Source organism: Balaenoptera ricei, chromosome 2 (assembly GCF_028023285.1).
Source record: "Balaenoptera ricei isolate mBalRic1 chromosome 2, mBalRic1.hap2, whole genome shotgun sequence".
NCBI lineage: Eukaryota > Metazoa > Chordata > Mammalia > Artiodactyla > Balaenopteridae > Balaenoptera > Balaenoptera ricei.
In genome coordinates this window covers 30,981,673-31,270,030 of record NC_082640.1, presented here as the reverse complement: position 1 = coordinate 31,270,030, position 288,358 = coordinate 30,981,673, and the positions used below count along the sequence as shown (strand labels likewise).

Sequence of the window (288,358 nt, the reverse complement as noted above, 5' to 3'; positions counted from 1 at the left end):
GGGTGTAGCTCGGACCCATGGAATTCTGGGGATGGTGCCTGCCCCCTCTTGGTTGGAGCTGGGTCTCAGGTTCTCCAGCTGGAGGGCCCTCAGAGTCTCAGGTTTAGTGCCTGTGCACTGGAGCATGGGGCCATGTCTTGGGCCCTCTGATGGGCAGGACCATATACAGAGGTGGTTGTGAGCTCACACAGTCCTAAGGCAGTCTTTCTGCCAGTGGGTGGGGATGTGTCTATGCTATGTTAGTTGCTTGTCCTGAGGCATCCCAGCACTGGCTCTTATAGGCTGTTTGGTCTGGGCAGGGCTGGGCATTCAGGCTATAAGCTAGAGGGAGGGTTCCAGGATGGCATTAGCCAGCACCAGTGTCCACATGGTAGAACGAGCTCCTCAAAATGGCTGTTGCCGGAGTCTGTGTCCCCAGGGTGAGCTCCAGTTATCTCCTGCCTCTCCAGGAGGCTCTCCAAAATCAGCAAGTAGGTCTGATCCGGACTCCTATCATATTACTGCTTCTTCCCTGGGTCCCACAGCATGTGCGATTTTTGTGTGTGCCCATTAAGGGTGAAGCCTCTATTTCCCCTAACCCTCTGGAACTCCTGAAATTAAGCCCCACTAGCCTTCAAAGCCAAATGCTCTGGGGGCTGGTTTTCTCGGTGCAGGACCCCGTGCTGAGGAGCCCAATGTGGTGCTTGGACATCTCTGTCTCTTTTTTTTTTTTTTTTTCAATTTTTCAATTTTATTTTATTTACTTTTTTATACAGCACGTTCTTATTAGTCATCAATTTTATACACATCAGTGTATACATGTCAATCCCAATCGCCCAATTCATCACACCACCACCCCCACCACCCCGCCTCTTTCCCCCTTGGTGTCCATACGTTTGTTCTCTACATCTGTGTCTCAATTTCTGCCCTGCAAACCAGTTCATCTGTACCATTTTTCTAGGTTCCACATATATGCGTTAATATACAATATTTGTTTTTCTCTTTCTGACTTACTTCACTCTGTATGACAGTCTCTAGATCCATCCACGTCTCAACAAATGACCCAATTTCGTTCCTTTTTATGGCTGAGTGATATTCCATTGTATATATGTACCACATCTTCTTTATCCATTAGTCTTTCGATGGGCATTTAGATTGCTTCCATGACCTGGCTATTGTAAATAGTGCTGCACTGAACATTGGCGTGCATGTGTCTTTTTGAATTATGGCTTTCTCTGGGTGTCTGCCCAGTAGTGGGATTGCTGGATCATATGGTAGTTCTATTTTTAGTTTTTTAAGGAACCTCCATACTGTTCTCCATAGTGGCTGTATCAATTTACATTCCCACCAACCGTGCAAGAGGGTTCGCTTTTCTCCACACCCTCTCCAGCATTTGTTGTTTGTAGATTTTCTGATGATGCCCATTCTAACTGGTGTGAGGTGATACCTCATTGTAGTTTTGATTTGCATTTCTCTAATAATTAGTGATGTTGAGCAGCTTTTCATGTGATTCTTGTCCATCTGTATGTCTTCTTTGGAGAAATGTCTATTTATATTTCCTGCCCATTTATTGATTGGGTTTTTGTTTTTTTGATACTGAGGTGGTTGAGCTGTTTATATATTTTGGAGATTAATCCTTTGTCCGTTGATTCGTTTGCAAATATTTTCTCCCATTCTGAGGGTTGTCTTTTTGTCTTGTTTATGGTTTCCTTTGCTGTGCAACAGCTTTGAAGTTTCATTAGGTCCCATTTGTTTATTTTTGTTTTTATTTCCACTACTCTAGGAGGTGGATCAAAAACGATCTTCCTGTGATTTATGTCAAAGAGTGTTCTTCCTATGTTTTCCTCTAAGAGTTTTATAGTGTCTGGTCTTACATTTAGGTCTCTAATCCATTTTGAGTTTATTTTTGTGTATGCTGTTAGGGAGTGTTCTAATTTCATTCTTTTACATGTAGCTGTCCAGTTTTCCCAGCACCACTAATTGAAGAGACTGTCTTTTCTCCATTGTATATCCTTGCCTCCTTTGTCATAGATTAGTTGACCATAGGTGTGTGCGTTTATCTCTGGGCTTTCTGTCTTGTTCCATTGATCTGTGTTTCTGTTTTTGTGCCAGTACCATATCGTCTTGATTACTGTAGCTTTGTAGTATAGTCTGAAGTCAGGGAGTCTGATACATCCAGCTCCGTTTTTTTCCCTCAAGACTGCTTTGGCTATTCGGGGTCTTTTGTGTCTCCACACTAATTTTAAGATTTTTTTGTTCTAGTTCCGTAAAAAATGCCATCGGTAATTTGATAGGGATTGCGTTGAATCTGTAGATTGCTTTGGGTAGTATAGTCATTTTCACAATATTGATTCTTCCAATCCAAGAACATGGTATATCTCTCCATCTGTTGGTGTCATCTTTAATTTCTTTCATCAGTGTCTTATAGTTTTCTGCATACAGGTCTTTTGTCTCCCTAGGTAGGTTTATTCCTAGGTATTTTATTCTTTTTGCTGCAATGGTAAATGGGAGTGTTTCCTTAATTTCTCTTTCAGATTTTTCATCATTAGTGTATAGGAATGCAAGAGATTTCTGTGCATTAATTTTGTATCCTGCAACTTTACCAAATTCATTGATTAGCTCTAGTAGTTTTCTGGTGGCATTTTTAGGATTCTCTATGTATAATATCATGTCATCTGCAAACAGTGACAGCTTTACTTCTTCTTTTCCAATTTGTATTCCTTTTATTTCTTTTTCTTCTCTGATTGCCGTGGCTAGGACTTCCAAAACTATGTTGAATAATAGTGGTGAGAGTGAACATCCTTGTCTTGTTCCTGGTCTTAGAGGAAATGGTTTCAGTTTTTCACCATTGAGAATGATGTTTGCTGTGGGTTTGTCATATATGGCCTTTATTATGTTGAGGTAGGTTTCCTCTATGCCCACTTCCTGGAGAGTTTTTATCATAAACGGGTGTTAAATTTTGTCAAAAGCTTTTTCTGCATCTATTGAGATGATCATATGGTTTTTATTCTTCAATTTGTTAATATGGTGTATCACATTGATTGTTTTGCGTATATTAAAGAATCCTTGCATCCCTGGGATAAATCCCACTTGATCATGGTGTATGATCCTTTTAATGTGTTGTTGGATTCTGTTTGCTAGTATTTTGTTGAGGATTTTTACATCTATGTTCATCAGTTATTTTGGTCTGTAAGTTTCTCTTTTTGTAGTATCTTTGTCTGGTTTTGGTATCAGGGTGATGGTGGCCTCATAGAATGAGTTTGGGAGTTTTCCTTCCTCTGCAATTTTTTGGAAGAGTTTGAGAAGGATGGGTGTTAGCTCTTCTCTAAATGTTTGATAGAATTCACCTGTGAAGACAACTGGTCCTGGACTTTTTTTTTGTTGGAAGATTTTTAATCACAGTTTCAATTTCATTACTTGTGATTGGTCTTTTCATATTTTCTATTTCTTCCTGGTTCAGTCTTGGAAGGTTATACCTTTCTAAGAATTTGTCCATTTCTTCCAGGTTGTCCATTTTATTGGCCTAGAGTTGCTTGTGTAGTCTCTTAGGATGCTTTGTATTTCTGTAGTGTCTGTTGTAACTTCTCCTTTTTCATTTCTAATATTATTGATTTGAGTCCTCTCCCTCTTTTTCTTGATGAGTCTGGCTAATGGTTTATCAATTTTGTTTACCTTCTCAAAGAACCAGCTTTTAGTTTTATTGATCTTTGCTATTCTTTTCTTTGTTTCTATTTCATTTATTTCTGCTCTGATCTTTATGATTTCTTTCTTTTCGCTAACTTTGGGTTTTGTTTGTTCTTCTTTCTCTAGTTCCTTCACGTGTAAGGTTAGGTTGTTTATTTGAGATGTTTCTTGTTTCTTGAGGTAGGATTGTATTGCTATAAACTTCCCTCTTAGAACTGCTTTTGCTGCATCCCGTAGGTTTTGGATTGTCGTGTTTTCATTGTCATTTGTCTCTAGGTATTTTTTGATTTCCTCTTTGATTTCTTCAGTGATCTCTTGGTTATTTAGTAACGTATTGTTTAGCCTCCATGTGTTTGTGTTTTTTACGTTTTTCTTCCGTGTAATTCATTTCTAATCTCATAGCGTTGTGGTCAGAAAAGATGCTTGATATGATTTCAATTTTCTTAAATTTACTGAGGCTTGATTAGTGGCCCAAGATGTGATCTATCGTGGAGAATGTTCTGTGTGCACTTGAGAAGAAAGTGTAATCTGCTGTTTTTGGATGGAATGTCCTGTAAATATCAGTTAAATCTGTCTGGCTATTATGTCATTTACAGCTTCTGTTTCCTTATTTATTTTCCTTTTGGATGATCTGTCTATTGGTGATAGTGAGGTGTTAAAGTCCCCCACTATTACTGTGTTACTGTCAATTTCCTCTTTTATAGCTGTTAGCAGTTGCCTTATGTATTGAGGTGCTCCTATGTTGGGTGCATATATATTTTTAATGGTTATATCTTCTTCTTGGATTGATCCCCTGATCACTATGTAGTGTCCTTCCTTGTCTCTTGTAACATTCTTTATTTTAAAGTCTATTTTATCTGATATGAGTGTGCTACTCCAACTTTCTTTTGATTTCCATTTGCATGGAATATCTTTTTCCATCCCCTCACTTTCATTCTGAATGTGTCCCTAGGTCTGAAGTGGGTCTCTTGTAGATAGCATATATATAGGTCTTGTTTCTGTATCCATTCAGCAAGCCCGTGTCTTTTGGTTGGAGCATTTAATCCATTCACGTTTAGGGTAATTATTGATATGTATGTTCCTATGACCATTTTCCTAATTGTTTTGGGTTTGTTTTTGTAGGTCCTTTTCTTCTCTTGTGTTTCCCACTTAGAGAAGTTCCTTTAGCATTTGTTGTGGAGCTGGTTTAGTGGTGCTGAATTTTCTTAGCTTTTGCTTGTCTGTAAAGCTTTTGATTTCTCCATCCAATCTGAATGAGATCCTTGCTGGGTAGAGTAATCTTAGTTGTAGGTTCTTCCCTTTCATCACTTTAAGTATTTCATGCCACTCCCTTCTGGCTTGTAGAGCTTCTGCTGAGAAATCAGCTGTTAACCTTATGGGAGTTCCCTTGTATGTTATTTGTCATTTTTCCCTTGCTGCTTTCAATAATTTTTCTTTGTCTTTGATTTTTGCCACTTTGATTACTATGTGTCTCGGCGTGTTTCTCCTTCGGTTTATCCTGTATGAGACTCTCTGCACTTCCTGGACTTGGGTGGCTATTTCGTTTCCCATGTTACGGAAGTTTTCGACTATAATCTCTTCAAATATTTTCTCTGGTCCTTTCTCTCTCTCTTCTCCTTCTGGGACCCCTATAATGCAAATGTCGTTGTGTTTAATGTTGTCCCAGAGGTCTCTTAGGCTGTCTTCATTTCTTTTCATTCTCTTTTCTTTATTCTGTTCCACAGCAGTGAATTCCACCATTCTGTCTTCCAGGTCACTTATCCGTTCTTCTGCCTCAGTTATTCTGCTATTGATTCCTTCTAGTGTATTTTTCATTTCAGTTATTGTATTGTTCATCTCTGTTTGTTTGTTCTTTAATTCTTCTAGGTCTTTGTTAAACATTTCTTGCATCTTCTCGTTCTTTGCCTCCATTCTTTTTCCGAGGTCCTGGATCATCTTCACTATCATTATTCTGAATTCTTTTTCTGGAAGGTTGCCTATCTCCACTTCATTTAGTTGTTTTTCTGGGGTTTTATCTTGTTCCTTCATCTGGTACATAGCCCTCTGCCTTTTCATCTTGTCTATCTTTCTGTGAATGTGGTTTTTGTTCCACAGGCTGCAGGATTTTAGTTCTTCTTGCTTCTTCTGTCTGCCCTCTGGTGAATGAGGCTATCTAAGAGGCTTATGCAAGTTTCCTGATGGGAGGGACTGGTGGCGGGTAGAGCTTACTGTTGCTCTGGTGGGCAGAGCTCAGTAAAACTTTAATCCGCTTGACTGCTGATGGGTGAGGCTGGGTTCCCTCCCTGTTGGTTGTTTGGCCTGAGTCAACCCAACAGTGGAGCCTACCTGGGCTCTTTGGTGGGGCTAATGGCGGACTCTGGGATGGCTCACGCCAAGGAGTACTTCCCAGAACTTCTGCTGCCAGTGTCCTTGTCCCCATGGTGAGCCACAGCCACCCCCACCTCTGCAGGAGACCCTCCAACACTAGCAGGTAGGTCTGGTTCAGTCTTCCCTGGGGTCACTGCTCCTTTCCCTGGGTCCCAGTGCGCACACTACTTTGTGTGTGCCCTCCAAGAGTGGAGTCTCTGTTTCCCCCAGTTCTGTTGAAGTTCTGCAGTCAAATCCCACTAGGCTTCAAAGTCTGATTCTCTATGAATTCCTCCTCCCATTGCCGGACCCCCAGGTTGGGAAGCCTGACGTGGGGTCAGAACCTTCACTCCAGTGTGTGGACTTCTGTGGTATAAGTGTTCTGCAGTCTGTGAGTGAGTCACCCACCCAGCAGTTATGGGATTTGATTTTACTGTGATTGCGCCCCTCCTACCGTCTCATTGTGGCTTCTCCTTTGTCTTTGGATGTGGGGTATCTTTTTTGTTGAGTTCCAGTGTCTTCCTGTTGATGATTGTCCAGCAGCTAATTGTGATTCTGGTGTTCTCGCAAGAGGGAGTGAGAGCACGTCCTTCTACTCTGCCATCTTGGTCCCAGTCTCAGAACATTCTTGGGATAGCTGGTTTTCCTTAGTTAACAATCATCTTTTAATGTTCCCCATTACCTGTGCTAGTCCCCTCTCCTGTCCCCTCCCCCCCTGGTACTTTAGCTCATGGAGGAAGGAGCTCAGTGGGACTTGGCTGAATAATCCTCTCTCTCTTTTGAGAGAACCTCTGCAGTTGTAATTATTCTCCCATTTGGGGGTTGCCAACCTGCGGGTATGGGACTTGACTATATTGCAGCTCCATCCCTACCACACATCTTGTCAATCCTTCTTTATATCTTTAGTTGTAGAACGTCTTCTCTGGTAGGTTCCAGGTCTTTTTCGCCAATGGCCGTTCTGCAAATAGTTGTGCTTTTGGTGTGCCTTTGAAAGGATGTGCGCTCTGGGTCTTCCTACTCCACCATCTTCTCCCAGCTCTCTGATGTCTTGTAGTTTTGATTTTTTTTTTTTTTTTGCAGAAATTTAATCTTTGAACTTTTAAATTTTCTCTGTAATTACCTAACATAAGGCAGTTTATATCTATTTGTGTGGCAGCACTGTTTTGGTGTATTAGAGTGGCTTTTTTTTAATCGAAATATAATTGACATATAAAATTATATTAATTTAAGGAATACAACACAATGATTCAACATTTGTATACATTGCAAAGTGATCACCATAATTAGTCTAGTTACCACCTGTTGCCATATAAAGTTACAAAATTAACCTTTTTCATTGACAACTTTTTTCACTTACTTTCTTAGCTACTTCCAAATTGGCAATACAGTAATTTTGACTACAGTCACCATGCTGTACATTATATGTACATTATTTTATAACTGGAAACTTGTAGCTCTTGACCCCCTTCACCCATTTGATCAACCCCCTACCACCCATCCCCTCTGAAACCATCAATCTATCCTATGTATCTATGAGATTTGTTTTGTGTTTTGGGTTCCATATATTAGTGAAATCATACAGTATTTGTCTTTCTCTCTCTGACTTACTTCACTTAAAGTAATAACACCAAGATCCATCCATGTTTTTACAAACGGCAATATTTCATTCTTTTCTATGGCTGAGTAGTATTCCATTGTATGTATGTATATATGTATACTTACATGTTCACACACACACACACACATACACATATCTTCTTGTGATATATCATATCTTCTTTATCAGTTCATCTGTCGGTGGTGCTTATGTTGTTTCCCTATCTTGGCTATTGTAAATAATGCTGTAATGAACATAGCACATATATATATTTTCCAGTTAGTCTTTTTTTTTCAGATAAATACCCAAAAGTGGAATTGCAGGATTATATGGTAGTTCTATTTTTAATTTTTTGAGGAATTTCCATACTGTTTTCCATAGTGGCTACACCAATTTACATTCTCACCAACAGTGTGCTAGAATTCTCTTTTATCCACATTCTCGTCAACATTTGTTATTTCCTGTCCTTTTCATAATAGCCATTCTGACATGTGTGAGGTGATAGCTCATTGTGGGTATGATTTGCATATCCCTAATTATTAGTGATGTTGAGCATCTTCTCATGTGCCTGTTGGCCATCTGTATAGCCATCTATTTTGGGAAAAAATGTGTATTTAGATCTTCTGCCCAGCCCATTTTTTAGCAGGATTGCTTGTTTTTTTCATTATTGAGCTGTATCAGTTTTTATGTATTTTGGATATTAGTATATATTTTATATATTTTCGATATTTCAGGGAGTCATATATAAGATCGTATTTTCTGAAAATAGAGAAAGCTTTACTTCTTCCTCTCCATTTTGGATGCCTTTTTATTTCTTATTTTCATGTCAGATTACTCTGGCTCTGACTTCATTACTCTCTTTAATAAGAGTAGTGAGCGTGGATACCCTTATCTTGTTCCTGATTTTAAAAGAAAAGCTTTCAGTTTTTCACCACTGGGTACAATGTTAGTTGTTGGGTGTATATTATATGGTCTTATTTTGAGTTATGCTCCTACCGTTTCCAATTTGTTGAATGCTTTTGTCATAAAAGTGTATTGAATTTTGTCACTTTCTTTTTTTGTATCTATTGAAAGGCTCATGTATTTATTCTTCTATTAACATTGTGTATCATCCTTATTGATAGATAGATATAGATATAGTGTCATCCTTCTATGATGGCAGGGATAAATTCCACTTGATTATGGTGTATGAGCTTTTTAACTTGCTCTTGAATTTGGTTTGACTTTTTGCTGAGAATTTTTGCATTTATATTCATCAGGCATATCAGCCTATAGATTTATTTTCTTGTGGTGTTCCTCATCTGGCTTTGATGTCAGAGTAATGCTGTCCTCATAAAAAGAGCTTGGGAGTGTTCCCTCCTCAATTTCTTGGGAAGAGTTTGAGAATGATTGGTGATAATTATTTTTTAATGTTTGGTAGAATTCACCAGTGAAACCATCTGGTTTGGGGCATTTCTTTGTCAGGAAGTTTGTGTTTATTGTTTCAAGCTCCTCATTTATTATTGATCTGTTCAGACTTTCTGTTCAAGATTGAGTCTTGGTAGGCTTCATGCTTCTGGGAATTTAATTATTTATTATAACTTATCTAATTTATTGGTGTGTAATTGTTAATTATGTACTCTTATGTTCCTTTGTATTTCTTTGATGTCTCTTTCATTTATCAGATTTTTTGGACTTCTCTTTTTTTCCCTTTGTTAATCAAGCTAAAAGTTTGTAAATTGGCTTTATTTTTTTATTTACTTATTTTCTGGGGGGCTGTGTTGGGTCTTTGTTGCTGCACACAGGCTTCCCCTAGTTGCGGTGAGCGGGGGCTACTCTTCGTTGTGGTGCATGGGCTTCTCATTGTGGTGGCTCCTCTTGTGGAGCACAGGCTTTAGAGCACAGGCTCAGTAGTTATGGTGCATGGGCTTAGTTGCTCCACGGCATTTGGGATCTTCCTGGACCAGGGCTCGAACCTGTGTCCCCTACACTGGCAGGTGGATTCTTAACCACTCTGCCACCAGGGAAGCCCAAGGCTTTATTTTTTAAAACACCAACTCTTAGCTTGATGTTTTTCTTTTTTTTTCTAGTCTTACTCCATTATTTATTCTCTAATCTTTGCTCTTTCCTTTCTTCTCCTAATTTTGTGTGTAATTCTTTTTTTCTACTTCCTTGATGTATAAAAATAGGTTGTTTTTCTTTTGAAAACTTTCATTTTTTTTTAAAGATTTATTTTTATTTATTTATTTTTGGCTGTGTTGGGTTTCGTTGCTGTGCGCAGGCTTTCTCTAGTTGCGGTGAGGGGGGGCTACTCTTCATTGCAGTGCATGGGCTTCTCATTGTGGTGGCTCCTCTTGTGGAGCACAGGCTTTAGAGCACAGGCTCAGTAGTTATGGTGCATGGGCTTAGTTGCTCCACAGCATTTGGGATCTTCCTGGACCAGGGCTCGAACCTGTGTCCCCTACACTGGCAGGTGGATTCTTAACCACTCTGCCACCAGGGAAGCCCAAGGCTTTATTTTTTAAAACACCAACTCTTAGCTTGATGTTTTTCTTTTTTTTTTTCTAGTCTTACTCCATTATTTATTCTCTAATCTTTGCTCTTTCCTTTCTTCTCCTAATTTTGTGTGTAATTCTTTTTTTCTACTTCCTTGATGTATAAAAATAGGTTGTTTTTCTTTTGAAAACTTTCATTTTTTTTAAAGATTTATTTTTATTTATTTATTTTTGGCTGTGTTGGGTTTCGTTGCTGTGCGCAGGCTTTCTCTAGTTGCGGTGAGGGGGGGCTACTCTTCATTGCGGTGCATGGGCTTCTCATTGTGGTGGCTTCTCTTGTTGCGGAGCATGGGCTCTAGGCCCACGGGCTTCAGTAATTGTGGTGCGTGGGCTTCAGTAGTTGTGGCTCACAGGCTCTAGAGCACAGGCTCAGTAGTTGTGGCACATGGGCTTATTTGCTCCGTGGCATGTGGGATCTTCCCGGTCCAGGGCTTGAACCCATGTCCCCTGTGTTGGCAGGTGGATTCTTAACCACTGTGCCACCAGGGAAGCCCAAAAACTTTCATTTTTTTAAATGTAGGCACATAAGAACTACTTTTGATGTACTCTGTAAATTGTGGTATTTTGTATTTCTATTTTTCTCAAGATACTAATTTCTTTTGATTTCTACTTTGACCCATTGGTTATTCAGAGTGTGTTGTTTAATTTCCATGTATTTGTGAATTTTTCAGGCTTTTCTCCTATTGAGTTATACTTCCATATCATTGTGATTGGAAAGCTATGAGGTATGATTTTAATGTTAAATATGTTAAGGTTAGCTTTGTGTCCCAGGAGTGATATATCCTGGAGAATGTTTTATTTGCCCTTGAGAAGAATGTGTTTTATGGTGTCGTTGGATGGAATGTTCTGTATATATCTGTTAGGTTTACTTTTCTAAAGTGTTAAGCAGGTCAATGTTTTCTTATTAATTTTCTGTCTGGATGCTGTATCCACGTTTATAAGTGGGGTAATGCAGTACCCTACTATTATTTTATCGCTTTTTCTACATGTAATATTTGTTATGTTTGCTTTAAATATTTACATGCTTTAGTATTGGGTGCTTATATATTTATACTTGTAATAGTCTCTTGATAATTTGACCCCTTGATCACTGTATAGTAACATTCTTTGTCTCTTGTGACTGATTTTGATTGAAAATATGTATTATATCATATACGTATAGTTACTCCTGCTCTCTTTTGGTTGCCATTTGTATGAATTATCTTTTTACATCCTTTATATGTCCTTAAAGTTAAAGAGAGTCTCTTGTAGACAGCATATTGTAGGTTCTATTTTTAGATTAATTCAACCACTTTCTGTCATTATTTTTAGAGAATTTAGTCCCTTAATGTTTAACTTAATTGTTGATAAGAGCTTACAATTACCCTTTCATTGCTTTCTCTTTGTTATTGTTGTTGTTCCTTTGTATTTTTTTTATGTGCTATGAATTAATTCTTTATCTATTGTGCAATTACAATAGATTTTTCTTTGTAGTTCCCATGAAACTTAAATAAAATATCTTGTATGTAAAATATATTTAAGTTAATAATAACTAATCTTTAATTTCAGTAAAAACTCATTATTTTACATACATTATATCTATTCTCATTATTTTATGTAAACAATAAATTATCCCCAGAAAAACATTTTTGTGTACACAGACATATATATACACAAATATACATACATATATATACAAATACACACATATATGTGTATTGGTATATTTTTTCTCTATATATAAGATTTATTATTATATTGAAGGAAATAGTTTGATTTTCCTTTTCTTCAAATCTATATTATCTTTATAAGGAGTTCATGATAATTTTATTCATATAGGCTTTTCATGTGTTGTTAGATTTATTTTTATTTTATTTTATACTTTTAAAATGGCAGCCTCCCTTTTAATATGCCTTGTAACTGCTTGGAATGTGTCTATATGAACCATGTACTATATGCTTATGTTATAGTCTTTACGATATTTTATTGTCTTATTTTCTGAAACAATAATCCATTGATTCTTTGGGCTTACTAAATATATATCCATATTCTCTACAAATCAAGATGATTTTAATCCTTCTTTTCCAAAGGTAATTTTTTGACTAATACATCAAAGTGTTAAGTAAGTTAGGTATTCATATCTCCTAGTGATCTTTCTGACAATTAGAGGAAATTAATCTATTATTTCTCTATAGGTGAACTAGTGTTGGGGGTATGTGATATTTCTTTGAGTACATATGTATTAATATCTTCTTTATTTTTTAAGTTATTACCTGTAGAATTTTACCATGCTACTTTCTTTGCATCTATCAAGTTGATCACATGCCTATCATAAATTTATAAGCTGAATAGTTATATTTCCTAACAACCAAAACATTGGAGTCCTGGTGTAGGATTCACTTAATCTTGCTATAACATTTTTTTCCTAAGTTAGGTTTATTAAGGTATTATTCATCTTTTTCTTTAAGTTTTATTGAGATATAATTGACATACAGCACTGTATGTTTCAGGTGTACAGCATAATGATTTGACTTACATACATCATGAAATGATTATCACCTGAAATGATTATCACAATCAATTTAGTGTAAATTCGTCATCTCATATAGATAAAAAGTTAAAGAAATAGCAAAAATGATAACTCTTAGGATATACTCTCTTAACAACTTTCATATAACATAAAGCAGTGTTAATTATGTTTATCATGTTGTACATTAAATCCCTAGTACTTATTATCTTATAACTGGAAGTTTGTACCTTTTGACTACATTCATCCAGTTCCCCCTCCACCCACACCCTGCCTCTGGTAACCTAAAATCTTTTTTTCTGTGATTTTATCTGTTTGTTCTTGAACTATAATTGACCTACAATACTGGTAGTTCCAGTTGTCCAACATAGTAATTTGATATTTCTGTACATTTAAAAATTATCAACACAGTAAAGTGTGTTTATGATATGTCACCATACAAACATATTACTTAGTTAATGAGTACATTTCTCAAATTGTATACCATCTCATACCCGAGACAGGTTTATTTTGCATCTGGAAGTTAGTACCTCTTAATCTCCCTCACCTATTTTTTCCTCCTCGCACTCCCCTTTCCTCTGGCAACCACCTGTTTTTCTCTGTATTTTCATAACTGTTTCTGTTTTGTTACATGTTCATTTGTTTTGTTTTTTAGAGTAGTCAAATAATTGAAATCATACAGTATTTGTCTTTCTCAGTCTGACTTAGCATAGTATCTTCTCTGTCGATTCATGTCCTCTCAAATGGCAAGATGTCATTCTTTTCTTTGGCTGAGTAATATTCCATTGTGTGTGTGTGTGTATACATAGACACACAGACATCACTTCTTCTTTATTCATTAATTGATGGATACTTGGGTTGCTTCTATATCCTGGCTATAATAAATAATGCTGCAGTGAATATAGGGGTGCGTATATATTTTCTAATTAGTGTTTTCTTTTTCTTCAGATAAATACACAGAAGTGGAATTGCTGGAACATATGGTAGACCTGTTTTTAATTTTTTTGAGAAATAGCCATACTTTTTTCCATAGTGGATGCACCAATTTACCTTTCACAAACAGTGCACAATGGTTACCTTATCTCCACATTGTTGTCCACATTTGTTATTTGTTGTCTTTTTGATAATACAGTATTCTGAAAACTGTGACATGATGTCTGGTTGTTGTTTTGATTTGCATTTCCCTAGTGATTAGTGATGTTGAGCATCTTTTCATGTGCCTGTTGATCCCCTGTATGTCTTCTTTGGAAAATTGTCTCTTCAGATCCTCTGCTCATTTTTTAACTGGGTGCTTTGTTCTTTTACTCTTGAGCTTTATGAGTTCCTGATATATTTGAGGTATTAACCCTTTATCAGATATACAGTTTGCAAATGTATTCTCCCTTTCAGTAGATGGCATTTTCGTTTTGTTGATAACATCCTTCTCTACACAAAAGCTTTTTGGTTTAATGTAGTCCCATTTGTTTATTTTTGTTGTTGCTTCTCTTGCAATAGGAGATATATCCAAACAAATATTACTAAGACTGATGGCAAAGAGTGTACCGCCTATGGTTTCGTCTAGAAAAATTTATGGTTTCAGTTCTTACGTCTAAGTCTTTAATTCATTTTGAATTTATTTTTGTGCATGTTAAGGGAGACTAGTCCAGTTTGATTCTTTTGTAGGTAGCTTTCTAGTTTTCCCAGCACCATTTATTGAAGAGGCTGTCTTTTTCCCATCATATATTCTTGCCTCCTTTGACGTAGATAATTTGTTGGTTCATTTCTGGAATCTTGATTCTGTTACATTGATCTATTTGCCCATTTTTGTGCCAGTACCGTAGTGTTTTGATGACTGTAGCTTGGTAGTGTAATTTGATATCAGGAAACATTATGCCTCCAGCTTTGTTTTTCTTTTCAAAATTATTTTGGCTATTTGGGGTCTTTTGTGTGTTCATATGAATTTGAGAATTATTTGATCTAGTTCTGTGAAGCATGTCATAGATATTTTTATAAGGATTGTGTTGAATCTATAGATTGCTTTGGGTAGTGTGGAAATTTTAATATTAATTCTTCCAATCCATGAACACAGTATATCCTTACATCTGTTTGTGTCTTCAATTTTTATAAGTCTGTTATAGTTTTCTTTTTTTACGTTTTTGAAATATAGTTGATTTACAAGTTGTGTTAATTTCTGCTGTACAGCAATGTGACTCAGTTTTATATATATATGTGTGTATATATATATATATATATATATATATATATATATATATATATATATATATATATATATATATATATTCTTTTACATATTCTTTTCCATTATGGTTTATCACAGGATATTTAATATAGTTCCCCGTACTATACAGTAGGAACTTGTTGTTCATCCATCCTATATCTACTAGTTTGCATCTGCTAACTCCAAACTCCCAATCCTTCCCTCCCCGACCCCGACACCCCCTTGGCAACCGCAGGTCTTTTCTCTATGTCTGTGAGTCTGTTTCTGTTTCGTAGATATTTTCATTTGTATCGTATTTTAGATTCCACATATACGTGATATCCTATGGTATTTGTCTGACTTACTTCATTTAGTATGATAATTCATTTAGTATGATAATCTCTAGGTCCATCCATGTTGCTGCAAATGGCATTATTTTATACTTTTTCATGGCTGAGTAATACTCCACTGTATATATACACATCTTTATCCATTCCTCTGTCGATGGACATTTAGGTTGCTTCCATGTCTTGGCTATGGTAAATGATGCTGCTGTGAACATAGGAGTGCATGTATCTTTTCGAATTACAGATTTGTCTGGGTATATGCCCAGGAGTGGGATTGCTGGATCATATGGCACCTCTATTTTTAGTTTTTTGAGGAACCTCCATACTGTTCTCCATAGTGGCTGCACCAATTTGCATTCCCACCAGCAGTGTAGGAGGGCTCCCTTTTCTCCACACCCTTTCCAACATTTATTACTTGTAGACTTTTTAATGATGACCATTCTGACTGGTGTGTGGTGGTACCTCACTGTACTTTCGATTTGCATTTCTCTAATTAACAATGATGAGCATATTTTCACGTACTTATTGGCCATCTGTACATCTTCTTTGGAGAAATGTCTTTAGGTCTTCTGCTCATTTTTTTGGGTTGTTTGTTTTTTATTATTGAGTTATATGAGCTGTTTGTATATTTTGGAAATTAAGCCCTTGTTGGTTGCATCATTTGCAAATATTTCTCCCAGTCTGTAGGTTGTCTTTTCATTTTGTTTATGATTTCCCTTGCTGTGCAAAAGCTTGCAAGTTTGATTAGGTCCCATTTGTTTATTTTTACTTTTATTTCTTTTACATTGGGAGACAGACCTAAGAAAACATTGTTATGATATATGTCAGAGAATGTTTTGTTTATGTTCTCTTTTAGGAGGTTTATGGTGTCTTATAGTTAAATCTTTAAGCTATTTTGAATTTATTTTTGTGTATGGTGTGAGGGTGTTTTAGCTTCATTGATTTACATGCAGCTGTCCAACTTTTCCAACACTGCTTGCTGAAGAGACTTTTTCCCCATTGTATATTATTGACTCCTTTGGTGAAGATTAATTGTCCATAGGTATGCAGGTTTATTTCTGGACTGTATTCTGTTCCATTGATCCATATGTCTGTAGTTTGTAGTATTGTCTGAAGTCTGGTAGGGTTATGCCTCCTGCTTTGTTCTTTTTCCTCAGCATTACTTTGGCAATTCTGGGTCTTTTATGGATCCATATAAATTTTATGATCATTTGTTCTAGATCTATGAAAAATGCCGTGGGTAATTTGATAGGAATCACATTAAATCTGTAGATTGCTTTGGGTAATATGGCCATTTTAGCAATATTAATTCTTCCATTCCAAGAGTATGGGATATCTTTCCATTTATTTGAATCATCCTTAGTTTCCTTTGTTAATTTTTTGTAGTTCTCGGCATATAAGTCTTTCACCTTCTTAGTGAGGTTTATTCCTAAGTAGTTTATTTTTTTTGATGCGATTTTAAACGGAATTGTTTGTTTGTATTCCCTTTGTGATACTTCGTTGTTAGTGTAAAGAAATGCAACTAATTTCTGTATGTTAATCTTGTATCCTGCTACTTTGCTGAAATCGTTTATCAGTTCTAGTTGTTTCTTGTATAGAGTCTTTAGGGTTTTCTATAAGTAATATCATGTCATCTGTGTATAGTGACAATTTTACCTCTTTCCTACCAATTTGAGTAGCTTTTATTTCATTTTCTTGTCTGATTGCTGCAGCTAGGACTTCCAATACTATGTTGAAGGGAACTGGTGAGAGTGGACTTCCTTGTCTTGTTTCAGATTTTAGTGGGAAGGCTTTCAGTTTTTCAGTATTATTATACTGGTAGTGGGTTTGTCATAAATAGCTTTTATTATGTTGCAATATGTTCCCTGTATACCCACTCTTGTAAGGATTTTTGTCGTGAATGGATGTTGAATTTTATTGAATTATTTTTCTGCATCTATTGAGATGATCATGTGTTTTTTTGTCTTTTCTTTTGTTGATGTCATGTATCACATTGATTGATTTGCATATGTTGAAACATCCTTGTGACTCTGGTATGAATCCAGCTTGGTCATGGTGTATGATCTTTTTTATGTGTTGTTGGATTCAGTTTGCTAATGTTTTGCTGAGAATTTTTGCCTCTGTATTCATCAAAGATATTGGCCTGTAATTTTCTTTCTCGGTAGTGTCTTTGGTTTTGGTATCAGGGTGATGGTGGCTTCATAGAATGCCTTTGAGAGTGTTCCTTCCTCTTCAGTCTTCTGGAAGAGTTGAAGAAGGATCACTACAAGTTATTCCTTGTATGTTTGGTAGAATTCACTTGTGAAACCATCTGGCCCTGAATTTTTTTATATAGGGAGGTTTTTTTAATAACAGATTTGATTTCACTTCTAGTGGATTGGTCTGTTCAAGCTATCTATTTCTTTTTGATTCAGTTTTGGTGGACTGTATGTTTCTAGAAAGTTGTCCATTTCTTCTAGGTTGTCGAACTTGTTGACATATAATTGTTCATAGTATTTTTATGGATTTTTTTTTGTATTTCTGTGGTATCAGTTGTGATTTGTCCTCTTTCATTTCTTATTTTGTTTATTTGGATCTTCTCTCTTTCTTTCTTGGTGAGCCTGCTCAGAGGTATTTCAATTTGTTTACCATTTCAAAGAACCAGCTCTTCGTGTGTGTTTTTGGGGTTTTTTTTTTTTGTATTGTTTTTTAAATCTACATTTTATTTCCTCACTGATCTTTATTATCTCCTTCCTTCTGTTGACTTTAGGTTTTGTTTGTTCTTCTTTCTAATTGTTTTAGGTGGTGGGTTAGGTTGTTTGAGATTTTTCTTGTTTCTTAAAGAAGGCCTGTATTGCTATGAACTTTTGTCTAAGAACGGCTTTTGTTACATCCCATAGATTTTGTATAGTTGTGTTTTCATTGTCATTTGTCTCAAGGTATTTTTAAATTTCTTCTTTGATTTCATTGTTGACCCATTGGTGTTTTAGTAGCATGTTGTTTAGTTTCCATGTAATTTTTTTTCTCATTTCTTTTTCTCTGGTTGATCTCTAGTTTCATACTGTTGTGATCAGAAAAGATGCTTGAGATAACTTCTATAGTCTTAAATTTCTTGAGGCTTGTTTTGTGCCCTAGTTTGTGGTCAGTCCTTGAGAAAGTTCCATGTACACCGGAGAAGAATGGGCATTCTGCCTTTTTTGGATGTAATGTCCTGAAAATATCAATTAAGTCTAACTGTTCTATTACATCATTTAGGATCTCTGTTGCCCTATTAATTTTCTGGCTGGAAGATCTGTCTGTTAATGAGAGTCGGGTATTTAAAGTCTCCTACTACTATCTCGTTGAACGCGGCGGCAGCTCTATAGGTTGCTCTTTTCTCCTCCAGTGGACCTGGGCCTGCGCTCCAGCAACCATGTCTAAGGGACCTGCAGTTGGCATTGATCTTGGCACCACCTATTCTTGTGTGGGTGTCTTCCAGCACGGAAAGGTGGAAATAATTGCCAGTGATCAGGGGAACCAAACTACCCCAAGCTATGTCACCTTTACTGATACCGAACGATTGACTGGTGATGCTGCAAAGAACCAAGTTGCAATGAATCCCACCAACACGGTTTTTGATGCCAAACGCCTCATTGGACGAAGATTTGATGATGCTGTTTTCCAGTCTGATATGAAGCATTGGCCTTTCATGATGGTGAATGATGCAGGCAGGCTTAAGGTTCAAGTAGAATACAAGGGAGAGACAAAAGGTTTTTATCCAGAGGAGGTGTCATCCATGATTTTGACAAAGGTGAAGGAAATAGCAGAAGCCTACCTTGGGAAGACTGTTACCCATGCTGTTGTCACAGTACCCACTTACTTTAATGATTCTCAGTGTCAGGCTACCAAAGATGCTGGAACTATTGCTGGGCTCAGTGTACTTAGAATCATCAACGAGCCAACTGCTGCTGCTGTTGCCTATGGCTTAGACAAAAAGGTTGGAGCAGAAAGAAATGTGCTGATCTTTGACTTAGGTGGTGGCACTTTTGATGTGTCAGTCCTCACTATTGAGGGTGGAATCTTTGAGGTCAAATCTACAGCTGGAGATACCCACTTCTCCGCTTAGGTGGAGAAGACTTTGACAACCGGATGGTCAACCATTTTATTGCAGAATTCAAGCACAAGCACAAGAAGGACATCAGTGAGAATAAGAGGGTTGTCCGTCGCCTTCGTACTGCTTGTGAGCGTGCTAAGCGCACTCTCTCTTCCAGCACCCAGGCCAGTATTGAGATTGATTTCCTCTATGAAGGAATCGACTTCTATACCTCAATTACCCGTGCCTGATTTGAAGAACTGAATGCTGACCTGTTCCGTGGCACACTGGACCCTGTGGAGAAAGCCCTTTGGGATGCCAAGCTAGACAAGTCTCAGATCCATGATATTGTCCTGGTGGGTGGTTCAACCCGCATCCCCAAGGTTCAGAAACTTCTACAGGACTCCTTCAACGGGAAAGAACTGAATAAGAGCATCAACCCTGACGAGGCTGTTGCTTATGGTGCAGCTGTCCAGGCACCCATTCTATCTGGAGACAAATCTGAAAATGTTCAAGACTTGCTGCTGTTGGATGTCACTCCTCTTTCCCTTGGAATTGAAACTGCTGGTGGAGTCATGACTGTCCTCATCAAGCGCAACACCACCATTCCCACCAAGCAGACGCAGACCTTCACAACCTACTCGGACAACCAGCCCAGTGTACTCATTCAGGTTTATGAAGGTGAGCATGCCATGACCAAGGATAACAACCTGCTTGGCAAGTTGGAACTCACAGGCATACCTCCTGCCCGCCCCCCTGGTGTTCCTCATATTGAAGTCACTTTTGATATTGATGCCAATGGCATCCTCAATGTCTCTGCTGCAGATAAGAGTACAGGAAAAGAGAACAGGATTACCATCACTAATGACAAGGGCCGTTTGAGCAAGGAAGACAGTGAACGCATGGTTCAGGAAGCAGAGGAGTATAAAGCTGAAGATGAGAAGCAGTGGGATAAGGTGTCTTTGAAGAATTCTCTTGAATCCTATGCTTTCAACATGAAAGCTACTGTTGAGGATGAGAAACTTCAAGGCAAGATTAATGATGAGGACAAACAGAAGATTCTTGATAAGTGTAACGAAATAATCAACTGGCTTGATAAGAACCAGACTGCAGAGAAGGAAGAATTTGAACATCAGCAGAAGGAGCTGGAAAAAGTCTGCAACCCCATCATTACCAAGCTGTACAAGAGTGCAGGAGGAATGCCCAGGGGCTTCCCTGGTGGTGGAGCTCCTCCGTCTGGTGGTGCCTTCTCTGGGCCCACCATTGAAGAGGTTGATTAAGCCAACCTAGCATAGGTTTAGCATTGTTCCACACAACATTGAAGGATTTCTCCCTCTGTGTCTGTTAGTATTTGTTTTATGTATTTGGGTGCTCCTATATTGGGTGCATATACGTTGACAAGTGTAATATTCTCTTCTTGTATTGATCCTTTTATAATTTTATAGTGTCCTTCTTTATAGTCTTTGTTTTAAAGTCTATTTTGTCTGATATAAATATTGTGATCCTGACTTTCTTGTCATTTCCGTCTCCATGAAATATCTTCTTCCATGTCCTCACTTTCAATCTGTGTGTGCCCTTTGCCCTAAAGTGGGTCTCTTGTCGTCGGCATGTTTTAGGCTCTTGTATTTTAATCCAACCTGCCACTCTGTGTCTTTTGATTGGAGCATTTAGTCCATTGACAACATAAGGTAATTATTGACAGATATGTATTTATTGCCATTTTAAACCCTGTTTTCCTGTTGATCTTATATTTTATTTGTCCTTTTGTTTTTTGAAGGTTTTCTTTTGTATTATATTTATGTTTTCTTCTTTTTGGTTTTTGTGACTGTACTGTATATTTTTGATTTCTGGTTACCCTGTTTTTCACGTGCATTAACCCCTTCTTATATTTACTTGCCTTAGACTGGAGTCGTGTAGGTTCAAACATATTCTAGGGAAAACATCTACATTTCCTCCCTCTCCTTCCACACATTTTGGGATTTGGATGTCCTCTTTTACATCATGTTTATCCTTTCACTGCTCCTTGTGGTTATCAGCACTTTCACAGAAAATTTTTCTTTTGTTTTTTTTTTTTTCAATGTGTGTACTGGCTTATTTAAGTGATTTATTTTCCAATTGTAATTTTCTCTTTCATATAGATTCTTACTGCTTTTCTCTTTAGAGAAGGCCTTTCAATATTTCCTTTAGGATAGGTTTAGTATTGCTGTATTCTTTTAGTTTTTGCTTGTCTGAGAAGTTCTTTATCTCTCCTTCTATTCGAAATGGTAATCTTGCTGGGTAGAGTATCCTAGGTTGCAGATTTTTCCCTTTCAGTACTTTGATTTTGAATATATTTTTCCACTCCTTCCCTGCCTGCAACGTTTCTGTAGAGAAATCAGCTGATAGCCTTATGGGGGTTCCCTTGCAATTAACTCTTTGTCTTGCTGCCTTGAGAATCCTCTCTTTAATTTTGCCATTTTTATTATAATATGTCTTGGTGTAGGTCTGTTTGGGTTCATCTTGTTTGGGACCCTCTGTGCTTCCTGTACCTAGATATCTGTTCCCTTCTTTAGGTTAGGGAAGCTTTCAGCCATAATTTCTTCAAATACATTTTCAATCCCTTTTTCTCTATCTTCTCCTTCTGAGATCCCTATTATGCATAGATTGGCACACTTTATATTATCCCATAGGTCTCTTTTATTGCTTTCAATTTTTTTCATTAGGCATTCTGTCTGACGTCCTGATTGGGTGATTTCCATTATTCTATCTTGCAGATCACTTATTCATTCTTCTGCATTATTCATTCTGTTATTCATTGCCTTTAGCTCAGCTTTTGTCTCAGCAAATGAATTTTCTAATGTTTCTTGTCAGCTCCTTATAGTTTCTAGTTCCTTTTTACAGTGATATGCATTTCTGTCCATAGCCTTTCTTAATTCCTTCAGTATTTTCATTATCTCCTTTTTGAACTTAGTGTCTATTAGATTGAAGAGGTTGTTTTCATTCTGTGTTCTTTCAGGAGAATTCTCTTGATCTTTTAATTGAGAGTGGTTCCTCTGCTTCTTCATTTTACTTATATTTCTCTTGCTCTATGAGTTTAGGAGAAACAGTTATCTACTGTGGTCTTGGAGGGGTGTTTTTATGTGGGAACATCCCTGCATAGCTTGTGTGGATTTAATATTTTTTGGTGCGAGGGCTGTTTTTAGTGTGGATGCCTGCCATGTCTTTCCTTAGTGTATGGTGGCCATTGATAGGAAATGTGACTGCTGTTGTGGTGACCAGAGCCTGCACTGGGTATTGAGTGGGGCCCCCTCTTTGCTCTGTGGTTGTCACTGCCCTGTCAGGGGCAGGGTCTGCTCCCTAGTTGTTGGAGTAAAAGCCAGCAGATCTGTTTCTGAGCTACGTTTCTGGGCTGCAGTGTGAGGTAGATGGGATTGGAGTGCTCCCACTAGGAGATGAGCCACTGACTATTCCTCTGCCAGAGCTGTTCACTGGTGAGCATGCTCTGTTGTGTCACCTGTCATCTGTTGTGCGGGTTCACAAAGTACACTGTTGTTGGCACTGCCCTCGGTCCTGTCTCAACCTTGGAAACGCTAGCAATTGGCCCTGGTGTCCCTAAGGCATTGTTTTCACAAGGCCACCAGCACAGAGCCACTGAAATCAGGTACCAGGACCACATTAGTCACACATCCAGACCCACTGTGGGATCTATGGGGGCAGCTCAGACCCTGGCCCAGCCCAGCACCCATGTACAGGCACCCACGTTCATGCACCCACAAAGCCCACAGCTGCTTAGGCCAGACCCGTCCCAGCCACAGGAGCACCCACTGTCCACTCGGATGTCCTGCAGGCGCTGAATTTACAAATCCAACAGCGGAGGTTTAAATCTGCAGCTGGTGCAGCTGCAGGGAGAGATTTCAGCCTTGCTTCCTAAGTCATGTGGCCCCTGGGTGTCAGCTGTGATTTCAGCCCTGCCTCTGTGAGTGGCAACCCACTGGCACCTACTCCCAGAGCCTGCTGAAATGGCAGCTGGGCGCGAGATCCCGTGGAGGCCTGAGCCCCAGGTAGTGGCTGGGGCATGCTCTCCCAGAGCCTAAAGAGGTGGGGGCCCGTGCGTGGAGAAAGAGGCTGTAATGGCAGCCCCACCCCTCCCTTCATGCACCTCTTAACAATGGCACTTCACTTCCATGGAAGGTCCGGGCTTCTTCTGGGAACAGCCCCCTTTGGGGCTGTACCACACTCCAGCCCCTTCACGCTGTTTCCACAGCCAACCTCAGTCCTCTCCCTGGGTCTGTCCTCTAGACCCCGAGATCCAGCACCCAGCCCCCGCCCCTACCAGTGGATGCATGTCTCAGACTGGGGTGTGCAGGACAGTGGCAGGGACCGTCTGTGTAGGTCTGTCTCTGTTGTGCCTGCCACAAACCAGTTGTTGCATCCTCCTCTGAGCCTCTTCTGCTCCCTTTCTGTCCCAGGTGATCTCCCCACAGCTGAGAGGGTTTCCCAGGGTGTGAAAACATTTCCTCTCTTTCAGCTCCCTCCCTACCAGGGGCACAGGTCCTGTCCCAGTACCTCTTTTTTTTTTTTTTTTTCTTTCAACCTACCCTATTTCATGTAGATGTTTCTTGTCCTTTCAGGTATTTGAGGTCTTCCGCTAGTGTTCAGTAGGTGTTTTGTGAGAATTGTTCCATTTGTCGAAGTATTTTGGATGTATTTGTGGGAGGACGTGAGTGCTACTTTCTTCTACTCCACCATCTTGATTTGATTCCCTAGTCTGTTTTTTTTTTTCTGAGTACAAGTCTTTTACCTCCTTAGTTAGTCTTATTCCCAGGTATTTTATTATTTTTGATGCTAATATAAATGAGATTGTTTTCTTTCAATTTCTGAAAGTTTGTTTTTAGTATGTAGAATTGCAACAGACTTCTGTTTAGTAATTTGGTATCCTGCAACTTAAACAAATTCATTTATGAGTTCTGGAAGTATTTTGGTGGAATCTTAAAGATTTTTTTTCTTTTTTTGTATAGTATCATGCCATCTTCCACACAGTGACATTTTTAGGTCTTTTGTTCCAATTTGGGTTTCTTTTATTTTTATTTCTTGTCTACTTGCTGTGGCTAGGATTACCAGTACTATGTTGATAAAATTGGCAAGCGTAGGCATCCTTCTCTTTTCCTGATCTTGGAGGAAAATGCTTTCAGCTTTTCACTGTTGAGTATGATGTTACCTGTGGGCTTATCATATATGGCCATTATTAAGATGATGTATGTTGCCTCTGTACCCACTTTATTGAGAACTTTTATCATAAATCGACGTTGAGTTTTTTCAAAAGCTTTTCCTGCATCTATTGAGATGAGCACATTATTTTTACTCAAGTCATTAATATGGTGTATCATATAAATTGATTTTCCCTGAGATAAATCACACTTGATTATGGTATATGATCCTTTCATTGTATTCTTAAATTTTGTTGGAGTGTATTTACATCTCTGTTCATTAGTGATATTGGCCTGTAATTTATTTTTGTGATATCTTTGTCTAGTTTTGGTATCAAGGTAATGGTAGCCTCATGGAATGATTTCAGAAGCACTTCTTCCTCTGCAACTTTTAGGATTAGTTTGAGAAGGATAGGTTTAAACTCTTCTAAATGTTTGGTAGAATTCACCTATGAAGCTGTTTGCTTCTAGATTTTTGCTTTGGGGCTTTTTAAAAAAATTATTACTCATTCAATTTCATTATTAGTTATTGGTCTGTTCATATTTTCTGTTTCTTCCTGATTCAGTCTTAAGAGGTTGTATGTTTTTAGGAATTTGTGCATTTCTCCTTGGTTGTCCGTTTTATAGATGTATAAAGGTTCATAGTACTCTCTTATACTCCTTCCTATTTTTGTGGCATTATTTAGAACTTTTCCTTTTCTGATTTTCTTTTAACTGGATCCTCTCTTTTCCTTTCTTTTTTTTTTTTCCCTTGCCTCTTTTTTTTTTTTTTTTGACCTTCCTGTGCTTTTTATATTTTATTTTATTTTATTTTGTAACATCTTTATTGGACTCTAATTGCTTTGCAATGGTGTGTTAGTTTCTGCTTAATAACAAAGTGAATCAGCTATACATATACATATATCCCCATATCTCCTCCCTCTTGCATCTCCCTCCCACTCTCCCTATCCCACCCCTCTAGGTGGTCACAAAGCACCAAGCTGATCTCCTTGTGCTATGGGGCTGCTTCCCACTAGCTATCTATTTTGCATTTGGTAGTATATGTAAGTCCATGCCACTCTCTCACTTCATCCCAGCTTATCCTTCGCCCTCCCCATGTCCTCAAGTTCATTCTCTACGTCTACGTCTTTATTCCTCTCCTGCCCCTAGGTTCTTCAGAAACACTTTTTTTTTTTGATTCCATATATATGTGTTAGCATACGGTATTTATTTTTCTCTTTCTGACTTACTTCACTCTGTACGACAGTCTCTAGGTCCATCCACCTCACTACAAATAACTCAGTTTTGTTTCTTTTTATGGCTGAGTAATATTCCATTGTATATAGGTGCCACATCTTCTTTATCCATTCATCTGTCGATGGACACTTAGGTTGCTTCCATGTCCTGGCTATTGTAAATAGAGCTGCAGTGAACATTGTGGTACATGTCTCTTTTTGAATTATGGTTTTCTCAGGGTATATGCCCAGTAGTGGGATTGCTGGGTCATATGGTAGTTCTAGTTTTAGTTTTTTAAGGAACCTCCATACAGTTCTCCATAGTGGCTGTATCAATTTACATTCCCACGAACAGTACAAGAGGGTTCCCTTTTCTCCACACCCTCTCCAGCATTTATTGTTTGTAGATTTTTTGATAATGGCCATTCTGACTGGTGTGAGGTCATTGTAGTTTTGATTTGCATTTCTCTGACGATTAATGATGTTGAGCATCCTTTCATGTGTTTGTTGGCAATCTGTATATCTTCTTTGGAGAAATGTCTATTTAGATCTTCTGCCTGTCTTTGGATTGGGTGGTTTCATTTTTTGATATTGAGCTGCATGAGCTGCTTGTAAATTTTGGAGATTAATCCTTTGTCCGTTGCTTCATTTGCAAATATTTTCTCCCATTCTGAGGGTTGTCTTTTTGCCTTCTTTATGGTTTCCTTTGCTGTGCAAAAGATTTTAAGTTTCATTAGGTCCCATTTGTTTATTTTTGTTTTTATTTCCATTTCTCTAGGAGCTGGGTCAAAAAGGATCTTGCTGTAATTTATGTCATAGAGTGTTCTGCCTATGTTTTCCTCTAAGAGTTTTATAGTGTCTGGCCTTACATTTGGGCCTTTAATCCATTTGGAGTTTATTTTTCTGTATGGTGTTAGGGAGTGTTCTAATTTCATTCTTTTACATGTAGCTGTCCAGTTTGCCCAGCACCACTTATTGAAGATGCTGTCTTTTCTCCATTGTATATTCTTGCCTCCTTTATCAAAAATAAGGTGACCATATTTGCGTGGGTTTATCTCTGGGCTTTCTATCCTGTTCCATTGATCTATATTTCTGTTTTGGTGCCAATACCATACTGTCTTGGTTACTGTAGCTTTGTAGTATAGTCTGAAGTCTGGGAGCCTGATTCCTCCAGCTCCGTTTTTCTTTCTCAAGATTGCTTTTGCTATTCGGGGTCTTTTGTGTTTCCATACAAATTGTGAAATTTTTTGTTCTAGTTCTGTGAAAAATGCCATTGGTAGTTTGATAGGGATTGCATTGAGTCTGTAGATTCCTTTGGATAGTATAGTCATTTTCACAATGTTGATTCTTGCAATTCAAGAACATGGTATATCTGTCCATCTGTTTGTATCATCTTTAATTTCTTTCATCAGTGTCTTATAGTTTTCTGCATACAGGTCTTTTGCCTCCTTAGGTAGGTTTATTCCTAGGTATTTTATTCTTTTTGTTGCAGTGGTAAATGGGGGTGTTTCCTTAAGTTCTCTTTCAGATTTTCATCATTAGTGTATAGGAATGCAAGAGATTTCTGTGCATTAATTTTGTATTCTGCTACTTTATAAAATTCATTGATTAGCTCTAGTAGTTTTCTGGTAGCATCTTTAGGATTCTCTATGTATACTATCATGTCATCTGCAAACAGTGACAGCTTTACTTCTTCTTTTCCAATTTGGATTCCTTTTATTTCTTTTTCTTTTCTGATTGCTGTGGCCAAAACTTCCAAAACTATGTTGAATAATAGTGGTGAGAGCGGACAACCTTGTCTTGTTCCTCATCTTATAGGAGATGGTTTCAGTTTTTCACCATTGAGAACGATGTTGGCTGTGGGTTTGTCATATATGGCCTTTATTATGTTGAGGTAAGTTCCCTCTATGCCTACTTTCTGGAGGGTTTTTATCATAAATGGGTGTTGAATTTAGTCGAAAGCTTTTTCTGCATCTGTTGAGATGATCATATGGTTTTTCTCCTTCAATTTGTTAATATGGTTTTATCACATTGATTGATTTGCATATATTAAAGAATCCTTGCATTCCTGGGATAAACCCCACTTGATCATGGTGTATGATCCTTTTAATGTGCTGTTGGATTCCGTTTGCTAGTATTTCGTTGAGGATTTTTGCATCTTTGTTCATCAGTGATATTGGCCTGTAGTTTTCTTTCTTTGTGACATCTTTGTCTCGTTTTGGTATCAGGGTGAGGGTGGCCTCGTAGAATGAGTTTGGGAGTGTTCCTCCCTCTGCTATATTTTTGGAAGAGTTTGAGAAGGATAGGTGTTAGCTCTTCTCTAAATGTTTGATAGAATTCGCCTGTGAAGCCATCTGGTCCTGGGCTTTTGTTTGTTGGGGGATTTTTAATCACAGTCTCAATTTCAGTGCTTGTGATTGGTCTGTTTATATTCTCTATTTCTTCCTGGTTCAGTCTTAGAAGGTTGTGCTTTTCTATGAATTTGTCCATTTCTTCCAGGTTGTCCATTTTATTGGGATATAGTTACTTGTAGTAATCTCTCATGCTCCTTTGTATTTCTGCAGTGTCAGCTGTTACTTCTCCTTTTTCATTTCTAATTCTATTGATTTGAGTCTTCTCCCCTTTTTTCTTGATGAGTCTGGCTACTGGTTTATCAATTTTGTTTATCTTCGCAGAGAACGAGCTTCCAGTTTTATTGATCTTTGCTATTGTTTCCTTCATTTCTTTTTCATTTATTTCTGATCTGATCTTTATAATTTCTTTCCTTCTGCTAACTTTGGGGGTTTTTTGTTCTTCTTTCTCTAATTGCTTTAGGTGTAAGGTTAGGTTGTTCATTTGAGATGTTTCTTGTTTCTTGAGGTAGGAATGTATTGCTATAAACTTCCCTCTTAGAACTGCTTTTGCTGCATCCCATAGGTTTTGGGTCGTCGTGTTTTCATTGTCATTTGCTTCTAGGTATTTTTTGATTTCCTCTTTGATTTGTCCAGTGATCTCTTGGTTATTAAGTAGTGTATTGTTTAGCCTCCATGTGTTTGTATTTTTTACAGATTTTTTCCTGTAATTGATACCTAGTCTGATAGCATTGTGGTCAGAAAAGATACTTGATATGATTTCAATTTTCTTAAATTTACCAAGGCTTGATTTGTGATCCAAGATATGATCTATCCTGGAGAATGTTCCATGAGCAGTTGAGAAGAAAGTGTATTCTGTGGTTTTTGGATGGAATGTCCTATAAATATTAAGTCCATGTTGTTTAATGTATCATTTAAAGCTTGTGTTTCCGTATTGATTTTCATTTTGGATGATCTGTCCATTGGTGAAAGTGGGGTGTTAAGGTCCCCTACTATTATTGTGTTACTGTCGATTTCCCCTTCTATGGCTGTTAGCATTTGCCTTATGCATTGAGTTGCTCCTGTGTTGGGTGCATAAATATTTACAATTGTTATGTCTTCTTCTTGGATGGATCCCTTGATCATTATGTAGTGTCCTTCTTTGTCTCTTGTAATAGTCTTTATTTTAAAGTCTATTTTGTCTGAAATGAGAATTGCTACTCCAGCTTTGTTTTGATTTCCATTTGCATGGAATATCTTTTTCCATCCCCTCATTTTCAGTCTGTATGTGTCACTACGTCTGAAGTGGGTCTCTTGTAGACAGCATATATACAGGTCTTGTTTTTGTATCCATTCAGCCAGTCTGTGTCTTTTGGTGGGAGCATTTAATCCATTTACTTTTAAGGTAATTATCGATATGTATGTTCCTATTCCCATTTTCTTAATTGTTTTGGGTTTGTTATTGTAGGTCTTTTCCTTCTCTTGTGTTTCCTGCCTAGAGAAGTTCCTTTAGCATTTGTTGTAAAGCTGGTTTGGTGGTGGTCAGTTCTCTTAGCTTGTGCTTGTCTGTAAAGGTTCTAATTTCTCCATCAAATCTGAATGAGATCCTTGCTGGGTAGAGTCATCTTGGTTGTTGGTTTTTCCCTTTCATCACGTTAAATATGTCTTGCCACTCCCTTCTGGCTTGCAGAGTTTCTGCTGAAAGATCAGCTGTTAACCTTATGGGGATTCCCTTTTATGTTATTTGTTGCTTTTCCCTTGCTGCTTTTAATATTTTTTCTTTGAATTTAATTTTTGTTAGTTTGATTAATATGTGTCTTGTTGTGTTTCCCCTAGGGTTTATCCTGTATGGGACTCTCTGTGCTTCCTGGACTTGGGTGACTATTCCCTTTCCCATGTTAGGGAAGTTTTCGACCATAATCTCTTCAAATATTTTTCAGACCCTTGTCTTTCTCTTCTTCTTCTGGGACCCCTATAATTCGAACGTTGGTGCATTTAATGTTGTCCCAGAGGTCTCTGAGACTGTCCTCAGCTCTTTTCATTCTTTTTTCTTTATTCTGCTCCTTGGCAGTTATTTCCACCATTCTGTCTTCCAGCTCACTTGTTTGTTCATTCTGCCTCCGTTATTCTGCTATCGATTCCTTTTAGTGTATTTTTCATTTCATTTATTGTATTGTTCATCACTGTGTTTGTTCTTTAGTTCTTCTAGGTCTTTGTTAAACATTTCATGTATTTTCTGAATCCGTGCCTCCATTCTATTTCCGAGATTTTGGATCATCTTTACTATCATTACTCTGAATTCTTTTTCAGGTAGGTTGCCTATTTCCTCTTCATTTATTTGGTCTTGTAGGTTTTTACCTTGCTCCTTCATCTGTAACATATTTTTTTGTCGTTTCATTTTTTTTGATGGGTGGGGCTGTGTTCCTGTTTTACTCGTTTAACCTGAGGTGTCCAGCACTGGAGTTTGCATGCAGCTGGACAAGAGCCGTGTCTTGTTGCTGAGATGAGGACCTTCGGGAGACCTCACTTTGATTAATATTCCCTGGGGTCTGAGGTTCTCTGTTAGTCCTGTGGTTTGGACTTGGCGCTCCCACCACAGGAGCTCAAGCCCAACCCACAGGCTGGGAACCAAGATTTGTACGGAGCGGCAAAAGAAAAAAGAAGAAAAAAAAAGAGTACGATAACAAAGAATAAAAAATAAAATTAGGAAAATAAAAAATATATTAGAAAAAATAAAAATATAAGTGAAACAGTAACAAGTTAAAACAGAAGCACAAGAGCAAAAAAAAACAAAAACAAAAACTGGAAAAGGCCTTAGCTGTGGGGGTGGGGCTTAGGTGGGGGCGGGGACCTACGCTAAGGACTTGTGCCACCGAAAATGGCAGCATGGTGGGAGGGGTCGTTGGAGTGTGGAGTGTAGAAGTAAGGCCCTGGGTGGGGGTATGTGGACAGGGCTTAGGCTCAGCGCAGCCGGAGGGGCCCTCTGAGCGCAGAGGATCAGGCCCGGGACCTCAGCAGGGTCCCAGGGCCCAAGTGGGCAGGGGAAATGCCGGCCGCATTCCCTTCCGATCCTCCGATCTCCCTAGTGTACTTCCCCGTCCCCGTTGCTCCCCTCACCATGGGTGGGCCCCTCTGGGCATGGGAACCCCTCCTCTCCCCCAGCCACCCCTCTGGGGCACTGATCCCATCCTGCCTCCACTTCTCTTCCCCTCTCCACCCCCCTCCCATGTCCTACCTGGTCGCTCAGGGGTTCATCCCGTCCCCTTAGGTGTTCGTTGTCCCCCACCAGTGCCTGGTAGGTGCCCAGTTATGTGATTCAGTTATAAATATACAAATATCTATTCATTTTCAGATTCTTTTCCCATATAGGTTACTACACAATATTGAGTAGAGTTCCCTGCACTATACAGTAGATCCTTGATTATTTTATATACAGTAGTGAGTATATGTTAATCTAACCTCCTAATTCATCCCTCCCCTACCCTTTCCCCTTTGGAAACCATAAGTTTGTTTTTTGTTTTTAATTCAGGTATATTTATTGAAGATAAAAAACTAGAGATTAATAAAAGAGTAAGCGGATTTCCACATATGGCTAACACAAATGCCTAAGTTTGTTTTTGAGGTCTGTGACTCCGTTTGATTTTGGTAAATAAGTTCATTTGTATCATTTTTTAGATTCCAAGTATGTGGTATCATATGATATTTGTCATTTTCTAACTCACTTCAACTAGTATACTTATCTCTAGGTCCATTCATGTTGCTGCAAATGGCATTATTTCATTCTTTGTTATGGCTGAATAGTATTCCATTGTGTATGTGCACCACTTCTTTATCCATTCATCTGTCGATGGATACTTAGGTTTGCTATTTTAAATAGTGCTCAATGGACATTAGGGTGCATGCATCTTTTGGAATTAATGGTTTTCTCCTTATGTATGCCCAAGTGTGATTACTAGATCATATAGTAGCTCTATTTTTAGTTTTTTAAGGAACTTCCATACTCTTCTTCATAGTGGCTGTACCAGTTTACATTCACACCAACAGTGTAGGAGGGTTTCCTTTTCTCCACACCCTCTACACCATTTATTGTTTGTAGACTTTTTGATGATGGCCATTCTGAACAGCGTGAGGTGATACCTCATTAGAGTACTGATTTGCATTTTTCTAATAATTAGGGATGTTGAGCATCTCTTCACGTGACTCTTGGCCATCTATATGTCTTCTTTGGAGAGATGTCTGTTTCAGTCTTCCATTTTTTGATTGGGTTTTTTTTTTTATATTGAGCTGCATGAGCTGTTTTTATATTTTGGAGATTAATCCTTTGTCCGTTGATTCATTTGAAAATATTTTCTCCCATTCTGAAGACTGTCTTTTCATCTTGTTTATGGTTTCCTTTGCTGTGCTAAAAACTTTTCAGTTTAATTACGTCCCACTTTTTTATTTTTGTTTTTCTCATTACTTTAGGAGGTGGGTCAAAAAAGATCTTGGTACGATTTATGTCAAAGAGTGTTTTGACTATGTTTTCCTCTAAGAGTTTTATGGTGTCTGGCTTTACATTTAGGTCTTTAATCCATTTGGAGTTTATTTTTGTGTTTAGGGAGTGTTCTAATTTCATTCTTTTACATGTAGCTGTCCAGTTTTTCCAGCACCACTTACTGAAGAGGCTGTCTTTGCTTTACTGTATATCCTTGCCTCCTTTGTTATAGATTCAGTGACCATAGGTGTATGGGTTTCTCTCTGGGCTTTCTGTCCTGTTCCACTGATCTATATTTGTTTTTGTACGAGTACCATACTGTCTTGATTACTGTAGCTTTGTAGTATAGTCTGAAGTCAGTGACCCTGATACCTCCAGCTCCATCCCCCCCCTCCCCCACCCCACCAAGATTGCTTTGGCTTCTCAAGGTGTTTTGTGTTTCCATACAAATTGTAAACTTTTTTGTTCTAATTCTGTGAAAAATGCCATTGGTAATTTGATAGGGAGTACACTGAATCTGTAGATTGCTTTGGGTAGTATAGTCATTTTCACAACATTGATTGTTCCAGTCAAAGAACATGGTATATCTCTCCAGCTGTTTGTGTCATCTTTGATTTATTTCATCAGTATCTTATACTTTTCTGCATACAGGTCTTTTGCCTCCTTAGGTATGTTTATTCCTAGATATTTTATTCTTTGTGTTGCAGGGGTAAATGGGATAGTTTCCTTAATTTCTCTTTCTGATCTTTCATTGTTAGTGTATAGGAACGCAAGAGATTTCTGTTTGTTAATCTTGTATCCTGCGACTTCACTAAATTCATTGATTAGTTCTGGTAATTTTCTGGTGGCATCTGCACAAACTGCAGATTAAATCCCCACAATCGGCCCATGTTATGTTTTTCTAAAAACTATGAGGAGACAAAACCATATACAAGTTGGCCCTATGGAACATGAATAAACACATACATCCACATACACTTACAGGCACAGTGGGAAGACTCCGCCTGCCCCCCTCCTCCTGCTGTGTCTTCTGCCAGGATGCACTGGCAACAGGGGCTCACTCCAAATCCCCCACCCCCAATGCGGCAGCAGGCAACTGGGTGATGAGGATCAGTGTGCAGGATTTTAAACTAGGATCATGAAGTTAAACAATACTAAAAATAGTGGGCAAACAGACCAAACCAGCACTTTATTTTAAAAAGTTTTATTCTGCAGATTTAGAAATTTGAGATTTTTTTTTTAATAACTGCAAAAGAAATTCAGTCACACCTATTGATTGATTAACAGAATGTAGTGGTGTATTATCTAAACAGAAATTGTGTTGATGTGCCATAATAAATTGTCTATTAGTAAAAAAATACACTTTAGGGCACAGCATCATATCACAAATTACAGTAGGGATACTTTGCAAGAATTTATTCAAACTAGAGAATTCTGAGTAACTGTATCTTTTGAATGCAGCATTTAAAAATGTAACAACTCTGTGCATTCTTTTTCTTAAAAAACTGACCTTGTGTGTGTCATAGAAATGCTGCTTTATTGCTGCAGAGGTCAAAGTTCAAGGCTCAAGAGGTACAGGAGAGAATACAAAGGTAGCCTTAAGAAACTTGGTTTTGTTTATGTATAAAAAAGGTAAAGTTTATAAAAGTTAATTTACAAACCAAGAACAAAGTGGTATGCACGTCTTATGTACAAGCATCCTTAAAACATCAGAAGTTTTTAAATGCCATAGCCAAAAAAAAAAAAAGAGAGAGAGAAAACAACCACTGCCCCTTGCCAAACAAACAAAACAAAACAAAAAAACCACCCCAAATCACACCATTATTTTCTTCTGGGTGATTACACATTTCTGAAACCACCAAATCCACAATTTACTCAATCTTTTCATGATACAGTATCTAAATGTGCACAAAAGCCATAAAAACTTAGTAATACACAGAACGATCTAAGAATTAAAAACACAAGGGTAAGGCATTCCTGCTGGTTAGTATATCTATGGTGATATGGTTAACTTATAGATCCAAAGAGGCCACAGAACCAGTCTCACATGCTTTGGTGTCCTTCCCTAAGAAAAATGAGTTTTCATATACAGTAAGTAATTGTCTTCACTTGCCCTGCCCTGCCAAAAAAAAAAAAAAGCTATAAATTCCCCTTGCTGTACATTTCTGTTAAATCCACTACACTCGTTATATATTTGAGGTGCTTTTTAAAAACGTGTGATTACCTCATGCATAATAAAAATGTGTATGCCAGGCCAGGGCCATAATAAAGTCTGAAACAGTGTACTTTGGAAAGAACAGAACTCAAATGCACCCCACTTACTGGCTGGTATTTTAACGGAAATCAATATGTGAAGTTAAGCAGTGACCATATAAAAGTACAAAACTCATTACAAAGCATCACATCTTGGAGCCTGTAGCCAACACCAACCCCCAACATGCAGCAGGCAGCATGTTTCCCGAGCGCGGTTCAGGGGATGTTCACTCAGCCTCTCCAGTTCAAACAAAGCGTGTGACACTAACACACTGCAGTATCAATTCTAGGAAAAGTATAATACTTGATGGAGTGGTTCCATTTAGATTTAGTAAGTAAGTTTAACCCAGTTTCACATTATTTAATCAAGTTCCTATATTTTAAGAATTAAAAGTGGTCAATCAGGACAGAAACACAGTTTGCTCCAACAAGATAATTTGGATCTCCAGGAAGACACTTGTTTTGCCAGGTTTTAGGATCGCCTATGAGAGAAAAAAAAGTTCATGTCATTTCTGGTTGGTTAAACTGCTATCTGTAATGCTGTGCAATCATGGGACAAACGTAAACATATATATTTAGATACAGTTTTTCCTCTGTTTCTTCAGCATACTGCACTTGTACCAAAACTCTTAGTGCTATATACTTCATTGGAGACCCACTGGAATCTAATGATCCAAAAGCTGTTGCAGATTTCTCTTTTATTTTTTATGTTTTCAAGTTCGAGCCTTTTAAAAAATGAATGAAAGTTAGGGTGATCATGTGCCTGGGACAGTTCCAGTTTGCCCCTGAGTCCAAACACTTACTAAGAGTACCCTTCTTTGACTTTCAAAAGTTTGGACAATAATTATATGATCACCCCATTTGAGCTGAGTATGAGAACACATTTCTCACACTTGACAGACCAAATGAAACCCTGAACATTCTGCAGAATTCGGTTAAGGAGCCTCCTCCCCTTTACAAAAAAATATATAAATAAAATAAAATTCATTAAGACTGGGCCAGAGTTTCTTAGCCCTGATCCTGCTGTACAACAAAACCATTCATGATGCTTCCAAAAGTCACTGAACTGAGTAAGACTGAAGCAGGGCCTGGGCTTTGGAGTTTTTAACCAGCTTTTAACCAGGTGATTTGAGATTTGCAGCTACAGCTAAGGAGCCCTGGCAGTGGACTCAACTCAACGTAAAGAAGGCTGGGACAGCCGAACATCTCTTGTGTCCATGGTAAGCGACAGTCAAAGCTGCTGCCTGTAAAGCAACAGTTCTCCACCAGGAGCAGTTCTGCCCCCCAGGGGACAATGTCTGGAGGCAATTTTGCTTGTCACAACTGGCATCTAGCGGGTGGAGGCCAGGAAGGCTGCTAAACACCCCACAGGGCCAAGGCTGAGAAACCCTGCTGCAGACTGTAAGCTGTCCGTTACCTAAGTGACGTCTGAGTCATGGTGGGCTCAGCAGTTTAAAACAGAGGGGTTTAACTTCACAGATACATGTGCGCTTATGCAATACTGCAGATAAATTGTTTAGGCAGTGAGATAGAATTATGACAACTCTTGGGAAAAACTTTAGGTTCAAAATTCTTTCCAATATACTAATAAATACTTCTTGGAATTAAGTCAGTAGCTATGAAAATCTACCCTTGACTTTTTAAAACAGAACTTTATAGTAGCAAAAGCATTCCAGAATTACATTTCTCTTCTAGGTGTACATACTCAAATTTAACACAGGAAAAAAGTAAGTTGTTTCAATCTAACAAACAAAATAACTTATGTTCTGTGGCACAAAACAAATTATACGAAGCATACTGATTTTTTTCATATCTGGAAAAAAATCACTTATAAAAACAAGTAACGACAGACAGTGACTTTAAGGACCCTCAACCTATTTTGGGTTAGAGGACGATCACAGCCCTCTAAATCACACTAAAACCTGACTTTTGGAATATATGTTTCAAATGCAGTTTTATTAATGTTAATTCATTAGTTCAAACTAGGCTAATAAAATGTTTCTCAGTGGAGTCCCTGAAGAACTTTTCCCTGAAAATGGGGTACTTGTGAATGAATATATGTAATATTTTATGTTGGGTAATACTAAAATATGTTCTTTACACCGTAAAACTCTATTTCATACTGTACCAAACTAAAACTGTATAATGCTCATCTGATTTATCAAAAATTCAGAAGAACTTTAAATTCTTTTTTTCTATATAAGGTTCAATTAAAGTGTTCTATGCCATAAATATAGAAACTTCTGACTTTAGTCTAACTGACTTAGTCACCCAAGGAAGTGAGAAATGTGAAAACGCAATGGAAGCTTTGAAATTATGATCTCGACAGCAAAAAGCCATTTTAAAAGTGTATTATATAAGTTATTTTGAGTTTTACATGGAAAAACCATGGCCAAGTACGATCACAGTGTAAGGTCTTTTATCTTTCAAGTTTCTCTAGTGTGTGTGTATACACACACACACACACACACACACACACATCTACAAAGTATATATATACACTCTGTAGACTGAGAAATAGTAACCAAAAATAGAAATTATTACATAAAGGAATCAAATCATCTTAGTATGAAGATGAAAATGCATATATATATGCAGGACAATATCAAATCTCCCACCTCATCTTAAAAATTTTGACAGAACAAATAATTCTGTTGAACACCAAGAAACAGTCAACCTTTGGCCAAATCATCAATGTTTACAAGGCAGAAGCTTCTCTACCTTTCAGTTTTCATTTACAATATATGCACCACAAATAAACTCCAAAACACTGGTGATGCCTACAAGGCCACAGGAACAGAGGGAGGATCTGCGCACAGACAGCACGGGTAGCTCCGTCAGCCCAGGGGTCAATCAACGACAGTACCCAAAGCCCCCAAAGGACAGAGTGAAGACAGCATACCCGACGAGGAGTCGGATGATTTTAGAGCAAAAGACCAACCGTCAGGAGTCATGGACGCACAGTGTGGTAAGCGCAGCTCCACGGGCTTCAGGAACTTGAGGCCATGGGGCCCGCACATCACTAAGGGGCTCAGCAGGGTCTCACCTGGGGGGGTGGGGGGAGAGAGGTTAGACGGCTGGCTTCCTTCTAGACCCACAGTTCTCCTCACCCTCCTTCTAACCATATGCTTTAAAGCCAAAGAGGGTTAGTTCTCTATAGTAGCACTGACCAAGAAAAATGTAACAGGAGCCACATATGTAACTTAATATTTTCCAGTAGCCACATTAAAAAGGAACAGTTAAAGTCAATTTTAATATTTTATATAACCCAATATATCCAAAACATTACTTCAACATGTGAGCAATATACTGAATCTTTGAAACTGATGTGTATTTTACACTTCTAGCCAGTTTCAATTAAAATAGCCACAATTCAAGTGCTAAATAGCCACAACGTTGCTGGTGGCTACTTCATTCAATCACAGCATTCTTATGGTATAAGACATACTCAAACATTTTACAAATTACTTATATCTTGTGTTTTTAATGTTGTAATTTGCTACAGACTTGGTTTAAGAGATTCATGCAGGAGGGCCAACATGTTAGTATTCTGGCAAAATGTACAAAAATGAGCTAAAATAATGAATTTAAGGAAGCAAAAAGCACTGCTAAAATATTCTAAAAGAAGCTGCAATGTGGTTCATCATCATATCATCCTGACAGATCTGGAAGACTGTGAAAAATAAGAGCATTCCTAGATTCCTGAGGCAGCTCAGAAACACACACCACACCAGCCGATGGGGATGCCTCCTCCTCCGCGGCGTGTTCACTTGTGCAAGGTCTGTGGGGTGAGGAACCCGCGAGCCTTACATTCCACCAGCAGGTGGCGGCACAGAGCAAGGCCTTTGGAGTGGGTGTTACCTAACCCATCTCTAGAGCTGCAAGGCAGGAACGACTCAAAGACAAATCTGGTAAGGTCGGCTAAGACTGGCTGGCAGGTACAGGAGTGCCCACTGACCCATGCCCTACTGTCACCGTCACAGTGAAGGTAGCACAGGCTCCCCTCTCCACAGTGCTCATTCGAGAGGCCCTCCCTAGTAGAAGGAACTTGAGGGCAGCCAGGGTGTGGGAAGAAAAGAGGTCTAGGGTATCCTGTCTACTGAGCACGATAAGCTTTGAAGAGCACACAGGGCAACTCGAGTTATTGAAACTAAGCAGGCAATCACACACTCACCTTTCTCCTTATCCAAAGGCGGGAGGATGCTGTTGTCTCGGCAGACCTTGAAATAGATTTCCTGCTCGACTCCCTCAGGAATGGCTCCTTGTGGGATAATTATACTAACGCCGGTCTCTATGGAGCTCAGCACCCCGCCGTTGCTGTTAAATACGCCGCGGGCGGTGGCCACCACAGTGTGACCGTCCTCATCTTCATCCTCTTCTACAGCTGAGGGACTGAGAGTTCAGAAATGGCTAATGAGTACATTCCTAGTGACATACAGGAGCTTTCACTGCTAGTCTAGTCGGTGGTTTCATTCTATTTTTATCTCTCCATATAATCAAGCAGTTACTTACTTTAATAAGTTTTCAGTGACAGACTTTACTCACAGGGATAACTAACTAAGCATATTCTTCCTTGAGAAGTCAATGTCATTTTTAACGGTAACTAGTCAAGTTACCTTCATTACTGATTTTTGCAATCAGAACATGCAAAGCCTGATACATTGCTCACCCAATATTTTACATCCATGAAATTGGTGTTTTAAAATTGATGGCACATCATGGTTTAATTGGTAGCATGTTTTTTCCTTCTTAGTGATACGTAAGACAGTGGTGCATCTCACAACTGATGGCATCTTAGACCTGATAAAATACACTAATTAGGCTCGCTCTCTCCTGAGGATTTCTGGTGTGCATACTATGGCCTTCCCTCCCCACTCCCTAAGCACAGACGCCCAATTCCGTGAGGTAATAAAGACTCTGGTGTGGGCAATCGCTCATGGAGAGGAGACGGTCCATTCACATGGTTACACAAAGACACCCGAGGCAGAGGGGATGTGGTACCGATTCTCCTTCAAAAGTGGAGGTTCTCAGGACTTGTTGAAGTAAAGTTTTGAGCCAGGACTAAAGGTGAGCAGGAAGATGGGCCAACGAAATGAAACTAAGTGCAGGGAGCTGCTGCTTCACTCCTCCGTGGCCAGAGTGGTGGGGATGGGCTCCTCCCGGGGGCAGTGGCGCCATGGGCACCCTGGGAGGGGAGCCTGCTCCTCCACACCCCCCTGGCTGTCCTTCCGCTCGGGAGGCAGACCCGCGAGTGCTTTCTGCGTGGCCAGCACGGGTCTGGTCGGTCACTGTGCAGATGAGGGAAGGGGAGTAGGGAGCGCGGCTCCAGGCAGGCTGGCTTCATCTCATTTGCTCAGCCATCTGACCAAAACTATTAAGAAAGCTCTTTTTTAAACAACCATTTTGAGGTTATTACATCTTTACTTCTTTTCAAACTCACTGTTGAATAAACAGTGGATGAGGAATACAGATACTCTATTATTTTTGAGATATTCTCCAAACGTGCCTCCCCAGCTGGAGGTCAGAGGTCATGGGAAGCCAGGGCTGGTTAGGAGTCTGGCTCTGAGGTCAGAAGTCAGACCAGTGGTTGGGTCTAGGCTCCCTGAACACGGCTGTGTGACCCTGAGTGAAACGCAGTGCCTCTCAGCCTGGGTTCTTACACAATGAAGATAATGAGCACCAGCTTTAGTGCCTCTTGCAGAACCTTTAGTCATTCCAACATTTTGGACAACACCATTCAGCTTAAAGTTTGAGTTGAAATCATCAGTCAGGTTCCCTAAACTACACCCAACTCACGTGAGAGACATCACCAGGCCAAGAAAAAGGCAAAAATCTTACCTCACGGGCACAGCTTTAGGCCCTGTGCTGATACTGTTTACTTGATATTTAGGCTTATTATCTGTGTGGACAGAGAACGTCTCAACTCCGCTGTCAAACTCCGGAGGCTGTGTGGAACCGTGTGCTTTCACCAGAGTTTTCGGAGAAGTGGGGGCTTTGGAAGACAAGTCAGGTTTATGTGCAGTTTCACTCGTCAGGAGATTGTGACTGAATTTAGGACTTTCAAACTTGCGTTCAAATGGCCGCGCAGAACTTGTATATGGTTTTGGTGTGAATCGATTGTATGCTGGAGTGATCGTTTTCTGAGTCTGTTCGGCCCCGTTAGCTGGGGCTTTATCTGGGAAACTCTTCTGGGGATAGAAAGCAGACTGGGCAGCGTCTTCTCGGTTGGCTGGTCTGTAAGCTGCTGGCTTATTCTGAGATGGGGGTGGGTCTGGTTTGGACACTAAAGAGCTCTGAAAATCCAATGACATGGAATTACCTGAAAAACACATATAAGTATTACAAAAACTTCCTGAAAACAGAGTATAATCTGTAAAAATATTGAATTACTATGTTGTACATCAAAACTAATATTATAAGTCAACTATACTTCAATAAGAAAAACAATAAAGTACATTCGGTGGCTTGAACAAAAAAAATTACAAACCCATCTCTAACTGATTGTAATGGTTTGTGAGATGGAAAGGATGTTATAATGGGTCAAGAATAAAATCTATCCAGATGAGTAATTCATTCATGAAAGTATCAACAAGTGATATTCTGTGGGAGACCGTGGTGACCATGTTAAACTAAGTTTTTAGGAATAAATCTTGAAACAATTTTTCATCCATACAGAAAACAAAAACCAGAACGCCCTTCCTGACACAAATTCTAACAGTCATCTGATGTCCCTCTCACCTTAACCTGTCCTGGTGTCAGAGTCCATGACTGGGTCTGGGTCAGCAGTCTGAGGCCACTCTTGACCCCTGGTGGCCGTGTGTGATGCTGAGGGGCCAGGAGGTAGCAGGGACACCTGGGACAGCGTTCATGTACCTGCTGCCTGGAGTCAGGGTCATGTGGCTGGGAATCCTGGCCTCCAGAGACTGGCATCGGAGCAACCCCGCTCCAGTGTCCACAATAAATTAGAAACAGAATGACAAAACTGGCCATGTTAAAAAAAAAAAAAACCAGTACTACAAAACTCACCATAATTAAAGTTAAAAAAGAAAAGTCACAGATTGGCAGAAGCTATTTACAACATGTATAACTGATTTTTAAAAAAATTAGGATCCAAAACCTATGAAGAATACCTATACATCCATAAGAAAGAATCAACCAAGAGGAAAACAGGCAAAGACCTGAACAAGCAAAAACACAAGTGAGGACTAGACTAACCAGTAATCATACGGTAAGATACTCAACATCACTATTAATTAGGAACATGCAAAACAAAAACAAAAAACATCATTTCACATCCATTAAATTGGCAAAACTTACAAGTCTGGTAATGCCAAGCATTGGCAAAGATGTGGAATAACAGAAATTTCCATGTACAGATCTTCCTCGACTTCCCAGGGGAGGTTCAAAGTCAAAAATGTGCTTAATACACGGGACCTACCAGAACATCATAGCTCAGCCCAGTCTCCCTGAACGTGCTCAGAATACTCTCACTAGCCTACAGTTGGGCAAGATCATCTAACACAAAATATAATAATAAAGTGTTAAATATCTCATGTGATCTATTGAATACTGTCCTGTAAGTAAAAAACAGACTGGCTGTCTGGGTCCAGGACAGTTCAAAGTGTGTCAGTTATTCACCCCCGTGATGCAGCGTCTGACTGGGGGCTCTTCTCACAGCCGCTGCCCAGCTTCACGAGAGATTGTATTGCTTATTGCTAACCTGAGAAAAGATCGAAATTCGAAGTAGTTTCTAGTGAAATGTGTATCGCTTCTGCACCACGTAAAGTCAAACCGTCATAAGTCAGGGACCCTCTGTACCGCTGGTGGCAGTGCAAAATAGCACCAACTGAATTCTATGAAATAATTAAGGAAAAAATCATATCAGTGCTATACAAACTCTTCCAGAAATGAGAGAAAGAGGGAACACGTCCCATCTCTCTGTCTTTCATGAAACTAGCACAACTTTGATACCAAAACCAGACAAGGACATTATAAGGAAATTATAAACCAAAACTCCTTGTGAACGTAGTAAGATAACTTATTACAGAAACAGAATGAAGGAGACAAATCTTAGGATCATCTTAGTGCGTTTGGCCCGCTGTATCTGCAGATGCAGAGCCCATGGACACAGAGGGTCGACTGTACTACACCAGTTACACAGGGGACTTGTGTATCCGCAGATTTCAGCGTGCATGGTGGGATGGGAGTGAAGGGGGGTGGTCCTGGAACCAGTCCCCTGCGGATACTGAGGGACAATGTACATAAAAGAAAAAAACAGTTGACAAAATGCTTTCAGTAAACTAGGACTAGAAGGGAACATTCTAAACATAATAAAAGGCACCTACAAAAACCCCTACAGCTAATGTTGTAACGGTGAAACATTCAATCCTCTCTCCTCACAGTGGGGAACTAGCAAAAGATGTCTGCCACCATCACTTCAACTCAACATTTTACTAGACGTCTCAGCCAGTGCAAAAAAGGCATAAGGTTTGGAGAGTAAAAATTTAAACTTTATCTGCAGACATGATAGTGTGTAAAGAAAATCCTAACATAAAGTAATATCAAATTATACCCCTGGGATTGGACTCCTACATAAATACAGAGGAGCACTGTTTCCAGTAGCAAAACATCACCAGGAGATTGGTGAACTGTGGTGTATCCTTTGAAAGCACCAAATGAGAAGAGAGATGTTGGGAGGGTGGAGGCAACAGTCCCTTCCAGGACGTCTAATGGCTGTGGAGCTGGGAAGGTGGCATGAGGCAGTGGCACTTGCTGGAAGGCAAAGGGAAGGATTATGGGGAAGGGGAGAGGAAGATGAAGGAAGCAGGACAGGGGGGAGAGGAGCCAGGCCAGTGGCCCGGGAAGAGAGACAGTTACTGCTCAGAGGTGTGAAGGAGAAGACGTGCACACGCAGGGATGCCACCCTGAGGTGAGCGCTCTGGAGCTGATGAGATCTATCTCGATGAGCCTTCGCCACAGGACACAAATGCAAAGACGAGGTGCTCAGGGACATGTATTATGTGAAACTCTACGGCCGCCCTATATCCACGTGCGAAGACGGACATCACCATAATTTTTACAAACCACCATTCAAATATTTAGTTTTGGGTGTACTGGTAAACAAAAACTACTTCGAGAAATTAAGCTATGTTAAGGAGGCAGATTAAAATCTATTTAGCTAAAAGGCTTGTCCGATATAACTGTCGATATCATAAAAAAGAAGAGATACTTATAACAAAACCCTTATTTTTCGCCGTTCTCAGCCCAGAGGTTTCGAGCACGTACTTTTCATCTTGTAAGTGTGAGTCTATTACAGTGGTCCTGCCAACTCCTGAGCCGCCTACCTTCGCCGAGTGTCCCCTTGGTGTGTGAGTGGAGGCTGAGGGCGGTGCTGGGGCCGGGCTGGGCGGCCTGGCTGTACTGGGCAGGCAGCGGCGGAGGGGGTGGTGTGGCCTGCAGTGGGTCATAGCGCTTCTCCCCAAACGGCCTGTCCACAGCTTCAACCTCAGCAGACTTCCCCCTGTGGAAAAATGAGGAAATGCCAACACCTGCAGGTGGGTCCACATTTACAAAGCAAGTTCCCATTCTTCTAAGTATCCCTGAGGTTTTTTTTTTTTAATTGAGAATTTCACAATTTACCCTTATGAGTATGGGTACTCTACCAAAATACACAAACAAGTTCAGCCAGTCATCAGCACAAGAGATGTAAAGACAGCACAGGTATTTTAAGAATATTAGTAAAACATCCAAAAGATGGCAACCAAAAGGCAGATGAAATTCGGGGTATACTTGTAATATTCAACACTGTGGTCTACAAAAAATAGTAACGGTTGGTAGGTTTAATGAAGTCTTCCAAATATTCTGAAAAATATTTATTGGCCCAAATCCTCATTAGATTCCCTTCTGGTGTAGTGCCTAAGAAGGTATGAAGCGCCAGCTTCTGGCGCAGACTAGGCACCACAGAAGGTGACATCACGGGCCAGGGGCTGGCAAGCCCTTAGTCAAGGGCTGATAGGAAATGCTATCAGCTTCTTGGCCATACGGCCTCTGTCACGGCTATTCAAACTCTGCCCCAAAGCAGCCAAAAACAGCTTGTAAATGAAAGGGTACTGCTGTGTTCCAGTAACACTGGATATTTTTTTTACTTCAAAATTTGCCCTGGATTTACCAGATCCATTTTTTGTTTCGCCATTGCTAGAGTAGCAAATACTGCTTGATTTTTAAGGCTCATTTAAATCAAATTGTGAATGTATGCTTATTTTTTCCGATTGCCAACTGTTAACATAGAACACATAAAATTCACACGAAAGAAATCTTTAAAGCAGGACCCATAATTGCAACACTGCCCTCTGAGCTCTGCAGAGCCAAAGCTGCACCGGCTTTACGTGCACATGCAGTCACACGGACACTTGGAATGTACTTTCACAGAAGATTACTGTCGCAGAGTCTAGTCATGATCGGCTTTAAAGCTGCGCCGTTATCTCATTTTGGGTGCTTGGACTAAGCACTGAAGACGACGTTAACACCTGCAAGTGCACGTAACGCCAGTGCCACAGCGAGGGACCCTCACGTCACAGCCTCACACCAATGCCCCGTCTTACCACATGACGCTCCTTTCCAAGTAGTCAGAGCTAGTATAAGAGCCAAGAAATCTAGGTGATGGCAAAGCAAGCGCAATAGAAAAATGAAAGAAAACGATCAATCTAAGTTTGCAGCAAACAGAACTCAAATGTCATTTTAAAGCATCAACCAAAGAACACACATCCACCATTTCAGCATACTTCGGTCTATAAAAGAAACTATCACTGGCTCTCATTTAGCTCGGGACACCAGCAGCCGGTGGAGACGTGGAACGCAGCTAGGCCCCACCCACCCACCCTCCACACATGGGGCTCTGGTGGGCAGCAGTATGGCTAAGCTTCACTCCTTGGCCCGCTACCCACTCCTGGTGCTGAACAAAGAAATGAAATAAAGCAGCGGGTTCTAAAGAAGTGGGGGTGAGTGCTCTGTTGAAAGAAAGGGGGCTAGGCACAGAAATCCAGAGTGAAAACACAGAAGTGAGGCAGCACCACAGCTAGCACGGTATGGATACATGATCAACACGTGCTCCTTCCGAGCCTGCCGCTAAGCCCCGAGGTGGGCAGAGCTGCCACGCTGACTCCCTTGGTCTCTACCTCTCTCATCTAATAATGCCACATGCACACAAAACCACCTAACGCCAATCTTATGCTTAATTCTTGTAAGCTGAAAACCACCAACATTTATCTTGAGACCTGGAAGTCTCACGGTAGGCTGCGTCTTCAGAGGTAGATATTCCAGTGACAGAAATCCCATTAGATGTCCTGAAGGAGACAACTCACTCTCTGAGCTGCAGCACGTGCACAGACCCAGACGGAGCCTGCTCTTCTGGCCCTGGCTTGGAATCCTGGCAACTCCTAACTTGCTTTGGAGGTGACGTCAGGGCTGCTGTCTCCTCACCTCTCCCAGCAACAATGTGGCTCAACAGATTGTAAGGCTGGGTGACAGCTGCCTGCTTCTGGGGCACTTATCCTGTGCTATCAAAGACTTCTCCCTGCTCTAATTCCCACCATTTTTAAGGTGCGCTTTTAAGTGGAACAAAAGCACGTATTATCTGGAAGACAGTAACTTTGTTATTTCTATATCTTACTTTAGGGAATAAGGCCTGTAGGCAATCTACTGGTGACAAACAGTAAATAGTTTTGAAATGTAAGACAAAGAGGGTCCCATATTTTAAACTATTTTCCAATTATTAAAGTTGTATTAATTGGGCAAAAGAGTAAAACAGCATTCGAAAGGGAAGGCACAGAAACAACTTCCTGCTGAGTCATCTTCTAGGACACTCGAGTCTCCTTTCCAACTCTCTAACCATTAAAAACCTATATGGGAGGGCTTCCCTGGTGGTGCAGTGGTTAAGAATCCGCCTGCCAATGCAGGGGACATGGGTTCGAGCCGTGGTCCGGGAAGATCCCACATGCCACAGAGCAGCTAAGCCTGTGCGCCACAATGACTGAGCCTGTGCTCTAGAGCCCGCGAGCCACAACCACTGAAGCCCACGCACCTGGAGCCCATGCTCTGCAACAAGACCGCAATGAGAAGCCCGCGCACCGCAACAAAGAGTAGCCCCCACTCGCCGCAACTAGAGAAAGCCCACGTGCAGCAAAGAAGACCCAACGCAGCCAAAAATAAATAAATTTTTTTAAAAAACCTTAGTATATGGGAAAATGCAGCATTAATTTCATATACAAAGGAAGGAAAGGCATCCTAGTATCCATCTCAAGTTAGACTTTCTCACCCCATAACACTACCAACAGTAAACAGTAAAATCAAACCGAGTCCGCAGTGAATCTACAGAGACAGACGTGATCTCTTTCTCATGAGACCTCTGCCCAGCAAACACTGGTTCCTCCCAGCGCTGTGGACATGAGGAGGAGCGCGCCGGGGCCTGTGCTGAGCCCTTGGTCACTCCGCATGGAATGACTGAGCCACTCCACCGCCAAGTGCTCGGCAGTGTTCTAGACCATGTCTGAAAGCTATACGTCATAGATATATTATAGAGTCTTCTCTCTAGAGAACAAGATTCACACAAAACCAAAAATGCCTTGTCATCTGATTCCCTAGCAAAACTTTTAACTTACTTTTTAGACCTAAATGTATCCTGTTAAGGCTGTATTCTATTTACCAGGTATGTAAAAGGATAAATAAAATCTCTCTTTAAACTGGACTCCCTTCTGAGAGGAATGAATATGTTTAAACTGCTTCCACCTCACGGAAGGTGAGCTCCTCAGGCTCCACGCCCGGCTCGTCCTGGTCTGGACTCTCTCCAGATGCACTAGGCACCTCTCTAGGCTTGTGTCAGGGGAGGCTCACAACACTCGTGCAAGAATGTCTGCTTCAAACAGAGCCCGCACTGCAGCACTCACAGTTTGCAGCTGTGTTTCTCATAAACTGCTTTCTTCCATAGACAAAGATTTAAATGGATAACAGTGGAAAAGGTTTTAAATCTTCACTTTAAATGACGTCTTAGAAGGCAAGTGGTAATTAAAAGTAGGTTTTTAGGGACTTCCCTGGTGGTGCAGTGGTTAAGAATCCGCCTGCAAATGCAGGGGAGATGGGTCCGAGCCCTGGTCCGGGACGATCCCACATGCCACGGAGCAACTAAGCCCGTGCACCCCAACTACTGAGTCTGTGCTCTAGACCCTGCAATCCACAACTACTGAGCCCGCGCTCTGCAACAAGAGAAGCCACCGCAGTGAGAAGCCGGCGCACCACAACGAAGAGTAGCCCCCGCTCGCCGCAACTAGAGAGAGCTCGCGCGCAGCAACGATGACCCAAAGCAGCCATAAATAAATAAATTCATTTATTTTTTAAAAAGTAGGCTTTTAATATTAGAGGTTTTAAAGTATATTCTAAAAGAATTTTCACTGATCAGCAAGTGACAAATGATATGTTCAGACAGTCCGAAGCATCTAATTCAGTAAAAATCTTCATGCTTTTAAACTTAGGCACGAAAGTGATTTGTGGTTGCTTTTTAGTGTCTCATCCTGGCTACGCAGAACTACAGTCCTAGTTATTCACTCAGACACGAGTGCAGGTGTCCCCAAGGGGTTAACTAGATGGCCCTTCTCAAGAGGACTTAACAGCTTCCCTGAGCTCCGAGACCAGTAGGCATTTCCCTTCCTGCCCTGCAGACTTAGGACTTGCTCAGCCGGCCCCACAACTGTGTAAACGAATCCCTTGTAATAAATCCACATCTGTTTCCATTCTTGTGGGCCTGTTCTGCTCAAGCATGAACCCACCTGTGCCTGTGTGGGTTTATACTCCACTCTCAGAACCAAATGCACCATCAGTCAGGGTTCAACCAGCGGCAGAACCGGAACAGGATACGAACTCAAGCAGGCACATGTGGGTTTGGAGTTTGTACCCCAACAAAACCCACAAGAAAGAAAAACAACAAAAAACCCAGTAGACAAGCAAACAGAAGGGAGCAGCACAGACAGGAAAAAGACAGCAGGAACTTGGGGCTCAGTCCTAGCTCTGACCCTGTCACGGCCCCTCGCTGGAGCTTGGGTTCCTCATGTTTACAGCTGGACCAGAAATCTCTAAAGTCCCCTCAAGCTCAAACAATAATATAAGACAAGTTTTTTCTTACCTTGGAAAAAAATTTTTTAAAACTCTTTAGTATCATCCCTCAATGTCACTCCCCAACATAACCCTACTTTTATATTTAAAAAACAAACACAGAAAAGAAGGACGAGAACCAGCATTAAGTGTGCTGCACAGAAGGGAGAGACTTAAAAATCAGGGTCTTAACCATTTACCCTCTCTTACCTCAAAACGCTTTGATTTCAAAATCCTTTGATTTTCACATATTCTCTAATGCAAAAAATTTACATATCTGACACTAGAGTTTAAGAACAAAAAACACACATCCCAGAGCTAGACAGCACACACTGCTGAAATGCTAAGAGCCTACAGAAGTCATGTATTACATAGTTAACTATTTTCCTTCAAAATATACTGAACTTAGGACTTCCCTGGCAGTCCAGTGGTTAGGACTCTGAACTTCCACTGCAGGGGCAAGGGTTTGATCCCTGGTCAGGGAACTAAGATCTCACATGCCATGCAGGCAAGGCCAAAAAACAAAACAAAACAAAACACACACACAAACACACACACTGAACTTCGTGTGATTAACTCCACTTTATGTTTCATCTTATTTTTAAAAGGTAAGTCTTCAACAAAATAACTCACTTGGAAGAGTAACTAGAAAACTGCAGCTGAGGCTTGGCGGGCTCTGAGAGGTGGCTGGCAGGGACATGTGCAGAAGGCTTGCTCTCAAAACTTCTTCGATCAAAGTAGGAGAGCTGTTTTCGATAGTATTCTTCATCTTCCTCAGGATCATAATGATTTGACCTAACAATGTCTTCAGGCGGCTTCATTTGAGGTTTTTGCGGTTCGGGGATCCTGATCATGAATGATAAACGGAACAACTTTTGAGAAGTTAATTTGACAAATAAAATGGAATACACAAGTTTCACCTTGACCTTCCACTGACTGCTGTGATTACTCAGGATCTGGCTGAGCAGTGCAGCAGTCAAGGTGGACATTCCCAGTCCCGTATCCTCATGCATTATACTCAGTGGCAACACTCTCCTGGCCCGTGAGTCTTCAACACAACCTACCTACTGAGCTTGATAGTGACCTGGTTAGAAGCAGCTCATCAGAAAAGAGAAAAGTAAGCCAGACAGTGGAGGGCTTCCTCAAGTACACGCACCATCGTCAGCAACAATAAAAACCGAGAGCTGAAGAACTTTACAGCAGGATCAATAAATGATCCTCATATAAGGAAAGAGCTTGACATGTCCAAAGTTCCAGAGGACACAGGAAGCACATGGGGAAGAAAGTAAATTATCAGCAAATTAAGGCACTGTTACAGAGGCCCTAGTTAGCAAATTTCAGAAACTCTGCATCAAAAATGGATAAACTTAAATACGTTTCACACCAAGAAGGGGGGGCTAAGCTTTCAGTTATTACATGTTTACTCTGTGTAGAAGAGCTTATTTGCTAGTGATCCCAGCTAAAGGAGACATCACAGTAGTTTACATTTTCATGAAGAGCACTAGACATTAAAATCAGAGGAAAATGTACATGTTAGACAGTAGTTCCTCTTTATTACAAGCACAAATATAAGCGAATGAAACATATTAGGCCAAAGAACTGTATTCAAATGCAGCCCGTCAACTTAACAGCAGCCAAATCGGGCCACAGCTAAGAGCACAGCTGGTGGGTTCCTCTCCCAGCAACTCCTGTCAGCCTCAGCCTCATCCCTCCTGGCGCTTTCTAAAGGATTAAGTTTAGTTATCTCATAGCTATCTGAGTCTGTTTCCTCACCCCTAAAAACTAACAGTTTGCACATCCAAAAGCCCTATTAAACTAAAAACCACAGTCTAAAAGTTAGGGCTTTAAAAACTGTACTTTAGCCATTTGCTAGAGAAATACGTTTTCGAAAGATTTGTTAACTGAAAGAATAACAAAAATGTGTTACAGAAGGTGTAAGAAATAAAGCTCTTTACTTTTCCTTCTAGGACCACTGTTTTAACTGCAAAAGCTGGAGGAGTTCACCTAAGGGCAAGGGAGACCTCTGCCTTCCCCGCCTCCTCTCTAGTAAGAGGGCCACACTCCCAGTCAGCTGTAGGCCACAAGCCCACAAAGCACCCACCTGTGCAGTGTTCTGTCGTGTTCAATGAGCTGATTCTGAGCAGGGGCTTTAGGACCCAGGACGGGAGCACCTGCAGGTTTAGACGTGACCTCTGGAGGCTGCAGAAAAATAAGACACACGAGCCTCAGGGAGAGATCATGAGAAAACAGGCTTCGTTTAAGGGGGAGGGAACATTATGAAGCGTTACGCACAACAGTCACTGAATGTGCTCTGCACGCGAGGCAGGAGACACAGTCACGTATTTACCTTGAAACCAGAGTTATGGTTTTCATCCTTCTTGTTCTCCACTGATGCAGACCTTTTGTTTTCAAACATTTTCACTCTGGTGAGCACTGACTGCGGCTTCATCGCTGGGTCTTCCTCTTCCTCGGCCACAGCTGGGGGTGGAGGCAGTGGTTTGGTACTTGCCGGCGGCACTTCCGGCTTGTGTTGAGGCGGGACAAGGGCAGCACCGTGGAGAGGCTCGTAGTGGCCCGGGCCTGCTTTGGAGGTGAAGCCTTGGGGCGGGACCTGCTCGTAACTCCGTGGGTACTGGTCAAAATACTGCTTAGGCTCGGACGCCTTGGGGCCTGTGGAGGAGTAGGGCTGCGCATCTGGCCTGTACCTCCCGTGCACGTCAAACCCAGGAGCGGGCTGCTCTTCGTGCCGCAGGGTGGAGGTCCTGAGTGGCGGGTCGTAGCGCGGTCGGCTTTCATAGGACAGAGGGGTTGGCTCCTCGAAACGTGGGAAATACCCTCGTTCTGAGGACTCCTCGGGATGCTGTCTGGAGTCCAGGTCTCGCGGGTGCTGATTATCAAAGGAAGGCCGGGGCTGGTACGGCTGTTTGTCATCATAATAGGACCACTGCTCCTCATACGCAGGGATGCGGTCGTCATAGCGCAGACGATGGTCATAGTTTCGAGGAAACTGGTCCGCGTAGTTTGAGGAGTCGTATCTGTAGGCAGGCTGCTCCAGGTCCCTGCTGGCTTGTCTCTCTGCGTATGGGGGCTGCGGCTCATAGCTCAGACTGGGCTCCTTGTCTAGCCTCTGCCCTGGGTGAGCAACAGCTGGCTGCTTCAAAACATGGTTCTGTCTCATCACTTCCTCAGGATAGGGATCCTGCCTATATACCTGTATAAAAAATTCACGCGTAAGGACACAGGCTTGTTTCAAATTCTAGTCTATTTTAAGAGACAAACTATGATTTAATATGTAAAAATGGCATGTTCTACCATTTATTACCAGGACAGAAACAGATTAGTGGAGAAAGCCAGTTTAAGTGAAAGCTCAAAATTTACAATGCAAGTAGGCGCTTTTACTTTTCAGCATGTATCAATACTAAATGAAAAGTGAGTTAAAGATATTTTAACTTTTTAATTATTAAGTTTAGTAGAAAATTAATGCACTGAACTGTTGATTCCACTTGATTTGGACACTGAAAATAAAATCAAAAAGAAAATTTATGGACACCATAATTTACAGAACATAAAGAAGTTTAAAATGGGTCTGAACTATAGATTAAGAAATTCTGACCACCTAGAGGGGTGCGATAGGGAGGGTGGGAGGGAGATGCAAGAGGGAGGGGATATGGGGATATATATATATATATATATATACATACATACATACATACATACATATAGCTGATTCACTTCGTTATACAGCAGAAACTAATACAACATTGTAAAGCAATTATACTCCAGTAAAGATGTTTAAAAAAATAAAAATAAAAAAGAAAGAAAGAAATTCTGGAAGATTCTGAAAGCCAAACATTAAAAAATAATAAAAATATTAAGTACCAATCCCAATTAAAAGGCCTATTTTAAAATAATCAGTATATCACTGGAAGCCATGCAAAATAAAGAACCGAAATGATCTGTACTGATTTGAAAACACTATGGTGCATAAGCCCACAGTAAAAAGCAAAAGGAACACTTAAAGGGCAAAGCAAACATGATCATGTGCTAGACTGATGGAGAGCAACAGATTAGCGCAACACTGCAGCACAGGTACCTTTGCTGGATCTACATGCGACGACAATGATGGCTCTTGACCTCTTAGCATTATGTGAGCTGCCTCAGTGCGTGGTGCTCTTAAAGAATCAGCTTGTGGTGAGTCAGAGGTGGAAGGAGCTGGGGTGGGCTCCTCCAGTCTGACATTAGTTAAGTTTACATTAGGATTAACAGCAGAGGTTGATGATGCTGGGTTTGTTTCAGGCGAAAGGTAAGGGCCTGGAGATGAGGCTTCTGCTTTCTGTGAAGTGTTTAAAATATTTTAAATATAGTGTTTCTCTTTACTGCTAACTTCCCACTTCCATTTATAGTGGTTGATAGACATACATTTTAAGTGTGCTGAATAACAAAACTATGACCTCATGTCCTGAATTTCTTAAATTTCAGTATACTGCTGTCTAAGATAAACACACAAAGTTTAGAATTAAGTCCTTGGTATTCTCAAGTTGAAATTAAAGATTAATTCTTAATCTGGAGAAAGGACAATATATTCTTTAATTCAATCACCACATCCTAGACTTTAACAATACACCTCTAACTGCAAAACGTTGAATGCTTGCTGCTTACCTGTTGAGAGGCTGTTTTAAGTCCAGGGGAGTCTATTCTATGAACTGGCTGTGGCTGCGCTTGTGGTGAGTAAGGAGAATATGTCTGGTGGTCATGATGCATTCCAGAGGAGTCCTCTCTGACAGGCTCAGAGGACCGTGTAATGGCAGACTCCGGGGGAGTCCCCACCTCATCATTAAGAGTCTCATCTAGTTCTTGATCAGTGTAGGCCCCGCCTTCTGTATCTGTGTCTTCATAGTCAGAAGTATGTCTACTGTCCGTGCTATACATTGAGTATTCACTACCTGGGGCTGACAGGTAGGACAGACGATCATCATGCAAATCAAGGTCATCACTTGTAGCACCATCCGCCTGGGTCAAATAGAAGTAAATTAAAAATTTATTCAGTAGTTCTTTAAGAGATGGCCTTTATTTTACAAGGGAGACTGAAAAGGATACTCTTCTTTGGAGAAATCACATCTATTTCTTGAAACTTCTGGTGAGGAAAGGTCAAGAAGATAGTACAAGCACACATGCAGACACACAGAGCATCCTTTGAGATCTGAAGGGCTTGGATGAGTGGAACATCGGCTGGCCGGCCGTGACAAAGCCCCAGAAGACAGCGAAGGAGCCCTGGCCCCACTCTGATTTTGAAACCTAGTCAGTCACTAGCTTGTCAGCCCAGAGCAGGGTGAAGAGGGAGAATGCTGACAGACCAAGCTCACAGAAACAAAGACACAGTGACTGACAGAACAGCGCACGTGAGAATAACCAGGAAAATAAACGCCACAGTTCAAGCTGAACAAGAGTTTATGTATATATAAAATCTATATATTAAAAAACAACTTCTTAAAAAAGTTGGTATTTGGCCCGAGAGCTTTATAAAACACAATGGAAAAGCATCATCTAAGTGTTGGTTGCCTAATTAAACTAAAAACTTTTAAAAATTATTCTTCACAGATGGATGCAGAGAGGGAAATGCAGTTATGACTCTCTTTTACAGGCAATTAAGAGCTGTTAGCCTTCAGTCTGCACTGATTATCTTCTGAGCAGACCAGAAAGAACAGAAGTATTTGAGGGAAAGGGAAGTACAGTGCTGCAGTCAACAGGCTGTCATAGATACTAATTTGAAGCTAGTGCCCGTATTACACACAACAGTCCCAGAAGACCCTGCCTGGACCCTGCGCCCAGAGAGGCACGAGAGCTGGAGGATCCAGAACCCAGAATTCAGACGGCATGAACTGAATGAAGGATAAACAAGGCTCGAGCCGCCTGAATGGTGCTTCCCCCACAGTCCCAATCCTGGCTCTGCAACAGCCTGACCCTGAGCCCTCCCTTAATGGGAAAGACCAGCCTTCCGTGACTCTGGCTTTCAGCAGATCACCTGCCCGGTTTGGAGAGTAAGCACACCAGGGCTCTGCTCTATGTTCCGGCAGAGTCTCTCCCACTGAAATCTCAATGGCTTGAAACCTTCTTGCTATCTACTTTGATCTCTGACTTGCGGGGTCTGGAAGACTATAACCCAGAAGCCAGCCAGGGAAGTATATAAGTCCCTGGGGAAGAACAACTCAACTCACTAATCTGCTTAGCTTTTGCAGTGGTATGAAATGCAGAAGTGAGCAAGAACCAGGAGTGCTCTGAACCAGAAATGACGTAAGCTTACATGTTAAGAAAGCCTCAGGATGATTTTTCTTGGTTTAATAGGGAACATACAAGCCTGTAACAGAAATTGCAAAAAGGAACTCTTCCTAGCAATCAGATCAAAGTAGTTAGCTCAGGAGAGTCGATGTGAAATGAAGTGGTTTTAGTTTAAGAATCTATTTGGAGAAAATATACTTGAATGGAAGGGGGGCATAAATCAAACTTGATTTAAATTGTAACATTTTTTCTGATTTACAAAATGCATCAATCTATTCTAATAGTAAATGACCTATTAGACCTATTAATAAAGTTAATAAAATTAATTGAGATGACCTATTTTCCTCACACAAAAAGCTGGGAGAGCTAGACCTTCATTTTAAAATCCAAGCAAAGAAAGGAAGCACACAATAGTATCACAAAGAGATCACAGAAAATTAAGATTTGTGGATTTAAAAAACCTCTGATAGGTAGACATGTATACCTTGCGCATTTATAAACTAATATTATTTCAAAAATCACCAGTGAAAGCTATTAACATTCTACCTGACCAAGGCTGCTAGCAGAACTGTGTTGTCATAGAAGATTAGTATGGAGAGGACGGTAATCCTTCTAATCAAATGCCACAAGAGTTAAGAATTAGTAACAGTGTGTCGTGTAAAGTGGTGCAGTGAGTTTATTCTACCTGCCTCTGTCTATAAAGCGTCCCGGCTGATATGTCAGTTACTAAGTGGTCTCAGGATCTCGTGTGTACAGTCCACTGCCCAGAGTGGTACTGAGGAGAAAAGGCATGGTTCTGACACAGGACCACAGGTGGGAGCAGCAGACACTACCTCTAGATGTCAGCATTTCAACATCTCTTCTTGGCAGAGGTTGTGTTTTCTGGGTAAGGGGCACGGGGGTCCTAAGCATGCAGCATGCACTGCCACAGCACCTGGGGCCATAGCCAGGCAGAGGAAAGTAGGGGCCATGCAAGGGCAAAACACAACAAAAACCAAGCCGACAAGGAAATACAAAAAACAAAATAAGAGAACACATATTCTCAATCTTCCCTAGCAACTAAAATATATTAATATTGTATTGATCTGAAGGTAAAAGACATTTAAAACAAAAGATTCTTTTAACTCTGTACTTTGAGAAAATTATTATCTCTCCCAACAAAATAAACAGGACTTTCCCATCAAGAACTGCTAAAAGACCAGACAGACTTAACAACAGAAAGTAGTTATTTTAATCTTTATAAAATCAAAGCCAAAAGGATGTATTGCTTTGTCTAACATTTTCAGTATGTTTTAAGAATGTTAACAGGTGCTGAGTGAAAAAAAATTCCTTAGGTAAGGATTTAGGGAAATGCTTAAAGTAGCAAAGTAAGTCCTTTACTTCAGACCTCTCAGAGCCGTCACCACGCTGGTGGGTACTGTGCTGCTCCAGGGGGTCTGGTTTGCAGCACGGTGGTCCCCACCCATTCCTTGCCTTCAGAGTGCCTTTTCTTCAGGGCCAGTCCTGGATCTCACATGCTGAGCACAGCACTTTAGGGACCACTCATCTAGCCCACCCATTCCCCTTGTTTCCAGAGGAGGAAACGGAAGCCAGGTTCAAAGTCATTCCTCAGTCAGACAGGGGCAGAGTCAGAACTCAACCCTGCTCTTTTAAGTTACCCTCTGAGAATTCTCTGAGAGAATACCACTGAATGGTAATTCAGTGGGGAGAGAAACTTCAGAATCTTCTACTATCAAAACAACTTTCATAACCCCTACAAATTATAAAAACCTAAAAGCTAATGCCCCAAATTACTTTAATAAGTTGATCCAATTAGAAAACAATGGTGACTCACAGGCTTCTCTGATTAGTTATATAATTTATCAAATGGGTTAAAAACAGGAAATTTCTTACCTTTCCCTCAGAAACCCACACCAACTGGTTCTGTTGTTGCTGAATTGCTTCTTTCAATGCACCATACCAACCATCATTCATTGAATTTAAATTAATTGTAGCTGCAAATAGATAACATTGTTCTATGATTAGAACACTGCAAAAGTCAGAATTCACTCAACCATTGCTTAGAGTTCAGTCACCACTACTGAGTTATCTGACAGATGGTATTGAGGACACACCCCTGGAAATGTCTATTTCGGCACTGAACCATTTCTTTTAATCAACAGCAGCCTAAGTTAACACAACAGCAAACATAACAGGCAAAGGTTATATTAGTTTTAATATTTGAACAACACAACATTTTTGCCCACATACTGTTGCACAGACACTGTAAGCTGAAAGAAGGCCTTTAATATACTCACTTGTAAAAAGATGGTGATTATTTTTACGAAGTTTATGAGACCGTTCATATAATTTCCTGGCGCTTTTCCGAGATTCTGGACATAACCTCATCCTCATTGTTTTCACACCTTGCTTAGAATCAGGGTTAAGGAATACTACAATTGGATACCACTGGGCGTAATTCAGACGATCAACTGCATTTGGTGTTACATCCAATAAAGCATGTTTATCCTGAAGACACAAGAAAAAAATAAACAAGGACGCAAGACATGTTAACTAAGAAGCATCACCTTCAGAAAGTCACTGCTGAGACTACATTCCAATGGGAATGGACGTTTAACTGTGCTCCAAAATGTCTCAGGAGCACATATTAGAAAAAGGTGTACTCAGAAGTTAATGCAATATAATTTCTAGCCCAATTTTAAAAAAATGTTTTAACTAGCTCACTTTTAAGACACCCCAAATACTTGCAAGCAGAGAGTGAAAATAAGTGTAACAATTTAATGTTCCTGACATGACCTTGTGAGTAGCAACACATTCCTAACATATAAATATCAAAGTGCAACCTGAATTGTCCTGATGCGATATCAAGTCTGTCAACATATGTGAACACTGTATACTTTTTTGTGGTAATGAAAGCTCTTCTCAGGCATGTACTACTGTTCCATTGAAAGTGATTATTATAATGTCTCGGTAATTTACTTACGGTATACCAGTAATAACTTTAGAAAAACTACCTTCTACTTTCAGTTTAACCAAACCCATCCCACTGAGAAACACAAAATTCACAGCTTACAATGAAACGGGTCAATTTCTAATAACTTACTTGATCTATTATTTGCTTTATTGTATGAAGGCGAATAATGCCAGAGCTCCGTTGGTCAGTTCCAGCATCTCGAGGTTCACTTTCTAGTCGTGCAGTCAGGACAAAAACAAAACACGAAATTTCCACTGGTTAGGTCAGTTTCTCAACTGCTGGGCATAATGACACGCTGGGCTCCATGACGTGCAGTTGTGGGGGCTTCCCGTGCACCATGGCCTATTGAGCAGCATTTCTGGCCTCCACCCACTGGATGTCAGTAGCAGCCCCCCACCTCCCTTTTGCTCCCACGGTGACAAAGAGAACTGTGGCCAAATGTCCTCTCTGGAGCAGACCCACCCTGGCTGAGAACCCCGGGTTACATCAATGCTTCCAACACTGCTGGGATCAGAAGGCAAGTGGGAGAACTTCCCTGGTGGTCCAGTGGCTAAGACTCCGCGCTCTTGATGCAGGGGGCCAGGTTCAATCCCTGGTCAGGGAACTAGATCCCACATGCATGCTGCAACTAAGAGCCCACATGACCCAACTAAAGACCCTACATGTTGCAATGAAGATCCCGCATGCCACAACTAAGACCCAGCACAGCTAAATGAATAAGTAGGTAGGTAGGTAAGTAAGTAAATAAATAAATAAATAATTTTTTTTTTTTAAAGAGGCAAGTGGGCCACTCACCCCAGTGCAAAATTCAAGGGGGTGCCACCAAACCTCAGAAGTCCAATAATATTTGGATGCAATATGTTCACAAAAGCAAAATAAATACTTCAAAATGAACATTTTAAATAGAATCAGTAAGTGGAGGGACTTCCCTGATGGTCCAGTGGTTAAGAATCCGCCCTGCAATGCATGGGACGTGGGTTCAATCCCTGGTTGGGGAACTAAGATCCCACATGCCACGGGGCAACTAAGCCTGCGTGCTCTAGAGCCCACATGCCACAACTAGAGAGAAGCCGGCATGCCACAATGAAGAACCCGCGTGATGCAACTAAAACCTGATGCAGCCTAATTAATTAATTAATAATTTAAAAGGAAAGAATCAGTAAGCGGAACTTGAGCAAAAATTATTTAGGACTGTCACTTGGTCAAGAGAAACAGCCAAATATGGCAATTCTCTCAATTGAAAATAAGCTTTAAAAAAAGAAAAGTAGATTTACAAAATAATATTGATAAATTTGCTTCCATTAAAACCAGGAAGGTAAAATTATAAACTATGTGTCTGGCCTAAATAAAATATTTAAATTTAAAATGTCAGTTTTAATACGCATGTTTTCAAAAATTTTCCAACTATTTTCATGTTCTGGAAAAAAGAGCCATTAAAAAAAATATATAATATATATATAAAAACATGTATATAGGGATTTCCCTTTCTCTTTTGCTCCAGTGTGGCCTGGCATGGCACTGTCTGCAAACCTTTTTCACATTGTGGCATGTGAGTAGCAATGGTTCTGTCTGTATGGCACACAGATACCCTGAGGAGGCCTCCCCTCAGCAGGGCCCACCCGGCCGCAGACGGCTGCTCAATACCCGGGCAGGCCCACACTCAGCAGCAACAACTACAGCAGACTGGCTGCGGAGTCCTGGGTTAGGGACCTCTTTTCACATCAGCAGAAGGGGACTTGGGAGCAGAAAAGGCTGTAACTTGTGACTATGACACAGCCTGTGCTTTCACACTGGCAACCTGTGCCTCCCTCCTGGCGCAGAACACGCCAAGGCAGCTTGGGCTGATTTCTAACCACGCGTCTCAGAGGTCTGCTGACATGAAGGCTTTCACCAAAAAGGCAGAGCGATGTCTGAGACTCTGGTCACAGGAAAGCTCAGTAGTTAGAGCTCTAGTTGTTCAGATCAGACAAAGACAGAGACATGGAAGTTCAGAGGTCAGGCTGAGGGACAAGGGGATGATCTGGGAGAACAAGTCCATCGCGAGACAGCAGGGCCAACCTCCAATCTGGTGAACACAGGAGAACGACAGAGGGAGATCAACAGGGAGGTTCTGGGTGGAGAAAATGCTACTAGTCTCTAAACTCAAAAAACTCTCATTAGATTCAAAGAGGATACATAACTAAGCGATTTGAATCCCTTTCGTAAGAGTCTGGTTGTAGAGTAAACCCAATTAATCAACCAATTAGTCCTTAAGACAGAGCTTTCTAAGTCTTCACACTTGCTTTTGGTAAATTTAAAAGCCCTAAGTTTGGTTACGGGTGGTATCTATACGTATCAACTTCTTCAGGCAAAATGTTATCTATAAGCAATGACCAAAAAAAGATCTCTTCTGAAAAGACTAACAAACTGAGTGATGAATCAGAAATGAACATTTTCTAAATTGTTCAAATTTTACTATCATTTGTCTGCAAATCTTCTGAGTTTCAGAAAATATCCTCATTTAACTTCACCAGCAACCAAATGAAAAGCAATATATATAATATTAAATCAGCACTTGGGAGTTTATAGTGCCAGCAGGAACAACAGCTGCACAACCCTCTGGAAGCAGCCACAGTTACACAGCAGCAGCCAGGAGTGCTCATGTCTTGGGTCATTCCTTCCTATCTTTGGTAATTCTGTCTAAGAAATTCAGCATATATATGGAAAAAGCTATATTCTTGAGGATTTAAATCCTTTGCGGAACAAAAGCAAAGCATAATATGGACAGACAAAGCAAACAAAATATGGACAGATTTCTGCACCCTTTGTATTAGTAAAATATAAATTTGAAACAGACTATACAAATAACTTAAAGCAAGCCTAAGTGATCATAACTAAGTCTGTGTATTTAAACTACCATAATAGCTAAAATAATGAAACAATGAAATAATCTGCAAGCAAAATCTGTAAGGCATTTAAAGCACTACTTCCTCAATATTTATATTTAATACTAAACTACTATATATGTCTGCAATAAGCAATAGCATGAGTCATGCTTTTATTACTCTTTTGACATATCTGAGTATTTCTGTTTGCTTAATGACTGAAAACACTGGGCTGGAGCCAGAAGGAGCTGGGTTCAGAGCCGAGTGTGTGACTCATTAGCTGGGTGTCATCATGACACCCCAACTAAAGAGGCGGGGCGGTGGTCTCAGTCACAACCACCCTACAGCTCAGCTTGCCCAGCTTCAGCTGGACATTCTGACACCTGCCCGATGGGATACTGTCAGGATTAAACAAGACTGTGTGCTAAGAGATTTTCATAAATGGTGATTCTTTTTCTTATGAAAGGGAACTGGCAGAGCACAGACACAGTCACTCAGGTTTCCCTCCAAATTAAATACATGGTGTCAATTGCAAATGTTCACTTACAAAAAGTGTTATTTCTATTAAGTGAATGGATCAGACCCACCCTTTAGAGAAGTAATTAGTAAAGAAACACGCTCAATCTCATCTGAAGTCCGTATGGAGACTACTTACTTGCAATCTGATAAATATCTGGTTCTTCTCTGGCCAGCTTTTCTCTGGCAACATCAGCTATTGGTCCAAAGATGGTTACAGGCCTCAGAAATCCAGCTGGGGAGATTCAAATGAAAAATAGCACAGTTTATACTTCTTCTTTCTTAGGCAAACTGACATTAAAAGGTATTAGGTTCATCTGTAGAAAACAGACTACCTTCTCGAAGAACAACTCTCTCATATGCTGGGAACTTTGTCTGAACTGGCTGAGCTGACAAATCTTCTCTGCTCTTGCGCAGATTTCTCTTGGAGCTACGCAGACCTCGGAATCTCCAGAAGTCGGCACGGTCTCCTCCTGCCGTCTTTGGAAGTGTGTATTGTACACTGGCTAACTGCTCAGCTCTGGACAAGAAAAGACAAAAATGAAAATAAGGGTATTTTAAAAACAAAATGGAGAAAGACTTATAGTGAAACAAAATGTCAAAACACTGGATAGAACTTCACATGCAGTTTAACTCTTAATGGTTAAACTAAAATAAAGGAGTTTATACAACTAACTCAGTTTTAGATATGGTAAATACAGTGAAAACTAATTCTTTACGTTACCAAAATTTCCCAGTGGGACTGAAATCTTGTCATCATTTCCTTAATTTGTTCTGTAAGAAGTATCCAAACATTCATACCTGTTCTTATTAGGGATGATGCCTCGTTCTACCTCCTTATGATTTTTGCCAATTCGAATAGCAAGCCAGGAGCCCAGTTTTCCATTGTACAAAGTATCCACAACACGGAACACCTCTCCTTTGTTAAAACTAAGTCCATAGGGAGATTCCTTTTCATATTCAAAATGGGTTCTAATATAGAAAGAATCTCCTACATCTGATTCTACGATGCGACGATAAACTAAAAGGAATCAAAACAAAAAATTATCAGTAACTAGTGGGAAAAGATATTAATCTGAAGAGCACACATTATGTGAAGATTCTATTGATAATATCAACAATAACAAAAACAACAGTATCCAACAAACGGTGGCTCCTTACTAATTACTAAGTATTCTGTCTCCTGGACACCATCATCATCTCACGACACGGGAACTCTTAGCACTTCCATTTCACAGATGAGGAAACTACTGCAGATACAGATCAAGCACCTTGTCCAAAGCCACACATGCTTTCTATTTAAATCATCTAACTTAATATCGCTGCAGCCCCTGCAAACCTCATCTATGTCCCATTTTCTAAATGAGTGGTTCTCAAATGAGGGCAATTCTGTTCCCCCCAGGAAATAGCTGGCATACATGGAGACATTTTTGATAGTTGCAACTGTGTGTTGAAAGGAGGGTGTGTGTGCTACAGACACTTAGTGAGCAGAGGGAAGGATGCTTTTAAACAGCCTAAAACACACGGGACAGCCTTTACAACAAAGAATTATTTGGTTCAAAACATCAACAGTGACAAGCTTGAGAAACCCTGTTCTAAATGAAAATGTATCTGCTTAATCACAGAGAAAATCAGGCATTCCCTTGCATTAATGCAACATCAGCATATATTGCTTAGAAAACATCAATACAAAATTCAGAAGCTGCTCATATGCACTTTTGTGTGGAATACTATAGGATTTTTCCATGCAGATGGCACTCTACTTCAAGAGAACGCCAGAAAGGTTGGCTGGTCCTATTACTGTGCTGTGCTAACGAGCACAGTGTAAGACTGTGTGCCCCTAAATGACAAAATAAACAAAATCTGTGAGATTAACAAATTCATTTATCACTTAACTTTGATTTATTAAAAACATTAAAATTAAAATTCCTATTTAAGTCCTCAAACTTTTCCAGGTTTATTTTCTCAATATTCTGACAGTATCTCACCATCCTTCTTCTTCTGAGCCAATATGGTCACTTCTTCTCCTTTTGGAAGGTCAAGTAGAAAAAGGACAGCTTCTTCTCTTATGATATTTGTGAAGTCTACATTGTTTACCTGTTAAAATAAATTTCACAAATTACTACTGGTCATATTTTAAGATTATAAAAACATTTATCTATGCAGGAAACAAATATTTCCAGAGTTTATCTAATTCGAAAATATCACATCTTCAAAAGTGAAAATTTTCATTTTACTTTGAAGAAAAGAATATACCCTATTTAAAACAAGCAGAAACCAAGTAAATAAAATGAGTGAAGGTGTAAAGTCATTTAAAGAGTAGTCACGATGCATCCCGGCATTAGAGATCATGCACTGCAAAATCCAACCAATTCAGACCAAAAAAGACAACTTCTAATTCCAACTGTTTATTATTATTGTAAAATCTCGGGATTTAAAATTTTAAATTATAAGTTCTATGAATGTATAATAGAGCCCTACTTTTTACTAGGCTCTGAAAAAGAAATCAAAAGGAAACAAGATTAAAAAGAAATAGTGCATGCATTGTGCCACCTCTGTAAGAGCATCTGTATGATGTAAGCTCAGTGTCTGCCAAATCAATGTTTAATATTAGACGCTCCTAAGGACCAAAATGTAACTTATCAAAATGTCCCCAGTGACTATGTGCAGGATTACAGGTAGATTTTCTTCTACTCATCTTCTGGAAATTTTCCACATTAAAAAAAATTTTTTTTCTACATGTACTACCTTTATGATACGAAACAACAAAAAAACTATTAAATATTTTTTGAATGATGTATGATTACTTCAAACAGGATATGGGGTAGGTAAGAGAATAACAGGTCTGTTTAATTATCCATGTTGTATTTGACAAAATGTAGACATCATCTGGAGGAATCACAACACAAAGTCAGGTGGGAACCAGTGAGTCAGCAGACAATGCCCTGACTTTCTGACATGTAAGTCTGAAGGGGGAGGAGGAGGACGGGAGTGGCCATAGGCAGCCAGCACAGTCTGAGGGGGTTCGCAGAGTGCTCAGAGGACAGTTTCTGACCGCGGGCTGCTGCCAAAAGCGACCAAACCCAAGATAGAGATACGAAAGCAAGACAGAAGCAGGGGGCTGCTGACACATCCCAAGTTTTAGGAAGAATGATTAAAGAAGGTAGGAAAAGAACTGAAATGATTAGAGGAGTACCAGAAAAGCAGTGTTATGGAATCCAAGGAAGAAAGCACTTCCAAAAGGACTTTTTAAGAAGGTCAAAACACTAAGTTAAGAAATACAGGAAACTGAAGGCTGAAGATGACATTAGGTTGGCAATGCCTCATGAAAATTCACATTCAGTCGTGGTTAAGGTGGAAGGCAGACTACACAACTTTGTGACACAAAGACTGAAAAGCAAGCAGGGAAGGGACTCAACCAAACCTTCAACAAGTTCAACAGCCAAAGGAGAAAAAACAGACAATGGAAAGCTGATGAAGAACCAGAGGATAGGGAAAGAGAAAAACATGAACAAAGCAGCCATATTCTGGGGCAGGAGGAGAACAAATGCAGGACATGGGCAGGAGGTAGCCTGAATGCAGGAAGAGACCAGAACAGAGGTGGCAACGACAATCTGAGGTAGCAAGAGGAGTAGAGCAGATGTAGGAACTCCCACTTGAGAGATCTGATCTTCCGATTAAAATGGCATATAGTGCATCTGGCAGGAAGTTTGGATATTTTAAAAAGAGAAGAGAGAAATAAAGATGGTACTACGTTACTAGGCGGCATTGCTTATGGAAAAGAAACAAAAACAAACACAAACAAAAAACAAAAGAAAAAGACCCGATTGGAACCCTGCATCTGAACTAGGCTTTCCTGGACTCTTCCCTCTTGTGGGGTATGAAGCTTCAGAGCCAGGGCAGCTTACACACGTGCCTGATGGAAACCCCATGTCTGCACACCTGAGCCATCACCTGTGGTGAAGAAGGTCCTACAGGGCTCTGTGGGCTGCTGCAAAGACTACTCCCACTGGAGAGGAACACCTGACGCTGCCCTAGTGGCAAGTTGTGGCCCACGGCAGAGTCTAGCCAGCCTGAATGTTTAGTTGAACTTAAAAAATAACTGGTGGATATTATGGGGCTCTAAGACTTACTTTTTTTAGGTTCTATGAACATGAGTGATTAACACGAGACCACAGCACCACACTGTGTAGTAACAACACAGCAGTGAATAAGAGCAAAGGCAGGAATGGGAAGACCTGATGGATTCTCAATCTGCATGCTGAATTGGTTCTAGACACTACAACAGATTACAAGCTAACTGCGATAGTGAGTCTGCTGTGTCTGATGCCTTTTTTCTAAAGATCTAAGTACTGTGAAACCACATAAGTTGACCACTGACATACCCTGAGAATCTGATCACCCTCTTCCAAGCCTTCTTTGGCAGCAGGGCTATCTTCAAGAACGCCAGCTACAAATATTCCAACATCATTTCCACCAGCCAGCCGCAAACCCACACTATCTCCTTTCCTGAATTTTACTAATTTCATGCTGGGCCTGTTAAGACAAATATTTCATTTTAAACAGTTAAGAGAAGCTTGAAGAGTTATAGCAAACTACTACAATAAAAACCATATTTAGAATAAAACAAAGGACCATCATCTTTAAAATTTACCCTACACCTCTAATTTACTGAATAAAATTTATCATTAGAATACCAAACCAGATTTAATAGCACTTTCTTTTAATTTTTGATTAACAAAATAAGTTTTGAAATATCCAAATTCAATATGTAAGTACTGTTTTACATAATAATTATAAAATTACTTCATAACAATGCTTTCCCAACTCTGTGAGTCTTGGATATATGTGGTACATTAACAATGGCTAAAAAATCTTCCATTTTTCCCACCCCAATTCATACCATATCATCTCTACTGAATAATTAAGAAGCACTATTGTACAAAGGTAGAAACTGAGCATAAACTGACAAATTTCCCTAATGCCAGAGAGTCAAAATCAGGCTCTAAGCATTGTAATCTCTATACCCAACAGACAGTGGTTTTGAAACTTTGCAGTTGGGGGACTCCTTCAGTAGTTCACACAGATCACTTACTCTGCAGTCCCTTTGAATTTTAAACAAAAAGCTTATCATCATTCAGTCTTTTTGGATTAGCCCCATATTTAAGCTCTGCCCCCTTCTTGCTAGAGAGAATGCAAAGGAATTAATGCAGGCACATTCCTCTACTATCAGTGTAGTGTCAAAGCTCTGTGACACTCCTAAAACAAACACCAAAGAATGCCTTAGAAGAATGGCTAGACAGAAACACATCATAACTAAGCATTACCCTTTTGGGTAATTAATTACAAATTATATACATAATTACAAATTTCCCTTCTAGGTTTCTATAACCATCCCACATTCCAAGCCAAGAAGACACACAATTCTTCTACCTATTCTGACACGAAGTGTGGGGAAAAGTCCGTTTCCTCTTAATTTACTAAGTAACAATGAGCAAATAATTAGAAACTAGTAGTAACGAAAAAACACAAATCAAACGAATGAATGAGTTGAGGGAAGAGAGATGCCTAGTTCTTTAAAGCCAACTAAAGACCACCTTAGCTTTCAGAACTTACAAGGTAGTCACATTTGACCTTGTTTCTTCATGTAGAACTAACATTAGCTAGATGGAAACCTGAGAGTCTGCAGGTCAGATGAGGTCACTTACTGCCAGAGCCGGTGGTACCCTCAGTGCCCCGAATCTATTTACTGGCTTTATCATGGAAGGTGTGAGTCCCTCGGCTGTGATGGATCCTACTTTTCCACCTGCATCAAGAGCCTTCTGACAGACTCCTCTCCCAAATCAACTGTACAGACAGCTCTTTTAAACATTTCCTTAAAGTCCTTAAGGCCCCAGGTCCCTCAAGTCCTCTCCTAACACTGACCCATCTAGTGCACCTCAAAAAGTAAAAGAGCTGATTGTAGTCTGCATCCTTCAGTAAAACCTGGCTTCTTATTGATAAAACCACTGTTCAAGGACAGCTCTAGGCCCCATCTTAGGGTCATGTGCCCTACATGCCTAATATTTTATACTCTGCCCTGTGTTATGTCAACCACATGCAATAGCAAAAATCCTTCTGCCTCAGATCCAGTCACCGAATCTGAATGAATAACTAAACCTTTCCTGGCTAAGCTACAAATCCTGCCCACATTCTCAGTTCTCTTTGGTACCTGTCCTGCAGTGCTCCCTCAGGGAAATAGGTCTCTGGAATCTAGTTATTAAAGTTTTCGTAAAACTTAAAGAGTTAGGAAAGCTCTCAGGCCATTCTTTTTTTTTTTTTTGGCTGCATTGGATCTACACTACTGCCCGCGGGCTTTTCTCTAGTTGTGGTGGGCAGGCCTCTCATTGCGGTGGCTTCTCTTGTTGCGGAGCATGGGCTCTAGGCACGCGGGCTCAGTAGTTGTGGCACACGGGCTTAGTTCCTCCACGGCATGTGGGATCTTCCTGGACCAGGGCTCAAACCCGTGTCCCCTGCATTGGCAGGTGGATTCTTAACCGCTGAGCTACCAGGGAAGTCTCCAAAATGTATAATTTTAAACTTGTGATACTTTCACCTATTTCAGGAGCCATTTCTCTCTACCAAGCTAGGTCTTATGGTAATAACCCAATTTTCTTTAGCAGAGAAAACAGATGAGAGCAGAGGTCTACATCTAATCTACTTAAGGAAATTTGGTAATTTTCCATTATTCATGTTATGTCTCTTTTACCAGAGAGGCAACAAAAACTAATCTGATGATCATGATAGTTTGAAATCTGGATATAAAATCTACATCTCAATCTCAATGTATAAAATATAAAGTAATAAAAGTTGTGAATATCAAAAACTTACTTTTGAGTTGCTAACTAACCTAGAACAGGTTTCTCAACCAGAGGTGATTTTGCCTGCAGGGAACATTTGTCAGCGCCTAGAGATATTTCTAGTTGTCACAACTGGGGCGTGTATGTGTGTGCTACTAGCAGCCAGTGGCCAGCAATGCTACTAAGCATCTACAATGTAAAGGACAGTCCACCACAATAAACAGTTATCTGGCCCCGAATGTCAACAGCGCTGAGATGGAGGAACACTGATTTTTTTTAAAATGCTAGGGATTTAGAATGCCTGTGAAAATTCTGATGTTTAAATAGAAAACAATTTTCTAGTTTTGTAATTCCTAATCTAAAAACTAGGTAGATAACAGTGGTGAGAAAGAAGTAAACATCTTAAATGTTTCTTTGTTGTTCTCTAATCTCTAACTGATTCTATCATATAAATAATTTAAAAAACCAAAACAAACACTAATCATAGCATTTAGTAGTATACACTGTCTTTAAAAGCATATGTAATATGGTTCGCAACTGAATTCTCAATTTAAATAATCCTTAGTAATGGGCCGAGAAGACAACACAAGTTTAAAACCACATTACCGAAGAATCCCATCTTCATGAGTTGCATTAGGCAGGATCCCATCAGATGGACTGACAGGTAAATCCACGTCTGGCTGTCCAACCTGAGCATACACAGGCTTTGGTTCTAAAAGAAAAGAAAATTTAAATTATGCAGGAATCACTTTACAAAATGGAATAACAAAGCAAGCAACCACTGAAATAACCAAACAATAAAAAGTCTGCAAAATGCAGCAAAAATGTAAGTTCAGAGAACCTGATCGGGAACATATATACTACATATGCATATATTAGGGTACATTTTACAGTTATAAATTCTGGGATCTTTATAGCATGTATGCACGTTACATGGTCACCTATGCTTTCTATAGCACCAGCTGTTACAGTCTGAAAAATATACTTTTTAGGGAAGAATAACAGAGGAAGAAGAATATAAGAAGAGAGAATCCCTACATTTCTCTGTTAAGACTGTCAAAGTAGCCTTCTTTCTTCACTGTGATACAATTTATTTTTAAATTTCCACATTCCTGCCACTAAATAATCAGAGCAGAAACAGGTTTTGAGAGAAGGACCTGAGAGACAGTAGAAGCAGGACCTCCAGGCCTTTCAAGCAACTGGATCTCAGAACCTTGCAGATTCTTACGTGTGGTCTTATATACAGGTCAGCAAGGTATACTCATAAAGTGTTTCTGAAAACACTTTCAATAGACAAGAGAACTTTAAACAGTGTCTAAAGCCAATCTAATGTTTCCCTTAATGAGCAGTACTGGAAAACCACCTCACTCACTGTGAACAACTGTGAACCACAAATAACTTCTATCTGGAAAATTTAAAAAACATTCATGAACGCTTACTGATATATGGCAACCTCCCACTCACAAAGAAAATGCTGGAAGTACAGAAAAATTCACACATGGGTAGTAGGTAGCAGCAATAGTAGTAGTAATAATAATTGCATCTTTATATTTTCTGTAAATATAATTCTGTAAATTGTGAAACAATTTAGTCTGAATGCAAATGTTTTCTGCACTCTAGGCTAGGCTTACCTGGAAGATTGGGTGTTTGTTTCTCGTTTCTTTCAACTATAACTTCTTCCACTGTTTTAGGTGTGTGATCATCTGCATGCTTTACAGGAGTTGAGACAGCCCCGGGTTTAGAAATTCTCTCTTCCTCTCTGCTCCGGAGACTATACATCAGTAAAGTAAAAACTTATGAGCATATTGTGAAAGCAATTTGTAAAGAGTACAAGAACAGCCAAGACAATGTCAAAAAAGGATGACAAGGGACTTGCTCTAAAAGGTAACAAAATATTGTAAAAACTTAGTAATTAAAACTAGAGTGCTACTGCCACAGAAACAGATAAATAGATCCATGTAACAAAACAGAAAATGGAGAAATATATCCACAGTACCAAAGTTTATTACAGAAGTGGCAGCCCAAAACTGTTGGAAGAGAACACGCTGTTTAATAAACAGTGTTTAGAACTGTACACAAATTTAGAAAAATTAGATCTCTATGCATATCAATGACATAAGTATAAATCAATTTCAGATAAAGTCCAAAACATAAAATATATTTAAAAAAATCTTATCAAAAAATAGAGGACTCTTAAAGTAAGATTCAATGCACAAAATGAAGTGAATACATAAAAAGTTTAAAAAGGTGTGAAAATAATTTGAAAAAATATGTCTTAGGTTGAACCAAATGAATTTTTTTTAAGTTCAAACAACTGAATATTAGCAATTTGACCAAACAAATGTTAACAGGAGTTCAATTTTAAGACTATATATTGATCTAACAATACATATAATAAGAATTTGATATTTAGAACATATGCAAACACATTTTTAAATTATTTTAGAAATAAAAAGAGCCAGTATGTGAACTCACGGACAAAAATGAAAAAGACCTAGAAACAGACTTTCCATAATATGGAAAATTTCTCATCAAAAGAATAAGCTGGAAGGATGCTCACCTGTGTTAAGTGAAATAAACTACTAACTGGGGAATATGTGCAGAGCCTGATCTTTTCAAATTATTTTTAAAACACACAGAAACTCTATGATGCTAAAATGTTCGCACGAGTACGGAGGAAAGCTTAATTCAAGAAGGAGATCTGGGATGAGGTGGAGTTGGCAGATTTGGCCTACTTCACCTGTTCTAACGAGCATACAATGCTTTCATAATTGAAGATTAAAAATAAAAATATTAAAGTTACAATGAAATAGAGTTATATCTGGAGACGTGAAAATAGCCCCAAAATAAAATGTGAGGAACAAACTGCAGAATATACATGGCGTGACATCACTGAGGTATTAAAGAAAACTCTCCACAGCTACACAAACACATGTCAACGCCACATGCAGAAAGACCCAGACGGACAGAGGCGACAGAGGTTCTCGGAGGGCGGAGCAGACAAAACAGCAGCCCAGGGAAATCTGAGATTTACCTCCACTATTTCAGTTTTCATAAGAAAATATTTACACAGTACTTATGAAGTAAGACTGAAATGTTTTAAAATATTTTAAAATTATTTAAAAATGGAATTAAGTCTAATTTTAAACAAAGAATTTGATTCTATTAATGCATATTATTAGCAGTCTCTTATCAGGAAAAAATTTCTTTCCCTGTTATCCTCTTGAAAAAATAAAACATAAGCACTTTTCAGAGTTTCTATTTTCATGTTCATTTAACTACTCTGTGGGGGTGTATTCCAGTTTTAAATTATATGTATTAAATGAGCTGCATGTAAGTAAAACAGTCTTTCAGAAAATAAAGCCAAGATATCTTCTAGCTCAAACCAGAATGAACTTTCTAAATCATAAAAAGTTAAAATTTTTAGCCACTGCTTATGTAATAAAATCTTACATACAGTTAGTCTAAGTATAAATAAATACAGTTAAACTCTATCCCCAAACTGCTCTAGGCACCTCAGAATATAAAGGGAAATACAAAATAATAAATTCTCCTTGCATTCTTTGCACTGAAAAATGCAAATGATATAAGTATGAACATTTTGAAGAGAATGAGATTAAAGAACTACATAATTTTAGTAGTTCTACAGATTTTGTCACTCTGCAACAGACTTTAAAGACTATTTGCTTAAAAAAGATCAAAAAACGTTTCCAATTGATTTTCTTGTTTCTTGTAACTTAAAAATTCTAAACTTAGAATGTGACCAAGTGACATTAATGATAACTAAGGATCAATGATAATATTTTAATCTGAACGTCCTCCCCAGTGATAACCAAGATTGTCGTGCAATAGGGCTCTTACTCCGTACATCACACGGAACTCCCGCTAGTAGAGTTGGCTAATTCTCATACTCTACTGACTACCACCTTTCTTTAATATAATTATTATGACTTAACATTGCAGATGGGTGGAACGCACATCATTCTATTAAATTTTTCATACGATTAGTATCTGGAAAAAATCATTGTTCATTTTTAGTGTATTTCCATTATCTACCAAAAGATGGAAGCATTATTCAATACGTAGATTTGGAGCCGTGCTGTTAATGGAATTGTGAAGCAAGTCATTTATGTAATTTAAAATTTTCTAGAATCCATATTAAATAAATGAGGTGACATCAATTAATACATTTTATTTAACTCAGTATACCCAAAATATTATTTATCAATATAAATGATTAATGAGGTATTTTACACATTCTTTTTTGTGTACTCAGTCATCAAACTCCAGTGTGTAGTTCACACTTACATCTCTATTTAAACTGGCCACATTTCAAAGGCTCCACAGCCGCATGTGGCTAGTGGCAATGGTGTTGGGCAATGAAGATCTAGAGTAACAGTATAGAACAAAATAATCAACTTTCCCAAACATTTAAAATGTTCTACTATGAGCATGTATGACCATTAAGTCTATTATAAGACAAAGAATAGAATTTAGACACACAGAATCAGCCTACAATCAGTGGCAGTTATTGAAAGTGAAGCCATAAAAAAGGAAAATACATTTTCCCCAAACCTTCCTTACATAGTTCTACCCTAATGGCTCCCATGTAATATTTAAGCTTTATTAAAAAACAACTTTTGCTATTATGAGTCAAGCCAACTTTATACAAAAACCATCTTTGTCCTGAGTTGGACTCATGTTTATCTACCACACTCTGGCTCCTAGAAGCCTAGAAAGAAACTCCAGGCATTCTAGGGGACCTTGAGACCCTCTGAAGGGTGTTTTTGTTTTTCCCCTGGAGGGTAAGCAGATAGGTTTTGTTTTTCAGATTTTTCACTTGTACATATTAATCTAACGGTAATGATCCATTAATCTAGAGACTTTGGGCTGGTTAAAAGCTCTGCGGAGCAGTTGTTAAGACAAAGTCTCTGAAAGAGAGTTTTTACAGTCACATAAATGGGCTCACTGTAAACAGACCCTTAAGTCGTATCCAGTCAACTCTGTAAGTACAGTAGCAGATTAACACACATTCAACCAGGTCAGCAAAGAGTGACAGATTAAGTGCAAAACTTCAGGTGTAAAGTCACAGCTGTTTGGGACCATTTAGCGCAGGCAGAGGGCAGGCAGCGCGGTGAGAAGAGGTGAGGGCTGTCCTCGGCAGCCCCTGCAGGACACAGGGTCACAAGCACTCAGTGGCCAGCAGCTTTCCCCAGGCACTTCCTAGGCTGGTTTTACAGTGCGCGGTCTCTGACAAGACACCTCCTCAAGACTGGCTTTCCCAAGCCCCTTGGAGGGCAGAGTTCCTGCAAGTTCATCCGGTGACACCACAGTGAATTCTCTGCCATGCAGTGAGCCTCAGGTGTGTGGGGACAGGTGGGGAAGCTTCCTCCTTTGGCAACTCCATCTCAGCACCAGGGGAAGGGCCTGCTCCTTACATCTGATTCTTATATTTTTGAGAGGTCTCTTTATTTATTACTGGCTAATCCCTTGTCACTCCAATCTCGTTATATTTAATCTCTTTATATTAAATTCGCTCTGTTCACAAGAAACTAGGCTTTCTGTCTTTTGGACCCTGATGAAATATGCCAGACTGCCAATTCTTCAAGGAGTTTTATTTCTGATTTCTAGCTCTCAAACACCTCCCCAACTGACTGGTTACATCTTATTTAAAAATAATCTTAATACAGGAAATAAACTGAGGCTGAATGTTCACTGTAATAAAACATCCTTTATAAAGCTAATTTCCTCTTAATAATAAACGACTCATCCTACATAAGCCAATTGATAATTTCTTTTCAGAAACTCATTTATTGCATAAAGGTAGGCAAGATCTACACAGCTTAGGATGAACACAGAAACTAGGTACCCTTTAAAGGCCACTGGACTATCTCAGCCCCAATTATCAATAAAGATAGAAACTTAGAAAGTAACTTAACCAGACTCCAGTCTTCTCCACTGGCAGGGACAGTTTGGCATGGAGGGCTCCTAATACATATGAGAAAGAAAAACTAAGGCACACTCGAGTCTGACTTCTCAGAATATTGCAGCCATTGCTAATCTTCTAAATTTCATATAGAAACAGATATTTACATACTGCAGTTCCTCCTCAACAGCAATTCAAAAATTACAGCATGGCACACAGACGATTATAGGGATGAAAAAGGCAGAGAGATGTGGAGATTCTGGGCTGGTACTTGGGCAGAGAAGTGAAGAGCTGCCCAGGGAGTATGCTGAGAAAGCAGGGGGAATAATTACCTTGTATCTACTTGGCTATATTTGCAAGCAAAGTTCTCACAATTTAAATTTGTTCTTTATACATTGTAAACTATTTTCAGAAATATATATATGTGTGGTGTACGCTTTTGAAAAAATGTGAGTGTCTGTATTGCTCACTTTGACAAATGGCTTTCTGGCAATAACCTAGCTACATTATTTACATGAAGTCTATCAGTTTGTACAGCGATTCTCATCTTGCATGTTTGTTTATGACGATAATGACGACTAACCTAGTCCATCTGAATTAGAAAACAGATCTGTTGTTCAACAAGTATAATTGAAAAAATGAACAATTTTTAGTAAGGAACAACTAGGGAAAGACTAAGAAGGACCCTTCTTTTTTTTTTAATTAATTAATTTATTTATTTATTTTTGGCTGTGTTGGGTCTTCATTTCTGTGCGAGGGCTTTCTCTAGTTGCGGCGAGCGGGGGCCACTCTTCCTCGTGGTGCACGGGCCTCTCGTTGGGAGCACAGGCTCCAGACGCGCAGGCTCAGTAGTTGTGGCTCACGGGCCTAGTTGCTCCGCGGCACGTGGGATCTTCCCAGACCAGGGCTCGAACCCATGTTCCCTGCATTGGCAGGCAGATTTTCAACCACTGCGCCACCAGGGAAACCCTAAGAAGGACCCTTCTTTCACTTAAGGGACAACAGCATCGTCAGGGCTTCACTGCTGGTATGATTATTACATACTTAGATTAATATTTAGAGTAAAACAACCCTTGATTGTGCAGTATGTTTGGCTGATTTTATAACAAGAGACCAGTGTTACCATACTCTTCATTTTTTATTAACATTCTCTCAAAGGCAATAAAGAATTGTCCTACATTATTTAAACTAGAAATAAGATTTTTCATATACTTACTACTTTTACACGTGAGTGGAAGTCTGTTTTTATAATATTTTATGTTTTATACTGTACTTGTACAAGAAAATAGTTCTCAGCTGATGGAGTAAATAAAATGTACACTTTTACTTTAAAAATAGTGACTATAAAGTATAATATTTAAGCTTGCCTTGCTGTCATTAGGTCCATGATCTCCTCTTCAGGGTTAAAATCCATCAGCAATCACTGAGCACAACACTACTACACCTTGGTCTCTACTAACTAGAGAAATGTATGAGCTATGGTCCTCCCTCAGCCCGTCCCCTGAGAAAGCATGTGAAAACAAAACCTCAGTTTGGAGTTTTAATCTCGTAACTGAAAATTCCCAAGGATTGAAAATAACAGTTGGCTCTTATCTGAATAACAGAAGTTCAGGATGGGTCTTTAATATTCCACTCACTTTCAAAGGTTAGACAAAGAATCTTATTTTAAAAAGATTTAGTAACAATTCAAGTGATAAACAATTTTTTTGAAGTTTCACATTCTCGCTAACCAATTTTCCAAAACAGGAAAAAAAAAAAACCTTTTTAGAACTCCAAATCCCTGGCTACGTTGCCCTTGTGGTCCAGCCACACCCGTCACCTTGCTGTTCTTCCAACAAGCTGAATGTATCTCCATCTCTGTCTTATTCTGGAATGATCTTCCTCTGGCTGGCTCCTTCTTAGTCACTCATCTCAAGATAAGTTGACCGTAGAGAAGCCTTCTTTCTGCCCAAGCATGTCTCTAATACTGCCCCCTCTTCCTGCACTGTCACATCACCCTGATTTTCTTTACCACTAATGGAAATTACTGTTTCATATTTCAAACGTATTTATCTGTTTTATTCACTTGGATATAAGCTCTATGGTAGCAGGGATCTTGCCTAGATTGTTGAGGGCATAATTTATATTTATAATCATACACTGACAACATGTGCATTATCAAAAAATACTTCATAGAGGAAAAATGAGCAGGGTAATGTCAAAATTACTGGTGAAGAAAAAATCTTTCAACCTTCACTGAAGAACACTCACTGTGCTAACTGCTGATCACTCACCATCAACTGCGCACGGCACAGGAGCCATAGGAAAGAAGGCATCAATTGTTGATTAAATTCACTGAGATTTAATAAACTGAATCTCTCTACCTGACTATCTTTCAGAGGTGAAGGGGGGAAAAGGGATGAAGGACTCCACAGCATGTCTGAAAAAGAAAATGTAATAGTACCTGCACCAAATTAATTACCAACAATATCACATATAAATCTTGTTTTGAATCAAGCATCTTTCAAATTGGAGGTAATGAAATCTTTTTTACCTAAGACAAAGGACTAAAACCAAGGATCAGGGGAAAAAACTCTGAAATTCACCAGTCAGAAGAAGGTCACTTCTCTACATTTTGAAACAGTAAAAAGAAGTGTTCAGCTTATGTATATGGATGTCTCAACAATAATTTTTAGCCTATTGGCAAAGTTCTATGTATGTTCCAGACAGAACTACACAATATCTAACAGAAACGATATATACTAGGGCAAAAGAATATTCACAGCTCTCTAAACTCAAAGAAAACAACTATGGAAGGTGACATATAAGGTGTGTAAATAAAAAAACTAGATCTTTAATTTAAAAGCCAAGGCTTCTCTAAGGTATGTAAGCAGAAACACCATATGCCCTACATGCATGTGTATGAGGACTCACCTGGCACTCTGAGAGAACAAAGGCATGAACCTGCCTTCAACCCTGATGATATAGGTAGACTGTATAGTTAAGGGATTTTTGATCCCATTATTTAACTTGATTATTTAACTTGGCTCAATGCTCAGATTTAGGCTAGAAATTCTCATTCATAAGAACCAATTTAATAATCATGTATTTGTTACACCATAAGCAGTATCAATACTGCCACCACTAACTGCAGAATTCAGTGGAGACATTTCTCTCAAGAGAAACAAATGATGAAACAAGTATTTTAAATTTCTACAGAGTTTTAATCTCTTCTAAACACTGCTTTCAAGTACTTCAGAAGCAATCGTTTTTATGAAATAGATATGCTAAATATAAATCAGACTTTTTCCTATTTGCTAAAATACACAATTCTCTAAAAACCTTAGACAACAGCTTAGGTCCCAGATGCACCTTGTCAGTTTATGGAATGACTGAGTATAAGAAATACAAAATACAAACCTTTACAATGCAAATTTTCTACAGTTGAACCTTATCCTAACTAGTCTGAGCTTTTACTGTAACAGAATTTTTTCAACAATGCGACTGCTTATGATTAATCAGTAGCATGAGAGCCACTTTTATTAAAATAGTTTATAGAACAGAACCAAAAACGTAAACATATGTTGTTCCTCTAGGGAGAAAACGCATAAAATGGATCTGTTAAATTAACTGTAAATACTAGGGAGAGTACAATATAACCAAGCAGAGGCTTAGAACACACTCTGAAAATCCAATACTCTCTAGTCATGCAGGGACTGCAGTGAAATCAGTGAGAGTCTTCTCATTGACAGCCCCTGACAATCGCCACGAGGCAGTGCCACCTGCCGAGGACTCTCAGTATGCCCAGCTCCCTCCTAGAGGGGGAGTCTCGGCCCAGAGTGGGCAGTGAAAAAACACCGAATAAAATATACAAAACAAACTTAGCAACAGCATCAAGCTATAACAAAATCACTGTAATAATTCTCTATACATATATTATTTTTAAATTTAAAAACAAAACTATTTTAACATCCTAGACCAGGGGAGGACTGGCACACTTTTTCTGTAAATGGCTCTGTGGGCCATGCAGTCTCTGCCACAACTTCTTAATTATGACATTGCAGGATGGGTTCCAGTAAAACTTTATTTGCAAAACCAGGCAGCAGTCTGGATTTGGCCCACAGGCTGTAGTTTGCCAGCCCCTGTTCAAGACAACAGTAAGGGTACACTGCTCATCTAATTATAATGAAGAAACACGCTCATGTGTTTTTCTCAGAACTCAGACCATACAACATTTGTTCTCCAAGAAAAGAACATCACAGAGGAACATAAGTAGGTCATGACAACAATGGAATGCTTTATAGATTTCTGCTCCCTTAAGTAACCTTCCACTTTTTTCTTTCTCTACACCCATAAGGTCAAACACTTAAGTCAAAAGGACGAGAGCTTTAATCCTGGCTCTAATCTCTTGTCAACTACATAACCCTGGACTTTATCACAACCACTCAGCTTAAACTGACTTGCCTACAGAACGAGCAAATCTTCTTAGAAATGGTTTAATATGAGCAGATGTGAAAGCACATTTGGAAACTCTAACTGATGATACTATTACTACTACTACTAATCACCATACTAATGAGAGCAGCTAATATCTGCACCAGGTGTTCTAATAACTAATTTAACTTTCACAACTTTGTAATGTATGATGCCTTTTTTACAGCAAATGAGAAAACTAAAGTGCAGAGAGGTTTCAAGGTTGTGCAAGTAACCAATGGCAGGCTGGGACTCAAACCCAGGAAAACTTGCTTCAAAGCCCAAAGAAATCACTATATTCTATTGCCTCTGACAAAATAAAAGTTACTATTCTCAGCAGATAACTGCAATCTTACAAACATACGAAAATACTCAGAAATCTAGGAAGAGAACAAGGTGGGGCTAGTGTTTTACACACTAAACTGAAACTTTTCTCAGGAGTCTTTTTTGTTTCACTTTTTAAACAAGAGCATTTAAAGAACATTTGTAAAACAAAGACATCTGTACAAAATTAAATAACAAAAAGAAAATGTCCCATGCGTTTTTTAATACTAGGATTTTACTCTCTTACTATATTCTAAATTGTTTCTCAAAATGCAAGGCACCCTCTATATTAAAACTCTCACAGTTATCTGGATTTTAATATTAACTTTAGGGGGGAAATGAAAATGAAACCTTTAAGCAACTGGTACTACTTTACATCCTGCCTTTTGGCAGGCCACTTAATTTTCAGGAATTATATTCTCAGCACAAACATTTGGAAAAGAATCTGAAGACTTTTTGTCTTCTGTACTCAAAGTACTATCTTTTCCTTAGTATATGCTACATGTTCTAACCAGAAGTTCCCAAATCTGGTAATGTAGAGAAAGGAATGCTATCAGGAACTTTAAAAAAGTATTCCCTGCCTCTACCTCAGATGAACTGAGAAGCAGGCCCAGGATTCTGTATTTTTAAAAGATCTCATGTAACTGGTGTTACCCATAAAGAATACTTGAGGTTCCCAAGAGAAGTAAAACATCCCAATATAATATGAAGATAGTTACAATTTTTTTAAATCCTCTTCAACTTTTAGTTAAAGTTACAGATGTCAAGTGTTTAGGAAATCTAAATGGAAAAAAGTAAGTATCAAAAAGAACTTTCTAAGGTTTAGAATTTGATTACAATAAATACAAATGGCCAAAATTTTGATGAGCATTTCTTTCTTTTTAAAGGAAAATCATGCCCAAATTGCTTGATGCCAGCCTAGCTTCTAGGTGAGAGAACTGTGTTACAATTACAGCCACTCCCCGTGACTCATCAGGGATGTTAGCTCTATCACTGTGTACATGTTGCGGCAGCTGTCCTTTTCCAGATAAGGTCTGTGCTGTGTCAGGGAGATTTTTAGAATTAATATGTTAACCTGCAGCAGTTAAAACTAATAATCGATTATAAGTCCATTTTGCATGTGACATACTATAATATTCCCTAAAAAAATAATTATAATATTAATTACAAAGATCAGGGTTAATACAATTTATATGTCTAAAATCTGAAATTCAGAGAGAATCAGCCTCACAAATATCTAAACTCAGGGGTGCATAACAACTGTTATCAGTATGATTTCTGACAATCTGGAGGACAGCTCTCTCCCAGGGAGGGACTTCTCCCTTGCCTCCTCAGCTTCCTCAGGGAACACTCCCTGTGCTCCACTTCTGGACATTCTATCTATATCGTTTCTCTTGGCAATTTTAGTGACTTCTATGGCTTCAGCTAACACCCTCATGCAGTAAGTCCCAAATCACCACCTTGAATCTTAAACTGGTCAGCTCTGGACTTGAAATTTCAAGTGCCTACAGAAGATCTCCATATGGATGGCTATTAAACCCTAGGTCCACTGGTGGCCTACAGAACCCCGGGAATGTCCAGAATTCTTATGTAAAGTGCTACATGTATGTGCACATGTGCATTTTTCTGGAAAGAAGAGTCATAATTTTCTTCATATTCTCAAATGTATATGTGACCCCAGAGACTATAAACTCAGGTAAGTCATATACTACTAGCATAGCAGACCCTTTGGCATAAATACCAGACAGTGTACTTTAAAACAGAAAACAAAGTCAGTGTACTTTAAAGCAGAAAACAAAGTCCAGGTTAATCTCTCCACTAAAGGACTTCTACTATATATAGCTAACTTGTCCTAAAGCTGGCTAGCATCTTCTAATGCAGTGGGTCAGCGAATTGCAGCTGAGAGCCAACTTTTTTAAAATAAAGTTTTATTGGAAAACAGCCATGCCCATTCATTTACATACTGTCTACAGTTAGTTTTGTGCCACAAAGACAGAGCTGAGTAGTGACAAGACTTGGCTCACGTGCCTAAAATACTTACTCTTTGGCCTTTAATGAAACCGTTTGACCTCTGTTATTCTAGATAAGAAATACCTAAATTGATAAAGAAACACGAACCTAATTTAAGTAATCCAAAGACAACCTATCTTCTAATTTTATTTCTAAGCAAAACCAGAAACATGTACCAAGCACACACACCTGTTTTATTTTAAACAACAGAGCATGATTACCTGCCATTGCTGGGCTGCTGTGGAGACTGTCTAGAATGGTCAGAAGGCTCTGACCGCTGGTCAGGAGATCGTGATCGGCTGTGACGGGGAGGCCGGTCGTGTGATCGACCGGAATGATCTGATGCCAGTGACTGAATTTCTGAAATGTCTGTTAAACAAAAGAGTGCTGTTTATTTTCCCATGAAATGACTACAGTAAAATATAAGGTACTCCAATAATAATGGAAATAAGTTACTAAACATAATTTCATATAAAATGGTTGATTTAAGTATTAACTTAATCAGCTACTATTTGATACTGGTGAGCTGTCAACAGAAAAAAATTTTTTTGAATTCTTATGTTTTGAAGGTGTCTGGCTTATAGAAAATTATCATTTCATTCTAACATGTCAAATCTTCCCACTTTAAGAAAGAGGTCACTTAAAGGGTCTCTGCAAACAGAGCCACACTCACCATCTCTCTCGGAGGCATTAGCCGAGTGGATACTGTCAGAAAGATCAGGGACATTCAGCAGGGTAGCCCGTTCATCTCTCTGAACTACCATCTTTAACTTGCCTTTAGACCTCTCTATCAATGTCTTTGCATCTGTCAATGACATATTTTCCGTCACGGTACCATTTATCTGCAACAGAAAAGAAACTATAGGTTGAAGGTAAATGACAAAAATACAAACGTTAACTTAGTCTGACATGAACAGGAATATCTAAACTACTCCTGGGCTTGCCCTGAGAACCAAAATATTCCCTTTACACTTTTCCTAAACTATCAAAGTACTCCTCCTTACTGAAAAAATAAAATCTGTACTACACTGCTGCTCTGCCAGAAAAGCCCAAACTAGCATTCTCTACCTCCTCCCCATCACTTTCTATTACTCATGGGCAAACTAACAAAACACGTCAATAATATCTGGAGGAGTTATCAAAACCACTTAATGTGGAACAACAGACAAATCTATCTACAAAGTAACTCCTATTAGTGAAAAATATACATTTGGTGCTATTAATTCTCTAGGATGACTCTATGCCCAAAGAAAAGCGTCAGTGTTGACATGCAGTAATAGCCAGTGGCAAACTATCTAGTCCCCCAAACATTGATTTTTAATTCTTTTCGGCAAAATCGCTTCAAGCATGAACAGGATCTATGTGGTCACACTAGAACTTGTTTTCTATTGCAGTTCATCAAAATGTAAGAATATGACTATACCTTCAATACAACATCGCCTTCTTGAATATTGCCATCTCTTGCTGCCAAACTATCTTGTGAAATTTCCTTTACAAATATGTGGCTGGCCAATCGAAGACCATATTCTGAAATAATATATTTAAATGTCTTTAGTGTAAAATCCCAAGACTTTTAAATAGAGTTTAAAAGTATGAAACTAATAATCACCGCATAGAGTTTTTACAATAATAAGAAATTATTCTTGGCCTCCCTGCAAAGAAGACATTTCCTCTTATCATCAGAAAATTTTCACTGTCAGTGTGAAAGCAAAGGGAAAGTGCGTGGTTCAAACAAAAGACTGACATATCATGCTCTCACTGTACTGAAAGAGAGAAAAATCCGAAGAGATGACCATTTCTCTCTGACGGTGTCATGCTGATGCACTAGCTTCTCAAAAGGTTTAATGAATACAATTCTGAAAAGGAAAACTCTGTAATGCTTTACGATTTTGCTGATGACTTGTATTACCATGCATATACTGGTTTTGTTTTCCTCAGTTCCTACAGCAAAAGTATTTTGGATCCTGAACACCTCTCTGAGAGACATACACAGAGCATCAGTGTGCACCACTCAAACAAGGGCTTAAAATGAGCCAAGCAGATGTGGAGAGGAGTTAAATAAAGATGCCAGTCCTTCCAACAACCAACAAAGTGCCCAGGTGCATGGCAACATTAATTGCACCTGTGGGTGAGGGAGTGGTCAGAGTTAAAGAAGTTACCAGGAGAGTCCAGAAAACTGTCCAGGGGGCCTGCAAAGCTGTACAATGACTACAACTAACAGTATAATGTCAATAGGAACAGGACTGCCCCAGTTGTGTTAGGAGAAAGAGAAGGACTGAGTCTTACTGGGAAAGAAAAATAAAACAAAAAACAAGAAGGGAAACAAAACTGTTTTTAAGATGGGATAAGTTAGCAGACCTGCTACTCAAGCTTTTAAAAGTTACATCAGTTACAGTTCAACTTAAGGCAAATACACAAAGAGTGTTCACAAGCAGGAATAGAATCAGGGTAAAAAAAGAAAATGACCTTCTAGGGGATCTAGGCAGTCAACTATGTGTGCTTTAGAAATGGTGACTATACTCACAGAAAGAAAGTATTGATTAAAAGACTGTCCTTATTTAAGATTTAAAAATTATAAATGACCAAAATACAGAGATGACTCTAAAATATTCCTTGTATATTAATGTATTCATTTATTCTAAGTACTTCCTTAGTAAATATTAACTAGGTGGTAGGCACTAGTGATAAAAACCAGCAATTGAGACAGTCCCTGCACTCTGGCAGCTTCCCTAGTCAGTAGGGAAAAAGACGTTACCACAATTACCAGTGTGATGAAGAGTTCGGATGGAGCAATACATGATTCTGTGCCTAGTGGGGGTCAGAGAAGGCCTCCCTGAGAAGCAAATGCGAAAGCTGAAACTCTACCTAAGAAATGCTAACACTAAACCTGAGAAATGAGGGTGTGTGTGTGTGTGTGTGTGTGTGTGTGCGTGCACGCGCACTGGTAGAGACAGAATGGTTAAAAACAAGTGCACCAGAAGGTATGAAGGAAAGACAAGGCAGGTTTGAAGAAGTCATAAGTGTAGGGCAAGAGTCAGACAGAGAAGCATCCCAGAGGACCCTGTAACCATGTGGAGCAGTCCAGAGAATGGACCAGGGAGATCCAGCGACTAGATCACGAGGCTGAGTGAGTCACTTAATAGACAATGGTGTGGTGTTCCTCACCCCCCCCGCGCCCCCCCCCACACAAAAAAGGAAAAAGTAACTATGTGTTGATTAACTTGACTGTGGTGATCATTTCCTAGTGTATACATACCTCAAACCATCACACTGTACACCTTAAATACATACAACTTTACATATTTATATACAATGTCAATTACACCTCAATAAAGACGGAAGAAAAAAAAAGATGCTGGTAGCTTGGATGAGGGTGGTGGTGGTGGAGAAGGGAGGAGTAGGACAGTAAAGTGTGGTGTTTAGGAAGTTAGAAGGTGTTAACTGGGCATAGGAAAGCAGGGGAAAAAAGATGTCATGGGAAACTACACCATGCTGCGCCCGGCTGGCTTGAGAGACCGGGTAGACAGGAATATATTCAATGGGATACTTCATAAGAAACATTCCAGGAGGGAGATGTGCTGCATCTGAGGGATGCAGACGAACACCTAAGTGAACATGCCTACGACTCAGCTGGGGCACCAGGGTGCACACACTGGACCTAGGGAAGGAGCTGTGCCACCATGAGCAGCCCACGACACTGAGAGACATGAGATTTCCTAAAGATGTTATATGAAGTAGAAAAGAGATTCTAGAACAGAAATCCACAGAACACTGAAAGGTAGGATGAAGACAATGAGCTTGCCAAGGATACAGAAAAGAAAGAGGGAGGAACCCTTGAAACCCACAGCATTACAGGAGCCAAGAGAAACCATTATTTCAAAAAATAGGAAGTGGTTAATTATTAGAGAAACGCAAATCAAAACTACAATGAGGTGTCACCTCACACCAGTTAGAATGGGCATCATCACAAAATCTACAAGCAACAAATGCTGGAGAGGGTGTGGAGAAAAGGGAACCCTCTTGCACTGTTGGTGGGAATGTAAATTGATACAGCCACTATGGAGAACAGTATGGACGTTCCTTAAAAAACTAAAATAGAATTACAGTATGACCCAGCAATCCCACTACTGGGCATATACCCAGAGAAAACCATAATTCAAAAAGACACATGCACCCCAATGTTCACTGCAGCACTATTTACAATAGCCAGGTCATGGAAGCAACCTAAATGCCCATCGACAGACAAATGGATAAAGATGTGGTACATATATACAATGGAATATTACTCAGCCATAAAAAGAAACGAAACTGGGTCATTTGTAGAGACGTGGATGGATCTAGAGACTGTCATACAGAGTGAAGTTAAGTCAGAAAGAGAAAAACAAATACCGTATATTAACACATATATGTGGAACCTAGAAAAATGGTACAGATGAACCAGTTTGCAGGGCAGAAACAGACACAGATGTAGAGAACAAACATATGGACACCAAGGGGGGGAAAGTGGGGGGGGTGGGGGTGGGATGGGATGAATGGGGAGATTGGGATTGACATATAGACACTAATATGTATAAAATAGCTAACTAATAATAACCTGCTATATAAAAAATAAATAAAATAAAATTCAAAAAAAAATAGGGAGTGGTTAACCATGTGAAATGGTACTGAGAAGGCAAGTAAGATAAAGACTAGAAATTTCTACCGGGTTTAGTATGACCAGTTCTGGGAGCAGATACCGGAGAGAGAGGGCTGAAGAGTGGATGGTGAACAAGGAGAAACAGCTCTGAACACAGACAGTCTGACTGAGAAGTCGGTTATGGATGAGGGCAGTGGGGAGCAAAAACCAGGAGACATGTCAGGTTTCAGTAAAGCCGATCAGAGCCAGGCTTCAAATACTCTTACACCTTTTTATCAAAATGATCAGTCATCAATGCTTTCCAGCATGGGAGAGACACGCCCACAGCAGCAAGAAGCTGCAATCAGACTCATTTGTATCAAATGTGATTACCTGAGGGGAGGCAGCTAGGCTTCAGTTTCAAAATTTTCTGACAAACAAGTCCTTTGCTTTTAGAGCAATATCCTGTGGGGGCTCCTCTCCCTCCTCCTCTCCATTTAGAAAAGGCAGCCTGCCCTCCCTCCGAATCCAATGATTTCTACCCAGATGTAGGTACTACTGATCCTGACAGCTAAGTAAAACACTGAACTGCAACTTGGTGATGGTGTGACATTTCTTGTATTAGCCTATTCTAATCACAAGAAGTAATCCAAAATCCAACTACTGGACGATTTATGTGAAGTACTATCTGCTACAACAAAATGATTCAAGAAGAGGAAACAGATGACCCCTGAAGCCTGACATCACAGGATTTGATTTAAAGCAACAGGACACAAAAACGAAGATAACAGAAGACAACAAAGCAAAGATATAAAGTGATGGCAAATTTACTTCTCATTAAAATTAGTCTTAAAATTTTCATGTGAAAATGATAAACGAGTTGGTAGAAAATACCTTCATTTTTCCGGGATTTCACCAGTGTGACTTTGGTGGGTCTGGCAGGTTGACTGGAGGCCACAGATCGCCTATCAGATCGCGGAGACAGACTCCTCTCTCGACTTGCACTTCTATCCCTGGCCCAGCTCTTCTCACTCCTCCTGTTAACCAGGCCCCCACGGCCACTTCTCCGGTCGTGTACTTCCTCATCATAACTATCTTCTTCATTCTCAGATACTGGTTCAGGATCAGGACGACTTACTGGTATCTGAACTTTCTTTTTCCTTCGAATGGTCTACAAATAAGAAAGATTACAATATGAGCTGATTGATTTTCACATACGTACTTTCAGTTCTTAAGAGAGGAAAACCACATTTTTCTGGTCTCATACTAATTATGAATAAGAGATATAATACACAAATATAACAAATTACTAAGGAATACTCTTCTATATTGGTTATCTTTTGTGCTCTCCTGATAAACAGATCTGGTTAAGAAGCAAATTTGGAATAGAGGGCCTAATAAAGTTCTTAATTAATTCAGAAGATCTTCTATGTGTAATAATTACAAGCTTACAGGAAAACTAATAATTACTGGTGGTTTGAATAAAGGAGGGAGCACTGTACTCTAATACAATCAAATATACTGTAGTTGTTACCAAACCAGAGCAAACTTGCAGGCCCAACTTGATTCCTTAAAAATTTCAGAATCCATGAGTATCAAGGCCCACAACTGTCCTACTGGAACTCTAAGAGAGAAATTTATTGTACTTCCACACTAACAGTGAACTTAGTGTTGTGTTGGAGCTAATAACTCCATGATACTCTACCAATACAAACTGCTTTCAGTTTCTCTCTCTCCAAAATTTGTAATTTATGGTCTATGTATAAATTCCTTCTTCTGGCTTTCTTTCCTCAATTGACTCTGACACTGGTTCACTTTTCCCTGTCCACTTATTTCCTTTACTTTCTGTAAGATCAAGATCTATTTGCACTGCCTTCTGACTGAGTGGCCTCTTAATCCCTGGACTGCACTCTGTCTTCTCACACCAGTATACATCTGATCTCATCAGAGATCTGCAAGATCTTCTTGAGTAACACTCCTTGTCTTCTACTTCTGACACCCTGATCTACTGAAACTTCTCCATGTCCATCTTATCTCTGACTCCTCCATGCCCTCCTATTCTCCTAGTCCATCAATTCCCTCCTGGTTTCAACTGCCTTCCTCCCAAGTCTGATGAGTTGTCATGCTTCGATATTTAAATGATTTTCTCTAGCCCCGGGATACCACAGCCCTGTACCTGCTGAGTCAGGACCCAGCCCACCCCAGTAGGCTGGCACCAGCCCCTGGACCCCCAGGGCCCTGCAGCCAGAGACTCCAGGACCAGCCTGCCTACCCTGGGCACTAGCCCTGGGACACATAGGACCCTGACCCTCTCCACCAGTAGGCCAATACCAGCTCCGAAACACCTTGGACCCATCAGCCAGCCACTCTGGGATCCAGCCCCACTCACCAGTAGGCTTACACAAGCTTTGGAACACCCCGAACCCTGCAGCCAGTGATGTCTGAAACCAGCCTGCTCACCAGCAAGCCTACACTAGGACCCCTGGCCGTACAACCAGCCACCCAGTTCTACCCACCAGTGGGCTGGCACTAGAGAGAGAGGGCCCAAATCAATAATATCAGAAATGAAAAAGCAGAAATTACAACTGACAGCACCGAAATACGAAAGATCACAAGAGATTACTGTGAACAATTATACGCAAATAAAATGGACAACCTAGAAGAAATGGACAAATTCCTAGAAATGTACAACCTCCCAAGACTGAACCAGGAAGAAATAGAAAATATGAACAGACCAATTACCAGTAATGAAACTGAATCAATAATTTAAAAACTCCCAACAAACAGAAGTCCAAGACCATATGGCTTCACAAGTGAATTCTACCAAACATTTACAGAAGCGTTAACATGTATCCTTCTGAAACTCTTCCAAAACATTGCAGAGGAAGGAGTGCTTCTGAACTCATTCTATGAGGCCAGCATCACCCTGATAGCAAAACCAGACAAAGATATCACACAGAAAAGAAAATTACAGGCCAATATCAATGATAAACATAGATGTAAAATGACTCAACAAAATATTAGCAAACTGAATTCAACAATACGTTAAAAGGATCATACACCATGATCAAGTGGATTTATCCCATGGATGCAAGGATGGTTCAATATCCACAAATCGACGTGATATATACCACATTAACAAACTGAGGAAGAAAAATTTTATGATCGTCTCAATAAATGTTGAAAAAGCTTTTAATAAAATTCAACATCTACGTATGATAAAAGAAACTCTCAACAAAGTGCATATAGAGGGAACATACCTCAACATAAAAAAGGCCACATATAAGCCCACAGCTAACATGGTGGGCTCAATGGTATAAAGCTGAGAGCATTTTCTCTAAGATCAGGAACAAGACAAGGATGCCCACTGTCGCTCTTTTATTCAACTTAGTGTTGGAAGTCCTAGCCTCAGCAGTCAGACATGAAAAAGAAAAGGAATCCAAATTGGAAAGGAAGAAGTACAACTGTTACTGTCTGAGCATGACATGATACCCTACAGAAAATCCTAAAGGCATCATGAATAAACTGCTAGAGCTCATCAATAAATTCGGCAAAGTTGCAGGATACAAAATTAATACACAGAAATCTGTTGTATTTCTATACACTAACAATGAACTACAGAAAGAGAAATTAAGAAAACAATCCCATTTACAAATCACATCGAAAAATAAAATCCCTGGGAATAAATCTAACTAAGGAGGTAAAAGACTTATACTCGGAAATATAAAGACACCAATGCAAGAAACTGAAGACAACGGGAACAGATGTAAAGATATACCAAGTTCATGGACTGGAACAATTAATATCGCTAAAATGACCATACTATCCAAAGCAGTCTAAATATCCAATGCAATCCCTATCAAAATACCAATGGCATTTTTCACAGAACTAGAACAAGTAATTCTAAAATTTATATGGAAACACAAAAGACCCCAAATAGCAAAAAATGAACAAACAAAAACAATCTTGAGAATGAAGAACAAAGCTGGAGGCATCATGCACCCAGATTTCAAACTATACTATATGGTTACAGTCATCAAAACAGCATGGTACTAGCACAAAACCAGACACATAAATCAATGGAACGGAATAGAAGGCCCAGAAGATGAATCCACGCTTACATGGGCAATTAATCTATGACAAAAGAAGCAAGAATGCACAATGGGGAAAAAACAGCCTCTTCAATAAATGGTGCTGGGAAAACAGGACAATTACATACAGAAGAATCATACTGGACTACTCTCTCATATCATGCACAAAAATAAATTCAAAATGGATACAAGATTTAAAATACAAGCTCTGAAACCATAAAACTCCTAGAAGAAAACATAGGCAGTACACTATTTGACATCAGTCTTAAAAATATTTTTTGGATATGCCTCCTCAGGCAAGGGAAACAAAAGCACAAATAAACAGGACTACATCCAACTAAAAAAGCTTTTACACAGTGAAGTTAACTATCAACAAACAAAAAGGCCGCCGACGCAATGGGAGAAGATATTTGCAAACGATATGACCCACAAGGGATTAATATCCAAAATATACAAAGAACTTACACAACTCAACGTCAAAAAATAAATAAACAACTCAATTAAAAACTGGGTACAGGATCTGAATAGACATTTTTCCAAAGAAGACATACAGATGGCCAACGGGCACATGAAAAGATGCTCAATATTACTAATCATCAGTGAAATGCAAATCAAAACCACAATGAGATATCACCTCCCACCTGTCAGAATGGCAATTATGAAAAAGAAAACAAATAACAAGCACTGACAAGGATGTGGAGAAAAGGGAACACTCATGCTCTGTTGGTAGGAAGGTAAATTAGTGCAGCCACTACAGAAAACAGTATGGAGACTCCTCAAAAAATTAAAAATAGAACTACCGTATGATCCAGCACATTCCACTCCTATTCACCCAGAGAAAATAAAAACACTAATTAGAAAAGACATTTATGGGAATCCCCTGGTGGTCCAGTGGTTAGGACTCTGCACTTCCACTACAGGGGGCGTGGGTGCAATCCCTGGTGAGGGAGCTAAGATCCTGCATGCCACAAGGCCAAAAAAAAAAAAGGAGGGGAGGGGAGGGAAGAAAGAAAAAGGAAAAGACATTTGCATGCCTCTGTTCATTGCAGCATTATTTATGATATCCAAGATATGGAAGCAAAGCAAGTGCCCATCAATAGATGAACGGATAAAGAAGATTTCACACACACACACATAAACACTACTCAGCCATGAAAAAGAATAACATCTTGCCATCTGCAACAACACAGATGGACCTGGAGGGTATTACGCTAAGTGAAATAAGTCAGACAGAGAAAGACAACTACTGTATCATTTCACTTATATGTGGAATCTAAACAACAAATGAACGAACGTAACAAAACAGAAATGGAGTTACAGATACAGAGAACAGGCGGCTGCCAGAGGGAAAGGAACAGGTGAGACAGATCAAACAAACTTCCAGTTGCAAAATAAATGAGTCCTGGGTATGAAATGTATGGTGTGGGAAACACAGTAACTACCTCGTATCTTTGTATGGTGACATATCGTAACTAGACTTATCCTGGTGACCATTTTGAAATATAGAGAAATATAGAATCACCATGTTGTGTAACAGGAACTAACAGTGTTGTAGGTCAATTATACTTCAAAAACAAACAAATTTATAGAAAAAGAGGTCAGATTTGTGGCTACAGAGGTGACGGTGGGGGGTGGGGGGGATTGGATGAGGGCAATCAAAAAGTGCAAATTGGGGCTTCCCTGGTGGCGCAGTGGTTGAGAATCGCCTGCCAAGGCAGGGGACATGGGTTCAATCCCTGGTCCGGGAAGATCCCACATGCCGCGGAGCAACTAAGCCCATGTGCCACAACTACTGAGCCTGCGCTCTAGAGCTCGCGAGCCACAACTACTGAAGCCGGCGTGCCTAGAGCCCGTGCTCCACAACAAGTGATGCCACCGCAATGAGAAGCCCATGCACCACAATGAAGAGTAGCCCCCGCAACTAGAGAAAGCCCATGCGCAGCAACAAAGACCCAATGCAGCCAAAAATAAAATAATTAAATTTTTTTTTTTTAGAGTGCAGACTTCCCTTCACAAGATAAATAAGTACTAGGGATATAATGTACAACATGATAAATGTAATTTAAGTTGCTAAGAGAGTAAATCCTAAGAGTTCTCATCACAAGGAAAAAAAATTTTTTTCTATTTCTTTAATTTTGTATCTATATGAGATGATGGATGTCATCATTTCATGAAGTCAAATCATCATGCTGCACACCTTAAACTTACACAGTGCCGTATGTCAACTGTATCTCAGTAAAGCTGGGGGGAAGTTACTTTCTCTTGACCCGTCGGTCCTGTGCCGGGACAAACCCCATCCTGTATTATCTTCCCCTTCAGATGGCTGCATCCCCACACTGGCTGATTAGCCTCTCCTCTATAAATTCATTTTACTTGAAAGAATTCTTTCATTTATTCAGCAATCCTTTCATCTACCTCTTTTTGCCCCAAATTCCATGGGATTTGCTAACACAGGTATCCCGAAACTGTTCTCCGAGATGTCAGTCACTAGGCCTGATTTATAGAGATCAGTGCCACTTCACATCCCCACTCCCACATGCTTTCAGTGTCTCATTTATTTGGTCTTCCTTCCTGGTCTCAGACAATTCGATCCTCTTCCTGCATGAACGACACCCTTTCAGAGGGGCTTATTCTCATTCCTCCCCACCTCCAAGACCTTTCCTCATCAATTACCACCCCCCCCCACGCCAGGTACCAACAACTATAATCTCTCCCTATTTACCTCCAGTCTGTCCTCTGCCTACTAATCAGCAAATTCATCTTCGATTCCTGTCTCGCTACTCATTTCCAAGCTATCATCTTTTCTCTTCCTTTTGTGACTCACTTTCTTCAAAGGGCTGCTCCACACTTAATACCACAGCTTCTTACCACCAAGAGTGATCAGAGAAGGACTCTCTGAGGAAACAACATCGAAGCTGAAGGTCAACAAGGAGCAAGAGGCCAGCATGTGGAAAGGACAGGCAGCCAAGGCCCTGTGATGAATGGAGAAAAGGCTGCCTGCCTTGCTACTCTTGGTGCCCCATGGCTGAGGCCCTTCTCGGGCAACATTTACTGTAAAGCATTCCTCACTGCCTCCCTGAGTCTTACTCTCACCTCTATTTCCATCTCCAACATATTGTATTAGAAGCAATTCTTTGTGTTGGCACTTCGATCTTCAATCGCTCTCTAGTAAGGTATAAACAAAACAACCAGTTGAGTCCTCAAAGCTTTCCCCGTCACTCCCCTAAGAGAGCGAGCGCCACCTGTCTGAAATCTGCACCTGAAGCACCCTCCATCTCAGATGGTGTGCATGATGGCTGTGACTGTGTGTACCCATCGAGCCTACTGAAATTCAAGTTCCCTGAGGAGAAGGTCCTGGCCAGGTCATTTACCTGTACCTGTAATGAAGTGTTTACACGTAGTAAGTGTTTAACTCATTGAAAAATATCCAATCCTGCTATGATTCCCCATTTATATTATGAGTTAAGTACTATAAACCCACTCAGGCTTGGTAATCATACTTGATTTTAACACTGAAAACTGTGAAACAAAAATTTTGGGAAAAAATGCCTACTTCAAAACAGGTCAGCTGAATTAAACATTCAAATATAAAACAAAACAATGAAATTATGTAAGTACTAGAATAAAATGTAAGATATATGTTTTTATAACTCTGGTAAGGTAAAGACTTTTGGAAGCATGACACCAAAGGCAGAGCCAATCAAGTGAAAGTCTGACAGATATGACAGGATAAAAATGAAAACATTCCCATGATGATGAAATAAAATGATATAAAAACAAACCAAAAAAACACCGTAAACAACTTACACACACTCACAAAGAAAATGGAAAAACAATATATGCAGTGTATACCACAAAAGGCTAATCATCTTAATACACACAACACTAGTGTGACAGTCATCACCATAAGGACAGGAACAGGCAAAGAAACATAACGGGAAGTATACACACCAGGTGAAGATCAAACCCACTTGTAATTTAAAATACCTCATTTGAAATACTATGTTTAGTCCATCAGTTTGGCAGAGATGTAAGTGTTGATGAAATTGGACTCTCTCAGTACCTTACTGGTTTTCTAATGGGCAAATTGGCAATCCATGTATCAAAAGTCATTCATGCCATCTGACTCTAAAAAGCTACTCCTAAGAAGTTATTCTTAAAAAGTAACTGGGGCTTCCCTGGTGGCGCAGTGGTTGAGAGTCTGCCTGCCAACGCAGGGGACACGGGTTTGAGCCCTGGTCTGGGAAGATCCCACATGCCGCGGAGCAACTAGGCCCGTGAGCCACAATTACTGAGCCTGCGCGTCTGGAGCCTGTTCTCCGCAACAAGAGAGGCCGCGACAGTGAGAGGCCTGCACACCGCGATGAAGAGTGGTCCCCACTTGCCACAACTAGAGAAAGCCCTTGCACAGAAACGGAGACCCAACACAGCCATAAATAAAATAAAATAAATAAATAAATATTAAAAAAAAAAAAAGTAACTGAACAAGTAGATAGAAATATGATGATCTTTATTATTTTTAAAATAATAAAGATTATTTTTAAATAATCTTATTAAAAATAATTTTAATAAGATTATTTAAAAATAATCTTAATTTTAAAAAAAATACTTGTGGAAACTGGACACTGAAATGCCCATCAGTGAATGGGTCGAGGAAGTGTGCACACACACTGAAATGCTATGCAGCGATGTGGGTAAATACTGAAGTGTTCAGAGTTTATCTCTAGGAAGGTGTTTTCGCCCATTCGCTTCATAATGCTTTTTTAGTATGTTCAGAATTTTAGTAAAAATTACACATGTTCAGTATGTTATAAACAATCTTTTACTATCTTCTCCTTCACCTACTGTTAAACAAAATTAAGCATATTTATGGTAGTTATATTATCAAAGGAGTTCTAACATTTTAATTCAACTGAAAAGAAATTTATTGAGCCTAATGCCCAAGGGGTCTTAGTTTATGGAAAGATATAAACTAAGAACCATCAAAATATAAGAGCCCAGGGCGGGGGAGGGAAGGAGCTGGCTACTCAGAACTGGGGGGGGGGGGGGGGGGGGGGACACATATAGAGTGACCTGAGGTTCTGGTTATGGCAGGAGATGAGTTAAGAAAGACATCCTACAATGAAAGGCCACATTCTAAGACACTATGGTTTTATTCTCAATGATGAAAACTTAGTGTATGTTGATGACGTAACCCACTCTCTTCAGATGCAGGAATGAACAGCTACCCTCTGCTGACTGAACATGCTTCCACGCAACCCTCCTACAGCTTCTCTCTGAAGAGCAAACTACTTGCCCAACCTTCCTGAGTTCCACCTTTCCAAATGATGTAGCGAAGCACAGTGAGAGGAAAACTCATCCTTCTTACATGTGCTATTTCAAATACATAACAGGTTTTGGACTGTTTCTTACAAAATCATTTCTAAGGTGAGAAAAGTCTGAAGTGTAGGAGTACAACTTTCTTGGCTGTATTATTGATGTGGGGCATGTGTACTAAACATTTTGCATGGAAAAACACAACAGTTCAATATTCCAAAGAATGAAGCTGGAGCTATGGGTGAAGCTCACAACCTCAGACACAGGGAGAAAAATCCAATTTACCTAAGGTGCTCACCTTGGAATATGCAGTGACTCATCTGAAGAACACTTATTCAATTTATAAAAACCAACAAATATAAAAATTAGCAATTTGCTTCTGTAAATGCTACAATCTCATGTTATAAAAACTGTTTAAAAATTGTACCATCAACTAGCCAGTCTGTACACGAACTGCAATTTAAAACAACACTAGAGTTCCAGATGTAAAAAATACGGTTACAATAAAAAGCTGTGAAAACACATGCACAGTAGAAGATGCCTGTCATCTGGAATGCAGTAACTAAACACTGGTTCTACTGCCACATGAGAAAACTCACTTAACCAGCAAGGACACTGGTTCGGGGATGAGCCATACGGCACAGGAGCCTACACAAGGTGAGAGGGCCTCCAACTGTGGTTGTACAGTCTCAGGAAATACCCCTTCTGGCTCTCACCATAGCTCCCAGAGGTCAAAACACCATGCAGGCCTCCTCACTCCAGCCCTCTCCTTTCTGTTGGGTCCACTGTGGCTCTGACTGTCTGCTGCAAAGTAGAAAGGTTCTCAGAGGACAAGGCAGGACAAACCATGTAGCCGCCAGCCTCTTCTTCCTACTCTACACACCTGAGCTAAGGCCTCAAGCAGTACCTTAATTAGGCCTTTCAGAGTCTAGATAAGGCAGAAACAGGGGCAGCAAAGTGATTAATGTGCTCCTCTATGCATTGATAGATATAATTTTTTTTTTTTTGGCCTCGTGGCATGCGGGATCCTAGTTCCCTGACCAGGGATCGAACCTGTGCCCCCTGCAGTGGAAGCACAGAGTACTAATCACTGGACCGCCAGGGAAGTCCCTATGTAGATATAATTTTACGTAGGACTTTAACATTAAATCCATTCTCTGCTACATGTGCCTAGTTTTAACTGTGATTTGAGGCCAGTTATCGAGAGCTAGCTGAACTTTTCTCTTACTAAAAAAAGAAAAAAAAGAGGAAAAAAAAAACTTCTCAAATATGAACAGAAGTCTAGCAATATACTAAAAAACATATGAATCCTGAACAACTCTACAAAACAAAAAACCGAAAAAAAACAAAACACACAAAACAACCAAAAAAACAAACCCTTACCACTCTCTTTCCTCAAACTATATCACAGTAACAAAGTAGAGACAATATATGTGTTCAAGTGACAACATAAAATTTGTCCACTGAACAAAACCTATAACAGAAAATACTTTAAACTGACTATATGCCAAGATTCAGTCTAACTTAAGCATTTTTTTGAAAAGGAAGCATTAAGCCATAAAGAGGTAACCATTCAACCAGGAGCTCCTTCCTTTCTTTTTCAATCAAAAAAAAATCCTGGTATCTGAGCTTTGAGAAAATACGCACCAGTGATAAAACATACCACTGGTATTAGAAGAAACATTCTTACTTGTAAACAACTAACTTTAGAACTACTGTTCCAGATTTTATTTACTTAAATGGGAAGAATGAATTCAAACACCAAAAGCATACCAACAGTAAAGTTGGTACCTTTATAAAATTAAAGGTAAAAAACACTTACAATTTTTGCATTTTTTCCACTTTTCCTTAGTTGCTGAACAGCAAAAGCATGTTCAACATTATCCATTGAAACGCCATTAACCATCGCGACTCGGTCATTTTCCCTAAGGAAAAAAAGTGACCAAAATAATAACATGTTAGATGAAACCATACAAATAAGTTTATAAAGATATTTTCAAGATAGGATCTTCAAAAAAGATATTCTAATTATGGGCTAATTAATCTGTCTTCAGATCAATGATAAAATAATGTCCAGCTATTTAATTTCAGATCCCCCACAAAAAATGTTTAGCACTTGTAACTAACCACAGGTCATTAATTTTTTAACCATTAACACAATGTTTCCCAAAAGGATTGAACAGGTACCACAATACACAAAATGACTTCTGGTGGTACAGTTACAGGCATTCAATGATACTAATAGTCATAAGGCTGGAAAAAGTTATTCCTTCTTTAAAGATAAAGTCTTTCTCCTTCCAATTTTCTTTCAGTCCTTCTACTCATACTCTCATTTTTTTGCTAGTGTAACTTTTGCCTCTTTTTTATCTTGCAAATCTTCTTGTTGAACAAAAATGGTTAAGACTCAGGGTGAGAGGCTCCTGAAGGCTAGATTCTACCCCAAACTGAGTAACAAGTTTTCTTTTCACTACCTTTATTTTTTACAGTGACCTTCTATTTAAGTTAAGTGATACTAGCTTTCCATATATGACAGAGACAAGCATAAACGTATATTAATTTAGAAAAATCACTAGCATGGCATGCCAGTGGCTAAGGGTAGGAAACATGCTTACTGCAGCTGCCCTTCTGCGGGTCCTCCTTTAAGCACATCTGAAATCACTATCGAGGTTTCCCCACTCTGGAAATGAGGATTATCTCTTCCACCAGATATTGCAATTCCAAATCCAAATCCAGGAGCCTAAAGTAATAATTACAGTAAAATGTTATGATGTCATACTCTACAATCTAAAAAACTTCAAATATAAAAATTACAATCCTATTACAAACTGCTCACTCACTTGTATGGAAACACATCAGAATGACCTATCCTGATATGGGAATGCAGGCTTTAATAAATTTAATGCTGGGTATAACAGAATATTGAAAACTGTCAATTACATGAATGTTCTTTAAGAACTAAAACACATTTAAAAATTCTGAACAATGAAATCCTGAATTCATTTTTGCTTATCAGAAGGGTTCCTGAGGGAATTGGCAGGGTCCCCCTGTGATCATCACAAACACTGGCAACTGATTTGTAGAATGACAGATTTAATAAGCATATAAACCAGGTGGCATTTTATATAATAAAATATCAACAGCTGTGAAAATCAACTTCCTTCACTTACCCTAAAAATCTCTACTGAAGTAATACACTATAATATCTTACGCACACTGCATACAATAGAAATTATACATTAATCATATCAAGCATTTTAAAATTACTTATATTTTTAATTAAACAAAATCATAATTATATACTTCTAAATGAGCTGAAAATCTTTACCACAGTGACTAAGGACAGCCCAGCACAGAAAAAAAATCAAAATACTACCAAGTTATTTAAAAATTACCTAATCTCGCTTTTTTCACGAAGATGGCGCCAAAGGTGAAGAAGGAAGCCCCTGCCCCTCCCAAAGCATAAGCCAAAGCAAAGGCTTTGAAGGCCAAGAAAGCTGTGTTGAAAGGCGTACACAGCCACAAAAAAAAGAAGATCCGGGCGTCACCCACCTTCCGACAGCCCAAAACACTGCGGCTCAGGAGGCAGCCCACATATCCTTGGAAGAGCACCTCTAGGAGAAAAAAGCTTGACCACTGTGCCACCATCAAGTTCCCCCTCACCACTGAGTCAGCCATGAAGAAGACAGAAGACAACAACACACTGGTGTTCACTGTGGATGTCAAGGCCAACAAGCACCAAATTAAACAGGCTGTGAAGAAGCTCTGTGACACTGACGTGGCTAAGGTCAACACCCTGATCAGGCATGATGGAGAGAAGAAGGCATATGTTCGACTGGCTCCTGACTATGATGCTTTGGATGTTGCCAACAAAATTGGGATCATCTGAGTCCAGCTGGCTAATTCTAAATATAGAAGTTTTTTTTCACTATAAAAAAATAATTAAATAAAAATAAATAAATAAAAATAAAAATTACCTAATCTCAAAGAAATCCACACCATTCCCTAGAAAGGAAATGAAGTATTCAGAGTCGTCTAAAAGAAACAGCCAATATTTTCCTAGGGCTCCAGAATCAGAAAATCAGAGGCTATGTTTTCATATAACATTGTACTACACTATGCTCTACAATCCAAACCACCTGAGGACAAAGGTAACAACTTCCTTCCACGACTGTCCCGTCCACAAAGAAGACCACGCCCACCATGGACAGGGGATACATCATGACCTCCCCTTCCACCCCAAAGTCTACTGAAATAGCCAAATAAGAAGAAAAGAGAAAAACTCTCCTTAAAAAAAGAATAAACACCAGCAATTCCACACCTAGGTATATACTCAAGAGAAATGAAAACATGTGTGCACACAGAGATTTATAGCCACACACAGCAGCAGCATTTATAATAGCCAAAAACTGCAAACAACCCAAATGTCTATCAACTGATGAATGGATAACTAAAATATGGTATATCCATTAAATGAATTATCTGCAATAGAAAGGAGTGAAGTACTGATACATGCTACAAAATGGGGAACATAGAAAACATGATGCTATCTAAAAGAAGCCAACCATAAAAGACCGCACACATCATACAATTCCTCTTAGATGAAATGTTCAGAAAAGACCAATCTGTATGAAACAGAAAACAGACTGGTGATTGTCGAGGGCCGGGGTGTGGAAAGGGATGGAGACATTGGGGAGGGATGGTTTATGAGTAACATTATTCTTTTTAGGGTGATGGAATGCTTAAAAAGTGACTCTGGTGATGGTCTTACAGATCTGTGAATATACTAAAAATCAGTAAATTGTACATTTAAAGGGTGAATTGTATGGTATGTGAATTACATTGCAATAAAGCTAATACCCCCAAAAAAGGTTAATGTGAAAAAACAAATAAACAGGAAAACATCTGGGTGGCAGAAGATAATGGCAACTGCCTGAATCTGTGTCTCCAAAATAATACAAAACAGATCACTACACAAAACCATACCCTTAATATAGCTCAAACCAGAGAATATGCAAATTTCAAAATAGGCAGAAGTACGCCTAAAATTTCAAAAATAAAGAAATGATTAGAAAGAAAATAACTATTAGCACACAATTAGAAAACATAAGAGACTGCAGAACAAGTTCAAATAAATTTGAAAACTTAGATAAAACAGATAATTTTGTAGGGAAATACAGATTATTGAAATTGACTCTATTAGAAATAAAGACTTCAGCAACCCAATTGCTGAAGAGGAAACAGAGATAGTTATGAGGGAATTATCCCACAAAAAACACCAGGCACAGATGATTTCACAGGGAATTCTACCAAAACATCAATATCCAGATAGCCTCAATGCTCCATAAATTGTTCCAGAGCATCCTAAAATGAACGAAAGCTTCTAATTCTTTTCAAGAAGCAATTATAATATTGATATCTAAATCTGATAATGACTATCCACGATAAAGACAGGGCTTCCCTGGCGGCGCAGTGGTTAAGAACCCACCTGCCAATGTAGGGGACACGGGTTCGAGCCCTGGTCCGGGAAGATCCCACATGCCACAGAGCAACTAAGCCTGTGCACCACAACCACTGAGCCTGCGCTCTAGAGCCCACACACCACAACTACTGAAGCCCGCATGCCTAAAGCCCATGCTCCGCAACAAGAGAAGCCACCACAATGAGAAGCCCAAGCACCGCAACAAGAGTAGCCCCTGCTTACTGCAACTAGAGAAAGCCCACGCGCAGCAACGAAGACCCATCACAGCCAAAAATTTAAAAAACAAATTAATTAATTGATTAAAAAGAAAAAGACAGAGCCCCCCCCTCCGAATACTAAAGCCTAACATCATTTATAAAGGCCAACACCATACAAATATTCCATGACAAGGTGATTTATTTCCAAGACTGTTATATTAGGAAAGCCACTGTATAGGAGACCCTATTAATAAACCTAGAGAAAAAAATTCAGAGATTATATCCATAGACCCTGGAAAGGCCTTTGACAAAATCTAACATTCACGACCAAGGGAAAAAAAAATTCATGAAAATGCCTTCAATCTGTTTTAATATTTCATTTTATGTTAAAGTACATGAAGAACCTCACCCACACACACAGTTGAAAAGGAGAGGAGTTATTTTAGTAAACCTTTTAGATAATTATGGATATTCATGTTTGATTTTATATCGGTAAGTGATAGTTTCTTAATGGGTGGCTACAATGTGCAACTTGAAACCATATCAGTGGACTTTTTGTAGTTACATGAATACCCATCCACTGGCCTATTTTGCACTTTGAATGGATTATTTTATCCATTGTGATTTTATAATAGCATGTCTTGGTCATCTGGAAATTATTTAGGTAAATCTTTCAAATGATGACACATTTCACCACTATACAATATTTTTTAAAAATCATACTTTAATTAAAATCACCACCAATGCAATCAAAGTCTTTAAGTAGTGAAAAGTATTGAGCTCATCTCATGGTGGCAGATAAATGTTTTCCAAATTTTAATTTTTGTTTTAAAATTCAATTTTCTTCATTGGCAACAACAATTATCAGAGTTGTTTTCCTTGAAGCAACAGGTACTCACTTGAGAAAAATGTTTGTCAAATATTCCAGTCTGGATAACCATTCCTTCAAGTAAAAGTGGTGTTACACACACAAATACACAGTTGGTTGAGCTTCCAATTCAAACAATCATGCAAGTACTTCAGTATAAAGCAGAAATGCCTTATGCATATTTCCCATTTCAATATACAGATTATTTTTAAAATGTCTATTCAAAAGCTGACGTGGTAAAATGAGTAATTTTTACTGCTTTAAGTTATTCTGCAGCAAAACTGGGATTGTTCTTATAAACTGTGAGTAAGCCCAGGAACTATTAGGATGGTTTGGGGCTCTGAGGCCAGTTTTACCTCATACCACTGCTTCTGTACCTTCACTACAACTATCAACACAGTGAAAAAAACAAATAACATTTTTGTGCTGTTATGAAAATAGTTTGTCCTAAGCATAAATAGACTTCAGAGATCTTTTGGGGTCCTCAGCCCATACTTTGAAAACACTGATATTAAAAACCACTGAAAAAAGAGCAAAAAAAAACCCAAAAACAAACAAAAAAAACCCCAATGAAGCAATTTACAAAAGATATGAAATGTTAAAACTCATAAGAAACACAAATTAAAACCACACAGAGAATGGTAAAAATTAAAGTATAACAACACATTTTGTTGAGGAGGCTGTAGAAAAATAGGCACCACTGCTAATGGGCATGCAAACTGCCACAATTCTTTAGGAGAGGAATTTAGCAATCCTAACAAAATTACAAAAGCATTTATGTATGTACGCATTTATTTATTTATATTTTTGGCTGCGTCAGGTCTTAGTTGTGGCACGCGGGCTCCAGAGCACATGGGCTCCATTGTTGCAGCACATGGGCTCTCTAGTTGTGGCACAGGGGCTCAAGTAGTTGCAGCACAGCATGTGGGATCTTAGTTCCCAGACCAGGGATCAAACCCGCGTCCCCTGCATTGGAAGGCAGATTCTTAACCACTGGGCCACCAGGGAAGTCCTCAAAAGCACTTTATCTTTCAACAGAGTGAACCAGTTTCTAGGAATGTACCCTGAAGATTACATATACAGCTCCAAAAATAAGAAAATACATATGTACATAGTTATTCACTGCAGATTGTAACTGCAAATACTGGAAAAAACCTAAAACACCCAAGGGTTACCTCCAGGGCAGTTTGGGGAGGGGTGTGTTATTCTTTGACTTTTTTTCCGTCCTTGGAGAAGGTTAGCACTAATCTTTTACTCTGGATACTTTTATACTGTGCATTTATATCTTGCTTGATAATTCTTTTATTTAAAAATTAAAAACATAACACAAAAATATTAAAGGAATGCCAAAAACATCAGGACTTTTCAATACGGAAGACGGAGGTCAGTAGATACCTCCTAAGATTTGCTTGTGAACAAGTAAGTACAGTCCTGGCTGCATGAGCCAGGCATCAAACCCAGGCGAAGCATACTGCTTCCATGCAGCGCCAGCACTCTGTGGGGCATGTCATCCTGCTGGATCAGCGCTGGCTGCAGTTCATTTAATGACTACCCAGGAAGTCTGTGAGTCCCAACCCTAGCTGCAGATGAAAATCATTTGGGATCAGTCTCAAAACTGCTTGATGACTGCCAAACTCCCAACCCCACAACAATTAAATAAAACTGGAGGAGGGCAGATAGCAGGCATTTAAAAAAAAAAAATCTCCTAAGTGATTCTAATGGGCAGTCAGGGCTGAGAACCTTAGCCTTAAAAGCTTTGTGAATATCAGACCAGGGTGATCATCAAAAACTATAAAAGGTTCGACTATCCCCCACTTTCCCTTCCCTCTTAGGGAAGGTTTCTCTCTGAAACCTTTTTAGCCTTAGATCTCCACCACGGTCCTATTTTTGGCCTTTTCAATAGATTTCTTACGTCCACTGCACTACAATTTACCCTCCATCATGTTCAAAGGATTATTATTCTAAAACAAACCCAATTCTGTCATTCTATTGCCCACAGGTCCAAGTTCCTTAACATGCAATATCCTGAAATGCAATGCCAGCTTGCTTCCCAGCACCCCAGTCTTTACCCTAAACACACTTAACTAATGACCCCCGCTTAAGCATGCCATGCATCATCAAGTTCCAAGCTTTCACATTTCTTCTCTGCCTAGGATTCCTTTAGCACCTCACCCTTCAACATCCAGTTTCAACGTCATCTCCTTCATAAAACCAACCTAGCTTTTCACAGGCACAAGTGCCCCATCCTGTAGGCTCTCCGATCACATAGACACACTTCTGCTACTTAACACACAGCACTGTAAGTAGCCTGGGTATCAGAGGTTCATTTGGGAGGGGTTTACATATTCTTCTACACATCCCAGCTGAGTACAACCCTGCAAGGACCTAACACAAAGTGGCTCATCAATGTTAGGGCACTAAAACAAGTATCTGACTAATTATTCAATTTAATTTTAACTCAATTTCCCTTTATAGAGTTGTCTTTTAAAACTCACACTAATTTGAGCACTAAAACCTCATTAGCAGCCAGAGTAGTAGCATGGATTTGGAATTTCTTGCATTTCCAAATAAAAACAAGCAGGGCAACTATACAGCAAACCAAAAACCGTATATACAGCAAAAAAAAAAACCCCACAGGTAACCAATGTACCCCCCTGAGGAAGCAGGTGGGGATGAGCAACACCTATGGGACTTGTGTGTTCCCAAAACCTACTTGGGAAGAAAGCCACAAGGCATCTGACACACCTAAGACCTGAAGAACCCCACAAATAACTAACAGGTATTTACTGGAAAGAACGGCAGGGCAATTTGAGAACAACAGCTGAAACTGGGAGGGATTTTGCCTCTCCAGTTGTCAGTGAGAACAAGGAGCCTGCAGTAGGGCGTGAATGGGCTAGAGCAGTGTAACCCCTAGGAATTCTCAACACGGACCTGCCAGTGGATTCAGACTCGAGAGGGACAGGAACAGCAAAAGATGAAAGGGTACAAAAGGCATGGGCCTAGGAAATGTCAGACAGCAGCAGTTATGTTTCTTTAGTGCATGCACACACACAAGAAAACTAAGCCAATTTCTAGAAGCTCAAGAAAGCTAATTTCCCATAAAATTGAGCAAAAAAGGGATTATGATCAAATCCCTTAGAAAATTACTATAGAACACAATGAGTAGCAGAATACCCCTACAGAAAATGAAAGCATGCTGAAAAGAGTACTCAAAAAAAGAAAAATAAAGGCTCAAAACTGTTACTATTATAAAACAAGTGAAAAGGCATTACAAAAATATACAAGACATGAAAGAATATAAATAAGAATTTTAGACAATCACAGAAAGATAGACAAAATGAAAAGGCAGAGGACTTTGTACCAGATGAAGGAACAAGATAAAACACCATAAAAACAACTAAATGAAGTGGAGATGGGCAACCTTCCAGAAAAAGAATTCAGAATAATGATAGTGAAGATGATCCAGGACCTCAGAAAAAGAACGAAGATGCAAGAAATGTTTAACAAAGACCTAGAAGAATTAAAGAACAAACAAACAGAGATGAACAATACAATAACTGAAATGAAAAATACACTAGAAGTAATCAATAGCAGAATAACTGAGGCAGAAGAACAGATAAGTGACCTGGAAGACAGAATGGTAGAACTCACTGCTGCGGAACAGAAAAAAGAAAAAAGAATGAAAAGAAATGAAGACAGCCTAAGAGACCTCTGGGACATTAAACGCAACAACATTCACATTACAGGGGTCCCAGAAGGAGAAGAGAGAGAAAGTACCCGAGAAAACATTTGAAGTGATTATAGTCGAAAACTGCCCTAACATGGGAAAAGAAATAGCCACCCAAGTCCAGGAAGCACAGAAGAGTCCCATACAAGATAAACCCAAGGAGACACACACCGAGCCATAGTAATCAAACTGACAAAAATTAAAGACAAAGAAAAATCAATGAAAGCAACAAGGGAAAAATGACAACATACATGGGAACTCCCATAAGGTTAACAGCTGATTTCTCAGCAGAAACTCTACACGCCAGAAGGGAGTGCCACGATATATTTAAAGTGATGAAAGGGAAGAACCTACAACCAAGATTACTCTACCTGGCAAGGAGAAATCAAAATCTTTACAGACAAGCAAATGCTAAGAGAATTCAGCACCACCAAACCAGGCCTACAACAAATGCTAAAGGAAATTCTCGAAGTGGGAAAAACAAGAGAAAAAAAGGACCTACAAAAACAAACAGGTAGGGGCTTCCCTGGTGGCGCAGTGCTTGAGAATCTGCCTGCCAATGCAGGGGACACGGGTTCGAGCCCTGGTCTGGGAAAATCCCGCATGCCGTGGAGCAACTGGGCCCGTGAGCCACAACTACTGAGCCTGCGCGTCTGGAGCCTGTGCTCCGCAACAAGAGAGGCCGCGACAGTGAGAGGCCCCGCGCACCGCGATGAAGAGTGGCCCCCGCTTGCCGCAACTGGGGAAGGCCCTCGCACATAAACGAAGACCCAACACACCCAAAAATAAATAAATAAATACATAATAAATTTAAAAAAAACAAAAAACAAAAAAAAAAACAAACAAACAGGTAACAATTAAGAAAATGGTAATAGGAACATACATACTGATAATTACCTTAAATGTGAATGGATTAAATGCTCCAACCAAAAGACACAGGCTTACTGAATGGATACAAAAACAAGACCCATATATATGCTATCTACAAAACACCCACTTGAGACCTAGGGACACATACAAACTGAAAGTGAGGGGGATGGAAAAAGATATTCCATGCAAATGGAAATCAAAAGAAAGTTGGAGTAGCACACTCATATCAGATAAAATAGACTTTAAAATAAAGAATGTTACAAGAGACAAGGAAGGACACTACATAGTGATCAGGGGATCAATCCAAGAAGAAGATATAATCATTGTAAATATATATGCACCCAACATAGGAGCACCTCAATACATAAGGCAACTGCTAACAGCTATAAAAGAGGAAATCGACAGTAACACAAGAATAGTGGGGGACTTTAACACCTCACTTACACCAATGGACAGATCATCCAAAATGAAAATAAATAAGGAAACAGAAGCTTTAAATGACACAGTAGACCAAATAGATTTAACTGATATTTGTAGGACATTCCATCCAAAAACAGCAGATTACACTTTCTTCTCAAGTGCGCATGGAACATTCTCCAGGATAGATCACATCTTGGGTCACAAATCAAGTCTCAGTAAATTTAAGAGAACTGAAATCATATCAAGCATCTTTTCTGACCACAACGCTGTGAGATTAGAAATGAATTACAGGGAAAAAACCATAAAAAACACAAACACATGGAAGCTAAATAATACGTTATTAAATAACTAAGAGATCACTGAAGAAATCAAAGAGAAAATCAAAAAATACCTAGAGACAAATCACAATGAAAACACGACGATCCAAAACTTACGGGATGCAGCAAAAGCAGTTCTAAGAGGGAAGTTTATAGCTATACAAGCCTACCTCAAGAAACAAGGAAAATCTCAAATAAACAACCTAACCTTACACTTAAAGGAACTAGAGAAAGAAGAACAAACAAAACCAAAAGTTAGCAGAAGGAAAGAAATCATAAAGATCAGAGCAGAAATAAATGAAATAGAAACAAAGAAAACAAGAGCAAAGATCAATAAAACTAAAAGCTGGTTCTTTGAGAGGATAAAAGAATTGATAAACCTTTAGCCAGACTCATCAAGAAAAAGAGGGAGAGGACTCAAATCAATAAAATTAGAAATGAAAAAGGAGAAGTTACAACAGACACCACAGAAATACAAAGCATCCTAAGAGACTACTACAAGCAACTCTATGCCAATAAAATGGACAACCTGGAAGGAATGAACAAATTCTTAGAAAGGTATAACCTTCCAAGACTGAACCAGGAAGAAATAGAAAATATGAACAGACCAATCACAAGTAATGAAATTGAAACTGTGATTAAAAATCTTCCAACAAACAAAAGTCCAGGACCAGATGGCTTCACAGATGAATTCTATCAAACATTCAGAGAAGAGCTAACATCCATTCTTCTCAAACTCTTCCAAAAAATTGCAGAGGAAGGAACACTCCCAAACTCATTCTATGAGGCCACCATCACCCTGATACCAAAACCAGACAAAGATACCACAAAAAAAAGAAAATTATAGACAAATATCACTGATGAATATAAATGCAAAAATCCTCAACAAAATACTAGCAAACAGGATCATACACCATGATCAAGGTGGATTTTTCCCAGGGATGCAAGGATTCTTCAATATATGCAAATCAATCAATGTGATACACCATATTAACAAATTGAAGAATAAAAACCATATGATCATCTCAATAGATGCAGAAAAAGCTTTTGACAAAATTCAACACCCATTTCTGATAAAAATTCTCCAGAAAGTGGGTATAGAGGGAACCTACCTCAACATGATAAGGCCATATACGACAAACTCACAGCAAACATCATGCTCAATGATGAAAAACTGAAATCAGTTCCTCTAAGATCAGGAACAAGACAAGGATGTCCACTCTCACCACTATTATTCAATATAGTTTTGGAAGATCTAGCCATGGTAATCAGAGAAGAAAAAGAAATAAAAGCAATACAAATTGGAAAAGAAGAAGTAAAACTGTCACTGTTTGCAGATGACATGATACTATACACAGAGAATCCTAAAGATGCCACCAGAAAACTACTAGAACTAATCAATGAATTTGGTAAAGTTGCAGGATACAAAATTAATGCACAGAAATCTCTTGCATTCCTGTACACTAACAACAAAAGATCAGAAAGAGAAATTAAGGAAACAATCCCATTCACCATTGCAACAAAAAGAATAAAATACCTAGGAATAAACCTACCTAAGGAGGTAAAAGACCTGTACTCAGAAAACTGTTAACACACTGATGAAAGAAATTAAAGATGACACAAACAAATGGAGAGATACACTTTGTTCTTGGATTGGAAGAATCAATATTGTGAAAATGACTATACTACCCAAAGCAATCTACAAATTCAATGCAATCCCTATCAAATTACCAGTGGCATTCTTTACAGAACTAGAACAAAAAATCTTAAAGTCTGCATGGAGACACAAAGACCCCGAATAGCCAAAGAAGTCTTGAGGGAAAAAAATGGAGCTGGAGGTATCAGACTCCCTGACTTCAGACTATACTGCAAAGCTACAGTAATCAAGACAACATGGTACTGGCAAAAAAACAGAAATCAGTGGAACAGGATAGAAAGCCCAGAGATAAACCCATGCACCTATGGTCAACTAATCTATGACAAAGGAGGCAAGGATATACAATGGAGAAAAGACAGTCTCTTCAATAAGTGGTGCTGGGAAAACTGGACAGCTACATGTAAAAGAATGAAATTAGAACACTCCTTAACACCATATACAAAAATAAACTAAATGTAAGACTGGATACTGTAAAACTCTTAGAGGAAAACATAGGAAGAACACTCTTTGACATAAATCACAGCAAGATCTTTTTTGATCCACCTCCTAGAGTAATGGAAATAAAAACAAAAATAAACAAATGGGACCTAATGAAACTTCAAAGCTTTAGCAAAGCAAGGGAAACTACAAACAAGATGAAAAGACAACCTTCAGAATGGGAGAAAATATTTGCAAACAAATCAACGGACAAATGACAAAGGATTAACCTCCAAAATATATAAACAGCTCATGCAGCTCAATATTAAAAAAACAAACGACCCAATCAAGAAATGGGGAGAAGACCTAAATAGACATTTCTCCAAAGAAGACATACAGATGGCCAAGAAGCACATGAAAAGCTGCTCAACATCACTATTATTAAGAAATGCAAATCCAAACTACAATGAGGTATCACCCCACACCAGTTACAATGGGCATCATCAGAAAATCTACAAACAACAAATGCTGGAGAGGGTGTGGAGAAAAGGGAACCCTCTTGCACTGTTGGTGGGAATGTAAATTGATACAGCCACTATGGAGAACAGTATGGAGGTTCCTTAAAAAACCAAAAATTTAATTACCATATGACCCAGCCATCCCACTACTGGGCATATACCCAGAGAAAACCATAATTCAAAAAGACACATGCACCCCAATGTTCACTGCAGCACTATTTACAATAGCCAGGTCATGGAAACAACCTAAATGCCCATTAACAGACAAATGGATAAAGAAGATGTGGTACATATATACAATGGAATATTACTCAGCCATAAAAAGGAATGAAATTGGGTCATTTGTAGAGACGTGGATGGATCTAGAGACTGTCATACAGAGTGAAGTAAGTCAGAAAGAGAAAAACAAATATCGTATATTAACGCATATATGTGGAACCTAAAAAAATGGTACAGATAAACTGGTTTGCAGGGCAGAAATAGAGACACAGATGTAGAGAACAAACATACGGACACCAAGGGGGGAAAGTGGTGGGAGTGGTGGTGGGATGAATTGGGAGATGGGGATTGACATGTATACACTAATATGTATAAAACACATAACTAATAAGAACCTTCTGTATAAAAAATAAAATAAAATTCAAAAACTCAGAAAATAAAAAAAAAGAATTTTAAGAATTCAGAAATGAGGCTGACAGAATTCAAGAGTTAATTAGAAATTTTAAAAAGCCATTTTAGATAGGAACACAAATAAACATAATATCCTGAAAGAAACAGAAAGTAAAAAGGAAAAATCTTTTATAAAACAAAAAAGAAATGATTCAGGAGATTTTTTTAAAAGGATTTGAGAGAAAATTACAAATAATGAAGACAGGCAAAAGAGATACAACATACGAATAATAGGAATACCTAAAGACTAAACTGAAATAGGAGAAAAAAACCCCATAAAACTAAAATTAAATAAAGAACTTTCCTGATACATGTATTTTATATATCCTTCCATATATTTATATATGTAATCGAAACTGTATACTCAAAGGAGACAAATCACTGTAGATACCTGAGAATATCTATTCAGAGGAAATGCCAAAATAAATTCAAATAAAATGACTAGATTTTAAGAAGATTTTTTGGCATCTAGGCAAAAAGAGCTATAATTTAAAAAGAAATATAAATTAGATTATCATCACACTTGGGTAGCAACACATTATGCCAAAAATAACATAGTTAAGATACTCAAGGGAAACAATGAGCCATGGATTTTATATCCAGTAAAGCTAATCTTCAAGTATAAAAGGGCACAGAAAAGCTAGTAAACATATAAGAAAAACACAGGGAATATTGTTTTTCATGATCCTTTCCTAATAGAAAATAACTTTCTGACAATCAAAATGACAAGAGGCACATGGAAAGGACTGGTGATAAGCATTAAATATACACCTACTTACAGGATTAAATGCGGATTAAAGGGAGAAAGGTTAAATTATATAATAGCTATATGGTCTACATAGAGTAAAACCATTTCTTTAAAAGGAGAGAGGAATAGGGTGAGCATTTGTAAAAAATTTTTAACACTGTTTCCAGTAATCAAAATTGACAGTAGTAGAATTATTATTATTCTGAGGCAATCATATGCTCTGTACTGGATTTACAAAAGACTAACATGGTGCTTTTCAGAGGGATTTTCAAACGAAATGGAAAATAATCCATTTTTCTCATATAGCTTTACCATAAAAAAATTTTAGGTATGTCAAAATATAGTTGATTTTTATATGTTTACATGAGAAAATGTCCAAGATAATGGTTTTTATTATGGTGATGGGAGAAGTGGTTTAAAGCAGTATAATATGATCTCATTGATATGTGCACACACACACGATTATAGCTTTTGGATGGAATTAAATGCATCGAAGAATTTTATTTTCATATTTTGTCCTTTCGACATCACAGGCAGCCATAAGCAACAATAATATGTATATCTACCTTTGCCTGGTAGTGAAACTGAGTTTATGATAAACAAGAGGCCTGGAATCTGTTCAAGTTATTTGCCCAGTTTCACTGGACACTAGCCATGCCCATTCCTTTACATTTCATTGTAACTGCTTTTGCACTGAGTACTTGCAACAGGGAACATATGGCCAACAAAGCTGAAAATATTTACTATCTGACCTTTTACAGAAAAGGTTTGCCCACTTATCTGTTATAGTATTTCTTGATTCCTTAAAAGATTTTTTAAAAAGGGGAAAAAATTCCTGAAGGTTGACTGTTGATTCACTTGCAGAAATATAACTGCATAATATGAATAACCTCTCCTCCAAAGATTCTTCTGCTTCCTTCAAATATGCCCAATTCTCTACTTAAAGATTCTCCCCGCTGCCTTCTTTTTTTTCTCCTGTTTTTCATGCCAAATTTCTACAACCAACTAACTTAATTCTAACTTTTCTCACCTTATACAGTTTTACTCCTATAGTTTTTGTAGTTTGACTCCTCTCCCCTTCTTCTTCCAATCTACCCTCAACATTCTATGAAAATTGTTCTAGTCATGTGTTTTCACAGTGAACACGGGGATCAAAATTTTTTTAAATGGATGGATCCAATTTTTCAAATGGTTCCTCGGCAATCATTTGTTCAACTTCCTTTCTACAAATGAATTCAGAAGGCCTGGAATCCTATGTGTCACTCCACTACCTGCCAACTAGACCTTATGTAGGACTTCTCTGTGGACTTAGAGAGATTAGGATTTTATCAACTCTGGTAACACTTTAATTCTATGAGGTCCCAAGAGATCTGAAAGGCCTGTTCAAAATCAGTAAGTGGTAAGCCCAAACTAGTTCAGAAGTCACAAGACCCCTACAGTTTTTCCACTGTACCTTGGTAGTTCTCAAAATGTTGTTTAAATGTCTACAACTGTTAGACTGGTTCTTTTTTACCTCTGAGCCCTTTATCAGCCCGTTGGTTACTCGCTCTTGTGGCTCTGTTTCCAAAATTATAGCTTTCATTTCTAATTCTTATTCCACTTTCCTATTTCCAGCTTCTTAAAGGACACCTCCAATTGCCCAAACTGTCATTTTCTCCACAAAACTGACCTCACCACCAATGTTCTAAACTTAAAAAAAAAAAAAGAAAAAAAACAAATAAAAAGCCAAAATTTTGGCTCCTTCCTTACCAAGGTTACTACTTTTTATTAATTTTATTACATATATATGTAGTTTATGTGGTAGAATTATGAGTTCTGAATTTCAGATATTATATTCCATAAGTATTTCTAATATTTAAAATTAAATTTTACATGTAAGTGAAAAGAGCATTATATGATGAGTCCAGAGACCTGTGTTCAAGATGTACCTCTTTGGGACATTTCACTAGACCTTTCTGAGACTCAGTTTATTCCATGTGGTTATTAACACCTATTTCACAGAGAATTAAATAAAATAAAGGATTTGAAACATTCATAATACACTCTATAAATGTACACAATGGCCTTCAACCAGATAAAACAAGCCTAGCTTAGCTTACATGCTTACCTCAGTGTAAATGCTTACCTTCTACCCACCATACACTAGCCTGGCGCTACTCAAGAGATACGTAGGATTCCCCCTCCCTGGCCCCTTTTCTTAGAATAGCTTTATTGACATGTAAATCACCTACCGTAAATTCACTCTTCAAAATGTACAATTCTATGTTTTTTGTATGTTCGGAGTTGTGCAACCATCATCACAATCAATTGCATAAAATTTTCATCACCCTAAAATGAAATTCCCTACCCTTTAGCCATCATCCCTGAATTCCCCCATCCTAAAAACCACTAATCTTTCTGTCTATTCACCTGTTCTGACCATTTCATATAAATGGAATTATACAATAATGGTCCTTCGTGACTGGCTTCTTCGAGTTAGGGTAACGTTTTCAAGGTTCATCCATGTCACGGCATGTATCGGTACTTCATTTCTTTTCACTGTTGAACAATATTCCATTATATGGATATACCACATTTTGCTTATTCATCATTCATCAGTTAATGGGCATGTGGGTTCTTTACACTTTCAGGCTATCATGAGTCGTGATGCTATGAACAACCATGTTTAATAAGTTATTATGTCGGTATTTGTCTCCACTTCTCTTGGGTATATGCCTAGGAGTGGAATTGCTGGGCCATGTGGTAATTCTACATATGTTTACCTTTTGAGGAATACCTTACTTAGTACCACAGTTGGCTCCACCAGCCAACATCCACATCCTCATCAACACTTACTATTGCCTGCTTTTGTGATTACAGCCATTCTAGAGGGTGTGACAGGGTTATCTCACTGTCATTTTTGACATATATTTCCCTGATGGTCAGTACTGTTGAGCATCTTTTCATAAATAGTTCTGTATCTTCTTTGGAGAAATGTTTTTCAAATCTTCAGTCCATTTTAAAAACTGAATTACTTGTCTTTTTACTACTGAATTTCTATATTCTGGATACAAGTCCCTTATCAGATATGTAACTTGCAAATACTTTCTCATTCTGTGGGTTATCCTTTCACTTCCTTGTTGAGAGTTTCTTGGTTTCCTTTGAAACACAAAAGTTTTAAATTTTGATGTGGTCCAATTTTACCTGTTTTCTCTTCTGTTGCTTTTATTTTCAAGATCATATCTAAGAAACCACTGCCTAACCCAAGGTCATAAAGATTTATTCCTGTGTTTTCTTCTAAGAGTTTTACAGTTTTAGCACTTACATTTAGGTCTATGATCCATCTTAGGTTAATTTTTGTTCTTGGTGTGAAGTAGGAGTCAAAATTCATTACTTTCCATGATGTTGATCAGTTGTCCCAGTACCATCGGTTAAGACTACTCTTTCCCTCACTGCATTGCCTTGGCACCCTTGTTCCAAGTTTACTTCCTATTCAATCCCCTCCCTATTTGAAACACTTAGCTGCTTGCCCTTAGATGATCTCTTAACTAGATTCCTTGCTTTCAACATACTTTCACCATTTGATTTTTTTTTTTTTTTTTTAGTTTTAGGTGTACAACATATTGTTTAAAAAAACTTTTTTACTGAAGTATAGTTGATTTATAATATTAGTTTCAGGTATACAACATAGTGATACAAGTTTTTATAGATTATACTCCTTTTATAGTTACTATAAAATATTGGCGGGCTTCCCTGGTGGCGCAGTGGTTGAGAATCCGCCTGCCAATGCAGGGGACATGGGTTCGAGCTCTGGTCTGGGAAGATCCCACATGCCGTGGAGCAACCGGGCCTGTGAGCCACGGCTGCTGAGCCTGCGCGTCTGGAGCCTGTGCTCCGCAACAAGAGAGGCCGCGATAGTGAGAGGCCCGCGCACCGCGATGAAGAGTGGCCCCCGCTTGCTGCAACTAGAGAAAGCCCTCGCACAGAAACGAAGACCCAACACAGCCAAAAATAAATAAATAAATAAATAAATAAATATTGGCTATATTCCCCTGTCCTATATAATATATCCCTGTAGCTTATTTATTTTATAAATAGTAGTTTGTATCTCTTAATCCCCTTCCCCTATCCTGAACCTCCCCCCTTCCCTCTCCCCACTGGTAACTACTAGTTTGTTCTCTATATCTGTGAGTCTGTTTCTTTTTTTTTAGATTCTGCATATCCATGATAACATACATTGTCTTTTTCTGTCTAATAAGCATAATACCCTCTAGGTCCACCCATGTTGCTGAAAATGACCTTATTTTATTCTTCTATATGGCTGAGTAATATTCCATTACATATATATGTACCACATCTTCTTTATCCATTCATCTGTTGATGAACACTTAGGTTGCTTTCATATCTTGGTTATTGTAAATAATGCTGCTATGAACACTGGGGTGCATGTATCTTTACGAATTAGTGTTTTTGTTTTCTTCGAATATATACCCAGAAGTAGAACTGCTTGATCATATGGCAGTTCTATTTTTAGTTTTTTGAGGAACCTCCATACTGTTTTCCATAGTGCCTGCCCTAATTTACATTCTCACCAGTGTACTAGGGTTCCCATTTCTCCACATCCTCACCAACACTTGTTATTTGTAGACTTTTTGATGATAGCCATTCTGAGGGGCCCAAGGAGTCCTGGGGCTGGTGTCACACAGTTGGTGGGTGGGGATGGGGGCCCCAGGGGATCCCGGGGCTGATGCCCACCCACCAGTGAGTGAAGCCAGGTTCTAGGGCTAGTATCGGCCAACTGGTGGGCAGAGGCAGGTCCTGGGGTCTCTGGCTGCAGGGCCCAGGAGTCCCAGAGCTGGTGTGGAACCACTGGTGAATGGGGCTGAGGCCCAGGGGGTGCTGGGACTGGTGCATGCCCATGGGTGTGTGACGCTGGCCCCAGGGCTAGTGCCAACTCACAAGTGGGTGCAGCCAGGTCCTAGGGTGTCTGGCTGCAGGGCCCTGTGGGTCCTGGTGCTGATGAGCTAGAGGGAGGGTTCCACAATGACTCTTGCCAGCACCAGTGTCCACGTGGTAGAATGAGCTCCCCAAATGTCTGCTGCCAATGTCTATGTTCCTCGGGTGCACTCCAGTTGTCTCCTGCCTCTCCAGGAGGCTCTCCAAGATCAGAAGATGGGTCTGATACAGGTTCCTTTCAAATTACTGCTTCTGCCTTGGGTCCCAGAGAGTGTGAAATTTTATGTGCACCCTTTAAGAGTGGAGTGTCTATTTCTCATAGTCCTCTGGGTCTTCAGAAAGTGAGCCCTGCTGGCCTTCAAAGCCAAATTCTGGGGACACGTCTTCCTGGTGCAGGACCCCTGGGCTGGGGAGCCTGCTGTGGGGCTCAGACCCCTCACTCCTTGGGAAGAACCTCTGTAACTGTAATTATCCTCCCATTTGTGGGTCGCCTACCTGGGGGTATGGGTCTTGACCATGACTCCACCCGTCCTACCCATCTCACTGTGGTTCCTTCTTAATTATCTTTAGCTGTAGACCTTTATGCCTCCAGTCTTGCTCATCAATAATTGCTCTGTAAACAGTTGTTAATTTTGGTGTGCCCGTGAAAAGAGGTGAGCTCAGGGTCTTCCTACTCTGCCATCTTGGCCAAGCCTCTCTTAACTTCTCTCAACCCTTTAATTCTTTAATATAGAAATATTCACTTAATCTTTCATGTAATTTTTTTTCAGAAAATAAAAAAGTAGAGATGACCAACTCATTCCTGAGTATTTATTCATTTCTCAAAGAATTATAAAAATATGTGCATTTTCTAAGGAAGAACATCTGAAACTAAAGAATGTTGTGGGTATGTCATGGGTGGGAGGGGTGGAACACAAGACCCTCTGGATGCAACTACCGTTTCAAGCTACAGACCTGCACTTGCCAATACTATAACCATTATACACACAACTACTGAGCACTTAAAATGTGGCTAGTCTTACCTGAAAGGTGCTGAAATTACAAGATGTGCATTGGTTTTCTAAGACTCAGTATGGAAAAAAAAAAGCAAAGTACAGTATACCAATTTTTAAATATTAATTACATGTTGAAAATGACAACATTTTGGATATACTGAGTTAAATGAGATCTATTATAAAATTCACCCATATTTTACATTTTTCAGTGTGAAGACTAGGAAAATTTTAATTACATTGTGGTTTGTATTATATTGCTACTAGACAATGCTGCTACTTGATCTCCTAAGAGTGACTTTGTTGAATAGATTGGCCTCCTGTGAAAATAAGTTTTAGTGGGCATAACTAAGTACACCAAGCCCTTATCTGGCAAGACACAATATCTGTAACTCCAGGTTACTGCCAAAAGCATATAGTCTCAAATTATCTCGGTCACTTACTACTATTCCAAAAGCTCACTTGGCTCACCTCAAGAAGAATAACTTTCTCTCATTCCTTTGTCAGCGTTACTTAAAAATGTGATGCCAGAGGACATGGCCCTCCATTTCAAACATGCATTTTTAAACATACATATTACGGGTCTCATCCCAGACCAAATGAATCAGAATCTCTGGTAGTTGGGCATGATCCAGTTGATTCCTCTTTACAATAAACCCTGAGAGCTACGACTCTAGTTCAGTGGTCAGCAAACTATGGCCTGCAGGCTAAATCCAGCTAGCTGCCCATTGTTGTAAATAAAGTTTTACTGGAACATAGCCACACCCATTTGTTAACCTACTCTCTACAGCTGCTTTTGCAATACAGCTACAGAGTTGAGAAGTTGTGACAGAGATTTATGGCCTGCAAGGCCTAAAGTATTTATTTATTATCTGGTTCTTTACAGCAAAAGTTTGCTGACAGTGCTCTAGATAGTCTAAATTTTATTCTGTAACAACTCAGAATACCAAAGGAAAGATATCTGAAAGTATAGTTCTGCAGCCTCAGAAAATGAAGTTAACTGAATTGTGCTTTGGCATAAGTTTCTGGGCTTACAATGACAGGTCTATTTTTAAAAACCTTCAAAAACGATTCCTGGAGGGATGGTTGTTGAGGACTTCCATTCTGTCATAGTCCCTCTCTGATGAGGCCCAGAGGCAACACAGCTCTGTGTTCCCAGCACAATAGTTAACATGTTTGAAAACCAAAGAATTATGAACTATATACTCATCTTATCTCCATGTATCTTTTGATGACATTTTTCTGGGCTAGTACCCCCCTCCTTCAGGGCAAAAGAAAACTGAAGCACAAGAAGAGCCCAGCTACAGAATGGAGTTTACACTGACCTTCTTCCTAGACAGGAGTTCCAGACTTGCCTGAGTATTACAACTACCATGATGAGTTGGTGTGACACTTTCAACAAATTCAAAAAATCAGATTCTGTTTTCTCAACATTCAGAATCTTTTCCTACTTTGCCTAAGTTAATGAGATACAGATCTGTAGTAAATAACTTAACATTTCCCCACAACTGACAAAACCAGGCAAAACAGTAGAAAGGAGAAACGTACTTTAGCTAATTTAAGTGTCTTATTTTATTTTCCTTACTTAAAAACTAAAAAGGTATTAGGAAAAAACAAATGTAACGTGATACGGTCGAATTACACCTATGGTCTCAAATGATCTAGCTTCTACCTTAAAAAATCATAAAAAGAAAAGCAACTTAAACCCAATATAAGCAGAAGAAACATTAAAGTAAGAGCAGAAATCAGTGAAATACAAAGCAGAAAATAAAAAATATCAATGAAAAGAAAAGCTGGTATTTTGAAAAGGTTAATAAAATTGTTAAACCTCTAGCCAGGCTGACCAAGAAATAAGAGAAGACACAAATTACCAATATCATAAATGAAAATGGGCCACCATTACAGATCCTAAAATATTAAAATAAGAGAATGTCATGAACAATCTTATGTCTATAAATTTGACAGTTTAGATAAAAGGAACTAATACTTTGAAAGATACAAACTACCAAAGTTACCCAAAAAATCTCCAAAAGCTAACAAAGAAGAAATACATAACCTGAATAGTCCTATATAAAATTAAAGAAAATAAATTTATAGTTAAAACCTTTCTCACAAAGAAAACTCCAGAACCAGATGGCTACACTGGTGAATTCTACCAAACATTTAAGGGAGAAATATCTTCAGTTGTACACAAACTCTACCACAGAACACAATAGGGAAGAATACTTCCCAACTGCTTGTTTTGAGGCTGGTAGCTTTCCTTACTACAAAACCAATAAAAACACAAGGAAAAAGTACTAACCAATATTCCTCATGAACACAGAAACAAATATCTTCATAAAACATTAGCAAATCAATCTGGCAATATATAATATGAATAATACATCACAACTAGGTAGAATTTATCTTGGGAATGAAAAGCTCTTCAACATCCAGAAAAGCAAGAAACTGACCATGCCAACAAACTAAAAAGAAAACTCGTATGATAACCTCAATCAATACTTACCAAAAAAGCACTGGCAAAATCCAACATCTATTCATGATTTAAAAAAAAAAAAAAGCCTCTTAGCAAAGTTAAGTATCAAAGGGAACTTCCTCAACCTAGTAAATAGCAAAACAGAAATACATGGGAACTTCCTTAACCTCATAAAGAGCATCTACAAAAACCTTACTGCTAACATCATACATAACAGTGAAAGAATGCTTTCATTTAAAATTTGGAATAAGGCAAGGACGCCTGCTTATTACTGTCCCTATTCAACAACATCCTAGAAGTCCTAGCAAGTACAATAAGGCAAAAAAAAGAAATGAACAGCATATAGATGAAAAATGAAGACATAAAACTGCCTCTCTTCACAGATGAGATGACTGCATAGAAAAATGCCAAAGAATCTACCAAAGAAGTTCCTAGAACTCTAGAAAAGTTACAAGTTCACTATTTTAAAAAAAACAAAAATCAATTGTATTTCTACATATTAATAGAAAATCAAAAACTGAAATTTAAAAAAATACCATTTACAATAGCATGAGGAAACATAAAAAATATGCTTGACTAGAAATCTAACAAAACGTGTGTAGAATCTGTATGCCAAAAACTACAAAACCGTAATGAAGAGATACATCACATTCATAGTTTGGAATACTCAATACCGTTAATTCTCCCCAAATTAATCTGTAGATTCAATGCAATCCCAATGAAAAATCCTGGGAGATTTTTTTAATTTGACAAACTTATTCTAAAGTTTATATACAGAGACAAAGGAACTAGTCAAAATAATGAAAAATAATAATAGTAAGTTTGGAGGATTCACACTACCTGATTTCCAACTTAATATAAAGCTACAATAATCAAGGCAGAAGTAACTGGCAAAGGATAGACACACCGATCAATAAAAGAGACTAGGGAAAGACCGACACATGTATGGTCACTGATTTTTGACAAAGGGAGAAAGCAATTAAATGAAGAAAGGATAACCTTTTCATAAATCATTGTTCAAAAAATTGGACATCCATATTAAAAAAAAATCCCCTAAAAAAAATCTTCATACAAAATTTAATTAAAACAAAAACAAAACAAAACCTTCCAGAAGAAAACAACAGGAAAGATATTTGGGACCTTAGGTTTGGCAGACTTCTCAGACACAAAACCAAAAGCAAAATCAATAAAAGCAAAAACTAACAAATTTGACTTTATCAAAATTTAAAACTTATACTCTGCAAAAGACACTGTTAAGAGAAGGAAAAAGGCAAGCCACAGACTGGGAAAAATATTTGCAAAACAATACCTATTAAAGAACTTGTATCCTGAAGATATTCAAAACTCTCAAAACTCAGTAACAACTTCTGTGCACCAAGGGACAATTAACAGAGTACAAACGTAATCCATGGAATGGGAAAAAAAAACATTTATGAGTCATATATCTGATAAGGGGTTAATGACCAGAATATATAAAAACTCCTACAATTCAACAAATAAAACCCAATTTAAAAATGGACAAAGGAACTGGACAGATGGCAAATTTTTGTTATGTGTATTTTACCATAGTTTAAAAAAACAGTAAGTATAAAAATTAATAAACAGAAACCTCAATTAAAATAGAGTTGGGAGGCCAGAAGGGGGAGCACTCATGCACTGTGCTGTTAGCAGAGCCCAGCAAGAAGACTTCCTCTTCTTGCCTGCCAAGAACTCAACCAATGACAGACTGTCACAATTCAGCCAATGAAAAACCACTACACTCTGCACTCTCAATTCCTCCAATGGACTCTGTTTACTACAGCCCTCCCAACTTCCTTTTCCCCTCTATAAAAGAGTTCTATTTTTGCTGGGGTCTTGCACTGTGTCTTGCAGTGGCTGCAGACCCTGAATTGCAATTCTCTGTTGATCCCAAGTAAACCCATTTTTGCTGGAGAAATAACTTGCAGTCTATTTGTTTATGGTCAATATAAGAAAACAAAAAACCTAATTAAAAATGGGCAAAAGATTTGAACACATTTTATCAAAGAAGATAATGGATGACAAATAAGCACATAAACAGATATTCGAAATCATTAGTCTTTAGAGAACTACAAACTAAAAACCACAATTCCATTCCTAGGAATTTACCCAAGAGAAATGAAAAGCTACATTCATTCAAAAACCTGTACACTAGAGATTTATTCACAATCACCAAAAACTGGAAACCACCCCAGGGTATCAAGACTGGAGAATGAATAAGCAAATTATTCTACATTCATACAATGGAATACTACTCAGCAATAAGAACTACTGATATAAGTACATCACGGAGAAATCTCAAGTGCATTAGGCTAAGTGTAAGAAACCAGTCTCAAAAGGCTATGTATTGTATGAGTTCACCTACATGAGAGAAAAAGCAGACATACAGGAACAGAAAACACATCAGTGGTTACTAAGTGCTCAGGGTAAGCGGACGGGGTTGACTACAAATGGCACAAGGGAAAATTTCAGGGTGATGGAATTGTTCTATATTGTCTGTAGTGGTAGTTATATGACTTACATGACTAAATGCGTTTGTCAAACTCAGAACTGCACACTAAGGATGAATCTTACTGTGTGTAAATTATATCAATAAAAATAATACAGGCATTAAGAAAATAAATGTAATGTGATAAAATACCATATTATTCTATAAAAACCAGCCAATTAAACATTTATAAGGTATGATGGTATATGTTTAATCTGATTTAAATATGCTATCAGCACATTTCAAACAAATTCAGGCCATACCTTAGCTTTATAAATTAAAAGTTAAGGTTAGTATTATTTAATGATTTCTTTCACCATTTAGGGAGACACAAAAAAGTCTTATCTGAAATCACTGTTTTTTAATAATTAATTTACCCACTGTCTATCATGTGTAGATTCAAAGATTCACAAGATAATCAGGGGCAGGGTGGTTCAGGAACATGATTTTCCCCCTTTCCATTTTCCTAGTAATGGATATAGCTGGTAGAAGTAGTAAGTGTAAAATACTTAAATATTCTCTAATCTCTTTCTGTACATTCTCTAAGGAGAAGGGTAATCAGTAGAGTCAGCTCTCTTCAAAGGGAGGAAAGGAGAGATTTATGGGAGGCACTACTTTATGTCAAGCATGAGGTGGCATAAGCCCCATTTTTAACACTGAAAACCAATGCTTTAGAAGTGGGTTTGGTCACTTGCTCATTTCTAAAGGGAAGCAGGCAGCAGTAGGATTCAAATTCAGGGCAGTCTCATTTCAGACAAAGCTCTTACTCTTTTTTTTTTTTTTAAGCTATTATTTATTTAATTCTTATTCCAGAATTTTCCATCTATTTCTAGTGCCGTGTGGCATGCGGGATCTTAGTTTCCCAACTAGGGGTCAAACCCACTCCCCCTGCATTGGAAGCGTGGAGTCTTAACCACTGGATCGCCAGGGAAGTCCCACAAAGCTCTTACTCTTACCCAGCTCACTAGGATTTGCTCTCTGCCCATCTGCAATTGCTTAAGCAAGAGCTTGGCTCTGCATGTTTCAAATCAAGGAGTATCTTTTAAGATTTTATTACTCACATGACCCTGATCAATTTTAAACCCCAAGCCTACAATACATACATATATACTCAGAAGAGCTGAATCAGTTTACAATTTACACGAAAATATGGTGTCTTTTATCTGATCAAATTTTTAAAAATAACCACTTAATTTCTTAAGTCATGATTAAAAACAGCAATATACAAATAACAACCAAAAGGATATATGAAAAAGTAATCATGTTCACTTTTGACCTTAATAAAGAATTTATTGCAACTCTAATTTTAAACAAAGGAATATCGAAAAGTTCTTCCCCTTTCTTCTGGCTTCCTGACATCTGGCTTTCCTCTATTGTTTTCAAAAGCTGCCAGTATCCTGACCTACACACAGATTATTTACTCCAACAGAACTCACCCTGTGAAGTGTCACCGTGTGTTGTTCCCATATAGCTGTTTCCTCCATTGCTGTGTTCTGATAAAGGAAAAGAAAAACAAATAATTATCTTTTAAGGAAATGTCTAATAAAGTGAATGAGAACATCTAGCAAACAATTTAGCACAGTAAAATACCAAAATTCATACTTTCAATATTAGATACTCTGAAAAAGGCTTAATAATTATAGAATGTTTTTTGCTTGCTTTTGTTTTTGTTGTAAGAGACAGGAAATTACACACAGGAACTTCCTTTGTTTTTAACTTAATTTGGACAGATGCCACTCTATAGTCATTTCATGCCAGCTGAAATCAGTGTTCAAGCTAATTCTGCAACTTTATACTTAACATCAGATAGAAATGAACAGAAGTTGGAATAGTATTTTTAAATATCTAACGAACAACACATAAAACATTTAAAAGTATTCCTTAACGTTGTGCAAAGGAAGGGAACGTCAAATACCTCTGAACTCAGTAATTATAAATACACGTATCACAGGAAAACAGATAAGACCATTTGATAGGTTTGGTCAATGGCTGCTTCAGTATCAGTTAAAACATTACTGCTCCACCTAGTTTCAGTTTTACTACAGAATTATCTTCAAGCTTTGTTTATAACCCTGAAGAAAAAAAAAAAAAGTCTTTTCTAATATACATATCATGCACACATGCCCATGCCACACACAAAAGAAACAAAAAAGAAAAACAAATAAACAATTCCAAACTCCCTGCCCCAAAGAACTGCCTTAAAATAAAAGTGATGCAAGCTCCAATAGAGGTGCTCAAATGTCAGTGTAGTTCAGGTTCTTCTCCTGTCAAGAACTTTTTACTAAAGAGAGAAATAAATCACTATCTAAGAGATAGACACTAAAGAATTCAAAGTAAATTTCTTATAAATTGGGTTAACTGCTCTTGGAGGCTTAAAGTAATTCAATCTCTTTTAATGTTACCATTTTCTTTAATTGGGGTTCCTGAACATATATATCTACAATTTGTTTAAAGGCTTTTTCAGAGGTATCACATCACAAGGTGCGGTAGAAGGGAGAATGCTGAGCACGATGCTTCCAGGACGTCACTTGTCACCCAGCCTTACCAACGTCTATTCCACAAATAAGGTTTGTTTTCTAGTGCACTGCTGTCACTACCATCATGAGAACATGTCCACCAAGGGGCCCTGGGCCCATTTCTCCTTTCCCACAGCAACTTTAATCGAACATTAATGCCACTTTAGAAAAGGAATCCCTATAAAGAAAGCCTGCTTCGCTAAATACAAAGCAACTAGATTAACTTTCCTGCCAGATGAATAAGAGAGGGAGAGAAAGGATCCCTCTGTTCACTCCCATAGATAAGAACTGTCAACCAGCGTTTTGTTTCAATCTTTCAGTCAAGTGCAGCAAAACCTCCTTTTAATGAGACCTCTGCTGGAAACAAAGCTGTTTTGTTTTTTAAAAAATTGACCAGCATTTATGTATTTTAAAAAATACCTCCATCAATGTGACACAGTGATGATATGAGTAATTCTGCTAAATATCAAGAGTCCTACTAAAATATACAGGATAAAAATATCTGCAATTGCCAGTTTGTCCAATCTTAGCTGACTTATTAAAAATGAGAACTGCTTGCATGGCTTTAAGCTTGTCTTGCTTTGATCTACTTCTTAAACCAGCAGCACTGCTTCACTACCCTTTTAATTCCTTTCCTATCAGTGCAAACTGAAAGTGATCTGATAACCAGAGAGGACCTCCATAACATATTCTTTGGAATGAAAATTTATCATCCTCCATATGGTTTTAATGGCCACACAATTTACCATTTAGTAAAAGAATATGAATCAAATGAGGAAATTCATTTAATGTGAAGGGAGGAAAAGCAGATTATGAAACGGCTTGTATATTGTTATCCTTTGTTTAAACATGAATATGAAAAGAAAAGCTAAAAGGATATACAAAATGTTAACACTGATCATCCTCAAAGTGAAGGGATGATGAGTAATATTTTTTTCATTAGGTTTTTTTTTTTGCTTTCCTTTCTCCATTCCCAGTCAGAAAAAACTGCCAAAATATTTTAAGCCACATTCATCAAATCCCACTTGAAACTTCAAATATCTACTTTTAACTTTTCTTTTAGGAAAAATCAAGTAATATTTAAGATTATTTTATGTTTTATTGTTAATTATAAAAAGTATCTTGTTAGTAAGGGATTTATAGAATGAGGTCTTAACGTACAAGCTTCTAGGAGTACAATAAGAGAAATTTAGATGATTTTGTTTATATAAGGGGAAAAATAAAAATACTAAAACAATTGTTCTCAGCATTCCAATCAAAATTAATGTTTCTTCAGAAAAGTACACAACTCAACCAACTCAATGGCTTCCCCAAAATGGGTAATACAATAGCTCCCTTCTCTGTTAAAGCCAAACACAGCCTTATTAGCTTGATTTATCAGAAGGGAGACCAATGTGCAAGAAAGAAGCCGAGAGAACGAAACACCAAAAAAGGGTGGTCAGTTAGGCTCTTGACCTGCGCACTAAAGCAACTGAATCCATAATATAAGTAAGTTGTTATGCCTTGCTGATCCTAGTCACTTAAAACACACACACAGAGAAAAAAGTGTTCCTAGTTTAAACCATGGACCCTTCCATCTCTCTCCACCCTCAGGCCTTCGGTTTCCTTCAGTGGCAAAAGCAGCAAGATTCTATCCATGGTTGTTTATATAACTAGGCAGACTTTATGAGGAGTTCTGAAGGAACTGAGAATACAAATACAGTAAAATATAATGGTAGAATCTTAGTTGACGGGATTCAAGTACCCACTGTAATTCTTTCAACTTTGCTATGTTTGAAAGTGAACATAAAATGTTGGGAGGTGGTGAGAGGAGATTCTTATTAAATCACTCAGAAACTGAAGGCTAAAACGGATATAAAAAACTTTTAGTACTACTAAATATGATACTTTAGAAATCTTGATACTTTAGATTTTAACGCTAAAATTTTGATACTTTAGAAAAAGGAGGAAGGGGATTTCCTTTGAAAGAATACCTAAAAAAACAAGTGGCCTCTGGGGTGGAGAAAGAGAAATTGGGGCAGGGAGGTAGGGAATATTACATTTTCACTGTGAGCCCTTTTGTAATGCTCTATTATGTTCATCTACTACTTATTCAAATAGTTTTTGAAACATCATCCTTATTGTAAAATTGCTTACTTGTCATTTTTCTTACTGGAAAAAAAAAGCAGAATGCATAACTGGCAGAAGGATTTTCTGGTAAATGAATAGTCTCATTCCCAAAACATTTAGGCTTGTGGGGAGACCGCAAGTAAAAAAGTGTCATTCCTCTAAGAATGATTACAGCACTATCATTCCCTATAACTATGAAAGATGCTGTTAAACAGAAAATGAACTAAGCCAGAAATATCAAGATCACAGCCCAAATCTGCAATTAACTAGGTAAGTAACCTTAGTGTTCCTCATTTAGGGAATGGTATGACATTATCTCAAGTAAAAAGTCCTGTCCACCTCCAAAATTCTATTAGACTGTAATTTCAGTTCCAAACAGGCTGCAAATTCAATAATTAGTGAAGCACTGTAGGCATCCAGAAAAACTGCAATCGTGGCCACTGGACTCTGAGTTCTACATACACTTCTAAGTCATTGTCAACTGACCAGAATCACAATTTCTGAAGAAGCAAAAAGCTGCATTTCAGAGAGTGCCAAGAGTTTGTTTGGTTTCTTTGTTCTAAGCTCCAGCTGGCAAAGACACTACTCAGATCACCAACTCTGAAGGGCTTCCTGCCAAAACTTAGGATCCTAATTCTAGGCAGTTTCACTGTCCTTTAGGGCTGATTACAGATCAAGTGGGGAAAAGACAGGAGAACACAAGAACGGACAAGAAGGGATGAACCTATAACTGGGAGAAGACCAAATCCAAGACGGAATAAATAAAGCCAGTGTTCTCCAAATGAAGGAAAATCTTAACTCCTTAATATTAACTTGGTATATAGCCAGTTAAAATTTACCATCCTTATGGCTGTAATTTTAAAAACAATCCATTCATTTATTCAATCCAGACATTTATACTAAGTGCCGTAGAGGTCAAAAATAGGTCCTTCTTCCTCCTTAAGGGCTCAAGGAGAGGCTTACAACACTAGATAAATGTGTATACGAGGTGCCACGGGGGATGGAGAGGACGCTGCTTGCTGAGAAGATGGGAGACTGAGTCCCCGAGAAAGAAACATCTGAGTTCAAGCTTGATGGATGACCAGGAAAGAAAGTGGGGAAAGATGTATCCAGAGAAGAAACAGGGTATCAGCAAGGTTGTTGATGCTGCACATAAAGCTGGCTTTGATGTGGCTGAACAGTACCATCTGTGGAATAGAGAAAGGGTAAAAAGAGAAGCTGCAGAAAAGTACATCCCAACAGGCCTTGTAACAAACACAACGCTAAGGACTGTAAACTCAATGGTAAGACACTAAGGAACTTCAGGCTGTCATATTCCATAGTCAGGACTCATTCTGATGGCTGTGATGTGGAAGAAGGAGTTGAGGCAGGGAGACCAGTTAGAAAGTGCAAGTAAAGAGGGGGGAGGAGCTAAAGATGGCTGTTACAGGTTTCTGAATTGAGCAGCTGCGTGAAAAAGCCAGCAGAAAAAGAGATTACAAATTCAGTTTTAGTCACCTTTAATTTAAGGTGCCTGTGGAAATACTGGAGCAGAGATATAGGCAGTAGGCAGGTGGATATAGGTGATCTGGCACAGACAAGGATCTAGGAGTAATCAACAAAGTAGTATTGAATCCAAGTGAAAAGATCCAATTACCAAAGGACTAAGATGACCCTGTGCACCACAAATATTCTGAGGGGAAAAAAGGAAGAACCTAAGGAATCTGAAAAGGAACAGCCAGTGAGGAACTAATACAAAAATGTCATTTATTGTCCAGAGAATACACCAAAACAAAATATAAAAATGGAAGACAACATAAAAGAATAAAATTTTCATATTTTTTAAATTGTTGGACCCTTACATATCAAATATATACTTTAAATAGTTTATTCAGTACTATCTCTTAAATAAAGCACACTGAGCACTCTTTCCTGATGACTTGTGGTCCCCCACTAGGAAAATTAAGTAGCAAAGAGAGAGGTAACACTGGTGGCTCTGAGTTTTTCTTCTGTATGCAAAGCTGTTATGCTGAATTGTTTCTGAATTCTCCTGCCCTCCAAAGTGTTTTGTTTTTTGTTTTTGTTTTTTTGCTTTCCATCCAAAATAGAAAGCAAGATTACCTACTGAGATAAGGTTGAGCCAGGAACTTAAGAAGTACAACGTAAGTTTTAGTGAATAAAACAAATGACCCCTGCCCCTCTTTGACCTTTCAGTTAAGCATTTAATTTCAAATGTGATCACTGCTATGCAAATAAAGTGCAAAGAAAGAGACTAGTGTATGTGCTAAAAGGTGGGGAAAATATACATTTGGATTGATCTGAAGGGCTGTCAAGTAAACTCTCAAAATGGAGATGTCCTGTCCAAGAGAGAATAAAAAAGATAAATCTGAAGTCAAATGAAGAGTGGTCTTGGAGACACTCAGGGAATTCAACAAATCTCACAAACAGGATAAGAACTCACTAAGCATAAGAACTAAAAATAATGATCAAAGTAACACTGCAGCAATTGTGGGATGACAGCCTCAACAGAAAGTAAGTAAATCGAGCATCTGACATCCCACTATTCTCAACACCAGTTAAATTTTCAAATACTTTATTGTGTGTTCACTCCTTGGCTGACTATTTAGGAGACAGACGATGAGATGGATAGGATTAGAAAATATTAGGAGCTGGAAGAAAGACATAGGTGGGCCTAGAATTTTTTTGGTTGATCACAGCTAGAGATTTGCTTAAGTAAGTTCACAGATAAATTGCTATATTTGCCAATGTCCTAAGATCAAAGCGAAAGTGTTACCAAGTCCAAGCTTGCTCTGCTCGCCACATGACAGGCCAATGAATCGGAGACGAGGTGTTGAGGCAAAGGAATACGACTTTACTCGGAAAGCCAGCAGACCGAGAAGATGGCAGACTAGTGTCTCTGAAAAACCATCTTATCAGGGTCTGGATGCCAGTTTCTTTTATAGAATCAGAGAGGGAGACGCAGTGAGGATGTAAAATAAAAGGACCATCAGTCTTGCAAGACATCTCCTGGAATGACCAGCCCCGGTGAGGGGATGTGTTAGTTTCTTTTTTCTTGCAGCCATGGACAGGTGGGCAGGGTTCCCTGAGGCAGGCCATTATGTGTGATTATAACAACAATTATAACAACAAAGGCAACAAAAAGCAAAGGTTAAAGTCCAAGAAACAGATCCAACGTGGAGTCCTACTTAGCTTTAGCTCTTCCCTGTTACAAAAGAATATCAGCTTAAATAAGTTACCATTAAACCTTGAGAAATTCTCATCAGGGACAGTTACAGATACCCTCGAAAACTCAGTGCTTTCCAGTTATCAAAAATAAAACTTTTTAGGTTGACATTTTCTAATGGCTGAAAGTGGATAAAAGACCTTTCAAAATTTTTCCAGGTAAAAAGGGGAAAGGAAATGGGGTAGCATAGATGAGGAAGTGATATTTCTGAGTGTATCTTTTTGTGTAGCAGTATTGTTCCATGATATATTATCCTCCACATATCCAAAAGTCTTTCTCCAGGGGTGAGGGGAGAAATGGGTAAAAAATTTAAACTGTTTTGCGTGTATACTACAAGTGAAGAAATAATAGATAATGAGAGCTGGGTTTCTATTGCTGGAGAAAAAAACTATAAAGAAAAGGAGGGAGGCTAAACTGAACTCTATGATGTGAGATCAGAATCTGAGGTATCAGTATAAACCCATGGTTTTCAATATACATGCAGATAGATACAGAAATAAGAGTTTTGTAGATACGCATATGCCTACAGGATTCCTAGCTCTGTCTGCTGAGAGCCTAGAAGCAAGAAAAACTGCAATGAGCACAGCTAGCATGGAGATCTTAATTTCTAAATACTAGTCTTTAATAAAACAAACCAGAATTTCTCAGAGAAGGGGTTGGTTGCAGGGCTGGGTCAGGGAAAATGCAGCAGGAACCTGGAATATCATGTGGCACTAGAAATGAAGGCACTGCTCAAAAAATTATGGGGGCTTGTCAAGAGAACACAGGAACCAGCTTGAAAGAGCTTCTAAAGGCCAAAGCTGGAATAATGTGAGCAACAAAATAATGATAACATTAGACTTTAACCCACAGAATAATAACCCATGAGTCCACACTGATGTAATCAAATAAATAAATGGGAAAGGGACAGCTCTTCATTAGAGTGGAATTTCAATTAAATGTGAAAGGAAAAGGGAAAACAGAATTACCATCAGCCAAACTCCAGAAACTGTTGTAGATAAAGATTCACCCACAGATGATAAAACTAGTGGGTGAATGTTTGAGGACTACCAGTTAAATTAAGCACAGCCCCAAATTACCTCCTCCAAAATATTTATAAATTACAGAAACACAGTAACTTTACAGTGGAGAAATACCATCTTAACCAAGGTAAACATTACTAATAATAAGACAGATCAATATCATGAACCCCTTGACATGATGAACAACATGGTTTTTATAGTATTCTTGCCAAAAATGCACGACCTCATTCCAATGATGAAAAAACATCAGACAAACCAAGTTGAAGGGCATTCTAAAAAATAACCAATCCTCTTCAAATAGTCATAAAAGACAGAGGGAAAACTGAGGATCTGTTACAGAGTCAGACACCAAAAAGAAGTAACAACTAAACACAAATTGGAATCCTGGAAGAGAAAAAGGAAGAACTAGCAAAATTCAAATGTGGTGAGTAATTTAGTTATTGGATCACTGTTCATTTCTTATCCTTGATAACTGTTCTACAGTTACAGTTATGTAAAACGTTAAGGGGAGTGGAATGAAAGATATAAGAGAACTCTAATATTTTTGCAACTTTTCTCTAACATTAACTCAAAATATAAAAGTTTTTCCATAAACAAAACAAAAAGACAACTTACAGACTAAGAGAAAGTATTTGCAAATCATGTAACCGATAAGGGCTTAATTTCTAAAATACACAGACAGCTCATAAACCTCAGTATCAGAAAAACAACCCAATCAAAAAATGGGCAGAAGACCTAAATAGATCTCTCTCCAAGGAGGACATACAGATGGCCAAGAGGCACACGAAAGGACGCTCAACATCACTAATTATTAGAGAAATGCAAATCGAAACTACAATGAGGTATCACCTCACGAACCTGTTGGAATGGCTATCATCAGAAAAGTCTACAAATAATAAATGCTGGAGAGGGAGTGGAGAAAAGGAACTCCTGTACGTTGTTGGTGGGAATGAAAATTGGTGCAGCCACTATGGAAAACAGTATGGAGGTTCTTTATAAAACTAAAAATAGAGCTACCATATGACCCTGCAATCCCACTCCTGGGTATATATCCAGGGATTAACAGATATAAACCACTATATATAAAATAGATAAACAACAAGGATTTATTGTATAGTACAGGGAACTATATTGAATAGCTTATAATAACCTATAATGGAAAAGAATCTGAAGCTGTACACTTGGAACACGATCTTGTAAATCACTACAGTTAAATTAAAAATAAATATTCACAGAGCAAAAAAAAACAGAAAGGAATGGTAATGACAAGATTAATAAGGAGCTGAAAATTGCTAGGTACAAAAGAATGCCATCTTGACCACATTTGCTTTGGGCAGTAGAACATCTAAGTCATATTCTGAACGATAATATATGAGCAAATTCATCAGATTCTTATCAAAATCAAGAACATTCTTTCTTTAGCTGCTAAAATGAAGAATATAATTAACCTATTAAAGGAACCTGAATGGGTAGTTAACACGTCTGATTTTGGAGTTTCTTTGGTTATTCCTCCTCCTCACTAAATCACTATCTGATTTTCAAAAAATAAAAATAAAAAGTTTTAGGAAGTCTTTTCAATTTCTAAATAATAAAATATATGAAAAACCATGATACTTCTCTAACAAAGCACTCAATGGAAAACAGCAAATTTGTACACTCGACAGGCCACATTTCTTTAAAATCAGCCTCCTTACTTCACCTCAACCCTAAAACTATTTTAAACAAACCACAAAATGTCTAACGTAAAGTGACAAGCTGTGTTTCAACTGCTAAGCCTCACTTGGGCACACTCCATCAGGCAGCTCCCTCCTGGTTTCCAGACCAGGCACCCTGAGGCTGAAAACTTCACTACGAAGGAGGCAGTTGCGATAGATCAAGGTTCCGTAAGAAGTAAATATACCAGTCTGAATGTAAGCTGTTTGGTTATTAAAACTTAGGACTTTTCCCATACAAACAAAGAAGCAGTATCATTTATTTTCATGTAAATCTGGGCTTTTAAAGTAACCTGCTAATATCTATCTAACGAATCTAGTATTCACAGCCAGAAAATCAATAAAGACAAAGCACCTAACAGAAAAGATGAGGCTGAGGGCTTGAGGAAGCACTTCAAACAAGAGGACAGTAAACACGTGCGAAAGTGCTCAACTTCCTTAATCAACAGGGTAATACAAATTAAAAACACAATTAAAGGCTACTACACAACCATACAATAAGCTAAAAGAAAATAATAATGAACACTCTAATCAAAACGCACCACTAGTGGACTTCCCTGGTGGCGCAGTGGTTAAGAATCCACCTGCCAATGTAGGGGACATGGGTTCGAGCCCTGGTCCGGGAAGATCCTACATGCCACGGAGCAACTAAGCCCGTGCGCCACAACTACTGAGCCTGCACTCTAGAGCCCGTGAGCCACAAATACTGAGCCCACGTGCCACAACTACTGAAGCCTGCACGCCTAGAGCCTGTGCTCAGCAACAAAGAGAAGCCACCTCAATGAGAAGCCCGTGCACCACAACAAAGAGTAGCCCCTGCTCGCCACAACGAGAGAAAGCCCGCACGCAGCAACGAAGATCCGACACAACCAAAAATAAATAAATAAATAAATTTATAAAAAGAAAAAAAAATTCACCACTAGTATGAGTGTAAAATGGTATCACTGCTTTGGTAAGCTGGGTAAAATAAGCATACTCTATGATCAAATCAACAGAAATGTGTAAATATATTTACAAGAATGTTCACAAAAGCACTATTCTTAATAGCCAAAAACCAGAAACAATCTAGATGTCCACCAATGATAAAAGGGAAAACAATGCAACATTCACTCAATGGAAAATTACAGAGCCATGGAATGAATAAACTCTAACTACACCAATCAATATGGATGAACACTGATCAGTGTTGAAAAAAGAAGCCAGACATAAGAACATGTTTCCCTTTAAGTTTAATAACAGGTAAAATTGAAAAAAACACTGCAAAAGAAAAACTACTAGGGGGGAACTAGCCCTATCAAGTATGGCCTCTTAATTAAGACATACTATAAGGCATCTACAATTAAAAGTGTGATACTGGGGCACGAGCAAATAGACCAGTGGAATAAAATGGAAAAATTCATAAACAGACCTTCAAATCACTGAAAAAATCAGTGTATGAGAAAGGTAACATCTCAAATTACTAAGGTAAAGATGCACTTTTTAATAAATGCGGCTAGAACATCTGGGCTGTCATTTGGAAAAACATATATTAGATCTATATCTCACCATGCACAAGAATAAACTTCGAATGAATTTAGGAATCTAAATGTAAAAAACAAAACCATACGAGTACTAGAGAAAACCTGGGTGAATTCCTCTTTAATGTTAGTGTAGGGAAAGGTTTTCTAAGCATAACTCAAAGTCTAACGGAAATAAAACAAAGTATGTAAAAAATTTTAAAAGTCTGCCTGACCAAAAAAAGAAATACAAACACAAAACACCATAAACAAAGTCTTAAGAAAACTGCAAGATACACCATGAGAGCCAATATCCCTAAAACATAAAGAAATCAAAACTGCAGAAAAAAATTCAGTAGAAAAATGGGGAAAAAATACATCACAAAAAGGATATTAAGATTTGAAAAAATGTTCAAACTCAGTCATAATTAGAGAAATGCAAATTAAAATAACACCAAGATGCCATTTCTCACCTGCCAAAGCAGTCGAAGGGCAAGACTGTGAGGCTATATTCACTCACAAATATTTCCAGGGGAAATGCAAATTCATCCTGCCTTTCTGGAGGTAAATCTGGCAATACCTAACAAAACTGAATGTGTACCTAACCTTCTGACCCAGAGATCCCACTCCTAGGAAATCTGTCCTGAAGATAAACCTCCAACAATGTGACTATACATATGTACCAGGTATTCATGGTAGCAATGTTTGTAACTACAATACTGGGAACAACCTGTATGACCAAACTTGGGAGAATGGATGAATAAATTACAGCACATCACAGAGTGGAGTACTATGCAGCTATGAAAAATGGAAGATCTCTATGAACCGACATGGAGCAATTTCAAAGACAGACCTTTAAAAGAATAAAGCAAAGTGCACAAATACCAATAGTATTCCACCCTTCATGAAGGAAAGAAGGGAATATGATATATACATGTATCTGCTCATTTGTGCAAAAGAAATATAGAAATGATAAACCAGAAACTAAAGAAATTGATTACTTACAGAGTAAGTAGGTATGGGGTGGAAGGGAGAGAGAGGGTGGTAGGACTGAGGAAGGAATGATATTTCTTTGTGGCACTGAACTACAGTAACGTTTCACATACTCCAAAATAACAAATAAATAATTAAAATAAACAAGGATGAGGTGGTGGGAACCAAAATGAAATACAAACAGTAACAGATAAACCTATCTACTACAAATGAATACCACAACCAAAGAGAATGGGTAGAAAAACACTCAGCTAAGTAACTGTGGAAAACACTATTCTGACTGGATACTGTAATGTTAAAGACACAAAGAACTGTACACAAACACTGTACTCGAGTTAAGTCAATCTGTTTCTCAGAAGGGTAGGATGGGTTAACAATCTGCTAACTACTGGACAGGTACATGAGGAATAAACAAATAACTGAATATACTGTAGACAATGAGCTGATTTCTCACTGTCAGAGAAAGATGTTACAAGAAAGGGTGAAGGCTAGAATGAAGAGTGCTGGATAGGAATCATGACGTCCATATAAACCCATGGTTTTTAGTTAAAACATACACGTACAGATAACTAGATACATGAGGAAGAAGGGACAGCTCTTCCTTACAAAGGAATGTGGAAGAAATGAGAGAAATACAAGATCACTATTTTAGGGAAAAAACACCACAATAACTGCTGCAGGCAAGATCAAAGAGTATAACCAGTGGGCAAAAGTTTGAAGAGAAACAATCTCAAAGTATCTTGCCCAAGATATTTATCAATTACAAAGGGAAAAACAGTAAGTACCTCACCAAATGTTCAAGGTTATCACACCAGTAATAAAACATAAATATCACATACCCTTTCCTAATCTGATGCATAACCTCAATCCAATCATGAGACAACATCAGACAAACCCAAATGGAAACATTCTAAAAAATAACTGACCGCCATTCACTGAAAGTGTCCAAGTCATAAAAGACAGGAGAAGACTGAGAAACCGGAAAAACTGTCACAGTTAAAATGATAATACATTGGATATATGCACAAATAAAATATTAAAATTAATGTCACCTGTTAAACTTTCTGATGTGGTTAACAAAATTTAAATCATGTATGTGGCTCATATGATATTTCTATTAGACAGAACTGCGCTGGCTCTAATCACCAATTTTCAGGAAATATAGCGGGCAAGAAACATTGTAACTATGACAGGGAAAATCCAGACCAAGAAATTGCATAGGACAAACAATTCTGTTCCTCACCAATAAAACTGCATCGTGGGTGGGGAGGCCAGGGCCAGAGCCAGATGGGGGAATCCTACAGTCTAAGAGACGTAGGAGACACACCAAACAATCACAATGGGAGGACTTTATTTGGATCCTGTTTTTTCTTAAATATATTGAAAAAAGAAGTTGATACTTAAGATAATTAGAAACTGTACATTGACTAAATGGTGGATTTTTAAATTTACAATTTGTTTTTAAAGTGTGATAATAGTAATATAGTTATTTTTTTTTAAAGAGTTCTTATCTTTTAGAGATATATACTCAAATATTAGATGAAAAGACATGTCTGGTGTTTGCTTCAGAGTAACGGGGGAGAGAGGATACAGTGGGTAGAAGTATAGATGGAACAAGACTGGCCGTAAACTGACGACTGGACCTGTGAGGCTAGCGTGGCGATTCATTACACGCCTCGTATACTTCTGTATGGGCTCGAACTTTTTCCACTTAAAAAAAAGGAAGGCAACTGAGGGGACTACAAGTTAATTGTTGAATCTAGAAAAGACCCAAACCAAGAATCCTATGACCAGGATGCCAGGCCATTATGCAAAGTTTCCGCGGGCTGGCTCCTCAGCAGCTGCCTCCCCTTCCAGGAAAGATAAGTGCAGCGGGCCCTGGAGATGCACTAGGACCTTCTGGGAGCTTCTTGGCTGAATGTTACCTGGTCTATTACCACTAAGTGAGCACCACCGTGAAAACGGTGCCTCTGGTCCAGGAGGGACGTCAGATTTTAATCAAATAAGCAGCAGACAAATAAGTACAAGTTGTTGTACAGTGAAATACAGTTAAAGCACAGGGAGCTTAAAGCAGAGTTCTGAACTGTTTTCTGGGCTCAGGACAAGGTTCTCGAGGCTAAGTATTGGCACATGGCTCTCTGAGGAAGACAAGTCCTCAGAGCTCTGCCTGCTCTGGCTGAGGAACAAGGCAGGCAAGAAGCCTGGTTGTGGCCGCAGCAAAATGCGGGAAGGACCTGTGGGACCAGACTTGGCAGTTCAGGGAATTACAATCATCTTCATCAGCCTCAACACTGACTTGACCAGAGGCACAAAGGAAAAGCATCTCAAAGTGAAAGGACCAGTTCAGATGCATACCAAGACTCTGAGAATAGCTACAAGGAAAATTCCTGGTGGTGAAGGTTCTAAGACTTGGGATGGTTTTCAGAAGAGGCTCCACAGCGACTCACTGACTTGCACAGTCCTGAGATGGTTAAGCAGATTACCTCCATCAGCACTGAGCCAGGAGTCAGGGCTGAAGTCACCACTGCAAATTGCTGAAATCAACTTTTAATAAGTTGATAAGCACTTGTCAAAAAAAAAATTGGCACAGATGCTGGGTGAATGAGGGACAGAAGTGGGGAAGCTTTCCAGGTAGAGAAAACAGCATGTGCAAGAGCCCTAGGGTAGGAAAGCACTTTCCACGTTCATTCAAACAATATTTGAGTTTATTATAAGCTAGACACTTTGTTAAGCTCTGTGATGACAGGACACACCAAGATGACCTTTGTTCTCATGGAGCTTACGGTCTAATGGCAGAACTGGATGATCAAAGAATGTCACAACTGAATATATTATCACAGGCTTAAATAAATACTACAAAGAATGAGTGCCGTGAGAGGAACTCAAAGACAAACCTGGCAGGAAGTTCAGCACCCACTAGGAACTAAAATGAGGACAGCACAGGTTGAGAACAGAGACCAAGAGGGGGGAAAAGATGTAAGGTGAGGCTAGAGGAGTAGGTAGGGGCCAAATAATCCTGTAGCAGCTTACTGATCATATTATGGATTTTGGTCTTTTACTTCTGAAGTCAATTAAGAAACCTAGGAGTTTTAGGATAAGCATGCATACTGGGGCACAGGGAAAGAGGGGGTACTAATCAAACTTGGATTTTGAGAAGATTGTTTTAAAAAGACAGACTGTACGGGACAAGAAGGGGTATGATACTACTTAAGAGGCTACTACAGGAGTACAAAGAGAAGAACAGAATGTGTGTATGTGTGTATGTATCTGTGAGTTGGAGGGAGGGGGGATGTAAATGGTCGAAAGTACCCATGAACGAGTGGAAAGATATGAGGTGCTCAGGAGTTAAGAACTGAACAGAATCTGCTAATCGGTCAGGTCATTCACCCTATCAGATAGGTAGCCCAACTGAACCAGGTACACTGGAGTAGGAGTAGTCTTTAGTCTCTATTCCCTAATTGGTCAGACAAAAGAGTGCATCTCTTACTTAATACTACTGTAATAAAATTTTTGAAAGTATCTCGGGAGCGCAAGGACTTTCTCTGACACCACAACACACCTCGCTGGTCTGGGACTCAACTAACCTTTGTCCAGTATCAAATAAATACATACATACATAAATACATAAAATAAATAAATGTTTTAAGAGTGCACATACACAGAAATACCATAATTCCTATACACTTCTTCCCTGATATTAAGGTGGGCTTCACTTAAAATGTTTTTATTAAAAGATACAGGCAACGTAACAGCTCACCCTGTTCTGGGCACTGTGCTGAGTGTACAACCACCCTGAGACGGGTCCCTGAGTGTACTGTGATCATCTGAGTTGTACAGATGACAACACAGTATTAACTGGTAGACTCAAGATGCAGATTCCAGAGCCTAAACTCACGTAGTAAAGTAACAAAGACTTAGAGTTATTCAATGATAACCTTTTCAGTTCTTATATTGCTTGACCTCTCTCTGTGCAGCATCTGGCCTACCGAAAGACAGGTCCCTCTCTGGAAACTCTCTATTCCCTTGCTGGCCTTTCTCTTGTGTCACTACACTCAGACCACATTCAAATGAAGAGCTTCTATTCATCAAAAGACCATTAAGAGAACTACCACATTGGAAAATATACCTACAATACATATAATCAACTAGCTTTTATCCAAAAAAAAAATACAAAGCAAATCAATAAGATAATCCTAAAGAAAAATAGACAATAGACTCAAACAGGGCATAAACATGAAAAGTTGCTCAACTTCATCTAGTCAAAAAATGCAAATTAAAATCTCCAATGAGATTCACTAAAGACCAACCAGAAAGGGCTAAAAGTGTCTGCTAATACCAAGTATTGGTGAAAATGCAGAGCAACAGAAACTCTCATTCACTGATGACGACAAGTGTAACTTGGTATAATCTCTTTGCAGAAGACATCGTCTACTAAAAGTGAAGACACACTAAACAATCCAGCAGCAATTCCATCCCCAAATACATCTTAGAGAAAAACATGCACATGTTCACCAAGAAAGATGAACAAGTGTTCATCTTAATAGTGGAAGCATTATTCTTAATAGCCCGAAGTAGTAAACAACCCAAATGCCCATCAATGGTAGAATAAATACACTGTAGTACATTCACACAATAAAATACTAAACAGCAATGAAGATGAATGAATTCATAATGCAACAACAGATAAATTTTAAAAACATGAAGTCAGAATAGTGGCTGTCTTGGGGAAAGAATGGTGCTGGCAGGAAGATCCTAACACATGGGTCTTACAGTCGGGACAGTGGCTCACTGGCAGGATAAGGTTATCAGGTAGAGGGCAATGAAGGAAGCTGAAGAGCTGCCAATATTCTACTCCTTGAGCTGGGTGGTGCTTACATGGGTGTTCACTTTGTGATAATTCATTAATGTACACGTGCTATCTGCGCTTTTACATAGGAATTATGTTTCACAATAAAAAGGTATAAAAAATGAAGTCAGCTCCCAACACGTAAGTCAAGGTAATTTACATAAAATCTGGATTTACAACCAGTTCTGGAAAAAAAACGGAAGATCCAGCATGCTGTCTTCGCCACCGGCAACAATCAGCTGGGGCGGGGCAATATCGGCCTCCTTCAGAGGAGCTCCTGCTCTCTGACCCCACAGCACCCTCTCTTCCTGCTCTCATGAGTCACGACTCGCCTAACACCATTCCATACTCGTCTCCTTGACACTCCTTACAGCACATGAACGTAAAAGCATGCGCATGTGTGAATTATAAAGCCTAGAAGCAAGTGTGCCATTAGCCAGAGCAGTAAATTTAACCTCAGATCCCTCACCTATGAAACAGAGGTCACAAGAGCACCTACCACAATTGTTAAGATCAGATGAGGCAATGCACATAAAACAGCTGGCTTAGTATTGTCACAGAATCAGCACTCAGTATTAGGAGGCTATTATTTATTATTAACACACATTTCTCATATTTACAACTAGGATGTAAATCTGCTTGCCATGGCCACTGTCTTCTGACTTTACAGGAAATACAGCATCAAAATATGGGTTGGTATACGTTTGTTTAATTAAATACTCCAACATGTATCACTGTTTAAAAAAGAAAAATAGGGACTTGCTGGTGGTGCAGTGGTTAAGAATCCGCCTGCCAATGCAGGGAACACGGGTTCAAGCCCTGGTCTGGGAAGATCCCACATGCCACGGAGCAACTAGGCCCGTGCACCACAACTACTGAGTCTGCACTCTAGAGCCCACAAGCCACAACTACTGAAGCCCGTGCACCTAGAGCCCGTGCTCTGCAACAAGAGAAGCCACCGCAATGAGAAGCCCGCACCACAACGAAGAGTAGCCCCCGCTCGCTGCAACTAGATAGAGAAAGCCCGCGCAGCAACAAAGACCCAACACAGCCAAAAATAAATAAATAAATTTATTTAAAAAAAAAAAAAAGAAAAAAGAAAAACAGTAAATAAATCTTCCAAAGTTCCTTTACATGACACCACTGGGAAAGATTTCCTACAATTATACTTTGAAAAGTACACTTGTGTTTACTTGTTTTTGCCGAACCATGAATTTCTCCCCATCAGGGCTTTCACTGGTCTGATCAGTGTCAGGTAAATGGATACCTATGAAAATACACTTTAAGATAATGGATTTTAAGACCTCAGTTATAAAAAGCCCTCAAAATTAAAACTGACTTTTCAAGGTAAACAGCATATGAACACCAAAAGCAGCTCCCTATTTTTCACATAGTTGTTAGTGTACCAACACCTAGCCAATACACTTAACCTAATTCTTGCCCCTCAGACAAGTATACATTTTCCCCCCAAAACCCACAAAAGTCTAATTCCAAATACTTTTTCCAGAAGCCAATCTGACAGTAAGCCCTCCTAAAACGGAAGACTACGAATTTCACCCACAAATACAATGATAGCTAATGAACTAGTCACCCACAATGTCCATTGTCTCACAGACACAACACTGAGCAAGAGAAGCCATATACAAGAGTCCACACCAGAAGATTCTGTTTGTGTAAAGTTCACAGGCAAAACCACAGTGTTTACGGAATGCATAAGTGGTAAAATTATACAGAAAAACTAGAAAATAAGTAATATAGAAGACAAGATACTTATAATCTTTGGGGAAAGCAGGTTATGATCCAGAAATGGCCTGTTAGGAATTCTAGTGCTCATCATCATTTTATTTACAGTATTTTATTTGTTGCTTTCTGCCCACACCATTAAAATGGTCCACAAGTACAGCATAGTGATATGTTCACTGCTCTATTTCTAGCACCTAGAACAGTGCCTGGTTCATACTAGGCCAGCAGTGAGTATCTGTTAAATACAGAATACAGTTTCAAAAATCCAAATTGTTACATATTTAACAACTGGCTAGACCCTAAATATAATAGTAACAGCCAGCTTACTGTCCATTTTCCATGTCAGTATATTCAAGGAGTTATAAGTATATAAGTAAATTCTAATTACTTTATAATTCTTAACCTTTTTCACCTATTTAGACTTTCACCAAATGCGTGAATGTATCCAAATTCAACTGAAACATTTTTTTTTTTAATTAACAAGGGAAAACGCGGAAACTCATGTGTTACAGTAAGCCCAGGCTCCAGATGGGATTCTACCACCTTCCCCAACCAAAAAAGCACAGCAGAGTGCTACGCTCTTATAAGATGACCTGGAGTGTGCTCATATTTATTTTAAGAGTAAAAACTCAAATTCTTTGGATCTTAAAAATGAATTACACATTTCACAGCTGATTATTACAATACAGGGCAGCTAAAAACTATAAGCCTTTAGAGGACAGGGATCCAAAACAAAATGTGCTCAATAAATACTTGCTGAACTAACAAAAAGAATCTCATTACTGATAACCTCCTGAATTTTAGCATTATGTATTGAATTAAGAGAACAATCATAAATTAAGTTTAATTCAGTTATCAAAAACTGTGTACAAACCCAAAAGATTACTAGCAACAATTTGAAAGAGTGAAAATTCCTAAAATAACCAAGAAAAAAATGAACTTTCACTCTTTGGGAATGTACACTATTTTTAAAAAACAAAAACAAAAAATATTTCAGCAAATCAAAAATAATTTTTGTAATCAAGCCAGGCATATACTAATCTTATGTCCCTAATTAGCATCCCTGCAAAGTAATATTCGTTCCAGTTTTCACCTCTCTTCTGGGCATGATAAACTAGAATGATTGAGGTCACTCACCGATCAACTCACTTCCCAGCGTTCTATCAGCATGAAAGAGTTAAGAGTGTTCTAATATACACTGAAATGCACCTACAGCACAAATTAAAACTTACCTTTTGATCTATCCCAAAGTTAAGGGCTTTCTGAGATTCAGTATTAACACTACATATGTAACAGTTAGGGCTTGTTAGTAAACCTCAAATGGTATTTTGTGGTATGAATTTTGGCAACATTGGTTTTCTCATATTAAAACTACTCTGTGGGATAGTCGATCACTCAGAGTCCATTATTTTCACACATTTTTAGGATATAACATGAAATTCCCTACCCATGAACTCATCGCACACACTTCTCATTATTAAGAATGTATCTGTTTAGGAAGGCATGGAAATCAAGCACCTGGCTAACCCATAAAGAAGCAACCTGAAGCCACTCTTCTCTGCAATAAATAAATTAGGAAGCACTCTAGGTCAGCAGTAGCAAAAGACCTATTTTTATTGCTGGCTTATATTAGAAATACTATACTAAAACAGACCAATTTTAGATTAAATTCAAAACTTGGTAAACTGTTCTAACGTGTCTCTTTCTACAAGATTAAAAGTTAAGCTAAGAAGGTTTTCCAAGATTGTCTTTCAAAATTCACAGGTGCAAAGCAAGTTCTAGTCAAATATTTCAGAAATATCATACTAGACATAAACTATCTTTTAATCTTATTTAACATTTGATCAAAAACTCTACGAATAAAAAATAACTCTGCTTGTCCCATGGCTGGTCTCCAGCCCCACCACGCTCCGTCAGTGCTCGACCCTGAGTGCGTGATTGGCACGGAGCCTGCAGTGAGCTGTGGCTGGGCGGCCAGGGTCCAGTGGCACCACACGTGGATTTACAGACGGACTCGTGGTCTTTCATTACACTGAATTTTTATCATGTCAGAACTACGTCAATAAACAGGATTACACTTCCAATTTTTTCACCAAAATTATTATTTTTAATGACACTTTCCTTAGCAGCTTGGTGATCTGTCTTGTTTATACTCAGTTTTATTCTTAGAACTGTACTGAGTTTACATTTGGTCTCTAAATAGAAAAAAGATTAAAGAGCAAGTAAAAGTCAGAGCCAGTACATTGTTACCAGGCTTGAAAAAAAAAAAAAAAAAAAGCAGTGAAACTACTGTAATCTTTCTCCTTCAAACCAAACAGGAAACAGTACTATATATACTACATTACAGCTCTCAAAGCCACAGATTGATTTTAACCTCATTATTTGTTGGTGTGGATGGCTGACCTCCACTATCACTCACTAGTGGGGAAGCACTGTAGATTTGAAAAGTACCTGTCTAATGGAGCTGTCCTAAAATGAACTTAAGAGTTATAAATGCAGTCAGGATTATCAACCAAGCACATAAATGACAGTTTTAACCACAAGCATCTACCATGTCAAACACACTAACGTAAAAAATTAAGTCTTCGCCTTAAATACTATAAAAAATATTTCTAGTGAAAAACAAGTATTGTACAAATTTGGCAGGTAAAGAAAAACATTACTACAGTGAAGCCCAATAAACGTTGGCACACACAATTAGTGAATTCTCATAAAGCACAGTGAGTTTTTAATTTACCTTTAAAGCAGTATGAAGCAAATACCAATCACTAAGTACCAAAATTAAAACTACGTCATAACAGCCACTGAGGACACAATTCCTATCTATAAGGACTAATTTTGTAATTAGTTTTGTTCATTTTGCTTTATTCTACAGTTTTTAACTTTCAAATGTTCAGCTGTTAAGGAAAGTTCATTGTGCCTTATTTGATAACTATAAATCAATTCCTAAGAAGTGGTGTAAATAATTTCCATACTAAACTACATTATAATTTTAAAAATAATCAACCAGGCGAAAAACATTCTGTTCCTGAGACAAAATGGAAACTTTTAAGCAGCAAAATCTAATAAGCATACAGTACAATGTTACATTTTATTGCTTCCTCTTAAGTGAAACAGCTTAAAAATCCAGAAGCCACTGCACTTGCTTCAGCCACTTTCTGTGGTTCAACAAATGGAAATGTTCCCAATTATTCATATCATTTTCTTACATAATTAAACAATTCCTTGGTGAAACAGAGAACCGCCCTCAAATTCCTGTTTTCAACTTTTGAATCATTTCATATCAGGTACACTAGTAATTCTGTTTGCAAATTCAGATGTATATCTGAACTTTTCCTTTATTACTTAAGTTAATATCATGCACTGAGAAGCCCTTTCCAATTGAAATATATATTTTTTAAAAGCATCCTACCCTTTCTTCTAGTATTTTATGATTTATCTTCTTTGCACTTTTTCAAACATTTCATTTGGATTTTTTTTTTCGGGGGGGTGGTCTTAGAATAAATTTTTTTTTTTTTTTTAAAGAGGATAACCAACAGTCCCAGCACTATTTATTGAATAATCCATCCTTTCTCCAGTAATCTTCCATGTTATTTTTATCATACAGTCTCAATTTTCCCTCTTGCTGGCTAGTTGAATTTAGGCAAGTTACTTTATCTCTCTGTGTTTCAATCTCCTCATCCATAAACTGGGGAATAACAGTAGTGCTCACTTCATATCGATACTGGGAACTACATCAGTTAATTCATGTTAAGCACTTAGAACAATAGCTGACACACATTAAATGCTGACGATCATAATCACTAAAAGCTCATAAACACACAGATGTTTCTGGACTCTGTGATTCCAATGTCTATTCCTGAGCTAAAAGACTGCTTCAAATTACTTTGAATTTATAACACATTAGGTTTTCTAATAAGGTATTCTTTTTCCAAAAATTTCATGGCTATCATCCATTTATTTTATCAGATAAATTTTCTCATCAATATGTCAAGTTTTCGACAATACCGCACTGGAATTCTATTTGGAATTGTGTTAACATTTATACACCAACTCTAGGAAATTTGGTATATTCTACAAGAGTCACTCTCCCCCATTCAGAGAGTATATTTTCTCATCTCATTTATTGAGGTTTTATGTCCTTTAAAATTAGGTAAGTTACCAACAATTGTTATATTTATTCCTAGGTACAACCGTTTTGGAGAAAGATTTAGTGGCGTATATCAGAATTTTAAATGCACATACCCTTTGACCCAGAAATTCCACTTTTAAGAATTTGACATACAGTAATACTATGTAAGTGCAGATATAAAAATATAAGGCTACTTATTACAATAAAATCCTGGAAACAAATTAAATGTCTATCAGTAAGGCAATAATGACCTGCAGCATATTCATGGGATGGAATATTCAACCATTACAAAGAATATAGAATCAAAGGTACTGGTTTCGAGAAGAGTTCTACAAACTATTACGCTAAAAGCAAGAAAAGCAAGCTGCAAAATTAATGTCTTCACTTTTTTTTAACTGGGAAGTGGAGGAAACAAAAATATATGTAAAGTATTGAGTACACAGCCTGGTTCTTCTTAAGCATTTTAATCACCTTACAAAATTAAACGTGACTTGGTTGGTTGAATACTATTTCATTTCACCTATCTTTTACGGCCTGCCTTGCTCTACATAAGATTTAATGGTGGCCTCATAACACAGCATTTCAGAAAAATAAGCTTTCAACTGACATTCTACTCATAAATATTTAAGAATGCAAACGTCCCTAAAATGTAATGTTTAACTAGTGATATTTTTCAAGATGCCATAAAATCTCAACACCATAATTCAAGAGAAAATGTATGACTCCTTCTAAATCATCATTTTACTATGGCAATCTATTGAAAACTTACTTCACTCCATACATGAAATAACCTTCTTAGAGTGTGTGGTCTTGGATATTAAGTGCCAGAGATCACACTGCAGGAACACAGTGACACTCTCTGTTAATACGGAAACAAAGCCTTTCCTCCCAAGAAAAGTAAATAATGTAAGCTTATTTTAAAATCATGCAAAATTCTGCCTTTTATTCTAAATCTTTAGATTGTTCTTAATCAGTATTAAGGTCAAAAAGGTACACATGAAAGTTTTCTTAAAGAGAGAACACTAAATTCCTTAGAAGAATTTATTCACTACTAAATGTAACCGCTAACTTCTGCCAGCCAAAAAACAAGGTCTTGAGATCAGAAACTCCAGGGCCTTATTATACCTGCTCCGAGATACTATGAATAAACATTTCAAACAGAAAAACAAACAAAAACAATCAAACCAGTACCTGCGTAAGCACTTTGATACTGTTTGAAGTAATGAATTGATTTTTAAGGGAGAAGATTTTTACTCTTCACATTTCTGTATTCCTTCAATCGTTTAAAAGAGCAGGTACTATTTTATGGTGAAAAAGGTTAAAATGTACAAAAGGAGAGAAGAATATTAACTGATTTTTAAGAACTTCAGCTTTTTAATGTCATATACAAAGTGGTTTGAAAGTACTGAGAAAATGGCATAATACTTCAAAGCACATGGAAAAATTGATAGGAAAAAGTGTTACTTTTTTGAGGAACCCACACGTCTTTGCCAATTTTTATTGTTTAGAGTTCATCTAATTGTCCATTTTTAAGGGTATTTTGTGGTACTTCTGAAAGTTTAATTCAAACTAAACTATTAAAAACTGTTAAGAGATTAGTTTTTTCAATGTTACCATAAGTAAATAAAACAGAGTTAAAACAACAAAAATCCAACCTACTCCACACAGGCTGAGTGTTTGCCGTCCCAATGTCTTGTCGCGGGCGCGCGCATACCAGCGACAGTGACATCAGATCGAAACCACACGGTTTCGCCAGGGACCAACCACTCCCGCAAAGACAGCAGCCGCCGCCCACCGGGGTGGCTCCGGCCCGACCTCCGCTCCCCGCGCCCGGCTTCCCGGCGGGACCTGTTGCGCGTTCCTGCCCGCCCTGCTCCCTCCCCGCGCGGGCATGAGCCGGGGACTGCCAGCGACGCCGCCGCGATGCACCTGCCTGGGCCCCGGCCGTCCCCACCCCCGGCCGCCCGCCCGCTCCTCGGGCCCCGGCCCAGCCGCCAGCCCGCGGGAGGAGGAAGACGGGCCCCCGGCGGGACGGGCCCCCGAAGCGCTCACCTTGGCGGCCGCGGCCCTGGCGGACATCTTGTCTCTCCGGTGCCGCACGACGCTCCTCGGACCCGAGACTCCTCGCCGCCAGCCACCGGTTCCTCACTCAGCTGCCCAGATAAACATCTCCCGGGAACGAGCGGGGCGGGGGCGCCGGAGAGGCCCGGCCCACGGGGAGGGGACTCAACTCGGACAAAAGTCCGCGCCGCGCCAGCCCCGCCCGGGGCTCCCCGCGGGGCGCGCCCGGCCGCAGCCCCGCCACCGGCACGGGCCCGCCCGCTCAATGCTCAGCAGCACCGAGCCCTCCGCGGCCCGCCCGCCGGCTCCCTGCGAGCCGCTTCCGCACGTAACTTCCCACGAACGAGCCGCAACGACGGGACGTGGCGTCGGCGGGCTGAGCCGGCGCCGGCAACTGCGGATGGCCACGCAAACCTGCCAACCCGACCCGGCCCACTGAGCATGCCCGGCCGGGGGGCGGGGCCGTGGCAGGGGCAGGGCCGCGCGTGGGGGGCGGGGCCGCGGCGGGGGCGGGGCCACGAGGGCGAGGGGCGAGCGGCTGGTCAGCTTCCTGTCCGGACGCGACCCCTGTCGCGGAAGGAAAAGCCCAGTTTCCGAAGTAGCTTGGAGACGGAGTTTCCTGTTTGTTCGCATCAGGGGTCAGGCGGAAAGCGCCCCCGAGGAGCGAGCCTCCGTGTACCCAGCCTTTGCGACTTGAACAGAGACACACCTGGCCGCGGCCCCCGCCGCCCGCCTGCCTAGGCCTCGCTGTGAAGTGCGTCCTGGCTGTCGCTGTGGACGGATCGACTGCCCCGCGGACACTGGTCACGGGGTCACGGGCACCAGGGGGCTCACGCACACGAGGCCTCGATATAGACCCAACACCCCCTTCTCCAGCCGGTACAGACAGGGATCCCAAAAGCATATTTTTGGCATAAAATATGTTGAAATTCTTAGTGGCGAGAGAAGGGGAGGCGCCCAGCAGAAAAGGCTGCGAGGACGTTCGGTCCACGGTCCGGCTGATCAGCCCGCAGTGCAGACGCCCTCACTAGACACCAAGGAGTATTTAAGAAACCTTTCCCGCCCTCATTATTCTACACTCTGTAAAATGTAAAGCTCTTCACAAATGTCAGGAATTCTTAGTAACATTAAATGGTAAGCTCCTTAAAAGTACCTAGTATAGTGCCATAAAAGGTACACAAGAAACAGAAAAAAGCAGAAACATCAGGTTTTAAACGATGGTTTTCTCTTTAGAATTCAAACTGTATGAAAAGATCTAACTTGTAACCAAGAAATATCTGTATATCATACATAAATATCAATTAAAATTTCAAAAATATCATACATTTTGCAACCTGAAGCTATGGAACTAGAAAAAAGCATTCTGCAAATCAAACCCTTACTCTTTTTTTTCCCCATGCACAGAAATGGTTACAGTCACTTTTGTTTTAAAGTCATGTTGGATGTGACTTTTGTTTTTGGACAAAGTATTATCTATTCTTTTAAGAACTGTAATTAAAACTTCCTTATGAACAAATACTATTTTTTTTAAATTGTGAAATATTTTATTTGAAAAGGTAGCTGTGGAAGACCTTCCACATTATCTTTATTAGTCTTCCCATTTAATAAGATGTGCAATCAGCATGACCTGCCTAGAACTAGACATCGTACCTTTAACAGACCTAAACCTAGAAATGTTATCTACAAATGCACTGAGACCTTTCCTCTTTCCTCATTTGTCACTTTTCATCAAGCCTACCGTATATAAGTTAAATGCTAGATTACATAATGATCTGTCAAAGATCTAATACATCTGATGGCAATTTTAGTTTATTTTCCTTTTGCCATGGTTTTAAAAATAATGAAATCAAGCAAGAAATTTAACCTTGAGAATACTATGCTTTAAAAATTACATTGATAAAACTATTTCAATGAAAAATAGTATACTTTAAAATTTTTTTCAATGGTAGTTATAATATCTAAATTAAGCTGTACGAATGGGAGAAAATATCTGCAAATGAAGCAACTGACAAAGGATTAATCTCCAAAATTTACAAGCAGCTCATGCAGCTCAATATCAAAAAACCGAACAACCCAATCCAAAAATGGGCAGAAGACCTAAATAGACATTTCTCCAAAGAAGATATACAGATTGCCAACAAACACATGAAAGGATGCTCAACGTCACTAATCATTAGAGAAATGCAAATCCAAACTACAATGAGGTATCACCTCACACCAGTCAGAATGGCCATCATCAAAAAATCTGCAAACAATAAATGCTGGAGAGGATGTGGAGAAAAAGGAACCCTCTTGCACTGTTGGTGGGAATGTAAATTAATACAGCCACTATGGAGAACAGTATGGAGGTTCCTTAAAAAACTAAAAGTAGAACTACCATACGACCCAGCAATCCCACTACTGGGCATATACCCTGAGAAAACCATAATTCAAAAAGAGTCATGTACCGCAATGTTCACTGCAGCTCTATTTACAATAGCCAGGACATGGAACAAACCTAAGTGTCCATCAACAGATGAATGGATAAAGAAGATGTGGCTCATATATACAATGGAATATTACTCAGCCATAAAAAGAAACGAAACTGAGTTATTTGTAGTGAGGTGGATGGACCTAGAGCCTGTCATACAGAGTGAAGTAAGTCAGAAAGAGAAAAACAAATACCGGATGCTAACACATATATATAGAATCTAAAAAAAAAAAAAAAAATGTTCTGAAGAACCTAGGGGTAGGACAGGAATAAAGACGCAGATGTAGAGAATGGACTTGGGGACACGGGAAGGGGGAAGGGTAAACTGGGACGAAGTGAGAGAGTGGCATGGACATATATACAGTACCAAATGTGAAACAGATAGCTAGTGGGAAGCAACCACATAGCACAGAGAGATCAGTTCGGTGCTTTGTGACCACCTAGAGGGGTGGGATAGGGAGGATGGCAGGGAGATGCAAGAGGGAGGAGATATGGGGACACATGTATATGTATAGCTGATTCACTCTGTTATAAAGCAGAAACTAACACACCATTGTAAAGCAATTATACTCCTATAAAGATGTTAAAAAATTAATTAATTAAGCTGTACAAGTTTTTTTAATGTCTCTCCTTTTCTCTAAAGAATCAAGAGAAAGTTTTTGTCATTTGTAAAAATAAAGGTAAAAGTTAGTTGTCAAGAATTAAAAGCACATCTCCATTCCTACAGTTTATTTCCGGGGAGATGGTTTGATAAGAAGTGGAAAGTATAAAGCATAATCTCAGATAGTTGCCCCTTTAACAATGAAGAGTTTATCCTTTGAACATCAAAAAAAGATTCACATTATACCACAACTTTAATGCCTACATATGGATGTGATTATAGCTCCTCTAGATCAATTATATGGGAAGAAATACAAGCAAATTTGAGATTCTCATTTAGAATTACAATAAAGTTTAACCAAGAATCTCTTTCGATTGCACAGACTATTTCTGATCATCTAATGCAAACTGAACAGGAAACTAAAAAACCACAACACTTTCAAAGACAACTTCCTGTGGGATTTTTGGTGTCTGTGGCTCAGAATGAAAAAAACAGCATGTGTGCAAAGTCTTTATAAATCTTAGAACCATTTATTAAAACAGCTTTGACCAAATGAACAACTATAACCACACCCACATTTTACATATGTATATTTATGTTTCTGTTACCAAAAAAATCCTTAGAAAAACATATTGTTATTTTTAGTATGAGTTGTGAGTTTACACATGAAATATAAAGGGGAAGTATGGCACTGTGGCAGAAAATGAGACAGTTTTGATAATGTCACAAAAGAGGACATATATACAAAATACTAGAATTAGGAGAACTTTATCAGAGCATTGTAGCAACAAAATAAGTAATCCTAATCTCACTCTTATGCCATATCTTTAAAAATTCTATAAACTGCTTCAGAGTTTTCCTCTGCCGATAAGAGTCATATAACACTGTTAAATAGGGAAAAGTATTTAAAGGTTCATAAAGTTTCTAGATTTCACAGACCAGTAAAATTTCACAAAAACAAAACAAAACAAAAGAAACAAAAAACCCACTTTAGGGGTACAATACAGGATGACCAACTTTTAATCTTATTTTATTTTGCAAAGTAAAGAACATTTAAAAACAAACATTATGAACTGTACACTTAAAGATGGTTAAAATGGTAAATTTTATGTAGATTTTTGCCACAATAAAAAACTACTATCACCAACATCATTTCATTTTTTTAAAGGACGTAGAAACACTAAAAACAAGTCATTTTTTATTCAGTTCAAAATAAAGAACAGTATTCAGTTCACAATAAAGAACAGTCCTTCCTAAGAAGAGTTCCTCCTAAGAAGAGTTCCTCCTAAGGAAGAGTGGGGCCATCCTTCCTCTGACCATGGCAAGGTAGAGCTTTCTCTTTTTTTATTATACTCAAGGAACTTATTTTCTCAGACTCATCATTGTAAAAGAACTTCTGTGAGATATTTTCTCAGCCTCAAACAATAAATGGAGATTAGAAGAAATCTTTCTATCCCACTTTAGTTTGGCATCTGTCTTTCCCAGACGGCAGGGAGTACCAAACTCACTGGATTAAAAAAAACAACCAGATATATTCCTTAACAGAAGCTAAACAGTCTGGTCTCCCAAAGTATAATGTTTGGATTTTGTTTACAGTTTATGCATGTGTAAAACCTTTATAATAGTAGTCTTTTAAAACAAATAATAAACATAAAATGTAGAAAAGTTAGTGGAACTCCACTGAAAAAGAGGTAAATATATTTTTATATTTAACATAATTTTCTTTTTTTTTAGGAAATCATCATCTTGTTACACTGAAATAACAGATTCAGGTACTGATCATCAAAGGATCAACACACCCATCAATGTTATAGCATTATTGAAAGTAAGACAAGCCAACACTGATGCCTCTGTGTGATGCGACTGGAAGCACACAGCCCTCTCTACAAAGGACACCTGCCCCAAGAGTGGCACCTGAATGAAATTCACCTATAGGGCAACTTCCACAAACAGAAATACAAGAGCTGGAGATGCACCTTAAATGACTCCACGAGGAAGCAGACAGACAAATGCAGAATGTGGGAGGTTCTATATACTATATAGAACTATACTATACTATTCCTACAGTATATAGGAAAACTCAGCCAGTTTTCAAAACAAATTAATAGGAAAAAAGAAAAGAAAAGCAAGTTGGGACTGCTATGGACCTTATGTGGATGGAATCCTTAAATCTACCTATTGTAAAAAGACATTTTTAAGACAATTGGGGAAATTTAATTATGGACTAAGTGCTAGATGATACCAAGATATGATCGTGGCATGTGGCCACATAAGTAAGGTATCCTTTTTGAGGAGATGCATATTGAAACATGCAGAGCTGCAACAGCACCATGTTTAGGACTTGCTTTAAAATACTTCAGCAAAGAGAAAAATTTAAAAATACAGGCCAAAAAAAGCAGCAAAATATTGAAAATTGTTGAATCCAGGTGATGGGCATATAAGAGGTTTAATGTATCATTCTTTTTACTTTAGGGTATTTTTGAATGTTGGTGTACATTTGAAATATGTTATCATGAAAATCAATAAAAACAGAAATATTCCTATCCGCAAAGGTAGGGAGATTACAAATAATTGTCAGAAATTCTTGCCATCCCTGTTTGGATGCCCCATTGCAATGTGACAGGGCAGCTCTTCTCAACAAGAGGTAGAGTCTTTCTTTTCTACCCCTTGAATTTGGGTAGCAGCATGACTTGTTTTAAAGGGCAAACATGACACAAGCAGAAGCCTGAAAAGCACTCGGGCATCAGGGCTTGCTGTGTCTTGCTGCTGAGGACCCTGCGACCTCCAGGGGAAGAAGCCCAAGTTAGCCTGCTGGAGAGGTCACATGGAAAGGAAACAAGATGCTCTGGCTGACAGTCTGCCAACCTCCAGAGACATGAGCAAGGGAATTCTAGACCATCCAGTCCCAGCCAAGCCACAAGCTGATGGCACCAACCTGAGTGAGCCCAGGCAAGTCCAGCAAAAGAACCACTTAGCTGATCCGAGCCCAAACTGCCAGCCCATAGAACCATGATTATTTTTAAAGATGCTTAGTATTGGGGTGGTTTGTTACACTGCAAGGACAAACTGATACGTAAGGCTAAACCTATAGGAGTACTACACAAACACATGCAGAAGATTAGCTTCTTAGTACTGTGGGGTACGTGGCATGTGCTCTGTAAGTGTATCTGAATGGGAATTCCACATCGCTAGAAAATGATATATGTAGAAACTGCTCTAAAGGCAACAAAGGCTTAGGTAGACTGCCTCCTTTTGTATGTATAATAAGGGCTATAAAACCAAGTAGTCTCTCCACTGATAAAGGCAGGTATGACCGATAAACTACGTAGAACTTTTTTTTTTTCTTTTAAGGACTAAAAAGGTCTGGCTCTGCCCCCTGGTCACGTATGATCAGACACTACACAATAGCCTTTGGGATTGCTGGCAGACGGCCCTGCCTGTCTCCTCTGACACAATTCTGCAACCCAAGTAGCCAGTACATAGAGAGAGCATACAATCTCCTGTCAGAGTCTGGCTGACCCGCCCTCCCCTAAGGGCCGCGCTGGGGCTACCCAGCACCCAGGAACACATCTAGGACACTTTCCAACTGGGCATATTTCACCCTGTGGACCCTAAGGACAAACATGACCCTAAGGACCCTAAACAAATCATGTTTCTTCTTTACGACAGATGTTCACCAGCGGATGCTGGATTCAGACATAAGGATTAATTAGAGAGTGTTTAGGGTGCCACAGAAAAACTAAACCAAAGTCACTGAGCTGCATAATGATGTTTTAGCTAAGGTGTTTTTTTACTAAAACAAAATATTAAAGGATTTTAAATTGACTGATCAATTTAGCTGAATCACATAGCTTTAAAATAATCTTTGTAAGGATTCTGTAGCTCATCTTAGTATCATTAGCAAAATACTGTACTTGTAAAAGAAAAATTCAACATAGTTAAATATTTCTCCATAATACTAGTTATTTATTTGGAAATATTTGAAAGTTAATTTGATACTTTAATTTTTGATGAATATGGCTTTCAGTACGTTAGAATTACTTTTCGCACAAATGCCACCCACATTTGCATGCTAATTTATCCAGCCTCTTCATTTATATTTTTAAAGGTGCAGTATAATTTTTTGTAAGTACATTTTTTAAAGCACAAGAATCTTATAAGTAAATGACCATATTTTATACTATTTTGAATTAGCAAACTATTATTTAGTAAATGTTGCAAAAGCCTTTTTGGACTATGGGCTTGGAATTAACATTATTCAACAAGGTTTAATGATACAAAAAGATGGTATTTGGGAAGAATGGACTTTAAAAACTAGCAAATAAATAAATAAATAAATTGGTGGCAGCTTCATTATTTGTGGAACTAAACTTAAAGGGGACAAATGAAAACTTGAGGCTGAGCTGAAGGTACAGTAGAAACTAAGGGCCGCAGACTGAGGGAGCGCTTTTGAGCTCCTGCTCCTGGCAGTTCTACCTTCTCTTTTTGAGAGGGCCACACACAGAGCTAGGAAAAGCCGTTAGATTCATTATCTTTCTACTTAAAACCAAAATAAATGTCCTCTTTGGTTAACAAAGTGTGGACACACATGGTGAAGGCATCAGAAAGAACACGATGGAAATATCTGGGAAAGGTCTTCTGGGACTAAAGTTTCCTCATCTACACAACAGTGGGGGAGGGGCGTTAGGGGTGGGGTGACCCGGGGGGATTGATGTGTGGGTGGGGATGGGCTGGATTAATTCTCAGACCCTTTCTAGCCATAACTTTCAGTGATCTGAACAGTCAAAAGCTGAAGATCTTTTTCATCCCTGAAGCTATGAGGCCACTGTGGGATGTGGTTATTCGTAGGTCTTACAAGTTTTGGAAAGATACATATTATAAAACCATATAATTTGTTTCTATGAAGAGCTAACTTTAAACGAGTTTAATTTTAAATGTGATTAATATTTCCATGAGAGTACCTTTATGAAAATGAAAAGTTTTATAAAAGCTGGGCAAATTAAAAAACATGTAAAAATCCAGCTTAACTTAAATCTGTGTGTGAGAGTGTGTATGTTTTGAAAGGGTGTGGTTTCCTGACTGGATTGTTTGGAAACATTCTGACAAAGCCAAATTCACTTCTCTGATATCCTGAAGGCAGCAACGGAACTGGCACCTAAAATAGCACAAAAGATGATATTCCTACACATATAATCAATTTAAGTCAACTGAGAACTGTGATTTTAAAAAGATTTCTAATCTGTATTCTCCTAATTCCTTTTTAGAGATAGTCTACACCAGGGGTCCCCAACCCCTGAGCTGCAGACCAGGATGGGTCCTTGGCCTGTTAGGAATCGGGCTGCACAGCAGGAGGTGAGCGGCAGGCAAGCAAGGGGAAGCTTCATCTGCTGCTCCCCATCGGTCCCATTATCCCCGAACCATCCCCCCCCACCCCTTCCATGGAAAAATTACCTTCCATGAAACTGGTCCCTGGTGCCAAAAAGGTTGGGGACTGCTGGTCTACACAATAAACTGGATTGGAAAATTTAGCAACACTTTGCATGCTTTTCACTCATTCACTCATTCATTCATTAACTCATGTTTCATCTATTCAACAAATATTTATACATCTCTTTATTTTTTACAAATATTTATACATCTCTTAGTATATGCCAGAAACAATGTCTTTTAATGTTTTTTCCAGTTTTTCTTTTTCATACTCCTTTACTATCACGCCTGCTTTTGTTAGGTATGATGCCATATTCAGATTACTCAAGAATACATTTAATGGGACTTCCCTGGTGGTCCACTGGTTAAGAATCCACCTTCCAATGCAGGGGACGCAGGTTCAATCCCTGGTCAGGGAACTAAGATGCCGAGGGGCAGCTAAGCCCACACGCCACAACTAGAGAGTCCACGCACTGCAACTACTGAGCCTGCATGCTCTAGAGCCCACGAGCCACAACTAGAGAGAAGCCCGTGCGCCGCAACAAAAGATCCCGCGTGCCGCACCCAGGACCCGACTCAGCCAATAAATAAATATTTTTTAAAAAGAATACATTTAAAATTGAAGTACGGTTGATTTACAATGTTGTGTTGATTGCTGTACAAACAAATAAATAAATAATTTTTTTTAAAAAAAGATATTTAAAATGTGGTACTAAAATCACAATGCTCTCTTACTAAGGGAAAAACACACCCCCCTGGGTCAGCCCCTCACACTGAGGTGTCAGGAGGAGTGAACAGATTCCTGAGTAGTTTGGTACACTCTACCATCCCCCCTCAAGGGAACTACAGTCCTGGCTGGACTTACTTATGCTTCTTCCACTATTGTTAAGAGAAGTTATTCTTAGGACAACCAACTTTTAGAGAGTCAACCCGGGACACAGCAATACAGACAAAAGACATAATAATATAAAAATTAGGTGCTGATGGAAATTGTATTATTCTGCATTATTTCCCTTTCTGTTACATAAATGTTATTATTTAAACAAAACAACATGAACTAGTTAATAGTGGCAATCAATAGTAATTAATAGGACTAATTAATGTGTGAGAAAAATATAACAATATTTTTTAATGTTTCTGTCCTATGATACAGCACTGTAACTCTTTTTAAATTATTTATTAGATATTTAAATTTTGTAGGCTTTATACTGTGTACTTTTAAGGTATATGAATGTAAGACTTCTTAAAAGGAAAATATAAATGCAAGGCTAAACAGATATTACCTATATTTAAGCACCACCACCACACACAGAAATATCCTGTTCCTTTCTGCTCCATGATACAGTAGGGTATTTTTACTCTTTCTGTTTCCTTTCCCCATAATACCTGTCTGAACTGCCTGAAGCTGCTGAGACACCCCTCTTCTCTTCCTGTGGTGGCAACAATGAACACAGTCACATGTAAAATTCACTCTGACTTGCCGCTCTGCCTTTGTCAGGCCCACAAGACAATGATGCCTGGTGTCAGTCCAGTGTGATGATATCAAGCTAAACATCCTCTCAACAAAAACATTTCAGCGTGGAGTAGTTACAATTTTATTTACTAGCAAGAGCAGGTTTTTAGACTTGTGGGAATTCATTTCAACCCTTCCAAAACTGTCCATCCACTTTGTATCTACAGGCTGGTTTGTTAATCAGGTCGTCTGCACCTATACCTTCATCAAATAAGCTACGTCTAAAAGATCCACTGTTTTATAAAACTCTTCATTTTGAAATAAGTATAGATTCACAAGAAGCTGCAAAGAAATGTACAGGGAAGCCCCGTGTTCCCTTCACCCAGCCTTCCCTGAGGTCAGCAATGAATACAACTCCAGTATCACTCTGATACCAAAAATGCACACTGGGACAACCCAAAGACTGTATTTAGATTTCACGAGCTGTACGTATGCTCGTGCGCGCGTGCCTGCACGCAGCTCTACACCACTTGTATAAACACACCCAGCAGCCCCCACTCACACTCTGCCTTCCCCACAGGGCTCCCTCCTGTCAGCCCTTTATAGCCACACCTGTCCGGTCCCCCCATCCCCTAACCTGGCAACTACTAATCTGTTCTCTATCTCTGTAATTACCTTACTTCATGAATATTACATAAATGGAATAACATAATATGTAACCTTTTGGAATTGGCTTTTTTCACTCGGCACGATTTCCCTGAGGTTTCTACAAGCTGTTGCGTGTACCAAGGGCTCCTCCCTTCTTAGTGCTGAGCAGTGTCCCACGGTACGGATGGATCACCGTCTGTTCAACCATCACCCACTGAAGGACATCTGAGGAGTTTCCAGTTCTTGGCTGTCATGGACAAAACTGCTATGAGTATCTGTGTACCAATCCCTGCATGAAAATAACTGTTCATTTCTCTGGGATAAATGCCCAAGAATTCAAACGCTGAGTCTCTATGGTGAATCCACTTTTAGTTTTGAAAGGAACTGCCCAACTATTTTCCAGAGAAGTTGTACCATGTTACATTCCTCCCAGCAATGAATGAGGGATCCAGTGTCTCTGCATCCTTGGTGTTATCACTATGTTTTATTTTAGCCATTCTGATAGGTGTGTGATGATATCTCATGTGGTTTTAATTTGCATTTCCCTAATGGCTAATGATGTTGAACAGTTTTTCATGTGCTTTTTTAAATTTAAATTTTTATTTTTATTTATTTATTTGGTTGCATTCAGTCTTAGTTGCAGGATCTTCCTTGCGGCATGAGGGATCTTTCATTGTGGCATACAGGATCTTTCATTGCGGCACGCGGGCTCCAGAGCGCGCAGGCTCAGTAGTTGGGGCGCGCAGGCTCTAGAGTGAGCAGGCTTAGTTGCCCCGCGGCATGTGGGATCTTAGTTCCCCGACCAGGAATCGAACCTGCATCCCCTGCACTGGAAGGCACATTCTAAACCACTGGGCCACCAGGGAAGTCCCTCACGTGCTTTTTCTTTTTTTGGCTGCACCATGCAGCTTGTGGGATCTTAGTTCCTGACCAGGAGTTGAACTGGGGCCCTCGGCAGTGAAAGCAAGGAGTCCTAACCACTGGACCTCCAGAAAATTCCCCCATTTTCTCATCAAATTGTTTTTTTACTGTTGTTTTGAGAGTTCTTCATACAGTCTAGATACAAGCAGTTTGTTGGATGCATGGTTTGCAAATATTTTTTCCCAGTAAAGGGCTTGTCTTTTCATCCTTACGGATCACACTTTTGGTGTCCTCAGCCCTGTTCTAAGTCCTGAAGATTTTCTTTTATGTTGTTTCTAGAAATTCTATAGTTTTACGTTTTACATTTAAGCTTGTCTATCATTTTTAAACCATCCGAATGGACAAGTTACACCTCTCTCTCTCAGAGAAAATAGTTTTTGTTTTTTTTTAAAATTATTTATTTATTTATTTTTGGCTGTGTTGGGTCTTCGTTTCTGTGTGAGGGCTTTCTCTAGTTGCGGCAAGCGGGGGCCACGCTTCATCGCGGTGTGCGGGCCTCTCACTGTCGCGGCCTCTCTTGTTGCGGAGAACAGGCTCCAGACGCGCAGGCTCAGTAGTTGTGGCTCACGGGCCTAGTTGCTCCACGGCACGTGGGATCTTCCCAGACCAGGGCTCGAACCCGTGTCCCCTGCATTGGCAGGCAGATTCTCAACCACTGCGCCACCACGGAAGCCCGAGAAAATAGTTTTAAAGCAAAGATGTAATTTGAACTTGTGAGATCAAAGTTTTAGTTTGAGAAAGTTGCCCTTTTCTGATGACTTACAAAAAAATTTTAGGGCTTCTCTGGTGGCGCAGTGGTTAAGAATCCGCCTGCCAATGCACGGGACACGGGTTCGAGCCCTGGTCTGGGAAGATCCCACATGCCGCAGAGCAACTAAGCCTGTGCGCCACAACTACCAAGCCTGCGCTCTAGAGTCCATGAGCCACAACTACTGAGCCCACGTGCCACAACTAATGAAACCCACGCACCTAGAGCCCGTGCTCCACAACAAGAGAAGCCACCACCATGAGAGGCCTGCGCACTGCAAAGAAGAGTAGGCCCCGCTCGCCACAACTAGAAAAAAGAAAGCCCGCGGGCAGCAACAAAGACCCAACGCAGCCAAAAATAAATAAATAAATTTTAAAAAAAATAAAAAAAATTTTAAGCAGTCATTTCAAAAAATGAGTCATTTTCTCGCCATATGAGTTTTTGCCTCAACTAAACATAACAGCAAACAACTCAGGTACAATCGCTCCATCCTTTTCTAGGCTTCTTATACATCATCAAAGACCATTAAGCAGTTTTAAAGAAAGAGCATACAAATGTCTGTTTTACTGTACCTCTTTTCTCCATTCTCATCTTCAATGTATTTCCAAATTAGAGAAGGACAATTCTTTTTGTCCTGCACTTTGGAAATATGATTTTATGACAGGGCAATATTTTAACATCATTTGATGGCTGAGAACAACAATAGCCATTTTGTAGGCAAAGGTGCTAAGGAGGCTATTTCCTTCCACTTCTATAAATTCAAACATCTCATTAAGTGCTTCTAAACATTTTGAGGAAGCTGAAGAGCGACCAAACACTCGTATTATGAAAAGTATCGCAGGTAAATCTTTTTAAGAGTATTGTGTATGAGGCGTGCAGGCATTTACTAGGTAAGATCATTTCAGTTTCTTTGGTAATAAGTTTATAGACTAACTGGGATTTCCAAAATTTACATTTGCACTGCCTGCTGAATAGGCAGATGGATAAGCAAAGTAGGACAAGATATCAACAATCTTGTACAGTCTGTTTACCGAGATCTCATTAAAACCGTCACAGAAACAAAGATGATTTGAAACTTCAATTTTCAAATCAAAACACGTAATAGCTGGGCAGAACATTTTTGTTGCCCTGATCTGATGCATCACTTGACATACTGTAGACACAGGATGGTGGATGAACCCTGACAGAATCAGCTCTACGCCATAAGGGCCCAACACATCTGGAATCAAGATTTCCTCTTTTTTTTGCCCACATGGCACTTTATTGCAACTTCTGAATCAGGAAATATAACTTTACTCAGTTCCACAGAGTAATAGGGGAATAAAGCCGTGATGCATTCCTATGGCATGCCCAAGATTATTCCATGCCAGTTATTTTCATTTGAGTATTGGTGTCTTTGAGGGACATGAAAAAACTTTTGATTGATTCAGAAATATATATATATATACTTGCCTATCTCAGCCCAAGTTCATGAGATCTGGTGTCCCTGTGTTCTCACCCTGCCCCTCCTGATGCCCTATTCCAACTCTGCTCTGTGTATTGAACATTATCTCTGTTTGGTCATCCCCCTCCCTGATCCAGTCCTCCTGCTCCTGGTGCATCCCTCCATCTGTTGTTAAAACATCGCAGTCATTCAGCCTTCTTTTTCAGTGAGGTCTGGGCCAAACTGTCAGTGCTATTTTAATCGTTTTCATCTTAATTATCTGAATCCTTAGAAAACATGATCAGAATGTTCACAATGTTAACATTTCAACCATCCCTATCTTGACACAAAGCACAACAGTTAGACAACAGTCCGAGTCAAAGCCGGATTCTTTAACACTCGTGGTTGCAATGCCCTTAATTACACACTTAAATCTCCTTGCTCGGTGAGGAAACAATGGGTGATGCTTTACTGTGACCTGCAAATCATGGATGCCATCAGAGGTCAGGGTAAGAAGAGTGACAACGACCACAGAAGGCAAATAATCCACGCAGGACCCAAGAGACGCTAAAATGGCATTGTTTCCAGCCCATATTTGGGGGGCCACCTTATGGGCTTTGTACTTTTCCCCAACTTTCAGTACCCATCACCAGAAGCCCGGGTTTTTCGTGTCCCAGGGAGTCATTTCGTGGGACACAGGATCTTCAGTGCTAGAATTAGGACACTCCTCGCTAAGGAAGTCAGTTAGTCCCCCAGTGATACCGTAGAAGAGCCTTCTAGAGGGCCCTAGACCAGGATGGCCCTCTCACCAGCTCCAGGCAGACCTTTCCTGTGCTCATCGTAGAGGACCGGTGGAGACGGGAAGCAGAGAAGAGAAGGGAGGTTTGCTTGGGTGGAGGCTTCGGGGAAGGCGTCCCTAGGAGATGGCTTGGGGGGAGGGTAAACATCTGAAACAGAAAACCATGGACCCAAGAATAAGAGTTCCTGCATTTCGAAGTCCCTGAAGTACCTTCAAAGAGTACCACCGGTTTGAGGGCTGCTCTTCAAAAACAGGACACTGACATTTCCCATGAGCAGCAAGAAGAACCCACCAAGGGTAGACGTGACTGCCTACGATTGACAAGAAGGGGAAGCAAGCCTGTCACCGACCCCACCAGCCTGGAAGGCTGGGTTTCCACCCTGATGGTCAGGGGCTGACCCCACGCTCCCACGTAGTCTGGGCTGAAGTTGAGTCTGGCGAGTGCACGACAAAAAGCTTACCAAGCAGAAGGGCAGGGGGAAAATATTTCAGCAAAAATATTTAACTCACTGAAAATAATTTATATCTGTGTACAAACAACCTGCTGATTAAAACTGATCCTTAACTGCTCATTAAAAGGAGGTCCACCCTTCAGGACCTATACTTTGCAACACTTAGATACCATTTAATTGGAGTTACAGTATAAGCAAAATAGAAAAAGGCTGCATTTCTTTATATGCTATAATTTTACTTTTTTGACTAATTCCAACTTTCTCTGTGCTCAATTAGTCTGACTTAGTGATGTTTTGTCGTGTATAAGCTGTAAAGTCCTGACTTGTCTTTCAACTTTCCAGCCAGAAGTAGCAGGATTAGTAAATTCTTCAGATTTTTAAAAAGGTCAAATTTTCTTTACTAACTTTAAATGACTGTAAGCTCTTGGGAAAATAATTATTTATCATCAAAAATACAATCTATATTCTTCTTGACCACAACTTAGCTATGACTGAGAATCAAATTTGAGTTTGTGGTCTCTGTCTTATAATGTCCAGAATGCACTGTACATAATAAAGTTGGGTCCATCTGGGGCTTCCAAAGCCCAGAGACCCATTAAGAGTTCCCATAAATAAGGAAATTTCTAGAGGTGGAGGGTATAAAGCAAGGTTTTCTGATCTTCTGGTAAACTGTTAACTGGGAAGCCCAACTTTAGGTTATTTTATTTTGAGAGAGGGATGAAAATTTTAGCAAGTTGTAGCTTCCCAACGTAAGTATAGAAGGGAGACTGAATGCATGATCACAAGTGCAAATCTCTGACAAGAAATTAGGAAGAACCACTCTGCTGTTCCCTTAACACCTGCTGCCCACAGCAAAAAGAATAATCAGTTTTCTTAAGTCACACATTTCTCTGCCATGTGTGAGAAGAAAATTTCACTTCTGAAATGCTAAATTAATGTGTGGTTTCCAGCGAGCAAAGTTGCATAACGGTCCTGGCTTTGCCAGACACACGCTGTCTATGTGTGGACAAATTGCCCAACTTCTCTAAGCCACAGTGTTCTTCTCAATAAAGGTGGTGATGGTCACTGCTTTTTATAAGCTGATGCCATGAGGAAGGATTAAATGAGCTCATGTATGAGAGAGTCCACAGGCACTCAATAAACATTTGCTCATTTTTTTAAGAATTATTCTGTTTTTAATTTTAACATGCTACTTGCTATTTACTGATGTTCTTATTTTTCATTTTTGTATCAGTGTAAAGTTAGAAGAGTCAAGCAACCGTTCTAAGGATGACACGAGTTATTTTCTAGACCCAATTCAATGATCAACCATCTGTTACGCTCTACATGCTGAGGACTCAGCCGTGGAGAGCAGACAAGAAGTCCTTCCCCCACATAGCTTCTACTGCAGTGGAGAAACGGAAACAGATAAATAAGAAAAATATGCAAAATGTTAGACATAGTAAATGCAAGTGAAGAAGACTGGGGAATCCATGGGGAAGGCAGGGGACAGCTGGATCTGTGGATTCAGGAAGGTCTCATGAAGAAGGCGACACCTGAGCACGGGGAGTGAGCCCCATGCATGCTGCAGAAGACCCTCCAGGTGGAAGGGGTGGCACTGCAAGGTCTCTGCGGAAGGATGGGAGGGGACTCGGTGTGTCAGGAGCAGCAGGAGGCCAGTGGCTGGAGCAGAGGAGAGCAGACGGAGCCAAAAGGGAAGTGAAGGGTGGGGCATGCTGGCCAGCAGGCTTTCCCTGTGTTGGATGCAGGCCTGCGCAGGAATCTGATGGGGTGACAACGGAGCTACTGTTTGACAGAAATGCTCTGCTGCTGTGCAGAGAACGAAGGGAGAGAGCAACAGGGGAGGCAGGGAGGCCAGCCAGGGGCACCCACAGGGGCCTGGACCCACGTCAGTGGTGGTGCTGTCTGTGAATCCCACGTGGGTTCTGATGGTAGAGCCCATAGGATGTGCTGAGAGAGGAGATGCAGGGTACACCAGAGGAGAGGAGTCTTAAGATTTTTGATCTGAGCTACTGAAAGTGTGCAACTACCATAAAATAAGATCATAAACTGTGTGGAAAAAAGCAGGTTTTGGAGGCTGACATCAGGAGCTAGTTTTGGACATGTTGAACGTGAGACTCATGTGGACATTCAAGGAGAAATGCTGGGTAGGCAGCGGGAAACGTGACTGGACTTGACGTCCAGTTGGATGCAGTGATCATCAATGTGAGAAGGTCCCTGAAGCCACAGGTGGGTGAGCTCATAGAGGAGTGGGTGTACGTGCAGAGAAGAGACCCAGGACCCAAGACCAAGCATGCCAGGGTCAGAGGTCAGGGAGAAGCAGCCCAGGTTACTAAGAATGAGAAACCAACAAGACAGAGGACAGTGTCTTAGAAGCCAAGTGAAGACAATGTTTGAAGGAGGAGGGGCTGATCAACTGTGAACCATGTCAAATGCTGTCATCAGGCTAAGAGCAGAGAACTGACCAAAGGGATACCCCAAAATCCTCATAAAAAGGTATGTTAAACCAGTCTGTAATGTTTTAATAAGGTCTTACAATTAAACACAAGATTTACATATGAATTTCTCTCTTTACTAAATCTCACTAAAATGACAGTAAGTTATAAACACATAAGGACAAAGAGACAACATAGGTCAGGAAGTGTCTCCTTCCTTGCCCTCTCCCCTAAAACTTTAATCAGACCCTGGAATCTATTCCAAACATTCCAACAAACAATCTATACACCAAACAACAGAGCCTCAAAATGCCTGAAGCAAAAACTGATAAAGCTGAAAAGAGAAATAGATAAGTCCACATTTGTAGTTAGGTACTGCAGGCTCCCCTCAGCAACTGAGAACTACTAGACAGAAAATCAGTAAGAACAGAGAAGATCCACACAATCTCACAGGATCTTACTGACAATATGTAGAACACTAACCCAACCTCAGCAGAATACAAATTATTTTCAAGCACTCTAGGAACATTCACTGAGAGACCATATGTTGGGCCATAAACCATGCCCCCCAAAATTTAAAATAATTGCAGTCATGCAAGTGTGCTATCTGCCATAATGAAATCAAACTAGAAAATGATAATAGACAAGAAAATATCTAATCATGTGGAAATAAAACAACACATAAATAATCAATGTGTCAAAGAGGATGTCACAAAGAAATTTTAAAAATACATAGAACTAAATGAAAATGAAAACACATTGTATCAAATATGTGGGGTGCAGCAATAGCAGTAGCCAAGAGGAAAATTTATAGCACTAAATACTTAACTGAAAAATGCAGAAAGGTCTCAAATTAATAACCTAACTTCCTACTTCAAGAAACTAGGGGTGGGGTGGGGGAGTGGGAAGAAGAGAGCAAAATCAGCTCAAAGTGAACAAAAGAAAGTAATAAAGAGCAAAAACTAGTAAAATTAAAAACAGAAAAACAAAAGAGAAAAGCAAAAAACAAAAGGCTGGTTCTTGGGGGAGGGGGATCAATATAAAATTGACAAACCTCTAGTGAGACTGACAAAAACAAAAAGAGAGAAAACACAAAAAACCATTATCAGGAATGAAATAAGGGACATCACTACAGATCCCACAGTCAGTGATAAGATTACAAGGGAATACTATGAACAACTTTATACTCAGAGATTTGAAAACTCAGAGGAAATGGACCAATACCTCAAAAACCACAAACTACCAAAACTCAACCAAGAGGAAATAGTCAATCTGAATAGTCTTATCACTTTTTTAAAAAATTGAATATCTAACTTTAAAGCTTCCAAAAGATAAATTTCCAGGGCCAGAAGGATTCACTAGGGATTTCTACCAAACATTTAAGTAAGAATTAACACCAATCAAAATCCCTGCAAGATATTTATAGATACAGGCAAGATTATTCCAAAGTATATATGGATATGAATTCAGATGTCTCTGACTCCAAAGTGCTTTTTCCTTGTACAGTACATTAGGGTTTGTGTATAATCATTTGCCTAATTCTTAAAACCGTCTGTGATGTGAGAAGCCTAGTGTGCAAGAAATTAGACATCTTCCATTTTTTCACTGTGCATTTTAGAAAGAGTTGTTCCACTGTAAGCCAGTCCTCAACAAAACCATAAGTGGTTACATTCCTAAATGGGAAAAGAATTTGAAAAAGAGTAGATACAGGTATATGTATAACTGAATCACTTTGCTGTACACCTGAAAGTAACACAATATTGTTAATCAACTATGCTCCAATATAAAATAAAATTTTTTTAAAGAGTGGTTAATAAAATAGTATATATGGAAAGGCAAAGAAATTAGAATAGCTAAATCCATTTTGAAACAATAAGTAAATAAAATGGGAGGAATCAAGTCTGTGAGATTTCAAGACTTATTATACATCTACAGTAATCAAGACTGTGTGGCGTGGACAAAGATCAGTGCAATCCACACAAATATGTCTGACTCATTTTTAACAAAGGTGCAAAAGGTAATTCAATGGAAGGATAGCCTTTTGAACAAACAGTGCTGGAGCAATCAGACATTCATGAGCAAAAAATGAACCCAGACCTGAATCTCACATCTTACACAAAAACTAATTCAAAATCAATCAGATACTTAAATGTAAAACTGTAAAACCTTTGGGGAAAAAAAAGAGAAAATCTTCAGGATCTAGGAGTAGGCAAAGATTTCCTAGACGCAACACCAAAAGGACAATCCACAAAAGGAAACACTGAAGAACTGCACACCGTCAAACTTAAAAACTTTTCCTCTGCCAAAGACCCTATTAAGGGGATGAAAAGACAAGCCATAGACTGGAAGAAAATATTTGCAAACCACGTATCTGACAGAAAGACTAAAATATATAAGGAAAAGATGTTTCATTGAAGGGGATATTCAGATGGTTATTAGCATGAAAAGATGTTCAACATCCTTATCCCTCAGGGAAATTATGCAATGAGGTATCACTGCACATCTATCAGTTACAAACCTATTTGGTGACAACACCGAATGCCAGAGAGGACATGGAAAAACTGGGTCACTCATACGTTGCTGGTGGGAACGCGGTATGGTCAAGCCACTCTAAAAAACAGTTTGGCAGTTTCTTATAAAAGTAAACATGCAACTAGTATACTGAGAAATTGCACTCTTGGGCATTTATCTCAGTAAAATGAAAATTTATACTCACACAAAAACTCGTACATGAATGTTCATAGCAGCTTTACTTATAATAGCCCCAAACTAGAATCAGTCCAGATGTTCTCACGCGGGTGAGTTAAACAAGTTGTGGTCTAGCTATACCACGGAATATTATTTCGTAATAAAAAGGAAAAAACAATTTACATATGCAACAACTTGGATGAATCGCCAGGAAATCATGTCAGTGAAATAAGCCAATCCCAAAAGGTTCAGTCTGTACTGAATGCTTGATTCCACTTATATAACATTTTGAAATGATAAAATTTTAGAAATAGAGAATAATTAGTTGTTGTCAGGGGTTAGGGACGTGCCAGGGGAAGGGAGAAAGTTGCGTGTGATTATAAAAAGGCAACATGAGAGATTCTGGTGGTGCTGAAAATATTCAGTATCTTGACTGTAGTCCCCCTATTTAATTAGCCATTCTAAGTAGGTCACTGTGTGACCAACCATCCTACTCTCTGGAGGCCGCTCAGATGATGGTTTAGGGGGGTGGGGGGCCAGTGATGTTTACTCTGTAGAACGACCCAGGTCCCTACCCCCCAGACCCTGTCTTTGGTTTAAAAGACCAAAGATGGGAAGGGGACGTAGCAGCCTGGGCAACAGCAGGCTCCTACTGGGGGTCTGGGATTGGGGATAACCGTTGAGAAACTTCTCCTCCCTTCCCTGCCCTCCCCGCTCCTTGTGGGCGTGGGTTCCCATCACTCACACATGTCTGTGCACTGACGGGCTGGGCCAGCCGGGGGCTGGGGTGGGGACTGTCTCTACAAGTCAGATGTACACAACTTTTTCAGCCTATAAGACAAGTTAAGTTATGAAAGTTCAGTGACCTGTATTTAATGCTGACCTACTGCTATAAGGTATTCTATATTTATATGACCTCAGAGACTCTTCTGACTAGGACACTCTCCTTCCAGTGTCGCATCCAGTGCCAGCCCCAGAGAATGGGGCAGATTTGTGTATTTATTTGTCTGTTTGGTAGGCTTACATGTCCAGGATCCTGTTTAAGGTTTTAGGATGCCTTCAGTACACTAACTTTTTGAAATAAAAATATTTCCTAAAAAAAAAAAAAAAAACTGTAGTGGTACATAACATATGTACCTACACAGGTTACACAGGTGATAAAATTGTACAGAACTTAATACACACACACACACACACACAAATAAAACTAAGGAAATCTGAATAAGATTAGTGGATTGTGTTAATGTCAATATCCTGGTTGTGATACTACCCTGTCCTTCTATAAACTATTATAATTGGGGAAACTGGACAAAGTATACAAGGGACTTCTCTGTACTGATTCTTTTAACTGCCTGTGAAATTACAATGATCTCAATATAAATTTTAATTTAAAAATATATAAAGGTTAGAAAAACAGAAATATTCACATTAAAGTGGCTCCATTCTTTTCTATAGGCTTCATATTTAACACAATGGCCATGCTACAAAAATTGAAAAAGAAGAACCCATACTCTGTGGTTATTTATCAACATATCAAAACTAAAATAAATACAAGTACATTCTAAAAATAAATTCAAAGCTCTATAAAATGCAATCTCACAAGGTAACTAAATGTTCTTGTTATCCGGATCATGAAAGTGATTTCCTTACATCAAAACCCAAACCTTCTGAAATGAATGTCCTTTGTTGGATGACTTACACAATGAATGCTATTCTGTCACGATCATGAAGTGACAGGGTTTTTTTTTCACGAGAGGCACAACTCATTGAGGGACAACAGATCTGCATTTCCAGCAGATGGTTGCTGTACCTTCACCACGTCACCACGAGGTTCCCATGAAGCATGAATAAGGAAATCGACATGTCACAGTGCTTCCACTCAGTTTATAATATATGGAAAAATGACCAGTCTCATTCTCTTCCCATATTTTCAAAAGAAATCACAGAATTACTTGGAAAAAATATATTTTACCAAACTCTAAATCCATGTGAAAAATGTAATATTTTATATACCATATAGAAAATATAGAAATACAAAAAAGATAGAGAAGTACCAAAAAACTATAAACAACAGAGATAGTCTATGTACTGGCAACTGCAGAATGGCTCCTGTACTAGGGTGGATGGTGGCCCCAACCAGATAGGTCCATACCCTAATCACCAGAATCAGTAAAATGTGACCTTATTTAGAAAAAGGGTCTTTACAGATGTAAATTAAGGATTCTGAGACAGGAGACCATCTAGATTATTATTGGGCCATAAATCCAATAAGTGTCCTTACAAGAGGGAGGCAGAGGGAGATCTGACAGAAACAGGGGAGAAGGGATGTGAAGACAAGGCAGAGACTGGGGAGCAGGGGCCGCTAGCCCAGGAACACCCAGGGATGCTGGGTTTGGGGAGCCACCCAAACTGGAAGAGACAAGGGTCAGATTCTCTCCTGGTCTCCTGGAGGGGGTGCAGCCCTACCAGATTTTGGACTTCTAGCCTCCAAAACTGTGCAGTAATTTGTTACAGCAGCCACAGGAAACTAATACACTCCCTTTACCAGGGAATACAATCCACACACCTGCCAATCAAAGCAAAACATGAAAATCACTATCTTTCAAATTCAGGATAAAATAGGTCTCAAGAATACCTTCGGACTCTAGCTCACAAAAGTGTGAAAATATGAAACAGAGTATCAAGGAATAACTTCAACCAACTATGCATGGACCTATATGAAAACAAAGAAACAAAAAAGTTAATTATTATTTTATTAATTATTATTTATACTTGTTTATTTCTTCAAGTCAAGAAGTGGGACACACCCAGCTGCTGAGTGGAGGACTAAACACTGTAAGATGCAAGTTAGTCTCAAGTTTGTTTGACACAATGCAAAAAAAAATCCCAAATATATTTTTCAAAGGAATTTAAATGACTCCAAAGTGCAAATGGTGCAAAAATCTAGTGATAAAGAAAAGATCTATAAGGTAAACTAACAGATATGATGATAACAAGATCTGCTAGATATTAGACATAATATAAAGGTATAACTAACAAAACATAAGGATGAAGCTAAATGAAGCAAAACAGATAACAGAGTAATAAATCTTGTTATGTAAGAGAATTAATCTATGGTAAAGCCAGCAACAGGAAAGAAAATATCAAATCAATAAGTTTTACAAGGACACTGGGCTAGCAGCTGGGTGGAGTGGGGGTAGGGAAGGATTCATATCCTTGTATCATACTGTATATGACAATAAACTACAAATGAACTGAAGACGTAAATGTTAAAAATTAAACAGCAAGCCAGAACAAAGAGAAAATGAACCAGATCTGGAGGCAACGGGGTGGGGGTGGGGGTGGGGGTGGGGTGGTTAAGAGATGAAAAGGGAAGAACTTTTAAATGCAGTGGAATAAGCCAGAAAGGAAAAAGATTGATAACTCTTACAAGGCCAAATTTTTTAGACTGAAAAAAAAAAAAAGAACAAATAATCTGGAGCAAATATTTGCAATAAATAAGTCAGAAAAAGGATTAATATCCTCAATATCTAGTAAGTTCACTCAGAGTAAAAAGTACATGAGAAAAAAAGAGAAAGTGGAAGAAAGATATTAATAAACATATAAAAAAAGAGCATGAAGAAATCCTACAATCCAAATAAAAAGACAACTCAATTTTAAAATGGACAAAGGGGGGCTTCTGCGGTGGCGCAGTGGTTGAGAATCTGCCTGCCAATGCAGGGGACACGGGTTCGAGCCCTGGTCTGGGAAGATCCCACATGCCGCGGAGCAACTAGGCCCGTGAGCCACAATTACTGAGCCTGCGCGTCTGGAGCCTGTTCTCCGCAAAAAGAGAGGCCGCGATAGTGAGAGGCCCGCGCACCGTGATGAAGAGGGGCCCCCCACTTGCTGCAACTAGAGAAAGCCCTCGCACAGAAACGAAGACCCAACACAGCAAAAATAAATAAATAAATAAAATGGACAAAGGATGTGAATAGACGTTTCTCCCAAGAAGATATACAAATGGCCAATAAGCCCATAAAAAGATGTTCAACATTAGTAGTCATTAGGGAAATGCAAATGAAAACCATAATGAGACACCCCTTCACAACCACTAGGAATGGCTATAATCAAAAAGACAGACAAAAACAAGTACAGGAGGATGCAGAGGAATTGAACTTTCATATATCACTAGTGGGGATGTAAAATGGTTCAGCTGCTTTAGAGAACAGTCTGGCAGTTCCTCAAAATGTTAAATACAGAGTTACCAGCAATTCCACACCCAAGAGAATTGAAAACATATATCCCTACAAAAATCTGTAAACAAACATTCATAGCAGCGTTATGTCACAATAGCCAAAGAGTAGAAGCAGCCCAAATGTCCATCAACTGATGAATGAACAAAATGTGGTCTATTCATGCAACAGAATATTGTTCAGCCATAAAAAGGAATGAACTATTGCTACAATATGAGTAAACCGTGAAAACATCATGTTAAGTGAAAGAAGCCAGACACAAAAGGCCATATATTGCATTATTCCATTTATATGAAATGTTCAGAATAGGCAAATCCACAGAGACAGAAAGTAGATTGGTGGTTGCCAGAGACTTGTAGGAGGGGAACTTGGGGGTGACTGCTAATTAGTATGAGGTTCTTTTGGGGGTGCTGAAAATGTTCTGGCATTATAAAGTTATATTTTTACCTTATACCACATCATGAAATAAATTTCAGTTAGAATAAAGACTTAAAAATAAAAAATAAGAATAGAAGAATATTTCAATAATCTTTAATTGGGATGGGTCACTCTAAGCACAGCATGGATTAAAGAAATTATAAAGGATGGATAGACTTAAGTTTATAAAATTCACACACTTTTACAACAAAAGAGACTTCCTGAATGGATACTGTTGGATTAAAAAAAGGTGGTTTCCATGCCGCGGAGCGGCTGGTCCCGTGAGCCACAATTACTGAGCCTGCGCATCTGGAGCCTGTGCTCCTCAACAGGAGAGGCCGCGACAGTGAGAGGCCCGCGCACCGCGATGAAGAGTGGCCCCCGCTCGCCGCAACTGGAGAAGGCCCTCGCGCAGAAACGAAGACCCAACACAGCCAAAAATAAATAAATAAATAAATAAATTTATAAAAAAAAAAAAAAAAAGGTGGTTTCTATTTACATTTTTTAAAAGGCCAATATAGTCAACACCTGCTGGTCTGCCTCTTATATCACATGGATCCACCTTGGGCCTTGGTCATGTTTTTCTGCCACAAGGACAAGAAAAGCAGAGGAGGCTTTTCTGCAGACAAACAAGAAGAAGAAAAGATTCGTGCGGGAGGGAAGACACCAACTATGGGGAACTGAATGCTGATGGCTTTCAAGTTCCTGCTCCAGCCGTTCCCCAGACAACATGCATCCTGCCTTCAGGAGCTGGGAGACACTCGGTACTCTCAAACGAGCCTGTATTTCCAGTCAGTGGCTCTTAAGAAATGTTGCTTCGTTTCCAAGATTATTATTATTAGAAAGTGTTCTGTTAACAACGATGGCTTTATTTTTTATAAAATTTTCAAGTGAACAGTGTTTACGCCTTTGTTTTTTTGCCCAGTGTTTCTGTATTAACATTTAAATTTTAACATTTCAGGTGGAAACAAATATACACAGATTATAATAAGTCCACTTAGTTTCCATAAGAGCTGTTTGAAAGATTCTGAGAGTGTGAAAAACAGCCTTAAAGGACAGGAAATACACTCAAGGCCGAGATGCTCCGGCATTGTTTCTGCAATGACAAACCATGGTGGCCAATAAAAATTAAAACAGTTTCAGAGCCAACATGATTTTTCAATTTTCATCCTTAAGTTTTAGGATCCCTAAAACATCACAGTATCCCTAAAATCTGGAAGGAAGAAAAAGTGAGGTACAGCATGAGTGGCTGTGAGGTGGACTGTTTGATTTTTAAGATAAGAATGAGAAACAGTGTCATTTTCTTAAAGCCCAACCAGTAAGATCAGCTCTAACGTCACATCTGAAACGATGTCAAATTGCTATTAGATGGTCTTGTTCATGGGTCTATCTTGTTTATAGGACCATCTAATTTAGAAAGCAAACTGTTTTGTGCCATACATTTCTCCCTATGTTGGAAATTAAATGAATTTTTTGGTTGGTTTTTATTTTTACATTTATGCTCAATGATTTTATGACTTTTTAAATGAAGTATAGTTGATTTACAATGTTTTGTTAGTTTCCACCATATAGCAAAGTGATTTAGTTATGTGGGACTTCCCTGGTGGCGCAGTGGTTAAGAATCCACCTGCCAATGCAGGGGACACAGATGTGAGCCCTGGTCTGGGAAGATCCCACATGCCACGGAGCAACTGAGCCTGTGCGCCACAACTACTGAGCCTGCACTCTAGAGCCCGCGTGCCACAACTACTGAGCCCATGTGCTGCAACTACTGAAGCCTGTGCACCTAGAGCCCATGCTCCGCAACAAGAGAAGCCACCGCAATGAGAAGTCCACGCACCGCAACGAAGAGCAGCCCCCGCTCGCTGCAACTAGAGAAAGCCCCACGCAGCAACGAAGACCCAAAGCAGCCAAAAATAAATACATAAATTAATTTTTAAAAAATCCAAAGTGATTCAGTTAAGTGTGTGCGTATGTATATACACATACACACACACATATATAATATATATATATTTATTCTTTTTCAGATTCTTTTCCCTTATAGGTTTTCACGAAATATTGAGTATAGTTCCCCGTGCTATAATGATTTTATAACTTGCCAAGAAAATATCTTATGGAGAAAAATTGATTGCAGGACATCTTCAAAGATACGTTGTCCACCAACCGAGTGAAGCCACAGGCACACATGTCCCGCAGGCAGGCCCTGTCTCCCCTGCTCTGCTCCCCACAGAGCGCTGCCTCCACACCACTGTCAAGGTGATAATGATCTTAGACCTGCTGTCCACACCACATCCTTGCCCTGGGGACTACATCCCACGCTCTGGCCTCAGGAGGGCAGGCTCCTTGCCCTCAGTCTTCCTGGCAGTCCTGTGTACCATTCTGCCTCCCTCCCTCCCTCCTGCTGCCTGGTTCCAGACAGCAGAATAGAATCACAGGACAGCTCTGCTTTCTACTCCCTCCTCAAGTCATCCAGGGCACCCTCAGATTTGCACAGTTATACTTACATACCTAGGAAACACTTCATGCTTGCTCTAGGGTAACCCAAGTCTGTGCATTGCTAGTCAGAACTCCTGGTTTATAACATCATCATGAGCATTGCAGATGGAGTCCTAGACATGTTCCAGTCCTACTGAATCTGAACCAGGACAACAGGACAGAAGATGGTACATGTATACTTTAGAAAAGCTCTCAAAGGGATTAAAAAAAAAAAACAGCTTTCTTGAGATATAATTCAAATACCAAAAAGTCACCTTCTTAAAGTGTACAAATTCAGTCACGTGAAAGTGTACGAATTCACGAAGTTGTACAACTATCACCAGTATCTAAATCCAGAACATTTGCAGGGCCCCGTTAAGAACCTCATTCCAAGTAGCAGTCACTCCCCAATCTGCTCCCCTCCCCAACCCTAGTCTCTGGCAACTATTAACCTATTTTCTGTCTCTATGAACTTGCTTACTCTGAACATTTCATATAAATGGAATGATATAATATGTGGCCCTTTGTGACTGCCTTCTTTCACTTGGCACAATGTTTTCAAGGTTCACCCATGTTGTAGCATGTGTCAGTACTTCTTTTATTTTTATGGCTGAAAAATATTTTATCATATGGATATACCACAACCTGTTTATCCATTTATCAGCTGATGGACATTGCAGTTATTATGAAATAATGCTGCTACAAATGTTTATATATGAGTTTTGGTGTGGACAAATGTTTTCAGTTCTTTTATGTATATACCCCTAGGAATGGAATTGCATATGTGCTAACTATATGTTTAACATTTTTAGGAAATGCAAACTTTTTTCCTCAGCAGCGGCACCATTTTCCATTCACACCAGCATCCATGAGGGTTCCAATTTCTCCACTTTCTAGTTAACACTTATTACTGTTCATCTTGATTATAGCCAACCTAGTGGGTATGAAGTGGTATCTCAATGTGATTTTGATTTGTGTTTCCCTGACAACCAATGATGCTGAGCATCTTTTCACATGCTTATTGGCCATTTGAATATTTTCTTTGGAGAACTGTCTATTCAAGTCCTTTGCCATTTAAAACACTGAGTTGCCTTTTAATAGGTGACTTGTAAGAGTCCTTTATATATTCTGGATACTAGACCCTTATGAGATGTATGATTTGCAAGTATTTTCTCCCATTTTGTGAGTTGTCTTTTCACTTTACTAATGGTGTCCTTTGAAGCACAAAAGTTTATAATATTGATGAGATCTAAGGTATCTATTTTTCCTTCGGTCACAAGTGACCAAAGAACCACTGCTTATTCCAATGTCATAAAGCTTTACTCCTGGGTTCTCTTCTTATGAGTTTTATAGTTTAGTTCTTATATTTAGGTCTATAATCCACTTTGAGTCAATTTCAGTGTTTGGAGTGAAACAGGGACCCAACTTCATGACTCTGCATGGGATGTCCATCGTGTTGTCCGGCACCACGGGTTGGACTCTAGGTTACTTTGATGGGCACCTCCAGTTAAGAACCACTGAATTCTAGCCCAACATTTCCAGTATCTTCATTTCATAGGTAAGAAATTTTAGGCTCAGAGAGATTGAGGTAAAACTGCTCTGTATTTGGAATAAAGGAAGTTACAGAAAAAAAGAGAAGTTGGTTCCCACATTTTAGAATTTCAAAGTCTGGTGAGGAAGGCAAACATCACAATGTCGGAATATAAACATTATAATTCAGGAATAAGCACAGAAATATACAAAGTGGCATGGATCGCAGGGAAGGGACTGATTAAGTAACTGTCTGGTGATTTAAGCTAAGATTCACCGGTGAGGGTCACTCCAGCAGAAGAAAGCTCACTCATGAAACCTTTAGGCTGAAGTGCTGCGGGAAGCACACACAGTCACCGGAGCAGTGGGGTCTTAAACCAGGGCCAACAGGAGAGGGAGTGATAGCAGACAAGGCTCTGTGCTCCGGCTGAAGCCCGGGCAGCAGGGAGCACTGGGTTTCCGCAGGGAAGTGACTCCACCAGACATAGGCTTCAGGAATCAGCAGCTGGCAACAGGGATGGCGGGTCCCAGGCGGCAGGGCCAGGAGGAAGGCTTCAGGAGATCCTGTAACAGCTCCTGACGAGGGCCCAAAGCACAGTCCTCAGCCCACAACCAGTTTTCTGATGCGGCCGGCAGATAAGCCTTGTTAGGCTAGAACAGCATCTTTAAAACATCTTGAACTCAAATGCCTGCTGGGGAGGAGGGGGCGCAAGATCTCCCTGGGGTGCTGGAACCCAGCACTCCCTCCTCAGGCCTGCCCAGCAGGAGCACCCAGGGATGCAGCCGGCCCGGCCCTGTAGGCCTTGCAGTTCACGACCTGGGCCTAGACTAAGGTGGCGATGACGTGAGAGCAAGAAGCTACGGCGGAGTCCCAGCATAGCGAGAAAGCGGCTGCCGCTGGCCCTGTGCGGGTGAAGGACCGCAGGGTGAGGCTGACCTCTGGACTTGGGTGCGCCTCACGCACCCACCCACCCTGCTCCCGGGAGGATGACAAAGCCTCTGCTGAACTCACCACTCTAAACCATTTGCACTGCTGGCTCCTGGCCTCCCGTGTCAAGAATAAGAATACATGAAGTCTTTCAAATGGCTTGTCAACTGTGGGGTTTTTTTCCTGCTGAAGGTTTATGACGGAAAACTGTGGAAAGTTCCCACCTTCCAGTTCCCTGGGGACTACAGGCTTCAACTTTTCCAAGGCTGTCTGGAGATGCTGGTGCTGGTCAGTGATAGGGTATTTACTTTACTTTCATTTGTCTTCAACTGATATCTCTCAAAAGAGTTCTCTCTCTCAAGATGAAAAGATGTATCCTAGTTTAGACAGAACGTTCTGTTCTCTTCTGAAGTCTGCTCACGCAGGTCCTTCTTTTAGAGCGTAAGTTCCTTAAGGGGAGGGACCGTGCACCTCATTCAGTTTGGTAACCTGGGAGCTTAATGAGGTCCCAGCCCACAGGCGGTGGTTACTGTTGAGAACTATACAAGCCTCCTACTGTCAGGACGGTTATCTGCAAGCTCTTTTCGGCTCCATTCGCCTGCAGGCCTCTGGGCCAGGTTCAAGTCCACAGGGCTCTCATCCGAATGAGGGGAATAAAGGCTGTGGAGGAAGGAAACTGGCATCTGACCCTGAGGGTCTCCAGCTCTTTTCTGTGGGACTGTGTCTCTGAGTCCTGCTGCCTTAACACGATCCCCACCTTTCTCATCAGTTCCCTCTGTGGGCACTTTCTCTCCGACAGACCCTTTACACCTGGCCCCTCTGTCTCTGTCTTACTGGGTACTGAGTGGTAAACATTTGTAGACTATTTATTACTCCTTTTAACTTTCTGCTTTACAAACACCTGTATTTTGTTTGTAAATCTCTTTTCTAAAATTAAAACAAAAGTTATATGATAAAAAGCAAACATTACGCTAAATTTAGAAGGCTTAAAATAACCTTTTTATCTCCTTCTCCAGGAGCGACATAAGAGGGCTCTTCCAACTCTGTAATTTGAAGATTCAGGAAACCATGAAAGCTCATGTGAGCCAAGATCTTCATAGTTTGCTTGAGCGGGAATCTACAAGTGAATTTTAACAGGATAAGCAATATGTAACAAGACCAGGAAACTATTCAAGGACAAGATTAGATGGCTGTTCTTGGTTTTAGCTGCACAAGTCAACACCAATCCCTCTGATAGGATAAGAATTACTCTTTCAGCAGTTACTGACAGCAGCAAATGGTAAGATGTTAACAAAGGGCATCCATTTAAAGCCTCAGCGCATGTGGAATGAAGCAGACGATTCTTACAAATGTTAACGTAAGCTCTGTAGTTCATTCCACTCCATCTTGTTGAAAATTTTACTCTGCCAGGTCTGGTGCAACCTCAAAATACAGTTTTCCGCAAAGAATGGGGCTGCAACTTCCTTCAACTTCAGGGTGATTTTTACGTGGAAAGAAATCTGCGATATCCATAAGAACTTGGGGGATTTTCATAATATGATCATCTTCAGAAGTGCATTTTTTAATTTGTAAAAACTATCTTAATAGATATTTGGCAAATACATGAATGAATGAAGGTGCATAAAATGGTGAAACATCTGGAAGCCACTGGCACACACCCAGAGGAAGACTGATCCAGATACACAGGGCCTTGTCAGCAAAGAGGGCTGGTGAAGATGTTCACACACCTGGCAACATCTCTCGTGAGGTCTGAGCCAGACATCATCACCAACGCCAAGCGGGGAATGGATCTGGCCCTCCAGAGCCTTAATAGCTGTTGGAGAATGTAGAAAAGAAGTGAGGGAGTGAATTAGAGAGACAAACAGAAAGCTAAAAAGGCAGAAGTGGAGTGTTGAAGAGAAACAGGGATCCAGTCTCGTCCAGGATGAATTCTCATCTCCAGGCTCTGCCTAGGAACTAGGGGACACAATGTCTCTACTGAGAGAAGCCTTCTGCCCTTGACCAGTAATGAGACAGAAAAAAATTTGCAGATAACAACTGCAAAAGCATACTTCCATCACAGGCCCTTGGAAGAAAAGAAACACAGAGAGCTGACATAAATTTCGATGTAAACACAGCTTTAAGCATTTCTTCTTTTTCTTTTGGTGATCTGACACCTTCTTCTTTACAAAAATAGCAGCGTATTAATTCTTTGTTAAATCTTCTTTGAAATCTACGTTTCTGTCAGGCATGACTTTATCCCCATGTCACCACCTAGTCCTGCCCCCCACATTCCTGTTCCTTCTGGCAACACCCACCTAAATTTCAACACATTTTCCCTCACAAATGTAGCATTAGCTTAAGTCATTAACTATATTTAGAGCTTGCCTTCACCCTTACTGAGACATAGAGGCTAGCTGCAATAATGGTTCTGTTTGTTTATGATGAAAAAGTGTCCATTTTCAATCAGTACTTTTAAATACATCACTTCTATATTGGAACACAGCTTTGACAAACGTCCAGTGGGATGAAATCTCCACCCTGGCCAGAAAACAAACAGGCAGCATTCTTCATCTTATTATGTGAACTCCCCACAGAGCAGGCCATGTGGAATTTGTGTGGGATCTTATTTACTATATTACAAAAGCTGTCCTTAGTGTATGTTTTCTGCAGGACAAAAAAACAGGCTGCTTTTATAGAAGTCAAATGTCACATCAGAAAATAGTCTGGAATGCTTGGAAAGCATTCTAATGCTTTGGATCCATTGAAAAATATAACGTGCCCTTCACAACAACAAATTAACTGAAGGGGAAAGGCACGTTTAATAAAAATAAAGACGTCTTCTGGTTGGGAGTGAGCTGTCAGGAGGCTGCGAAAGGAGGTCAGGCCTCCCGTGGGCCTCCTTCAGCAGCCACCCTCACCGGAGCTGGCCTGGGAGGCAGAGGGCCAGGGGCACAGAGACCACAGGGAGCCGGCATCAGGAGCCCCCAGCCTCTCGAGGGGGAGGGGGAGGAGAGGGGGGAGGAGGAGGAGGAAGGGGAGGAATGCTCAAACTGAGCCGGGCCGCGTGGTCACTCAGGTCCTGCCCCGTCCGTGTAGGGGCTCAGAGCTGCCTGTGCTTCTCGTTGCTTCTGTGTTCCCTAGGTCTTCCTGCAAGACCAAGCGAACTGGACTCAAGACATTTATTCAGAACAAATAAGATCAATCATGTACTATATAAACTGCAAGAAGTGAAAAGAGCAATTTCTGGCCAGCACCAGAGCTGCCCTGGACACAAGAAACCCCACCCCATCCAAGCTGACCAACGCCCGGATCAGATACACCGTCTGTTTGTGGCCAATATTAGAACTTGGTCTTTAAATGTAAAAGCCAAGGGCAATGGATGAACAAGAAATCAACTAAAAAAAATGAATGACCTACATGATGGCCATCACAAGAGATGACAGGGCAAAACTGTAAACCTGTTTGTTGGAGAGTCCAAGCAGGCATCCCTGTAGAAAGGGGACCCACCTTGCTTCCTCACACCCGACTCAGCCCACTTGCTCAGGGAAGGAGAAAAGCATTTCCTTCCCTTCCACGACATGGGGGCTCCGAATGCAGTTCTCCACTCTTTCCAGGAGAAAGAGAGGGTGTGTGTATTCCCTTGTAAACTGTCTCAGTGAGCAAAAATTATGTTTTGAAAACATTTCTAAGTAGAATTAGCAGAGGATTAGAGCAACAGCTCCTAATTCATTCTCTGTAATTTTCCAGGCATTAAAAATCACTGGTCAGTTATAAGGTTGCTAGTCCTGCCTGTGGTTGTACAAAGGCTTAGGATAAGAAGCAGGAACAGTTGCTGAGGAGGCTTCGTTCCCTTTTTTGCCTTTTCTGGTGATCTGGACTCTAAATGAGCTCTGAGACCGGGCCCTGTGTGTGGCCCAGGCCCGAGGATGAGGCCAAGCTCAGGTGCTCTCAGTGAATCCGAGGCTGGTCCTCCTCTCTGTCCCCGGCCAAGTTCAGTGTCCGCACAGAGCAACATGCAATCAACGCCGAGGGAGAGAAGGCAGGAAAAACAAATCAAGAGAATGAAACTGTGTCTGGCATTGGCAGACACTAGCTTCCCAGTATTTGTTGAGAAAATGAACCCCCTAAGGAAAATAGCCCAAATTTAAGTTTTTTTCAAACTTCCATTATAGACTGGTTCTGAGGACCTAAGAGAAAGATTTTGATACTGCTAACAAACTTTGCAAGAAGAAAAGTTTTCACCATGGAAAGAAAATCTGAAAAAAAAAAAAAAAAAAGGAATGCATAGAAGCTAGCCCTAGCTGATAATAAAACATATTATGAAGCTTCAATATCAATACAGTTTGGAACTGGAGAAGAAATAAACAAGACAGATGACTGGATCACAAAAAGGATTAAAATATATAAGAGAATTTAATTTACTACAAAGGTATATTATATTACTATAAACGTAGCATTTCAAGAAAAGAGATCACTCAGTCAATGTGTTTAAATGTAACCAGGTAGCTATCTGGAAAAAATAAAGCCAGATTCCTCTCATGCTTTATATCAAAATTAATTTCAGATGAATCAAAGTTTCTGATGTAAACATGAAGCCATAAGAGAAAGCCAGGGAGAATAGTGAATATGTGTATCATCTCAAGATGGGAAGGATGGTCTCTTTCCATGCAGGACATAACCTCAGAATCAAACAAATAGGGAAAACATTTGCAACACAGATACAAAGGGTAACTTCCTTAATCTAGAAAGTGCTCATATGGGGACTTCCCTGGTGGTCCAGTGGTAAAGAATCCGCCTTCCAATGCAGGGGACGCAGGTTCGATCCCTGGTCGGGGAACTAAGATCCTACATGCTGCGGGGCAACTAAGCCTGCAGGCCACAAGTACTGAGTTCTCGCACCTCAACAAAAGATCCCACGTGCCTCAACAAAGATCCCACATGCCGCAAACTAAGACCCGACGCAGCCAAAATAAATAAATAAATAAACAAAATAAATAAAATTTAAAAAAAAAGAAAGTGATCATACCAACAAAAAATAAACCAACGGAATAATGGGGAAGACATCAGAAAATTCACAGGAAGAGAAACACACATCTCAAAAACAAAACAAAAATCATAAGAAGATGCTCAACTTCACACATATTTAAAGAGGTAAGATCAAATAAATAATGAGATACTGTTTTTTTACCCATCACACTGCAAAATGGTGGGGAGAGCCTGGAATAACGCACTGAGACACCCCTGAGGGGAGTATATATTAAATGTAATGTTTCTGGGGAATGTGGCAATGTTTATCCAAATTTAGAAAACATGTATCTCAGCAATCCCTGGACCACAAAGAATTTACCCGACAAATATACTCCCCTGATCCAAGGTCCACTCTAAGGTCAAGGTTGCAGAAGCAGGAGTGCTGTCTCCAGGTGATGAACTGCGCTCAGGTTCAGCCCCACGTCCCTCAGACACGGCTCGGTACCCTCCCCGATGGTCCTGGGATGCCCTGGGCATACATCTCACCAGGCTCCAGTATCCATCCTTCCTACCTAATATTACATAGCCCAGAGTAGGTGTGCAAAATAACATTTGTTGAATGAATGAACAAATGAATGAGCGAACGTGTCAATAAGGTAAGTTAGCTAATGAGAAATACTAGTGGGCAGATTAGAGACAGGACTGAAACACAGGCGAAAGGTTAAAAAGAGAGAAAATTTTAGAATAGTTCTCTAATGAATTTAACCTGAGTCTTGTGTGTAAAAACGACTTTTATACTGAGTATGCAAAATTACCTTACAATAACAGAGCAACATGAGTAGACAGTAATGATCGTACAAATGAAGCAAGCAGGTTGGGTTAGATGGGATGAAACCAAAGACCCTCAAGGTTTGGAGACGAGCTTGTTAAATAACCAAGCTCCTGTAAACAGGCAGCTAGATTTATCGTGCCCCCGGGAAACTCTCTGGAATGAGAACAGAAAATGCTGCTGTTGATTAGCCCTCCTAGCTGGCGGCGGAATGTTGACCTAAAAGGGAAAGGCTTGCCCTCCAGATTTTACATAACGTGTGCCCTTATCAACTCCCTTCCTGGGACTGTCCCTCGCAGGGACATGAGGAAGGCGAACCCTCCAGCCTCAGCAACAGCCTGTGCTCCCAAGAGCCTGCTGCCCACCAGAAGCTGTCTACACCCGCTTGCGGACCGGAAAGAACAACTTTAAATTGAGGGCAAAAAGAGAAGGATAAGAAAGGATGAGGAAATTAACACAACGAACAAGTTTACTGACTGATGTATTCAGACAAAGAGAGGAAACCAGGGCCGTGAGTGTGTGACCACCTGACCCAGGTCATAAGGGACCTCGGGGGCAGCAGGGCCGGTCCTCCCCCAGCCAGACCTTCTCCGGCCACCTCAAAGGCAGGCTCAGCGGCAGGGAGGGGGCGTGTCCACGAGGTACCTCTGAATACCGCGCAGTGTTTTCACTTGACAAAGCAAAGCAAAGAGGCTCCTCCAAACAAGACACTGACCACTCACTCAGAGCTGGTAACTGAAGTCTCTGGCTGCAACTCAAGGCTCACTTTAACCAACTTTGGGGTTACTTCCCAGACAGTTCTAAAAAAGTACGCAAAGCAGGAAATGGAGTCAAAGAGAGATACTTCAAACTTTGTGAGAGTAACAATAAAATGAGAAGACTTTAATGTCGTAGGAAGCATTGTAAAATGTGGAAATGTCTATCGTTGGTTTTCTGGCTATTGTAGCCAATCTCCAAGGATGACACCCAGCCCCGACCCCCACCATGCCCACAGGCAGAACCCCCTGTATTCACCTCCGTGTGGCCCCCTGCCCCTGAAGGCAGCGAGGCGGAGCTGTGTGCCTTCTGAGACTGGATTCCTAAGACACCTCGCAGCTTCCATCTCTGGAGAGGCCTGCTGTGGGGCAAAGCGCACTGCTCACGAGGGGGCACAGCCTGGAGAGGGAGGCCCTCAGCCCCCAGCAGGCACCCAAGAGGCCGCCCTGGACGCCCAGCCCAGGTCACAGGAGCCCAGTCCCCACCCCATCAGAGCGCCAGCCCAGGACAGACCCTGGTGAGAACCGAGACAGAGAACAAGAGACAAGCCACCGAGTTCTGGGGTGGTTTCCTATTCAACAACGGATAATAAAACATTAGCTAACCACACTGTGGAAAGTACTGAAGTAGATTTCATGCTGTAAGACGTGAGAAATGTAAACCTAAAAGGTTAATAAACAGTGACTGCGCTCTTATGCTGCTTCTTTGAATGGAAGGCCTTAGAAATGCTTCTCTATTTTGAGGTCTTTTGAAGGAGCGCAGGTGTGAACACACAGCAGCGCTGGCAGGGGAAAGACGGGCCAGGAGCTGACAGGACGTACTGTGGGGTAGGGAGAGAAGGATGGTGACCACAGGGACACCGGCAGGAGGCTGGCAGTTGAAGGACTCAGGACAATACTTGACTTTCAATCGGAAACAAATTCAGCCCTGCCGGTTATTTCTCTTACAAACTCTAGAATGGTCTAGGGTTGCAGAGGTATTTATACTGTGAGCATAAATGTGCTCGTACTGTCAAATTATGTGGCAAAATCTTTATTCTGTACTTTCTCCAGATTTGTATCTCTTTTTTTAGACTTAAATCTTATTGTATTTCAAACAAAGATGATTATGAAGTGCCTTGAACTCACGTTCAAATTTAAAATATAAAACAAAGATGAAAGCACAGACTAGAACAGAAAATAAAAAAACAAACAAAACACAATTCAAGGATAGTATAACCAAAACACGTTTCAGATCCTGGAGAAAGCTGGTACTTTGCGATAGGAGGTCAAGTTCCAGGGGTACCTCATCCTTAACAACCAGATGTGGTCCACCAGTCACTTCAGCCAAGTCATTTCTGCGGCTCAAAGCGGCATCGAAATGGGCCTCGCAGGATGAGTGGGATTTGGAAGAAAGCTGTGCAAGAGCAGGTGTTCATGTAAAAGGCACACACACCAGGGGCCTCAGGTGGTGATGGGCAAAGCTCCAAGCTCAGGAACTTCAAGCAGTTCTGAGCATTTCTTTTGATGTCTATTTGGCAAAAGAATTTCTTTTTAAATAGACCAACTCACCGTGTTTTGCCAAATATACTAAACACTTGTGAGACATTTTCTGGATCTTTCAGGTTTAAAAAATTAATTCTGGATATTAGTTGTTCCCAAATTCAAAGGTGACATCCCTTGCCGTTAAAACCTAATCCAGATGCGGGAAACACCTGGGGGAAGAGGAGTGACCAGGTGGACCCGCTCCCAGGGCCCAGGGGCTGCCACCCCTCCCGTGTAAGAGCAAACTGCTCCTCGTGATGAGTTGGTCCCTTTTTGAATCAAATTAGAAACGTAAAGAAAAGATAGAGGTCTATTCACTTATGATCAAGGCAATTGTCTACGCTTGATACTCTTTTTCAGTGTCATGTTTTCATGTTCTCATCGAGTAGCTGTCAAGCACGGCTCAGCGAGAGTGTGAAGGCAGCTCCACCTGCCCAGCGAGGCCCTGGGCTTTGTGGCCTGGTGATTTCCTAGGGGACGGACCACACAGGTATGCTGCTCCAGATAAACCTAGAAATCTTGCGGTGTAAATGCAACTGCTGATCATTAGTCTACATTTTGCTGAGGACAAAAGTGCATTCGATACTGCACAAAGCACAGCATTAGACAAGCTCCCACCCCAGAGGCTCAAAGTCCACATTAAAACAAGACAAGGAACAGAAAGGAAAGCAGTTTTCTGTCGCCCACCTCCCCCTCTTCTACCTCCTCCTCTCCCCGCAAATGTACCACCCACCCTCGGGGGGTTTCCTGGTCACACAGTTTAGTGCACAGAGATGACATGCCACGCTCTCCTCAGGTCCCGGTTTACAGCCGTCACCACCATCACAGCAGCAACAGCGACGGGGGTGCGGCCACATGAGTAAAACAAGAAGGGCCTGTTCTGAGGCCACGCGGCGGGGCCCGTGTCCTGGCTCCTCTCTCTCTGAGAAGGAGGGTGACAGGGTGAGAACGGCCCGCAGGGGGACGGTGGGGCATGTGTCACCGACGGGGCTGCAGCACCCTGCGAAGTGCCCACTGTGCACTGTCAGAACCAATCAGGCCCTCAGCTTGTTGGAAGTTGGTTGCAGAGCAGTGGGTGGCGGGGTGCAGGGTAGGGAGGGCAACCTCACCCACACATCTCAGTCACGGGGCACAATCGGGACTGGCGTCGGCAGCCCTGAAACCAGCCTGCAGTGACGCTGCCAGAGACAATGCCCCGGGTAAAGCAGGAATGCACCCTATTATGAAAGAGGAGAAACCTCAGCAAATCGTTGTCTATGCTCTTTCTGAGCTGATAAAACGGCTTTACAATGAGCCAGGGGTGGCTAGTCCCTCAAAATCCACGTTAATGAAATTTTCTAAAACAAGTAAAAACTAGCAAAATCATCCTTTTAAACAAATTTAGAATTAAAAATTCTTATTTGTTTGCAAACATGATCATTAGCTTTTGAGATGAAAAGTCTAATTCAGCTCCTTATTTAACAAGGAATAGCTTTTAAATACAGCCTAATGCATTGCTGTATCAATATTACAACTACTAATATACGTGCTGCTTCTAATGATACCTATACGTATATACACACACACAGATATCATGTAAATAGTGTTACCTAATTGATTTTGACATGCATATGTATAAAATAGGACCATTTGGATAAAGACAGAGTTCATGATTACAAGAAGCAAATAACACCCATTAAAACGACTTTTAAAGGGTGTTAGATTTTCACTCTCTTCCTCGGTAGAAAGTAGCATTTACTGCTATCTACATGTTAGTGGGGCTGTAGCAGCAAACACCTGACTTGACTGAAGGATGAAATCCATTACATAAGGAACTCTTACTTTAAATGGAGGCCCCTCCCCAAGTCTAAGTCTGGCAGCCACTGCAGACTTGAAGGCAACCTTCCACTCTGTCCCAGTAAGTGTGCAGAGACAGGGGCACCGTGACCATCTGCAGACCAAGTGTGAGGCAAGCCTGTAGTATGAACTTCTCAATCAATACCCGAGAGGCTTTTTTAAGAGTGATTTCCACCTCGTTTTCATTGGTTTGATTTTATTCTACTCAAGTACCTTGTTGCAGTTGAAAACTACAGCTGACTTTATTATAGTCAACTTCTTTGAGTCCTCTTTTTCACCTATAATTCTATATGAATTCCTAAAACAAATCATTTGTGCAAGTTATCTGAGGACTAACTTCTCCTGGAGATGCAGTGTTCAAGTCTATGAATAACCCCCAAGCACAGGTTGTGGGTTTGGGTCTCCCCGCAGGAGGAAAGTGTTACCTTCTTCCCTACAGGCCACATCTCCAGTGACCAAATGTAATTGTTACTTCAGCCAAAACTCGACACCTTTGCTGTCTAACATGGTGGCCTCCAGCCACATGTGGCTATTTAAAGTCATTCAAAGTACATAAAAGTAGAAATTATGTTTCTCCTACACACTAAAGCCACATTTCAGGTGACCCCCAGTCACGTTCACCAGCACAGCCACACGGAGAGTGCAGGAAAGCCTCCTGGGCAGCACTGGTCTTCGTGCCGGGAGACGGCTGTGGACTTCTTAATACACGACACTGTCCACCAGGACACACACAACCAGACATGCCCATGACCTCCAGAGAATTTGGGGGCACCATGACCCCCAGCAGCCCTGTGGATACAAACCTGAGGGACCAGCACACTCTGCTCAGAAGCCGGAAGTCCTCCCACACCTGCTCCTGAGGGGTCAGTACCACCCCTGAAGCACTCACCACACACATTCATGAGAACACAGTGAGGCCTAAGGAGCGAGCATGCCCACAAAATGGAAGAGTTTCAGTTCGTTTAAAGTTAAGGTTAATTCGGTTTTTCCTCACTTCTGTCAATTTTCTGTACAGCACATCAGTTTCCTTTGCTGCTTTAGTGTGCACACTCTACACCTAACCTTAATTCAGGACCTTACATTAATTGAGGCTCACTGTTTTTATAATTTCTTGTAAAGCAATAACAGATGTAAAAGATTTTAGAAGATCTGACTTAACATTTGACTCTAGGACATAAAAATGGAAGATTATTTCTTTTAAAAACAAATACTTTGACTTTTTAAATTAAAATTTGCCTGTTTTCCCTAAAAGTAAAGTATAGTTTTTTAAGAGCTGGTTAATTGTGACTAATCAAGTGCAATGTAAACTGACTTGGTCTCCATGCGCAGCCTCTGGACTTCCCCAGAACCATGAATTCCTTCAAGGAGTCGATATATGCTCCAAAAAGTACTTCATTTATATGTCGGATCATTCTGACATACTCTCATTTTAGGAAACAGGCCATAGTTCAGTCTACAGCCACCATCTGTCCTTAGAATACAAATAAGCAATAAAAGGAAGTCTCTAGAAGCATCCTTTGAAAGGTGTCCCCACAATTCTAGAGCCCCACAGCTCTGTATAGTTTCTAATCACGCACGTAAGCGGCTGAAATGAAAAACAATTTCCCTTTTGTATGTGCCCGTTTCCACATTTGCTTGTACAACATTCCCGTTCTGCCTGGACCAGCAGGGAAGCTGGTGTGGGAGGCAGGGCTGGCCTGGGACGCGTGCGCAGGAGAAAAGGTGACCTGCAAGTTAATTAATGTCCCCTCCCCCAGCACCCCTCCCCCCCACATTCCTACACAAGGGGTTAAAGCAGGATAAAGAGAACAGCAAAGACAGCGTTAGTGGGGCAGCAACGTCTCAGAAAGGCCAGATGCTAAACCTCGAGGTCGGTTTGCTGTCCCCTCCTGCTCTCCGCACCCCCGCCCCCCAGGCGTCTCCAGGACTCACTGCCTCCCCAGGGCCCGTGCGTTGGGCCAGATTCCCCACTGCCTTCTTTCCTCCCTTGAATATTTCCTTAGGTGTGTATTTCTAATGCTACATTAATGACTTCATCGGGTCAGTTTTAGTGGTTTAAAGCTAAGTCTCAGTTTCTAGGAAACGCCATTTTGTCATCAGCATCAACTCCAGTCCTCTGACCTCCGGTATGTTAGTGACAGGACCCTGATGTCAGATGCTCACTCTTCCACACATGGTTTTGACCAAGTGACAGTGTTAACTCATGTATTAAAAATATCTTCATCTTGTTAGCTACTTTGAAATATGTTGAGTATTGCTTTAAAAAACAATTGCTGGGCTTCCCTGGTGGCGCAGTGGTTGAGAATCGGCCTGCCAATGCAGGGGACACGGGTTCGAGCCCTGGTCTGGGAAGATCCCACATGCCGCGGAGCAACTGGGCCCGTGAGCCACAACTACTGAGCCTGCGCGTCTGGAGCTTGTGCTCTGCAACAAGAGAGGCCACGACAGTGAGAGGCCCGCGCACCGCGATGAAGAGCGGCCCCCGCTTGCCGCAACTAGAGAAAGCCCTCGCACAGAAATGAAGACCCAACACAGCCAAAAATAAATATAAATTAAAAAAAAAAAAGAAAACAATTGCTTCTCAGTAATATAGAGTTAATTTCAAAGTTATACAAGGTTTTACTACATTTGTTGCTTTCGTCTTCACCATATCCTCACTAATTTCTTTCTTGGTGCAATTTATTGCGACAATTGATTGAACCATTTCTCTCTGTGTTATGTACATTCAGGGTTTTTTGTTTCTTTGTTATTTGTTTTGTCTCTAAAAACAAAGCAATAATAATAATAAAACATTAATGCCCTTGTGGTCTGTTGCATGCTTTGCAGGCAGGTAGTCCAGTGAAGTGGGTAACGAGGTAAAGCTTACAGCTTCATTACCTGAGTTCAAATCCTTCCAGTATCACTGTTTAGCCGAGGGCAAGTAACTGACTCTTTCTGCCTGGTTTCCTTCTCCCCTAATCTGGGGTAACATTAACTGAGAGACACAGGATCGCATCTACAAAGACTTTATCCAATTAATGTTCATCTCCTGTTGTGACAGTAGATTCAAATTTGACCCACAATTTGGATACTTTTCACCCCTACTCAGGAAGCTTTGTGGATATTTAGTAGTAATTCCCAGATACTCAAGTCAATGAAATTTTAAAAAGTGTTTCTGGACAATAAAGTCTGATGTCCTTGCCTCATTCCAATCCGGCCTTAAACTGCCCCAGTGCACTGACCAGGGAGACCTAGCGAGCCCCTCATTAGCACAGTTTCCCCATCACCAAGCATCAGGCAGAGTTCTTACCATATGTTTTACTTGTCTGTGTCTCAGTTTGGGCAAGGGGAAAAGAGGTGTCAGCGGGCTCAAAGCTATACGACAGAGCAGACCTTAAATATGAAAATGACTCTCATGCCCCCATCACCAGTATCAACGATAAAAGACTTCCTGATAACACCTGGAGATCTGAGAGACCTTTCTAAAATGACTTTGTGACTTTCATTCTAAATCGTTAGACAAACAACTTATTCAACAGACTGCAGAAAACGGGCCACAAAATGACCAGGAGGCACATGATATCATGCAGAGAAGAGGGAACAGGGACCACAGTTAAATCTGTAACTAGGTTTAAGTACAAAATCCCTAAGAGACTTAGGTGGCCGAATTACAAATGAAGAGCAACCGTCCCTGCATGTGTAACAAAGTCCCTCCCTAATGGCCTTCCCCAAATTCACAGTCATGGGTCCAATTCAGTGTGATCAACAATCGTTAAAACAACAAAAACACCACCACCACCACCTTTAGATCAATCTGGTGGAAGGTGATTTTCAGAGTCACTAGAAAAAGCGAAACAGACCCAAGATCTGACTAATGGGCTGCTTGCTCACTTGGTCTTGGTGGTGACTTCATCACTGTGGAATGCCTTCTCACTTTTGTCTGTGGCCTTCCTACTGCCCCTTCTGATTCTGCCACTCCTAGGACTTCTACATGGGAGGACTACAAACATGGCTAAAGCACTTAAAATTATTTTAAAATGGTTGTTTGAAAGAACTAACATAATTAATGAAAAAAAATATATGCCTCAATTTGAGTTCCAGGACTATTACTTCTGCTGGAAAAGAAAGTCTAGTAAATCTTCTTTCTGTGCTAAAATACAGAGACCCCTGTTTGGTTGTATACAGTTTGCAGCCCACTGGCAATCTATCCGCTTCCTGTGACTACAGTCAAAGAAATTTAACTTGGAATCTAATAAAAGAAAACATTTCTTTCAAGTTGTAGGCTTGCCTTGGGGCTTAGAGCAACACTGGGTCCACTTCCTGCAGCCTTGGAAAGCCTGCAAGGGAGGCCCTTAGGGCCAGGCTCGGGGCTTCTGTGCACAATGCCCAGAGAATGCAGAGAATGCAGAATGTTCTGTGTTCTCTCTCACTCTGAATTGTTTATACTTGCTAAATAACCTATATTTACTCCTCAATTCAAGATGACTTGTGTATGTGACTGAGGCGTAAAATGATACAATAATCTCACACACTCCAGGCAGCAACCATCTCCTTACTGCCCCCCCCCGCCCCGCCCACAACTTTTTAGTGGTGAAATGATGTTTTTATTTCCCTTTTAATCCTGACATCATTTATTCTATCAATGCCATTTAATAAAATGACCAAATGATAAAGGAGAAAAAGAGGTATTTTGAGAAGGGTTTCATTTCTGGCTTTAATTATAAGGATAGGGCTTTTTTTTCTTTTTTTTTTTTTTCAGAGTAAAAATTCTAGTGATAAAAGAACAGCATTTTAATGAATGCTAACTTTTTATAAATCTTTTATAATTTGTGGATATATTCTACTCATAAAATATTTACAACTCAATGAAATGAAGGAATAGACAAGCTATACACAGAGCTTGACAGCCTCATGTGCTTGGTGGTGAAATTATCACAACCATGGGCCACTACTATAATGTATTAATAAAGTGAACAAATGATAAATATGGAAACTCCTGAAAGGTAAAAATTCTTCAGAAAAAGTCTTTAGGCCGAAAGCTATACAGGGTATACCTGCTAAAACATGGCCATCCTACTAACCATGCCCTCCTTGTAGAGAATCTGAAGACACACCTTTTTCTACTAAATGATGAGGCACCCTGCTCGTTATCTGTACTTGTGGCTGCACTGAACTCACAATAGGGAAAGGAAATGAAACATCTTCTGAAAGAAAGTAACTTTACAAAGAGATGTCCATCATGTCTAAGTGTTCTTTTTTTTTTTTTAAATAAATTTTATTTATTTATTTATTATTATTATTATCATTTTTTGGTTGTGTTGGGTCTTCGTTTCTGTGCAAGGGCTTTTCTCTAGCTGTGGCAAGTGGGGACCACTCTTCATCGCGGTGCACGGGCCTCTCACTGTCGCGGCCTCTCTTGTTGCGGAGCACAGGCTCCAGATGCACAGGCTCAGTAATTGTGGCTCACGGGCCCAGTTGCTCCGTGGCATGTGGGATCTTCCCAGACCAGGGCTCGAACCTGTGTCCCCTGCATTGGCAGGCAGATTCTCAACCACTGCACCACCAGGGAAGCCCTCTAAGTGTTCTTTTAAAACAGAGCTGGAGAAACCACAGAGATCACCTTGTTCAGTGGTCCTCCACAGATGCTGCGTGGACCATGGAGGGGAGCGGGGCTGCTGTACTTACACGGCTCAGCCCTTGCAGCCAGGCCCGACAAAACTTGGAAGGCAGAGCCCAGACACCTACAATTTTAATAAGCACCTTATTTCATTCTTCTCTACAGTACCTCTGTTTTCCTAGTCCCTCTTCAAACACAGAAACTCTAATCCAGGTTGTCCAAGAAGGTAGAAAAGATATGTATATTCTCTTCAACTGTCTCACAGTGACATCGTGGGTTTTTCTCATTCATTCTTCTATTCCACAAACTTTACTGAATGCCCACACTACACAGGCATCACTGTCACAGCAGTAGGGGCTACAGAAGTGCCCTCAGGGAGCTTACAATTGAGCAGAGATAAGACATTTACACAAAGAGGTACGATTCAAGGTAGCCTTCAACAAACACAATAGGAGTAGGCTAACTAAAGGGATCCAAGGCTTCTAAGTAACTAGCCCTCCTCCTGGTTCAGGTGATCAAGGAAGACTTCAGGGAATTCCCTGGCAGTCCAGTGGTTAGGACTCTGTGCTCTCACTGCTGGGGCTGGGTAAAGGCCAGACGGGCAGGAGGGCTAGGCTAGCAATGGACAGCAGGGGCAGGGAGAACTCAGCTTACCGTCTCATGCGCTGCCCAGTGTGGACATCGTGGGCGGCTGCAGCCTTTATACAGAACTGCTCCAACAGAACGGAATAGGATGGGGTGGGGAACAAGACCCTCCCTGTACACGGGGGTGGTGTCTCCCCCAGGCTGCCAGGCTGCCCTTCGGGACTGCTCTCCCTGACTCCTCAGACTCTGGGGAAGATCTGGACCCTGCCCTCCCCACACCCCCAGTTCTGTAGGGAACCCCCATTTTCACCAGTGTCTTACATTCTTTCATGATGTGAATCCAGGCTCAGAGGGGACTGGCCCCTTCCCTGGGGCCCCGCTCCCTGCAGGAGCGGCCTGCAGGCTTGGATTCAGACATCCTGCCTCTCAAGCTGTGCTCCCCCCACCTCCCAGTTCTCTTTACAATCTGGCTGTAAGGGGCTCCCTGAGACAGCATTCCTGAGGGGAAAGGGAAACCCAAGCAGCACTTCTGAAGGCCATGGGGAGGGGCTTCAGGCCTTGAGGCTTTGTTTCCTCTTCCTTCTCCTTGATCAGTAAACGCCCCCAGGCGTTTACTGAGCACAGGCAGCAGAGGACTGCCCTTGTGTTTTTCAGCTTTAGAACAATACAACAAAAACTGATAAACAATCAGATTTCTTTCCTGCCTTGGGCCAGTAAATTAAAAAAAGAAGTGAGCAGGGAACTTCCCTGGTGGGGCAGTGGTTAAGAATCCACCTGCCAATGCAGGGGACACAGGTTTAAGCCCTGGTCCGGGAAGATCCCACATGCCACGGAGCAACTAAGCCCGTGCACCACAACTACTGAGCCTGCCACTCTAGAGCCCGCGAGCCACAACTACTGAGCCCACGCACCTAGAGCCCGTGCTCCCCAGCAAGAGAAGCCACTGCAATGAGAAGCCCGTGCACCGCAACGAAGAGTAGCCCCTGCTCGCCACAACTAGAGAAAGCCTGCACGCAGCAACGAACACCCAAAACATTCAAAAGTAAATAAAATTTAAAAAAAAAACAACTTAAAAAAAAAAAAGTGAGGGGAGGAAAACAAAGCTGACCTAGAATTGTCAACCTTTTATTTTGCCATCTAAGAATATCTGGGGGGAAAAAAGCATTTTATACAAATAGGAAAGTTACTATTTTAATAGAGAGCAATTCTTTAAGTAGAATAAATTCAGATTATGAAAAATATGTTTTACATATTTTATTTTATTTATTTAGCCTTGGACTAGTGGCTAGTCCAGGTGGCCCCATCTATAGTACTTAGAAATGACTTCAGGCTGAGAAATGTAAACTACAGCTCAGAGATTCAGAGAGGGAGGGGAAGGGGGCTCCTGAAGAGCAGGGAAAAGAGCAGAAGCGTCGGAGCTTCTCAGGACAAGCACAAGTTCAGATCTGAAAACCCCTCATCAACTATAATCCAGGCTACAAAACTGTTTCCTGAGCCAAGAGAACCTAGCTGGACAAGAGGCTGATTTTAAAATATAGTGTGCTGTAAATAAATTTAAACATCAGCAGTGTAGGAAAACCAGTTTATGTCAAAACATACTGTTTAATAAAGTTCTTATGGAGTGTCTCCGCAAGACACAAATGTTGGCGAGGATGTAGAGAAAAGGGAACTCTTGTACACTGTTGGTGGGGCTGTAAATTAGTGCAGCTACTGTGAAAAACAGTATGGAGGTTCCTCAAAAAATTAAAAATAGAGTTACCATATGATCCTGCAATCCCACTCCTGGGCATATATCAGGACAAAACTATAATTCAAAAAGATACATGCACCCCAATGTTCATAGCAGCATTATTTACAATTGCCAAGACATGAAAGCAACCTAAGTGTCCATCAACAGATGAATGGATAAGGAAGATGTGGAATATATATATAATATTACTCAACCATAATAATAATAAAATTTCGCCATTTGCAACAACATGGATGGACCTAGAGATTACCATACTAAGTGAAATAAGTGAGACAGAGAAAAACACACACTATATCATATCGCTTATATGTGGAATCTAAAAAATGAAACAAACAAATAAATATAAAAATAAAAACAGAAACAAACTTACAGATATAGAGAACAAACAAGTGGCTACCAGTACGGAGAGGGAAGGGAGGAGGGGCAAGATAGGGGTAGGAGATTAAGAGGTACAAACTACTATGTATAAAATAAATAAGCTATAAGGATCTATTATACAGCACAGGGAATGTAGCCAATGTTTTTTAATAATTTTAAATGAAATATAAGCTATAAAAATATTGAATCACTATGCTATACACCTGAAACTAATAATATTGTAAATCAACTATACAATAAAAATAATAAAATTTTACTATTTTGCTTTTTAAAAATGTCTTATTTTTAAAAAATTTTTCAGGAAATCAGGTCAATAGTAAGACATGAGAAAGAAACAAAAACTTAAATATTAAAAAAGAAGATAATTTTTGGATGTGTTTCTAGGAATCAAATGGGAAACTATTTAATTTAAAAGTGAGTGAATACAAGATACACAAAATTAAAATACCAAGTATCGGTCTGAAAATATGATGAAAGGAGATTGAAACACAATGTAAAATAAATAATAATAAACATAATGAGAAATGAATATGACCTATTTAAAGAAAATTGGAAATTTTGGTGAGAAATACAAAAAATAAGATTTGAGTTAAATGCACAGTCCATGCCACGTGCTTGATTAAGAAGACTAAACATTTTAAGTGGCCAGTTTTCTCAGAATAATTTGTAAATTCAACATAAGTATTCCCAAGTTCCTCTGAAAAAACAAACAGGCAAGAATCACAAAGAAAATTTGCAGAAGAATCCTGAGGGGGGTTAGCCATATCAGATACTAAATTATTTAAACAGTGTGGCACTGGCAGAAACACAGATAAGCAGAACAACTAGAGACAACCAAGGAATAAAACCTACTCATATTAAAAAGATATCACAAATCAATCAAATAAAATGGGGGAAAGATTGAGCCAACTTGGTAGCAATTCAGAAAGAAAAAAAGGCCCCTCATCCAATTCCATATACTGAAATAAATTCCACATGAATTAAAGAGTTTAATAAGAAAAAGCTTTAAGGTAGAAAAATATATTGGATATTTAAAACTTCTGGAAAAGAAACACCAAACTGCAAAAAATATTTGCAGTTAGAAATGATTATCAAAAGACTAATAGCTTTGCAATAAATAGAGTTATAACATTTGTATTAGATTTGCTAGCACCATGGTAAACTAATATAAACTTTTGGGAAGGTAATTTGGCAACACATGTAATTGGAATCTTAAATATATTCGTACCCATGACCCAGTAATTCCACTTCTGGGAATCAAGCCTAAGGAAACAATCACATATAATAAATACTCTCTGTGCACAAAGATGCTCATCACATTGAAAAGAACTGGAGACAATCTAAAAAAGTCTTAAAGAACAATTACACTGTGCAGCCTTTAAAAACGATGCTTAGGAACAATGTGCAATAATATTTAAGTTTTATAATGTTAAAGAAAAAAACCTAGATACTAATTGCATATTCAATGAGGAACGTAACTTTATTTTTCAAACCTAGATTTATGTATAAAATACTAAACTATTTCATTAAAATATTTATTCAAACACTATATATACTCATTATATATGTGTACATAATGTACTATATATACATTTACATATATTTTATATAAACATTATATATAATACACACACCCATCACCTGTTTAAGTACATTAATGTAGTACCCTGACTTACCAGGGTTCAACTTAAAGATTTTTCACCTTTACGACAGGGCAAAAGCAATATGCATTCAGCTGAACTGTACTTGGAATTTGAATTTTGGTCTTTTCCCAGGCCAGGGATGTGCAGTGCAATCCTCTCCTGCAAAACTGGGCAGCAGCCCCCAGTCAGCCATGCAATCATGGGGGTAAACAGCCGATATACTTACAACCATCCTGGACCCACAGAACACTCTGTTTTTCACTTTCAGTACAGTATTCAACAAACTATTCAATACATAAGCTATTCAACACTTTAGTATAAAATAAATGGGCTCTGAGTTGGATGATTTTGCCCAACTATCGGCTAAGGTGAGTGTTCTGAGCACGTTCAAGGCAGGCTGAGCTGAGCTACAATGTCTGCTAGGTTAGTGCATTTTCGACTTAGGATATTTTCAACTTAAGATGAGTTTATCAGGATGTAACCCCCATCTTAAGTCGAGGAAGATCTGTATTACCATTCATTTTGAAGGGTAATATTATAATTAATCCCAGAGCATCCCTAAGTCCCAAATTTTTCACCAAAATAAAGTCATTAAAAAAATACCCCATTATGAATTAAGTGTATTATTAAATAGTACTTATATTTAAAACAACAAATCATTTAAACCTTAAATACAATTCATTAGTCTCCTGAAATGGGTGAATAACACACAAATATTCTCATAAAAGTTCTTTTTTGTTTCTACCTCCACAAGCTTACATCCTAAAACTACATTCCGTAAGGAACGGCTCTGGCCCAGTGTGCCCAGAACTACAAGGGCATCTCCACTCATTTTCACTCCTGTCACTACAGTGACACCCCAACAGAAGCATAAGAAGAATGCTGAATGCAATGGGATGCTATTAAAAGGACTAAACATGGGACTGAAAACCTGGCAAGAAAATAGGAGAATGAGGAACCCAGGGAGACAGCAGACAGACTGGATCTCACCAAACGCTCGAGCTGACAAATGCCCAGAAAATGTGCTCCATGGAAACCAAGGACTCCTGCTCCGCGGGACCAAGAGGTGGCAAATCCACTCCCCTGGCTGGGTAACCAATCCCGGGAAGGAAATGAGACGAGAGGCCTCAAAGTAAATCAGATTCGTAAAACAGATCCATGTATATGGTTTCAGTGTTAAGTGCAAGATAATCTTTGAGTGACTGTCATTTAAAGTGTTTAATATTTTAGAAGACCTGTCAGAATGGTCTTGTCATCTGTAAGCTGAAAGATGTACCAGAAATGTATTAAGTTTATAAATAATACTGTTATGTTTGAGATAACTTGATTACTGTACTAATAGTTTATTATATTTTGTTTGTTTGAGACTTTTTTTTTCTATTGGGATTGTAAATTTGCCTCTCACACATTTTAAAGGCTTAAAAATAAAATATACTAAACCCATAAATGTAGTTTAAAATGTTGGAGGGGAATCCAATTAACTAAAATTAATCAACAATTAGTCTAATTTTATGCAAAATAATTAGATTCATTAATAGAATAATAAGATTTGTAAACTGAAGAGGAAAAGGAAAACTAGCTTTTTAAAAGTAAAACCTCCACAAACTGAACACCATTTTTAAAAACAAGTAACTACAAAAGTCCTTTGTAAGGACAGCAGTCCCTCTGGACATTGTGACCTATCACTTACTCCTCCCCAGCCTCTCCTGCAGCCACGGGAGACTTCCTGTGAAGGCTAGCCAGGCCCCAGCCCCTCCGCAGCCCTCTCCCACTCTGAGGTCACACTAAGTCATTCATCTCATCCTCCAGGGAGACCCAACGCCAAAAGGCATTATCAAGTCATAGTCATTTTACTAAAGATTTCACGGGGAAAAGGTCAGCAAAATTAATACTTTTTCCACATACCACATAGCAAAAAAATTTTAATTTCTTCCATTAGATATCTCCTTTCTTCTGCTCAAAAATTCTCTTTCCTACCAGTTTCATTAACTCTTTTGGCCTCTCCCACCAGCTCTCTTCAGATACAGTTCTGACCCTCACCTGCATGCCCCACTCAGGAGAATAGAAGTTCCACGGTGGCCAGACAGTGTCCCCGCTCCCCCACCCACCCTGAGTCCACCACTCCAGTGTAAAAGCCCAACAAAACTGGGTAAGATCAGATCCCGCTGCCAAGGAAATGAGATTTTTCTCATATCATTTAAAATAAAATAACTGTGATAAGCCAGTAGAAACAGAACAAGAGTTAAGGCCATCATAAGGGAATAGAAGTACAGCCACTCCACTATTTTGCAACACCATCAGTTAGATCTTTATGCTACCCAAGGCAATCTATAGATTCAATGCAATCCCTATCACGTTACTAATGGCATTTCTCACAGAACTAGGACAAAATTATTTTTAATTTGTATGGAAACACAAAAAACTCCAAATAGCCAAAACAGTCTTAAGAAAGAAGAACGGAGCTGCAGGAACCATGCTCCCTGACTTCAGAATATACTACAAAGCTACAGTCATCAAAACAGTTTGGTACTGGCACAAAAACAGACATATAGATCAATGGAACAGGACAGAAAGCCCAGAAATAAACCCATGCACCTACAGTCAATTAATCTAAGACAAAGGAGGCAAGAATATACAATGGAGAAAAGACAGTCCCTTCAATAGGTGGTGCTGGGAAAACTGTATAGCTACATGTAAAAGAATGAAATTAGAAGATTCTCTAAACACCATATACAAAAATAAACTCAAAATGGATTAAAGTCCTAAATGTAAGACCGGATACTATAAAACTCCTAGAGGAAAACACAGGCAGAACACTCTTTGACATAAATCACAACAATATTTTTTTTTGGATCCGTCTCCTAGAGTAATGGCAAGAAAAGTAAAAATAAACAAGTGGGATCTAATTAAACTTACAAAAGAACTATAAACAAAATGAAAAGACAACCTACGAACTGGGAGAAAATATTTGCAAATGATGCAACCAACAAGGGCTTAATTTCCAAAATATACCAATATCTTATGCAGTTCAATATCAAAAAAAATCCCAACAACCCAATCAAAAAGTGGGCAGAAGACCTCAATAGACATTTCTCCAAAGAAGACATACAGATGGCCAACAGGTACATGAAAAGATGCTCAACTTGGCTAATTATGAGAGAAATGCAAATCAAAACTACAGTGAGGTACCACCTCACACTGGTCAGAAAGGCCATCACCAAAAAGTCTACAATTGGGCTTTCCTGGTGGCGCAGTGGCTGAGAATCTGCCTGCCAATGCAGGGGACATGGGTTCGAGCCCTGGTCTGGGAAGATCCCACATGCCGCAGAGCGACTAGGCCCGTGAGCCACAACTACTGAGCCTGTGCGTCTGGAGCATGTGCTCCGCAACAAGAGAGGCTGCGACAGTGAGAGGCCCGCGCACCGCGATGAAGAGTAGCCCCCACTCTCCGCAACTAGAGAAAGTCCACGCACAGAAACAAAGACCCAACACAGCCAAAAATAAATAAATAAATAAAGTGTAAAATTTTTTTAAAAAGTCTACAATCTGTAGACCTGTAGACTTCTAATAACCTATAATGGAAAATAATGCTGGAGAGAGTGTGGAGAAAAGGGAACTCTTGTACACTGTCGGTGGGAATGGAAATTGGTACAACCATTATGGAGAACAGTATGGAGGTTCCTTAAAAAAATAAATGAAGAACTACCATATGATCCTGTAATCCCACTCCTGGGCGTATATTCAGAAAAGACTAAACTCTAATTTGAAAAGATACATGTACCCTAGTGTTCACCGCAGCACTATTCACAATACCCAAGATATGGAAACAACCTAAATGCCCATCGACAGACGAATGGATAAAGAAGACGTGGTACATATATACAATGGAATATTACTCAGCTACAAAAAAGAATGAAATATTGCCATTAGAAGCAATATGGATGGGCCTAGAGATTATCATACTAAGAGAAGTAAGTCAGACAGAGAAAGACAAATATATGATATAACTTATATGTGGAATCTAAAAAAGTGATACAAATGAACTTATTTACAAAACAGAAACAGACTTACAGACTTAGAAAACCAAATTTTGGTTATCAAAGGGGATAGCGGGGGTGGGGGAGATAAATTAGGAGTTTGGGATTAACAGATACACACTACTATGTATAAAATAGATGAACAACAAGGACCTACTGTATAGCACAGGGAACTATATTCAATATCTTGTTATAATCTATAATGGAAAATAATCTGAAAAAGAATAGATATATATATGTAAAAATGAATTATTTTACTGTACATCTGAAACACTGTAAATGAACTATACGTCAATAAAAATTTTAAAAAAACTAGAAAAGCTGGAAATGGGGATGGGCCTTCTAAACAAGCTCAAAGCCCAGGTGAATCACTCTCACTGCAATGAAAAGCAATTACATACGTTATACCAACAGAGCCACTGTTGGTGTGGTTTCCTAAGGGAAAAAATGGACAGCTGTCAGGAAATGGAAACCAGAGGAATATTTTCCCAGTTTTCAGAAAAGAGCAAAGAGTAAAAATACGGAAATTGCAAACTGTTAAATATGACATTGATCTCTAACAAAATTCTAGAACAGACAAACCAATGTTCTGCTGTGAAAGGAATAGTATATACAGTATGTTCAATACAAAATGCATTAAAAAATTACTAGACACCCCCCCACCAGCCCTTCACAGAGAACTTGATGTGACAGTAAATCTCTACACAACTGCTAAAGGAGGAAAGAGAATCCTCTTCTACTATTCCCTCATCTACTGTCAAAAAAGCAGAATCCCTAGACAACTGATACCACAGAAGAGTGCAAAGGCCATGAACGAGGAGGGACACTGCCAGGGGAAACGTCTGCGTGTTCCAGTGCAGCCCTCTCAAGCCTGCAATCCAGGCCCGGATGCACGTGAGCCCTGCCTGGGGGCTGCAAGGGCGCGGCTCCCAGCCCAAGTTCACCCCCTCCCCTCTACACTGCCTGCCTCGGTGCAGGACCAACATCGTGCTGGGGCAGCATCCTTCCCCAGGATGCTTTCTGTGGCGGGATGCACACCTGGAGTCCGAAGCCTGGCGTTCACTCCTCAACTTGAAACCCTCCCTGGCTTCCGTCCTCCTATTAAGGGTGCGAGTGAGCCTTGCAGGTTGATGGTGAGGACCCAATGCCAACAGGTATGAGGCGCACTGGGCAGAGTGCCAGGCGCCACTCTGAGAAAACCCCCAGGGTCTTAGACCAGACCTCTGTGGTCTGGAACTCTAAATCTGAGATCCCGTGACCGGAGTTCGGAATCAGAAACTCTTGACTCAGATCCTTTTTGGCTATCATCTTTTCATTACAGTTAAAATTTAAAATGTGAACAACTGGAAAAAAGAGGATTCTCTGAACACAAATTTAATTTTCTATTCTTCCCATTTCATAAAGCCAACTATAAAAACAAAAGCTTCTGAAGTAACAGGTTTATTATACTTGTTCTCTGTGAAAACAGTCATAAAGTCATCCTCTGCACCATCCCTGTCCATTTTCCTCTCTGTTTTAATCAGATTCTATGAAGCCACATTTACGCAATAAGTAGATTTTTGTAAAAAAAAAAAAAAAAAAAAAAGGGAGGTCGGGGGGAGGATTCCTATGTGACCATGTCTTGAGAAGCAAGTTTTCCATGGATGGTCTCATTAACGATGTGTCTGGGGCCAGGTGGACAGCAATGACGTCACCTGAGGTACACATATTGAAGGATGTGCTGTGTCCACACAACTGACAAGTGGTGGTTAGAAGAGACTCCAAGTGCATAAACGTCTGTACATAAAGGAATCTGAACACAGGACACAGCTATACAGAATCTCCTCAGATATGTTCTGAAAGCAAAAGTTCTTTCGTTTCAATCAATAGTTCTATTTAATGAATATATTTCAGAATGTTTCAAATAAAATCTATCCGATAAAAGAAATACAGCACGTTTGTTACATAATGCTAATATAATAATTCTTAAACTGGAAGAATTATTCCCACCACGAATTCTCGCGGGGTGCAGGAGGCCTTGTCCGATGGTGGGCCCAGGCCTGTCCGGCCTGACGTGTGGTTCCGGCTAAGCCTCAGCCGCCTCCGGGTACGACGGCCACTGCCACGTCTGCAGCAGCACAGGTCTGCCAGGAGGTTTAAAGCCACTGGAAGGCACATAAGGAGTTCAATAATCATAATAAAGTCATTGAAAAGGTAGGTTTTCTCTTTTCCTCCTGATCAAGGTACAGTCCTTGAAGAAAATCATACAGCCAAGAGGATCCCATCCTCAAAGAAACCCACCAAATAATCACCTAATAGCAGGGAACTGGACCAGCGAATTCATTTCTTCACCAAATATGCCGTAACTATTTGTTCTGTGCCAGATGCTGTCACAGGTACTGAGGATACAGCAGGGAACAGGCACAAACCCCAGCTCTCCTGCAGCTTACATCCTAGTAGGGAAAACACAACTGACAAAATAAATATGTAAGCACAGGGAACTCTAGTCAACATTCTTTAATGACCTATATGGGAAAAGAATCTAAAAAAGAGTGGATATATGTCTATGTACAACTGAATCACTTTGCTGTACAGCAGAAGCTAACACAACATTGTAAATCAACTATATTCCAATTAAAAAAATATGTAAAACATACAGTATACTAAATGGTGGTGGGGGCTTTGAGGAAAAAAAATAAGGCAGGGAGAAAGTGAGAGGGGACGGGAAGTGTGACTGTAACAGGGGTTCCGGCACAGGTGACACTAAAGCAAGACTGAAGCACTGAGCATCCCGGTCATGCAGCTGTGCAGACAGGCCGAGCGGCCGCAAGGGCCTGGCACAGTGGTGCACGTCCGGACGGCCAGGGCAGCCGCAGCAGACACCAGGGCAAGGGAAGGTGGGGGGACAAGAAGGGACAGCCACGGGCTTTACCCAGAGTGAGACGGGAGCCCTGGCGGAGCTCTGAGCGGAGGAGTGACACCCACAGCTTCCCTTTTCACAGGATCCTGAGGTCCTCTGAAGAGTGTGCTAGGAAAACTGACTGCAGGAGGGCAGCGTGAGAACAGGAAGTCGCCAACGAGCCACTGCACCAATCCAGGTGAAAGGTGGTGCCAGCTCAGGCGCGGGTGGCAAATGCAGGCGGGGAGAGGCAGTCACAGGGGCATCAACTCTGAGGTGTGGCCAGGAGAGCCCTGCTGATGGACTGAACACAGCCAAGCACGAGAGAAAGGGGGCAAGGATGAGCCCAGCGTCTCTGGCCTGAGCAGGAGCAAGGACGAGGTCACCACTAACAGATAGCGGGTAGGGGAGGAGTCAGATCTTGGTTTTGGACTCAGTTTGAAGTGATGGCCTGTGTGATTCTGGAGTCCAGGAAAGAGGTCCCTATTAGCATTTGGATGTACTAGGTAAGCCATGAGGCCGGCTAAGGCCAGCAGGGGAATGAGTCCAGAAAGAAGGGGAAGCCCAGGAACCAGGCCCGGGGCCAACACTGAGATGTGGGGCAGAAGGAGAACCAGAGGCGTGTGGGTCCTGGGGACATGCTCCCAGGCGGAGAGGGTTTCACTGGTGCCGAGGACAGTCCAGGAGGAGGAGGCTGGCTGACCAACACGACTGTGACCTTGGCAGCACGAAGGTCTGCCAATAAGCCACTGGTGACTTCCCAGGAGAGCGGTTTCAGGGGAGCAGGGGAGACAAGCGCCTGATTCAAGTGGATGGGAAAGAGACTGGGACACAGCTGACTCTTCTAGGCTCCAGTGCTGACTCTTGTCCGAACCGTGGAGCCTCAGAACTCCAAAGCCTCCTTTGCTCTTAATTGTCACACAGGACTTCCTTGTTTCCAATTAAACTTCTCCTGTTTTAGTTTTTTTTTTTTTTTTTTTCTGTTTTAGTTTTTAACACCATTTCCTTGTATTTGGTCCTTTATAAACTGGGAAAAAATATTCTGTATCTCTCTAACACGGACAAAAATCTGTTAACACTTTATATTCTTAAAAATAGTAGTCAAGGGACTTCCCTGGTGGTCCAATGGTTAGGAATCCGCCTTCCAGTGCAGGGGACACGGGTTTGATCCCTGGTCAGGGAACTAAGATCCCACATGCCATGGAGGAACTAAGATCCCACATGCCATGGGGGAACTAAGATCCCACATGCCATGGGGGAACTAAGATCCCACATGCCATGGGGCAACTAAGCCTGCATGCCACAACTAGAGATCCCGCATGCTGCGACTAAAGAGGCAACGTGCTCTGGAGCCCACACCCCACAACTCGAGAGCCTGTGCACCACAACAACAGAACCCACGTGCCGCAGCTAAGACGTGCCGCAGCTAAGACCCGATGCAGCCAAAAATAAATAAATAAATGAAATTTTTTTTTTTAAATAGTAGTCAATAAGAAAATAATTCCATTTACAATAGCATCAAAAGGAATACGATACTTAGGAATAAATTTAACAAAACCAGCACAAGATTTGTATACTAAAAACTACAAAACGTCCTTGAAAGAAATTTAAAAAGACTGAACTAAAAGGAAAGACATCCAATGTTCAAGAACTGGAGGCCTTAATACTGTGGAGTTGGCAGCATTGTACCAATCGCTCTACAGACTCAGCGCAGCTCCATCGAAGTCCCAGCTGTCGGACTTCCCTGGTGGTCCAGTGGTTAAGACTCCGCACTTCCTCTGCTGAGGGTGCGGGTTCCATCCTTGGTCAGGGAACTAAGTTCCCGCATGCTGTGTGGCATGGCCAAAAAAAAAAAAAAAAAAGTCCCAACTGCCTTTTTAAAAAAAGAAATTGACAAGCTCACCCTAAAACCCATATGAACATACAGTGTACCCAGAATAGCTAAAACAATCTTGAAAAAGAAAAAAAAAGTGGGAGGATTGACATTTCCCAATTTCAAAACTTACTGCACAGAGTGGCTCTGGCCTAAAGAGAGACACATGGATGAACGGAATAGAAGCTAGAGTCCAAAAACAAACTGTACAAACAAAAATGTATTTATTGTCAATGGATTTTCAACAAAGGTGCCAGGACAATTCAACAATTTCAACAACTGATGCAGAACAACTGGATAACAACATGCAAAAGTATGAGTTTGGACTCCTACCTCACACCATCTACAAATTAACTCAAAATGAGTCACCAACTTTAAATGTAAGAGCTAAAACTAGAAAACTCTTGGTAGAAAACAGAGGAGTTAATCTTTGTGACCTCAGATTTAGCAATGGTTTCTCAGATATGATACCAAAAGAACAATCAACAAAAGAAAAAGCACACACCATTGTAAAGCAATTATACTTCAATAAAGATGTTAAAAAAAAAAAAGAAAAAGAAAAAAAAAGAAAAAGCAAATAAATTAGACCTCAAAAGGATTTTTAAAGTTTCGTGCTTCAAAGGACAGCATCAATCAACTGAAAAGACAACCCACACAGTGGGAGAGAAATATTTGCAAATAATATATCTGATAAGCAACTTCTATCCAAAGTATATAAAAAATGCCTATAACTCAATAATAAAAAAATAAATAACCCAACTGAAAAATTGGCAAAAGGTCTGAATAAACATTTATCCAAAGAAGACATACAAATGGCCCAAAATCTCACAAAAAGATGCTCAACAAGATTAACCACTGGGAGATGCAAATCGAAACCACAATAGAATTCTAATTCTCAGACACCAGACTGGCTATAATCAAAAGATGAACAATAAGGAGTGCTGGTGAGGGCGTGGAGGACCTGAGCCCTCAGACATGGCTGGTGAAAATGGAAACAGTGCAGCCGCCATTCAGCAAGGCACAGAACTGTCAGATGACTTAGCAATTCTCCTCCTAGGTTTATATCCAAGAGAAATGAAAACATATGCCTACACAGCCACAAAACATACATCCGTACACAAATGTTCACAACAACATTACTCAGAATAGCCAAAAAAATAGAAACAGCCCAAATGTCTATCAATTGATACATGAATAAATAAAATGTGGCACATCCATATGATAAAATATTATTAGGCACCAAAAAGGAATGAAGTACTGATACATGCTACAATATGAACGAACCTTGAAAACATCATACTAAGTGAAAGAAGAATATATTATTCCATTAATATGAAATGCCCAGAACTGGCAAATCTACAGAGACAGAAAATAGATTAGTGGTTCTCTAGGGCTGGTGGAGGGGATGAGGGAGGGAATGGGCAGTGACTAAGCCCAGGATTTCTTTGTGGTGATGAAAACGTTTTAAAATTAGATTGTGGTGACAGCTGTATAACTGTTAATATATTAAAAACCACTGAAATGTATACTTTAAATGGATGAATTGTATTTTATGTGAATATCTCAATAAAGCTGCTACATAAAAAATAGTAATCAAATCTCTAACCGACTCTATGTTAAATAATCCCAATTTTTAAAACTCTGAATAATTTTCATTATTTGTTACTTTTCTATGATCCATTTTTCTGGCTTTTTTTTCCATATCCTTTAAGAGACGATAGCTTAATTAAAGTGCTCATTTAATCTAGAACAGGGGTCAGCAAACTACAACCTGAGAGCCAAACAGAGCTAAGAATGGTTTTTATTATTTTAAAGGGCTAACAACAACAAAAAAAAGAATATACAACAGACACCATATTTGGTCCACAAAGCCTAAAATATTTGCTGTCTGGTCATTACAAAGGTTTGCTGACCCATGATCTAGAACAACAAAGTGAGTCTGCACCGTACACTCATCACAAAATATATTAGAAACATGTTCACTTTGATCCATATTCATATTGTGATTAGCTATGTTTAATGCGCAGAGGAGGAATAAAGGGACTGTATTAAACAAACTCCCTTTCTACTAATATAATCCATTTTAAATGTCTATATTCCAGGCTGTAACCACAGGTAATTTCGCGAAACTGATAACTATATACACAACTGCCCCGTCCAGAAGACAGAAGAGATACTGACTCAGGCAGGTGCTACAGTCAGACCTTAGAGGTTACGGTGCAAAATCCGTCAGATTTTGGCCAAATCGCTTTGCGGCAATAAAGTCAAGGATGTACTATCTGGACTGTGAACATGTGTGAAGGAAACGTGACTCAGAACTGGAGGCAGGAAGCTGGGAAGGAGGGTGCCGGCCCAGCCCGCAGGGCCCAGCAAGAAGGAGGAGGGTCTCCAGACGACAGCACAAGCTGCAGGGTCCTTGCCTGCAGCCATGGGGAAGCCGCCTCCATTCTGCACTTCCGTTTTCCTCCAGTGACTTTTATTCCAGCCTCCTCCTTTCCTCCACAAAGAACGTTCTCCTCTGTTCACTGGACTAGCCTAGGGGCCACCAGTTTGCTTGTCCCGAATGGCAATTCCTCTGCTATTCCCAAATAAATCCTTTCTGCTTAAATAAAATTGCTCTTTGTGCTGTTAGACGTTGACATGACCTGAACCCTGCGAGTTTTCAAGTGCATTATCATCTTACCGTCCCCACGCTTTAGTAGGCGTAATGCTAGCAGAGTCAGACAGGATTCAGGCTCTGCTTCCAACCTGCACAGCCTGCACCTATGATGTAATTTCTGACTCTGAGGATTAGATGAGTAATGAACGCAGGTCAGCACCCAGCCTGACGCCGGGCACAGTGGGCCCTCAGGTTATATTTGGGTTCAAATCAACGAACCCTACTGAATGTCTGCTCTGTGCCTGGTGCTGAGTCTGCTGGTCCAGAGATACAAACAGAGAAGATGTGGAGTCCACCCTCCAGAAGTTCACAACCTAGTGAGAGAAAGAAACCTTCCTCAGTAGCACAAGGGTCAACATCTGTCACAGGAATGCGCATAAGATACCGAAGTCAGGCTGGGAAGGCGAGGAGGTCTAGGAGGGCTTCCAAGAAGAGGTGTCAGCAGAGCAGTGAGTGGCCTTCACAGAGAAGGGATGAGAACTGGCACACCTGGGGAAAGCCTGTAGAGAGGGACAGGACATTGAGCGTCTACCACTGAGGACAGGCCGTCTCCCCTCTATGTGTCACAGCACGACAGTGCCGGTCACCCATCCTGGAGATCACAACACAGACACGGGTCCCTCTGAATGATCCTTGACTGGCACGTAGTTGCTGTTTGGTTTGACCATTCTTGCTTTCATAATCATAGCTGGGTTCAGTCAATGCTAGCCGGCAGCATAACTCTGCATTTCAGACCTCCAGAGCAAAACTCTGCAGAACCACAGCTGTCTGAGGAGGAGGTCCCTGATCCACACCGCTCGGGCTTCCTCTTCCCATAGCTTCCAACAACCACAGAAGCCCCTTGCGCGCTCTGATCCTCAGCCATGAACTAGTGTCACTTTTAATAACATTTCTCAATTGGTGATATGTTTGCCTCATGGTCAATCATAATTCAGATCTTTTTTTTTTCCAGTTATACATATATACATTCTTTTTCATATTCTTTTCCATTATGGTTTGTTACAGGATACTGAATATAGTTTCCTGTGCTATACAGTAGGGCCTTGTTGTTTATCTATTTTATATATAATAGTTTGTATCTGTTAATCCCATAGTCCTAATTTATCCCTCTCCCTCTCCTTTTCCTCCCCTTTGGTAACCATAAATTTCCTTTCTATGTCTGTGAGTCTGTTTCTGTTTTATAACTAAGTTCATTTGTATCATTTTTTTAGATTCCACATATAAGTGATATCTAATGATATTTGTCTTTCTCTGCCCGACTTAATTCACTTAGTAGGATAATCTCTAGGTCCATCCATGTTGCTGCAAATGGCATTATTTCATTCTTTTTTTATGGCTGAGTAATATTCCATTGTATATATCTACCACATCTTCTTTATCCATTCATCTGTTGATGGACATTTAGGTTGCTTCCATGTCTTCTTGGCTATTGTAAATAGTCAGATCTTTTTATACTGTTCACATATTAAGTACGAGCCTATAATTCTGTATTTAATCTGATTTTTCTTAGTAACACAAAATAAAAGGACTACAAACATTTTAAATAATATGGAAAAATAAACCATGTATTTCTGTATTAACCCTCTAGTTCATGCCACCAACCCCCAAAACGACTCCATTTCCAAGGGTTGGACGATAAATAGGAAAAAAAATCCAGATAGCAAATGAAAATTTTAAAATGTCACATTTTGTTCTTTAATTAAATCATGGAGATCTTTGAAATTCTATTTTGTGAGAAAATCGTAAAATGGGAAACAAACAAAAACAGACCATAAAGAAATGCAATTTTAAAAACTTTTTCACTGAAAGAAATGCAACATTATATTTTTTCCCTTGCTGGTTATTTGAAAGTTACAGGTTCAACTGCTTGAGAAAGGTAAGTTAATACTTCAGTGTCATTAGTTTGTATTTTGTTCTAACAGAACAAACAGTAGAAGAAATCATTAGTAAAGTAAGGGTAAAACAAACTCAGTTAATTACAGTTAAAAACAGTTAAAAACAATCAAGGGTCAGGCTTAATTTTAAAAAGAACCTTTCCATAATGTTAAAAATCAATGTTACCTCAATTTAAAAAAATGTTTTTAATAAAAAATAAATTAAAAAATAAAGTAAAGAAAAAGAAACTTTCTATCCAGTCACAATACTCATGTAGGTTTACAGGGGTAGATTCCTAGTCCCATATATAAACACCTTTTAAAAATGACCAGGAATATGGGAATCTTCTTCATTAATGCTCCTTTTTGACCATGAAGCAGTTCTGTTAAGACAGAACTCCTCTACTCAATAAATTGCACTAAAGTACCATTTGCCCTGCCCTAAAGGAATTAGTTTGATCCAAAAGAAACTGGTAAGAGCTAGAGAATGTGGAAACCAACAGTTCAGCAAGTTAACAAGAGTTACATGCCATTCACTTCCAAGGAAAAAACAACACAACTGCCAACCCTATTTAAGAAAAGTACCTTTTCTATCTCACAGGCCAGGTCTTGACCTGAGTGATTTACAGGCAAGCCAAGCCTCAGTGAACAAGGTCAGGCTTCTCATAAACACACCTGCCCGGTCCCCTCCACCCCTCTCACACCCATCTCCTGCCTTCATACACTCAGAGGAGGGTGAGTCTGAATGAAGCAAAACTTTCCAACTCATCTATGTGTCGTCTTCCCCAAGCTCTATATGAAGCTCAAGATGAATATTTTACAAAGGCACAACACGCATAACACAAATTTAATATTTAGTTTCCTTCCAGGATCAAATGTACTTATAATATCGTGTAATATTTACCTAGAAGGATCTCCTTGGCATTTGGTAAAACAGAAGATAAAGATTAAAGCCTTACTCATTGAGAAATTATTAAGTGTTCACTCTGACATGTTTAATCTTACCAAGTTTCAAAATACTAAAAAATCAGAAAATTTCCTTTTGCAGTCTTGGAGATATTTGTCCTTTCTTTCTCAGGAATCGGAGTAGAACTTTTGTGAAAAGCAGCAATCTAAGCAGATCATAGCAATGGGAAATTCCTTTATGGGAATTTAACTTTTAAAACTCCAAATAAAGACATGTATTTGCAGTAGGCAACTTGAAGACAAAATACCACGCTCAAACAAAATGAGCTGCAGAGCTGGGGAACAGGCCTGCTCGGGAGCAGCTCCATTTGTTATCAATTCTTTGACCTCTCAGAGCTGGGTCTGAGGCCTAAAATACGTAGAGCAGATTTCAGCAGAGTTGCCTGAAGGCCTGGATCTGCAAACGCATTGGGATAAACAGGAGGGAGGGCTGGGGCAGAGGGGCAGGAGAGGCGGGGGAGGAGGTTCAGACCCCAGGACCACCAGCGGGCCTCAGGCTTTTGTTCCAAACGCGAGCAGATCCATTGAAGGGCTCTGAGCAGAAGAGCCACAGGGTCTGATTTACATTTGAAAAGGACTGTTCTGGCTGCTGGTTGAGATCAAACTGGGTGGAGAAACAAAAGGATGGCTTGGACCTGGCAGGCAGTAGAGGAGGGGTGAGAAGTGATCAGATCCAGGATATAATTAGAGGAGAAGATGCAAGATGAAAGAGTTAGACAAAGGTACATCTCTACCTCTTTTCATAAATAAAAATAAATTCCAGATTGTTCGATGAGTTAAGGTAAACCATTGAACTGAAAACTAGGTAAGGGCTACAAACAATTTACAAAACAAGAAATACATGCAAATAACCATACCAAAAGATTTCAACATCACTAGTAATACGAATTGCACTACATAAATACAAATTAAAAAAAAAAAAAAAGGATGCTTTCCCCCCTGTTCTGATTAGAAAAGAAATTTAAAGATAATCGTAGTCGTATGGATAGTATTCCCCAAATTCATGTCCACCAGGAACCTCAGAGAGTGACCTTATTTGGAACAGGGTCTTTGCATATATAATGACTTAAGATGAGATCATAGTAGATTAGGTGGGCCCTAAACTCAATGGCTGGAGTCCTTCTAGGAAGAGGAGAGGACACACAGAGATACAAAAGCATGGGATAGGCCATGTGACAATGGAGGCTAGACTAGAGTGATGCAGCTGTAAGCCAACGACCACCCAGGACTGTCAGAGGATCAGAAGTGAGAAGCAGCAAGGCAGAATCCTTCCCCAGAGCCTTCGGAAGGAGCACAGGCCTGCTGACACCTTATTCTGACTTCTAGTCTCCAGAACTGTGAGAGAATAAATTTCTGTTGTTTAAAGCCCCAAAATTTGTGCTACTGCAGTCCTGGGAAACCAGTACAGTAATATATGATGTTACCGAGAGCATGGGAGGCAGTCAGTCTCGTTCCCCATTGGCAGAGCCTAAGTCAGGGGTACAACCTTTGGGAAAGACCATGTCACAGTGCTTACACAGTTCTAAATGACCAGATCTCCTGGACCAGGAATCCAATTTGAGAGATTTACACCCAGCAAATAATTAGCAATGTATGCAAAGATTTAAAAAGAAGAATGTTCATCCCAGGGTTACAATTGGAAAGAATATAAACGTTCAAAAATTTGGAATTAGTCAAGTAAACTATGGTGTAAACTTACAATGAAATATCACATTGCTATTGAAACGGATCTTGATTGGAAGACAGTTTGGTAGTTTCTTACAAAACTATACATACTCTTACCATATAATCCAGCAATCACACTCCTTAGAATTTACCCAAATGAGCTGAAAACTTAGGTCCACACAAAAACCTGCACATGATGTTTACAGCAGCTTCATTCATAATTGCCAAAACTTGGAAGCAACCAAGATGTCCTTCAGCAGGTGAATGGATAAGCTTTGGTACATCCAGACAATGGAATATTATTCAGCAAAAAAAAAAGAAAAAAAAAGAAAAAGAAATGCGCTATCTATCAAGCCACAGAAAGACATGAAGGAAGCTTAAATGCATATTACTAAGTGAAAGAAGCCAGTCCAAAAAAGGCTACATAGTATATGATTCCAACTATATGACATTCTAGAAAAGGCAAAACTACAGAGATAGTAAAAAGATCAGTGGTTGCCAGGAGTTAGGGGGTTGGGGAGAGAGATTAAAAGGTGGAGTGGAGCACAGGACATTTTTAGAGTGGGGAACTATTCTGTGTGATACTGTAATGGTGGGTACATGTCATTACACCTTGTCCAAACCTACAGAATGAACAACACAAAAAGTGAATCCTGGGACTTCCCTGGTGGCGCAGTGGTTAAGAATCTGCCTGCCAATGCAGGGCACACGGGTTCGAGCCCTGGTCCCGGAACATCCCACATGTCACGGAGCAACTAAGCCTGTGCGCCACAACTACTGAGCCTGCATTCTAGAGCCCGCGCGCCACAGCTACTGAAGCCCGCGTGCCTAGAGCCCGTGCTCCGCAACAAGAGAAGCCACCATGATGAGAAGCCCGCGCACAGCCGCGAAGAGTAGCCCCCACTCGCTGCAACTAGAGAAAATCTGCACGCAGCAACAAAGACCCAACGCAGCCAAAAATAAATAAATTAATTAATTAAAAAACAAAACAAAAGTGAATACTAATGTAAACTATGGATCTGGGGTGATAATGAGGTATCAATGTCAGTTCACCAATTTTAAGAAATGTAGTACCCTGGAGTGGCTGTTGATAGTGGGGCGGTGAACACATGTGGGGACAGGGAGCATATGGGAAAACTCTGCACTTTCTGCTCAATTTTGCTATGAACATAAAGCTGCTCTAAAAAATAGTCTATTAATTTTTTTTAATTTGAAAGAAAAAAATGATCTTGAAAAAATATTTAAAGCTAAGAATATTCAAAATATGTGATGCATTGTTAACTGGAAAAAGAATATAGAAACGACCTACAGTCAGATTCTAATTTTGTTTTTAGAAGGAATATAGGTATTCATATACTATTAGAGATAGCACAGAGAACGCTCAAATATTAATAATGGGTTATCTCTGAGTGGTGGGATTCACACAATTTTTATGTTTTTCTTTGTGATTTCTTGTATTCTCCAAAATTTCTACAATAAACATGTATTACTTTCGTAGTCAGGAATGTAGAGTTAATGTCATTTACAAGTAATAACAAATGCAGGGGTCTAAGAAACCTAAGAACATTAATCTGAGAAAAAACAAACGTCCTTTAAACTCCTTTTCTTCTACTAAGCTGACTGCCTACCTCTTCAGGGATGCTGAAATCCATGGAGTATGAACAACCTCTGATTCCCTCGCTTGCACAACGAAGTTTCCTGGAATATTCACCCACTTTATCTTTCATTCCTCTGTCACTTACTGCTCTTTAAAAATAGAACAGAGAACAAAAGCGCGATTGAAAACTAAAAATATGGGAGAAGGGGAAAAGGAATCAATGGAAATTTGGGAGATAAAGTTGTGAAATTATCTCATAAAGCAGAAAAAATAAAAGGATAAGGGAGGTGGGGAATAGAGATAAAAAGAGAGAGAAATTAAAAGATAGTCCAACAGTCCCAACAAGAGAGGAAGAAAACATCACTAAACAACTTCCCAGAGTTTGGAAGATATTTTCTGGTTTCAGGTTTCCACTTGGAAGTTTCAAGTTCCCATCACAATGAATAAAAAAAAGACCTACTTCACAGCACATCAGAATACTGGGGATAAAGAGAATTTCCTAAAAATTTCCACAAAAGAGGGAGGAACAGGAACACACAAAAGGTTGAAGATGAAAACGCCATTTAGGGACAAGACTGGAAACTGGAAGGCTGCAGAATGAGGGGGAAGTGACCTCTGCCCTGCAATGGTACCCCCAGCAACCATCCAGTGGGTGGGCAACACGGACGTTCTCAGACATTCAGTTTACCAAATCCTTTGACACCACAGCAGCTGATGGCCTACTCAACAGCCATCCTCCTCCTTTCTTGCTAACAAACCCTGACTTTATTCCTCTATTAAGTGGTCGTCTGTTTTGCAGGAAGGGGGGTATCGGCCCCAGGAAGGCGAATCCTTCCTAGAAACCAGTTATGGCGATTCCATTCCCTGTGCTATGGCCTGAGATGTGAACTAAAGTTGGCGAAGAGGTTTTGAGAAAAGGAGTTTCTGACCTTTAAAAAGAGGCTCACCAGAGAAAACGGTTCATTTTTCGCTTCTGGATATTGTCTACATATGACACTTGAAATATGGCAGGCACCTCGGAGCTGGTCCATGAGCCCAAATCCTCACACAGAAGCCCAAAGAGTTGAACGTTTGAAAGAATCTATGTTTGAAGATATCACTAAGCTGACCCTGCACCAGCCTAGCTCCTGACTTATCTGATATAGTAAATGTCCTTTCTGTTTAGTCACTTGTAGTTGGCTCCTACCTGTAGCTGAAAGCATCATAAACTGAGATGTCCCCATTCTCAGAACGCCAATGGCGGTGGCCTCACTGGAGCCAGGAACAGGAGAGGTGAGGGAAACTCCTGGAATGACAGTGAAATGACGCCCAAGGAAAACAGCCGTGCAAAGGCCTAGGGATAATACATGTGACTGGAGCCAGAGGACAGGCTCCAGCAGGGTCCCCAGGGAAAACCCACAGACGTGCAGTTTGTGACCACATGAAAAATAACATTAAGGAGGACTCCGTAATTTGCTTACCAGTTTAAAAAGACATAATAATAGCTGCATAGAAAATTAAGCAAATAAAAAGATGAGGGAATTTTTAAGTCCAAGGAAAACAAAAATTTGCACAAGAAAGGAGAAAATGGTCATAATACTCTACTTGGCTCAGCAGTGAGTAATATTTATATAGTCACACTATATAGTGTCAGAATTCTGAGAGGTAAGTTAGAAGAGGGAGGGGAGCACAGGGAGGGGGCTTCCCCCTCATCTTCCGCAACAGGACGGCAGCGGAGAATGTCTAACGTAGTCACACAAGAGACATGGCAACAAGCACGTTACCTAAAACGCGGAGGTAAGTTCCATAGAAAAGTTAAAGGTATTTAGTCTTTGAATGCTTCTGAAAGTTGAAGATATTTAATCCTGTAGTACTCTGTAACGTATTAAGCCATATGACTATATTACCGTAGTGTAATAAAGAACCTGTCTGGTCTTCATCCCGGGTTTCCGGCATGGAGCGTGCACAACCCTTAACATCTCCTGAGTGACAGGAGTGTCTCTGTTACGCTCACGTGCTAACTCCCCGGATGGGGATGGCTTCCGGCTTCCGGCTGAGGGCTGGGCACCAGGAAGACCAACTCTGTGATGAGAGAGCTGGCGGGACTTTCCGCTGCCTGACCTCCACGGAGGGAGGAGAGGGCTGAGGGCTGACTTCAATCACGTGGCCCATGATTCAGTCAATCGCGCTTCTGTAATGAAACCCCAGTAAAATATCTGGCCCATAAAACTCAGCAGAGCTTCCTGTCTGGTGAACACACAGATGTGCTGGGAGGGTGATGCTCGCTGAGGAACATGAGGAACGGAGCAGAAGCTCTGCATTCCTTCCCAGACCTCACCCCATGCATCTCTTCATTGGGCTGGTCCTCTTTTTAATAAGACTGCAATCATAACCACAGTGCTTTCCTGAGTTTTAAGCATTGTTCTGGTAAGTTATCCAGCCTGAAGGGATCATGGGAACCCCCTCACTTATAGCCGCTTGGTCAGAAGTGCAGGTGGCATCTGAAGTAAAGGAAATCTTGTCGGTTACCAGGCCCTGTAACTTGTGGGGTCTATGCTAATTCTGGGCGGTTAATGCCTGAGTGGAATGGCAGGAGACCCAGTTAGGCCTGGTACAGAATAGTTACTTTGCTAAATTAATTTTTTAAAGGAAAAAAGAGTAAACCTCATCAGCCTAATCATTGGAGGGTTCTGTGGCATGTGTATGAAGGCCCACCCGAGGGTGGAGGACCACAGCTGTGGCAGCACTGCTGATGGCCAGTGAGCACTCACAGCAGGGAGCATGCCTGGGGTGGGTGGGGCAGGGAATGCAGGCCTCGCTTCTGCACGAGGATGCAGAAAAGGAGGCTTCTTGAGACTTTTCATTTAATTCCACATTCTTCAAAACAAATGTCCAGTAGTTCCCTTGTGGCTGGAGTTGGCCAAAGGTAAAGTAAAAAAAAGCAGCTTGTTCTTGGTATCCTGTGTTCTCCAGGCCTTCCTTCCTCTGCCTTCGGGGAACCTCAGCATCCATCTGAGCCAAACCCGCTGAGCTGGGCCTCTCCAGGCCACTCTCCTTCTCCTCCAAAGTCTCCCTTCCCCTGCCATCCTCCTCCCCTTTAAACCTCAAAGACCTGGTTTTGGCTATCTGGTAGTGGGAAACTCATTTATTCATTCACAAATAAAAACAAGTGACTGCTTTATATAGGTGTTAACTTTTTAAAAGAAAAGACTGGATAATTTAAAAGAGATATTTCAGGGCTTCCCTGATGGCACAGTGGTTAAGAATCCACCTGCCAATGCAGGGGACACGGGTTCGAGCCCTGGTCCAGGAATATCCCACATGCCGCGGAGCAACTAAGCCCGTGCGCCATAACTACTGAGCCTGTGCCCTAGAGCCCGTGAGCCACAACTACTGAGCCTGCGCTCTAGAGCCTGTGCTCCGCAACAAGAGAAGCCACCACAATGAGAAGCCCTCACAACCGCAACGAAGAGCAGCCCCTATTCGCTGCAACTAGAGAAAGCCTGCGCGCAGCAACAAAGACCCAACACAGCCAAAAATAAATAAATAAAAATAAATTTATTTAAAAAAACAGTGACATTTCAGAGAGAAGAGATTCTGATGCTCTTCAAACCAATTTAGGGACAAACTGGTTAGGAGTCAAAATCAAAATCATTCTTCCTGGTGCCGAGAATCTCAGCAGCTCTGGGTGCAAGACTGGCCTCCGCCGTGCAGGGGCTGCTGCTGCTCCCAGGACACTGGGCCTGGGCAACTCCCGCTCGCACACCACGCACACATAACGTTCTGAGGGGAGCTGGGCGCCCCTTCCCACCAAGCATAATGTCTCTGTGCACTGGCGCCAAGCTGGAGTCTGCAGATTAGAACCCAGGTCCCCAAGGGGTGCAGTGGCTGAACCCTTCCAGGGCTAGCCACGGCCGTCAGGGCCCGGGGAGGCCTGGGCTTCACAGGGAACCCATCCATGGGTTACAGTGTAGCAGGCAGAGGTGGGAAATTAAGTCAGCTCTTTAAGAGTTCTTTAAGTCTTCATCGTTTATGTCCATCAAAGCAGAGTTTCTAGAAGGATCCAGATTCACGCTCCACAAAGGGCTGAGATATCTGCACTGAAATCGGAAAATGCTCTAAGAGCAACGTGATATTTGTTTGTTTGTACTACTAGAAACCACTGGAGAAAACGCCTTATCTGGAAACACAATCTGAACTTTTACTCACCTCCCCAAATCTAAATTGATATCTAATACCCACTTTCCTCGCAAAACAATAGCAGGCAGTGGGGACAGAGCCTTTCATAGTAAGAAATGTTATAATGTCACAGAAACCTGACACGATATAGATAATGAGACATTTTCTGTCCACTCACTTTCTCTTTAACATCAAAGCCTGCTTACATTGCTAAACACTGCAGTGGAAAGACTGACCTTACTATGTTCACTCCACCCAGGTTCATTGCTACAGTTACCTGAATCTGTGCCAAAGTGCCCGGCCTATCGCTTGGAAGCCCTACATGCAGCCCTGTTTTTGAACACTTTTACCACTCCCTTAACCTTTCCACTTTAAAAATATTTTCTGATATTTTGTTTACTTTTATATTTTAACCACTGTTCGTATGAAAGAAAGCATTTTAATTAAATCAAGCAATGGAGCTCATGCTTACTACCTGCATGTAGATGTTCTATAATATTTTATTAAAGTCGAAAAGACATACATCGCAGTATACAGCTCTAACAACCCTGCTAGTAACGCTAGTGACACAAATGGACTTATGAGTCTGTTTTCAGAAGTCCTGATGTGTATAATGCCCAACATCAACCCCCATCCCAACGGCTCTGAAGACCTGAGACTCATCAGCTCCTCTCCTGCAAACATAAGCACAGGGAGACCCCCGTGAGACACAGACACCACATCCTCAGTGATGTGTAACAGGCTGCACGAAAGGAGAGAAAGACATGCCCTGAGCCCGGATCGGTGGGAGGGACACCTGAGAGCAGGGGTGCCCAGGACTGGTCACTGGCTGCCATCTGCAGCCCCAGGTGGCTCTGCTGCTCTCAGAGCACATGGGCAAGTAAGCTGGGCCATGACGCTCTCGAGGAGCATGGAGGCAGACAGAGTGAAGATGAGGGGACACTTTCTCTCTAATTCCTTCTCCTGCGGAGGTGTCTCCTGAACCCCAGCAGGTGCCCACCTCCCAGGAGAGGCTGTCCCCACGCCTGGGCTCGGAGCCGGCGGTGGGCAGCACACCTGACCTGCCCCCTCGCGCAACTCAATTCTGAAATCCAGCTGCTGCAGGAGCTGAGGCTGCTGCTTCTGGCCTGACGGGGCAGGGGGACCTGGGAGGAGATTCAGATGAAGAAAGAAAAGGCAGGAAAATGAGGATGAGGGAAGTTCAACCTCACAATTAAAGCAAACCTTAAAATTAGTTGTGTTAACCATGCAATCATGTGTTGACTCAACTAAGGCTCACACCCTGGGAGCTCAAAATGCACCAGGTTCTATGGTAGGAACGATGGGGAAACAGAAAAATGAGGCATGATTTAGTTACCATCCAATGAGGAGAAAGAAGCAAACAGCTATTTAGTTTTAGATTAAACATTCGGTTGAACCACACAAAATTATATTAAAAAACAGAACACTACAGAGGGTAGCATGAAGGAATGTTCTGGGGGGTGATGGAACTGTTCTGTATCTTGATGGTGGTGAAGGATTTGTTAAAATTCTCAGAATGGTACACCAAGAAGAGTGAATTCTACTGTTTATAAATTAAATAATACATTTTAAAAGCAGCTGAATATCAGCAGTTTCAACCTCACAGATGCTCCAGTGCAGGCAGATGGTGCTGCATGAGCACAGGAAACAAAGATGAGCAGAGATGAACAAGGGAGTAAAAGACAGTCTTGTGGGGCTTCCCTGGTTAAGAATCTGCCTGCCAATGCAGGGGACACATGTTTGAGCCCTGGTCCGGGAAGATCCCACACGCCGCGTAGCAACTAGGCCCGTGCGCCACAACTACTGAGCCTGAGCTCTAGAGCCCATGAGCCACAACTACTGAGCCTGTGAGCCACAACTACTGACCCTGCATGCCAGAACTACTGAAGCCTGTGCGCCTAGAGCCCGTGCTCCGCAACAAGAGAAGCCACCGCAATGAGAAGCCCGCGCACCGCAATGAAGAGTAGCCCCCACTCGCTGCAACTAGAGAAAGCGTGCACACAGCAACAAAGACCCAACGCAGCCAAATAAATTAATTAATTTTTAAAAAGACCTCATTTAAGAAAAAAAAAAAAAGACGGTCTTGTGAGTGACAATCATGTCATCAGAGCTTTGAAAAAGTAGATGCTTTAAACAGATGGAGAAGGGGAGGGTGAGTAGGTAAGCATTCTAGGTACAAGAACTTCAATGAGTTGGCAAAAAGTTATGCAAACTCACAGTATGTCAGGCAGGAGAAAGTTCGTGAAAGCGGGGAAGCCAAAAAAATGGGACAGAATTAGGTGATGGAGTTCCCTACAGACCATGTGGAAGAGACTAGAATTTATTCTACAAAGACAGTCAAGTTTTTAAGCAGGGGAGGGATATTATTACATCTACTTTGTAAAGATAGCCTTGGTGAAAATATGGAGGATTTATGTGTTGCAAGAGCTATCAGAGACAGGAAAATGGCCCTGACGAGGTTTTCTCAACCAGGGTCTGCAAATCTCTCAAGATGACTGAAAAATTGTGTGTGTGTGAGTGTGTTTGTATGTGTGTACACGCGTGAGTATATGCGCTTTCTCAGGAAGAGGGCCTATGCTTTCATCAGATACTCAAGGGGTCACAATCTCAAAAAAGGTGAAGAACTAGAGTTAACACTCACGTGTACAGCGATGGGGAAGGAGCAGTATGTGTGCAGAGAACAGAGTAAATTCATGAGACTCTTTGTAAAGACTGCATTTCTGGACCTGCAATCAGCTAGTGGGTGAGAGTGAGAGGAGAATTTAATGATGACAGTAAAGATCCTAAAGATTCTAGCTCAGTGATTCACAAAGTGTGAGGAGGAGAGGAACAGAGAGGGTGTCGTTACACTAAGAACAAAAATAATAACAATTTCACTTCAAAGAATCAAATACTTAACCTTTTCACTTAGCTGGAGGTTTTGGCCCATTTTTATGGGCCAAAGTATTTCTGGCTAAAGACAGAGATAAGATGAACTGCAGAGGACTCTGTTTGCATATAAAAATAAAAAGCAGATGAGAAAACAATCTTCAAAGTCTTTTCCAGAGTGGTTTCTCTTTCCGTATTCTCATGGCATCAGGAAACCTCAGGGAGATGGCAACGAATTTAACATACATAAGTAAAGTAAGCTAAAGACAGCAGTCCAGAGAGTGTTAATTTTTTTTTCAAATGTACAAAACTTTTTGTATTACTTGAGGTTTCACAAATTAGGGATTTGACTCTCCAGGGTGGATTACCCCTTGAATGAGTATAGCCTCACCCTTGTTTTTATACACATACCATGTATGATGAAACAAATTCACATCTTTAGTAAACCTTTGTTAAGCATACCCTTAAGGCCCTTTTCAGTGTCCCTTTCTCTGTGTCCCAACCCCCAAAGTTAAAATAGTTACTGACACACAGCAGGTGCTCAAAGTTGGGTCCAGAACAATGTAATTTCTCACCTCTAGCTTTTCAATTTCTAAGTAAAACAAAAATTTCTGTGGATTTGGAAACCAATTTCAAAGATATCTGCTTTTGCTACATAAGTAAAACATGGAAGAATTCCAACTGTAAAATAAACCCATACTGGCCTAATATGTGTTCCATTACAGCAGCCAGCAAAGTGGTCCAAGGACCATGGAGCCAAAAGGTCCAGGTGTGCTTGTTTAAAATGCAGATTCCTGGGCCCCACCTAGACTCATAAGTCAGAATCCCTGCAGTGGGGTGGGGAGTCCAAATGTGAGTCACCCCCACATGATTCTTGCTCGCAGTAGTCTGAAAGCCACTGGTCTAAGAAATAGGTGGTAGGGGGAGAAAGAGGGGGTTGAGGACTAGCAGAAAAAACCAGGATGTCTAGAAAGACAACAGAGAAAATCCGCCTGAGTGTCTGGCAGGAGGTGGTGGGGTTAGAGCACCACAAACTTTGATCTCCGGGACAGTCAAGGAAACTGGTCCCACAAATTTCCTTCCCGACTGTTCTTAAAGAAACGATTCTTCTGTGACTTTCTCTGATTCCATGACCTCTGAACTGGCTCTGCTGTTTGAAAATCTGTAAGTCAAGGCTGTAAGAGAAGACGCAGGAGAAGAGGCAGGAGTAAGCACACTGCTTCCCTCACTCTCACTCCCCCCGCCACCCGCCACGGAGACCACGCCAGCGTGTCTCCCGCTGTCACAACGCCGCGCTCAGGGCCAGCACTGAAGCGCACCTCCTGCCACTGCACCCGCTGACCCAGGCCCCCACTTTCTCTCAAGGAGGCCCTCAGGGACCACACAGTCTGGCTGGAAAGGAGCTTGAAGCCGAGTTTACAGAGAACTTCACATGGCCTGGGAAACACTCATTAAAACTGGGGGAGTGGAGCCCTCGTGCATTCTATGAGCGGCTCTCAAACTTCAGCCAGAGTCAACGTCACCCGGAGGGCTGGGTTTCGGATACAGTAGGTGTGGGCGCACCTGAGATCCTGCATTGCCAACCAGCTCCCGGCGCTGCCGCTGCTGCTGGTTCAGCGCTGGCCCTCTGAGAACCGCTGGGCCTCACTGTCACCTCTGCTGACGCCTCCTCTTTACCACTGAACAGCTTGTTTATCAGGCAGTTTTTTGGCACATGCCAGGGAAAATGTAGATCTAGAGCCAAAAAAACACTTTAGCCCTGAGTGCTAAAGGAGTAAGCAAGGGTCAGGCAGCCGTGTCCAGACACAAGGTTCCAGCAGAAGAGGAGGAGGGAGCAGGAGCAGGGCAAAGCGGGGTGGGCCGCAGAGGGATTAGAAAGGGACAGAGAATGGCTTCGGGAAGGGCAGAAGGCTACAAGGGGTGCCTTCCCTTACCCTAGAGTCCTGGAAGGGCCTGAAATTGCGCGAAAAGGGTGCAGGTCTATGTGTATTTTTTCCTGCTAAGAGTCCATAGTCTCTTCAGGGTCTGTGCCCCCAGAAAAGTTTGTGATCTTCTGCTCTGAGCCAAGCTTCCTCAGAACAGGGCAAATGCGAGTGACAGACCCCACCAGCTGGCCCATGTGCCACCCAGTCTGCTCCAGCTCTGGGCAAATCAGACCATCCCCAGCCAGAAGAGGGAGGCCTTTCAGGTACCCAAAGCTGCAGGCCCCTCCGAGGCTCTGATTTAGCGTTCTGGCCATCCCTACATTTAAGAGCCTGCCCTGCCCTCAGAGTCTCCTGTGCCCTAAGTCTGGAAGAGGATGCTTTATAGAGAACTGCCCGAATGGCTCTGTTTGCTCTGTCTGACCCACCTCCCAGGACCGAGGGTCCAGTAAGCGTAGCCTCGGGAAGCCTGGAGAAAGCTAAATGGCGAAGGCCAGCGAGTCTGTGTCAAACAGACAGGCACTGATGGGCAGACACCCTGACGGTGTCAGAACGCACAACGGTGCCAGGGGCTCTCTGCTTGTGGATTCAGGCTCAGCCACGCAGGGCAGGCCCCGGAGGAAGAGCCTGCCTGGCTGGAAGGCCAGGGAAGGCTGCTCCTGGAAGGAGACAGCTGCCGCGTGGAGCTGAGAGGGGCCAAGAAAGGAGACCTCGGGGAGCGAGTGCGGCTCCCAAACGCTCACATCCACACCAGACAGCAGGGCCCTCCTACCCAGACTCCACGCAGCAGCTCGGCAGATCCACCACCGCCCTCACCTCCTCGGTGAAGAATCACACCCGCCCAGGACCGCGGCCCACAGGGCCCTCAGGCTCCCCCGCTGCCTGCAACACTCATGCACACCAAGCATGCCTGCACACACACACACACACACACACACAGACACACGCAGGTACACGCACTTCCACTCTTAGCAGCCGAGCTCTATGAATACAACCTTAGCCGACTTCACTGTTCCATTTGTACTTATTATTGTAACTGATGAACGGGTGCAAAAAGAATTGTTCAATGAATGCTTTGGAAGCACCTGATGAAGGCAAATTACTAAAAAAAAAAAATATGCTGTCAAATTTAGCATGGAAGAGATTAACTGTAAAAAGGAGGAAGGGAAATTATTAAAAGTCGTGAAAGCCTCTCGAGGTCTTTCCACTTTAAAGAAAGCCCACCTGCACTATGGCTGTGCTTCACGGAAAAACAAAGATGCAGAACTAAGCAAATCTATATTCAAACAAAAGGCCTGGGAGCTACATCCAAAAACTGGTAAATAAATGTGCATTTATAGGTACTTAATTAATATAAAATGTTTAAGGAGCATATGGAACATTTTTTTATGATTTTCTGCTCAACTTTTTTGCAATTTGCTGGCCAACTACCATAGGATTAACCAAAAACCTAGCAATTCTCCAATTCCTCCTCCTTTTATTATTATTAATTAGTTTATTTATTTATTTATTTGGCTGCGTCTGGTCTTAGTTGCAGCATGCAGGATTTAGTTCCCTGACCAGGGATCGAACTCGGGCCCCCTGCATTGAGAGCATGGAGTCAGCCACTGGACCACCAGGGAGGTCCCTCCAATTCCTCTTCTGCAGGGATACACCCCACCCCACATGACCAGCTGCTCTCCCTTTCAACTGGAGAATTCTTGGCCCTGTTACCAGACTGTACCAAAGATGATTTGCAAACCATACAATCTCATTTACTGTGCTCTGCGTTTAGCTTTACTTGATAAAAAGGATTTTATATTAAAACTTAAAGCTTAACCACGCCAAACCTTCCTTAACCTTATCTAATGAGATTTCATAAAACTTAGAACAGGATTGATAAACTGAATAAATATATGAAGAAGTCTATCAAAGCAGTTTCTTAGTGGTTATTATTATTTGTATTCCAGTTACAGAATTTTAAATATTGAAGATTATCTTTAAAAAAACTTTTAAAATTAATTTGTAAATGCAAAAAATGTGGTTACTTACTTTGTTTTGATATATTTCAATCTGAGATACTATACAGTAACAAAAACATTCAAGTTGCAACTACTGAAATGAAATCTGATAAGCAACCTGTCATTTTATTGAACAATTGCCTTGCTCATGTTTTTTGAAACATTTAGTTGGAGAAGCTGTCTTCCTTTAAAAACTGATGCTTTAAAATCCATGTTATTCAAATATCATATATTAATGCATATATGTGGAATCTAGAAAAATGGTACAGATGAACGAGTCTGCAAGGCAGAAACAGAGACACAGATGTAGAGAACAAACATGCACACCAAGGGAGAAAAGGGGGGTGCGGTGGTGGGATGAATTGGGAGATTGGGACTGCCATATATACACTAATATGTATAAAATAGATAACTGATAAGAACCTGCTGTATAGCACAGGGAACTCCACTTCGCTGTGCAGTAGAAACTAACACAACATTGTAAAACAACTATACCTAAAAAAAAATCCATGTTATAAAAAGATTATTAGGGAATAGCAGCTATTCAGTAGCTCTTCATAATGTGTTTAAACACCAATTTAACTATTCAGTATACTTCTAGCATATTTGTAAGATCTCAAGAGCACTATGGAATGCTCTGGACTGTTTTAACACACAGGATTCAATGTAACAGAGCGACTTCAGAAGCTAGAACTGGATTTCCTGACTGGTTAATGGGATCTCTTAAATTTAATCCACTGGAGGCCAACGAACGTCATCCTTAATTAAAAAAGAAAAAAGTGGTATTATTAAAAAAACATTTACTTCAAGTGATAGGCAGCCAAAACGGAAACTACAGAGTCCTGTGAATTTTAAACCGTACACAAATGCTGTTACACAAACTCATTTTTCTCCGGTCTTCAAAGTGTTGCCCAAGCTTTCTACAAGTAAGCTCCTGCAGACCTGAGGGGTCTGCTTTACAATGGCTGTTGTCAATTAAAGGTGGGATTCCTTTTTAAGGATCACAATTAAAAGGGCAGATGGGGCTTCCCTGGTGGCGCAGTGGTTAAGAATCCGCCTGCCAATGCAGAGGACACGGGTTTGAGCCCTGGTCTGGGAAGATCCCACATACCACGGAGCAACTTAAGCCCGTGAGCCACAACTACTGAGCCTGTGCGTCTGGAGCCTGTGCTCCGCAACGGGAGAGGCCGTGACAGTGATAGGCCAGCGCACCGCGATGAAGACTGGCCCCCGCTCGCCGCAACTAGAGAAAGCCCTCACACAGAAATGAAGACCCAACACAGCCAAAAATAAATAAATAAATAAATTTTAAAAAGGGCAGATGTACCTAAAAAATGTTAATATATGGCCATCATAAGTTAGTTTTGAAACGACCTCACTACTTAACTTTAGTGTATCAGTCTATAGCATCTATTAAGCAACTGGTATAAAGCAGGGGTCCCCAACCCCCAGGCCGCGGACCGGTACCAGTCCATGGCCTGTTAGGAACCGGGCCACACAGCAGGAGGTAAGCAGCGGGCAGGCCAGCAAGCAAAGCTTCATGTGCTGCTCCCCATCGCTTGCATTACTGCCTGAATCATCATCCCCCACCACCGTCTGTGGAAAAATTGTCTTCCATGAAACTGTCCCTGGTGCCAAAAAGGTTGGGGACCACTGGTATAAAGCATTTTGAAACCAACAACAAGCAGTGAGTGATGATGTCATGCACATGTTCCTTTTAAGCCCTCCCCTTAATCCACCTTTCCAACAGCCACTACACACACATACACAGCACACAAAGACACACACACCAGACACACATCACACAGACAACCCCCCCCCACCACCAATTTTTCATGGCAACACACACCAATCTTTCATGGATATATCTATGGCTTAAATTTAGCCAGATTTTAACAAAATTTTTATTGAAGTATAGTTGATTTACAATGTTGTGTTAATTTCTTCTGTACAGCAAATAAATTTAGCCAAATTAATGTTAATTTCTTCTGATAACCTTGGAAGTATTTTTCAACATTCTTTAGATAATTGACAAAAAGACATTTAGGACTCAGCTCTATAAAGGTATCATTGTTGTTATTGCTGTTTTCTGTCTCCTTTAAGGAACGTCTCATGCTTGTCAGGACACAGAGCTGTCACTCAGCTGTGATGAACAGACACTGCCTTGAGGGGCCTGTCACTCAGCAGAGCCTGGGTTTAGCAGGCTCCCAGGGGACGGCTGTGCTGTGCTGATGTGGACAATAACATCAACTGAAGAGCTGGCTGAAATAAGCACTTTGAATTTTCATTTGTATGTGAGTAGATTAAAGAGATTAAAGTGGTATATCCACAATTATATCATTACAGCTATTAAAAAATAGCTATGCCGACTTCTAATTTAAAAGGTAGATAGTCCATGTATGTTATCTCTTCTCTCTCCTGCATCACTGCTCCCCACCCCCTCACCAAGAAGAGATAAAGCCACAAGGAAAACAGATCCAAATGAGTGGGAGACAGCCACACGTTGTGGAAGAACAAGAAAAAGCAGAGTCGGCAGCCCTGGGCCTGCAGAGGGCATGACACAGGGAGACCAGTTTGCCTTGAGACCCAGGAAAGGCTCCGGGGTCCGGGCACCCGGACCAACCACGCAGGGCAGGGGGACAGGGCTCAAGACCAGGGAGTCCATGAAGGCCAAGATGTGAGGACTTGGATCCCCAGGTCCCCCCGCCCCACCCCGGCCTGCTCAACGGCTTCAATCTGCTTGTTAGTGACTCACTCCTTCATATAAACTGATAACTAAGGATTAGACAAGTTTCAGTAAAACTTTCCAAAATTAAAGACAGAAACCAAAAGAAATGAGGAAGGAGTCTTGAACATTTAAAATAGCACAAATAAATAATTTTTAGCGGGGTTGCATAAAAAGATCAAACGTTGCAGACAAAAGAGAGGAATCAATATTTTCCAACATCAAATTAATAGAGAAGAAAGGTGTTTATCAAGAAAAAAAAGAAGACCTTTCTCAAAATTAGAAAATGCCAAAGGGCTTTCTAAGAGCCCGGCCAAGATGAAAATACACCGTTTGAGGCACATCACAGTGAAATGCAGAAGGAATAAAGAGAAGATGCTAAAAGGTTTCACAGAAAATAGCACGTCACATCAAGGCTTAGGAAATGGAATAGAATCAGAGGTCTCAACAGCACCACTCAAGCCAGACCACAGTAGAACAATGATTTTCAGGTTCAGAGGAAAACACTTTTCAAGCTAGAATTCCATAACTAAGCAAAACACCAACCAGGAAAGAGGCACGAAGGGCCTGGTTCACATCAGAGAGGCAGAGGAGCTGGCGAACCCAGACCCACAGTGGTCAGAGCAGGGTGTGGAGGCCTCCCACGTCCCTCGGTCGCGTTCCTGAGGGTCTCCTCTGCCACGGCTGTCTGTCGGGGGACAGAAAGAGCTCTCCTTCTCCCGGAACTTTCATTCCAAGTGGGAAGGGGCAACTAACAAACAAACATACCCCATTAGGTAAAGAGCTGAGGAAAACGAGCAGGGTGGGGGACAGAGTGTGACCCAGTGGACAGAGCCCTGGGGGTCGATGAGTAGTCAGGTAGGGGGATGCCAGGACCACCTGCCCCCACCAAGGACAAGGTTTCCCACTTGTCCCCAGCCATCTCAGCTCTTCCCGATCCTCTGGGAAGCTCTGCCTGGGGCCCAGGGACCAGGCTAAGTGACCCTAGTCACCACACATCTGGGCCCTGCCAGGCTGATCCTCTGTCCCCTCCCCATGCAGTGGGGACCTTGCAAGGGAGATGGAACCCCGGACAGAAAGGACACGAGCAGTTAAGTCTAAAGCGGTAAGCCCAGGCGCAAACAGGTCTAGGCAACCTGTCACCCTCTACTTCCATAGCTCTTTATGTGTGTTTCCACAAGCCAGGGAGGGCAGAGCAGGTACCACCATCTTCCTCTACAGACCAGAGACTGAGGCCCTGCCAGGCAAGGAATTCACCCCAGGTCACAGAACACAGCTACAGAGCCCAAACGACAACATAAACCTGCTTCAGAGACCAGCCAACACCATTTTCCCATTACTCTTCATTTTCTCCATACAGGTAAAAATAAAGCTCAAGCTGTAAGTGGTTCATGAGAACAAAAGAGCTCCCAATTTAGCGTTTAATAAATTATAACTCTACTCCTCCGGGAACTTCTCCTTGAGTTGTCATTTTCTCGCTACCCATGGTAAGAGACAGGTACCAGAACTAGGCTAGACTTACTCCACCTCAGATAAGAAATAACTACAATTCAGGAAAAAAACAAAATGCTACAAGATGGAAAAAAGACAACCTGGAAGAAGAAAGATGTGTCAATGTTTGGATCACTAGCATCACCCAAGTCCCTCCTGGAGCCCACCACCCTGGCCTTCCAAACTTCCCGCTCCCCTTCTCTCCCTGCCTGTGGGCTGCAGTCCCATCCTGGATCCTGAGAGCATCCGAGGGTGCAGGATGGGAGGGGTCGCCCAGGCCCACACTGTGGTGTCAGCAGCTGGCCCTGCTGAGCAGGGAAAGCGGGGTGGCCTGTCTCCACCTGGGTCTGGCACAGCTCCCGGAGCTGACTCAAGAACTGAGTCATCATTTGCAACCTGAAGTCAGGCAACTTCTTAGCCAGGTTTAAAACATCCTGTATTTCTACAGCATCTCACAGTTAAACAGTACTTTCACATTTAATCCTCAACACTGCTGCATGAGAGAAGCACAATGGTGTCTGCAATTTATCTGAAATAAGTCAAAAAAGTAAAATGGATGGATGGATGGATGGATGAATGGATGGATGGATGGAGGGATGGATGGATATGTAACAAAACAAGTAAAATGATCAAGGTAGAAACCAGGTATTGGACGTATGAGTATTCATTGTAACATGCTTTCATCTTCAGTGTATTTTTGAGATTTTTCATGATAAAATCTTTGGGGTGGCTCGCCCTGAATAATTTCAACATCCATGTGAATGATTAATTCAACAACCTGGCGTCCAGCTTCGTGACCCTCGATACCTGGGGGGCTCCCTCAGCTCACAGACCTTATCCTCACGCAGAGCAGCGCTGCCTGCCTGTAAAGAAGACGCTGCTTCTTCAGACCAAATTCCTCTCATTCCAGCTCACTGTCCTCACTGGTGCTTCCACCTCAGGAAGAGGCTGAGGGCCCGAACCCCGCCTTTCTCCACGATTTCTCTTTCTTCCATGCCCAGCAGAGACCCCGTGGATCATTAACCAGCCACGCACACTCTTATCAGCTCCCTCAGCAACTTCCCTGAAAACAAGCAGGGCCAGGCACTGTTAGGTACTAGGGATGCAGAGGCAGGAAAAAACCTAAACAGCCCTGCCTCTGGGGAGCTTCTCTGGAGCTGAGCAGCCAGACATCCAGCAAGCTGTTCAACCGGGGGCGGGGCGGGGGGGACCCAGCTCCCACCCTGGGCCCCCGGCAGGCCCCGGGGCACACTTGCCTCACCTGTGGTGGACCTCCTCTTTTCCATGGCCCATATCTTCCAGGAGAGCTTACTTTACTCTCATTTTGATAGAGCATGCCTTTCAACTGCTTAAACACTTTTTATTATGAAATATTTAAAATACACTCAAAAGTAGAAAGAAATGCATGATTAAATGCATCCCTCAAACTCAACAACATCAAGATTTTGACAGGGACTTCCCTGGTGACACAGTGGTTAAGAATCCACCTGACAATGCAGGGGACATGGGTTCTAGCCCTAGTCTGGGAAGATCCCACAAGCCACGGAGCAACTAAGCCCATGTGCCACAACTACTGAGCCTGCACTCTAGAGCCCGCAAGCCACAACTACTGAGCCCACGTGGCACAACTGCTGAAGCCCGTGTGCCTAGAGCCCGTGCTCTGCAACAAGAAAAGCCACTGCAGTGAGAAGCCCACACACCGCAATGAAGAGTAGCCCCCGCTCGCCACAACTAGGGAAAGCCCATGCACAGCAATGAAGACCCAACGCAGCCAAAAATAAATAAATTTAAAAAAAAAAGATTTTGACATATTTGCTTCACTATCCCATTTTTCTTTTTCTTCTCATTCTTTGCTGAAGTACTTTAAAGGAACTCTCAGCTTTTCGATATGCCTCTAAAAATGCGGAATTTGAAAAACATACCGCAATGTCACTATCACATATAACAAAATTAAACATAACTTCTTGCTAGCATATAATACTTAGTGCACAATAAAAATATCCTGATTGTCTGAAAAATGTCTTTTTACCCAAACAGGTTTTAATCAGGATCCAAGCAGGGTCCCCGGATCTGTTCCCTGTAGCTGCAGGTCTCTTAGGTCTCTTAGGGCCTCTGTAATACAGGAGTCACCCCTCCCCCATCTTTGTTCATTTAATGCCATTAATTCATTGCATTTGTTCCAGCTGACCTGGACTTCTCTGCTTGTTTCCTCACGGTGTCATTTGTTTAATTTATTCCTTTCTCTCCATGTCTTCTGCAAACAGAATTTAGCTCTAGCAGCACGATTAAACTCAGGGTACAGTGTTTGGCAGGTATGATTCTCGGGCAGCGCACTGTGCTTCCTCCTGCATCTGATCAGGAGGCCTGCAGTGTTGCAGGCACCTGTCCTAGGATCCAGCAGTTGACTGAGCTGGTGACGGCCTGGACTCTGCACCGCGAAGCCCCCTCAACCTTTCACCCGGTGCTTTCACTGCCTCCATCTGTTACCTCACCAAGGGTCGTACAGTGACGATTTTCTAAGTCTACCATACTTTCCACAGCTCAGAGCTGGAATTCTTCTGCAAAGAACAACTTTCCCTTGTGAGTTACAGTTGTTTACCTGTATTACAGTTCATAACACAAAAGGCAGGACAAGGGCACAATTCTTTCCTTTTACTTACTAACTTTCAGAGTAAGACTACGACCCTAATTCTGAAATAATCCAACAGGGCCCAATGAGTTGTTTGTTTGACTTTCTCTCTCTTTTAAAGTATTCTTATAAACTCACAGGATTTTACATATTCTTTAATTAATTGCATTTTTATGTGTGTGACTCCCAAACTGCCCCATCTTTGTCCGATGAGAGCTCCTTCATGTTGGGTCCTATGTCTCTTGACATGACCCCATTAGTCTTTAGTAACTTCTTGGCTTTCTGGCACAATAAAATGTTCCAGGCTCATCCTGAATATTTCCTGCCCAAACCAGAACTGGCCATTCCTCCAAGGAGCCCTGGCTAGATGCTACAGTCTGGGTGATGGATGTGTTCACTGCTACAGTTATCACCGCTTCTAGGACTGTTGTGTAAAGAGAGCTAGGAAAAATAATTTTAATTAAAAAAAATCAGTTCATACTGATATTTCCAATTGAGATTTCACATCACAGGGGTTTTATTTAAGATCTGCCAGAAGAGAAGATTTTTAACTCTTTCTTTCCAAGTTGTAGGCCTCTCACATTCCTGACTTTAAAAGGAAGGCCTCTAGTTTTTCCCCACTAAGTACGGTGCTGACTTTGGGGGGTGTGTGTATGCATGCATGTGAGAACGTTTAATCATGCCAGGCTACTACGCACTGAGTCCTATTTTAAAACTGAGCATTTTTTAAGGGATGAGTGTTGAATGTTGTTAAATGCTTTTCTGGCATCTATGGAGATGATCACGTAATTAATTTTTTTCCTTAAATCTACTAACTTAATCTGATAAACTATATGAATGGATTAATAAATCACATTTGAATTCCTGGAATAAACTATACTTGATCATGATCTATCTTTTTTATGTACTATCAGATTATATTTGTTAGCATTTTACTTAACATTTTTACATTTAAAGTCTCTATCAGACTTTAGTATTAATGTTATATTCACTTCATTAAAAGAATTTGGAAATTTTCCTTCTTTTTCTGTGCTCTGGAACAGTTTAAGTAGTATTGAGATCATCTGGGCTTCGAAGCTTTGAAAGAATTCCCCTGTGAGACCATCTGGGCATGGTACTTAAGTTCTTCTACAGTTTTTCCTACATCATGTATTGTTGGGCCCTTTAGATTTTCTGTTTCTACTGGGATAAGTTCTAGTAAATTATATCTTCATAAAACATTGCCCATTTCATCTAGGTTTTCAAATATATTTGAATGGAACTGTGCAAAGTAATCTCCTGTTTTAAATTTCTTCTGTTTTGATGGTTATTTCTCCCTTGTCATATCTTATTTGGATACATATTGTTTTCTACCCCCACTTTTTTTAAATTAGGGGGGCTAGTAGTTTTTATCTTTTTTTTTTAAAGTATTTATTTATTTGGCTGCGTCGGGTCTTAGTTGTGGCATGTGGGCTCAGTAGCTGCAGTGCGTGGGCTCTCTAGTTGTGGCACTCAGGCTCTAGAGAGAACTGGCTCAGGAGCTGTGGCGCTCGGGCTTAGTTGCCCTACGGCATGTGGGATCTGAGTTCCCTGACCAGGATCGAACCTGCATGCCCTGCATTGGAAGGCGGATTCTTAACCACTGGACCACAAGGGAAGTCCCAGTTTTTATCTTTTGAGCTTCACCCTGAGAACCAGATTCCTGATTTAGTCATTCTTCTGTTTTTCCATTTACTAATCAGTTAATTTCAGTTTTTATATTTACTAATGCCTTCTTTCTGTTTTTTTTTTACTTTATTGTTTATTACACCAGAGTTTTACTTAGTTCATTTTGTTCATTTTTTGTTTTGATTTTTATTTATGCAGCTATTTATGCTATGAATCTTCCTAAGCATTGTTTCATCCACAATGACTCTGATACAGCATGTTTTTAATATTGTTATTTTCTCAGAATTCTGTTCATGTTTCCCTTTTGATCCAATAACTACTTAATAAAGTTTTAAATGTTCCAGATTGAAGAGTCTTCTTTTTCAAATAAATAAATGACTGTTATTTAAGACTGCACCTTGGAGCAAATGGACATCCTTACTCCACTCTAAAAATTTCCACATAAAGGAAGTTTTGTTTTTATTTTTACTTGCTTTATCTTTTTCTTTGTGTGTGGTTATCCCTCTTCTTCTGGTCCTATTAGTTTTACTCCAAAGATGTGATGCTTCTGGTGTACACTCTTGACAGAAAACAAGGTCAAACCATAGCTCCGTCACTAACCAGCTGTAAGACTTGTTAGTCTACAACTAACCTCTCTGGGCTTCAATATCATCCTCTATTTAAGTAGGGCATCGACTCCAAGGTTTATTCTAGGTCTAAGTTCTATAGCTTCACTGGGAGTGATAATTACTTCCATTTTCTATTTGGAATAAATTGGCACTCAAGTAATATGCTACTCCTCACTTGTTCTTGAACTTTAAAGCAGAGGAATTTGGAGAGTCTTGTGACCACTTTTTGCATTTCCCTCTTGACAATCATGTATCTTCTTTGAATGTTGATGAAAATAATGAGTTCATGTCAAGTTCATGCTTATTATTAGTTCACTTCATGGAACTATTTTAATGCCAAAAACTTTAAAGGAAGAACATGATCACTTTTTTTTTAAACTTGAATTTGCCAGACATTTTACATAAATTCTCAATAAATCTTCACCCTAAAGGTAGGTGATATTATCCACTTGAAAACAGAGGAAGTGATTTTTAAAGCTGACTGCTTTTCTTGGGCCTCAAGGTGTTGGAAAATCCATCATTTGAACCTAGCTCTCTATGGAGGCAAAGTCTGCCCCAATTCACACTGATCTGCTAAAGGTCAACCATGTGTTCTTTCTGGTTCCATCAGGTCACTGGGTTTTTGTTATTCCTTTTTCTTAGGCTTTAAAAAAAATTGTGGTAAAATACACATAACATGAAATTTACCATTATAACCATTTTTAAGGTATAATTCAGTAGTGTCAAGTACATTCACACTGCTGTGAAACTAGTCTTTTGTTTCTATTAATTTCTAATTTTATTCAGAATATGTTGATTTATTTCTTTTTTTCAAAATTATATGAAGTTTTTTACAATCAACTAATATAAGGTCAACTGGTATCAATGATCCACATGCACGTGAAATCAAGGTAGAGTCCCCATCCCTGGGGTACATAGTTCAGCATGTGTCTACAGGTCTCCTAGCTGATCACCTACTTAGGCATCTACACCCTCACACACTTTTGCACTTGATCTGTGTAATCAGAGAGCACGTTAAACACCCCTACTTATCAGCATGTGCTATTCCTCCTTGCAGCAACAGTTCCTGCTTTAGGAACATTGTTTCTGTGTTATTAAAAGCACAGATATTAAAAACTATCATTTTTTTCATTGTAAATCATAGCTTTTTGCATTATACGGTATCTCTGTCTCATGTGATCTTTTTTGGCCTAAATTCTACTTTGTCTGATATCAAGACTTTCTTTTTACATATATTTTCCTGGAACATCTTTCCCAACCCTTTATTTCTAACACTTCTCAATCACTTTAAGTGTGTCTCTATACACAGCATAGAGTTAGATTTTACTTTACCAATCGGAGACTCTAACTTTTAATAGCAACTTAGGTCTATATACATTTATCATTATGACAGATTTCCGTAATAATACTTAACATATATTGTGAGATTTGTTTTCTCTGCTCTGTTTTTCCTTTTCTAGTATTTCTTTTGGTACTTAGAAAGTTTTGTATTTGTGTTCTACTAGCTTCTTTATACTAAACCTCTATGTAAGATTCTTAGTCATCTCTTTATTCAGCTATTACCTTTTGGCTTCACAACTGGAAAATTCCAGAATTATCATTCAGAGCTGGAGATAGGCTATTTTCACCATGACTACTCATGATAAAGTAATGCGTGAAATAAAAAGGAAGATTTTCGGACTTTCCTGGTGGCGCAGTGGTTGAAAATCCGCCTGCCAATGCAAGGGACAAGGGTTCAAGCCCTGGTCTGGGAAGATCCCACATGCCGCAGAGCAACTAAGCCCATGTGCCACAACTACTGAAGCCTGCACGCCTAAAGCCCGTGCTCCGCAACAAGAGAAGCCACCGCAGTGAGAAGCCCGCACCACAACCAAGAGCAGCCCCCGCTCGCCACAACTAGAGAAAGCCTGCGCACAGCAACGAAGGCCCAACACAGGCAAAAAATAAATTAAAAAAAAAAAAAAAAAAACCTCATTAAAAAAGGAAGATTTTCTAGGGAGCATAAAAAGAATGCAACTTTTCCCTCATTCCAAAGAGGGGAAAGAGGGAAATTCGGAAAAATGAAGAGAGTAGTAGAGAAACTAAAAAAAGAAGCCATTCAGAAATATGGAAAATTAATGCAAAAGTCAGCAAAAGTTACAGTCTATTAAATTGATATTTAGTAATTTTGGTTTGTAAACTAAGAGATTAACCCTGAGGCTACACATACACAGTGTATTTGTAAAGGACCATGCTTTTAAGTTTCTAAGAAAATCTTCAGTTACCAGTTTAGAGTCTTCTAAAATTAAAATAAAAAGAATTAATTGGTGTGAAAATACAAGGGTTAGCTGTGTGGGAAAATGTCTAATTGAGGGTTGTAAGTTTCTTGTATCTTGAGAAGAATGAATATTTTGAAGAGTAACACTGAAGGTGGCATTTTAAAAGACATTAAATGCTTATTAAAAGCCACAGGAAAAGTAGTGGAAAGGAAATGGTAATAGAACAGTCAAAGAAAAGGATAATGGAATAATAAACAGGTTAACATTAGAAAAATGATTATTAACAGTAATAAAAAGATATCACTACAATTTCAATTAAACATAAAGCAGTGGAAGGGAATACTGAAATACTTGACTACATAAAAATTCTAAACTTTTACTTATAAACTTCCAACCTTATATATTTGAAATAAAAAAGCATAAATGGCCAAAATGTAAATTGGCCATATCCTTTCAACCATCAAATCTACTTCTAGAAATTTACCCATAGAAGACAATCACATAAATATGCAAAGATATATATGAAGCAGTGTTCAAAAGAGTGAAAACTAGGAAATACTCAAATATCCACAAACAATGGATAGGGTAAATAAACTATGGTACATCCGCAAAAAGGACTACTGCTACAGCCATAAAAACATACAGATGTTGGAGAAAGTCACATTAACAAAGAAACTTAGTGCCATAAATTCATGACCATTGCTCCCAAATGGGGCCCCTACACACTCCCTCTGACCACACAGACTTACAGGTCCTTCTCCTGAGCCAACCAAAGCTCTCCTATCAGCAATAGAAAGGAATAAAGTACTAACATACACTACAACATGGAAGACCATTGAAAACATCATGCTAAGTGAAAAAAGCCAGACACAAAGGGCCACATAGTGTATGAAATGTCCAGAGCTGGGGCGGAGGGTTTGGAATGGGGGAATAAGGGAGTGATGGCTAAAGGGAGTGGGGGTTGGGGGGGGAATGAAAATATTCTAAAATTGATTGTGATGATAGATGCACAACTTTACAAATATACTACGAGCTGCTGAATCATACATTTTAAATGGGTGACTTGTATGACATGTATAATATCTCAATAAATGTATTAAAAAAAACCAAGTTCTCCCATATGCTGAATATCTTTACAATGTCCCGTTACGACCTCAGTACTCTTATCTTTAAAGCTGAATATGCCTTATTTGTTTATCCTAGTATATCTGTGAGTTTCACCATCTGTATGCAACAAGCCAGCTCTATGCTCATCTGTTACTCCACCTTTCTAGAAAGCCATCTGACAAGACATACCAAGAGCTAAAATAACACTTCTCATCCATTGATTCAAATATTCTCTTTTAGAAATCTATCATAAGGAAATATAAATTTAGAGATTTATATTCAAAGAAGTAAATTTTTAATTTGGGAAAAAAATGCACGCAATCTAAATGTTTTAACAATCGAGGAATCAATAAACTGTAATATGTACATATAAGGAATAGCAAAAAGTCATTAAAATGTCTTCAAAGAATATCGAATATTTTAAAAAGTGGAACACAAAGAGTATAGACAGTGTGGTCCCTGTTACGTACATTACACGTGCCTGCGACACGGATGTGGGGGACGTCCATGCCGTCTCTGGACACCAGCCCCCCAGCCCTAGCACCACCGTGCTCGTGTAGTGTGACCACACTGCCTTGCCACAGGGACAGGGGCTGATCTGGGGGCGGGATGGGCAGTGAGGGACCCTTCCCCGGAAATGTGCAACTGAGACCATGAGATTCAACCCGGCTGCTCCGCTGAACTGCAGAGGGCTGACCCGTTGGCTGGGCCTGCAGTTATCTGAGGAATGCTGCCGGGGTCTCTGCCTCTGCCCTGACACTTGCTACACTTGAATGCCGTGTTCTCAGCGTTCGCTGGAAGGCAGGGCCGGGAGTCTCCCAGCACAAGATGCCTGGTAGGAAACAGCGAGGCTCACCCCCTGGGAGCACTGCTGGCGAGAATCCGCCTGTGCCAGCAGCTCCCTGCAGCATCCTCTCATTTAACCTGCTCCAACCACAGAAAATAATCCAAGAGCCAATTCTGTTACACCAACAACTAGAGTCCAGGCCAGCGAAGCTTTCTATCCGCTGGTCTAAAGCGTGGGCCGTGGGTCCAGCCACACGTCCTGCGGGCTGAGCGGATTGTGCACTCTCGCCCAGGGTTGTGGTTTGACCCTCAGGCCCTGCGCGCATCTCCCTTCAGCTTCCTCCTGTCCTGGGAAGAGACAGCAGCACGGCAGAAACAGCGAAAAGTGCCATGAACTGTGAAGGGGAATCTTCTCAGCCTCCCCAGCTAAGCACCCTTCTCCAAGAGCACTTGGATCTTTGAGAAGAGAGCAGACCTGCCGCTGGTACGTGGGGATGGAGGGAGGGAGGCCGTCTGGTCCCTGAGACCAGGCTGTGTCCTCTCCTGTCCTGGTCATTAAAGCCAGTCACTCAGCACCTCCAGAGACGCAACATGGGGACACAACGTGCATCTCACTGAAGGCTCTCATCAAACATTACTTCTCATCCCTCTTCTGTGCTACCTCCTTTTCTATTAAAAAATACAACATTTAAAAACAGAAAAAAAAAAAAGAGAAACAAAAAAAACCCCAGAGATACCCACTTGGCTGCTGTGGACATAATAATTACAACCTGTAAACCATGGCATTCACCAACAGCCCAGGAAGTCATTCCTATAAACACACACACACACACACACACACACACCTCTTCCTGCTTGTATGTATTGTACTTGGAAATACCGGTCACACTGAGTCAGGGCTTCTGGAATTCATGAGCAGGTCAGTCAGCAGTTTCTGATGCATTCTCCTTGATCTCTCTGACCGGCAGATCTTCCTCTTTTACAGCTTGATTGAGGTACATTTCACACATCATAAAATTCACCCATCGAAAGGGTAAAGTTCAGTGGTTTTTATTATTTACAGGCAGATCCTGACCAGCATAGAGTGGAAGATAATAAAAGTCTGTTCTCAGCCGGCATCTTCGTCTTCCCCTCCTCTGCTGTTTTCCTGGGCGCTCCATCTAACCCCTGGCCATCTTCAGCCCCTTGGGGGCCGCAAGCCTGGGAGGGAGCCCTAAGCCAGGGCAGCGGGCTTGGCTCACTATGCCATGACCCCAACACTCCCCACAAGGGAACAAACTCTAGGCTCAGAATACATGATCTTATTGAACACCAGAAAAACAAGGATAAAAAGCAAGTGAAAGAAATAAACATTTTTGTATACTTTTAAAGTATAGAGAGCAAGTTGAGAGTTTATAAGCAAAAGCTGAGTTTTTTAAAAAGAGCTTTTTTCATAATCTTTGTCCTTATTCCTACAAATAATTAAAATCTCACAAATGACCATAGGAACCCATCGAATAGTAAAGAATTATTTACTGTATAAGGAATGAATTATTTACAGTATAAGGAATGAATTCACATGTGTGATGGACAATGAAAGGCCCAAAGAAATGAAAATCCCAGAAGAAGAAGGGTAAAAACAAAGCACAGGGAAACATGATAGAACTGTATCTAAATACATCATAAATCACAGTAAGTATAAATAAATGAAATGTATCTGTTAAAGTGGATAAAAATTTAGATTTTGTAAAAAGAAAAATAAACCCCACAAAATCCACAGAGACATATACAGATACAGAGAGGTTAAGAATAAAAAGAGGAAAAAATATATCTATGGGAGGAATTCAGATTCTGGAAATGGTGGTCTGGGTAATTCAGATTAAGCCTCCCTCTGAATGTAACTGGAAAAACATAAAGAACATTTTCTTGAAGGAATCACAGAACCAACCAGATAGCAAAGAACGGCCAAGCCAAATCCTGCGAGAATGGAGGTCTGGGAAGGTGAGCCAAGCACACGGGGGCCACTCTCCCCTGCGGGTGTCCTCTGATTCCGGGGTGTGGCTGAGCAGCTCTGTGACTCCATCCAGGGATCAAGGGACAGAAACTGGAGTCCAAGGCCCACCAAGTCAGAGTGCCTGGGAAATCCTCCTTAATTTGGGTTGGGATTCTGAAGGAGTGCTCCCTCCAAATAAAGAAACAACCAGGTCTTCACAGGCACTTCACAGGTTCAGTTCTGAACCACGTAAGTCCTTGGAATTGGACTCAGGAGTTGCAACAGATTCCAAGTGCCTGGCAGAAACACACACAAATGCACTGTGGAAGAAGACTAGACCTCAACTTATTTTTAATTTTTTTAATCTTTTTGGCACTCACTCAATAAAAAATAATCAGACATACAAGAAGACAAGACTCTATGGAAAAAACCTCACAAGCAATAGAATACTCACACAATCACTCTGAATATTAGAGAGTGAGACACAAAGTGTAAAATAACTTTGTTATTGTGTTCAACAAGATAAAAGACAAGACTGTTCAGACAGAGAGTTGGAAACTGCAGAGAAGAACAAAGAAACATATGAAAAGAGGCTCAATCTCATTAATTATTACAGACATGCACACTAAAACCACGATGTGCTACTACTACACACCAACTACGATGGCTAAAATTAAAAACCTGACAACACCAAGTGCTGCTAAAAATAGTGTAACAGGAACTCTCATGCAGCACTTGTGAGATTATATTGTTTAAACCACTTTAGAAAACTGTGTAGTGTCATCTAATAAAACTGAACACATGCACAAGCTAATACATAGTAATTCTACATCTAGGTTATACAACCAGCAGAAATACACGCACATATACACCAAGGGCCTTACACAAGTAAACTTCTAACAGCAAAACTTGATCACTAGAAGGAAAAAATGGATAACCCCAACTATCACAGTAGCAAGAGTTAACGTGCTTATTTCAGTAAATTAATTGATCAAGTAGAGAAAATCTGAATAACAACTAATAAGCCTAATGTAAAGAGATTAGAGAACTCATTATCTTCAACCCTCAGGCATTTTTTAAAAACTGACTTTATTAGGTAATAATGCACATTTCAACAATTATCATAGAATCATTATCACACAGACCACATTATCTTACAACAATGAAATCAGAAATCTGGGGCAAAAAGGTAACCAATTTGTGCCCTTCTTCTTGGAAATTTATGGACACAGCTCCAAATAATCATAGGTCAGAGAAGAAACCATAAAGGATATTAGAAAATACTTAAAACTTTAATGACAATGAAAGAACTAAATATTGAAATATATAGGACTCAGCTAAATCACTACTTAGAGAGAAATCTGGTGTTTTAAGTGTATATTAGAAAAGAAGACTGAAAACCACTGAGCTAAATGTGCAACTCAAACATGAGAGGAAGAATGAGCAGAGGGTAAGAGGGTATGAGCAGAATGATGAAACTAAAAACAAACCATAACAAGAAGCAACACAATCAAAAGCTGGCTCTTTGACTAAAGAAAAATATAGTAGGTATAAAGAAGCAATATCAGGAATGCAAAAAAGGGTCACAACTACACATACAGCTGACACTAAAAAAAAAGACAGAATACAGTAAACAACTTTTTGCAAATACAAGTGAAATTTTGAGGGAGAATGGACAGTTTTTAAGAAAAATATAACATCAAAATTAACTCAAGAAGAAATGTAAAACTTGAATAAACCTAGAAGCACTAAAGAAATTGAATCAGCAGTTCAATATCTACTCCTCAAAACATACTAGAAACAAACAAAAATCAGCTCTAGATGATACTTCAGGCACGTTATATCAAACATCCAAGACGCAGATAAATGTCTACACAAACTACTCCGGAGAAGAAGAAGAGAAGGAATCATTCCCAACTCATATAATGAAGATAGGAAAAGCCAGAAACCAAAGCACATAAGAACAGCACCAACATCTCAGTTTCTAACAGATGTAAAAATCTTTCTAAAAATGTTAGGAAACCCAATTTTGCAAAGTCTTAAATAACAACAACAACATTTTCAAGTATAATTTATCCAAGTAACACAAAAACAGTTTCATACTAGAAATTACAATAGTAGAATTCTGTAATTCACCACATTGATATGAACATGTCAATTAAGATCAGGGGAGAAACACTGCATTATCTTAATAGGTATAGAAAAAGTACTCTTTAAAATTTAACACTCATTCATGACACAAATTCTTAGAAAACTGAGACGAGGAGTTCTCTAACCTGATGAAGGTGATCTACAAAAATATACAGCAAATGCCACCCTTAAGGACGAAGCATTAGAAGCTAAGGGGCCATTATCATGGCCCCCATCCAGCCGTGCACTGGAAAGCCCGGCACAGAGGGAAGACGGCATGGTGGCATGAGGGCTGGGACCAGACAAACCCGTCACAACACGCAGGGAGCAGCAGAGTATACAAAGAATCACCAAGAAATCCAGACACTATTAGAATTAAAATGACAGGCTGCTGGTTATAACACGAAAATACACAAGTCATTTACACATCTATACATCAGCAAAGTTAGAAAGTGAAAATAAAATTTAAGCCATTTACAATGACCAAAAACTCTGTAACAAATCTAACAAGTCATACAAGATACAACTTTACTGAAAACCGTTTTAGAATAGATAGATAGGCCATGTGCTCTATCCAAGTATAATAAGAGTCCAAACTATAAAGAGATTAATTCTCTCCCATTCTAATTCTATATATTCAATGTAATTCCAATCAAACTCCCATGGGTGTTTTGTGTGGAATTTGACAGATTGATTATAAAATGTGTAAGGAACGTCGAAGGGCCAAGCGTAGCGAAAGCAACTTTAAATAATTAGGGTGAGGTGGGAAGGCACCTACCAGTTTTCAAGATTTGTTTGTAAGTTATAGTAATTAACACAGTGTGGTTTTAACACACGACTAGGTAAACAGACCAATGGAAAAGAAAAGGGAGAAACAGATCCACACATACATGGGAACTTTCTGTTTGACAGACAAGGTATTACAGATCAGTATGAAAGGATGAAACATTCCATGTATAGTATCCATACTGAAAATAATAAGGCAATCTCTGCCTTTCACCACACCCAAAAAGTAAATTTCAGGATTAAAGACTCAAATGTGAAAAGCAAACATTAAAACATTTTAAAAGATATACGGGAGAACATCTTTATGGCTTGGAGAAAGAAAGGGGTCTTTAAATAAGACATTAAAAGAATAAAAATCATAAAGGAAAAGACCAATAAACATGCCTACATTAAAATGATGAACACGAAATAGAAAGGTAAACCACAGACAAGATGTTTGCAATGCCATTACCATTAGAGGACTAATAACTAAAACATACAAGGAATTCCTACAAATCAATAATCAATCTTCTCTCCAAATAACTTAGCTATTTTTACAAGTGTGAAAAGTCTCCCTTTTTTTGCTTCCATTTTGAAAAATGAATATTTAGCTTCTCTGAGAGTATTCTTTTTCTCTTATTGTCATTTCCAACATAGAATTCTAAAACTGATTTGAATAGTATTAGAACTATTAAAAATATATTAAAACTAATGTACTTTATTTTTATGATTATAAAATAACTCATAATTGTAGAAATTTTATAAAGATATTAAAATATACATTTGAAATATTAAATAATTAAAATGTTAAAATTAAATGGAAAAGAAACAAATTTAGAAAAACATAAAAATCATTAATAATCCTTCATGTACACACACATCCTTGCTAATATTTTGGAATTTTTTTCTAGACTTTGTTTCTATTAATATATACAGACCTGTATCAATATATTACACTGTAATATATACATTAACCTAACATGCATGACAAGTTGGGTCTCAAGTGAGGGCAGGTCATTTCAAGTGATGACACCCATCAATCAGCAGGAGATGCAAGCCGACTCAGGAGGTCTTCTTAGAGCAACAAGAGTTAAAACCACTCTTGGAGGAAGGAACTGTAACAGGAGTGAAGGCTTAACGCTGGGATAAGGACCACATTCAGATGGTGGGTTAAAGAACTCCTGGAAAAACAGAAGGCAAAATCGGAGAGGTTAGGACGAGAAGCAGGATGTTGTGGAAGAATTTCAAGAAGAGGATACTGCTCAACTGCCAGATCCTGCAAAGAAGTTAAGGAGAATGAGTGAAGAAAAGGCATCCAAGAGGGCCATGGTGAAAATATCAGATTACAAGGATGTGAAGAAAACAGGAGATAAAGATGTGTGTGTGGACCTCACAGTCAGCAAATCAGGCAGGAAGCGAAGGTGACAAATCAGCGGAAGTTTAACCCAATCCACTGAGAGACTGCGGATGCAGGAAGAGAGAGAAAAGGAGGACGCAGAGGCCTGAGGGCAGCGGGAGAAAAGGATTGGCGTCACCACAGAGCTGTTCCGAAGCTGATGACAGACAGGAGGAGAGCCTCAAGCCAGGTAAACTTGGTCATTTTACCACTAAGATCTGGCATGGGACAAAAGTCTATTTGAATCAAGACGCATCCCCACTAAGCTGCTATATCTGACAGAATACTAGAAATACAGAAAAAGAAAAAAAAACCCTCATTATGTCTTTGCTTCAAGTCACTCATGGCAGGAGAACCAAGATTTGAGAGAAACTTCATAAAAATTGATGCTAAGGGGAATTTTTAAAACTAGCTACCCACTGACACAAATGACTGACAAGCTCTTATTTCCTTAAAAGAAGGAAAGTCCTGATTTATTTAATATTATTTTTTGACAGTGTCTATCCACACGACTGGAGAATGCTACACGTAATGAATGTTTCTGTGCTACCTGGTCAACTGCATAATTGCTAGTTTAAGATACAAAATTAAAAGCAAAACAATACAAGGTGGAATAACGAAACCCATGTTTTCCTAAACATCTGTGATTCCAGCAGGAATGTGATGACTCACGGTTCTCTGTAGGTAACAGGGACGCACGGCTAGGGCCGTGACCTTCCCAGCTCCCTCCACATCCTCTACACCCCTCCTCACCTCGCCCCACCTTGAATGACACCAAGTTAAAACAATAATGAAGACACCCCCAGCGCCATAAACCCAACAAACTGGAGAAACAAGAACGCTAATTGACCTCTTTAATTACTCCTTAAAAAAAAGATCTAAAATTTATGCATATTAAAATTTTAAAAAGAACATTTATCTTCTAAGTGTATACATGATTAAAGCTTATGACTGAAGTATTTGGAACTTCTAAAGTGGTTTTCGACTTCAAATACAAACATTTATTAGAGACAAAAGCTAATTAGCTTTATTTCAAGGAGGGTGTGAAGAGCTGATATGATCTGAGGAAGTAAATAAAGCTTGCACAGATTTTCATTTGACTGTGGATTTACAAAATGTTCGATAATTCTAATTTCTGAAATAGTTGTCATCTTCCTATAGGATAAGATAAATCAGTCACCTAAGGGTGGAGGTCTCTGAGGTAATATCAAATCCAGGCCACTAGAGGGAAACTCTCAGAAGTGTCTGGAGAATGATCTTCAAAATGAAGTCACAAAGTACCCACATCCTCCCACCTTCCACGCATGCTTCTTCTATTTACCTACACGCGCCCCTAGCAACACCTGTGCATCTCCTAACAGCATTTAACTCTCCAGTTAGTTGAAACCACTCCACAAACCATTTCTTCTCTCTTCCTTCAGAGGTTCCTTATTCTCAAATTTCTCAAATTTTGTTCAATTTTAAACTCTTTATATTTACCGTCTAAACATTTTAGTCACCTCCTCTGCTCCAATCAAAGGAGCAAGTACTCGACTCTCTAAGCCCCTATCGCTTTCAGCAACTACTGTCAGGCATTTTCTTAAAATTCTTATGTCTCCAGTAAGGTGCTGGTGGCTTTACAAGAGTCGCCCAGAGCAGTGTTAACACGACCAGGGAAGGACAGTGGGGAATTGCCATTTCACCGCCCGTGGTCACTCCAAATGACTTGACCAGCTCTGGGAGGACCCTGACCCCCACTCCATTCCAACTGTCCACTCCCAAAGCCACACCTGGTCTCAGTCGCCGCTACTCCCCTGACAACTTCTTAAACTTCTACGCGCAGAACTCAAGCCAAAGCTCTTGAATTCTGCACCAAGGCCCCAGCCGCCCGATCCCTTCTGATTTCATATCCTGGTCCCAGGGGTCATCATCTCCGTCATCCTCTCACCTTTAATCTCAATTCCCCCCGTCCTTCACTGCACACTCCCTTCTGAACCGGCCAGCCCTCTCTCCACTGCGCCCCCCAGGCTTCAGAGCCCTTCTGGAGAGAATCACACAGGCTCGCCCCATGCAGTCATGGTCTCCGACCTCTGGGGTCCCTCAACCATGCCCGGCAGTCCCTACTCATGTTCCCAGTCATTCCCTCTCTCTTTGTCCCTCAGCAGCAATCCTGCATCATCACCTCTCTAGAAATCTTACCTACTCCTTCTTCCTCGACTGGCAATCTCAATGCCCTCTTAGAAAATGAAACTACCTCCCAGCCCCACCTTACCTCTATACACAACTATTCATTCAGTTCCTCCTCTCTGGCGGGGTGGGGTCCTTACTCTGTGCTGTGAATTCCATCCACCACTGCCCCCCACCCCGTCCCCACAGCAGCAGAGCCCTCCATCTCTGTCCCTGCTCCCTCTGGTATCTCTGAAGGTTCCCCCAGGCATATAAAGATGCTCAATACTCTCCCATTTTTAAAAAATGGCATATATTGAAAATGACAAACTTCTACAGAGTATGTTTAACTCTCACTAAATACAGTGGTCTGCTCACCCTTCACTGTATTATTTTATCTGTGTTGTCAGTACCTGGCTCCCCTGGTCTTTACTGTAGACACTGACGCTCATCCCTGTTGCTTTGGCTCCAGCAAGTTCCTAAGCTGCTGACCAAGCGTCCAGCCTTCCTGTGGGATCTAGAGGGCCACCCACTGGCTCTCCAAATTGAGTGTTTCTTTCTCACACCTGCAACTCTGATCACTCAACTCTCGGCTTGGTTTCAGCTTTGACTCCGTCCAGGTACCTGCTGGGACTGCAGTGTGACCCTGGACCCCCACTTACTGCACTCATTTCCAACCAATGTCCAGGCAAAGGATCAGCTTTTTTCTGCTGAGGGTCCTGATTTCCTCTTAAGCCCAGGAATTATTAGGGGTCCCTTCACTCTCAATTTCACATCACTATACTTAGCTGAATAAAAACCTGGCCTTTAGACTGCTCTACCCTGGGTTGACAGTTAGACTCATTCAGGACCCTGGCTGCTCTGCTGGAGTCCAGCTACATGGCTGCTGGTCTCCTCACCCCTGGCTCCATTGCTTGCAATTTCCTCTCATTTTCTACTGATCTCCAACCCATCTCTCATCAAATCTACAGGCAAACACCCATGCCACAATAGGTGGTCATTTCATTCACTACTTATTTTAAGTTGTGGTAAGTGTTATAACCAATTTCTGAAATCTACATTACTCTTTTAGCGGTCAGCAAACAACACTGTTACAGACTCCGTTATATTTCATAATCATATATTACATATAATGTGAATGCTCTAGGATTTATGCTCAGAGAAGATCATCATTTTAAGAGCACAATATATGTGAAACTGTTCAGTCAGTCAAAAACAAGGAGAAAAGGTTAATATCAGGTGGTCATATCCTGGAAAATCAAATCTTGAACAAAGATTTAGGGATCCTTAGACTTACAAGTGTATTGGTTTCTACTGGATTATTTCTTGATGGTCTCATTTATACCATCCAAACAAAGGAACTGATATTATGTTTTTAAAAAAATGATCCAAAATAAATCTGAGAAAACAGGAAAATTTTATATATTGTATATTCTGAAATGAAAACGAAGAAAAAGCCAGCATGCTAAAACCCAGTGGCACTACCGTACTTCTTCATGATCACACCACAAAGCAGAATTTAATAGCTTCAAAAAGCAGTTATCAGATACCATCTGCACAGGACATGCAAAGGAAATAACAAGTACACAACCTAAAACAGACAACACTGACCCTGTCCAAGACACAAAATGACATGCAAACTCACACTGAACACACCATCTTCCTGAGAGTAAGTCAAGAAAGGCAACGGCATGACTCTGACCCTTTCCTAAAGCATGGTCTTGATAACTCAGCAGCTTCAGTAAAGCTCCTCTTTTGCCCTGGTCAAAATGCACTTAAATATGAGAAAGTACAAGGAAGAGCATTTCTCTTCACTAGAAAGAAATCTAGTTATCAGATGCTAAATCCAAGTGTTACGTGAAAACAAAATTTAGATGAAATAAAATATGGCCCTGCCTCAAAGCATTAGCAAGTCTTGCCAGTCTCAATGTACCTCACTAACAATTTCAAGGCGGAAAAAATAAACATTTGAACCATTTAAAATTACACAGTCCATTAAACATTCTGCTGTGCACACAGAACACACAGTGTGCTTATTTTACTTGACATGTAAAAAGAATAACATTTATGTGGAAGCCAAAGGTTAAACAGATTTTTAAAATATGAACAGTAGCAACAATATACTGAATTATATACTATCCAAAATGTTGAAAATGAATTTTCATGCTAAAATAGTAGGAAAATACCAGTGATTATGAGTTACTGAAATAAAATGCAGTAACTCAAAGTATATAGTTAGATCAAAAGGAAAAAAGTAAAATATTTAAGAAGCTAGTTCATGATTTTCATTCTAATTATAATAAATCTTTCAAAATTGAATAAACAATAGAGAATGGAGAAAAAAAGTTAATAAATGCTTACAAAGATGGTGCATGTTACACTAAAATATGGAAGTGACCATCAAAACATGATTTTTAAAATGATCAAAAGCTAAAGTCATGTTTGGAGTACAGGTATATAGCTAGTTTTAAAGAATTTCAACTAAGTTACTTTTTTAAAAAAAATCAACAAAAAAGCTTGACTTCTTTCTGGCGGCACAGAGTCCTTAAAGAAGTGTGGAAGCACTTTCATTTTTCATTGCAAAGACGAAAACAGTCACTGCTGTCATTCTGCTACCAGTTATCCTCCAGTCATCAAAGTCCCTGGCATTTAAATCACCTTCAGACAAGCACAGGTGGCTCCAAATTCTACTCCGCCCTCAGCAGCACCTTCTAAATATCAAGAGCTTCCAGAAATTCAAACAACCACAACAACTTCAAATTGGAAAGGCCTTCCACTTTCATTCCACATTGAAGTCCATCAGTCACGAATTTAAGCAGAGATGTGACGGGCGAGGAGTACGAAGAATGAAGCTGTTAGGCAGCCAGGCCCCAGCGGCTGTCCCCGCCTGGGCGGCAGGTCACTTGCTGAGGAGCCCTGCCCCCAAGTGGCCACCAGCTGCCCTGCCCAGGGATGAAGGGAGAAGGCCACCCGGGCTGTCCTCCTGCGAGGACACTCTCCCTTCCCAGGCTCAGGCCCGGTTTCCTGACCAGAAGGAAAACAGCCGCCGGACCTGCAGATGCCTCACGGAGGGGCCCTCGAGGGGATTCAGCCAACGTGGACTTTCAAGTTCTGAGCCTGTTTGCTCTGGGAGTCAGAGTGGGACTCCCAGAACAAACAGGCCACACTGAGATCTGGGGAGGACTGGGTCTTGTGCCCGCACCCAGATCAGGCTCTGAAGAACAAGCCCTCCTACAAGCCACGACGTCACCACTGAAGGGAAATGACTATAGTATTACCCTCCCCCACTTGCCACAGGAAAGAACACAGTAAAGCACTGAGGACACCAAAGCCTTCCCTCTGCCTGGTGTCTTCTCTCAGGGCCGCCCCAGCTCAGGCCAAGAGCTGGCACCCCGCTGAGCATGCCTGCACCCCCTCTGCACCGGGCCCACAGCCAGCCCTCACCACTATCTGGTTACCACAAAATGTTGGGCTTCCCTAAGATAGAAGACGGCATAGAGATAGAAAACTACACATTTTGAATCTTCCATTTGTCATCCTAATGCTCAGAAGTCACAGAATAACCAAATAAGTTAAAATGCTTTTATTTAGACTAGCAAGAACAGAATATCTGCTTCAAAGACAAATATAACCAATTTCTACCTATCCTTGAAATTATAGTGTGTGTGCATACTGACACAGGTAATTACATTATTTATGTTCCCCAGAGATTATTTATTCTGTTCAGTAACAAATATGGAAATCAAACAATTCAGTTTCTTGAGTTAAAAGTAATGAAATAATATAAGATCACCTCTGAAAACCTGAAGCAGATCCATTTTAGATAAAAAACAATTATGTCCATAGACTTACTCATACAGCACACAGGAAAATATTCTTTTTATTTCTGTAATTTCAACCTCCTTTGGCCTGCCTGCCTGTCAGCCACTGCCCTTGGCTAATGTCACCAGCCACCTCCAAAAGCCCCCCAGCCCGCTCACCACTGTAAGCACAGCACCTGGAGGGTGAGTTCCACTGCCCTTTGCCCCCTTCATAGCCCTGGGGGAGGGGCTGTCAGAGAGGTGATGGAACTGTCAGAGCCCATGACATCAGCTCTATAGGTTTTGAAGCAGTGATGGCTCTCTTTGTTCTGTGACTGTATGAAAAATTACATTATTCCTCCTCTCAAGATAAAAAGTAAAAGAAAGGATAAACTCTAATTCCCACTTCTTAAGTGACCTTCTCTGACCGCTGGAAGGTCCAAGTCGCCTTTGCCCTCCCCCACTATCTGAGGCTGCACGTATCTGCTGGTCACTCACTCCCTTCTGGAAACTGCCCTCCTCAGCTGCTCTATCACCCACCAATGAACTCCCCTGCTCGCTCCCCTCCTGCTGCCCACCCTTGAACTGGCCATGTCCTCTGGTTCTAGCATTAGCCCTCTTAGTTCACAGAAGCGTCGTCGTGGCAGAATCCTTCTTTTTAAGCGAAACGGTGCACATCCCCCTGCCCTCCTGCAGCGGAACAGATAAATGCGGAGCTCCAGACAGGAGGTGAGGTGGGGGCTCAAGACTGACTGACCCTGCCCCTCGGGGTCAGAACAATCTGTGGTCCCTCCCACGGCCCTGGCAGCTCTCAGCTCGCCCCCACTCCCTGCTCTGCTCCCTCAACCTGGCGACCTCCTCCCCACCTCCTCCCCCACAAAGTCAGATGCATCCTTCAGGTCCAGTGCAAGAGTCACCTTCTTCGTGACTCTCGTCTGCACCAGGGGGGGGATGAGCACCCGTATTCCCCAGGGGTACCCTGCACTGCCTCTACTACTGTCCATGGTGTGGTGTGTTTACATTTCTGCCTTCTCTATTAAACTGAGACCATTTTAGAGGCAGGCGAGATGGTGGTGGTGGTGGTGGTGTGTGTGCGTGAGAGAGAAAGACGTGGGGGAGAGGAGTCCCAGGTGAACCGAACATGAGGCTCAGGCGTGTTCTGCTGTGGGCTGGTGTCCCGCATGGAGAGAAGTGAGGCCGTGGGGCGGGCAGTGACTGGGAGCTGGAGGGGAAAGCAGCCGCCGGTCTCCAGCCCACACAACAAAAGGAATCGAAGCCCTAGAGAGAGACATGGTCAGGCAAAATCCAGGAGCAGCTTTCCCAAGAGACTATGAGATACAAATTAAGGCAGAAAACTAAAGGCTTCTTGTTCTCTTCTTGGAAATCCTATTTTTAATATTCTTTTCCTTAAGACCTAAATTTCTAAAAGGCCTGTGTTTTCTGCTCAGTTCTGATGAATAAAATCCTGCCTAAAATCAGAGCCAACAAAGGTCCCAACTAGCAGTTGTTAGTGAAAAGAAACTCTAAAGAGATAAGCTATGTCAGGATAGGTCCAAGATGGAGACAAAATTCTGAGCTCCTGAAACAATACAAAAGACAGGGGCTGACAATGTTCACAAGAAGAGTACTTGTAGCCATTGTGTTTATTAACCATTTAAAAAACAAAAGTCCTTGTAAGGCTGTCTGTAAAAGTCCCTTAGAGATGTCTGGACATTCATGGTTTAATGAAGAAGTAACCATTATGGGCAAAGCAGCTCCTACTAATTGGTTGTCAATTGGCAAACTGCATTCCAACTGGTCTCTGGACGTCCTAAAGTGACATAAATAGCCCGATTTTTTTGTTCTCCCTACCTGACTCTGCTCACTCTGGAAAACTGATGAGGGTGGTAATTCTGGTGGATCCCTGTGCCCTCCAGCCATGCCTCTCCCCACATAGGGTTGGGACTGGGCCACTCTGGCATCCAGTGATGAGGCCAGACCTCAGTGAGCTGGGACTAGTGAGGACAGCCCCTCAGCTACTGCTCGGAGCACATAACCTGAGTCTGGTCATGGGGAAACACAGAACAGCCCCAGGTTGAGGATTCTTTAAAACTGCCAAGGAGGAGATATGACACCTAGAAACAATGCCTGTTCCTGGGTGGGATCCTGCACCAGAAGGGAAACAAGACACTGCTGGGACAGCAGTACAGTTTGGATGGGATGTGTGGACTGGATAGAATTGCCATGCCAACGTTGACTTCCTGCCTTGGTTATACGGGTTATATCGTGATTAAGTAGAAACTGCCCTTGTTTGGGGGAACTAAACCCAAAAAAGTTTAGGGGCTGTGGGACACCATATCTACAGCTTGCTCTCAAGAGTTCAGCAAAAGACTAATAACAAAGGGTGTATTCACACACGCACATACACATCTCTACACAGAGAGAGTGGGCAGTGGAGCAAACGCTATGAAATGTTATCAGTTGGGAAATTTGGGAGAGTGGGGTTATGGCAGTTCTCTGTACTGTTCTTACAATTTTTCTTTAAGTTTAAAAATATTTCAAAATGACATTTAAAAATTCCCCCTATTGTTCATTCTAGTACTTTTTATCTTCTCCTTTCCTTACATCTGACAAAGCCCACCAGCCAAAGACCCCCGGACATGCCTGTAGTCAAACAGAATGAGGTGTGTGAACTTGCTGCAGCCAACAAGGAAGCTGTTCACACAGAACCATAAGGAACCACAAGCATCTCGATGGCAGCGGAGTGAGGGAGGCGGCAGAGAGGAAAGGGCACTGAGAGGGCCTGAGGGAGGAAGGAGGCAAGAGTCCATCACTGCATGGTCCTGGCAAAGACTGGTCAGAATTCACAGAGCAAGGAGTAGCAGGACCAGTCAGTGGTTTTACCTTTAGAGCACAGGAGTTTGAGGAGTGACCGCTAGACCAGTTTGTCTTTGGCCTTATCTTGGAACATTTGGGTCTGTATGGGCCGGTATTAAAAGAGTCTGAACCAGTCTATGGTGGCCATCATGGCGTGGTCGAGCACAGTTTATGTTTTGCAAATTGGGTATGTTTTGCAAGTTGTGGTTTCCATTGCCATTCACAGTGCCTCCTCCCGGCCTACCTGCCAGGGAGGCCATTGATTCACCTAATAAAATCTCTTCGTTCATTCAACAAATATTTATCCTGAGTTCCTCTAAGTCCTCTAGTTTCCTTTGCTGTGCAAAAGCTTTTAAGTTTCATTAGGTCCCATTTGTTTATTTGTGTTTTTATTTCCATTTCTCTAGGAGCTGGGTCAAAAAGGATCTTGCTGTGATTTATGTCATAGAGTGTTCTGCCTATGTTTTCCTCTAAGAGTTTGATAGTGTCTGGCCTTACATTTAGGTCTTTAATCCATTTTGAGTTTATTTTTGTGTATGGTATTAGGGAGTGTTCTAATTTCATACTTTTACATGTACCTGTCCAGTTTTCCCAGCACCACTTATTGAAGAGGTTGTCTTTTCTCCACTGTATATGCTTGCCTCCTTTATCAAAGATAAGATGACCATATGTGCGTGGGTTTATCTCTGGGCTTTCTATCCTGTTCCATTGATCTATGTTTCTGTTTTTGTGCCAGTACCAAACTGTCTTGATTACTGTAGCTTTGTAATATAGTCTGAAGTCAGGGAGCCTGATTCCTCCAGCTCCATTTTTCGTTCTCAAGATTGCTTTGGCTATTCGGGGTCTTTTGTGTTTCCATACAAACTGTGAAATTTTTTGTTCTAGTTCTGTGAAAAATGCCAGTGGTAGTTTGATAGGGATTGCATTGAATCTGTAGATTGCTTTGGGTAGTAGAGTCATTTTCACAATGTTGATTCTTCCAAACCAAGAACATGGTATATCTCTCCATCTATTTGTATCATCTTTAATTTCTTTCATCAGTGTCCTATAATTTTCTGCATACAGGTCTTTTGTCTCCTTAGGTAGGTTTATTTCTAGATATTTTATTCTTTTTGTTGCAATGGTAAATGGGAGTGTTTTCTTAATTTCACTTTCAGATTTTTCATCATTAGTGTATAGGAATGCAAGAGATTTCTGTGCATTAATTTTGTATCCTGCTACTTTACCAAATTCATTGATTAGTTCTAGTAGTTTTCTGGTAGCATCTTTAGGATTCTCTATGAATAGTATCATGTCATCTGCAAACAGTGACAGCTTTACTTCTTCTTTTCCGATTTGGATTCCTTTTATTTCTTTTTCTTCCCTGATCGCTGTGGCTAACACTTCCAAAACTATGTTGAATAATAGTGGTGAGAGTGGGCAACCTTGTCTTGTTCCTGATCTTAGTGGAAATGCTTTCAGTTTTTCACCATTGAGGACAATGTTGGCTGTGAGTTTGTCATATATGGCCTTTATTATGTTGAGGAAAGTTCCCTCTATGCCTACTTTCTGCAGGGCTTTTATCATAAATGGGTGTTGAATTTTGTCGAAAGCTTTCTCTGCATCTATTGAGATAATCATATGGTTTTTCTCCTTCAATTTGTTAATATGATGTATCACGTTGATTGATTTGCGTATATTGAAGAATCCTTGCATTCCTGGAATAAACCCCACTTGATCATGGTGTATGATCCTTTTAACGTGCTGTTGGATTCCGTTTGCTAGTATTTCGTTGAGGATTTTTGCATCTATGTTCATCACTGATATTGGCCTGTAGTTTTCTTTCTTTGTGACATCTTTGTCTCGTTTTGGTATCAGGGTGATGGTGGCCTCGTAGAATGAGTTGGGGAGTGTTCCTCCCTCTGCAATATTTTGGAAGAGTTTGAGAAGGACAGGTGTTAGCTCTTCCCTAAATGTTTGATAGAATTTGCCTGTGAAGCCATCTGGTCCTGGGCTTTTGTTTGTTGGAAGATTTTTAATCACAGTTTCAATTTCAGTGCTTGTGATTGGTCTGTTCATATTTTCTATTTCTTCCTGGTTCAGTCTCGGCATGTTGTGCATTTCTAAGAATTTGTCCATTTCTTCCAGGTTGTCCATTTTATTGGCATAGAGTTGCTTGTAGTAATCTCTCATGATTGTTTGTATTTCTGCAGTGTCAGTGGTTACTTCTCCTTTTTCATTTCTAATTCTATTGATTTGAGTCTTCTCCCTTTTTCTCTTGATGAGTCTGGCTAATGGTTTATCAATTTTGTTTATCTTCTCAAAGAACCAGCTTTTAGTTTTATTGATCTTTGCTATTGTTTCCTTCATTTCTTTTTCATTTATTTCTGATCTGATCTTTATAATTTCTTTCCTTCTGCTAGCTTTGGGGTTTTTTTGTTCTTCTTTCTCTAATTGCTTTAGGTGCAACGTTAGGTTGTTTATTCGAGATGTTTCCTGTTTCTTGATGTAGGCTTGTATTGCTATAAACTTCCCTCTTAGAACTGCTTTTGCTGCATCCCATAGGTTTTGGGTCGTCGTGTCTCCATTGTCATTTGTTTCTAGGTATTTTTTGATTTCCCCTTTGATTTCTTCAGTGATCACTACGTTATTAAGTAGTGTATTGTGTAGCCTCCATGTGTTTGTATTTTTTATAGATCTTTTCCTGTAATTGATATCTAGTCTCATAGCGTTGTGGTCGGAAAAGATACTTGATAATATTTCAATTTTCTTAAATTTACCAAGGCTTGATTTGTGACCCAAGATATGATCTATCCTGGAGAATGTTCCATGAGCACTTGAGAAGAATGTGTATTCTGTTGTTTTTGGGTGGAATGTCCTATAAATATCAATTAAGTCCATCTTGTTTAATGTATCATTTAAAGCTTGTGTTTCCTTATTTATTTTCATTTTGGATGATCTGTCCATTTGTGAAAGTGGGGTGTTAAAGTCCCCTACTATGATTGTGTTACTGTTGATTTCCCCTTTTATGGCTGTTAGTATTTGCCTTATGTATTGAGGTGCTCCTACGTTGGGTGCATAAATATTTACAATTGTTATACCTTCTTCTTGGATCGATCCTTTGATCATTATATAGTGTCCTTCTTTGTCTCTTGTAATAGTCTTTATTTTAAAGTCTATTTTGTCTGATATGAGAATTGCTACTCCAGCTTTCTTTTGATTTCCATTTGCATGGAAAATCGTTTTCCATCCCTTCACCTTCAGTCTGTATGTGTCCCTAGGTCTGAAATGGGTCTCTTGTAGACAGCATATATATGGGTCTTGTTTTTGTATCCATTCAGCCAGTCTGTGTCTTTTGGTGGGAGCATTTAATCCATTTACATTTAAGGTAATTATCGATATGTATGTTCCTATTCCCATTTTCTTAAATGTTTTGGGTTTGTTATTGTAGGTGTTTTCCTTCTCTTGTGTTTCTTGCCTAGAGAAGTTCCTTTAGCATTTGTTGTAAAGCTGGTTTGGTGGTGCTGAACTCTCTCAGCTTTTGCTCGTCTGTAAAGGTTTTAATTTCTCCATCAAATCTGAATGAGATCCTTGCTGGGTAGGGTAATCTTGGTTGTAGGTTTTTCTCTTTCATCACCTTAAATATGTCTTGCCACTCCCTCTGGGTTGCAGACTATCTGCTGAAAGATCAGCTGTTAACCTTATGGGGATTTCCTTGTGTGTTATTTGTTGTTTTTCCCTTGCTGCTTTTAATATGTTTTCTTTATATTTAATTTTTGATAGTTTGATTAATATGTGTCTTGGTGTGTTTCTCCTTGGATTTATCTTGTATGGGACTCTCTGTGCTTCCAGGACTTGATTAACTATTTCCTTTCCCATATTAGGGAAGTTTTCAACTATAATCTCTTCAAATATTTTCTCAGTCCCTTTCTTTTTCTCTTCTTCTTCTGGGACCCCTATAATTTGAATGTTGGTGCGTTTAATGTTGTCCCAGAGGTCTCTGAGACTGTCCTCAGTTCTTTTCATTCTTTTTTCTTTATTCTGCTCTGCAGTAGTTATTTCCACTATTTTAACTTCCAGGTCACTTATCCGTTCTTCTGCCTCAGTTATTCTGCTATTGATCCCTTCTAGAGTATTTTTAATTTCATTTATTGTGTTTTTCATCATTGCTTGGTTCCTCTTTAGTTCTTCTACGTCCTTGTTAAATGTTTCTTGCATTTTGTCTATTCTATTTCCAAGATTTTGGATCATCTTTACTATCATTATTCTGAATTCTTTTTCAGGTAGACTGACTATTTCCTCTTCATTTGTTAGGTCTGGTGTGTTTTGACCCTGCTCCTTCGTCTGCTGTGTGTTTTTCTGTCTTCTCATTTTGCTTATCTTACTGTGTTTGGGGTCTCCTTTTCACAGGCTGCAGGTTCGTAATTCCCGTTGTTTTTGGTATCTGTCCCCAGTGGCTAAGGTTGGTTCAGTGGGTTGTGTAGGCTTCCTGGTGGAGGGGACTAGTGCCTGTGTTCTGTTGGATGAGGCTGCATCTTGTCTTTCTGGTGGGCACGTCCATGTCTGGTGGTGTGTTTTGGGGTGTCTGTGACCTTATTATGATTTTAGGCAGCCTCTCTGCTAATGGATGGGGCTGTGTTCCTGTCTTGCTAGTTGTTTGGCATAGGGTGTCCAGCACTGTAGCTTGCTGGTTGTTGAGTGAAGCTGGGTCTTGATGCTGAGATGGAGATCTCTGAGAGATTTTTGCCATTTGGTATTACGTGGAGCTGGGAGGTCTCTTGTGGACCAGTGTCCTGAAGTTGGCTCTCCCACCTCAGAGGCACAGCCCTGATGCCTGGCTGGAGCACCTAGAGCCTTTCATCCACACAGCTCAGAATAAAAGGGAGAAAAAATAGAAAGAAAGAAAGAGGATAAAATAAAATAAAATAAAATAAAGCTATTATAATAAAAAATAAAAAATTATTAAGAAAATTTTTTTTAATTTTTAAAAATAAATTTATTAATTTTTTATAATAAAAAATAAGAAAAAAATTATTAAGAAAAAATTTTTTTTAATTTTTTAAAATAAAAAATAAGGAAAAAATTATTAAGAAAAAATTTATTAAGAAAAAAAATTTTTTTAAGTAAAAAAAAAAAAAAAAAGGACGAACCAAACCCTAGGACAAATGGTGAAAGCAAAGCTATACAGACAAAATCTCACCCAGAAGCATACACATATACACTCACAAAAAAAGGAAAAGGGGAAAAATTAATATATCCTGCTCTCAAAGTCCACCTCCTGAATTTGGGATGATTTGTTGTCTATTCAGTTATTCAACAGATGCAGGTACATCAAGTTTGTGGAGCTTTAATCCGCTGCTTCTGAGGCTGCTGGGAGAAATTTCCCTTTTTCTTCTTTGTTCGTACAGCTTCCGGGGTTCAGCTTTGGATGTGGCCCCACCTCTGCGTGTAGGTCACCTGAGGGTGTCTGTTCTTCGGTCACACAGGACGGGGTTAAAGGAGCAGCTGCTTCGGGGGCTCTGGCTCACTCAGGCGGTGGAGGAGGGAAGGGTACGGATGCGGGGCAAGCCTGCAGCAGCAGAGGCCGGTGTGATGTTGCAGCAGCCTGAGGCACGCCATGCGTTCTCCCGGGGAAGTTGTCCCTGGATCACGGGAGCCTGGCAGTGGCGGGCTGCACAGGCTCCCGGGAGGGGCGGTGTGGATAGTGACCTGCACTCGCACACAGGCTTCTTGGTGGCGGCAGCAGCAGCCTTAGCGTCTCATTCCCGTCTCTGGGGTCTGTGCTGATAGCCGTGGCTCGCGCCCCTCTCTGGAGCTCGTTTAGGCGGTGCTCTGAATCCCCTCTCCTTGCTCACCACGAAACAAAGAGGCAAGAAAAAGTCTCTTGCCTCTTCGGCAGCTGCAGACCTTTTCCCGGACTCCCTCCCGGTTAGCTGTGGCGCACTAGCCCCTTCAGGCTGTGTTCACGCCGCCAACCCCAGTCCTCTCCCTGCGATCGACCGACCAAAGCCCGAGCCTCAGCTCCCAGCCCCCACCCGCCCCGGCGGGTGAGCAGACAAGCCTCTCCGGCTGGTGAGTGCTGGTCAGCACTGATCCTCTGTGTGGGAATCTCTCCGCTTTGGCTTCCGCACCCCTGTGGCTGCGCTCTCCTCCGTGGTTCCGAAGCTTCCCCCCTCTGCCACCCTCAGCCTCTGCCCGCGAAGGGGCTTCCTAGTGTGTGGAAAGCTTTCCTCCTTCACAGCTCCCTCCCACTGGTGCAGGTCCCGTCCCTATTCTTTTGTCTCTGTTCTTTCTTTTTTCTTTTGCCCTACCCAAGCACATGGGGAGTTTCTTGCCTTTTGGGAGGTCTGACGTCTTCTGCCAGCATTCAGTGGGTGTTCTGTAGGAGCAGTTCCACGTGTAGATGTATTTCTAATGTATCTGTGGGAAGGAAGGTGATCTCCACGTCTTACTCTTCTGCCATCTTGCCTCTCCTCCTCCCTGGCAGTTGATTTTAAATGACTATAATTCAATCAGCCAACTCTTACATCCATATAGCTGTTATTTATGGATTTGGGGGGTTTGGGGCACTTTTTTGGTCAAAGAACCCAGCTAAGCAAATCAATACACATCATCCACCAGGCCAGATCCTCATCCAGGAAAAGGCCCAATGAGAGAAATGGGAAGTGGCAAAGGGGGCTTCAGGGAAGGGTTTCCATGCTTGTAAGAGAGAGACTCCCCTTCCTTCCTGACTTTATCCATGTGGATGTGAGGCCCAGAACTGCCACACTCATCACGTGACAAGTCTACTGATGAGGTCTATGCAGAGAGGAAAGTAGACCTAAGATTCCCAGGAAAATGGAACTGGACCCATGGGATTCAATCAGGCATGAAGATCACCCTATTAGACTTCTAGAGCTCTAGGAATGTGACCTGATAAACGTCCTTAATGTTCAGGTCACTCTGAGTCAGTGTTTTGTAATATGCAATCAGGAACATTCTCACTGCCTCAAAATGTGAAGGACCTGGCCACTTTGAGAACAGAAGCTGCCACAATCATCTCCTCCACCTCCACCATCACTACCTGCATCACCACCACCACCTCCACCATCATCACCTAAACCAGCATCACCTCCATCACCATTATCATCACCACCTCTATCACCACCACCATCACCACCACCATCTCCATCAACACCACCATCACCACCCCAACTACCATCTCCACCACCACCTCTGTCACCACCTCCATCACCATCACCACCACCAACTCCATCACTTCCACCATCACCACCTCCACCACTTCCACCACCATCACTTCCATCACCACTGCCTCCACCACCATCTCCATCACCACCTCCACCATCGCCTCCACCACCACCACCACCACACCTCCACCTCCATTACCACAACCACCATCACACCTCCACCACTTCCACCACACCCTCCATCACCTCCTGCATCACCAGCACCACCACCACCACCAGCACCACCACCACCAGCATAACCTCTGCCATCACCACCACCACTGCCTCCACCACCACCTCTACCACCATCTCCATCACCACCTCTACCACCATCACCTCCACCTCTACCACCACCACCTCCATTAACACCACCATCACCACCACCACCGCCTCCACCACCACCCCCACTCTCACCAATACTACTCCACCGTCATCATCACCATCACCACCACCACCTTCACCTACACCTCCAACACCACCAATACCACTACCTCTACCTCCTCCACCACCACCACCGACACTACCTAAATCCCCTCCACGATGATCTCTACCTCCATCATCCCACCACCACCTCCAACTCCACCAGTTACCTCCACTACCTCCATCAGTACCATCACATCTACTCTGGCTATTCAAAAAAATGTCCCCCTTACTTCTTCATGCTCAGGCATGTTCACCATAAGAGAAGTCAATACATGAAGTTGCTTCCTTTTCCTGTATGTCAAGTGAGTGACATGATTTTACATGTCCTCTTGCTTCTCAGCCCCACCACTTTAACATTTAATGGTCTCTCAGCTTTCTTCTACTCAGCTACCACAGTTATTGGAGCAATAAGTCAACCAACAATAAACCAGCAAATACTTAATGAGCATAGACCTGACATGCTTAGCACTGCGGAATACAAAAGACATGCTCCCTGCCTTTGAGGAGCTGAAACACATCATCAATGGAGAACAGAACACATACTAAGAGGCAAAGGTGCAGTGAGGAGATGTGTAGGTGGCCTGGGGTCAGCACCCACAATGACATGGAGATACCTAAAGTGAATGGAAAGATGCCAAGTCACTAGAGCTCAGGGTGAGAAGAGCAGAGGGCGCCCACGATGCTCACTGCTGTTTCTTCTAAGCTCTCCTCCGGTGAGGCGGGTGGTGGTGATCAGAGCAGAGCGAGGAGCAGGGAGTGGCTGGTCCTTCCCACCAAACCAGGAAGCAGGGTAAGCTGGTGTTCAGTGTCCTTCACGTCTTCTCCCTCTACTGACTCCGCACCTTCAGTGCCAGCTCCTTACTCATCAGTCAGGCACCAAAAAAGCAAACTTAACATATGGTCAAAGTCAAAGGGATATTTAGTTTTAAAACAGGCCTCTGGGGTCTCAGCATCCCACACATCTCATAGTAGGAGGTCTTGGGTAGAGAAAGGAGAAAATTTCCGTCACTAATATCCCGACAGGGTTGCAAAGATCCTCCAGTAGCGTACACAGATGCCTCTTTACCAGGAGAAAAAAGTTTCTTTTCAAATGTGAAAAATTGCTGATCATTAAAAAACCACAGAACTATTATTCAGGCAGCAGTGAAATGTGACATATTAGCCCCAAAAGGTAACACTCCAAATAATATCTTCACATATTTTCCCTCCCATGACAAAAACTCCTCGAAGGGTTTTGAAAAATGTATCATTTTGCCTAATGGTTCTCAGTGATGACTGAATCCTTTTTACTCAAGGCTAAAGGAACAGAGACATAAATTATTAATTAGTTCATTGTTTCTATTTATTGTATATAGAACTTTTTTGGAGTATTTCTCTGTTGGCAGAAAGAGAAAACTGGCAATCTAGGTTTATACCCACAAAGCAAGAAATAAATTACTTAAGTTCACGTTAAGGACAGCGTTCCCAAACTGAAGGAATCCCACTCAACTGGCTCCATCTTCCTATTTTAGGTAGGAGGTATAATCAAGAGAAGCTGTAAAATTTCAAGCAATCTGTTGAATTTTTAAATTACCACTTAAAATTCTTTGACAACACATTTAGAATCTGAGAGAGAGGAAGGGACAGAAGTGAAAATGCAACCTGATGACTCTAAACCTGATGGCAATGACACCGCAGTGACATGGAAGAGCTAAGAACGGAAACATCATTAGCTAAATCTAAAGAAAAACGGTTGCTTTTCTTCTTCATACTGATTATCAATACATCCTTCCTTCACCCGAAGGAAAAAAACAGAACTTGTCACATGGTTTATATAGCATTTTACTCATTAAAGTGTTGAAGAAAGGCTCAGGTTTTCTAGGCAAAACACATCATCATAACAGACTTGTCCATTCCAGACCTCACCTAAGAAAACTGTACCAAGTATCCCTGGGACACTGTCTCAAGGACCTAGAGAGAGTGGATGGATTCCAGGCCCCCTCAGTAAACTAGGTTGTCAATCAATTATGCTGCAGGGTTTACAGAATGAACTAGAAAGCCCATCCCATTTAATCCCCACAGAGAAAGCTGAAACAATCACTTCTCCCCAGGGGTGAAATGGCATCAATCTGATGCCAGGACCAAAGCCAACAGTCTCAGCTGGAAGCTGAGGCTTATCAGCCAGAAATTGGGACCTTGAAACCATGGCAAGTGGACCTCCGGCTCCACTTGCTAAGTTCTTCCAAAAGCAATAAAAATTGCATTTTTTCTCAGGCAAACTTTAAAGCAAAATGTAAAAATATAAATGCTACTCTGTTGGTCATGCAAATTTGATATATATGCACATGACAGGAGACCATGAACTAAGTTTCAGTCTTTCTATTTTAAGGTTTTCTGTTTACTTTGGCGGTTAAAGGAAGCCATACATTTAATAAGAATTTTTACAATTTAAAAAACAGTGCATAATATGACAAATTTTTCAGTCTTTTTGAACTAGAAGAACATTTATGAAGAGATACATACAATGGCTAAGCTATTTCCTGAAGAGAATAAGGGTTATGTATTCCTATACAATTGGAAGTCATTACAGACCCTTTCCCAAGGATCTTCTTCCCTTTAAACTTTGTGGCAAAGATTTTAAAATTTGGTTCTCCACGATTATATGGCACAGCCAACTGCATTAGAGAACCAAATCTGAACACTTTTTACCTCCCATGAAACCCTTTTCTAAACCACGTTTTTAAAAAGCAGAGTACTCCCTTTTTTAAAAAAAAGAAGATAAAATTTTAAAAGTGGAGGGAAAGGGATTCCCTGGTGGCTCAGTGGTTAAGAACCCACCTGCCAATGCAGGGGACACGGGTTCGAGCCCTGGTCCAGGAAGATCCCACATGCCGCAGAACAACTAAGCCCATGCGCCGCAACTACTGAGCCTGCACTGTAGAGCCCGTGAGCCACAACTACTGAGACCATGTTCCACAACTACTGAAGCCCGCGTGCCTAGAGCCTGTGTTCCGCAACCAGAAAAGCCACCACAATGAGAAGCCCGCGCACCATAACGAAGAGTAGCCTCAGCTCGCCACAACTAGAGAAAGCCTGCACGCAGCAACGAAGACCCAACACAGCCAAAAATAAAAACAAATAAATAAATTTTTTTTTAAAAAAGTGGAGGGAAAAAGTCCTTTTTCAGCCCCATGCCAAAGATGCTCCATGTCCCTATATATTCTGAATATTGTAGTATTACCTGACCATAGCTTATGGTAGAAAGTGGGAATAGCCAAGCTGGGAGAGTCTTCTTTCTATTATTTTATTGTTCAGAAAATCAGTTTATTGCTTTGCTAAAAACGGAACATGCTCATTGTAAAAAATTTCTGACAATCTAAAAATGTTCCAAGAACAAAACACTAAATTGCTGCCCCACCAACCATGACTGCAAAAACCTGAGACAGAAAATGAACTCAAATTGCAAAAAACCCAAATTGATTGCAGTAATTACATTTCGTTAATACATTCCCATTACTGACAAGTAGATGAACTATCAGTACATGGCCTTTCAAAGCACTCTGCAGAAAGCAGAACACCAAAGTCACACACAGCACAGCTCATGCAGCCGAGCACACCCCACACCAGAACCCACAGCTCTTCCCAGGAATCCACTTTCCCTACCTCAGCTTTACCTCTCTTTGAACCTCAATGTCAAAATGTCTTCCCTCCAGAGATGCTAAAACATTTCACTTTTGAGATAAAGTCAAACAGGGAAGGTCATCAAAAAGAAAGAAATTAATTCTGCACCTGGCTAGTGTTATCTTTTTCCTTGCTTGGACTGTGCACTAACTTCAGCCAAATCAACTCTTTCATGGAATGAGACAGGAAATTTACTATCAATAATTTTTAGACATGTTCATCACAATAAAAAGATAACTCTATTCACCAACTTTTCCTCACAGCTGAAATAATCTATTTCTATTTCTGAGAAACTGAAGGCAACCTTATGTGAAGTTAAGCTCTTCTTCTGTCATATTCTAGAAAAATTTTAACATCTTCCCCCACCACAATAATTCTGTTTAAGCAAGTAAACATATTTTATGACACGCCAAATTAATTATCTGATTATGCTTCAGTAATGATAATATTTAACATCATATAAAATAACGTGATAAAATTTCAACTCCCATTTTTATGTTCTAACAAATAATTCAAATTTGTTTCTCAATTAATTCAGTGTTTCACTTTTGAAAAGCAATTTGCTTTATTTTGAGCCAGACATATTTTTTTCTGTCACTTTAAGACTACTTAGCAAGAATTTACTGTCTTTTAACCCCTTTTATCAGTTATTGCTTAAGTGTCTTCTGATAGGTCACATTTCACCTTCTTGTCTTATGTGGTCAAGCATAGTTCTAAGTAAAATAATTGGGTAAAATTATTTTAATAAAAATAATTACTAAAATTTTTGAAAACTAAAAATATAGAGTATTCACAATTACTGAACTTTTGTTTTCATCAATTATAGGCAAAAGATGCAGCAGTCATATCCTCAGAAAAGATAGGCTTTACTTTCACACTTTGTTACCACCTTTTGGAACAATAATGGTCAATGGTACTTTTATAATTCTGAATTCTTCAGCGATCAAGGGAGAAATGAACACATCTAGTCTAAGTATCCCTTACATCCATTAATCTGCCAATGAATGCTACAACACATAAATGTGAATAAAACCTTCTTACAGCTAGGAAAATTCTAGTGTTTCCTTTATGGCATTACAGTAGCTCTTCCAGGACAACAAAATTAATAGGAAAGGACAGTGGGGCCTGAAAGAGCCAGTGTTCCTCTAAAAACGTGCATGAATCTACCACATACCCATGTGAAAACCTGTCACTAGGCCTGGGGCAAAAAAGATCACTAATGTTAATCACTTAGAAGAAAACCCCATCATTAACTGAACTGGGATCTGTCCTAATAATATGAGAGCACCTCTATTTTCTGGAACTACCAGGAGGTTGGGTGTTTGGGGTTCATCAAATACTTAGGTCTGTACTTACATTGACATGTGGATTTGTGATTTTCCGGGAAGTTTACATTATCCACTGAACTTAATTCAATTTTTATTGTAGAGCTCAGGAAACATTTCTTTATTTTGGTCTTTGAACCAGAATCATCATTATGAACCGCTTATCATAAATGTATCTATGGATATCGGTTAAGAAAGTTATGCTGGTCGGTAACCTGTTGGATAAACCAGTTTTTACCAAAAAATGCTTACCACAAAATAAGCCTGTTGCATTTTTATGAAAGCTTTTAAAAATCAAATTTTTCATATTCTTTGAAAAGGAAGAAAAGCGTTAAACAATCCACTTACAGTGAGTTCACAGAAATCGATGCTATCAAGGCTTTTGCTTCTGTGTAGTCTCCCTTTAATTCGTCTTAGAGAAGGTTTTCCTTGGCTGACACTAGAAGTAGCACCATTAGGATTTTCAGAGGATGGTGTTACCCTGCAAGAAGAGGAAAATTCTTAAGAAGACAGGTTTATAGGTGAATACTTTTCTCAAGTATGAGGTAAGCATTTACTTGAGAATAGCTTTGGAGATGTCATACTCCTTTTTCAACCAAAAAGCTAAGAATCACAGTGGAGCTACATTCTACCAGATACCTTTCTAAATATTTCTTAGCAGCTTGCTAGTTTAGAAATCCTTCATGACAGTTCAAATATTCCAACATTAAGATTCACTAAAAGTCAACTCTGTAACCATCAGAAAAGCAACCAAGACCAGACTGAAGTTTCCTAGGTAACTGAGAGGCACTGCTTCCCTCTGGGTGGTTATTTATCTAGTGCTCAGCCTGGTGCCTGGCACACCAGTGCACGGCAGCCATCACTGTCCACAACCACAGAAACTGCTCAGGAGGATTCTGTTAAGCATGAAAATAGCCTTTAAAAATTTAAGCATGAGACGTAGCATGGACTTGAGGACACGGGGAGGGGGGAAGGGTAACTGGGATGAAGTGAGAGAGTAGCACTGACATATATAGACTACCAAATGTAAAACAGATAGCTAGTGGGAAGCAGCTGCATAGCACAGGGAGATCAGCTCAGTGCTTTGTGACCACCTAGACGGGTGGGATAGACAGGGTGGGAGAGAGACGCAAGAGGGAGGGGATATGGGGATGTATGTATACATATAGCTGATTCACTTTGTTATACAGCAGAAACTAACACAACATTGTAAAGCAATTATACTCCAATAAAGATGTTAAAAAAAAATGTAAGCATGACAGTCGACACTTAATTCACTATTAATTCAGTATTACTATAGAACCAAGAAAATTCAGATAAGAAGAAACAGCACACAAACTAAGTCATCTACAGAACGCACCCTGGGCAACGTGTTCACACATACACACACACACTCTAGACTGCCATGCGTCCTCCCGTTTCTGTGCCACTGCTGGTGGCAGCCTTGGAACAAGGTGCCTTGGGAACCTGGGAGGACACTGCTCAGTGGATTATGGTTTTTAGAGATAATAAAGATTATAAAGTAATGAGGCTGATGTGTAAGTGTGGTTGTGTGGTTTGTGAAAAACAGCATCCTTATTTTATGATCAGATCTCCTATTTGTAATACATTCCATGTTCATATATTTATCAACCTTCACGACCTATTTAATCTTTGATATTTAAAATGTTGTCTGAGGGACTTCCCTGGTGGTGCAGTGGTTAAGAATCCGCCTGCCAATGCAGGGGACACCAGTTCGATCTCTGCTCCGGGAAGATACCACATGCCACGGAGCAACAAAGCCCATGCACCATAACTACTGAGCCTGCGCTCTAGAGCCCAGGAGCCACAACTACTGAGCCCAGGTGCCACAACTACTGAAGCCCGCACACCTAGAGCTGGTGGTACGCAACGAGAGGCCACTGCAGTGAGAAGCACGTGCAACGCAACGAAGAGTGGCCCCCGCTCACTGAAACGAGAGAAGGCCTGCGTGCAGCAACAAAGACCCAACGCAACCAAAAATAAATAAATAATAAAATAAATACATTTAAAAAATAAAATAAAATGTTGTCTGAAAGGGATAAATGTCTCTTGTTGCTTGAAAAGGACACAAAGGATGGACTACTAGCAAAATTAATTTGACAACAAAAATAACATAGAAGTAAATACCATAAAATAGACTACTTTAGGTACATCTACAGCTTAAAATAAAAGTACTCCATCCATATAGACAGAATATTTGAAGAGTACAGCAAGATACAAAAACAACAAGTAAAAGCCTCCCTCCTCCCCCCTCATCCCAAATCCCCATCCTTCTTCCTAAGGACAATCATTGCCAACAGCTCTTTGTATAACCATGCAGACAAATGCTCATGTTTATCTATGTATGTGTTAATCTCCTTTTGAAACTTTTAAGGTAAGGCACCAAATTGTTTATATTGTCCTGCATCTTATATTTTTCACTTAATTACCTATCGACACTCTTCCCATAATAACCCATACAGATCTATTTCATTCTTATTTAATGGCTAACCACTATTCCATAGCATAGGTGTATGGCAATTTATTCAATCATTCCCCTATTATGGGCATTTAGTTTAGTTTTCAAACGTTTGCTATCAAACCACAAAGTAATGAACACCTTTTTTTGACAACATCTTTGGGTACAAATGCAGTATTTACTTAGGAAAAGTTACTAGAAGTTGCTAAGTACTGCCTTTCAAAAAGACCTTACCAACTTACACTTCCATCAACAGTATATAACAATGCCCATTTGGCGGTCCTTAAATACAAGGACAATTTTACCGTTTTATCTTATTAGTTAAAACTCAACTTCTCTGTGTCCTTCATTGTATTTGTCTTGCTGAGTTGCTGATTTCTATAAAAAAGACTAGTATCGAGCTCCCCAGCATGAATATGGATTTGTCAGTTGATCTTTGTATATCATTAGTTTTTCCTTTATATATCTCAAATCTGTTTTATAGATGCCTTAATGTTTGTAACTCAGATCTTCTTAGGGATTTAACCATTTAGCATATGAAAAGTCTCTGTGCCAATTCAAGATTTTACCCTAAATGCTATTTTGTATGATAATGTTCTCCATCTATATTTTTACATTAAACTTTTCCTGGCTTATCTTTTTCTGTGCTTGTATTTTCCACCTTCCCAAGTGTCTGTCTGTCTCTCTCTTTTTAGCTGTACCTTTAACTCCTGGTAAACAGCATGTAGCTGTATTCCTTTTCTTTTTTACCCAATCTGAAAATCAGTATTTTTTGAGAGGACCTTAATCCATTCAAAGTACTCTTTACTCATATGTTTAGATTTCTTCCTACCATCTTTGTTTTATGGTTTGTGTGTGTGTGTGTGTGTTTTGTGTGTGTGTGTGTGTTTAAATTTAAATACTTTGTTCTTTTTTTTTCTGCCTTTTCATTATGATTTTCTTTGCCCCGCCCCCCACCGCAGACTCTTCCCCCTTCCAATTAGTTTGAAAGTTGTACATTTTATAAGGGCAACTCTAACTCTAGCTAACTAACTATATGCATACATTTAAGTATTTATATGTATATACACAAACATGTATATGTAAATATACATGCATACACATACATACATGTTTAAACTCATATTTTTCTATCAGCATCTCCGGTTCATTGGTTTTCTTACCTCCTCTTCCACAAGAAATTACATTAATACATCTTCATTTTCCTTCCTTCCCAGCACCACCACATCCCTGCCAAAAGTCCAACCCCCTCTTGGATATTTTTTTTTTTAATTTTATTTTATTTTTTTTATACAGCAGGTTATTACTAGTTTATCTATTTTATACATATTAGTGTATATATGTCAATCCCAATTTCCCAATTCATCCCACCACCACCACCCGGCCCCACCACTTTCCCCCCTTGGTGTCCATACGTTTGCTCTCTACATCTGTGTCTCTATTTCTGCCCTGCAAACCGGTTCATCTGTACCATTTTTCTAGGTTCCACATATATGCGTTAATATACGATATTTGTTTTTCTCTTTCTGACTTACTTCACTCTGTATGACAGTCTCTAGATCCATCCACGTCTCTACAAATGACCCAATTTCACTTTTTATGGCTAAGTAATATTCCACTGTATATATGTACCATATCTTCTTTATCCATTCGTCTGTCGATGGGCATTTAGGTTGATTCCATGACCTGGCTATTGTAAACAGTGCTGCAATGAACAGTGGGGTACATGACTCTTTTTGAATTACGGCTTTCTCTGGGTATATGCCCAGTAGTGGGATTGCTGGGTCATATGGTAATTCTATTTTTAGTTTCTTAAGGAACCTCCATACTGTTCTCCATAGTGGCTGTATCAATTTACATTCCCACCAACAGTGCAAGAGGGTTCCCTTTTCTCCACACCCTCACCAGCACTTGTTGTAGATTTTCTGATGATGCCCATTCTAACTGGTGTGAGGTGATACTTCATTGTAGTTTTGATTTGCATTTCTCTAATAATTAGTGATGTTGAGCAGCTTTTCATGTGCTTCTTGGCCATCTGTAAGTCTTCTTTGGAGAAATGTCTATTTAGGTCTTCTGCCCATTTTTGGATTCGGTTGTTTGTTTTTTTAATATTGAGCTTCATTAGATGTTTATATATTTTGGAGATTAATCCTTTGTCAGTTGATTCGTTTGCAAATATTTTCTCCCACTCTGAGGGCTGTCTTTTCGTCTTGTTTCTAGTTTCCTTCTCTTTGCAAAAGCTTTTAAGTTTCATTAGGTCTCATTTGTTTATTTTTGTTTTTATTTCCATTTCTCTAGGAGGTGGATCAAAAAAGATCTTGCTGTGATTTATGTCAAAGAGTGTTCTTCCTATGTTTTCCTCTAAGAGTTTTATAGTGTCCAGTCTTACATTTAGGTCTCTAATCCATTTTGAGTTTATTTTTGTGTATGGTGTTAGGGAGTGTTCTAATTTCATTCTTTTACATGTAGCTGTCCAGTTTTCCCAACCCCATTTATTGAAGAGACTGTCTTTTCTCCATTGTATATCCTTGCCTCCTTTGTCATAGATTAGTTGACCATAGGTGCGTGGGTTTATCTCTGGGCTTTCTATCCTGTTCCATTGATCTGTATTTCTGTTTTTTCCCAGTACCATATTGTCTTGATTACTGTAGCTTTGTAGTATAGTCTGAAGTCAGGGAGTCTGACTCCTCCAGCTCCGTTTTTTTCCCTCAAGACTGCTTTGGCTATTCAGGGTCTTTTCTGTCTCCATACAAATTTTAAGATTTTTTGTTCTAGTTCTGTAAAAAATGCCACTGGTAATTTGATAGGGATTACACTGAATCTGTAGATTGCTTCAGGTAATATAGTCATTTTCACAATGTTGATTCTTCCAATCCAAGAACATGGTATATCTCTCCATCTGTTTGTGTCATCTTTGATTTCTTTCGAGAGCTCCTAAGTTCTCTTTCTTTTCATCCCTTTCTTTGTGAGTCTTTAGCTTACTTCTCCAGACTAATTTGTTTTTCAATTTTGTCAATTCAGCCATTCTTTTACTTCAATGAGTACATTTTAAATCTGTAAAGTGTCTAGTATGCTTTTTTATTAATAGAATATTCTCTTGCATCTTTCTGAAAACCATGTTAATCCAAAGTTTCTCCTTTTTCTCGGAGATTAGTTCCTCTGCTTGTTGAATGTGGTATTCTCTTAATACTGGCTTTTTCCAACTGTTGTGTGATTTTTAAAGTCTATTTATATTTCTATTAGAGAACGTCTGTTTCCCCACAGTAGTGCTTAAGGTGGCCTGCCTTTGGCAGCTCTGGCAGAGACAGGACACACTGCCGGGAGGTCTGTGAGGCAGCTTCTCTTCTGCGTCAAGGGATGCAGTGGACATCTCACGTTCAGCCCTGTCTCCCTGGCCCTAGTGCCCACATCACTGCCTCAGTGAGAAAGCAACACTGCTGTCCCCTCCGTGTCACACATCAGTGAGGGAGTCGGATCTGATGAACCCCCCACACGTCCCCTGCTCCTTCTATCCCTTGGTGCTGCTTCAAGCCTCCCACCCTTAACTTTGCAGGAATCTTCTGCGCATTTTCCAGACAATGGTTTCTGCAAGGTATTTCTCTCAGTAGATCTGTCCCTATCTATTAACTACTTCTCAGACATTCCTCAGGAATGCTGGTCCATCAATGGTATTTTTTATTGTTTACTCAGACTGTTATTATTTTTGTTGTAGCTTTTTTAATTTATATTTTTGTTATTTCATTGGGTTCCAATGAGTCCACCTTTCAAGTCATCTCCCAGAGTAAAATTTGGGTGATGCCACTTTCATTATTCTCAATACAAAGAGCAGCACCCTGTACAGTTTTGTTCTCCTCTCTGCAGGGTAAAAGATTCCATAAAAATAATGAAAAACTCTGTTCAAGAAGAGGGCATATGGTCACTAATTATTAGAGAAATGCAAATCAAAACTACAATGAGGTATCACCTGACACCGGTCAGAATGGCCATCATCTACAAACAATAAATGCTGGAGAGGGTGTGGAGGAAAGGAACCCTGCTACATTGTTGGGATCCCTCCTACACTCTACACTAAAAACAGAGCTACCATATGATCCAGCAATCCCTCTCCTGCACATATATCTGGAGAAAACCATAATTCGAAAGGATACATGCACCCCAATGGTTGTAGCAGCACTATTTACAATAGCCAAGACATGGAAGCAACCTAAATGTCCATCAACAGAGGAATGAATAAAGAAAATGTGGCACAGGGACTTCCCTGGTGGGTGCAGTGGTTAAGAACCCGCCTGCCAATGCAGGGGACATGGGTTCGAGCCCTGGTCCAGGAAGATCCCACATGCCATGGAGCAACTAAGCCCGTGCACCACAACTACTGAGCCCATGCTCTAGAGCCCGTGAGCCACAACTACTGGGCCCACGTACCTCAACTACTGAAGCCCACCTGCCTAGAGCCCATGCTCTGCAACAAGAGAAGCCACCGCAGTGAGAAGCCTGCACACCGCAATGAAGAGTAGCCCCCGCTTGCCGCAACTAGAGAAAGCCCCAGCACAGCAACGAGGACCCAATGCAGCCAAAAAATAAATAAATAAATTTATTTAAAAAAAAAAAAAAAAGATGTGGTACATATATACAATGGAATATTACTCAGCCATAAAAAAGAACAAAATAACACCATTTGCAGCGACATGGATGGATCTAGAGATTGTCATACTGAGTGAAGTAAGTCAGAGAAAGACAAATATATGATATCGCTTATTGGAATCTAAAGAAATGGTACAAATGAACCTATTTACAAAACAGAAGTCCAGTCACAGATGTAGAAAGCAAACTTGTGGTTACTGGGGGGAAAGCAGGGGGAGGGATAAATTGGGAGATTGGGATTGACATATACACACTACTATATATAAAACAGATAACTAATAAGAACCTACTGTATAGCACAGGTTAGCACAATACTCTATAATGACCTATATGGGAATAGAATCTAAAAGAGTGGATATATGTGTATGTATAACTGGCTCACTTTGCTGTACAGCAAAAACTAACACAATATTGTAAATCAACTATACTCCAATTTAAGAAAAAAAAGAAGAAGGTATATGGGAAAGAAAAACAGAATGGCAAAACAATATACAAGGCTTAAATTTTCTTTATTTCCTCTCTCTCATTTCATGTGGACAGCACTGCTTATATGGTGTGATCATTTATAAGAAATTAACACAAATATAAACTTTTCTCCACAAAGAAAATTTTCAAAAGATTTTCCTCTCATCTGACTTAGAGATGCATCACTATTTTCCTTTTTTCCAAACCTAAAAGCCTAAAACCTGAAGCCTGCAATAAGAATTTATATCCACCAAATTTTATAAATGACTAAAAGCCAAGAAATTTCTCAGACTTAGCACAATGTAATATTAAATCCAGTAACAAAGTAAAAGAGAAAACAAAGATCCTAAATATAACTAGAAGAATGGACTCTCCCCCTCCCTGCCAGGATCATAATAAAAACCTTTAATAACCAGGAGGGATGAGCTGGCATATACCAGGTGAATATCAGGTCGGTACCCGCCCTACCCACAGACTCAGCGGGAGGACGGTGTCTTGTCCCAGAACTGAACCAGCTCCTAGAGAGTAATTTTAGTAACTTTAAAGCTCAGACTAGATCTCTGTGAAGCTAAGAGGTCAACTGTTAAAAACCATATGGCTCAGTAATGGTCCCCCTTTCTTTGATAGGAGATAAAGAAAAGGAATAAACAGGTCCAGATAATAATGGACCAGATTATTATGCAGAAGGAGTCGAGATATAAGGGAATTTTAAATGTCACTTCTCTTCTGTTTTAATATTTCTCAAAAATTAATATTTGTCCTGGGGTGGAAATACGTGTGTTCAAATAGTTCTCTGCTAGGCATGCACAAGAATACAGAGGTGCATCTACAACTCAGGTGGGGAGTACTGTCTTTGGGTACTCGTGATGTGGAGTATAAGGAGCCTCTGTCACCCCAAGGCACCGCTCTCCCCCAACCTGAGGTATTCCCCCACTGAATACCTCAGACTGTGGAGATCATTCCCCAGATATTTAGGAGAATGGCCTTTGATGACAAGGAAATAAAGTTAGGAAGTGAGCTGTAAGCACCTTGGATGCTTTCCCTTGAACTCTGGAGAAATCAATACTCGGCCTACAATGAAGTTTTTCTTTTCCTAATTCTTAATTCCATTTAATCATCCCTAGTGGGTAACTGGGGAGAAAATGTCTGCCTCTCTCCACTCGCTTCATAACTTCTCTAACAGCGTCGTGTTTTTATTTGCAGCCTTGGCTGACAGGCTTAAAGGGCAGAAACCCGGGGTCCACCCTCTCATTTTGTTATAACTCAGCAGATTTGGCTCACGACCAGTTTTGACCATGGTTCACTTGGGACAAACAACTCCCAAGCTCATCTACCACACCCATTTCTAATTTCTAGTGGAAAAGAACTCAATAATAACAAAGAATTGGGCAAAAATAATGAAGATGGTAAAAACAAAGCAGTTATACAAGAACAAAACTATCAACAAAAGTAATATCTAAAATTAATTCTAAAATATCAGCAACTGACAGCTACAACCAAGTCAAGATAACACTTAATGAGAGATAGCAAAGCATCCTTCCCCCAAATGAGGGGAATTCCAAACAAGGGTGTGAGAACAGGAGCCTTGAGATACTGCTTAGTATAGCAGGGCAGCTGACTTTAGAAGGATGCTGAGTACTTCTGAAGGATTCTTCAGTAAGTGCTAGTAATATGCTAATTTTTGTTTACGAGTACCAGACTTTGGAAACCTTAATAGCTCACTGAAAAGATTCATATTAATGGTCCTTAGTTGTACTTATAAATAATAATGTGTGTAACTGCCTACAATTTGCTCATTAAAGAAACCAAGGAAGGACTTGGATATCGGTCCCATCCAGTCAGGGAACTCTGTGAGCCGTGAATGGGCCACAGGTCACCATGGGAGAAACAACATCCTATAAGGGACTTTCCCGTCCTTTTGTTCCTGTCTTCAGTCCATCTCTCTTTCTGGACTGGCATGTCCTCACTCAAATATGTTTTTAACCCCAAGAACTGGCATAAAAGCTGAGGTGTGACTCTGGGCAAGCCAATGACCTCATCTGTAAAGTTGGGGAGATACAGCCTGCACCTCACAGAGGGATATAGGGCCCAGCAGGGAACAAGCTCAATGAACAGCAGCTCTTCTTATTTCTGGAATCTGACTATTAGATGACAACTTCAATGGACGAATGGATACTGCATGGCCTTCAATAATTACTGACTCAACTGGGAGAAACAGACTTAGAAGCATGAAGAAAATGATATGACACTCTTTTCCCCTAAGATCCGTGTAAATGCTCCTGAAAGCACTCAATGCAAAAATCAAGGCTCTGGGGAGACCTTCAAGATGGTGGAGGAGTAAGACATGGAGATCACCTTCCTCCCACAAATACATCAGAAATACATCTACATGTGGAACAGCTCCTACAGAACACCTACTAAACGCTGGCAGAAGAGCTCAGACTTCCCAAAAGGCAAGAAACTCCCCACGTACCTGGGTAGGGAAAAAGAAAAAAGAAAAAACAGAGACAAAAGAATAGGGATGGAACCTGCACCACTGGGAGGGAGCTGTGAAGGAGGAAAGGTTTCCACACACTAGGAAGCCCCTTCACTGGCGGAGACGGGGTTGGGGGCAAGCTTTGGAGCCACGGAGGAGAGCATAGCAACCGGGGTGCGGAGGGCAAAGCGGAGAGATTCCCGCACAGAGGATCGGTGCCGACCAGCACTCACCAGCCTGAGAGGCTTGTCTGCTCACCCGCCAGGGTGGGCAGGGGCTGGGAGCTGAGGCTCCGGCTTCGGAGGTCAGATCCCAGGGAGAGGACTGGGGTTGGCTGCGTGAACACAGCCTGAAGGGGGCTAGTGCGCCACGGCTAGCCGGGAGGGAGTCCAGGAAAAAGTCTGGACCTGCCTAAGAGGCAAGAGACCATTGTTTCTGGGTGCGCAAGGAGAGGGGATTCAGAGCACCACCTACATGAGCTCCAGAGATGGGCGCGAGCTGCAGCTATCAGCGCAGATGCCAGAGATGGGTATGAGACGCTAAGGCTGCTGTTGCAGCCACCAAGAAGCCTGTGTGCAAACACAGGGCACTATCCACACCTCCCCTCCCAGGAGACTGTGCAGCCCGCCACTGCCGGGGTCCCGTGATCCAGGGACAACTTCCCCGGGAGAACACACGGCGTGCCTCAGGCTGTTGCAACGTCATGCCAGCCTCTGCCTCTGCGAAGAACAGACGCCCTCAGGCGATCTAAACGCAGAGGCGGGGTCAAATCCAAAGCTGAACCCCAGGAGCTGGGCGAACAAAGAGAAAGGGAAATTTCTCCCAGTAGCCTCAGGAGCAGCAGATTAAATCTCCACAATCAACTTGATGTACCCTGCATCTCTGGAATATCTGAATAGATGACTCATCCCAAAATTGAGGCAGTGGACTTTGCGAGATTTTGTCTGTATAGTTTTGCTTTTACCATTTGTCCTAGGGGTCTGTCTGTCTGGTATTTTTGTTTGTTTGGTTGGTTGGGGGTGTTTTTAGTATAGTTTTTAGTGCTTGTTATCACTGATGGACTTGTTTTCGGGTTTGGTTACTGTCTTCTTTCTTTCTTTCTTTTATTTTTATTACTTTTTAATTTTTTTATTTTTAATAATTTTTTTAATTTTTTATTTTTTAATAACTTTATTTTTTTCTTTCTTTCTTTCTTTTTTTCTCCCTTTTCTTCTGAGCTGTGTGGCTGACAGGGTCTTGGTGCACTGGCCAGGTGTCAGGTCTGTGCCTCTGAGGTGGGAGAGCCGAGTTCAGGATACTGGTCCACCAGAGACCTCCTGGCTCCACGTAATATCAAATGGCAAAAGCTCTCCCAGAGATTTTGATCTCAACGCTAAGACCCAGCTCCACTCAATGACCAGCAAGTTCCAGTGCTGGACACCCTATGCCAAACAACTAGCAAGACAGGAACACAACCCCACCCATTAGCAGAGAGGCTGCCTAAAATCATAATAAGGTCAGAGACACCCCAAAACAAACCAGCGGACGCAGTCCTGTCCACCAGAAAGACAAGATCCGGCCTCATCCACCAGAACACAGGCACCAGCCCCCTCCACGAGGAAGCCTACACAACTCACTGAACCAACCTTAGCCACTGGGGGCAGACACCAAAAACAACGGGAACTACGAACCTGCAGCCTGCGAAAAGGAGACCCCAAACACACTAAGTTAAGCAAAATGAGAAGACAGAGAAACACACAGTAGATGAAGGAGCAAGGTAAAAACCCACCAGACCAAACAAATGAAGAGGAAACAGGCAGTCTACCTGAAAAAGAATTCAGAGTAATGATAGTAAAGATAATCCAAAATCTTGGAAACAGAATGGAGAAAATACAAGAAACCTTTAACAAGGACCCAGAAGAACTAAAGAGCAAACAAACAATGATGAACAACACAATAAATGAAATATGTTCTACTTGTGGAACAATCAATAATGAAAGGACATATTTAAAGTGATGAAAGGGAAAAAGCTACAACCAAGATTACTCTACCCAGCAAGGATCTCATTCAGATTCGATGGGGAAATTAAAACCTTTACAGACAAGCAAAAGCTAAGAGAATTCAGCACCACCAAACGAGCTTTACAACAAATGCTAAAGGAACTTCTCTAGGCAGGAAACACAAGACAAGGAAAAGACCTACAATAACAAACCCAAAACAATTAAGAATATGGTCATAGGAACATACATATCGATAACTAACTTAAATGTAAATGGATTAAATGCTACAACCAAAAGACACAGACTGGCTGAATGGATACAAAAACAAGACCCATATATATGCTGTCTACAAGAGACCCACTTCAGACCTAGGGACACATACAGACTGAAAGTGAGGGGATGGAAAAAGATATCCCATGCAAATGGAAATCAAAAGCTGGAGTACCAATTCTCATATCAGACAAAATAGACTTTAAAATAAAGACTGTGACAAGAGATAAGGAAGGACACTACATAATGATCAAGGGATCAATCCAAGAAGAAGATATAACAATTGTAAATATTTATGCACCCAACATAGGAGCACCTCAATACATAAGGCAATTGCTAACAGCCATAAAAGGGGAAATCGACAGTAACACAATCATAGTAGGGGACTTTAACACCCCACTTTCACCAATGGACAGATCATCCAAAATGAAAATAAATAAGGAAACACAAGCTTTAAATGATACATTAAACAAGATGGACTTAATTGATATTTATAGGACATTCCATCCAAAAACAACAGAATACACTTTCTTCTCAACTGCTCATGGAACATTCTCCAGGATAGATCATATCTTGGATCACAAATCAAGCCTTGGTAAATTTAAGAAAATTGAAATCATATCAAGTATCTTTTCTGACCACAGTGTTATCAGACTAGGTATCAATTACAGGAAAAAATCTGTAAAAAATACAAACACATGGAGGCTAAACAATACACTACTTAATAACCAAGAGATCACTGGAGAAATCAAAGAGGAAATCAAAAAATACCTAGAAACAAATGACAATGAAAACATGACGACCCAAAACCTATGGGATGCAGCAAAAGCAGTTCTAAGAGGGAAGTTTATAGCAATACATTCCTACCTCAAGAAAAAAGAAACATCTCAAATGAACAACCTAACCTTACACCTAAAGCAATTAGAGAAAGAAGAACAAAAAACCCCCAAAGCAAAAGGAAAGAAATTATAAAGATCAGATCAGAAATAAATGATAAAGAAATGAAGGAAACAATAGCAAAGATCAATAAAACTGAAAGCTCGTTCTCTGCAAAGATAAACAAAATTGATAAACCATTAGCCAGACTCATCAAGAAAAAAGGGGAGAAGACTCAAATCAATAGAATTAGAAATGAAAAAGGAGAAGTAACAACTGACACTGCAGAAATATAAAGGATCATTGGAGATTACTACAAGTAACTATATGCCAGTAAAATGGACAACGTGGAAGAAATGGACAAATTCATAGAAAAGCACAACCTTCCAAGACTGAACCAGGAAGAAACAGAAAATATAAACAGACCAATCACAAGCACTGAAATTGAGACTGTGATTAAAAATCTTCCAACAAACAAAAGCCCAGGACCAGATGGCTTCACAGGCAAATTCTAACAAACATTTAGAGAAGAGCTAACACCTACCCTTCTCAAACTCTTCCAAAATACACCCGAGGGAGGAACACTCCCAAACTCATTCTATGAGGTCACCATCACCCTGATACCAAAACCACACAAAGATGTCACAAAAAACGAAAACTACAGGCCAATATCACTGATGAACACAGATGCAAAAATCCTCCACAAAATACTAGCAAACAGAATCCAACAGCACATTAAAAGGATCATACACCATGATCAAGTGGGGTTTATCCCAGGAATGCAAGGATTCTCCAATATATGCAAATCAATCAATGTGATACACCATATTAACAAATTGAAGGAGAAAAACAATATGATCATCTCAACAGATGCAGAGAAAGCTTTCGACAAAATTCAACACCCATTTATGATAAAAACCCTCCAGAAAGTAGGCATAGAGGGAACTTACCTCAACATAATAAAGGCCATATATGACAAACCCACAGCCAACATCATTCTCAATGGTGAAAAACTGAAACCATTTCCTCTAAGATCAGGAACAAGACAAGGTTGTCCACTCTCACCACTATTATTCAACATAGTTTTGGAAGTTTTAGCCACAGCAATCAGACAAGAAAAAGAAATAAAAGGAATCCAAATCGGAAAAGAAAAAGTAATGCTGTTACTGTTTGCAGATGACATGATACTATACACAAAGAATCCTAAATATGCTACCAGAAAACTACTAGAGCTAATCAATGAATTCAGTAAAGTAACAGGATACAAAATTAATGCACAGGAATCTCTTGCATTCCTATACACTAACGATGAAAAATCTGAAAGAGAAGTTAAGGAAACACTCCCATTTACCACTGCAACAAAAAGAATAAAATACCTAGCTATAAACCTACCTAAGGAGACAGAAGACCTGTATGCAGAAAACTATAAGACACTGATGAGAGAAATTAAAGATGATACAAACAGATGGAGAGATATACCATATTCTTGGATTGGAAGAATCAACATTGTGAAAATGACTATACTACCCAAAGCAATCTACAGATTCAATGCAATCCCTATCAAACTACCAATGACATTTTCCACAGAACTAGAACAAAAAAATCTTAAAATTTGTATGGAGACACAAAAGACACCGAATAGCCAAAGCAGTCTTGAGGGAAAAAAAACGGAGCTGGAGGAATCAGACTCCCTGACTTCAGACTATACTACAAAGCTACAGTAATCAAGACAATATGGTACTGGAAAAAAACAGAAATACAGATCAATGGAACAGGATAGAAAGCCCAGAGATAAACACACGCACCTATGGTCAACTAATCTATGACAAAGGAGGCAAGGATATACAATGGAGAAAAGACAGCCTCTTCAATAAGTGGTGCTGGGAAAACTGGACAGCTACATGTATAAGAATGAAATTAGAACACTCCCTAACACCATACACAAAAATAAACTGAAAACGGATTAAAGACCTATATGTAAGGCCAGACACTACAAAACTCTTAGAGAAAAACATAGGCAGAACACTCTATAACATAAATCACAGCAAGATCCTTTTTGACCTATCTCCTAGAGAAATGGAAATAAAAACAAAAATAAACAAATGGGACCTCATGAAACTTAAAAGCATTTGCACAGCAAAGGAAACCATAAACAAGATGAAAAGACAACCCTCAGAATGGGAGAAAATATTTGCAAATGAAGCAACTGACAAAGGATTAATCTCCAAAATTTACAAGCAGCTCATGCAGCTCAATATCAAAAAACCAAACAACCCAATCCAAAAATGGGCAGAAGACCTTAATAGACATTTCTCCAAAGAAGATATACAGATTGCCAACAAACACATGAAAGGATGCTCAACATCACTAATCATTAGAGAAATGCAAATCCAAACTACAATGAGGTATCACCTCATACCAGTCAGAATGGCCATCATCAAAAAATCTGCAAACAATAAATGCTGGAGAGGGTATGGAGAAAAAGGAACCCTCCTGCACTGTTGGTGGGAATGTAAATTGATACAGCCACTATGGAGAACAGTATGGAGGTTCCTTAAAAAACTAAAAATAGAACTACCATACGACCCAGTAATCCCACTACTGGGCATATACCCTGAGAAAACTATAATTCAAAAAGAGTCATATACCACAATGTTCACTGCAGCTCTATTTATAATAGTCAGGACATGGAAGCAACCTTAGTGTCTATCAACAGATGAATGGATAAAGATGTGGTACCGATATACAATGGAATATTACTCAGCCATAAAAAGAAAAGAAATTGAGTTATCTGTAGTGAGGTGGATGGACCCAGAGTCTGTCATACAGAGTGAAGTAAGTCAGAAAGAGAAAAACAAATACCGGATGCTAACACATATATATGGAATCTAGAAAAAAAAAAAATGGTTCTGAAGAACCTAGGGGTAGGACAGGAATAAAGACACAGATGTAGAGAATGGACTTGACACGGAAAGGGGGAAGCGTAAGCTGGGACGAAGTGAGAGAGTGGCATGGACATATATACACTACCAAATGTAAAATAGATAGCTAGTGGGAAGCAGTCACATAGCACCGGGAGATCAGCTCGGTGCTTTGTGACCACCTAGAGGGGTGGGATAGGGAGGGTGGGAGGGAGACACAAGAAGGAGGAGATATGCGGATGTATCTATATGTATAGCTGCTTCACTTTGTTATAAAGCAGAAACTAACACACCATTGTAAAGCAATTATACCCCAATAAGAAGTTAAAAAAAAAATCAAGGCTCTGACAACAATAAACTTATTATGAAAATATTTTTTGCATTTCACCTGAAATAGACAGGAGTAACAGCTATTTGGGCCTCACACCCACTGAACAGCGAGGAACCGGCCATGGTTCCCGCAGTGGACTGAACTGTGCCCCTCCTCCCCCCACCTCCTAACAACCCAGTGGATGTGACCCTGTTTAGAGAAAGTGTCTTCACAGAGGTTACGACGGTGAGGATCTCGAGATGAGCTCACCCTGGATTACCCAGGTGGACCCTAACTCCGATACAAGTGTTCTTGTAAGAGACAGAAGAGGAGAAGACAAGACACACGGACAAGACCACGTGAGGGTGCTGAGAGAGACTGAAGAGGAACCCAAGGAACCCTGGGGCCACAGACACTGGAGGAGGCAGGAAGGATTCTCCCCAGAGCTCCTGGGGGAGCGTGGCCCTGCCGACGCCTTTATTTCAGACTCTGGCCTCCAGAACTGGGGGAGAAGAAATTCCTGTTGCTTTTGGTGATCTGTTATGGCAGATCTAGGAAATACTGCGCTCTACTGCTTCTGTCCATCACTGACCATTATCTGAGGCCCCCAGAGCAGGCAGCAGCCGCACAAGCTCACATCTCCCTCGGGTAACAGGCCTGAGTTCCAGGTTCATAAACAGTAATGATTCAGAACCAAACACTGCAAACACTCCTACTTACTAAGCTTCTTAGAGAAGGAGCCAAGGAGAAGCGGGCTCCTGCAGGCTCCACTGATGCAGGTCTGGCTGCGTGTCCACTTCAGTTTCCATGTAAAATGGTCTGCAAGTGCTGTACTCCTTAAAGGATTTGTAGAGCCAGTCAGAAAGACAGAAAGGTATTGCAAAGAGGAAAGCGGATGAGCACAAATGGCCAAACTAGATAGAAGTGTGGGGCCAAAGCTCTGGCCCATTCAACCCTAACCTTCACTTAGACGGGCATAAGCTTTGCAGGTATGCAGTCTTCCCATACAGACTGTAATAGTTAACAGAGAGAGAAACACAGGGAGCATACACATCTTCCTAAAGGTCTTCACATAAACCTTTATATAAGCCATGAACAATGACCATGGTATGTCCTCACATCTTGTAAATGGACATAAGCTGGTGCACCCCAAGATCTGAATGCACTATTGATGTCGCCTGTGGGTTCCCACCAACCACTCTAGAGACAGACCCCATCCTCACATCTTCTAGCCAAATAATGGCCCCATCCATCTCAAATTCTCCACGTGCAGTTGCTAGGGCACTGGCAAAATGAAATGTTATCTAGAAAATAAACTCCAGAAGATGTAAGAGATAGATTAACCAGGCAGCACGATATTCTCCAACTAAAAAAAAAAAAAGACTATACATCTATGTCCCAAAGTACCACCCAGTGCCGAGTTGTGTAGAGTGTGCTCTTCACTTTGCCACTGGAGAAAGTAGATGAACATTTGCAAATCCGCTTACCATTGAGTGGAAATCCTGAAATGCTCATTTAAGACTGTGGGAAAGCTCAATGAAATCCCCCTCTTTCCAGGCTGTCTCTTCATAAGACGGTTTTTAATGCTGGTCCCAGGTCACTGCCTGCCTCAAACGTGAATCTCTAGAGTACAAATGTTACCGGGATTTCATTTCCTTGTGTTCTCTCTTCACAAACTCTATACTCGGGAAACTAGTTTCAGAAGCAGCACTCCAATGATAAGAAAGAATAAGCCAAGCTTCTTGACCTTGTGACCAATTGCTGCTAATATTCATGCCTAACAGCTCCTCAAACCTTATTTCCACATCTTGGTTTTTAAGTGTAACATGAAGAAAATTTCCTTGGGAATTCCTTGGCGGTCCAGTGGTTAGGACTCTGCGCTTTCACTGCCAAGCATGCAGGTTCAGTCCCTGGTCAGGAAACTAAGATCCTGCAATGCAATCCGTTCAGCAAGGCCAAAAAAAAAAATCCTTAACTTTCTTTTCCAATTATGCATTAAGAATTCATTTATTCAACAGTTATCTTTTGCGAACCTATTTTGTACCAGACACTGGTTGAAGGGAATTTAGTAATCAACTAAACAGACAAAAGCCCTGGCCCCATGCTTACATTCTAGGGCGGGGGGAGAAGCGATATATATGAAAATTAAGTAAAATAGGCAGTGTGTTCGATACTGATAAGCACTCAGGAGAAAATCTGGGTGGGGGGTAAGACTGTTGGTGCTGACCTCTCTTTTTTTTTTCTGTAAACCATCCATCTGAAAAGTCAACTTCAAATGTTACTGCTTCTTGCTTCAGAATAATGACATATTCTTGATGTATTTGCTAAAACTTTCTTCCATGGACATTTCTTAATTCAATCACTGTCAACTTTTACCAGCCTAGTCTTCCAGGTGTTGTCACTTGCTGTTCATCAAATTAAAATATTTTGCAGAATAAATTTATCTTTTTTTAACAACTGGGCGGGAGTGGGGGTGTGAGGGGGGGTGGAGGAAGACAATAATATTTACTCAGCACCTACTATGCAGTGGGGGAGAGTGGCCAGCACTTTGTATTGACCATCACAGTTGATCTACACATGGCCCCATGAGGTAGAGAATATTGCTCCCATTTTACAGACAAAGAAACAGATTCTCCAGTAACTTGTCTATAGTAACACAATAAGTGGCACAGCTGAAATTTGAACTTTGCTGGTCATAATTTTTGGTCTTACCTCCAAAATTCTCCACTATTGGGATTTTTTTTTAAGCTCCTTTTTCCTGGCTGCTCAATCCTTATGTTCCTTAGATCGTTATTCCATTTTGCCTTACATAGCAGACATTACTCTTCCCAATGCTTAAATGCAACTGAACTATGTTCAGTTGAATTGAATCAACCTCTATCAACTATATTAACCACGCATTTAATTGAAATAACCACTTAATACCACAATCACCGGCACCTTTTTTCTACAGTCACCACCCCTTTACTGGACCATTCCTCTTGTGACAGAACCGCACACCTAAGTCCCAAGTGGATGGAACGCCTGGGTCGCCACTGGGATTCCCTGTGACATGTTTACATGCTAATAAAACGCGATACAATCCGATAGATGATCCGGTGTGTACACCGGTTCCAGGTGACCCTAGACACCTTTCTTTAGGGGCGTTCTTCCCATTACCCCGAGAGCGGTTTCCAGGTGGGAGCACCGGACGGCCTACAGGTAAAGCCCAGTCACCGACTCCGCGAGGATGACCCCGCCGGCCGCGGACGTCCCGACCCGGATCGGCGGCCGATGGATCCGAGGCGCCGCAGGAAACGCACGGCGAGCCCGGCTGCACGTTCGGAGCCAGAACCTGCCGGCGCGGCGCCGGCTGCGGTCCCCGCCCCGCCCGGCCGCGCGCTCTCTGGTGACCGAGGGGGTTGAGGGCGCCCACCGCCCGGCCGCCGGCCCGTTGCCCCCCGCCGACCCCCGCCCCCGGGCCCCGTCCTCACCACAGCCTCCTCTTGAGCGGCAGAAGGCTGCCGCGGTTGGACGGCGTGACGCCGATGGCCATCTGCAGCACCGTCAGGTACTTCTGGTACTTCATCTTGTCCCCGCTCCGCTCGCGGCCCGGGCCCCGCCGCCGCCGCCGCCGCCGCCGGCACAGCCCCTCCAGGCGCCGCATAGGTCAGCCCTGGGCCATCCGCCGCCGCCGCCCGCACCTACCGCCCCGCGCCCCTACCGCCCCTACCGCCCCTGTCGCCCCTGCCGCCGCCGCCGCCGCCGTCGCCGCCGTGCGTCCGGCCGTGCGTGCCGGGTCCCGCGCCCGCGTGCGTGCGTGCCCGCCGCTCCCGCCGCCGCCGCCGTGCGTGGCCCGCGCCCTGTCGCCCCCGCGCTGCGCACCGGCTGGCGGGGCTCCGGTCCGGAGCGGCGGGCGAGGCCGGCACCGCCCCGCATCGCCCCCCTCGCCCCGCCCATCCCGTCCTCCGCCCCGCCCCCGAGGCCTCGCTCCCGTCAGCGCTTGGTGGGAGCTCGCTTCCCCACCACCTCACTCCCACAGAATCCCAACCACAACCTTCCAGAGAGGGAAAAATTACTATTTTGTATTTATAATTACCCCCGAATAGCTGTCACCGTCACTTACGCTCTACCCTGAAGTGTGTGGACGCGTGCTGTGTATAAAATGCACGCGTGTCCGTGTGCTGTACGTGTGGATACTGCGTGTGTACTCGTGCGGGCCTCACTGGTGGGTGGGCAGGCGGTGGACAGGACCCTGAACCGTGCAAAACCATCTTCAAGGGGAAAATCAACATTGTTCCACGACCTTTAAAAATGTCCAAACATGCCTAGCTGTTCATTCATGGTTATAAATGTGTAGCGAAACGAAAAAAAAAAAAAAGCAAACCAATCATTTGTTATGCTGTAAAGCATTACAAACATGGAGACTTGAAGTGTTTTATTTCTGTGTAGGAAAAACTTAACAAGAGTGGCTGGAACAGTGCTTGTCTTTTCCTGAGAGTTGTTACATGCCAAGGGAGCATCTTTTCTGTGTCTTGGCAAAGCGTCCTGTTTGGGCCACTTTGAACGTTTTATCCTCTGGGCGTTCCCCATCGCGGAGTGTGTCCGAGTTCCTTTAATGCGATGTCCTCTGGGACGTCCCCATCCTTTTGTCACAGCCGCATTTTTCATTCAAGTTTGCATTCAGTGCGACTCCCCCAGCGGCACATCTAAAGGCTCTGGAAAGGTGGCAACATCAGCATTCCCACAGTTGCCTATTTTTTTTATAACTCCAATTACATTCCATTCATATTTCATGCCACTTCCATCTTTATCGTTTTTTGTTTCTTTGCTGCACTTCCATCTTTGTTGCCCAATTTTCTCTTTCAGTTACCCTTTTTCTGTTTTTGTTTTTTAACAAGGCTCTGTGGGTATATCACTGGGAGAAAAGGAGGCAACACAACGGCACACTTTGCTGTCAGTGGCTAAGCTAAAAAATGCTCAGAGACCAAATACTGACAACTTTGAAAGAACTGCTGTCACTGATCGTGATGCACATGTTATGTGGTGATTTCTGGACTAAAGAGATGGCGTCAAGTTTGTACTATATGTATTGGTACTGGATGTATTTACTCACAGTTAGTATGCCATGAGAACTGAAATTTCACCCATATTGTTGAGCAGCTGGTATTATTTAATTAAACCATGGTAGCTGACATCAGGCATATCTGAACCCGCAAAGCAAGGACTGCCTGGAAGCAGGTGTATACTGTATGTGTATGTGAAGAGCACAGATAACAAGTGCCTATGCACCCACCAGGCAGAATGATCAAATGTCAACCCACTCCC

The 288,358-nt window shown here is 40.4% G+C and overlaps 3 protein-coding genes and 1 pseudogene across 8 annotated transcripts; 2 read left to right on the top strand and 2 right to left on the bottom strand.

Moving 5' to 3' along the window:
• The first annotated feature begins 18,540 nt into the window (after positions 1-18,540).
• Positions 18,541-20,561, top strand: LOC132359049 (heat shock cognate 71 kDa protein-like). The gene is given in 2 exon segments (XM_059912288.1): positions 18,541-19,268; positions 19,271-20,561. Coding segments are annotated over 2 exon segments (1,938 nt in total). The 5' UTR covers positions 18,541-18,581; the 3' UTR covers positions 20,522-20,561.
• Positions 20,562-33,692: 13,131 nt separating this feature from the next.
• TJP1 (tight junction protein 1) lies at positions 33,693-148,109 on the bottom strand. 6 transcript variants are annotated; one of them, XM_059912279.1, is made up of 28 exons: positions 147,681-148,108; positions 123,273-123,329; positions 97,653-97,777; positions 96,863-96,965; positions 86,528-86,804; positions 82,442-82,545; positions 81,692-81,860; positions 81,240-81,387; positions 69,938-70,077; positions 68,913-69,018; positions 65,853-66,003; positions 63,456-63,564; positions 62,269-62,488; positions 61,803-61,987; positions 61,607-61,702; positions 58,217-58,299; positions 57,411-57,621; positions 57,007-57,107; positions 53,497-53,847; positions 52,931-53,170; positions 51,185-52,048; positions 50,939-51,036; positions 49,471-49,683; positions 44,043-44,218; positions 40,537-41,017; positions 38,873-39,090; positions 37,601-37,744; positions 33,693-35,180 (listed from the first exon to the last, which is right to left on the bottom strand). In XM_059912279.1, the coding sequence occupies exons 1-28, from the start codon at positions 147,705-147,707 to the stop codon at positions 35,086-35,088; spliced, it is 5,292 nt and encodes a 1,763-aa protein (XP_059768262.1). In that variant the 5' UTR covers positions 147,708-148,108; the 3' UTR covers positions 33,693-35,085. The 6 variants fall into 6 exon arrangements, with proteins under 6 accessions (XP_059768262.1, XP_059768263.1, XP_059768264.1 ...); XM_059912280.1 differs by having other exon boundaries at positions 37,640-37,744; XM_059912281.1 differs by having other exon boundaries at positions 37,661-37,744.
• Positions 98,456-98,926, top strand: LOC132360291 (large ribosomal subunit protein uL23-like; annotated as a pseudogene).
• Positions 148,110-161,690: 13,581 nt separating the features above from the next.
• LOC132360058 (uncharacterized) lies at positions 161,691-286,697 on the bottom strand. The gene is made up of 4 exons (XM_059915177.1): positions 286,525-286,697; positions 266,983-267,115; positions 162,190-162,327; positions 161,691-161,858 (listed from the first exon to the last, which is right to left on the bottom strand). Exons 1-4 carry the CDS (start codon positions 286,695-286,697, stop codon positions 161,691-161,693), a joined length of 612 nt encoding a protein of 203 aa, XP_059771160.1.
• Between the last annotated feature and the right edge of the window lie 1,661 nt (positions 286,698-288,358).

Coding starts and splice junctions, on each gene's coding strand:
- LOC132360058 (XM_059915177.1), bottom strand. CDS start 286,697: ATGCGGCGCCTGGAGGGGCTGTGCCGGCGGCGGCGGCGGCGGCGGCGG. Junction 267,116..286,524: donor CCGCTCAAGAGGAGGCTGTG/GTGAGGACGGGG, acceptor CTCTTCTTGCAG/GGTAACACCATCCTCTGAAA. Junction 162,328..266,982: donor TCGATTTCTGTGAACTCACT/GTAAGTGGATTG, acceptor TTTCTGTTTCAG/ATGTTTACCCTCCCCCCAAG.
- TJP1 (XM_059912279.1), bottom strand. CDS start 147,707: ATGTCCGCCAGGGCCGCGGCCGCCAAG. Junction 123,330..147,680: donor CCAGGGCCGCGGCCGCCAAG/GTGAGCGCTTCG, acceptor TTCCTTTATCAG/AACACAGCAATGGAGGAAAC. Junction 35,181..37,600: donor ATCATCCGACTCCTCGTCGG/GTATGCTGTCTT, acceptor TTTCTCTCATAG/GCGATCCTAAAACCTGGCAA.